At 41.6% G+C, this 288,358-nt stretch overlaps 4 protein-coding genes across 10 annotated transcripts; 3 read left to right on the top strand and 1 right to left on the bottom strand.

Moving 5' to 3' along the window:
* The first annotated feature begins 76,692 nt into the window (after positions 1–76,692).
* Positions 76,693–197,636, top strand: FNDC3A (fibronectin type III domain containing 3A). 5 transcript variants are annotated; one of them, XM_061994572.1, is made up of 26 exons: positions 76,693–76,797; positions 94,656–94,784; positions 117,379–117,454; positions 146,900–146,976; positions 151,525–151,762; positions 154,313–154,585; positions 156,628–156,686; positions 162,946–163,103; positions 164,270–164,329; positions 166,162–166,300; positions 166,792–166,845; positions 167,432–167,556; positions 171,261–171,435; positions 172,035–172,121; positions 177,691–177,829; positions 180,444–180,512; positions 181,797–181,915; positions 183,679–183,784; positions 183,876–184,051; positions 185,120–185,233; positions 186,362–186,511; positions 186,596–186,879; positions 188,853–189,062; positions 190,475–190,641; positions 191,231–191,358; positions 195,124–197,636. In XM_061994572.1, the coding sequence occupies exons 2-26, from the start codon at positions 94,683–94,685 to the stop codon at positions 195,436–195,438; spliced, it is 3,600 nt and encodes a 1,199-aa protein (XP_061850556.1). In that variant the 5' UTR covers positions 76,693–76,797; positions 94,656–94,682; the 3' UTR covers positions 195,439–197,636. The 5 variants fall into 5 exon arrangements, with proteins under 5 accessions (XP_061850556.1, XP_061850562.1, XP_061850547.1 ...); XM_061994578.1 differs by having other exon boundaries at positions 76,693–76,847; XM_061994563.1 differs by lacking the exon at positions 76,693–76,797 and adding an exon at positions 76,881–77,012.
* A 644-nt stretch (positions 197,637–198,280) lies between these two features.
* Positions 198,281–201,024, top strand: MLNR (motilin receptor; the record flags this gene model as incomplete). The annotated part of the gene is given in 5 exon segments (XM_010208518.2): positions 198,281–198,389; positions 198,392–198,521; positions 198,523–198,741; positions 200,614–200,801; positions 200,804–201,024. Coding segments are annotated over 5 exon segments (867 nt in total), but the record flags the coding sequence as incomplete, so codon positions are not given.
* A 12,158-nt stretch (positions 201,025–213,182) lies between these two features.
* On the top strand, positions 213,183–228,833 carry CDADC1 (cytidine and dCMP deaminase domain containing 1). The gene is made up of 9 exons (XM_061994610.1): positions 213,183–213,492; positions 216,530–216,624; positions 218,477–218,654; positions 219,860–220,438; positions 221,683–221,732; positions 222,728–222,897; positions 223,402–223,591; positions 224,213–224,273; positions 225,588–228,833. Exons 1-9 carry the CDS (start codon positions 213,336–213,338, stop codon positions 225,659–225,661), a joined length of 1,554 nt encoding a protein of 517 aa, XP_061850594.1. The 5' UTR covers positions 213,183–213,335; the 3' UTR covers positions 225,662–228,833.
* A 7,323-nt stretch (positions 228,834–236,156) lies between these two features.
* CAB39L (calcium binding protein 39 like) lies at positions 236,157–288,033 on the bottom strand. Of its 3 annotated transcripts, XM_061994539.1 has the most exons (10): positions 287,963–288,033; positions 284,882–285,108; positions 276,435–276,583; positions 263,363–263,527; positions 258,258–258,376; positions 251,486–251,654; positions 247,663–247,722; positions 245,968–246,033; positions 245,178–245,321; positions 236,160–238,249 (listed from the first exon to the last, which is right to left on the bottom strand). In XM_061994539.1, exons 3-10 carry the CDS (start codon positions 276,534–276,536, stop codon positions 238,070–238,072), a joined length of 1,005 nt encoding a protein of 334 aa, XP_061850523.1. In that variant the 5' UTR covers positions 276,537–276,583; positions 284,882–285,108; positions 287,963–288,033; the 3' UTR covers positions 236,160–238,069. The 3 variants fall into 3 exon arrangements, with proteins under 3 accessions (XP_061850533.1, XP_061850523.1, XP_061850512.1); XM_061994528.1 differs by lacking the exon at positions 287,963–288,033 and having other exon boundaries at positions 284,882–285,266; XM_061994549.1 differs by lacking the exons at positions 263,363–263,527; positions 287,963–288,033 and having other exon boundaries at positions 236,157–238,249; positions 284,882–285,266.
* Between the last annotated feature and the right edge of the window lie 325 nt (positions 288,034–288,358).

Raw genomic sequence — 288,358 nt, 5'->3', positions numbered from 1 at the left:
AGTTTTACTTTTTTTTCAATTTTGCTACCCATTGCACTAGGGAGGAAGAATGAGCAAGTGTCTGCTTGGTGCTTAGTTGCTGTCCGGGGTTAAACCACAATATTATATTGGTAGAAGGATCTAAGCTGGACCTGGATCTCACACCAAATATTTAAACCACAAAGAAATTTTGAACTGCAACTTCTGTACTGTTTAATCCATATCAACAGGGTCTCGAATCAACCCAGAATGCACCTACTCAGTCAAATACTTTTTATTTGCCTCTTCCCCAAACTGAAGTCCACCAAATCAGGTGGTTAAATTGGGCTATTATTTCCTAAGACAAGGACTACACAGACAGTTTGGGCATCCAACCATCCAGGATTCTTAGGCAGTCATCTGACAAATGAGTATGTAATAGCAATATAGTCACACTTTATAAAGTCACTGTAACAAATCACTGATATTACAGCTGTATAAGCAATTCCTTTAAATATTGATGAGTACAATCTACCCTGCCCTGCTTGTAGAAAGCTCCTACTGCTTTTGCCTGTACTTTATTCCAGGTAATCAAATAAATAAACCTAAAGTAACTTTTGACACACCAATCCTGTCTTCCTCTTCTGCTAACCCTACAGTATCTGTTATTCATAAGCAAAATATTGGCTATACAGTAATAATGGGTTTTATGCTCTTGAAAGCCTTGGGCTTTGTGCTAAAATTTTGGTCACAGTACTTTGCAATGGTTACCTTGCTCCACAATTACCTCCTAACAATGTGGATTAGTTCATTACTTCAGAGGGAGCAGTGGCACAGGCTGCCCGGAGGGGTTGTGGAGTCTCCTTCCTTGGAGGTCTTCAAGACCTGCCTGATCTAGGTGACCCTGCTTCTGCAGGGGGGTTGGACTAGATGATCTCTAAAGGTCCCTTCCAACCCCTACCGTTCTGTGATTCTATGATTCATGTGCACTTATTTTTGGCACAATATCTTTCCTCCAGTGACTTTACATATTGGCTGAGCTGTGATACTGACCAGCTCACATAGCAAATACATTCCTGTATCATTGGATTTGCAAGCACCCAAGAGAGTGTACTGGGACAAACCACAGTGACCATGTAAAGCTTTTTAAGAATATCTTTGACATGTGGTATGGCAAAAATGTACATGGGAAAAAAGCATCACAACCTGGCCTGCATAAGGATGGACAATCTTGTGTTTAACTGCCTATATGACCATGACTAAAGTCCTTCAGACAGAAAGGTCAGGCTGAAGTATTCACCTAGGAATCTGAAGCGATGGAAGATTAAAGTGAGTGGCTTTTCCCTCAGATAAGCAAAACAGTAACTAAAAATATGTAAAAATGTTGAGGTGTAGTTTGGATTTAGATGAGACAATTGGGAGAAAGGCCCTATCCTACTGCCTGAGTGTAGACCCATGTTACCCACCAAGAGGTGAAAGTGGAAGGATCACAGAGGCTAAATGGTCATTGCAGCTAGGATGGACAAGATGACAGCCTACAGCTGGCTCTTGTTTGTCAATGGCTGAGCTGCTGCCCACTGCCTTTTCTCACGGTACAGTGCAAAGGATGTGGTTTTTGTTTTTCATGTGGGACTTGACACAGTTGTCTTTTCTGCCACCTCTGAGTTAGAGGATGCCAAACAATCTTGCGGCTGAAGGTCACATGGAAATTTTGGGTAGTCCAGGAAGTATCTCCAAGGCTGATTAGTAATGTTTCTTAGCTGGTGCCTTCATCATTTGTTGTCTAAAAATGAGATTAACTCCCACTGTGCTCTGAGATGCAGTCCAACCAGCTTCTTTTTCTTTTTACTCTGTCCTTTTCTTGTTGGTGTCCTCTATTTCTAACATCTTCCTCCATATTTAAGAAACATCTTAGATTAAGGTATTCTCAATGGCTACAACAGAAAAAACCCAATCCAGGGCTTCTTCCTCTTCTCCTTCAATGGCTACATCCTCTCTTCTCCCCACATATTTACAAATTTTAATTCTATCCTGTTTTCTCCCCTCATTTCTCTGTTTCCTCTTTTTGTATATTCTCTAATGGCAACTGTACCTCCTCCCATGGTTTCGGATCCTGTTTCTCTTTCTGAGTCTCAAGCCCAACTCAACTTGCCAGCCTTGCATTTAATTTCTTTGACATTTTCTTTTGCATGTCTATCCACCATTCCAATGCAAGTTCTTTAAGATGAAACCCAGATCAAAGTGAAAACACTTTGGCCTTTTCTGCACATATCACCGGACAACTCTATCTTCTTCTCTCTGTCTTGTAATCTGGACTCTTTTCTCTCCTTCAGCCAGACTAAAACTTGTCTCATTAAATCTTGTCATTTCTTTTTCAATACAATCAAGATCAGTCTTCTCATTGATATTCCAGTCTTAACATCTGATTCATCTCTGTCCTTGTGACAATAAATTCCTATAATAGATAGATAGCTGGAATGCTGTTTGAATATTTGAATAGGCAACGAAATCCTGGCCATCTACATTTTGTTCAATCTGAATAATTTGTTACTCCATCATAAACTGATTTTGCTTATGGATAAAATAGACCTCAGATGTACTATATGCTGTTAATTCTCTGTCTAATACCACATTTAACCTGAGCTACATTGAACAAAATTTCATAAGTTGTCTTGATTTTCCTTTGCTACCCTATATTTAGACCATCTATTCTGTTTTCTGCTCTATGGTAACAACTTCATGGCACCTATTATATGCAAACAAATAAATTAGCTTATAAGCTCTGTCTTTTCCCATCGAAATACCTTCTCCAATGGGCTCTTTCCAGCTTGTGTTCTTCTCTGAGCTGCAACAGGACATGCCTCCACTGGATGGCATGAAGAGAAAGGTCCTTTTTGTTTTCTTGCAAAATGATTCAGTGCTCTGCTTGAATGGGAAAGATGATAGTTCCTCTAAGCTGCATCTTTTTCTGAGCTCTTTTATTTGCACAGTCTATCTCTCTTCCCCACATATTTTGTGTATTTTGAGTTTAAACCTTTACTTAGCTGAAACTGTATTGCTCATGCTCAGTGCCTGGAATGTGTTAGTCTTTAGGATCCAATCGTCACTTGGAAACCCAAAGATCCCTGAATCTTATTCATTTACACCTGTTCAATGTTATGTCCTACAGGAAGCTGGTTGAGAAGGTCTAAATCTTTCTCATGGAACAGAAAATGTCTCTTTTGTGAGTCCTGGGATGGATTTTACTCTTTTGCACAGTTTGGGAGCCTGGGAAATTGCAGGAACAGCAAGGATGGAAGGTGCACGCTGCTGGATACAAGTGTGCATACAAATTGTTTATATATATCTATATGTATGTATGTATATATGTATATACACCCACACATGCATGTTTGTCCAGACAGAGGAATCTCCACCACATCTGAAGAGCACGAGGCCCATGACAAAAGCTGAATGGATCTGATTGCTCCCAGCAGAGGTCAGTGGTATCTTATTTGCCAAAATTACTCCACGAGTTCAGCTCAGAGTACACACACAATCTTATGCAGGGAAAAGGTGCCCTGTGGAGAGAGGGTCAGCTCAGGCAAAGTTTTACATCCAACATTGGGAAATTTCATATTGATGTCTCAGTGTAGGACCATAAGCACTTTGAATATACAAAGCTGCCTTAGCTTTTTCTTGAGATGTATATTGCACTTTTCATTTTAGTAAATAACATGGCTCATAGCAGCTTCTCTTTCTTATTGGTTCTTTTCTCTCCTTTAAAAAATGTTGTAAATATAATTTTGGCCATTGTGGTCAATTTAACATAAAGTTAAGAATTCTCAGAACAGTTTTATTTGCTACCGAGAGGACATAATCTATTAAAAACTGTTTCATTTCATGTTTTCTCTTTTGCTGAAGATGAGAACTACGTAAAATACACTCCCTCTTCCATTGTTTTTTTCTATCTATATGCCTCATCCCCTCTCCAAGACTCATGTTGCCAACATAAAGTGTATCTCAGATATGAGACGCATATTTTCCAGCATGTTTTTTCTGCTTTCCAAAAAACATTTCAAGCTTTATTTCACATTAGCTTTTAATTCACCCTAACCACAAGCTCTGCAATAGAAACAACAAGGTACAGGTGAATGGGAACAAACTCCTAATTAGAGCTCAGTTTTCTCCTGCTAATTTATTTCAGATTTACCAACCTTGAACCACTTGGTATGTGACAATGACACTCTTATAATTCACCTTTACTCATCATTTAAACAGCAACAAAAGAGATGCAGAATGTTTCATTGAGATTAATGACTCCCTAGAGACCTGCTGACCTAAGACCAAGGTCCAATAAACTCAATTGATCATAAATTCCCAAACAACTGCTTTGTTCAGAGTTCATCATTGCTATTGGAAGCTGAAAGGCATGGAACGCGATGTAAGATGTCTGTTTTCTCCCCACTGCCAGGTTCTATGATGTGCAATACCCTAAATTGCCCTGGAAGTATTGGCAACTGCCAGGGAATTGACTCTCCTTGTTCCATTGACTCACCATGTACCATTTTTATATCCTGACTACTATACTTCTCTAATTAAGAGAATAAGTTGCAGGCTACTGTACAACTTTTTCATCCACAGTCTTTAGTATGCTTTTCTAGTGGTAGCATAAGGTCATTGTATTGAATGTGTTACAGTCGTAGTGTTAACACTAAACACACTGCAGTCTAATCACATAAAGGTTTTTCTGCTTTTCTTCTCATGTATATTTGTGCCAAAGCTTCAAAAGATGAGCCATCCTCCCTCAAGTAAGGACAAGATTCAAGTCAGAGCACTCCAGGGTTATTGGTTGGACTTGATGATCTTAAAGGTCTTTCCCAACCGTAACAATTCTATGATTCTGTGACAGGGCAGGGAACAATCTTTGGGGATCAGCAGAAGGGATGCTCACAGCTGTCACAAAGCACAGGAAGTGACTCTTAAATTAATGGTGGTATCAGAGCTGTGAGGGAGTCTAAACACTTTGTTTATACGCTAGAGATATTGATAACTCATTGGCTTTGGTTTACCAGGAATAAATAACAGAAGATGTCCCGAGTCGCTGTTAGAATAAACAAACAGCACAAGCTCACAATTGCATTGTGGTTTGGACAATGCTGATTATGGAGGGGATGACCCCTATCAAATTAGGTAGACCTAAACAAGATGTAAGATCCCTTCTATGCTCAGCCAAGACCCCTTCCAACAGAGGCTTCAGAGCTGATGAAGGAAGAAATTACCACTAGCAAGCTCCCTTGCCTGCTGTTTGTCACAGCCTTCCTCCCAGTGTTGCTGGAATCAATGGAGAAGCAGACACCATCCAGAGAGAAAGAAGCTTTCAGTGCTGCTTGAAGGGTCGATCTGGAGACATGCTGGAAGACTGGGGAGGCAGCTGGACAAAATCCATTGAGCCGAAAGAGGCGCTAAGGGGCAAAGGCCTGGTGAGGAGCAGGATGCATAGTGCCATTATCTTTGTTCATGCTTTTGGTGAGGCTAAGAAATGATGAGGCATGCATGGTGGCAGGGAAGAAAGTGAAGGATACTGCAAAACCAGACAATTTTATAGCAACATCATTTATTTGGCATGATTTCTGTGTTCCCAGGGTATCCCATGTTTTGTCACAAACTTGCTGCCAGTCAAGTGAAAAGAAATGTGGGTCAAATGGAAAGAAAAGACTTATCTTTAACATCTTTGCAATTCAGATCTACTGGTCTATGATGCCAAAACTACTTGAAGAAGTAAACATGCAGCCTTATTTAAATATTCCTCCTCAGATATACTGATTCCTCCTCAGATATACAGATTCAGGCTAAATTTTATGTAATCTCTTCTGTATTCTGCATTCATAGACGTTGAAGCTGGAAAATTTAACCAGATAATCAACCTACCACTTACTGCAGAGCTCTTCCCTCCAATATTTGCTAGCATGATCTTAATCTTAATGAGATACATCCCAAGGAATGATGAGCAATGTATCGTGACTCTTTTCTCTCACTTGGGCCACAGTTTCCTCTTTCTCATGGCTACAAGCTTGGGCTAGGATATAAATTCAATAATGATATTTGAAAACTCAATAATTTCAGCAACAATGAAAGATTGTTGGACAGAGAGATCTCCCAAACTCTGAGCCCTCCAAGCAGTCCAGCAGTGAACTTCCAGGGAGAAGTTCAGTTGCTTTTAGTTATAACCACCAAGCTGTAAGAGCAGTGAAAAGACTACTGGTTTATCCGTGATCAAAACTTCATGTAGATTCTTTATCTGCATGGCTTCTATGAGAAAGCAGAACTCTCTTCCTGTTATTTAATACATCTACTTGAAAAAAACATACCAGATGAAAGATTTCAGCAGAGTTTCTCTCAAAGTTATCTTTTCTGACTATTTCCCAATATTTCAGAAGGCAAACAGCAGAGCTAAACCAGCGTTTCTTTTAAACTACCCAATCAACATCTATATGTTTTCTTCATATAAGTTTCCCATCTTCAATATACAGTAGCACTGCATAAATCAGGTTGTCAAAAAAAACCCCACCCAAACCCAAAATAGGGCTCTCTATTACATATAGCTTATTGCAGTTGCAATTGTAACCCTTTTTAGTTGTTCTTCTGCAAATATTTTTATGGTGTTTTCTGCTTGTGTGGATGGATGAGTAGTTGGATGGATGGGTACACAGATGTCTGGTCAAGGAATTTTATCCAAACAAGTGAGAATTCAGCATGTGAATAAGTATATTTATGCCAGAATTGCTTTCTTGTCTGCCGTGGAGAGAGACGAGGAAATAAATATAGGTATATATATGCCTATTGGAGATAAGAATGATGAGAGTATCTTTCAGATTGATAGCATTTCTTCTTTGTCAGGAGGGAAAACATCTATTTAAATCTGGGATGAGAATACCAGGGGAACATAATTCCTTTTGTTATGGAAAAAAATCCCCAAAATAAAACATTGTTAAATGCTTTGCTTTTTTCCTAGGCTTATTTTTCAGCTGTCTGTATTGGAAGCTGTGAGGTAAACCCAAGCAGAAACATGATGACTAGCCTTCCAGAAACTGCGGAGAGGGGAGACAGTGCTTCTTCTGATGGGAAGAGCCAGTGATCCACACACACTTGTTGGCACCAGAGCTGTGCTACACTGCACATCTCCCTCAGCGCAGGCCAGACTCAATTCAGTCATTGCAACAGAGAATCCCACTGCAGACAGCTCCTACTCAGTACCACAATCACACCACCACCGTGGCCTTGCCTCTATCTAACAGCATGACAACAAGTTCTCATGTGAACAGCCTGTCTGAACAGGGAAAACGATGATCAGAGTTGTTTTCTTGTAAGAAAATCATAGCATAGCTTGAATGACCAAAATGGGGTAACCTTTTGTATGGACGGAGTGTGCATGTGGTGCTGTGCTCTGTTGGGAGGGCAGTTTGATGTTGCATAACTTGGGGTTCCCAGCATATAAAGGAGTGATTGCTAGTAGATGCTACTCTCTCTTTCTATTATTAGGCTTAACACTTAGTATTTTAAGTGCAATTTTGCAGAATTTGAGTGTTTTTCTTACCAGGATCATAACAACCTCTTTGCTGTGAGGATGATGGAGCCCTGGCACAGGCTGCCCAGGGAGGGTGTGGAGTCTCCTTCTCTGGAGGTTTTCAAAACCCACCTGAACACCTTCTCGTGTGACCTGATCTAGGTGGACCTGCTTCAGCAGGGAGTTGGACTCGATCATCTCTAGAGGTCCGTTCCAACCCCTACCATTCTATGATCATTCTATGATCTTTCTATGACGAAACCGGCTAATTTGCAGGACAGTCAGTTGCAGAAAGAAGCCATGCACTTTGATAAGTGCATCGTGCCAGGGTGAAAGGAGCAGGGAATGAAGGCAGCTTCCTTTGTCGAGAGTAGGGCTTTGCTGCATGATTGCCACCATGGGTAGTGGGGAAACTAGGACTTTAGTTAAGAAGATTACCTTGCTATTCATGTCCAGCAGTCATTCTCTCTTCATCATCCACTTGCTGCTCTTGGGAGCAAGAAATCCTCCATCCTTTGAAGGATGGGTAAAATATATATTGGCATTGCCCTCTGCTGGTTAGTGCCACCCCATTGCAAGGCCCACACTGATGAGCACCCATGGACCCACAAAGCTCCTCTTGCTCCCAGCCACCTGCCTCAGTCTGCTGCATCCTGGGCAGGCTGGGTGTGGGTGGCCACCACAGTAGTAGAGAATATTGCCCTCTGCGTTCTATTAATGTATTCATTTGTTTTTCTGTGTTTTCTCATTTATTCTAAGGGACAACCCTTTTAATTTATCCGTTGTTCAGATTTGCTTAATCTGCCTAGGATGGTTCCTCAGGGAATGGAGCCAACTGCTCCCAGCAAGTACTTGATGCCCTACAGGGAATCTGGACTGTACTGGTAAGTTTGGTCAAGGATGTCATTCCTGTTTCTCTTGTGATGAGTAAAGCTCTACTCATCAGGAAAATGGCTTGAGGATTGACAGAGTGAGGAGAATGACTATCCTATCAAGAGGAAATAGAACAAGAAGATGGAGATTTAGAAAACTAATAGTTAATTGAATGGGCCTCAGTTTAAACCACAACTTTATCCAGGCCTGTTCCCACATGGTAAATAGTTGTGTGCAGATACGTATCAGAAGCAGTAGAGAATGGTCAGATCTTTTTAATTTTTAGACTGTGTTATTTTATTTTTATGTTATTTACTTAAATTGTTTACATGTGTAGTTATATAATATACATTAATACTATTTCTATTATAATGATTCTATTTATTTTCACACAGAATCCCAGAATCCGAGAATGGTAGGGATTGGAAGGGACATCCAAAGACCATCTTGTCCAATCCCCCTGCTAAAGCAGGTCCACTAAGATCAGGTACATTTTCCTTTCATGGCTTGGAGAGCCCTCTCTTGGCTATACCCATCAAAGTCTTAAGGTGGCTGCAAGGCCAGAGCTAGTACCAGTGCATCTGCTTCCACTCAGTCACTTGAAATGTTCGTGAACACAGAATAGATAAAGACTGAAAATACATTTTGCATGAAATAAAAAATGGCAAATTAAATGCCTGCACTACCCTGCCAGCTTCCACGTAGAAACCTAGCAGGCTGACAAGCTCCCCAGTGCATAGATGTCGTGAACAGAACTCCCTCATACAGAGTAGCAAAGTCAGAATGTGAGTTAGTGTACTCAGCTGAAGTCAAAATAAGAATGCAGTAGTGGATACAATATGTTTTAAGCAAGTTATACCTGCCTGAGGGGCTCAGTGACACTGCAAATCTGGCAAGTGCAGAAAGTCATCTGCAAATATGGAAAATGGGGTGGAGCAAAAGTTCTATATGCAAGGTTTTTGTGCCCATGCTGCTGGGTAGGTCAACACAGGTCTCTTTTGTACGTGTTTACTGAGAAAACATGTATTTGTAGGGATATTCTTATGCTGAGGAACACAGTTTTGCACCAGGATAATGGCCTACACACCCTCAGATCATATCAGTACACCTGTATCCTAGGGGAGGAGATCCTTTGAGGCTCAAAGTAATACTGAGATTCAATTTTCTTAACCTACCAAGAGATTTTCCTCAAACTCAGCCATCAAGGAAAATCCTGGTAAGTTAAAAAAATATCTTTGCTGGTGCAATATCCATCCAGGCTCATATTAAATCTGTTTCTTTTGATTGCAGAGTTTAAGCACTGTGGGATTAGAGCAAGCCAAGATCTGAGAAGTGCTCAAATTATTCTTTTTTGTTCGACATCCTGTAATACTCAGTTAGGAGATGTGTTCAGGTTATGGGATGCTGTGCAAAGCATACTGCACCCAAGTGCAATGGTGCAATTACTGCTAACACCACCACAAGCTCTGGAGGAGTTTCTTTTGGATTTTGGAGCAGATGTCCAACATCGTACACATTCTGCAGTCATGGGCTGAGGAGGCTGCAAGGCTTATGCTAGTGCCTCACAGGATGCCTTTTATTGAAAAAAATCCAATAATAGCAAAAGTTAAGACTAGGAAATAGTATTCTACATGCTGACCTTAAAATTATTCCTAGAAGATACTCATATTTGCTCACTAACGTCTAGCATTTGCCTTAAAAGTGAGGACCATTCCATTTAAACATAAGAAAAAACTACTTTACTGTTGAGGGGGATGGAGCCCTGGCATAGGCTGCCCAGGGAGGGTGTGGAATCTCCTTCCTTGAATGTCTTCAAGACCCATCTGGATGCATTCCTGTGTAACCTGATCTCAGTCGATCTGCTTCAGCAGGGGGGTTGGACTAGATGATCTCTAAAGGTCCCTTCCAACCCTGACCATTCTATGATTCTGTGACTTCTGAGCTCACAGGCTCACATACTTCACTTTGAAACAGGAAAAAGGTCTCAGCACCAGGGAAAGCATGTGGTTCAGAGGCCATGCCTTTGCCTTCTTGAGTCTTTCCATAGCCCCAATATCCGGAACGTTGCTCTTTTTCTGCTGGGATGGCCCCCATTTAAAGGCCTCATGCCTAGTAGAGACCTGCTGTGTAAATCCATTCTTGGGGCTCTGCCATTTTGTCCCACCTAGGGCTAAGCCTAGGGGAGCAGGCTGGCATGTTTGTTGGAATTTCCTCTAGCACTGCTGGAAGAGTCAAAAAGGAAGATTCATAAAGTAAGCAGATGCCCAAGGGCTGTAGTTCGCAAGGTATTTTGGTGTTGTAGCATGCAGGCATTTTGCTCTGTGATGCAGCAAGAGCAGGCAGCAAGGACTCTACTTCAAGAAGATTGAGACAGCAAATACGTTTCATACAATAATTTGAGTTCACATGCTCCTTCCATACAACTTAGTTCTTTCCAAATACAGGACAATAATACCTAGCAATTTCCCTGCCAGGAAAGTTCTTTTTATCCCTGTTTTAAAAGCTGGGGCTTAATAGACGAGCATTTGAGATGCCACAATGAACCAGACCTGCCCCTAGCTGCTGACCCATTACCTGAGCTACTGCTGCCATCCCAAGAACACATCTCAGACACTCTGGGGTATTGAAAATACCACCAAGTGCCTGTGTTTAGTGCAGGTGGGCAAAGCACGGTTTTCAGCTCCAGAGCACTCTAGGAAGCAACAGGCACCTTCAGAAGCAGAGCTTCCCACTCTGTTGTTCCCAAAGGGATGAGGGCTGAGCTGGGACACCAGGTAGTCCTCAACAGAGACAACCTTCTCCCAGCCCAGGCAGCAAACCTGCCTGCCCAAGCAAGCTCATTTCATCTGCCTCCTTTGGGCATCCAAATCAATTTTGTGTAGACCACTGTGAAGCCTGGAGCTGGCTCTGGAACACAACCTCAGATGTAGCATGCAAAGGCACATGAGCCTGCAACAACCACCAGTTTTTGCCTTCCATCTGCTCTGGTTAAACATGTTTGTGACAGACTGGCTGTGCATTTCTCCAGGAAAGTATTTTAAAAAAAAAATCTTGCATTGAAAACAAGAATAACAAGGCAAACCTGTTTGAGAACTAAAAGTTCAAAACCTTGTCTTTTTGAGGATGAAGTCCTTTTCAAACTCCCATCTCCACCCTCTGCTCCTTTCTGCACAAGGGAGAAAATGATCTGGTCCAGTTCCTTTTCAGACGGACACGTGGTATGGTGCTATTTAATCTTTTGGGGCATGTATTGTGAGGAAAAGCAGGAAAACCCTAACTGGTTTGGCTGGTCTAGTGAGCCCTGACTCCCAGTAGCCCCTCTAGCCAAACACAAGCAAAGACCTCCCTGCCTCTGACAGAGCTCACCCCTTCAGCACACGGACAACATTTTAAGCAAGATGCCAGAAGAGGCTATGGAGTGGGTGATCAGCCATCCCCATAGCTGTAGTTTGCTGCTACTGCTGGTATCAGTGAGAGCTCAGCCTTGAGGGTGTATGAAGAGGAGCAACGTTATATATGGCAAGCCCCATATGCCTTAGGTAGTGATGCTGTATCACTGCTCTATATCGGATATCAGGTAGGAAATGAATAGGATTGATTGTTTCTAAATCAGGTCTCCTCTGGGAGCATTGCTCACCTGCTGTGATATACAAGCCCTGAAGTGGCACGGAGGTTTTCACCAGCCACTCTCTGTGCCAGGGGCTGGTGAATGCTGCTGGGCTTGGTGACGAGATCCGGACTTTGATCTGCTCCTCCCATCTCCAGTCCATCAGCCCATCTGCTGGTAATTGAAATCTGCTTGGAAATTACTAGTCAAAGTTTCTGCAGCAGAGGAAAGGTTTCTCTTGTGGATTTCCTCCGTGGTTTCCAGCAGCTTCTTGTTATGAATGTCAAATCTCTGTGTTTCCCACAAAAAGAGCTAACGAAGCCTTCATGTAGGCTATTTATTATTCTGCCTCTTTTTACATCCTTCTCTCCTGTCCTTTTGAATGGATTAAGAAACTCTCAGACACTGGTACCTGAGGGAAAACTTGAGGGCCCAGCTTATATGCAAATTTCGGGTGTTTGTAATTCAAACTGTGTTGATTAGGCACAGTAAATAAGTATTGATTCTGACTAGATGGTTTATGTAACTAAGCAGCGCAGCAGGAATGAAGCATTACAACTATTACAGCTGCATGTGCAAATTACAGAGCTCTCATTTATCGGAGTAGTTGAAATGAACTGCTCCTGCTGTGCTGATTAGTTAAATAAGCCATCAAATCAGGGAACATAACCATGCACCATAACAACGGCAAGCGCAGCGTGGCATTATGTGTTGGTCTGTAACCTTTGTGATTCGTACCAGCTAGTCAATCGTCTGACCAATGCAAGGTAAAGAGTGATTCTTCTGATCCCAGATGCACAGTGTGATGCTTGTTCTTCCCAAATGTTTAAATGCAGAGTTAGCCTATGGTGACTGGCTAGGGCTTCAGAGTGTTTGTGCACATGAACTACACAGGTACTAAATGTTAACAAGGAGAAGGCAGGAAAGATTCTGTGAAGAGGAGCCACATCTAAATTCCAGGCAAGGCTGGGCCTGACCTTCATCTCCACCAGATCTAGGTGCTGCTTATTGGTGCCTTGACAAAGCAACTCACATCAATCATGTGTGACTGGCCCCCTCGCTCAGCTGGTGCCCCAGGAGAGAATTGTATTAGCAGCCCCATGGTGATTTTTGTAGAGGGTTTACTTTCAGCATTTTCAGTGGGTTTAGTCACTACGCCCACACAGCATGCTGGGAAGAAAAGGACAGCAATGCAACTTGCACATGGAAATATGAAGATCTGCTATAGTTCCTACTTTTATGGTCTTAGATGTTTATTAGCTGGAGTAGGCTCACAGCTGGGAAAATCTTCTGCCCTTGGGAAGCCGCACAAGCAGCAGGCATGCTGTCCTCCCACTCTGGTTTCATGCTCTTTCGTATGTGTTGACTTCTTCCTCCATTTGGAGAGCATCTGAATTCCTGTTTAGATGTACCTTTGGTCTGACCCAATAAGGCTGTCCTCATCTTCTTAGCACTTGAACTGTCCCATCTTGAAACTATCCCCCACCTGTTGCAAAATTTCCAAATAGGAAAATGTGGAGAAGACATACAGAGAACTGTAGAGCTCTGCATGGTTTGGTGACATTGTGCTGAGTGACAACTGTGAGTCACTTGAAAGACCAGGAATGGATGTGAGCTCATATTTTAGACAAAGCTGGTGTACAGAGCAAAAAATGACCTCATGGGCTGTGCAGCAGTCCTAAGGGATGCACCAGGAAATGCACTGTCACGACACACAGATTTATACAGTGGTTTCAAAGCAAAGAGCTCCTCCTCCAAGCATATCCTCCCCGTTTATCTTTCAGCCTGGTCTGTGTACTTCTATGAAACGAGGGCTGTGGTACAGAAAGCTGCTCCAGCAAAGCTGAGTAACTCCTTCCTTCATCAAGTTACATGTGCTTCTTTCAGGCATTTAATTGGATGGCCCACTGCATTAAGCTTGGCAGCACACTCTATTAGGCTTTTTGAGTGATGTCTGGCAGCCTTTGCACAGCACATGTGAAGGAGGCATGGTGATGCAGGGCTGGGGAGCAGCACACTGAGCCACAGCAACAAAACCACGAGGCACTTTTAGCAGACTGGATCTGATTTTGCAAAATCTGCCCAGATCTTTGGCCAAAGCCTTGCAGAGATGTGATGCAGGCAGAATATCAAGTAGAAATGAGTTATATAATGTTTTACAGTGACTAGTGAGATTGATGACCTGGAAAATAGGATTTGGCACTGCTGCCAGCAGTTGATGAGCATGCTGCTGCCATGTGCAGGTAACAAGAGATGTCTCAGCCAGCCTGTGTCCACCTCAGGTCCTGGCTTGGGTTTGCTCCTTCCCTACATTGATGTACCTCCTGATTTCAGACTGACGTCCTGTTTTCCCACTTTCTGTAAGCATCCTGTTGGATACCTCTCAGTGACCTGGAGAAGAGGATGGATTGCACCCACATCAAGTTTACGGGTGGCAAGGAACTTGATGGGGGCCTGGCCAGCCTGAGTGCTTCTCTGGCTCTGTAAATCAGTAATACTGGGCTTGCTGTGCAAAGTGAGAGTTCATTTAATTGCAAGGCAAATCAGTCCCATCCTAATTGGAAGTCCAGATCACCAGGGAATGGCTGAAGCTCTACTTCTGAAATCCTCTGAGGAATTCTGAGGTTTTGCCTCCCAGTCCAAGCACACCACCAAAACAAATCAAATCAGGCTTAACTATGGGTCTACACCCCAGAACTAACAGAAAATGTTAACTTCTGATTTATATTGCTATGAGCAGGAATAGGATCGCGCTTTTGGTCTATCAGACAAGTTTCACAGACTACACCTGGACCAGATGACCTCCAGAGGTGTCTTCTATCCTCAACTATTCTATGACTCCAAGACTGTATTTATTAAGCATCTTCTCAAAGAAAGCACTCACGATATTGTACAATACTCCGTTACAAAAGCCCACTGAAAATACTGACTCCTGGATTAGAAACTAGAGGAACAAATGAAATGACAGAATAGACAGAGTAGGGCAGGATGGTTTGTAAAAGGCGCAGCACTAACAGATATTTCAATGACAGTGAATTTCTATCACTTCAGACCTAAGACCAGAGCAATATAAAAGTGCACATCAAAAATCTTATAACTGTACAGTTTTGCGTTACCCTTCAAAGCTGATTTCAACATGGCTCCATCCGTATAAGGAAATTGCTACAGGAGCACAAAAAGTTGGAAGCAGGCAGACCATCATTATTGCTAGGAACAAATAAATATTACAAGAAAAATAAAGAGCGATTTCTGTCTAAAACCATTCTCCAAATCTTTTTGGCCACAAAAGCATATTACAGTCAGGAAAACAAATATATAAAGTCAGAAAAACTAATTGGACCCTACAGGAAGCTGCATCTGCTTGGGATGCTCTGCTGAAGTACCATAGAGCTCTTTTAAGCTGAACCAAAGCCAACATTTCCCAGAAAGCATGCAAAAAAAGTCGAGTCATGTTTGCCTCTAGGAAGAAAAAAAAAAAAATAGCTTTAGGAGTGAACTCTTTGCTGCAGCAAAAGTCAAAGAGAACAACTTGCTAAGGAGGGTTTTGTGAGAGCAGGAGCTTCAAGATGGACTGAGGAGAGGAAGCTCCTGTCATCACCTGTTTTGGTGAGACTTGAATCAAACTGGGTTTGTGTCTGGATTTTCCCATGGTCTATGAGGTAGAGCTGGTTCTCTAAGCTGTTCTGGGTGCCTCTGCTTTGTCGTTGTGAGGTGCTCCCCCTCCACAGCAATGCATGGTGTCCAGAGCACAGGTGGGCATTGGGGTCCTTGGCAGCTACCCCAGCTGCCTCTAAGGCCGGTGCAGATGTGAACTGTGGCCCTGCACATCTGGATCACTCCCAGTGGGCCCCTGATCCCACCCTGTCCCAACACAATGTGTCTTGGAAACACTGTGGTAAGGTCATGACTTTGTGCTCTCTTACATAAAGCAGTGTAAAACACTCAGTAAAACACCACGAGCAATCCATGAAGTCAACAGACATGTCAGGCAGCTAAAAGTAAACCTTGCTTTTGCCTCTAGGCCTGTGCTGCTTCCCATTTCAGGGAGCGCAGAGGAAAGATGCGAGTCAGCCACTCTCATCTCACGTATTGCAAAGTCTGTATTATTCAACAAGGATGTCACCAGAGGAAAACCACTTCAGAAATACAGCCCAAGTAAACCCTGGGCAGTGGCTTAGAGGGCAGCGGCTTTAAGAATCGGAGGCGATTAGAGTCTCATGTCTGAATGCCTCCTATGTGAGCCCAGGGGCTGCCTGGACAGAAACAAGCATAAAGGATGCTGCCCACATGGGACCATTTCCCCCAGCTCCCCTCATCCCTTCCCCAGCCATTTTTTCACTGCCTTTTCACTGTCTTTTTTGCTTCTACTTCTCCCCACAGGACCTTCCAGTGGGTTTGTCTGCTGTATTGGATTTCAGCATCTGGGTACGGGCTCTGATCAAGCTGCCGTCTCTTGTAAAAGTGTGATTCCTAAGCCCTGCTGTAAAAGGATGAGACAAGATTCTGTATTTACCATTAAAAAAAAAAAAAGGAATAAAAGCCCACACGAAAAAGCTCACCATATTACAATAAGGAAAATAAATTCAGAAGTGCATGAATTCCTCAAGAGGAAGGTGATGATCATTCAAGTTTTACTAGAGTTGCAGACACTTGCTGGCTCTATTTAGAAAGTGGTAGGGGGTTGCCTCGTCTCTGTTGCTATTCATATTACCTGAGCATTTCCCACAGAGCAGACATGGTTTTGCAATTTCATTTTACTTTTCATTTTTCCTCCCCAGCCCACTGGGAAATCACTTCAGAGAGCACACAGCTGCACACACACACTCCCAGGCACAGCACGTGGCAGGCGGCCGATGCCAGCCCAGCCCGGAGACGGTTAGCTGGGGAGTACTGGAGCCAGGTGCCCTCTGCATCACTCAAGGAGTATATGTGCAGGGCAATTCACACTGGAGGCTTTACCTTCCCCCTGCAGGAAGAAAATTCAGTGGCAAATTAAATTCCACCAATGGCGGATTTAGCCAAAGATAGGTACCACTTCAAATGGCTGCAAGATCAACACTAGCTTTCCTCTGCTGGCGTAAGACATGGCATATCTCATAAGGCCTCAGGCTGTATCCAGCCCTCTTGACCTCTGTCCTGTGTTTTCCAGGGAGTTTTCTGGAGCATCTTCCCAGTAAAGGAGGAGCAGTGTCTTTTGGCTTCTCAGGTCAGACACTGTTCCCAGGAAAAGCAGCTTCTCAGGCAGAGAAAGCACCATCACCAGGTATTCTGCAATCCTCTTCCAGCCTTGTCACTCACAATGTGTTTCTCCACAGTGTTTTTGGACGTCACTGCCTCTGAAGTTTCCAGTAGTACGCACAACACCTAAGTTTCCCAGTCTAACTGGTACCATGCTCAGGACCTACATGGTGCTGTGTAAAACCAGACTCACCATGCAAGTCCTGTCTCGGGTGGAGTTTTGCATCTGAAGCTATTCAAAACAATTGCTTGAAACACCATCTGTGAGGCTGCAGAAAGGCAGTAACATGGGACTAAAGAGCCAATGTGATGTCCAGAACAGCAGGTCGACATGTCCTGCTCCTAGTACCTTGGAGCAAAGGCAGCAGGCTACTGCGTTCTGCAGTGCTTTCTCCCCTGTCTTTTTTTTCCTTTAACATGCACTCCCTGATGGTGCAGGTTTCCTGCCTTTGACTACCCCAGCAGCCCTCAAGAAGCCCCAACAGCCACAGCTGGTATCTCCTGACAACACCTAACACTCCAGATCCATATCTGCTGACCTTTATTAATTCTTCCACTGCCATTTCTGGAGCTCCAGAAGTAATAATTATTACTTACCTACCTGTGAGCAAAGGAGCAGTGTGAGGATTTGTTAAGAAAAATCATTGAAAAAAGGTAAAAAAACAAAAAAAAAGCCTGGGATGTGTCTCCAGGCAAGTAGAAAGGAGCCATATCTGTGCAGAGAAGCATGGAAACTCAGTGGGAGCTGGCAGAGGCAGCTGGGTTGCAACGGTCGTTGGGTTGTGTGTGGTCTCAGACCCAACAGCAAACCTGAGGTGATCGAGGTGAACCTGCTTCTGCACGGGGGTTGGACTAGATGATCTCTAAAGATTCCTTCCAACCCTGACCATTCTATGATTCTATGACTCCTCTGGTGACAGAGGTCTGTATGAAGCGTGGTCAGCAAATAACTGGACTGCAAATCCTGGCTGTGGAGAGACTAAATGTCCTGAGGATGGGCATGGAGGAAGAGTCACTGGGTCTCTGTTATTTGAGCTGGGTCCTGTCCCTTCCTTCCCCAGTCCAGTGGGTGCCGAGGTCAAAGGTAAATGTCTGAGGGAGAAACCTAGCTTTTGAGCACCATTCAAGTGAAAGAAACACTGCATGGGCCTAAGACTGTATAGAGGGGTGAGGGAGTAAAGTGAGTGAAGAGACACCATGAAGGGGGAAGGCAAAGGCAGGAGAAAACCTGTGGTAGAGCCATGGAAGGTCAAACTAGGGAAAGACGGGGTCCACAATGGCTGAGCTGGCCCAGACTCAAATGAAGGAAAATGATCTCTCAAAACCAGAATCAACTCAAGTTAACTGCTTTGCAGAACCACAATCCTCCACCCAATGCCATCTGTACCATTGCATTTAAGTACAACATTTAGGTCCAAGAACCTGCATCTTTGCTGCTCTGCTTTATCCTCTTTATAATTGAATGTAATTACAGGTGGATGTGTGGTTAATCACTCCCACCATGAGTGCTTTTTCCCATGGACTGCGTGACACCTACTGCTGGCAGGGAGCTGCCCCCTGCCCAGTCTTTCCTGAAAAGAAGCGAGGAGGAGATTTTGCCTCTGCTCACTTTACAGCTAAGGCAGGCGGATTTTGTTGGCTTCTGGCACTCATTCTCAAAGCAAGTCATTCTTAGGGTTGTTGAGTGGGTAAGTATTATGAAAACTTTAATTCTCCCCTTTGGTAGGAGCTTATTGCAACGCAGGGCACTCTGACTTTCAAATAATAAGGTAACTGGCATCATCACCTAATCAGTTGCCTTAGTAACAGATTTCCTGAATTTCCCTGTTGCATTTGCATGTTCGTAAGTATGAAAATCAGGCATGGGAGAAGGAAAGGAAACAAAAGAAAATCCAAGGCTTTGTAGGATGTGCACTGTGATGGGAAGGCACCTGTAAGGCTGTTTGCTGATCAGCCTGTGCTTTGTTTGCTCACCTTTGTCACGTCTGTGGCCCTCTCAGTGACGCAGCAGCAGCTGGTGTCAGCTGAATAGGAGGGGCAAGCCTGGAAAATTACTGGCATTCTACCTGCAAGATTTAGTGGCAAAGAAAGAAATAGATTAGGGACAAATCTTTGTATTAGTAACTACCAAGGGAGAGCTAAAGCAGGGCTGGGAACCCAGTAGATAACAAATTTACAGTTTTAAGAAAACTTGGGGTAAAAAGCTTGGCTGTTGGAGTGCTGCTTATTCAATGATGCTTGATTCCGAAAGGTTACCTCAGCAGAGGTTACTTCACTGGAATTTGCAGCAAGCTTTCCAGATCATCTCACTGCTCAGCCCAGACTCAGATGGCCCCACTTGTATACTCGGAAGAGGCTCTGGAGGTGATGCTGCTTGTCGTTTCAAGGGCTTTTCTATAGGCAGATCCACTGCAGTAACTAGCAGCCTCTCAAATCTAACACTCTCAACAAACAGCTTCAGCCTTTCTTGATCTAACAGCAGAGCATCTGCAGCCTGAACCTGGAAAGGCTGCTTTCACTCTCCTTCCTGGCAAGCTTCACAGTAAAAATGTGAGCTGGGACTGATCTGGAGGTAATGGTGGTGGAGAGGATGAAGCGCCTGGGGTCAGCACTGGGTGCACACAGTACTATCAACTAAGTCAGTAACAATGGCCCGAGAGCAGCCATCCTTGGGGAGAGATGGAAGCTTGTTCATGTGGGCACAAGCTCACTTCTCTCACTGGAGCCTGTGCCATACCTAGAGACAGAGTAACAGGCTTCTCCCTGTCCTGAACACCCATAGCTCCAGCCCTCTGGATCTGTGATGTCCCTGCACTCCTCTCCACTGCTTGTCCTCAGGGAACACACTGTGTGGAGGCACTGGGGGAAAATGGTTTCTTTAGTATTCTCCACAAATTTTGGCCTAATCTGCCTTTGAGGAAAGAGCTAAGGACACTGGTGAGGGTGATGGACTGGCCAGCCTCCCCAGCTCACCCAGCACTCAGCTTTGAGACCTCTCCCATCAAGAATGAGCAACTCACAGCCAACACAGAGCTATTTCTTGCTGTGTAAACATGCCTCAGTTGATAAGGCAGAGAATGAGCTCCAGTCATACATTATAAAGTCCAGCCTGAAGAAGCCATCTCACTGCACTCATTCTGTTTCCACCCAGTGCTGCTCTCATGTCTGGGATGGGAGCAAAGGCTACAGTGGGAGGTCAGCAAACAGAGCAGATACACAGCTGCCACGATGTCGCTTAGATATCAGGAGTCTCGGTTTTGAGTTCCATGTTTAGTCTCAAACTGAGTAATGTGCATGTTAAAATTAAAGCACGCCCCTTGCTAAAAGGTGAATGTTGCATACAATGAATTAAGAAAGCACAGTATATAGAGAGCATGGTAATTATATCATCAGAGAATATCATGTACACTGTGCAAAACTGATTTGTGATGTTACAAGTAAATAACAAGAGATTAAAAATGTTCTTGGGTTCTCATCTGTAATGTAAGCCAGTTTAAGGTTATGTTTATCAAAATTATCAGTGGAAAAACACTGTATTTCAGAGCTTCAGTGGAAAAACACTGCATTTCAGAGCTGAGTCACAGACAGTCACACCGAGTCAGAGACGAAGGTCTTGCTGGGAGAGCTGGGCGCTGAGGCCATGAGCAAGGTCCCAGAGACTTAGAGAGTTTGAAAACACTGGGAAAAATGTTACTGGATCTTTCGGACACAGCTGTAGGAGGCAGGATTATCCTCTTTTTACAGATTAGTTCCTTGAAAAGCAATTCCTCAATGGAAAATGGCAGCACTCTCCCTGAGCCAGGAGAGCAACAGGGCATATCCCTGCCATTGCTCAGTCTGGCAGAGCACACTGCCTTTGGTGGTTAGCGATACCCTCTGCTCAAATATGCAGTTCCCTCTCTCAAGGCACAGAAGTGAGCTTTCTTTACGTGTTGTTAAGTAAGGCTTCAACAAACACTCAGTGTCAAGTGGCAGGAATCATCCTCCCTGGGAGTTGCTCTGGTAATTCAGGCATGTACATGGGGAAGTCATCTTACACAAGAGCAGGAGGTGGGAAGTACAATCCTGAACCTACTCACCTGTTTCATCTCCCAGTGCTGGAAATTGTAAGAAATCATTTCAGCAACCCAGGCACAAACAACCCTGCAAAAAAAAAATGCAAAGTGCAAATGCAGAAAACCTTGATGGTATGGGACAGGATTTCTCTGCATATTAAGCTGAAGGAGAAGGATGTTAAACGTGTAACAATTCTGAAATAAGGCCAGAAATGGGTCTGAGTGTAAACAAAATTAATTATTATTACGTGTTTAAAGAGTGTAATATTCATTAGAATTTTCATAGCTAATTTGAGAGGTTAATAACGTCCCAGCTCTCTGCTTTCATCCACAACAGTGATATATGATACTGACAAGGGAAGGCAGAAAGCTGGCATGCAGGTGTTTCACCTGCAAGAAGTCTCATGAGAAGCACTACCAGCAGTGAGGCAAGTACTGATGAGCTCTTGGCAGCAATAGCTATGGGACAGTCAGAGATCTCTGCCTGTGCTGCAGCACCATCCCCATGGTCACTGTACGGTGGCAGAGCCCTGCTGGCTTTACCTTCCCACATGATAGGAGAGGACCTTTCTCTCCACAGTTGCCAACATTCAGATTTAGACATCTGATTAAGTACTTTCTTACTGCCAGAGATGCTCACTGCTCACTAATCCCTGTCGGGCCCCTCAGTATTAAACACCTTTAATAAATCATCTGAGCCCTTGCACAGATTCAAGGTGCTTAGTGGCAACGTCGGGCCAGTGAAATGATCTCCCTCAGTGGCAAAGCTGACTTGTGGATCCCTAGGTCCCTGCATCCTTGATCTGATTGAAAAATTCAGTAGGGTTTTGACCAGGCCCCATCATTGCTATTGCCAACATGAGTGGCAGATATAAAACCAATGAGGTGACACGATCTCTGCCTGCTTCCAGTCATGGGTGATGTGTTCATCCAAATAGGTCACAGCGTTTGTGGACACGTTAAATCCATGAGGAAAGATGCTAGCATAAGTAGGCATGATTGAGCTAATAGATGAGGCTGTGTCCTTCAGTAACTAGGTGCAGGGTCTGGGGCTGGGCAAGCATGAAGGGAGCAAAATCTCTTTCTTAGATCTGTAGGGGGAAACGTGCCACTACTGCTGGCTTCACAAACTAATGGGGACTGGGGATGCTGCTCAAGCCCATATAAGCGTGCTACTGAAGGTACACAGCTGGGAAGCATGTGGCCAGCAAGCCTGGTCATATGCTCTGAGGAAAGCCTCCCTGCCTTTCTGCTTGCTCCCAAACTGACCTACCTGTGTGAGTATGAGGGTATCACAAATCAAAGCTCAGCAACAGGCCCCAGAGATTGTCCAGAAGAAAGCCAAAGCTGTCTTCCCATGGGCAGCACTGGGATTGGTTAGCCAAGGCAAGGGTGTCCCAGGTACAAAAAGCCCTTTTGTATGGGCTTTCAACTCCATACAAAAGCCGTATTTGACTAGTCTTCACCTGAGGACAGCAAAAAGGACAAAACAGCAGTAGGTTTCCTCAGGCTTGGGTGAAAGCTGTGGCAGAGCTTTGATGACAGAAACCAGGCAAGTTAATGGTGCTACAGAGGGGACGCTAGTGCTGGCTTTTGTTTTAGCTCCAAGTCTTGATTTCAGATATTTCTCAAAGTGTTGCTACAGCGTTATCTGTTGATAAGAAAGGACTTGGGTCCAGTCAGTGCTGCCAAGAGAACAATGAAGGACATTGTTCTTTGGCTGTCTCTGGCCCAAGGTTCTGCCCATCTCTCTTTTATCTCACTACAACTCAGTGGTGACTGGGGAAAATCCTTTTCAGAATAGTGCACTGGAAACACAAAAATGTTTGTCCTTCATGCTATTAAACAATTAAGGGAAATTATCTTTTTATACACAAGGCAATTAATAGTTGCTACATTCAACTATAGAATTAAACAAGAGCTTGGTTACTAAAGTAATTTACTAAAGCTCTTATTGTTTCATATACAATACAGAGATTACCATAGAACAAATGCCAATTTGGAAGAAAATAAGAAATGGACAGTTCCATTTATTAGTCCTTTGAGGAATGGCAGGGCTGAATCGGCTGTTTGGAGGTGCCCCAAGCCTTTACTATCACCTAGATGCTTTTGGGAAGGGATACTACAAACAAGCACAGCTCTGAGACAAATCACAAATGCTGATGAATGCCGAGACAGTGCTCAGAGTGGTGCACAGAGACTTGTGTGCAGCAGAGACAGCTCTGGGGTATTTTAGAAACTGTTCCCAGAGAAACAAAAATGACCCTTGGGAAGGCAGGAGAGGGTTCAGTGTCCCTTATGCCAGCTATTATGTTCACAGTAGCTTTTATTAACTTACACTGGACAAAAAATTCACATCCATTGTCATTTTACTAAGACACATGCTCCTTGCAAGAACCCAGTATTTAGAGGTGACTTCTGGCAAGTCACCCCCTGCCTCATTCCTACCAAGCCCACCACTGAAGCCGTCAGCCCCTGGAAGGGTTGCTGCAGGAACACAAGGTACCTGGAGGCACCATAGCAGCCAGGGGAGCCTGGAAGCAAGGAGGAACCGAAGGTGAGAGAGGGTGCACCCAGTGCCCATGAGTGTGCAGAGTCTGAGTGCAGCAGCTGGAAGGGCAACAAGGTCAGAGGAACCTGTGCCTGGGAGAGACCGGAGAGGCAGTCTCGGTGACTCACACACCTGAGTGATGGCTACTGGGCAGACTGGGGTCCAGGGGAAGCTACAGAGCTTTGCTACTGCAGGGATTAACATCCAGCATACATGTATGTACAATTTCCGCTGAGGGACTATCATCCTGCTCAGCCAGAGAGGAGAATAGGATGAGGCTGCTGATGCTACTTGTGTTTACGTGAGTACTGCCTGCTTCTGTCTGTGCATGCATCAGTCCAGCCACATATCAGTATATGTGTGGTGTATGCATGTGCTTGTGTGTGCACCTATAGACAATATACACTTCACCTTGTCATTAGCTGGACCAGAGGGCTTGGAGCTTCTGCAGCCTCACCTCTATCAGGTTGCTCCCTAACAGCTTACACCTTGCCCTTCAGCCTTTCATGTAAAGGAGGAGACTTCAGTGTCTCTGTGGATGTCTCACGTGATAGCTATATGTCCTCTAGCAATGCCAGGAAGAAAATTGCTGAAGATTTCCTGAGCAGAGGGGAATCCTCAGCTCTCTGTCAGGCAGTTGCCTTCCAACGTCTGCTCCCATTTTATACAGGGAGTACCCAAGAGGGAGAGAGCAATGGGCTGTCTGGGCCCCTTGAAGCAGCTCATTTCTGATAAACAGCAAAGCCTATGTTTGGGAAAGGAAGTAAAGCTTTAGCAAGGTCAGGCTTCAGTGAAACTGTTTTTCTGCTCCACACTGCACAGATACAAACTGACACTTGTGCTGCAAAGGATCCTTCCAGTTTCCCTGACTTTTCAATGTTTTCTCCTCATTTTTATCACTTAAAGTGCTCATGGCAAGGGGGAAGTATCAGTCCTATGCCTCATAAACCAGGCTCACAATGCTGTTTGGAGCGATTCTGTTCCATGATTAAATCTAAGGTGAATATTTTATTCATAATGACCACGTCAGGTTTTTTCTGTGATGTTTGCGCTTCTCCCTCCTCAGTCCCTCCCCTTTCAGGGCATTGACGTGGGTAATGATTTCCTCTCTGCAGGAGCAGCGTTCATAGCTTCATACCAGGAATAAACATGCAATTTAGCCAAGGGTGAATTCACGACTGTAATTCATATTCTGAAACAGGGCAAATCTTCTGCTTATAGACAAGCAGATCATGTGGCTGCAATTGAAATTTAGGCATCAAAACACCAAGTGTGATGAAAAACTAGCAGGCACGAGCTGTCTGCCTTGCAGCTTCCTGCCTGGGCCCTGCCTTTGCCATTAGCATCCTTGCCAGAATGTAAACCCTGCACTGTTTTACTCATTGAACATGTGGACTTTATTTGGACAATTCAGCCTGAGACCTCCATCCCACCACCAAACTGGACTGAAACAGGCCAGCAGGTTCACAGGGGTTTGGAGAGAAGGGACAGATGGCACCAATAGACAGCCAGGCAGATGGGCAGCCTCATCACATCAGCCTTGTTTCTTTAGCAAACCAGGCTAAAAATAATAACAGTAGGAGACAGACATTTGAGAAACTGACAATAAAGCACAAATGTCATGTGAATCATAGGGCCTAAAAGGATGCCTGGCCTATCTCAGGCAACTGCATTGTGTTATTCCTTTCACGCAGAGTCCTCAAGGATGGTTTGCTCTTTCACTCCGCCTACTCAGTGGAAAACTCAAGTTACCCTTTATTCATCTGGTCACTAAACACATCCTCCTAATTTCCTGAATTTGTGTTGCTTTCTTGGACAACATCATTGGAGCAAGAACTGAGATCATGCCCAATGAATTTTAAGTTAAAAGAAAAATTTCTGAAGTCAGGAAAAGTTATGTCAGACATAGAAGGGTCGAGACTAACGTTTGGGAAACACAGACTGCAAAAGGCCTGTTGGTCTGAATGTGTGTGTATAGCCCTTCTTTGTGCTTGTGTAATGCTTCTCAGACAGTGTGCTCAGGAAGCCAAGGCTGGACTACCACCCATGTTTCTGAAGCCCATTCTCATGGACATGGGTTCAGGGGTTTGCACCCTCTCATTATCCCTGGTGCTGATGTTATTTCTAGCGTAACAGTTCACAACTTCCTTGCTCTGCATGTTCTGCATAGTGTTGAGGTTAAAAAAAGAGAAAGACCACTTCACTGATCAAAATCCTTGGTTGTTGCAAGATGCCTTAAATGAAAAGAGAGGCTAGCGGGAAATAGCAGCTATCAGAGAACCAGAAAATATTTTGTATATGTTAAGAATTACTAGCTTATGTGATGACTTTTCTCATCAGCTTTCACTTGTCTGCTTGAGAGAAGAGGCAATTTTCATGTAACAGCTTCCACCTCATCTGAAACCTGCAGCAACAACAGGGATGATGTTAGTGCTGCATAACAATGCTGACACTGCTGCCCAGAGCAGACAGCAGACTGCAGGCTGTCAGAAAACAGCTACTATTGCATGTCAGATGCATGTCGTAGAGAGAACACACAAGCTGCACCAGCTTATATTTTGGTGTGGATCAAGTAAGGCACCTTTGGGCTGCATATAGTAGCAGCTGGACCTTGCTGACTCCACAACAGTTTTGTAGCAGCCTTAGGAGGAAAGAGTCAGGTTAAAAGAGCTTCTCTAGTGGGTGCCGTAAAAGCAGAAATAAAGTCTGTGCTGTGGAAAGGTCACCAGTTAACACATTAGGGCACTACAGATGGATGAAATACAATGCAAAGAAAAAGGAAATGGTGAAGAGGTGGTTTTGCAGCAGGAGTAGAGAGATTAATGTACTCTAATTAAAGAATTTGGATGAGGAGAAATAGATACCCGCAGAGCAGTCCTCATGTCCTAAGGTATAACGTACGATACATCACACAAAACTCTCTCTAGACAGACCTGTTGATACTAGCCAGGTCTAAAAACAGCTCGGGATGCCAGATATCTGCCTGAACTAGGTGTGATGCATTGCACCTGAGAAGCCAAATGTTTTAGTTGAGGGTGCCCCGTGGTGATTTCAGCCTTGTGGGATTTTGGGTGGATTATTATTTTTTTAGAAAGCACAAACAAAGGATTTCACAATCCCATGGTAAATTCCTGGTCCAGTGTTTAGGTATGACAAGTAGGTGCTATGTTAGTCAAGGACTTTCCCAGGGTGGAGCAGAGTCACCTGAGGAGACTGAAGAGGATATGCCATGAAGAAGAAAATGGTGGGAAAAGCCCTGAAGGGGCCTGTTGAGCCCCTGTCAACAAAAGCAACACTGGTCTGGACCTGCTACAGTGCATAGAGTGGATATCTGGCACTGGATACAAACCCAGATTTGCCCAGAGTCGGAGGCTTTCTTACAAATTCTCTTCTATTAATAAAGTGCCAGTGACTGAAGCACAGGTCCCTCCCCAAGCCATGATGACTATTTGTGATTAGCAAGGGCATTGCATGCGTTTCCCAGAAACTGGCAATTCCCATCAGAAACAAAAGTATCACTTTTTTTTGTCTCAACATCCCAGCAGCAGGAGCACAGGGAGCAGCAGCAGCAGCACCAGCAGCAGGAGGCTAGGGGTGGAGAGAGCAGCTGAGATGCTGGGGAGAAACACGAGAAACCTGTGACCTTTCCCAGACTGAATTGTTTACGAGACAGGACAGAGGATACGGGGAGAGGAGGCGGTGACGTGTTGGTTTATTTTCACCAGGGTGTGAAGGGCACTCAGGGAGGCCAACAAAATACTTTGCCAGCAAGGACAAGTGAATGTCTGTGTTTGTCCATGTTTTGTGGCCTGCTGGCATTGTTGCCCCTCCTCAGTTGTTAATGCCAAGCTGGCCAGGCAATAAGCAGGGAAAAGGTCTTTTCATCCCAAATCAGGATATGTTGCATCTGCCTCCAACGTTCAATATGCCAAGCAGAACTGGACTTCCTCTCTGGACTCTTTGCTTGCAGACAGGGGTGACCATCCCCACCTCTTTCGAGAATCAAACAATGTTTCTGGGGTGGAACAGGTCCAAATGCATTTAAAGGATTACCTTAGAAGGAGCAGCCTACAATTGCATTTATACCTAACATGAAAGGAGTTGACAGGCAAAACCTGATCAGGGCAAGTGCAAGGAGACAAGTAGGTCTTATCTGCAGGCATCACCAGTGTCCTCCACCACCATCCATCTCTGCAGTGACACCCCCACAAGTTCCACAGCTCTGACATATCTTCCTCCATGAGCAGCTGGGCTGGCACAAACCTGCACAGGTGTCATTTCACCACAGACCTTTACATCTCAGGAACCCAGAAACTCCTCACCTGGTATCTTCCTCAAATTAAGACATTGTCCAGTTGAGGTATGGGAATGTGACTGACTTACACAATACACTTTAGTAAGGCAAGGGTAAGAAACAGGCTGCATATTAGTGAGATTCTGTTCTTCTGTGAACAGAAAAATTAAAATACTCCCTGAAGGCATCTCTTTGGTCAAAATGCTGTGATTCTTAAAAATAATTAGCCACTGTGAGTTGCTAAGTTTCTTCTTCTTCTTTTTTAACAAGAAATACAGCTGCTGCACTTAGATGTAAATTGGATTCACAGAGGTGCAAGAGAAAGCTTTTTTCTTAATGGTCCCTGCATATTTTGTGTCTCATTGTGAGGATGCCTTCTGCTTCAGCAGTAGCTGTCAAAGGACATAAAGCCAGAGATATAGCAGTGTGGTGCTTTGTCAGTTCTGCAACTCTAGTTAACCTTGAATGAGAGGGACACTATTGGTGAAAAAAAAAATAACAAACTACTGGGCAACATGATCTCCTGTTTCTCAAGTGATCAAACATATTATTCATCTTTCCAGACTGAACCTAAACTGACAGCAACCTTTTCATTTAAAGCAAATTAAGGATTTCAGACTAACATGAATGATGACTTTTCTGTTGTTTTCTTTCCCCCTTAATTAAATAAGAGTGTGGTTTATAATTTAAACATTGCCACACACTGTTGAATGAATGCAATTTTTTCCCATGGTTATTCATGCAGTACAGCAGCAGGCTGGAACCAGCAGTGTTAATTCCCCAGTGATTTCTCCTGATCGTATAGGGTGCATAAAGAGAGTTACAGTAGCTCCTGGAGACCCAGGATGGAGTGCCTTATTGTGCCAAATCATGCAAGGAGTAATAGGAAATGGCAGTGTATTCTCCAGAGTTTTCAATCTAAAACATGTGATGGAGAGGCCAGGAGCAACAAGGGGATGCCCTCCTTGCCCCATTGCACAACACCACAGAGGACATGCCTGGTGATGTTTGACCAAGAAAAGTCTGGGCCATCGCACAGCTCCATTCCCAGGTCCTCACTGAGGTTATGTCTATCCCTGTTTAGCAGCAGGATGAAGGTGGTAAAGATGGATAAAGAGGTGAGAGGCACCATTTTGAAAGTGCCAGCTCTGCCCACCGCTGCTGTGAGAGCACAGGGAGGGTCCCAGCACTGGGGTGGCTGGGCCATGAGGGCTGGTCACACCACAGGGCACAGCTGCCCAGAGGGTCACTCATGAGCAGAATGCAGCTTGTGTCATTGCCATCGAGTAGGTTTTGCTGAAGAGGTGAGACTGAGAGGACAGTGCAGGTCCTGGCACTACTAGTCTCCTCTGTCAGAGACCTGCATGTTGAGACATCACTGACTGCCCCAACACTTGTTGCCCTGGAGCATCCATCTAAGGCAGAAAAGCAAATACACACAGAGGCTGTGTGCACTGTGAGTGAAATAAGTCCATTGCTATGGGAAGCAAGGATCCCGAACACAGCTCCACCTCCTTTCCTGAAGAGAAGGGATGTGATCCCCTAAGAAAGTGATCCTGGTGAGATTGGCTAGACAGCATTTCCCCTTTCACCAACCAAAATCAAGGTTTCGTGTGACCACCTGGTCTGAACTGCTCAAGGTACATTGTATCTGTCACTTCTTTCATTTCCTACAAAAGATACTGTTCTCTGCCCCATGCACAAAGGCAGGCTCACGCAGCCAGAGGAAGAAGCTCTCTACAGCTGTCCTGTAAGCACAGAAATCCCCAACAAAGGGATCAGGGTTTTGCAGAAACACAAGGATGTCCAGAAAAAATGCACAGGTGTCTTCCTCAAAAGGTGGGAATGATGGTGGGAAGTGGGGAAAATACATGAAGAACAGTAGAAATGTGAGCCTGTACAAGCGACCTATCTCTTGGTGACTTCTGCCAAAGGAGGGACTGGGAGACTTCCCAAACAGGAGACGGTATCTGCAATATCATGCTTAATAATCATAGTTGTGGGTATTTTGTTCAGTCTGGCTTAATATCTGCATGGTTTCCACCTTCACAATCCCCACAACAATCAGTTCCATCCTTTTATTAGTAGTCTGTGAAAAAGTACTTCTGTTTGTGCCAAAATTGCTGAAGGCTGTAGTTTCTTACAGAGTGAGAAATAGTGAAGAACCTTTACTTCTTTCACCTTCTCTACAGCATCCCAAATTTGATGGACCTCAATGGGATATATAGGTCTCTATAGACCGCTGCTGCCTGACCCTAAGTTGTAGACTCCTAGTCTACTCCACTTCTTTTAGTCAGGAAACCATTTTATACCCATGATTGTCCTTCTCTGAATGTTTTCTAGCTCTGAGTTGGGAGGGAACAGAGTTGCATCCTACATTCACAGTTACACTACTCATTACTTAGTAACATAATGTCATTTTCTGCCCTATTCTTGATTCATTTACTAACAATTACCTAACAAATTCTTCAAACCTCTTTGCAACAGGACTGCCATACCTCTTGGCTAGCAGTTTCAAACCACATTGAACATTTCAGTCCATGGGAAACTCTGAACTGACTTTTCAGTGCTTTCTACAATTCCCATTCCAGTTGTTCTACCCAAATTTCCCCCGAGGTGCAATCAAATAAAGATATATACATTGCTATAGGGAATTAACCTAAATATTTCTAGTGAGCAAACAACCATCTGTCTCTACCTGAGATATGCACACTCAAGAGCATGCTTGACTAAGCCCCAGGGTTGCCAACATCTCCCCTGTGACCATCCTGAACACTGGATATCAATGCACTGAGGACAGAGTACTATTTTATCCCTTTGAAAGGAGCCCAATTCATTAGAAATTATTAATTAAATTACATTTAGTTAGTTATTAGGAAAAGGAATGACATCCAAGCAAATGCATCACAAATAAGAATTAGGCTTCATTGTAGTGCTAGTCTTGGTGATTGACACCTGATTTACCCTAGTACACTGCAGAGCTATACCAATCTTGCTTTGTTCACATCTGTGCCTATATTTCCTTGTGTGCTCTGCTAAGCCATCAAAAGGGATAAATCCATTTTTTTTCTGGGCTTCATCTGCCGAGCAGCTCTGGTTCTTCCTCAGCCTACTGCAGGAAAATGCTTTTGCCTTTCTGGATAGAGAAGGGGTACATGGGGAGGCACTGGAAGGCTCTCGGTGGTCTCTGGTGAAATATTTTAGTCTCTCAGCATTAGAAATCGTGGCCCTCCCTAATCTGAGGTCAATGTCCTGTCTGTGAGAAAGGCTGTCGGGGTCTTCAAAGGAAGAAGCACAAAATGGCATCAACCCTTTGTGAAAATGTCCTCTCAAACAGAAATGGCTCCTGTGCACCTACTTATTTAGAGCACAAACATACCTCGTACTGAGGTACCTCAGCTTTTCCACATCTCACAGAGGTTTTATTTACTTTGTTATCTCTGCTTATCTTTGTACTGCACAGCTGTTTAATGCATCTACACTGACCCACACCATCTCACTGCTGAGTAGTATTCTTAAGCATTGTTGGCCCTTCTGGCAAAGACCAAGCGAAAAGTGGTCTATATTAGCAAGAGTGCAGCCTGTAGGTCAAGGGAAGTGATCATTGCCCTTCACTCAGCACTTCTAGCACCACATGCCGTCTCTGATTCTGGGCTTCACCATACTTAAAGGCATGGGCATAGCAGAGCAATCCCAGTGGAGGACCAGCAAGCTGGCCAGATGGCTAGACCACATAGTGTATGAGGAGAGGCTGAGAGAGCTGGACTTGTTCAGCCTGGAAAAGTATCAATTTTTCGTTCCAGTGGTTCCATGATTTGGAGTACTGAAGACCCTATAAATTGTACAAGCTCAGCAATGAGTAATAAACCTCTGAATATGCTCTGTTTACCAGTTGGCCAAACATCTGAGAAGACTTTGGGGTGCAAATCACAACTTAGAATTTAAGACAGTTATCAAGAGCTTTTGAAGTCAGATGTAACGTGAGTTTTGCAATTGTCCCAGCTCTTCCATGTTAAAGATAATAACTTCCACGCTGAACTGAGGGGTACTCAAAATGCTTCATAACCTAGGCAAGGTGCCTGATGCCATACTTAGTGCATCAGTCTAGAGGGAGCTTGAGTGCAACCTGTCCGTTATATAACCTGTCATACTAAATCCTGAGAGGTGGAATAAGGCTACTAGAATCAGCTGATACTAAGTGAAAATGTGAGTAATGCTTGGATGTTTCAGAAAATACATTTTTTTCTCTGTAGTTAGCAATGTATGAGTCACTCAGGCTCCCTAGCTACTGCATTGCATGAATGACTCAAAACTCTGCTGAGAACAGAGGCACAAGCAGTTCTTCCTTTGTGCCAGATTTTGTCCTTTTAAATCACCATTGCTATATCTCACCCACTTCAAAAAAAAGGAGAATCTCTTTCCCTATTACTTCCTTTCACTGTCCCTATGCAAGCCCAGATAAAACATCGTGCACAAGGATGGTCAATGCTCACTGAGATTAAAAAAAAACACAGGATATGATGAAGTGAATTCAGTTCACCATTTTTAAGAAACGAAAATGTACATAAACTAGTTGCTTTGCTGAGCTCCTCTGAAGTTCCTGGAAGAGCAAGGACATTGCACTTTTAATGACGTCAGATCCTAATATCCTCTATGGAAATCTCCTGTGCAGTAAAGCTCAGAGTCTGAGGTCTCGGAAATTTTAGTCAATTAGGAGCAAGTTTTGAATTCAGTTAATTGTAGACCTGGAAATCTCAGTCTTTGGGGGCATGTGTGGTTTTACAAACTAGCCTAAAGGCAGTCTAAATGGGAGAAATAGCTGCTGAGAAGATCAATTTTAATTTGTACTAGGTGTCTCTACAAGAACAACACACACATCTTCATCTTCAGTGTTTGCTGGCCACCAGCCTGAACCCAAGTTCCCTCTACAGAGCTCTGAGCAGATCTTTGGAGTCACAGGCAAATCTGTCTTTGGCGTCACATTCCCACTGTCTCATCACTTGATGCATCACATGAGTCATTTTCCAGGGACTGGAAGATGGAGAGATCACACTGCTCCGTATATTAGTTGTCACTTGAAAAAAAACATGGTACATAATCTGGCTATTGCCTAATCCAATTACCTCACCCCTAGGCTGATCACCAGCCTCTTGTTCTTTGTATCACAGCTCTGTTGCAATGACCATGGGATATTTTGGACAGTGATTGTTTCCTCTTCTCAAAATCCTTCCACCATAAGACCAATCTGACCTTCTAGTCACTCAATGAAAAAAAAAAGTTTACAGTGTAATTTGTTAGAGCAGATCTCAGTAAGGTGAGCCACTGGTTTCAGTTCTGCAGTTTGTTTCCTATTTATAAGAAAGTTACCCAGTTCAGAAGGAGTTACTGTGATTTGTTTCCCTAAGCCATTCCTCACATTCCCCATTTTTAATTCAGCTTTTTCAGAAGTTATTTGAGTTTAATTTTCTTTGATTCTGCTGATCTTCAATGAAGCAGATACCTAGTGGTCCCTCCCACCAAAGATTGCTTTATACCTCACCAGTGTCCAACAAGCTTTTGCCGTCATTGAAAAAGAAAGATTCCAGCCCTCAGGGCTGTAGGTGGTGCAGCCTTCTGCATACAATATAGTTGTATTATACAAAGGGAAGCAACAATTGGCTAAGAGTCATGAGTTCTTAATGCTGTTAAGACAAAGTCTATTTCATGTCTGTTTCAGAGCTAATTGTCTCACTGTTGGTCACCTTAAACATCCAGAACCAAAAAAATGATCCAGGAGTGGGGAACTCTGCTAATCAGGCAGAAGCCTTCATTGTCAGACAAACTTAGCTTTGATGAGTTGCTTCAACTTTAGAGACACTTCAGTTGCCACCATGAAACACAGTATTATTCTTTTATCCTGGGGCTTCCAAAAGTCTCAAATTATGTTTAAAGACTGCTGACTTTGTCCTCTTTCTTGGCTGACCTAGATTCATACCATTGTTTTTTAGACAATTCAGGAGTCCAAGTTATGCTATAGTCAATTGAGAAAGCAGATATTCCAGAAGCATGTGGATATAGGAGGAACAGGAGAGGGAGCTAGATTTTCTCAACCTGAAGAACAGGAAGATTAGAGAATCTCACTGTTGATTACTATCTCACTAATCTCACTATGTAATGGTATGATGCAGAGAAGAGACAAATTCTTCCCAGAGATGTAAAGCAATCAGATGAGAGGCAAGAGACACAAACTGCAAAACTAGAAATTCCACTCATATTTTAGGAAATGTTTTTTCACCACGAGGATGGTAAAATATCAGAGCAGGTATTGGAAAGGTACTGGCATCTCTATTTCTGGAAATATTCAAAACTCAACTGGACAAGACCCTGAACAACACGGATGTTCTTTAAGTGGAGGATTAGACAAGAGGACCTCCAGATGCCCTTTCCAACTCAGTTTTTCTTATGACTCAATTGTTCTGTAGGTTTGGAAAACATCTCAGATATTGATCAAGAGTCAAAGCTACCCTAAGTCTCCTTTGACTGTGTAGTTTAAGAAATTTTACACTGATAATTTCCACACTACTAATGAGGAGTTCTCTCTTCTGAGAAGAAGTCGTTCATTAAAGTTTAATTTCGTTTCAGGTGGGGACCTATTTATTATCCAACAAAAGTACTTCAGCCACATTGCTACCTGAAATTTTTTGCACACTTTCAAAAACACTAATTTATTTCTCTCTTTGTAGCTCCACTTAGTCTCATTTTTTTCCTTGCTCATCATTTTACTCCCTGAATTATTTCTGCATATAGTCTCCTCCATTCATTAACTTCTTGCCTGTTGGCAGCAAAGGTATTTGGCATTGCAAATTGACAGAATATCGGTATACGCGGCCTTTTAACGTGATTAATTAGTGTTTGGAAAGAACTTTGCAATAAGTCAAGGAAAAACTGCAAGGCTGTGAAGGTTAACAGAGAGGTCTTTTCCCTTACTTTTTCCTTCATTTGTTTTATAAACAGCGACGCAAGCAAATACTTCAGGACATAAAATGGAAAGGTACTTCTTATTATGTTGGATTGAAGGAACAGAAGATCAGTGGAAGGACTTTGCTTGCTTTTTGAAAGATATGACAGCTCTGCTTCCTCTATACATTTGCAGGCAACTTAATTTTCCATCAGTCAGTTAAATGCTTATCTGAAACCCTTCCACAGCAATCTTACCAAATGATGGTTTTCTCACCACTGTTGCTTTCAAAGCAAAAATTCACACAACCTTGTTTGGTATGTCATTTTCTATCTGCTCTTAACCAATTGTGCAAAATGGCCTGAAAAACAGTGCTCAAGAACAATGTTCAAACTCAAGAAAAATGTGATAACAAACAGCAGCATGTCAGGGTTTAGGAAAGTGTGATTGCAAGCATCATGAAGATCATTGTCAGATGAGACCTGTCTTTTTATTAATTAACTGAAATACAGGGAAAATGGTACGTTAACAAGATTAACAAATGAAATTACCAAACTGTAGGTGTTAATATCGGAATCGTTCCCTGTATTATCTCAGAAGATATCAGTCTAGGAAATAATTTTCTTTTAATTTTTAATATCTATGCTTCTCACTTTCTTTTTTCTTTTTAATCTCACAAAGGTTTGAAAATGTTCTGTAAGAGCACTGGAATGGAATTGGTGGTCTTGTACATTAGCTCAGGGATCAAACTGCTTCACGGGGAAGAAAAAAAGTGCTTTTGGCTCTTCTCTTTTTCCTAACATACAAACTTGAAGATGTCCATACTGATTTCTCTAGATCCCCAGCACAGAATTCTAGGGTATGACATGAAGCTCCCACATTTCTTTTTGACATTTTCAGAATCAGATCCTTGAAAATTAATTTAGGCCCTTGTTTTTATCCCATTTTAAAGTTTCTTAGGATCTTTCCCTGGAAAGATGGAAAACAATCTAGGAGAGAGCACAGATACACATTTCTTTTGTTTGTTTGGGGTTTTTTTTTTCCAGAATCTTTATCAATGATTAGGAGGAACCTAAAATCACCATTGGCAAAAATCATGACTAAACTAAGCACTAACAAGTAAGTAATGAGGAAGACAACTGATTAATGATGAAGACAAAACTTGCCACAGAGACTAATCTGGATTGATCAGCATACCAGTATCACTAAACATAACTCAGTGAAATGAAAAGCTAAGTGTGTGTCGTTCAGTAATATACAGATAAACCTCTTTCTTTGAGAAGTTCTCCAGTCACTGTACATTTACTGGTAATGTTCATGCTTGCAGTGAAAAAAACAAAAGATGACACTTGTAGCACTGTTGAAGACGGCAATCCTGCCAACATTTACACGAGCTAGTGTGAGACAACTACAGAGAAGGAAATAATCCTGTCCCGTTGATATCTGTGCAGCCTTGGACACTTCCTTAAACACATGTTTTGGTGGGACTCTGTGTTCAAGAGTAGCAATTCTATTTCAGCCTCACTCATCCTTCTGATTTCTTTATTCCAGAAGGAAATGAGTGGAAATTCATAACACCCTAGAAAACTTTGGCAATGCTCATGCAGATGCTCGTAACTGTTTTGCACTGTTTTCTAGGACAAAGGTATGTAGCAGGCTGTTCTCAATATCAGAGGATTAAATGCCTTCCTTGCTCATGCGGCACTCCTGGTTCTCAATAGAAGAGGGACACAAATACAGATACAGCATGCAAAACATTTAACTGAAGTCACTATGGATATAAGGAGTGCATATGCCTTGTCAGTGTTTCAATATTATTCAGAGTGTCTGCAAATATTTCAGCAACAGCAATGCCAACCCAATGCCAAAAGATTACAGAAGTGTTGTCATAGCTGAAGGATTAATAAAGGCTGCCTCGTTCAGATAGATTCAGTGGCTGGCAAATGCAATACCAAGCCTTTTCCAAGCACTAAACCTCAGTACAAACAATGAAAAATATATTTTCACACTATCTTCTACTACACAAGTGGATTTGAAGTAGACATCTTGTCCAGTAAAAACACCTAGACACATTCATCTACTTCATCCCTGGGGCCCAGGTTGATGACACTACTAAGAAACTTTCTAAACTGGTACAACAAAACTTTCTAAACTGGAATGACACTCAGACTGTTACTCATGAGTGCTCCTTCATGTGAATGGCAATAAAGCTGCAATGTGTAGTGCAAGGATGATCTAAAGAGACTTCAAGGTCTTAAGAGAGTTGGCCAAGGAATCTGGAGAATAGGTTATTTTTTCCTCTATCCTTCCAGTTGTAAGCAGTGGCACTGGAAGAAAAAGACAGATCTGGTCTATGAATACATGGCTTTGTGTCTGGTATCACCACCACAATTTGGGGATTTTCAATAACGGAATGAGCTAAACAGCACAAGGGCTGGAGGCATCAGATGGGATTCACCTTTCTTGAAGGAGGAAGAGGGTCTTTGCTCACGAGCTAGCAGAGGTCATTGACAGAGCTCTAAACTGCACTTGAAGAGGGATAATATCACACTTGCCCGTGACAAGCTGTGGGATGACACACCACGGTCAGAAGGATGAGATGTTATGAGTGGCCCTCAGCTTGTTACTCTGAGACATACTGGCTACATTGAAGCATACTGGAAGTCTTACAAAGAGGAGACAGGAGCTTCTGAGGTAATAGGAATCAACAGGGAAACACTAGTGAAATACCTCAAAGGAATTAAGGGGTGTTCCTCTAGGAAGGTGACACAGCCAACAGCCCAGGTGAAGTGCTTCTAGAACAGTGCACGCAGCAAACAGGAGGAGGTGAAAGCCACTATACTGCTAGAAAGCTACAACCTAATTGCCATTATTGAAACCTGATGGGACAAATTCCCTGACTGGAGTCCAGCTATCAATGGCTACAGGCTGTTTAGAAGGTTCAGACAAGGAAGGAGAGACAGAGACATTGTCCCCTATCAAAAGTAGATAGAGTGTGAAGAGCTGTCTCTGAAGAATAACCTTGAGCAGGTTGAAAATAGGGTAAGAATTACCTAAGAATTAGAGATTGAGGCAACAAAAGGAATCTTGTGGCTAGTGTCTGTTACGGGCTGCCTGATTGAGGGGAGCCTATTGACAAAGTCTTCTTCCTCCAGCTACAGAAGGAATTGCACTTGCATGATCTCATCCTGCTGGGAGATTTCAACCACCGCAACATCTGCTAAAAAAGACTCGTAGGGCAAAACTCCTTGAATATATTGAGGGTAATTTCTTAAGTCAGGTAAGCCCCACCAGATGGGATACAGCACCTGTTGGTTACCAGTGAAAGTGAGCTAATAGGTGGCATCAAGATTGGAGGCAGCCTGGGCATGCACAGGTAGAGTTTGCAGTCCTGGGGGATATGAGTCAGAAGAGCAAAGTCAATACTCTGAATTTTAGGGAAGCAAACTTACAGTTGTTAATCAATGGGACCCTCTGGGAAGCTGCCCTTGGGGACAAGGGAGCAGAGCAGAGCTGTCAGATCTTTAAGGATGTTTTCTATAGAGCACAAGAGCTCTTGATCACTAAGTGTAAGAAATCAGGAAAGGACAGCAAGTCTGTCACAGCTGAGTAGAGGCCTGCTGGTCAAACTAAAGGGCAAGAAGGAAATGCACAGGCAGTGGAAGCAGAGACAGGTATCCTGGGAAGAGTACGGGGACGCTGCCCAGTTATGTATGGATGGGATCAAGAAGGCCGAGGTGTGGCTGGAGATGAACTTGTCAAGGGGGACAGACAATAATAATGATGTCTTCAGGTGTGTCAGAAAAAGATCAAAGAAAGTGTAATCTCCTGATAAACAAGAGTGGCAAAGTGGTAACAATAGACAAGGAGAAGGCTGAGATACTCAGCTTTTTTTGCCTCAGTCTTTACTGGTAACCTCTTTTCTCATATCTCTTGAATAGATTGACTACAAGACAAGGACTAGGGAAGTAAAGTCCCTCCCCAGTAAGACAAGATCAGGTTTGAGACCACCTGAGGAACCTGAACATACTTAAGTCTATGGGACCTTATGAAATGCATCCCCGTGTTCTGAGGGAATTGTCTGATGTAGTTGCTAAGCCACTGTACGTGATATTTGAAAAATCATGGCAGTCAGATGAAGTCCTTGATGACTGGAAATTGGGAAACATTCCATTCATTTTTAGAATGGGTAGAATGAGGCCCTAGGAACCTCCAACCTGTCAGTCTCACCTCTGTTCCTGGGAAGATCGTAGAACAGATTCTCCTAGAAGCTATGCTAAGGCACATGGAGGATAAGGCATGAAGATAAGGCATATTGAGACAGCCAGCATGGCTTCATCAAAGCTTCATTTCTGTTACTTCCACACATGGATGAAATTACTCTGCTTACCTCTCCTGACAATTTGCATATGTCACTTACTGTGCTTCCCATTCTAATTCCAACTCTGTAGCAGTGGAAGAACAGAAGCCACTTGGCACAGGAGCCTCACTTACATACTTAGTCTCAGAGCAAATGCAAGTTGCAGATGTTTCTCAAACTGCCTGGGGACACCACATGCTCCAAGGGTAACTCAGGGTGTTGCATTTCCACAAGACTCATTACATTATATGAATGTAATGATGATCTCTCCACTGTGCCCTTCACTGATGATCTTCCTTCCCTTTTGTGGCTGCACAGTACTCAGCGTGGGATTCACAGTGAAGGCAGAAGGTCAATGTTCTCAGCCACAGGCTGCAAACCATTGGCTTGGTACACAAGAACTCATGTATGGGCACATCTAACACATTTGAATGAGCCAAGCAGACAAGCCCAGCAAAGTTTCTAGACTCAAGTTCAGTGTCTCAGAGAATGACAGAGGAGGAGGAGGACATCTCCCAGAGCTCTAGCTCCAGAGCAAGTAGCTTTTAATGGGTGGATGACTTCAAGGCAACAAATAAAATCTACCATTATAGGGGTTTTTTTCTAGGTGAGTCTTTACTATTATTCAATATCTCTCCTCACAGACTCAAACAGCATCTCTGCTTTAACCTGATTCATTCTGAGGGTGTCAGCAGCATGTTTTTTCTTGGTCTAAAGCCATCATCCTCATCTTCTTTGTTACTATTGCCTTGGGACTCCATCATTGGCTTAGCTAGTGCTACAAAGGCATCAATGGTTCTGTGGAAAGTGATCAGTAGCTGCCTCCTTGGAATCATTTTTGGTTTATTCAGACTGGGAAAAAATTCTGAGACAAGCACTCTTTTGTAATTAAGTCAGCCAGCAAGTTAAGGGCTTCTGCCAGTAGCTGTCTCCTTATTTCAGAAAAGGAGGTTTTAAATTTTGAAAATGAAATTCCATGAACAAAACATTTTTTGGAAGCCTCATATAGACACAGTCTTCTCAGAGTAAAGCTTCAATTATTTTTTTCTCAATAAATAGGATCAAATTGTTCTCAGTTCCATAATTGGCAGCTGTCATTAAAATCAACGGGAATTATGCATAAATATCTGAAGAAAAATGTGACTGGCAGTTCTTAGAAATGAGAGAGGAATTAGTAAAAAATGGATTTGGGATTAAAAATATCAGAGGGATCAGCTGACTGTGCTACAGAAAGAAAAAGAGCTGACTTAGCCTTAGGAATCAGGGTTATCACAGGAATTCTGCCAAGGCATTTATCTACAGTGGTAGATACTGCTATTTTGACTTGCAAACTGTTAGAGAAATATAAACTGCTTTATTTGCTTGTCCCAGTTAGATTAGTCAAGTACTTAAGCACTTCATCTTTTAATTAATTGTATCAGCTAAGTGTGCATTTAAAAACTGAATTTCTGCACAGAAATCCCCAACATATTCATCACTTCTCGTACACCTCTCTTCTCCACTGCCTGCCAAGCACTGAGTCATAGCTCCATTTTATTCTATTCTTCCTATTGCTGCACAGCAATTACACAGTCTATGAGAAAATTACATTTGTTGTTTAATCATCAAGGGGCTCAGCCATTCATAAGAGAAGAAGACAGCAGCCAGTGCAGAAGGAGGATGATGGGAGAGGGATGCAGAACATGATCTGGTTAGAAGTCAAAGTAAACTTGGTAAATGGAAGATTTGGAAGACGTGGTGGAAGGTCATCTCTTCTGGCAGTCTATTTTAAAAGAAAAAAAATGTAAAGGAAGAATGCAGCTCCTGGTTTCATGCTCATTGTGCCAACCTGAAAACTTTATTTTCTGAAACTTTGCTAATGTGGCAAAAACCCAAAAAACTTAATTTGACTGTTATTGTGGGTTTAGATTGTAAAACAAAACACCAAGCAAGGCTTTCCTAACCACATATGATATTATTTGTTCATTGTGGATGGAGCAATACTAGTGGCTAAACACAAAGATGACTTCAGTCAAATGACTTCTCATCTGTGTCAGCGTGGGTTTGTAGCAGGTATGCTTCCACAGGCATCTTTGCTAGAAATGTAACTCTGAACTCATCCCTAGTTAGCACCACAGAGATATCACTCCATGCTGAGCAAACAGAAACAGAAAGGGACAGAGGAAAGTATGGCCACACAGTGCACATTTTAGCGAATGAAACTACAATGATCCCCTGCTCTAGCAGAAGTGCACATTACCTTGGTGAAAATATAGGATTTCAGGTTGTATTTCACAGATACAAACATCAATTAATCCTGACACACTTACTGACTAGACAAATCAAATGTCCTCAGACAATGGCCCAAAGCAACATGCCCCAGGCATTCTGCAGGGCTGTGCAGGCAAGTAGTATGTCTTGAAAGGCTATGCTCAGGGCTTAGTCTATCATGAAGCACAGTGGAAGGGCTAAACATGACAAATTCTTTATCTGGAAATTTCAGTGGACTCACATCTAGGATGTGTCTACTCTCTTCAAGCCAGTTCTTGAAGTTGGGACTGAACTTGCCAGACTTGCCTGGACCTACTCCCAGAGTGTGCATCGATCATGTCTTTCCCATGCTGGGGCTGCCTGCTGCATTCTGGTAGCGAGGGGCCAGGCTGGTGCTGAGGGCACAAAGGAGAACAGGCTTGCAGCACATGCTGGACACTTGAGTTGAGTTGAGCTTGTCTCGCTTAAATCTCTGTGCCTGAAAAGTCTGCTGCAGATGAGTTGATTCTTCAGCTGCTGGGATTATGCAGGCTTAAGGTATTAGAGGTCACACCATTATGGCTGGTTTCTGAAAGCACTGAGTTAGGACCAGGGTCAAGTCAAACCAAAAAGGAGACATCAGGTGACAGACTAGAGCTCTGGCAGCCAGGCACTTGCAGTTACTACTTTAAGCCAAGCAACTGACTCACACTGGATGTGTGAACATGAGCAATCCAGTTGGCTTCTTGCTACCTAAATCAGCTAAGCTGGAAGACTGAGTCATGGCTGGACCTCCCAGAATCCAGATACAACATCTGAAGTGACCTTTCTAGAATAAATAAGCACAAGTTTGCCTGTTGCCTTTAAACTCAGCATAGAAGTGTTGGACTGTGCTAGAGAGCTACAGTGAAAAGGATGGGAGAGAGGCTGACGTAAGCTCTTCCTTCCTCAGCACACTGGGGACCTTTTTGGAGAAATGAATGGGGCCTTTTCTCTCTTGCACTGTGGAAATGCCACTTCCCGAGGGGTTTGCACTCAGCTTGTCTAAATATACACTGGTCTATAACATAGAGCATATCAGTGCATCCAGGATATCAGAAAGAGAAAAAAAACCATAGAATCATGCAAGAAGTAGCCTCTGGAAGTTACTCAGGCTGACCTTTTCTCTCCTCACCATCCAGGGCTATTTTCCAAGTGGCTCAGGGCCTTATCTAGCCAAGTTTTGAATGTCTCCAAAGAGAGAGATTTTGTGGGCTCTTTGAGAAACCTGCTTTAGTCTTTAACTACCCTCACTGAATTTTGTTTCCTTATGTCTAATCAGACCTTCCTTTGCTGAAACTGCTGCCTAGGGAGGGTATGGAGTCTCCTTCTCTGGAGGTTTTCAAAACCAACCTGGATGTGACCCGATCTAGACGGACCTGCTTTAGCAAGGAGGTTGGACTAGATGATCTTTAGAGGTATCTTCCAACCCCGACCATTCTGTGAAACTCAGTTGTCATCTTTATCTTCTCTGTAATTCCCTTTTAGGTTAGGAAAACAGCCTTTAGCTTTCTCTTTTCTCTTTCTATTTAATGCAGTGTCATTCCAACTCTGCAACTGCTGACGTATTCAACTTGGGGTACCCTATGTCCTCTATTGAAGAGCTGCTGTCTAGACAGTCAGCCCTCAGCTTGGGGGGTCAATATGGGTGTTTGTCGCAGGTGCAAACACATCAGGAGTAAATCCATGATAATCAACATACCTATTGCATTGGTCAGAGGCAGTTCATAGTCAGAGCTCTTGGCAGTCAAGGACAAGCAGTTGTCCAGGTCAGAAAACTGCAGGGAGTAGCAAAGGGTCATGATCCTGCTGCCCACTTTTCTTTTACTAGAAAACCTTTGGAAGATTTGTTGCTGCTGAAGTTTGAGACTTCTTGGGCAAGTTCTGTCCAGGTTTTTTGGTTACATTACCAACATTCTTCACCTGTAAGAAGCTATCCAGCAACCTATGGTGAATTAAATCATTATCATCCAACAGTACAATAACAAAGTATAGATGCAGTGAGAAAATATATTCCCATTTTAAAATTAGTCCTTCTATATTGGCATTAAACTGCCATCTCAGCAATGCTGAACACTGTAAGCCCACTAACCTTGAAAAGCATTGCATATGCTCAGGTCTCTAGATAAGCTGCAATGTTCACTGAACTGTATACAAAGCAAAGCAAGTCATGATGAGCTGCATATGGAGGGCAAGGAGACTCAAAGGGGCTCCTCTCTGCTATTACTAGGCAGGGCATGGGGGCAATGGACTACAAAGCCTCTATCTGGTAAGCAGAGACATATTTGACTTGTGAACACAGGAAAGGGGACAAAAAGTCATCTGGATCAAAGATTTCCCGGTTTACTGGTCTGGCTGTCTCTCGCTCTAGGTAGGCTCCTGAGAATGGCCCTGGGAGTATCTGTGGCTGAAGTCTCTTCTGAAAAATGGGAGGAAAAGTCTCAGTATCACTGTGTATCTGTTCACTTGGAAGCTGAAATCCCTGAGTTACCCACCCTCAAATCAAACAGCAAGAATGTTAGAAGTGAAAGAAATCTCTCATTACTGCTGTGACCTGTTACAGACTCCTGTCTCCGTGCCCTGTAATGATTCAGCTGCAGTGGTGGTGCAGAGGCAGGCAGAGGTTTGATACCTAGCCTGTGGGCATCCTAAATGGATACAGATCTGAGGATACAGCCTCTGCCAAGGGATATGTGGGAAACAAGTGGGCATTCAAAGACACAAGGCTGGATTACAGCCAGCTTTCAGCATTCCAGTGACCTTTAACACAGAGAGAGGAGTTGTAGTTGTCTCATCTGCAGCAAAATGGGAATTAATTTCTTCCACAAAAGCCAGTGAGCTCGTTCTGCCAGCATCTGGGCAGAGATGACTTGAAGAGAGGACTCTGCTGTCCGTGGAGCACAAGAGAACGTGGAGAGGCTGCCCCTCTCTGCCAGGCACCATGAAGGTCTCCCTTCACCTCCTCCACTTCTTTTATGGCCCTTCCTTTTGTCTTGTGTACATCAATGTTAGGTTCCTGCCATATCCTTTAAGTGTCACAGTGGTGACACCCAAGTCAGGTGAAGAGTGTCTGGGGTAAATTCACATGGGCTCTGTTCCTAATATGAAATCAATTAAAATCAAGTAACACAAGGAACACATCTAGTCCTAGATGTTCATGATAATAAAGAAACCTTATTATGCTACTCATGTAATGTAATTACTAAAGAGCAGTTTTTGAGATCACCATGTCAGGAAGCAGCCTGTACCACAAAACATTTGCTTTAAGATGGATTTCAAGCCTTTGGGGTCTGTAGAACTCCATTTTCTGTTCAGCTTGTTATAAAACAAGATCTGATACACAGAATTCAGCTGTATACAGTCACTTCTGCACTTTGAACATCTTCCCAGCAGAAACTCTATCAGAAACCTTTACAAAGAAGGCACCTGTGGTTCTGGTTTGGAGGAATGGCAAAATTAGGAGTGCATGGAAGGTTTAAAGGCTGGGGTCCATCAGTTCAGTAACACGGGGCAACATATCAATATCTTAGTGATATGAAGCAGATAGCTCAGTCTAATTCTTGTGAATTTAACTTAATTTGCATACGCTGGTCTTTTTTTCTTGCACTGTCTATGAATCATTGCACTATCCACAATGAATAGCAACTGAATGCTTCCCTGTCTCAGAAATAACAGATCCCCTTGCTTAGTCAGGAAAATTATTAAACAAAATTGATGGCTTTGCCTTGGTTACAAAATCAGTTTTTAAAATAAAAGAGTAAGAGCTAAACAGTTGGGATATCAGCAGAGAGGTATTTCAGTCCACTGCCCTTTCATACCAAGAGTTTGCCTGATAGCAATTAGATAAATATGTTTCTCAGCAATATCACATCTCCATTTTGGTTGATAAGAGAGCTCCAAGCACCATTGTCGTAAGCACCCAAATACAGGGCTGTGGCAAGGGTGGCCTAGATCTTAAGGCCAGATGAACTTGACAGAACAATGCCATTAACTTACAAAATCCTTGCAGTCATCTGTAGAATTGAATGTGGGTGTTGCTAACTTTTTAGGCTGAGGCACAGCTCAAACCTGCCCATAGACATTACCTTGAGCAGCACATGCAGTAATTCTGGATTTCACAGGTTGGAAACTCCCATGCTGTGATTTTTGGGTTATCATGGATAATGGCAATGCAGCAATACTTCCTATTATCCTCCTCACTTTGTTTGATTTGAACTGCCAATATATCTGCAATGCACTTTTCATTCTCCCCTCTGTAGCAGGACCCTGCTAGCATTTACTTTTGTCTACACTGCTAGCAACAGTGAGGCTTGGTGGGTTGTCTCTAACTCCTGTCCTCCCTTTGGGATTAAATGATGCTAAGAAGTTGTTCTACTTCCTCAGTACATATTGATTACATATATTGAAGACTTTTTTTTCTCCATTCTCTGTGAGTTTAAACCATGAGTCAAAATCACTTTATACTACATGAAATCTGGATGAAAATATTGGGCATAACGAGTTCACACAGCTTAGAATAAGAAGCACTGCCTCCTTTGGCTCTTCCTAAGACATGGGTCTGCACAGGTATACATTTATGAGTACTTAAACCAGCAGAAAACTGGTGCAACAGAGGAAAGGAGACTCCACATACAGTCTTAGCCATTCCAGCCACTCCTGATGCTTGGGATTGCCTTTACTTGCTGAGTAGGTGTGCCTGGAATCCTCAGGAACTGGAAAATCATAAAGGAGACCTTAATTCCTTTCTTTCCATACCCAGATACAGTCACACATGCTCAGCTGCATGATCACACAGAATAAAGTGATCTACTGTCACTCCCTTCATTGAGGCCAACTGTGTCACCACCTTTCACCATGAGGTTGCAGCATTTCAACTGCATCACCCACACTCTCTTAACATAAGTCACTGAGCAATCGTGGCTTGGTAAAATGTTCAGTCAAAACAGATGTGGGCAGAGTTTGGATTAGTCATGTAGGATGAAAGGGCTTCATCAGCCACTCATCCTTAGAAATTACATTTCCATATAAAATAAATTCAATTTAAAAAGCAATTGGTTTCTTAAATATGAAGGAAAGCCTTCTTCTAGCTGAACTTTTGTTCATTGTGAGTATGAGTGAAACCTTCGGTGAAAAACCACCTGCTTCACACTCAGAGCAGCAAGCATCCATATTTGAGAAGGTTTCTGATACCCTACAGTCATCTTCTGCTACCAGTGGGTCTACATGGGAAAGAAGAGAAGGAAATGCTTGGTTCCTTGACAGTAACCTAAAAAGAGATGCCATCTGAGAGCAGCGACAGCTGAGCTAGCAAGAGGTCAGTCCCAAGGAGTGGTATGTTCCCACAATTTTACACATGTTCCCTCTAGAGGAAGCCCAGTAAAACCCATTGGGATTCCCAAGGACAGCAGGCTTTTTAGAGGAACAATAGCTCTGAAGAGAAACAGAAACAAGGCTGAACACACAAACACCCATGCTTGACAAAAAAAAAATGGACCTCTGCACTACTGTGCTCAGAAACAGAGACCATAAACACAAAACCCAACCAAGAATTTCCAGATGAAGTCTTGCCTGAAATATTCACCAGTTGTCACTGACAGCACTTGATATCACTTGATACTGGAATAATCACTTGATACTGGAATAATTGCTCCTTGCATGCCTCAGGCACAAATCCGACATGAAGGGGGCTGAAGAGCAAGAGCCACACAGCATGACTAGGCACTAACCTCCAGTAAGCATGTCCACTCGACCATAGGCTCCTGTCACTTCAACGCCCCCATTGCTCACTGCCTAACACAGACATCACAGCATAGGGGCTGCCATTTCTATATCCAAACATCTCTACATCACAGCAACTCCCACAGCAGTGAGATCCCAACTCGTGCCCCAGGGAGAAGCAAATTGATGGTTTCTACACACTCCGTGTTTGTATCCCACATTGACTGTTATGCTATGGACAATGAAGGAATCTCATCTGATAGGCAGATTTTGCTCCAGAGGTGTTTAAGGCTGGGCTTTAAGAGGAATTTAACTGTGTTTCCTGCCATTAAAAACCAAAAAAAAAAGACTGCATAAAATTTCCAGCTGATCACTGCAAGCTGAATCCTGTGAAGAATTTACCAGAGGCAGGCAGGTGGACATCTCTAAGGCAAAGTCATGGCTGGGATATCACTCTGTGACCCAAGTATTCAGCTAAAATTTTTTGAATTAAAAAAGTTAGTTGGCTTGCAGTCATCAGTCCACTGTGGATTGAGGAGAATCTCCAGTGGGAAAAAGAAGCTTATTAAACAGATGTTACAGAATAAAGCAATATGGGGCAGAAAGAAAAACAATATTATGAAATTACTTCTGTCTCAGATACCCTGTACAGTTTTTATTAAAGTCAACAGAAACGGTACACATGACTCCAGGAGCAGGCACAGCCCATCAACAGAATGCTAAAGCATAAGCTATGGGGAAAATTGAAAGGTTTGAGCTCTTAGATGGCTAAATAATCACAGGCTTTGCTGCTTTTTATAAACAGTTAAGACTTGCAGATCTTGTGTGTACAAAACTCCAAGTCTGATATCTCAGAAGAAGAGGAATTTTGCATCATTTCCTACATAGGGAAGGACAGCAGACACCTCACAAATAGTCCCAGGTGAGGGAAGGAGTTTGGCACTTCCTCCTCTAACAGAGAGGCAGAAACAACTACATAGATGTAAACAGGCAATAAATAAAGCTTGATGAGGTTTTTGCACCTTAAACAGGGAAGATTTACATTTCTTAGTGACATTAGATTCCTTAATGCACTTTTCTTTGGGTTTTTTATTCCCCAGACCAGGTGAGGTGTTTATGGAATTTTTGAATTTAAATACAGATGAACTATGCTGAGTGACTGCTCTTCATTAGGCAGCGATCATACGTTGTGACAAACTCCACAGCACTTAGCGAGATTAGCTGTACAAAGAAATCCTTTCACTTACCACTGAAATGCATCCCTCTTGTATTTCAGCTGCTTAAGAGTGCAAGCAACATCTCATCGTGACCTCAGACAAGAGATGAAATGCACTTCTGTAACTCCACCAGCAGAGCTATTGGCATCTCCAGTAAAGTGACCAGCACCTCCCCACACCACCGCACAGCAGCAGAGCTGTGAGGCTGCAGCATGCTCCTAATCAATCCCCATGGCAATTAATGTCACCTGGCTCTAGCCACAACTAGGTCACATCACAGCTGAAGATGACGAGATGATGCATATAGCTATGCACATAGATAACATCAGCTCAGCTGATATGTAGTAACTAATGAAGCCATTGAAGGAGCTCAGATTCAGGGTTCTGGTTAGATACCTGTTTGAAGTCACCTTTCTGCTGTGTAGGGAAGCAGTGGCCTGGTAAAAGGTCTCAGAATGAGGCACAGTTAGATGCCTCTCTCTCCTCCACAACAAAATCTGTAACAGTCTTAAACTTTCCACACTGCACAAAGCAACTTCATGAGCGCTCCCTTTCAATGACTCCCACCTATTTATGCAACGAAAAGCAAACAAAAGCTCTCACTAGGATTTAATGATGTTACTGCACAGCTAACTTGTTTGCTACAAATCCTTGCAGGCTTTAAATTTGCTATCTAAGCTCATACCAGGTTTGTAATTTACACTGTTGAAAGGCAACACCAACTCATACCAGCCATCTGATTGCATCCCAAATGGAGGACTCTAGCTGTGTGACAAAGAGGAAAGTCCCATTAACACAGGAAACTTCTATTGCTACAGCATTTCTTGCCCCTGGCATAAAGAACTTCTCTGGGAGGTTAGTGTGGCACTGGGACAAGAAGCCATCTACAGCCTTGAAGGTTTTCAAGACTTGGCAGTACAAACCTGTATCTGATGTGACCCAGCATTGATGATATTCTTGCTTGGAGGGAGAGGTCAGATCTGAGCCCTTTGCTGCCAACATTTCTATGATCCTGTGAGCTCTTTAGGCAATCTTGATATATTTTTGATGCAAAGAGTTTTCCATACTAAAAATGAGAGGGCGTGCAGATTTGCATGCTTGATCTTTAAATGATCTTTAAATGAAATTGCTCGAGAGGGATGTATTAATGGACTCGTGCAGCTGTGCACAATACTAAGGGCTATTTAACAGCAGACCCCATGAAGACCCTGACTGCTCCCACAAGCAGTGGTGCCAGCTCTCTTGCTAAAGAAGGGAATATCAGAGAAGAACATTTGACCTTTAAGACGCCAGCATAATTGTGTTAAATTTCCCGTCACAGTGAGAACTCAGTCAAATGTCACCATTCATTGCAGAACTGGTCAAAGCACAGGGCAAAGCTGCTGCATTTTTCACACTAGAGCTTGGAAACACGACATTTTTATTTTGCATCTCTTGTTCAGGACAGCAGTTTTAGCATGCAATCATCCTCCACAAAGCAAATTGACCTCTAGGGTCCCTTATTCTTCTTTTCCAACTTCATGTGCTTTATTTCCATAAAGCAGAAAACATCTGTATGAAGACTCTGTCCATGATGGAGTTAACGGCCAGCACCAAGTCACACGTTGGTTCACATGATAATGGGCACTGTTATCTTAATTCAGTTTCACATATCACAAATTGACTTTTTTGCGGGAGAGAAACAGTTGTTAAATGTTGTGTACTCTTTCATGCTAGAGCTGCCACTTCTACTTTCCCATTGAAAAGTATCCTCTGTTAATCCAGATTATGAATCAAGTCTCATACTAGTCTCACCACACTGCTCTGCACCAGCATGACTTGCCCTTTAAACATTCTATGACACTTCTAACAGACTTGTCTGGTATTGACCAAATTCAGTTTGGGAAAAGCAAGCCTAAATAGCCCTCACATCATAGAGCTCTTGGGTATTTATTTGATTCCTGTTTCTTTCAATTCTGGGATTATTTATATCTGGTAATTTCCAAAACTTGATGGAGAGGAGATTCATGAGGTGCTAGGAAATTGATTGACAAAGTCACTTGGGAGTCAGCCTGAAGGGCAAAGAAGTTCAGGAAGGCTGGACATTCTTCAAGAAGGAAATTTTAAAGACGCAGAATCAAGCTGTCCCCATGCGCAAAAAAAAGAGATGAGCCAGCAGGGCAGAAGGCTATGCTGGTTAAAGAGGGAACTTAAGCTGGAGCTCAGGAGAAAAGAGCTTATGACCTCTGGAAGAAGGGACAAGAAACTCTTGGAGACTGCAAGGATGTTAGGAAGTTATGCAGGGAGAGAACTAGAAGGGTCAAAGCCCAACTAGAACTTAAACTGGTCACTGATATGAAAGACAATAGAAAATGTTTCTAGAAATATATTAGCAAGAAAAGAGGGCTAAGGAGACTCTCCATCCTTGAATAGATGCAGGGGGAAGCATAGTGACCAAGGTTTGAGCTACTTACTATATTCTTTGCCTCAGCCTTCAATACTAAAACCAGTTGCTCTTCAGATGCCTTGCTCCTTGAGCTGGAAGACAGGGATTGTGCTGGGAGCAGAACAAAGCCCCCTTAGTTCATGGGGAAATGGTGGGGGAACTGCTGCTTCACCTTTATACACACAAGTCTATGGGGCCAGATGGGATCCACCTGAGGGTGCTGAGAGAGCTGTGGAAGTGCTCACTGAGTCACTTCCCATCATCTACCAGCAGCCCTGGCTAACCAGGGAAGTCGCAGTGGACTGGAGGCTGGCAAATCCATCTACAAAAAAGGCCAGAAGGAGACTTTGGGGAATTATAGACCGTGGTGGTGAATGGAGTTAAATCTAGCTGGCAGCCAGTCACCAGAGGTGTTCCCCAGGGCTCAGTGCTGAGGTCTGTTCTGTCTAACAACTTCATCAATTACCTGGATGAGAAGACTGAGTGCACCCTCAGTCAGTTCACAGATGATAGGAAGCTGTGCACAGACCTGCTTGAGGGCAGAAAGGCTCTTCAGAGAGACCTGGACAGGCTGGAGAGATGGGCTGAAGCTAATTGTATGAGGTTTCATAAGGTCAAGTGCCAGGTGCTGCACCTGGGCCACAACAATCCCACACAATGCTACAGGCTTGGGAATGTGTGGCTGGAAAGCTGTCCAGAGGAAAAGGACCTGGGGATGTTAATTGACAGCTGCCTGAAGACACACTGAGGTTCTGGAGTGTGTCCAGAGACAGGCAACCAAGCTGGTAAAGTGTCTGGAGCACAGGTCTTATGAGAAGCGGCTGAGGGAGCTGGTGGTGTTTATCCTGGAGAAGAGGAGGCTGAGGGGAGACATAAATACAACTACCTCAACAGGAAGCTGTAGCGAGGTGGGGGTCAATCTCCCAAGTAACAAGTGATTGGACACGAGGAAATGGCCTCAAGTTGCACCAGAGAAGGTTTAGATTGGACATTAGGAAAAACTTCTTCACCAAAAGTATTGGCAAGCATCAGAATAAGCTGCCAGGGAGGTGGTGAAGTCCTCATCCCCAGAGTTATTTAAAAGGTGTTAAGGGACATGGCTTACTGGTGGGCTTGTCAGTGTCAGGTTAAAGGTTAGATTCAATACTCTTAAAAGTCCTTTCCAACAGAAAACATTCTATGATTCTGTGATCAGTAGGATAATGGGAGAGAGCCAGAGGTAGCCTACCCTGGAGTCCTACAAGACATAGGGAGCAGGGCTGGTGTAGTTGGGAATCTCTCTAGGCTGTACAGACACATATAGGCAGCTCCCATGAGGCTGAAATATGTTGCTCAGTGTGGAGCATTCCCCAAAGGAAATAAAACAGGATCTCTGTTTCCCAAGGGAAACGGAGCAGAACCTAGATGCAGCTAAATCCAGGTAGACATTCTCCTTTGATTTTTTATTTCATTAGCAACTATTTTTTTTAAATAAACCTAAACTCTTGTATTAATTTCTTTCCTAAAAATCAAAGTCTCTCTTTGTTATGGCTTTGGAATGACCTTAAAATACAAAATGTGGATGCCTGATGCAGAAATAGTTGGAGTTTGCAAAGCATCTGGAACTACAGGTTTTCAGTTTTAAACAGCCAGTCAGAGACCTGTGATATTATGTTGTCAGCATTGTTAATAATGTCACAGCTCAGAGAAGAGATAAGAATATAGTATTGAATTAATAGAATCATAGAATGGTAGGGGTTGGAAGGGACCTCTAAAAATCATCCAGTCCAACTCCCCTGCTCAGACAGGTCCACCTAGATCAGATCACACAGGAACATGTCCAGGCGGGTTTGGAAACCTCCAGAGAAGGAGACTCCACATCCCGCCTGGGCAGCCTGTGCCAGGGCTCCCTCACCTGAACAGGAAAGATGTTTTCCCTTATGTTTAAATGGAACTTTTTATGTTCAAGCTTCTTTTCATTATCTCTTCTTGAATAGCTCTGGTCGTCCTCAAAATGTGAGTCATTCCATCAGAGGGACACATGGCGGTGGCAGGGCTATTTTTTTTTGCAGCTAAGCAGCCGATTGAGGTAATCTGGGGTTTCCTGGAGCACAGGGAGTGGAGGAGAGAAGCGAGGAGATCTGCCAGGAGCCAGCAACTCTCACAAGGGGATGGTCTTGCTGGGAGGTGGAGCAGCAGCAACCATGGGGGATTTAAACATTCCCCAGGGATCGCAGCTACCAGGTCATGGTGCATCAGTTGGTGCAGGTAGGGCAAGCAGGGAGGACGGACAGGCAAGGAACGATCCCACAGCCCACACAGAGAGATGCAAGTCAGAGAAGTGCCCCTGCTTCAAGCTAACAAGATGGTGAGCACTTGCCTAAGGGCTAAAGCCAAGGTTCAGGTGGAGAATACCCCAGTGAAGATTGATGCGACCACCCAGACAGAGCTGGTCAGCAAGGATGCTTCAGTCCAGGTGGGTTGCAGGAGGTGTTTAGGATGTTTAGAGACATATGCTGGTGAGGTAAGTATGTGTCATAGGTGCTGCTAAGTTAAAGAGCTGCAGTGTCAGGTGAAAGAGCTGCAGGAAACCATTAGTTAAATGCATAGTATTAGAGGAGCGGAGGTGGAGATTGATAGATGATTCCATTATCAGGTACAAGCCTCCAGGAAACTGATATGCCTTGGACTCTGGTAACAAAAAAATCAAGGCTCCCCTTCATAACCCTCCTTCTAGTGTGCCAATCACAAATAGGTATGAGGCATTAGTGATGGGGGACAAGGATGAGCAAGGTCCAAAAGGGGAAAACACAGCAAACAATTCACCATCAGCTGCTCCACCAGCAACAGGTAATGGGCACCGTAAAAAGAAGTGATGGGTGTTTGTTGTGGATGACCTGTTATTAACAGGCACTGAGAGACCCATCTGTTGATTGGATAAGGAGTCACGAGAGGTGTTCTGCCTTCTGGGAGCCAAGGTCTGTGATGAGGCTGAGAGAGTGCCACAGCTCATCAGGGACGTGGGCTACTATCCACTACTCCTCTTTCACATGGGGATCAATGATGTAATGAGACATGATATCTCCAGCATCAAGAAGGATTTTAAAACCCTGTGGAAATAAGTGATTTTCTTCCATCCTGTCCACCAGTGGTAAAGGAGAAGTCAAAAATGCAAAAACTGGACAAGTTATCTCCTGGTTAAAGGGTTGGTGCCTGTAGGAAGGTTTCTATTTTTATGACAATGGAGCCTTCTTTGGGGACTGTAACTTGATAGGGCAGGGTGGAATTAATCTCTCCTGTAAGGGCACTGGAATATTTGGGAATAGGCTGGCCAACTTAATCAAGAGGGATTTAAACTGAAGGACTTGGAGGATGAGGGGAGAAATGACAAAGAACAAGCTATCCTGTCTAGCAGGGAAACAAGTCAGGGCAGGGAATGCAATGATGAATGTCCCTGAGCTGCACACCATAATGAGATACAGAAGGCTGATCACCCCGAGGGAGTATCAAATCAGGGAGAATCCTCTTGGATTCATCCGGGGAAACCTCTGTGTTTGAGTAAGCCCCTGCGCTGCCTGTACACCAATGCACGCAGCCTGGGGAATAAGCAGGAGGAACTGGAGATGTGGGTGTGGATGCGGGGCTACGACCTCATTGCGGTCACAGAGATGTGGTGGGACAGCTGCCGTGACTGGGGCACAGCCATGAATGGCTACATGTTGTTTAGGAAGGACAGGACAACAAGGAGAGGAGGTGGAGTTACTCTCTATGTGAGAGAGCAATTAATGTGCATTGGGATCTGCCTGGGTGATGATGAGGGACAGATTAAATGTTTGTGATGAAAATTAAGGGGCAGGGTAATACTGTTGTAGGAGTTTGCTACAGGACACCTGATCAGGAAGAGGAAGTGGATGAGGCCTTCTACGAACAGCTGAGAGCTGCCTCACAATCACAGTCCCTGGTCCTCATGGGGAACTTCAACCACCCTGATATTTGCTGGGATAGCCACACAGCCAAGCGCACACAGCCCAGGAGGTTCCTACAGATTGCTGACGACAACTTCCTGTCACAGGTAATTGAGGAACCAACGAACAGGGGTGTGCTGCTGGGCCTGGTACTGACAAGTAAAGAGGGTCTGGTTGGGGATGTGAAGGTTGGAGGCAACCTCAGCTGCAGTGACCATGAGATGGTAGAGTTCAGGATCCTTTGTGGAAGAGTCAGGACACAAAGCAGGACTGAGACCCTGGATTTCGGGCGATCTGACTTTGGCTTCTTCAAAGACCTGCTTGGAGGGATCTCATGGGATGCGATCCTAAATGGTAGAAATGCCCAAGAGATCTGGTCAGTGTTCAAGCACCACTTCCTCCGAGCCCAGAATCGGTGTTTTCCCACACATAGGAAAGCAGGAAAAGGAGGCAGCAGGCCTGCATGGATGAACAAAGATCTGCTGGGACAACTCAGGCAGAAAGCAGCCATCTATGAGAGGTGGAAACGGGCTGATTTCTTGGGAAGAGTATAGGAACATTGCCAGAGCTTGCAGAGGTGCAACCAGGAAGGCTAAAGCCCTTCTAGAATTAAACCTGGCCAGGACAGTAAAGGTAAACAATGAGGGGTTTTTCAGGTACATCAGCAGCAAAAGGACAATGAGGGGGTTGCATCAGGAAGAGTGTGGCCAGCAAATCAAGGGAGGTTCTCTTCCCTCTCTACTGTGCACTGGTGAGGCCTCATCTGGAGTCCTGTGTCCAATTCTGGGCTCCCTAGCTCAAGACGGACAGAGAATTGCTGGAGAGAGTTCAGCACAGGGCTGCCAAGATGATCAGGGGGCTGGAGCATCTTCCGTATGGGGAAAGCCTGCAGGAACTGGGGCTGTTTAGTCTGGAGGAGAGGAGACTGAGGAGGGATCTCATTAATATTTACAAATATCTAAATGGTGAGTGTCAGAAGGTTGGAGCATCCCTTTTTTCTATTGTATCTCGCAACAGGACAAGGGGTAATGGGATGAAGCTGGAACACAAAAAGTTTCATTTAAACATAAGAAAAACCTATTTCACTGTTCAGGTGAGGGAGCCCTGGCACAGGCTGCCCAGGAAGGGTGTGGAGTCTCCTTCCTTGCAGGTCTTCGGGACCTGCCTGGACACGTTCCTATGTGACCTGATCTAGGTTGACCTGCTTTGGCAGGGGAGTTGGACTAGATGATCTCTAAAGGTCCGTTCCAACCCCTACCATTCTGCGATTCAATGAATATGTTCATGTGCATCCAAATGTGTGCATAGGGACAGAAAAAGAGAGAAAAAAATAAATAAACAATTTAGGCCACCACTCTACATATAGTGAGTTCAGAGGACAATCAGTTTACTTTTCTGCAAAGAAGAGGCTCAACATTTAAGAAGTTGCCTTTTAGATAGCTTTGCCATTCATAAAAAACTGGCATGAAGTGAATAGTCTCAGCAGAGGTTATGAACCAACAGCTTCCGAGTGGGTGGTAAAATTAGACAAAATCTGTCTTTCCATCCCTCAGAGCAGACACAGCAGCAGGTGTGGGTGGGGACTGAAGGTGCATCACAAGGGAACACAAACAGCCTAAAGAAAACATCTTCCAAGGAACGATGATATCATATCTTGTCAGCACTGATATTATGCTCATGCTGTCTGCAAAATCGTTATGTTCCAAGCAATCTCTCCTGAAGCCTAGAAAAGAATAGACACTGAGAAAAGAGACAAACTTGGCTTTAAAATTTCCTGCTGTGTGGAACTACTTCTAAAGTGAGCACTATTGAAACAGCCAAGCCCTATTGAAAATTTCTAAAAAGGAAAAACGTCACCTCCAATTATTTTGCCATGTACTGAAAATATCTTGGTTTTAAAATATCTTGAGAAAGACCCCAAGAACAAAGAAGTAATGCCTTTGTCCTCTACTTGTGCCAGTGAGGCTTCTTGTCACTAGCTTTATGAACTCTAAATTAAAAAAAAAATGAAAAGGAAGAAAAAAAATGATGACAAAGACCTCAGGATCCTGAGGATCATCTCTCTGCTCCTCAAGAAACGTTGCTGTGCAAATGGCCACACTGGTGTCAACTCAGAAGGTAACAATTGTACTCTGTGTTTTGGTGCTAGGAGATATCACAGTGAAGCTCATTGATTTCTGCTGCATTGATGGTGTGAGATACCATCTTAGCTTTTACATGTATTAGTGGGTGTGTTTAAAAATTGTATCTTCTCAGCATTGTTTCTGTAACACAGCTTATTATTCAGTTCCTACAAGGCCAAGAGCAAATCCTACCAACATGACCAGATTACAAAGAGCCTTAAATCTTTCCTGTGATGTAGTGGTGCATCCTTAGGTGTATATGCCAGCAGTACACCTATTGGTCTGCCTGCAGTACATCTGATCTTTTTCTTTGGTTAAAGATGATATTTTAGGCACAATGAACCATGCAAAAAAGATCTCATACCTATCTTCCCCTGTATTTGCCCTGCAATATCCCCACCATGAGCATCTTATAGTGTTCGTAAAGGCATTAACTGGACCACAGGAGACATAGGAAGAGGATATTTCTATAACTTTTTGAGTTCTAACATTTTGAGCCTTATAAATGCCTGTAAGTAACAGAGAAACTGAAGATCCTTTTTCTCATTGTTTGCTGGGTGTGTGTGTGCTTGGTGAAAGGGATATCCTCAGTCAGAGAGGGCTGTGTCTGGTCTTACATAATACATCAGCTCTTTAATCTAATAGTCCTCCTAAATCCTCCAGATACAGCCTTGTTACCTGGGTATGCATGATCCTCAAAAGGGTTAATGGCTTTTTCTTTGGCCAGCAAGAGCCCTAGCTCCTATTGTATGAGTTATGAGCTGAAGTGTAGAGAAACTTGGGTAATGGTCAAAAGTCATGGGGGAAGTCATAGGGAAGTGGAACCGAATATGACTAAATGAGCCCGGGGTCTAGGTCACAAGGCACAGCCCTAAAGAGTTCACACAGCTCATAGCAAAACAAGTGAGGATGACAAATATTTATGTAATGACTATTTGGAATGCAAATGGTATGTGTTGGGTAATGCAGTGCAAAAGTTCCCTGTGATAACAGCAGGATTTGCTTAAGCATATAGGGATACTCATTCCATAAGGTAGTACCTGCCACAATTTTCTTTCACATGCATTCCCCTGCCCTTTGAGGTACCCCCCGAGGCACATCTGACTGTTACTTTAGAGCTAGTAAGTAAAATAAAAGTTCAGCCTCTTGCTGTCACCCTGTTCAAGGAAATTGTTTGGAATTGGCCATTGTGTTTGCTTGTTTTCAAAATGATGATGTGACTGACTGTTATCGGAAAGATGAGTCAGTGGAGTGAATTTTGTTGTTCTGGAGGCGAGGGTTATTGCCTGTGTTTCTTAAAAAATGTAACGCTAAGGGGCCTCAGGGCAGCCTCTGAAACAAGTTTTAGCTCAATGCTCTAAGATTATCCTAGAAAAAGACAAATATCCTGAGCCATCTGTTGTCTGTGTCTGTGTTTAATAGATCTTCCTCTTGCCTTGAGTAAGAGGGTTTTGTTTGATCAAAAGCTGGTGAACCATACATATATGACACTAAACTGTATTATTTTATAGTAAAAGAGCAGATAAGCAGCAGCATATTTGAGCACAACGTAGTGCTAAATTTGGCTGGTGTCCTTTGCTATTTTCAAACTCCACAATATCAGTCATGAGATATGGCAAAACTTCCTTTCCCTCCAAATAGCCCCCTGGAATCTGACAAAAATGAAGCAGTTAAATATGAAATGAGAGGAATTTTCTTAAGTGGTATAATTTTTAAACTTCACACTTTCAGGCTATTAGAAGAGCATTTTTTCTTGGACTGGAGTTACAGCACTGAACACAGTTATGCTAAAATGGAAATGGCTAGTTGTTGAAAGTTTAATAACACTGTAGCTGTGGAGGCTTTTGAACATTTGCACTGGCTGTGTAGCATCTTGATTTTTACTGCTCTGACACACGTAAGCTCAAAAGCGTGTGCCTTTGCTACAAAATCTCATGTGGAATACTGTGTGTGATTCCAGGGTCCTCAGTACAAGGATACCGGTACATGGGAGCAAATCCTGCAAAGCACCACCAAGGCATCTGGTGCTGGAGTGGCAGTTGTGTTTTGAAGGCATGAAGAAGTCTCTTTTAATGGAAGCCATTTTATTATCTTATCCTTTTTTTTTTATCCTTCTTTTTCCTTCTCTGTGGCTAGTACATGTCATCTTGGTAAAACTATTGATTTCATCCCATTTTTGCAAATGAGGATGTATAGCCCAGACAGTGATTTAATTTCACTAAGTTTCTAGGTATGGTTTAAGACGGTGGCTTTGCTCTTCCAACCCCAAAAGCTGTCCTCTGTATCAGCAGAGAAGGCCCGTTAAAAGGCCCTGCAGAAGTCTGCAAAGGTTAGGGAGGCTCACTCACTGGGATTGCCAATTCATAACCAACATCTCTCTTTCCCATTGCAAATCTTCAGCCAGCACCATTGTCTTCGAGGGTTTTTTCTTAGGTTTATTCAGTCCTCTCAACGTTCCCCTGGTTCTATCTGTTCAATATATAATGAAGATATTTTACATCAAAATAGGTCAGAATCAAGCTTTCTAGTGCATAAAAAATTCTCTCCCTTGACTTTGTTCTCCTTTCTCCTTTGCTCTCTTATTAATTCTTCCCTCTGCAACTTTTTTTTTACTCTCCCATTTTTCTTTTTAATACTTTACTAAGTTACTTACTCTTTGATCTCCAAGAACGTTTCTTTAACCTTACTTTTCTTACAAGATTACTTTTATTCTAACTCTGTTTCTGATTTTAGTCACTTTCTTCACTTTCCACTCATATTCTTTCTTCTCTCTCTTTGAAAATAAGTTACCATCTCTTAAGTCTCTTGTCCTACCTTCCCCATCCTCTCATATTTTCACACCGGTATCTTCTGGATCCTTTTGTGCTCCAACTCTGTTTTTTCTTTCACTTGGCTTCCCCACCACTTCATACTCCAGGCTGTTTCTCCACTATCACTTCCAAGTCCATTTTTCCTATTATTCATTGTGTCCTTAAGTAATTGGCCAAGAACTTGAAGCCTCTTCCTCTTTCCTTCTCCATGGAAAAGAGTGCAGATAAAAACCTGTTTCTTGTTCCACCTGTTGGTATTGGCTTTGTGACATTATTCTTTTCCCCTACAATACCTCTAAATTGTGAATGAAGTTGCTAAGACACCCCAGAGGTCTTTTGTCTTCAGAGAACTCCGCTGTGTTTCCACTCCACCTTTACTTTTCGCCTGTGTCTACATTGGTCTTGTCAGATAAACTAGTAAGACGGTATCTCCATCTGTCTCCTCCTATTAGAAGCTGCTGCTCATCATATTCCTAGTGATCACTGTTAAATAATATTTGATATTCTTTAAAGCCTTCCCAAAGACTCGCTCTCTAAAATGCAGTAACGTCTTAAGGTGGGTTTTCTCCAGACAAGAGATGAAAATACCCAAGTCTCTTGTTCCCTGCAAGCCAAGCCAAACACAGCACTCTTCTGTTCAAGGTACTGCAAGGCAGGGGCTCAAGCCACCCTCTCCATACAAATCACATTTCAAATGTTTTCTGTAGCCAGTCGCTTAAGCGTATTTCCAGAAAAGCACCTGAGAACATGAAAGAAAAGAAACCAGAAAAAATAAGCATTGAAGAGCTGTGCTTTACTTCCCATCCAAGGTTAATTTTTGGATTCTCTGAAACTACAGACAGATGACAAGAAAAACAGAATACTGGGTGAGTGTAATAATCCTGTGCAACCCTCTCACACCCACAGATTCTTCCTTTTCTGGGTCTGACTCATACAACTCAATGTTGGTGAAAAAAAAATGACTTTAAAAAAGCACACCTCCCCAGTAACTATTCTCCCCTGGATTTAAGGAAGGTGCTTCTTTGATCTCACCTTGATAAGACAGACAAAACAGTACTGGCTGATACAAAGGCTGAATTAGGGAAAGAGTCTCCATTAGTAGCTGATCCTTCTTACTCAAGTGTATTTGTTTTACATGGCAGTCAGGGTTCAGTAGCTGACTTGGTGACTTGGGAGTAAAGGTTCACGACAGTGTGTAGACCACCTGCTGTGTACCTTTTTATGCCAGCTGTCTTATTCTTTCTTTACCCACTTTGACAACATCTGTGAGCAAAGTTCCCTTATGCCAACTGTGAATAAATTGCTGGATTATTCTATTAAAATTTGTTTCCATCTCTCAAGGAACAAGGCATCACTTTACACTTAATGACCCATTTTCTGTAAGCTCCTACCCAATGGTTTTACTTTCAAATACAAGGGTAATATTTCTATATAATCAAGGTTCATACACAGAGAATTCTGGTTCTGGGATCATCAAATCAACCCTGAAAATACCAGATTTGGAGCCAAAAACAGGGTAGCTGTGCCTGCAACATTGCTTCTAAAAGATGGCCAAGACACCTTTGAGGTAGCACTGCAGGTGCTCTGTTTCTGAGACCTCTGGCTTCACGTCAGTCCTTGTGCATGTATTCAGCTACATAGACCTAAGGCAGGGATTTTGTAACACCATGTACAATCCAAACACGCCCTTGAATGTGTCTAAACACCTTGACAAGCTTCCCTATGGATTGAAAATTCTGGTAAATCAATGTGTGTGATCTGTCATCTTATGACAGAAAATATCAGGATATGTCCAGTAACAGGTAACAGTAATCAGTTACCCAGACCACCTTTTAATTATGCTATGAGAGATTCAGGAGAAACTCTCTGTAAAAGCAGACTTTAGTGAATATTACAGTCTCTTCAAATACTATTTTCTCTAGCAACCAAAATGAACTTTGCAGTGTAGAAAAGGCAGACTTGTTTTTAGTTTTGCAGGAAAACACAGCTTTCAATTGAGAGAGGATCACTGTCATAGAGATTTGGACATGAAAACAACAAATTGCTTTCCATGTTCATTTCTTGGTAACGTCTTCCATCTACTTCTGTGTTTCCCTGCAATAATGGAAGAAATCAAATCCCCTCTGTGAGTTGGGTAAACTGAAATTGTGGATCTTTTCCCTATACAGCCAAAGCTTCTGACAGAGAGCATCTGATCAGGAAGGCTAGGACTGGATGGATGTATATCTTGCTCCATTTTGCCCACAGCGGTGAAACATCAGTTCCAGTGAATTCATATGTCAGCTATGATTTCCCACTCAAAGCCCAGTGTTTCCACATCAACACCATTGTCAGTCAGTACTTACTGGCCAGCACATCCCACAGGCAAATTTACAAGAATACCACCATTACTGTGTCATCATTCTTATCTTATCAAGCCTTTGTGCCTGACACAGATGCCTAAATTAGAAAAAAAATAGGTGCCTTTCTAGCACCCTTGGTAGTCAATGGAAAGGGGAAAGTCACTTCCATAGTACTCAGGAGTGTCCTCCTCCATTAATTGTATAGGAAGATGAAGCTCTTGTTCAGATGTTCACACTTTGGTTCCCTCTGCATTCCTCTCTTCCCTCTGCATCTAATTTCTTATCTGGAGAAGAACTGGGCAACCTGGCTGTTTTAAACCACTAGTGCTGAAAAATTATTTTAAAGAAGCAAGACTGATTTACAGTTAAAGCCAAAACTGTTGTCACTATTGATTCTTCCATTCACATCTTTAGTAGCTCTCCTGCAGATCAGCAAAGTACAAGGTCTGAAAAATCCCCAGACCTTTGTCTCTGTAGTAAGACAGAAGAATCATCAGGGAGCCTTGACCATGTTCTATGCAATCAACATGACACAGCTGAGCTTAGCCTGGGCTTGTGCATTCCTTGTAATTTCTCTGTGTCTCACATTTATACCCCAAATGGACTACTTTAGTTAAACTTTCAGATAGAATAAGGAAAAGACAAATTAGAAGAAAACTGAGTTTATAGTAAAAGTATGTGTGACTTAGCTATTGGACAACTGTATTTAATTAACCAGTTGCTAAATCTTAAGAACATCATCTAGGCTGTTAATTGCCATATTTCAGCCAAATAACTCTGTCAAGTATATATATCACTGGGAGAGTCTGGAATGTAAAATCAATGTGGAACACTATGAGCAAGAGCATTGCTCGAAAAAGTGTAGAAAGTGAACCAAAATCTTGAACTTTTTTCCCTACTGAGAAAAAATTTCTTTCACAAAAGCTATGAAGGAGAAAGAAAAATATTGCTGTCCTGTTCTAGAAATTCCTGGGAACCAAACCCACTATTTTACCTATGATCCTATTAGCAAAAAAAAAAAATGTTAGAAGGTCTATATAACTACGTTTGCACTAAAACAACTGGAGAGTAGTTATTTTGTCTGCAAGACAGAAAATAGTTCTCTGTTTAGAAGATGGTTTTCTATAGAGATTGTGTTATTTTCCTGATACTTTCCTAAAAGGACAACAGTGGAGAGAACAATGATTTACATATAAAGTAAGATGAATAAAATGCTGTGGATTTAATCCCAGTCGGGTGTATATCTGAGATTCAAAGCAAACAGAAAGAACTAACAAGAACGATTTTACAAACCACAAGTAATAGAAATCAAAGGAACTCAGTTAAAGTTAAAATGAGGAAACACATTTAAACCACACTGTGCTGGTCTCCCAGCAAACATGACAAAGGAAACAAAATTTCAGATGTAACTTGATTTTCCACAGCTAGTCATATCAATACATCAGTGACCATAAAAGAAGAGAACATTTTCCTTTTAATTATATGGTCATTACAAACAACTTCAGTCTTCATTAAATCTCTAGGAGAAGATATATTTGGAAAGTTTACATTAAACAGCACTGTGCAAATCAGTATCTTGTTAATTCATAACTTCTTACTCTTCATATACTGTGACTGCTCACAGTTTTATAAGAATGACTAAACTCAGAGTGTTTACATATTCAAATCTACAAAGTCCAGGAGATCACACAATAGCACTGACATGAAAAAGAAGGTGGGATGAAAAACACTGTATGTCCAACCAGTGGAATACATTTACAAATAGTCAATTTACAAATGCATTTGCAAGTGCAAGACAATCTCTACATTTGATCATACCTGTGGTGCAAAGCTTGGGATGAAAGAGGAAGATTAATTCAGTCCCATAACCATTCCTTGCAAAGAGAACGACATCTATTCCTACTGAGTAGGATGTCTGGGCATTGCACCCCAGTCACTTCTGGACATTGTACCAAGGCTGTAGGTAGGTAGCACAGGTCAGAAGTTTTTAGCTATGCCAGGAACCAGGCAGGGATTGACTTCAGGACAAGAGAATGAGAGAAACCTCTAAGCAGAGGACACTTGACTTTTCTTTTACAGCTAGAGTGTGGCCCATTGACATCTTTTACACTTGTTCTTCAACGTGGACAAAACACACCCAAGAAGTGCCCATTCTTCTCCCTTGACTATATGGAAATCTAGAGTCCCTGGCTGGTGCGTAGAATGACTGCATGGACATGCAAAATGTCTACAGAGACATGACCTTCACAGACATCAAGTGTTCCGATTCATTATTCAAAGAGACTGCTCACTGTCTGCCTGGTTAAGTTGCTACATTAGTTTTTATAGTTTTTTTGAGGGTGGAGAATCCACAAGAAATAGAAGTTTTTGAGGAGCAGTGGGAGGATAAGTATACATTTAAAATAGTAACAAATGAGGAAATGAGCCTCATATGCCATGGTAACTGTGAACTCATTCATTGAAGAATTCTAAAAAAATATCACTTTCCTTCCTGACAATGAAAAGAGTCCCAAAACCACTTTGAAATCCCAAATCCAGATATAACAAAGGAGCATGGAGTTTTATCATACAATCAGTTGAATTGGTCAGAACTTACTTAGCCCTTTCACACTGTAGGAATTAATCTAAATCTTTCAAAAACGGAACAGAGAAGATGATTAGCTTTTATATATCTTCTTACAGAATTCTATTACAAGATAAGATGAATTTTATATTCTCTATTTTTTTTAGGGATCAAGTATGAAGAAGTAGGAAAAAAACTAACAAAGCATAGAAAAATATAGAAATGCTATGTACAGCATTATTACATCATCTCAGAATGTTGTCTGGGAGGAATAGGCTGGAGCCATAAATGATACATTCCAAAATCTTCTGTGGCAAATGACTTCAATGAGGTGGTTGCAAAATGAAAAAATATTGCAGCTGAAAGACAATATAGTGGAGATGGAAATTGTCCCCATATAAAATGATGTTAAGCTGAAAGCCTAATTAAATCCTTCATCCTATGAAATGTATTTATTTTTTTAGTAACAAAAAAACCCCCCACCCTAATATACAAACCCAAAAGTTTTGTTTTGGTCTATAGCAATATTTGTGTGTGCTTACCTCCTCCAAGGGAGAGGCAGAAGACCACCAAGTGCAGGCAGGCCTCGTGGTCCTTGCATGGACCCCTCACAGGGTCCAGCTATGTACCTGTTGCCATTTCAATTGAAATTCATCTGTCTGCAGATTATTTAACTGCAGTTCTACAAATCAGTCGGTTGTTTTAAGACCCCTTTAAAGTCAGTGAGAAAACAGGCTTCTGGTGTATCTGAATATACCAACAGCCAGAAGGCAAATGCTGAATTAAAGCAGGCAGCATTCCACAACAGATGGCATGTTAACATGGAATCATTTAGGCTGGAAAAGACCTTTAAGATTGAGTCCAACTGTTAACCAGCACTGTCATGTCCACCACTAAACCACATCCCTAAACATGTGGGCAAATGACCTAAAAGTATTTATTAATGTTATCTATGCTCTTCTCAGAATATTAACTAGTCCTACGTAGGTATCAGAGGTCAGGATGAAAACTCCTGCTCCAGAGGGCTGCAGATTAGAGGCATCTCTACTAAGTTATGGCTGGAGCATTGAACACCCCCATTGGGAAATGAAAACTGAAGTTCCAGCTGACGACCTGGCTCAACACTTTCTGGAGAAATGCTACTCCACACTGAGGAAACACTGCTTGGAAATGAGTGGGAACCCAACACATACAAACTGTGTAAGCAACTTCTTCTCTGAGTGTGAAGTTAACTTTATTCAGCATTTTGAGTGATGAATACAAATGCACACACTTATACGATACCATGATACAGCCAGACACTAAAAAAAAAAAGTCAATCGAATAGGGACAAGGAGGTGGGAAAATATTAAGAATGTAAAGAAATTCACATGGTATTAACAGGAGAAACTAGCTGGAATATTTCACAAAAGGGGCTATAGACCATAGGCAGGCTACACCCAGCTCCCCAGGGAGTGGACCACAGGGCTCTGCTGTGCCTGGGCCAGAAGAAGGGTTATATGCTGTGGGAAGTCTGAGCAGGGTGATGTTGTGAAAGTCTCATGTCTCAGTACTTAAGACTAGGAGGTCTATGCAATGTCATTTGCAACCACTATAAGGCCTCTTGGCACAGTCACATAAATAAGAACCAGATCCTTTGATTTAAAAATTGGTATTTTTCAAATGCTACAAAGACCCTCTGTAGGAATGACTAAATCCCTGATAGCTGTGCTGTGGTAAACACAAGCTATTTTGAGTTATTGTCTGCATAAACCCATAGGAATATATCTGTATTTCTAAATAGATGCTATTTCTTTGAGTAGTATAATGGTTCAGGAGAGTTCATGTTAATGTTCCACATGGAAAATAAATTCATCCTGAGAGTGAGATTTAAGTATGGAGAAGACTGAGTAAGAGAGTGTAAAAATAAGTAAGACTCCTATGATTTAAATGTGAGGTGATAGCCACAACCTTGTAATTAATCTAATGGGGAAAAAAACCCCAAACAAGAAGTAAAGTCTCCTATACTTTTACTACCTGGAGATACAGCTTTAATGGTATACCAAAGTGTTTTTCTCTACCACATACCTCAACTTTCATGAATCAAGCTTTGCCATACTACTCAAAATGTGTGGTGCCATTGCTAACATAGTGATGGCAAACAAAGATTATATGGTGTAGAGGATCAAGGGAAAAAGGATGCTTCCTTGTGAACAAGACTTGTTCTTCCAAGTATTTCAAGGAGAGTGCACAACATAGCCTTCATATTTACCCTTTAAAGCAGATCAGAAATTAGCATTTCTGAAAGACTGCACCTACATAATGTTTTATCAGTTAAAGCACTGGCTGAAGCATTTTGCAGTCGATTGAGGTTATTTTGTGGAAAATGACAGCAGATTTTCTCAGAGGATTAATTGCATTTTTCTGCTTTCTGCACTGATGGCTGCTCGATGCCCCATTAGTGGGTTATCAGGAGGCGTTCACTTGCTGTGTCCATCATGTCAACGTCCCATCCACTTTCTATCTCTCTAAGTCAGGGTGGACAGGAAGGTGAGTCAGTAACGCCATTAACTGGTGGCTTGCTCAGTCACGATAAGTACCACAGTAAAAACGTAGGAGTGTTTTATTGCTCTCAAATGTTGTACAAATACATTGGTATTAAATTAGAGCCGACTGCTTCAATCTGGCTTTTGTTCCTCAGGGTGGACAGAATTTAGCCTACAGTATATTACAGGAAAAGAAACTATCAGAAAATTATCTATCTTCTCTACACACACAACGCTAATTAAACAAGTTACTAGATATGTATTCAGATCAGCAGGGAAATTATTTCCTCTTATTATGCTCATGTATGTCAAAGAAAAAAGCCAATAGTTTTAGAGCAGCATGGTCTGAGACATTTGAAAAGGAGGTTTAAATTTAGAAGAGAGTTAGCAAACAGTAGATCGTCTAGTCTAAGACTGTTGCTAAGTATTTGGACTGAGATGTAAAGCTAAAGAATCCTGTAATGGACAATCCTTAATAGTGTTCACTCCAGGGGAAGTGTCTGCCTGACCCTAAATAGGAAGTGGGTGACTTTCATCCTGGAACATGAAGTTTTATAACCTCTTGCATGTCATTTTCTATTTAAGGTAGCAGCACAAATTCTTATTCAACTCCTCCTAAAACTTTTGCTTGAGTTCTGAAAGTCGGTGTGCTTTTTGTAGAGTCACGTTTAATCAGCTTGAGGTGTATTGCCATTTTAACCCCACTGGGAATTCCCTTGAGCTCATGCTTTTGCAGAATCTAAGGAAAACTTTGCATATACCTATTGTATCATCCCTTGTTTGTTTCTTCATAGTGTCTAATAGCCTGACCTTTCTGCCTCACAGGGCAGCCTATTTTCGTTGCTTCTTCTAAACCTTTTTCTGCTGTATCGTTATTTCAGATACAATCAGAGTTCAATGCAGTGACTCTAGCTCTATTCCTTTCCAACAAGGTTTTTAAAATGCTGCTGGACATAGTCTCCCTGTCCACTAACATAAGACTCCTTGGCAGATTGTCTGCAGGCAACAAAAATGTGCCTGGAAAAGTGAAAAAGTAGTCTAAGAGGTATGTATAAGACTATATGATAGGTTCTCTGTGTAACAGCTCACAAAACTAGTCTTGTGGATGGATATTTGGGGGTTATCCTTGTCATATGTGCAAAGTTATCCCAAGAGAAAAACTGATTGGTTCTACAACAGAGTAGAATGATCCATAACATGGTCCACATTAGCTTTTACCATTCACAGCACAGCCCCGCATCTTTTTGACACACACCTTGCATCGAATGCCCCTGCAGCCTGAAATGCCAAAACACCTGATACTAGAATAAACATAAATTCTTCAGCTATTTCACATTAAAATTCTTCAGTAGGAATGTGGAAATTCTTCCTCCACTGAAAGAAAATGTCTTTAGTGAGGCTAGCAGCTTGGAGTCTGCTTCCCATAAAAACCCTTGAAGAAATAGGATGTCATCACTAAAAATATAAACATGCAGTAAATGATTGGAAGAGAACTTTAGGTAGGCAAAATGATCTTATCCTGTATGCTGAGATGGATCTGTCTAGACTGCATTACTTATCTTGCAGCCAAACTGTTCTCTCTGTAGCCGTCAGTTACACCTTTCAGTGGGCTCTCTGTCCAGATGCACAAAAATATCCAGGAGAGGAGGCCTGTAAAAGCACATGTTCTGTTGGGCAAAAGCTGTTGGAACTGTGTCAGTGGATAAGGAAAATTTCTTTCAAATACATTTCAAATAATTCCAAACACATTCTTTCAAGCACTTTGGGTTGGAGTGGGTAACGAACATGGCATTGTCCCAGCAGCAGAAAGAACTTTTAAAAAATAATCTGAAAAATGGAACAAGTGAAACTACCAGAGGAGATGAATCCCTACAGATACGCAGAAGGCAACAAAATAAAGATTTATACATTGCATTGTTCACTATCTTCCGTCAGTGAATGGCAGTGGAAAGAAAGATGGTAAGAGACTTTGATGTCTGACACTAACCAACTTTGGCAGTCTTGGTCTCTATCTATTTCATTTAAAGTCAGAAGGATGAAAAAAAGATGGTTTTGGGGGGGAAATGGCTGCACCATGTTGAAAATAAAACAGAAGAATAGTGTTTAAACTAGAGGTACAAAAAATGATACCAAAACGGAAGGATCTGTGACTAATCTAAGACTGAAGACTAAATATGCTGGAGGAAGAGAGAAGAAAAAGTTAACTACATCTTTGATGACAGGCTACAATGTTGAAATGGTGAAAAAACACATAAATCTCATGCCTTCGACCAGGAAACCCAAAATTAACTTTTCCCCAGACATCTCAAATTTTGCATTAAACAAATTACTCACTCCAGGATAATGTTTCTGTAGTAAGTACCATGTTTTAATACACTCAGCAAGATGAAAACCCAAAACACTACATGCAAACCATCTTTTTTACATTTAAGTGTGACATTGATGCTCCACGTCAGTTACTGGTATGAAGATCACAGACTAACATTTAAAACTTAAAGCTTAGACTTGAAAGATGACAAAACCCAGAGGGAAGGGGAGAAAATTACTCAAGAGGCATTAGAATTATGAAGTTCTTATATTTTTGAAGTTCTTATGTCCATATTTTGATAACTGCTCAGAACATTGAAGTACCATAGAAAGAAAACACTCATGGAGAAAATGTGTAAAAGTTAATCAGTGTTCCTTGTGGGTTTGATGCCTGTTTCTGGGAGAAAAGTTTCAAATCACAGAGAGCTCTGCTATATCCTGGGTTTCATCTTTCCAAAGGAGAACCAGATCTGCAAACATGGACAGGTATTTCTAGCACAACCTAGGGTGAGACAGTGGTGGAATTTCTCACCATGACACAGAGCTTAAGGGCTGTCTACTAGGCAAAACAGCTATGTTGAGTACATAGATTGTGTCCTTGGACTCTTCTCACTTGCCAGGGCTTTTGGAGTGCTGCACATCTCCCCTGGAACAAATGGAGAGTGATTCCCAGAAGACCAAAGACCATGCAGAAGAAATATCATTTTCTCTTTTTATGCGGTCAGCAATATTTCAAGTTGTGTGACTCTTATTTCTAAAAGTAGGTCCTTCCAAGAAATGAAAGGCTGCAATCATTTGGAAGGTGAGCATACAAGAAATCTGCTTGAGTTATGATCATTGAACATACCCATTGCTTGGATTCAAAAAACACTTGAGTTAAAAAATATCAAATAGAAGCCCAGACTATTTCTTTTTAGTCTTTTTTGTTTCTAATTTTTAACACTTTATCAGGGAGCATTTGTCGGTTGTACACTTGCTTGTGGGAACACGGAAAAATAAAAAGAAACTGATCACTTCTACAGTCAGTGGAGTCTCCTGGGTTATGCAAAAGTATCTGCAGTAGCATTTAGAATCATCCACACACAAGATTTAATGACCTACAATCTCTGCTTGAAGATTACAGATTACTTGGGAGAAAAATAAAGCAGAATGAAACAGTTTTCAGTGTTAAAACAGAACCATCTAGAACCAAAGGGATACTTCAACGGAAAAAACAAAAGAATTTCACTTCACTGAGTATTTTTTCCTGGAAAGAATCTAAGACCATAGCAGGTACTTATGTTTTCTGGTCATGCCTCACATATGCTAATGTTCATCACCAATAACAACATCAACATACAGAATTGGACAAAACCTTGGCTGAGTAGTTTTTCCTTACAGACTAACACAACATGATTTACTTTCTCTATAGCCTATTCTTTGTCACTTTTCTTTTTTGCACAGACAAAATACAAAAGCAGACGTATAAGGAAATGGGCATAGTGGATCAGACCAAACAGCAGTTCTTTGTAAAAGTGAGCATCCTGTCTCCAGCAAGTCAGCAGTAATGCAATGGGCAACTGCACAGCAACACTTCTTTCCAATATTTTCCCAGCCCTCAGCAATTTGTGACTCAGAGAGTCTTAAGACAGAGCTGGTATCTTTGGTTTTATATCCTCTCATGGCATAGGCTATTCCCCTTCTTCATTTTGCTGTGTTCCAAATTGTTCTGCAACAAATGCAGAAATTACCCAAACCTAAAGTGACCAGCTAAATATTTCAATTGGTCCAAGAGTTGTGTGTGCATTAGCCAGTACCATTCTTACCAAATAAGCAGAGACCACACAAAAGCAAAATGTGTATTCTCTAGGAGCTAAACCAAATTGACTTATAACACAATTCCAACAACAATAAGGCCAGCTTCTACTGCTTGTAGCACTGAGCTGCCTTTGCTGTTTCCTGCCACAGGAACCAATTGCCAGTTGCTTGACACTGTTAACATTTCTGAGACACCTCATCAACCATGACTTGAGCTTTTTCTTGCACAGAATTTCAGAAAACAAGGCTGCTCTTTGTGCTCATCCTGCTTTGTAGATTTTTCAGTGGCTCCATTATCCTGAAGCTAGTAAAGTGTATTTGATTTCCATGGCCATGGAGTTTTTATGTGCAAACAGCATTTCTCTTCAAAAATACTGTTGCTTTCACATCATCTGGATACTTAATTTGGAAGAAAAAGACTTGAAATAAATATAAGAGAAACCAGTTTTCTCTAAGCCACCATGATACATTAAATTCTTCCAGAAAACCACAGAGATGTTGGGAATGCGCTAAATATTCCGTCTTCTTGGGAGAAAAAAACCAAAAAAAAACCACCAGAAAAACCCCCAGGAAAATCTAAATGAAGACACTAATTAGTATTCCATGAGCACATTGAACTCAGGCTGTTATCTTGCACTGCAAGGCCTTTTTTTCTAAACCTACTTGAAATACACCCTTATCACAGAATCATAGAATCATAGAATCACAGAATGGTAGGGTTGGAAGGGACCTTTAGAGATCATTTAGTCCAACGCCCCTGCAGAAGCAGGTCAATGTAAAACAGGTCACACAGGAACATGTCCAGGCGGGTCTTGAAGACCTCCAAGGAAGGAGACTGCACAATTCCCCTGGACAGCCTGTGCCAGGGCTCCCTCATCTGAACAGTGAAATAGTTTTTCCTTATGTTTAATGGAACTTTTTGTGTTCCAGCTTCATCCCATTACCCCTTGTCCTGCTGCTAGCTACTATAGAAAAAAGGGATGTCCCAGCCTCCTGACACCCACCATTTAGATATTTGTAAATATTAATGAGATTCTCCCCTCAATCTCCTCTTCTCTAGAATAAAAAGCCCCAGTTCCCACAACCTTTCCTCATAAGGAAGATGTTCCAGTCCCCTGATCATCTTGGTGGCCCTGCACCGGACTCTCTCCAGCAGTTCCCTGTCCCTCTTGAGCTGGGGAGCCCAGAACTGGACACAGGACTTTAGATGAGGCCTCATTAGGACACAGTAGAGGAGGAGGAGAACCTCCCTCGACCTGCTGCACAAGTAAGACTGCTCTGTCAGCTGGACTCCAACTAATGTTTTTGAAGTCTCTTGGCACCAAGTTTGAAAATTTTTGACTAATTATTTCTTACAGAGTTTGGTTTGGTTTAGCACCTGAATATCTAAAGCGAACAATCTGCCATCCTTGCTCTTATTAAACCACACCAAGTTCTGTAAGTAATCCCATTGAAATCCGTGGGATTTATTCCAGAAAATGAGATAAATCAGTATGCAGGAAATGTCAGATTCCAGCTATTCTCTGAATTCAACAAACTGCAATTTCACTCAAATTCCTGATATTGTGTTATAGTTACTTCTGTAATACAGGAGCTGAATGGTTGAATTTTGTTCCCTGTGATGGGATTAGCATTTTTATCCATTTAATCCTCCCATTCATTTTGGTACCATCATTCTAAAATTTCAGCTGCTTTAATCCTGTCAGAGAATGATTTACTTCATCATTCATGTCCTGAAAAGCAGGTAAAGAAACCAGAGTTGTGGATTTGTGTCTTTTTTAAGGTGTCCATCAGCATTCTGAGAAAAGTATGGTAAAATATTTCATACAATATTTATCCTTTAACAAGTGTCAAAAAAGGTTATAGACATGATAAACATTGTACTTTAAGCCACTGGTCAATGCATTTTGAGTTCTACCGGTTTGCCAAATTATGTAAATGCACAGCTGATCACATCAATTAAATCTCTGACTTCTTTTTCCCCACAAACATGTATTTTACCACTGAAATGAACCATACCTAACATTAAACAGTTCTCATCAAACTTGATTTTGGTACATCGTTCTGTTATTAAAGTGGGAATTTTTAAACAGTTCAAATCCTTTTATACAAATCAGAAACCAGCAAATAATTTATAGTGATTGGCAATCTCATTGAGAGTGATCTGGACAAGTATGATGAGTCTTACGCAGCTCAGGTGAAGGCATAGTACACCTGAGATGACACAGAGGATTCAGTAACTCAATTTTGTGATAATTACGTTTTCTGTGATTTTTTTACCAATACATCAAAATCAAACCTCACTCAGGTCATAAAGTTGCTATCATCTGATGGCTTGTTTATTTTAAGGGAGCTATATTCACGCATTATTTACCTGTTCTGGAAAATAAACACTGTCTGCAGTTCTTTAAATGTTTTGTATTACACCAATGCCACTGGCCTGGTAGAAGACAGCAGTGGTACTCACCTCCTGGCTTTCATAGTCCACAGTCCAAACTGCTGTACTTGTGGTCTATGAGACAATGGCAAGCGTTCCAAGCAGTGTTTGCAAATTAAGTTTGGATGATAAACCTGTTCCTTGGTGATATACAAGACACTATTGAGTTTGACTGTGGGTCTGCTGGTCTGCATTTGGCAACCACTGCTCTTACAGGCTCAGGCAGCTCCAAGTGACAACAGCAGAACTGCCACTACCAAGAGTAGTCACCATTCTCCCTTCTGACACAGATATTACAGGTAACCTACAAATTTGGCTGAGGCATAAACACAGGTCGCTCACTATGGAGAAGAGAGCTACTGGGAGGGAGACTTGCTGAACTCTCCAACTTAAGTCACATAATTTTAACTTCAGAATGAAACTAAATGGAGTTTTTCTCCATTTAGTCACAGAATGGTTTGAGTTGGAAGGGACATTTAAAAGTCACGTAGTCCAATCCCTTGCCATGAGCAGGGATATCTTCAAATAAATCAGGTTGCTCAGAGCCCCATCCAGCCTGATCTCGAATGTTTCCATGGATGGGGCATCTTGCAAGGACAGAGAGAATCAGAGAGCTGGATCAAGTGGTGTAGATTCTGATCCCAGACACTACATTGCTACATATTTTTTTTAGTAAATGCAAGTTAATACAAACATGAAATAATGACTGTTATAACACCAATTACTCACAGTTATCTGGAGACATGACCTTTGTTTGACTAAAGAAATGACAGCCACAGAAGGGGGGCATAACTATACAATCAAGACTATATATTAAGAGGGTACTCTGCAAAACATTACCATGATGGATTTGTCTCCTCAACTCTCCTCTGCTGGGTTTAGCTACGATATCCATTTAATAACTGTTTAGCACTTGGAAATATATCTGGTATGATACTGTGAAGAAATTCTGTCTCCAGGGGTCCTTCTGGGTGAAAGCAAGAGCATTTGGTCAGTCATCTAGAAGTAGCTGAGATCTGTACAGGCAATTTAGATTGGTAAATAATTACAATCTTGTTTCGTTTCGATTTAGAAAAATCCATTTATTCACATGAGCCCCTAAATAGAGATAAAGAGGTCACTATATTGGTTCCCTCATGCCTTCCATCCACTTTTGATGTAGTTCAGATTAATTTCCAGGTGACTTGAATTGGTTTTCCAGCAGAAAATGGAATTTTATATACACTTATTTATATATCTATTGTCTAAAAAGGAAAGAAGCAGATGAAAGACTGTCATGCAATGCTAACTTACACACCATTAGGACCAGTGTTTGCACAGTGAGAAGAGCCCTAACCATTCCCTCTCCCAGCTGTATGTCTCAAACATACACCCAAAACATCACACAAATTTCTTAATTTCAATTGCAAGGGATGTGAGGGAGCACCATCCCTGGGAAGCCAGAGGAAGGCATGAACGGTGGTCCTTCCCAGGGCTCTCAGGCAGCTGGGCATGTACAATCGGTGCCACAAACACCGACTCAAAACTGTATGTGACACACAGACAGGATCTGTGGCTGCCTACAATAATGCCCTTAGCCCCTGCTGCCACTTCTGTTCATGGACCCACAACCACCAATGAATGGTGCCTGACAAAAGCAACTGCTATACCATCCTATGATTCCACCAAAACTACCGATTATTTCTGGAAACCTGCATCGAAACTGGAGTAGGGTAGGAAAATCAGTGCTTTCCTAACAGCTGCAATTGGCAAAAATCTCTACTTTCATGCCCCTGGATGGTACAGCCCACAAATGTTGTACAGTGGCATTTGTTCAGCCCTGACTCATAGCCAGATGAATGCCACTGCATGAATCACCAGCAGCACTTTCCGCAGTACCTAACAAGGTAGCTCATCCAAATATTGATCGGGCCCAAGTCTCTCTAGTTTTTGAGCTGTGACACACCATAGTCTAGGATGTTCTTAAACAGTGAAATTTCGGGTTTTGGAGAGGAGGTCTATATCAAGAAACCAGGATGGCAAAACATCAGTTGGTGCATCCTTTGTGGACAGGACCTTCCTTCTGCCTGCTGTTGAGCTATAAAAATGATACAAACATTGCTGAAATGCAAGAGAAATAGTATCTTTTTTAATTAGTAACAGAGAACTTTGAGGCAAATTAACAAAATTACTTTATAAAACACCTAATTCTGTTCAGCCCAGTGCTGCAGAAGGTCATTCAGCCAAACATTGTAGTCAAGTCATTTGAATCTGTAACGGTTGAAAGGACAAACATAAAGTGAAGGATAATCACAAATTAGCATTCAGGACATCAGCTGAATGTTGGAGGTGTTGAGGAATGATAATTGCTCCCTGCAAAACCTCCTGGAAAAGCAGGTTTCTTCCCCTTTCCCCTCGGACGTTGGACACTCGGTGCTTGGGCAGCAGCTAGGGGAACACTACAGTCACACACAGGCAGCGGGGCTCCGCTGGGCCGCGGGGACAGGTGTGCTGAGTCCTTTGGCTGTTGGACGTTAACGGCTGCCTCGGTGTGTAGGGGACGGGCAGCCCTTCCCACCTTTCACTCTACCCAGCAAGGGGTCAGCCGCGGCCCAGCCTCACAGCTCCGCCCCCAGACACAGCCGCGCCCCCTGCAGGCCCCGCCCCACACAGCGCCCCACCCTGCACACAGGCCCCGCCCCACGGCCCATCGGACCCGCCCACCTGGCTGACCCCGCCCCGCCCCCCGCCCGCCCCCCCGCGCGGGCCCTCTCGGCGCAGGCGCGCTGCGCGCCGGAGGCAACTGCCCCCTCGCGGCCCCTCCCAGCCCGCCACAAAGATGGCGGCCGCGCGGCGGCGATCGAGGTGGAGAGAAGCGGTGAGACGGCGGGAGGAAGGTGGCGGCCGCGCGGCGCAGTGACAGGTGCGGGGAGGGGAGGCAAAGGCGGCGGAGCGGCGGCGGCCGAGGCGCAGGTACCGCGAGTGGGCGGGTAAGGGGGTGGGGGAAGCGGCCGGCGCGGCTCCGCCCCTGCCCAAGCTGCGCCATCGGGAACTCCCCTCCGCTCCCCGCCCTGCTGCCGCTGCCCGCCGGTGGCGGAGACCGAACCGTTAGCCGGGAGAGCCGGCGGGGCCATGGCGGTGAGTAGGCGCGCCCGCCGCGTCGAGGCGGCTGGCAAACCACCCCCTTCTCCTCGGCAACGCGGGGAGAGGGGCGCGAGGGGACGGGGACGGTGCCTGTACCTGCTCCCGGTGCCGGGCGCGGGGGGGGGCAGCCCGGCTCCTCAGGGGGCGGCGGTGCCCACGCCTCTGCCCCCTCCAGCCCGAGGAGGGCCGGGGAGCCGGCGGCTGTGGCCGGAGCCCCGCTGAAGAAACTTTCCGTCTTCCTTCGCGGGCTTCTCCGCCGCTCGGGGATGCCTCTGCCGGCCGGGGCGGGGGGGATGCTCCTCCTGTCAGCGCCGGGCAACGGGGCTCCCCGGGGCAGGGTTGCTGCGCGGCTGCCGCGGAAGGAGGGAGGTCGGGGCGGAGAAGCAGATGCCAAGCGCGACCAGAACAGCTGAGCCGGCTGTGACAGGCGGAGAGGAGAAGGAAGTGGTTTTCAACACCTCTTTCCTTTTGTTGTTGTTGTCGTTCTCCTGCTAAGCCGCAAAGGTTCCCTCAGAACTCACAGCTGAAGGAATTAAACGTGCATTTCTGTATGTAGACAAAACATTTTTCCCGAAAACACTACAGTCATCTCGCCGAGTGCGAGCAGAGGCGTTCTTTAATCTAGATTCATGCCCGATTCCTCCTTTCCTGAGCATTACCCAAGATCGGCTTTAACCTAAACAAAAACTTTTTGTTGCTTCCAGGCAACTAGAAAGTGAAACCAGCTAAAAGCCAAAATGAAACTTTCCAGATTATTTTTATTGTGCGGGGTAAAGAAAATAAGCAGTAGAAAGGAGGGAAAGCATGCTGAGTAGGAGCAAATCGTGCTTTATGAGAGGCATCTCAAGACGTGTCACTAATTTGTTTAACCTTGTCAAAAGTAATTTATGAGGTACCTTGGATGTCAAGTGTTAGTCCAAACACCTCACATCATGAGGAATTTCTGTGAAATGTTTTTGGGTTATAGAATTTAAGTCTGCATTTAATCAAATACATATCTGGTTATAAATATCTTAAGAGATTGGAAGTTTTCATGGTAACAAAGTACTTGGTAATTTCTGTCTTAGAGGCTGTAGGTCCAAGTCCTGCTAAGATTTGAGCTTAAAAGAAACTATTTTGTTGTTATGGCAATGGGTAACTTTCCACTTTATTCAGCATAGAGATTTAACTGTAGCTATTATGTGAATCTGCATCCATAGGTGTGTTTATATTCTGTATCATGAAACAGTGTGAATGACAGCAACTCAGCAGTCCTTAAACTTCAGAAAGTACAATCAACACTGCTTTTTTTGTTTTGATTGAACGGTCTCAAATAAGTATGAAATTTAATCACGTGATGAATGAAGAAGTAGCAAGCTGTCAGGTAAGAAGAAGACTGTGCAGATATGTGAAAGCTGGAAATAGCAGAGTATCTCTAGTACTCAACGATGCAAACTGGGTACAGTTCTTGATAGCTAGTGTCCCTACTGAGCATGGGGCAGCAGGAAGGTTACTCATCAAGTCTGGAAACACAGCATCTAGTTCTAGATTCACACTGTGTACCCAGAGTGTGCACAAGCCATCTTGATGAGTGTGGTTTGCACCTGAGATTTGGTTTGTCCAACTACACCAGAATGGTTTTTCTGGTGACTTTGGGAATGAAGATTGATATGATGAATCAGTAACATTGGGGCATCAAACACTGGTTTTGGCAGATAAAGCCTAAAGGATGAGATGCAGATCCTTGTCCTTAGAAAAGCCAGGACTTGATGGTCAGCTGCTTAGATGACTTAGTCAGGATTAAAGCGATCTGCTTTAAGCAGTCACGGGCAGACTACTGTAGGTGATAATATTAAAACAGTCTCTTTTTTTTTTCAGGGCAGATGGAGATCTTCTGAGGCTTTTTGCTCTATGACAAGTTCTAGGTCTATGAATTACATGAAGCTCAGGTCATTACACGCAACACATATCTAATTTCAGTCCATTAGTGGCATTTCTACATTTTTCAAGTTAGGAGTTTCTCTAGTTTGAGAACTTAAAAGCTTTTTATTTTTATAGGTAATAGTGTAATGAAATTTCAAGAACTTGAAATATGATTCAGACTAATAACTCATCTGCTTTGCCTTGTGAATCCTATGGATCTTGGGATGCTTTCGTTTGTTATTCTTTGCCTTTTGACCACTTAATTTTACTTGAATTTTGGAACTACATCAGCTAATTCACTGTTATGTTGGTGATCACTTTGGCTCAAGATATCTCAAAGAGATCCTTTGTAATTGTTATTGCAACTTTAACTACTCTACTGAACATGCTTCTGCAGTATTCTGTCTTGGGAGTTACTGGGAAGGAAAACTCTTATAGTCTGAGTTCAGGAGAGATACAGTTTTTCATCTTTGTCAGTAGTGTCTCTTAAATGGTTTTAACTTCTAAATGCTTTTAGGCAACACACTAATTTACCTTGCTGGTAAGTCTCTTCTGAAATAGTGTATGGTACTGTAAACATGTTGGTCTTTAGAAATATTGAACGCTTGGAAGGATGTTAAGTATTGACATTCTTGATATCTCTGTCAAACTGACAAATCCGAACTCACTGTCCCTTTTTCAGTGGATGGAGGAATATGTCAAAGATACAATGTTGTCTGTTTCCAGGCACATAGATGCTAAATAAGATTTGTGAAGCCACAGGCCTAGATCCCATACAGCCTTGTTGTCTGCAGCCATTCATATTTGATTTTGATGGCTCCTGGAACCTGAGGAAATCTTATCTTCCTCCAGTATCCGTCATCTCTGTACCTCCTTTTGATCTCCAGCTTCTAATTGTTACAGGATTCCTAATTAAATCTCCGTTAAAATGTCTACTGGTACCACGTCATGTTTCATAGGTGTGTTTCAGCAATCAAAGATATTAATTGAATTGTCTTTGTTATATCTGTCAATAACACTTCTGTATTCACCATCCATTTCTTTAAGACTCTTGACTTGAGGAAATTCCCAGGCAATTTGCAGCAAAATTCAATTTGGCTGCAGTTTATAGTGCATGAGTTGATTTGTGAGCCATTGCATTTCCTGTAGGACCAGATCTAGTAAAAATAGATTTGACTTGGACTATCAGCTCTTTAGCTTAACTAAAAGATAATGTGTGTACCTCAGAAAAGTGATAGGAGTTCAGAATGAGCACATTTCTGCTTTTTCTGTTCAGCAAACACAAACTGTTTATTTTGCTCATGGGGCCAGTGTTTCCTGAGCTACAGAAATGACACTTTTTTTTTTCTCTTTTTCTTTGCCATGTACAGTAAATTTGGAGCTTTCTTAATGCTGATGCTTACTTGATGCCAGTGGAAAAAACGCTATTAACCTTTTTCTTAAACTTATCTATCCATAAAGTTTAGTGGTTTTGTTTGTGGCAGTAATATTTTGGGTTGTCCTCCCAGAGTCTGTATTTTGTAGGGTTGATAGGGTAGAAGAATGTTTAGAAAGTGTCTGTAGTGCTTAATAGTATTACATGTTTCTTGTAGGTTGTCATCTTTAATTGTTCCAATTAATTTACATTTAGTCTGAGATGGAACAAATGTTTTTGAAGTCGTTGTTGTTGTTCCATCTGCCCCCCCAGAGATCTGGTCCTATTCCAACTGCTCACATACTCTTGAGCCTGTAACCAGTGAAAACCTTCTGACTTTTTTGCTAAGCCGTCATAGCTGACTTTAACAAAACATAATTGGAAATAGAATTGGCTGTGGTTTTTTTTGTCAATAATTAAATAGAATTTTTAGCTGCTGTTTTCATGCTGGGCTCCCCTGTATAATGAGAAGTACTTTGATGCACACCTGCTAGGTCATGCACCCTTTTTTGGTTGTATTAGTAATTTGTTTTGGTTAAGATATGTGCTGCAGAAACTGTTGGCCTTAGTTCTAATGGCACAGCTGTGTAGAGGACTGTGTTACTACTTTTCTTGGATTTATTGGTTTAGAATGTTTTTCTGTTTACAGTTGTAGAACTGCAGGAACTGAACATCCTTGCCTTTTCCAAACCTTTAATAAAGGTTTCACACCATGTTCAGTGGAGTTGTCTTCACAGCACCTCTCAAATTAAGTTAGACTGAATATACTTTACCCTCTTTGTGTTCATGTCTCCAAATAAACTTTCACCATTTATATCCAGGCAAGCATGTTTGCCAGTCTCAGTTTCACCAGGCCTAACTGTGTATCTGCCAGCTTGCTGAACTGAATTTTTGTTTTTGTCTCCCTGTTAAGTTTTTGCTTTCTCAGGATATATGGACCCTGTCTTGGTTATACTGTACTGCAGTCTAAATATCACCTAGGCTAACACTGGTACCTTCTATTTCAGTTTAATATCTTGGGTGCCAAACAACTTCCCAACAGCAGTTTGCAGAAGTTCAGTAAGAGTGCTGAATATCCTTACAGTGTACCTTCCTCCCAACTTTACTTCCAGAATTGTTCTGAAGCATTTAGATCCGATGAAAAGACATGCTGCAAAACCTCTTCACTTATAGGCAATGGAAAATGTTGTACCTTACTGTATATTTAATCACTTTGGAGATAAAAAGTTGTCAAAAATGAAAATATCTACAAATTTTGAGTCTCATTTTAATCAGTAGGCTTCATTTTTAGAATCCATTAGTAAGAGAGAAGCACAGAACTTTCAAAGGTGTGATAAATGTCTTCTGCTTTCCAGAAGCACTAAAACAAGTCCTCCTACTTCCTGGCAACATACAGGCTTCTAAAAAATAGTGTCAAAAAACTGTTTCACAAATATGGCAATTTACAAAATTGAACCAATGCACTCCATGATTTAAAAAAAAAAAAAAAAAAACCCAAACCAAAACCCTGTTTATCCAAGTCTGGGAAATTGTCTGTAGGGAAAGTGACAGGGTCCAAAAGGATTTATACCGTGACAGGTATGGATAGTAAGTTGATTCAGTAAGTTGGAGTGAAAAGGCGCACAAATGTTAACTTTACCTTCTGCATGATGGTTCTTTTTGAATTTGCTTCAGGGTTTTTGTAGTTTAGTTGCATTTAAATCTTTGAAGCTCAGTTCTTAACATCTTTTGATCTTGAGTGACTGGAGGTGAAAATAAACTTAACAAACCTACAACTTTACTGTTACCTGCAGTATAAGGTAAAAAAACCTTATAGCTAGCAAGTATAAATACTTCCTTGAAAACGGTGTTGAGTTTCCCCAATGTACAAGTTGAAACTCTGTGGTAAACAAAGCCTGAGCTATACTTACACAAGATCCTACAAGCATGGGCTACTGCCAAGCTGCTGTTTCATTTCCCCTCACTAATGTAATATACTCCATATTGTATCTTATTGCTCTGATAACAAATTCTTCTTCTCGGACTTCAAGTTTTCAAACTGCAGGGTTTTGTTGTTCACCATTTGTTGTTCTTTTCCCTGGACAGAGCTGTATCTACTAGATGACTTGACAGAGAGAAACTGAGACATAAGCAACAGAATATGAAGTGGATTAGTTCTATTTTGAGGCAGAATAACACATTTTAGATGGTGGTAGCAAATCAAGCAGTAATCTGCAAAACGAATGCATGTAGGTGAAAAACAACTTGTAAAAAAAAATAATGGATAATAAGGTTCAACACCAAAACTTTGGTGACTTTTGATATCTTGGCAATTAGAGAGAACCATGACTGTAACTATTCATTAATATTTCAGAATATTGACAGACTTTCTACAGTAAGTGTAAATTTCATAAGCTACAAGGGTTGCCAAGCCTCTGCAAATCCTATAGAATCTAATAAAAATGTAAACAGGGAAGACTATACTTAAGGAAAACTATTTCTTTACCCATTTAGTCTAATATGAAGGTAGATTGAGGTGTTAAAGTTCCAAGAAGTGAAGACTAAAAAAGCTGATGAAGTGAGTAGTTACTGTTGACTATCATCAGTCTTTTAACTAGCTGAAATGTAATTTGTTTTAACTTCTTCAGGCTTGCCAATAACTTGAATGTCCACATATTAGTATATATACATGTTCCACTCAATGGCATTTCAATGGTGAGGATCAAGTTACATAATTCAAGTTATGTATCGTAAAAGTACTCAAGTATGTTTCATTATGTACATCGTGGCAATACAGCTCCAAACAGACTAGTTTCTCATTTTGTGGCTTTGTTTTTCTTAACAAATTGACAGCTGTTCAGTGTTGCAACTTCATGTATAAAATGGGAAGCTGAGGGCAACTTTGTCCTCTTGACTTGATTGGGCAATCAAGCTAGCTGGTCCCATGGTGTTCTGACTGACTAGAACTTTTCTCGGAGGATGGAGTGGAACTTGGGAGAAGGGGGTTCTGGTGTCATCAGAAAAACCTGCTCTTGTTTTGTTGGTCTTCCCCTTCAGTACTTGCAGAGACTTCTCCACTGGAGAACTCATAGAAGGATAGCATAAACAGTTTTCAAGAGTTACAGTCAGCTTGAGATACTGTTTGACTACCCTGCTTTATTATTTTGTTAACATGACATGCACGTAACTGCTTCAGTACCGTTGTGACTGAGTTTAATATTAACACCTGCCAGGGTGATGCCTTTTGACCTTTTTTACTATTGTGGTCTGTAGCTTCATGAATGCAACGCACTGACACTGGAAGAAGCACTTCCTTAGTGCTTATTCCTATACTTGACATTCATATGTGGATTTGCATGTGAAATGCATCAGGCAACTGTCCTATGTTAAAACTGACAGATTTTTGTAAGATTAATTGAAGACGACATCTATCCTACAGTTTCATTTACTGTGCTGTTGACCAATTGCTTGCAGTGGTGAAAGAGCTTCTAGTAGAGTTTAAGAGACTTGCTTACTGGAGTTTTAAGTCTTGATACAAGAACATCTTTCAAATGTGTTTGTTAGGTCTCAGAACACCTTTTTTTATGGTGAATTTTTACTCTTCAGAACTAATTTCCATATGCCTGTCTTGAATTGTTGTGTTGTGTGCCATTACACCATTCCTTATGGCAGCAGAGACCTACAAGTTTTCAAAAAAACCTTTCTGGTTAGACTTGTAGCCTCAATGATCGTATGTCTTCTTGAATTTGGATAGCAGTTTTTATTTTTCAGAATGAGCATGAAAAAGCTGTTTCATAAGAGTTCTTTAAAAGCTGTTTGTTTTGCTTGAATCATACAATCTTTCTAGCTCCAACACAGGCAACTGTCTCTGCAATAAATTTGTCTCACTGACCAGTTGCGTCACATTAATAAAAATATATCCATGTTTTTAGTTTGCCTTAAAGGAATCACATGAAAAAATATTTTGAAAATTTGTCCATGCTACTTATTGCTGCTGGAAAAGGGGAGTCAATAGCAAATGAGGAAATAGCTTGATTCTTGGCACTGAATTTGCTTGTTTTCTCAAAAAATAAGCATGTTATTAAACAGAAATGAAAGCAAGAGTAATGGTTAACTGGGAGAGGCCAAGCTGTTTTTTTTTTTTTTGAACCCATGTGATTTTCAGAAAGTAAACTGAAGGAAATCCAGTCCTGGCAGAAGCTTAGAAGAACCTAATTTAGCTGATACAAAAGTAAAACTAGGAGGGTTTAAGGAAGTTCTTGGGAGTAACAAAAGTGTAAAACAAAACAGCCCCATAGTTCAGATTAATGTAGCATAAGTAAGGTGGAATTGCATAGGAGGTTTTTATAAGTGGCACAAAAAATGCACTGTGCAGTTCACTTTCTTTTGGGGGATACTGTCTGAGAGTATCTAAACAGGACTTTTCCCTGTAAGACACAGGAGGCTACAGTATAACCCCCAAACAATACATGTCAGTGAATCAGGTTGATGTACCTGCTAAAGACTAGGCATATTTGCACCTGGGTGCTGACAGGTTACTCATTGATTTTTTTTTTAATGCATACTATCAAAGTACTTCTGAGCAAAATGAACATATTAATTCTGATTTGTGATGTGGTTGCACTTATCACTTCCTGAAAGTTACAGAACCAGTTTATTTCTTTGAAGGTATAAGAGGGAGGGGCAAATAGTTGGAAAGTACTGAATTCTTCTTATGCAACAACTTCAAGTTAGATGTACTTCATCCAGATAAGAACTGTGAAATTTTGGGGGTTTTTAAAAGATAATAATAATAATCAGAATGTGGTGTTTTCAAGTAGTCTCCATTGCACTGGTCTTGTATGTGCAGTCAAGAATGTAAGAATGCTGGATGAGATGAGATGAGGTGAGAAGCATCCATGAACGTATCTGTATTCTGCCTTTCCAGATGAATAGCTTCTCAGCGTCTAGTTCTCTGTGTAGTCTCTACATTCAAAAGTTTAGTTTACTACATCAGTAACTAGCAGGACCTTAGTATCTTTGGCTCAGGTTAAAAAAAAACGTGCTGGCTTATAAATACAAGTCCATTAAACTTGAACTGGAGTGTTTCCGATTACCTACTATGCATTCTCGTGTAGCTTATAAGTACTTATGACGTGAATGCAAGAACCACAGTTGAAACTACTGCTAAGGTATTGTGGCTCACAACCTGGAATATGAAGGTAACCTGAAGCAGGTATACTTTTACTCTAGTACATTTAACTCCTGCAATGCCAAGGTTTAGCATTGTGTGGGTTGGCCATTCTTGCTTTGAGAAAACCGGGAAATAACTATGGGAATAAGATCCAGTAACCATTTTGTCTGTTCAAGTCCAACTTGCATTTGCTCATCAATCCATATTCCCTTCATAAAAGTACAGCATTCCTTTTAAAACTTCTAGCACTCATCTTCTGAGGGTAAGATATGTGAACAGAGATATGTACCACATCTCTCAGACTTCGAGAATTGTGTTTAGTGAGTGTCTGTGGCACTGCTTCAGAGCTACAGTTGAAGTATTTCCATATTTATAGTGAAGGGTGTCGATTCTTTTTATTCCTGTAGGGAGTTCCAGTGCTTGTTAAAACATTTTGTGTATCTTAATTTTTAGCTATTTTCATTGACAGTTTCTAGTAAATGTTGACTTGGTAGACTTGGATTTTGTTGATTTTTGTTGATCTTCCTTTATTGCTTATCTGCAACTTCAGTATTATGAACAGGACTGAAGGCAATAGTTGTTTGAGTTTCACTTTACTTAAAAGGAGACTGGCAAATTTGTGGAATAGAAGTGTCCCACAAAACACCTTTCTTCTAACAAAAAGTAATACTTTTCTGTTCTGTTGGAAAATATATTATGAAATTTTCCAGGAAACATTTTTCTAAACTAGGAAAAAGCTTTAAGGAACAAAGCACATATTTTAAATCAATTACATATTAATTGAAATAATTATTTCAGAACTAGAGAAAGAAAAGCTGGTATACCATAATTACCACATCTGAAACTGTGTGACTAGAAACTGTGGTAAATGCATGGGGAAAAAAAATGAAAATAATTCATCTCAATTATGTTTCTTAAAAAACAAACAGAAAACTCTTCAATGTGCTTTGTATCTTTAATAGCTCAGCTACAGCCTTATGAGTCTCTGGGTAACTATATTCTAATACATTTCTATACCAGCTATATCACTGTATCTGAGCTTTTTGGTAGTGCATTGATAATGACTGACACCTGTGGCATATGCTTTGTTCTCTTCATCCTAGGGATGCATTGGTGTTGTTTTTGTTTCGAGAATTGTCTTCATTTTAGCATATTTGTATGACTTGGGCACTTGTATTTGTCCCCTTTTACCGATGACTTCTGAACTGGAGGACTGATTTCACACATTTGAAGGAATAGCTATAATGAGTTTTACAAGTCTCACATTGGCAGGAAGGAAATCTCTTCTAAGGTAGGAAATAATAAAAATAAACTTATCTTGGTAGGCACTAAAGAACGGACATGGTGACTGCTTGCAAACACCTTAATCACAGGAAAAGTTTAAATAGTAGCTTGTATCTTCTTGAAAAAAATAATTATTCAGATGTGAGTCTGTAGTCTAAATAAAATAGGAGTTTATTACTTCAGCTGTTTGAAAGAGATTTATTTTTAAGGAGCACCTGCTATCTTCGTGTTGGAGAAGGCAAAATCAGAACATTGTATGAATTAGGATTGGGCAATGGATTTATGGGCTTTTTGGTTCAGTAAGTTCGTTCCTTGGTCTTAGAACTTAGTATTTTCTCACGTTCAGAGCTTTTCCTTCTTACTGGAAGTTGTCTGGACCTGAGGATGAGCCTTGCCTCTGGTTTCTGGGGGAGCGTAGCTGCAGGAGGGCTTGTTAAAGAAGAATGCACAGCTGTGCTGCTGTACTGAGCCCACTGGAAAAACACACCTTATAACAACCTCAAACTGACAGCTGTAATGTGATACAGACTGAAGCATGTATGAAGCTGCACTACTGACAAATTTTGGAATGGCCCTGTTTTTGTCCCTTCTCATGTAATAGCAACATGTGATTTAGAAACGTTTAGTCTTGATTTCATTGACCCTGTTCCTTATGCTGCACCTTTCTTTTTTTCCCAATTAAACTTCTGTCCTTGTGTCCTATGTAATAGTAAATGTATCAGATGTAAATGTCACCAGATTTGACTAAATTAGGACATGAAATAGTATTAATTTACTTTGAGTGCTGTGACAATAAGTAGGTAGAGATAGAGAAGTAGGACTCTAAATTAGAAAAACCGAGGAAAAAGCGGTGATGCTTCTCCATCGGTAAGCACCAAAGAAACCACTATGGAGAATGGTCTTATAAGGGCTGCAATTGTAGGAAAAACTATTCATGAACAATTAGTTGTGCTTTCTGTCAAATTCAATAACCAGAAGTAGTGAATCTGTAAGCAAAGGAGCCCTCCTTATTATTGTGTTTGTTTTTTACACAGCAACATTATTAGCTGCCATTACATTTATCATAGTAGTGCCTACAATCCAACCAAACTGAAAGACATGTTTGTGCTATTTGCTTAATACAAACCTGTAACCTTTTAATTTGTAACTAACTTCTAATGTAGCTTTCCTCTTTTTCTTGGGAGAAGGGCCCAAGTATAAAGTAATTCTGTTGTGTACAGTTGCTATGGGTATGTATTCCAAAGTTTGAACCTTAAGTCTGTGAATTTGAGTTTTGGTTAGCACTGTGACTGTTACTTTGAAATCCTGGATTGAGAATCCTGAAATTAATGACAGCTTTTAAGAGCTTAGGAGGCAAGATATAGTCACCTCTCTAGCATCCAGTCTACTGACAACCATTTAAATTTGGTGTTATATGTCATTTTAATTGACAAGTACTCTGGAATTTGTAGAAGAATTCAGCTCAGACAGAGGCCTTTGGAGATTGCCTTCTTCAGCCCCTCGTCTGGACCTTCTGTGATCAGGTTTTGACTGTAGTCTCCAAACTTTTTTGATCCTGCACCCCATCATTAAATTTTTTTTAAGTGTGCACCTCCAATTTATATATACTTATTTATACTGTGTGCACGTATGTATGCAGCATGCATCCATCACTTCTTGTATTTCTGTTGAGTGCCTCCAGGAGGAGTTTGATTTAAGACTCTTGATAAACATCCTTCAGGTAATGTGATGCATCCAGTAGATGGGGCTCTGGCTACTCTCCCACTCTAAGCTTCTCCATGTCTTTCACAGGTTTAAGCACAATTACAGTCTTTGTGGCATCTCTCTTGCACTGGGGAGGAAGAGATGTTTGGGAAGAGCAAAACTGGATGTGGTGTTCCAGCTGCCACTCTATAAATGCGGAGTAGTGGGAAACAATTGCCTCCTTCAGCTCGTGGTCTGTGCTTCTCTGCTAATACAGCCCAGGGTGCCATTAGCCTTTGTTGCTACAAGAACGTGTGCTGCTGACTCATGTTGTTTTACCTTGGTGATCCAGCTGATTTAATGCTGATGTATTTTCAGAGATTATCATTAAGATCAGCTGCTAGTCTCTTGGAGATGAAAATGCTGATTCTTTGCATGTGCAGAGGAAATGCACAGCCTAATAATCTCAGCCTTGCAATATTCCTTAACCCTTGATGAACAAGTGACTGAGTAAAAAGAGGAATTGTACTTATCTTTAGAACATGGGCGTAATGCCTCAGATACATTAAAAGGACCAAATCTGAAGGTATTCAAGGATTGACTTAAATGGTTATTACAGTTCAGGTTGGCAAACTTGTTTCCTGAACTACTGAGTGGATCTCAGTCTTTAGGCCTTAATGTCATTTAGCGTTTTGGCTTGTTAGTGTAATCCATTCCTTAATGGCTTCTCAGGCGTAAACCCTGGAGTCTCAAAACAAATAATGTCTGGTGAATTTAGATGCCTTCACTTTGTTTCAGCTTTGATAACTTTCAGAAGAGTGTTTCAAAGTCTCTTCAAATTCATATCATGATAAGAAAAGTGAATAGCTGTTCAGGTGGGAATAGTGAAGCATAGGTATTTTGATACCTGAATCTTTTACAAAGTATTAACCCACCCAAGTTGGTTGAAATCTCAGGAGACCTTGTGCTTTCCTTGCCCTTGTGCTTTCCTTGCGTCCTAGTACAGTGCAGCTTCTGAAAGAACAGTGTCAGCTGAGTTAGCAATCCTGAATTAGACTTTGAATGTCTACTACTACTTCAGTATATTCAGTAGCAAGAGAAGAAATGAGATAGCTGTTGTTGCAGCAGTTGTTGCTGTACATGAGTCAGTATAGATTTCTAAATAACCATGTCATTAGTGGACCAGCAGTAGAAAACTGTTTCTGTGTTTAGCAGCTGTGTACTACCTATCCGATCATCTAATGTTATCCTTCTTGTCTAGTCGCTTTTAATACATTCACAAGAATGGTACAGTTAGTTGGCCTAAAATAAATCCTTAGATTTTGTCCCATGTGTTGTTTTATCCCTTCTGGAGGCTGCTGCATCCATTAGTTTTCAGTGGTGCAGGAAATCTGACAAGAGGATAGTCAATAGTTTGTAGTATCTCTACATGCTGAGCCTTACCTGTTGTGCAAACGCAAGTTGTTTTTCTTGTATGCTTCAAGACCTCACTAAATCTTGACCATTTTAGGAAACTAGGTGGAGTTTTAAGACAGATCATTCAAAGCAGTTTTATGTAGAGTAAGGCTGAAATAATGGTGTGCACATAATTTGTTTTCAGTATTTTTAATATGGAACAATATTTTCTAGAAGTTGTAATCATTCTTTTGAACAACTATCAACAACTTTAAGTCAGCAAATTGGAGATAACGCTTTTTACATTATTCCTGTAGAGATTGTGGTTATTTGCAGCCAGAGGCAGGGAAAATGTCCTCCTTGTTGCTACATGAGGTACACTTGTTGATATAACTAATACAGCCTTTTGGGGAGCTTATGTTGTCTGTCCATTTTTATTATTCTATCCTTTTTGGAATCAACCTTTCACAGGATTTGAGTTAATTCTTTTTGGTTTTAGAAAGAATAGCTTTACGTTTATTTATTAAACCTTTTTGTTATACCTAGCTTTTGAAGCTATTCATGCCATTTATTGGAGTAAAATTACTCTGTCTCTTATCACTGTTCATCATGTATCATATCCAGACTTCTTTCTGACTTCCTTTTTCCCCCTCCTTGTTCTTTTTTTCTTGACGACCGAGTTAAAAACATATTTTGTAAAGAGAAGCCAAGAACCGATACCTTTCCTTCCTATTGGAAGTTCACTTGCTCAACAACTCTGTAGTTACTGCTACTATTTAGGGTCTGTCTGTCCTGCTTTAATCCATGTAATAATCTGTTCTGTATTTTTGTTGAAGAGTTGCATAATGCCAAATAAGCTTTAAGATTGTTTTTCCAGTTCTCTTATTAGTCTCTTTATCAGCAATATCTGTCACCAGAAGATTCTCATCAAGTTAATTAGATAAGCTTTTTTCCATTGATCATAATTGCCTTTTAATTCTTTGCAATAACATCCAGTGTTGACTAACCACTTTTGTTTGGTCTTGGATCACTGTTTTTTTTATAGACTTAGGTCATCCCACCCACCATTCTACAATAGGGTGGACTTTCCCAAAACTCAAGTTATTTGCAAGTGTTTTTCAAAGATCTAGGCAGATTTCTTTTTCCAGAAGTCTTGAATGCATACCATCTGGATTTGGTGATTTAAAAGCTTAAATTTGTTTCCAAGGTAATTTTATTGAGCATTTCTGGTTATTTTGATGCCAATCTTTTATGTATTTTCTCTGACGTCTGCTTCTACCATAGAGGACGTCTCCTTCAAATTTATCTATCTTTTTTGTTCTCATAGCTAAAAAGAAAAGATACCTGCCATTGGTGGACATACCATGTCTGTCTGATCTGATTACACACACTGACTTGTACAGATTGCTGCCTCTTGACTACTGAGAGGGAAAAGGCTTTCGATGATGCGTGTAGCATAGATCCACATTGGTGTGAAGTTTAAACCTTTAGTCTTCAAGACTAGTTCAGTGGCATTTCAGAGAAATCTAATATTGTATTGTCAGAAAGGATTGATTTATTTTTTTTCCCAAGATTGATTACAGTCTGACAGGTAGCACTTTTATTATTGTTATAGAGCATGTCAGGAATAACACCATACCAAGTACCTCCTGTCAGGGTTTATCAATGAGCAGTGCACCTCATCTCCAGAATAAATCAAACACTTGGATCCAGCCGTGGAATTTAGCTGTGTTCTAGTTAAGGCAGTGGAGGCTACCTGCCAAAGGAGGAGTACTCACCTAAGCACTCAGGTACCTGTGGGAACCTAATTTTGTACAGAGCAAATTATTAAGCACTTGTATGACAGAATGAGGAAATGAACCTGAGCCCTAATGTTACATGTATCCAAAGCTGATTCTGTCTTGGAAGGGCTGAACAAGTTGTCATGTGATTCATATTTGAGTCAGTTTGTGTTATTATGAATTCTCACTGTTGTCCAATTTGATAGATGTGTTTTGAGTTTACACAGGACTTTGAGCAACCTGATGTAGTTGAAGATGTCCTTGCTCATTGCAGGAGTGGTGGACTAGATGAGCTTTAGAGGTCCCTTCCAACCCAAATCATTCTATGATGTTGTGATTTATGCCAAGGAAATTATCATAGCAGTGAGTGCATCCTAAGTTACGAGTTCAGTCAAAAGTTGTGTGTGATAAAGGAAAGTAGGGCTTTCTTATATAAGAAATTAATCATTAGCATGGTGATTTGTGAATAATAAGCTGGACTTAACATAAACCTGGGGAAATGCAAGCCAGCTTAGTCTGGGACTGTGTTGTACTGGAGTCATATTTCTCTCTGTGACACTTGAGATAGGAGCACAAAATACTTGGAACTGTAAGATCAAGAGATGGCACAAGAGTGAGCCTGGTTGTAGCTAACATGGGAAGAGGAATGCCTTGATTCTAACCTCTGCTTCCAGGCTGTGCATTCATTTTTTACATTAAACGGTCACTGAATAATTATCTGGGAAGCTCACAGTCAAACTTGCTAGCTTGAAAGGTGATCCATGTAACTTTCATCAGCCCTCTACTACCTGCAGAAGTGATGGGAACTGACTGTAGCCTGAAGGATATTTTAATGAATGGCAAAGCTTTTAAAGGCAGGAATATAAAACTCTGCCTTCATTGCTTGGGAGACTGATTAGCTAGCTAAGCAAGTATAAATGACTTGGTGTAAGTGGTGATGAATTCTTAAGTAATTGCAGTGAGGTTTCAAAGCCTTTTAACTTGGACTTTTTCTCCATAAACTTTTAACTTTTGCAGAGTATATCAGGAAAGTAAGTGGAACCTTGAAAGTAATTTCAGATTTTTTTTCAGAGTTCATAGTTTTACAGTAGGACAACCTTCAGTCTGGGAATAGCTAAATCGTAATGTGCATGTATAACTGTACAAGAGGGCTATAGTACTTTGGTAGTGCATTTTCCAGAAAATATGAAGTCTTTGCGTGTGAGTTGTTTTGTACAAACAGCTTTGTACTACAGATTTCAACCCACAGAACATCTACAACAACATCATCTCCCTTAGAGAGACAAACAAGCAAAAGCAGTCATTTGGGTGGGACGGAGATAGTTTTAGAGAATGCTGCTGAGTAGGAAGCTGGAACAACTCTTCGAGTTAACCAAACATCATCTCTAGAACTTAGTATGCAAGTCCCTGTCGTTAAGCTGACTTTATCACACCTTAAATTTTATTGGGTATCTCTCCATTTAAAGTAAGTCATATGCTGTAACTAGCAAGCATCTCTGTTATGCACTGACAGTATATCTGTGTTAGAAGTTTAAAAGTGTTTGTAAGAGAGTTCCATTAGCCACATGATATCAAGACAAGACTTTAAAAACCTCTAACATTACTGACTGTCAGGCTGTGTAACTTTAAAGTTGTACCTACTTCTTTTCACCAGGCTACTGTAAATAGTGTCTGAGAGGCAGTTCTGCCTTAGAAATACTGTACAAGCTTATTCTCAGTTTAATCTTTATGTCTGTGTTTGATGTTAAGCACTGTTTTCAGATGCAAAATGTGATTAACTTGTGGGAATTCTGAATATAGCATTCACCTTTACTAAATTAGTTTAATCTGTCTTTCTGTGTTGTTAAGAAATATCAATTTCTCAGTTCTTGTTGTTCTAATTCTCTTTATTATTATTTCGAAGCTAAGTCTGCTGAGTCTGGCTGGGATGGAGTTAAGACCAGTGGGCTAAACCAGTGTACCTTGGGGATTTTTTGTTTAAATAAAATGAAATACTATTTCAAAAGCATTTTATTAGGCTTAGAATACCTTTTTCCAGCACAAAGTAATGGTGACCTTCAGCATGTCTGGACTTAGTTCTTCCTTTTAATTTTCAATATCACACTAACACACAAAATATCATAAACCAAGTTACTTTTGGGTAGTTAATGTAATTGAAAGGAGCGGTCAGCCGAGTCCTCCTCTCTCTTATGTCTGTACTTGACACTCATCAGAGTTGAAGTTGGATCACTGCTTTCGTGGACTTCTTGTGTGGCTTTTTTTTTTTTGTGGTCAGATTTCATGTAACTTTACAGTGTGTGCTTTTCATAGTATAGTTATAAGGATTATAATTTTGTGTGCGGGAATTACCTTTTTTTCTTTTTCCCAAGTTTTAGCTACTAGTAAAGCTGCTGGTTATCAAAATGACACAGCTTTAATTCTGGGTCTAATACATTTTGAAAGAAAAGAAATGTCAGATTGTGCAGAAGGCTTTTTTATTCATTAGTATCTCATTGGACATTTCCTAGTAACTAGTTTTTCCTAAATTGTGTCGTTCGTTATAATAATAGAAAAAGTGAGTTAGTGATTAAAAAGAGAAAAAAGAAAGTATCCCATTTCACAGATCTTAATTTTTTACCAGTTCCATATAAACAGGAACACTGTATGTGTCTTAAGGCTACTACTTCCTCTTTTTTTTCTCTTCCCCGTGCGTAGGACTTTTGTCAGCAGCGTCAGTCAATCTTGGACAAAATATTGGTTTGTAATCTAAGTTAAAAAGATGCAGGTTTGGCTCGAAGGCTGTAATATCTTCTCCCCAGGCTCAGCCACTAGAGGGAGTGGAAGACACCCTCTGCATAAATACGGCTCATACAGCTGGTAAAGCACAGCTTCAGGCTTACAGGATTGCTGGAATGTTGAGGAAGCATACTTCCTAAAGCTGTCTAATTTCATAGACTTTTTTTTTTGTTGTTTAAAGTGAGGCTGTTATTTAATGGTAATTATTCAGAGATATTTATATAGTTTAAGCATTTAACTTTTCTTTGCAGGTGATCTTGTGAATTAGTGTACCATCAATGATGGCAGAACATCCACCCTTACTGGATACCACTTCGATTATAAGTAGTGAAATTCCTCTTCTAACTTCCCCTATTGTTAGCGGGGATGGAGCACAACAGGTAAGCAAACTTCAATATCTATTTTTTTCCTTCTTCCAACAGTGTCATTGACATAGTGACACTAAAAGTTAGTCATCCTTCATCTGGAATGTTTTTGTGCAGTTTTAGTCATGCATGTGTTTTAGAGATTTAGGTGTTGGCAGAAATACTGCAGAGATTTGTAAGGATTATGAAGCAGAAATCCTTTCTTGTGAAATAATATCTTCATAGAAGAGTGGGACCAAACAGCTGCTAAGTTGTCTAGCGATGCTTGATTCTTAACTTGGAAGCTATATATTTACATTACCATATGACTTTATTAAGGTTAATAAGCCTTCTCCTATGGTAGAGCTTACTAGCTCAGGCACAATGTGTGTTAACTCTCTATGACTTCTAGACTGACACTTGCTTACAACCAGGGATTTTGAATGGTGGGACTTGCTTTTGTATGTTAGTGTATGCCTGGACACTTCTGCAATTTTCAATATTTTTTGACAAAACCAATCAAGGTGATAGAAAAACTTATTATTATGGTTTCAGAACACTTGAGAAAAGTCAAGTCTGGTGAGGAAAAAGTGTTGGCAAGAGTGTATGCACTCTGCATATCTTTAACCTAGGAAGAATATTTTAACCCCTAGATAAGCATGGTTCTAGAGAAGCTTCCAGTAGTAGAAAAGGAGTGAATAATTAACTAATTTGAACTATCTGAATAGATTGAGAAATCGCTGAAGAACAAGATCTGATCACTGATTAAGAGAATGAACTTGATGATCTAGAGAAGTTTCTTACAGGCAGCCATTCCAATGCTTGATCTGTATGCAGAATAAGTAATTGTTTATCATAAAGAGGAATTTGTCACTTAAAAACACAGATAAGCTCTAAAATGAGACTAGAGAAGGGATCACAACAGTTCCTGAGATAAGGTTTGGGCTACCGAGGACCGTGTCCAGTTGGGTGTTGTGTATCTCCATGGATAAGGGACTTCACAGCTCTGTCAGTCTGTTCCCCAATATTCAGTCCACTCTCATGGTGAAATAATTTCTTATATTTTAGTGGAATTATATTTTAGTGGAACTTATGCCCATGACCTTTTGTCTTTTCACTTGGACACCACTGAGAAGAGTCTGGCTTGATTTTGTTAATTTCACCCACCTTCAGGTATTTGTGCAAACTGATAGTAAGATCCCCTTGATACATCTCCAGGCTGAACAGTCCCAGCACTCCCAACCTCTCCTCATGCATCAGATGTCCCTTAATACTCTAGTCCCTTAATAATATTTGTGGCATTTTGTTGGGATCTCTCCAGTATATCCACATCCATCGTGTACTAGGGAGTCCAGGACTGGGCCCAGAACTCCCAATTTCTCACCATTGCTGGGTAGGTGGAAGGATCAACTCCCCTGACCTGCTGTCAGTGCTCTTCCTGATGCAACCCAGAATGCCATTGGCCCTTTTTTGTCTTGAAAGTGCCTTGCTAACTCAAGTTCAACTTGTCTGCCATTCCTTGTCTTTTCAGCCAGTCAGTCCTCAGTGTGTATTGTTGCAAAAGATTATTCTTCCTCAGGTACAGGACTTTGCATTTCCCTGTGTTGAACTTTATGAGATACTTACTGGCCCATTTCTTCTGCTTAGCCAGGTCTATCAGGGTGACAGTGCAGCCATTTTGCACATAGTGCATATTATCTGCCCCAGTATCAGTCACTGAAGTAGATGACTAGTGAATGGCCTCCTGCTGGACTTTGCACTGCCAATCACAACCCTTTAAGACTGGCAGTTTTTATCCACTTCAATGCCTATTTTCAGGCTATACTTAATCAGTTTTCTATATGAGGATGCTATGCAAGATAGTGTCAAAAACCATGCTGAAGTCATAATAAACAGTATGTAGTGCACTGTTTCATTACAGAAAGCCGTCTAGGTTTGTCAGGCATGATTTTCCCTTTTTGAATCCATCCTGACTACTCCCAGTCACTTTTTTATCTTCAATATGTCTGGAAATGGCTTCTGTAAAGATTTCCTGTTCATCTTCCCAGAGCTAGAGGTGATATTAACAAGCCTGTAACTGCTTAGATCTTTCCCCTTGCCCTTTTTTTAAGATGGCAGTGACATTTGCTTTCTTCCAGTCTGTGGGAACCTCCCCTAATCACCATGACCTTTCAAAGGTAGTTGAGAATGAGTTACTTGTTCTGCCTTCCCCAAAAATAGGGCTATCGAGATGTGTTGTCAAGCTTACTCTATAATTATGCAAAATTTTGAGTTAGATATGAGCTTGAATGTTCTTTTGGGGACACTTTGTCCTTAAAATGTTATCTTTTTGTGCTGCCAAGCAAGATGAAAACTGGAAAACAAACAAAGGATTTCTTCAAATAAATTAATTTCTGGGGTTTCCTGTTAATCTTCTTAAGGAAAAAAAGGTTACATATGCTGTTGGTGTCCATTTAAAAAAAAAGAAGCAGCTCAGTAAGAACATTGTCTAAAGTGGAACTGGTAGTGGTGGTGTTTATTTTAGAAAATTAAAAAGAGAATCTTCAGAAAGCATTAGGAAAAATTCTCAGTCATTAATAGTTTCTTCACTTCATGATAATGAGGAGTTATACCACAGTGTTGTCTACTGTTCTGTGTTCCACAGTGTCTAGTGAAAGTTACAGCTTCTGTTCTCTGTCCTTCCTTTGCATCTTGATATGTGACTCATGACGAATCTGCAAATTAATTTATTCAAGGGTAGGAAACTTTACTGGAAAGGCTTTTTGCATCTGATGATTTAAAATTCATCACAAAGTAGAAAATACTTTGTGTAGCTGAAGAAAGGGAAATGCAGACTTGCAGATGGTGCTTTACTCTGTCAAGGTTGACCAAAGTTAACTTAGGCCACAGAAAGGTCAGTCAGGCTATAATTTATTTATAAGGATCTTAAAATTGTTTGTCATATTTGTTTCATATGGCACACTAATGAAAGGGGTACATGAAGTGTGGAATTTAACTGCATATTAGTCCATTGTATTCCTTTGTTTTTTTTCTTGTAGCTTTGAAGCTACAAGAAGTTTAAAGACTTTTGCCTTCATGATGGAGTTGCTTATTTTTCTGAAAGTCTTGTATTTTCCTAGCTCCACTGCACTCCTTCTGAGGGGGTTACTTCCCTAAAATATGAAAACTGATTCTGAAGTTTTTCATAACAGCATCATGGTGTTGGATGGCATAATTCTGTAGTGTAATCTGTAGCGTAGACAGAACTTAACTTTGTTCCCACAAGCAAAATTTAGTACTCTTTTATCCATGTTAAATAAATGTCTGTGTTCTTTTGTCTTCATAGTGGGCATGTTGGACTCTAGTTTTAGTCAGTCCTGACTGAAAAGATATTGAAAACCTAGTAGAAAAATCTGTATTTATATATTTTGTTTATACGTTCATATATCCTATCCGAGACTAGTTAACTATATCTTATTTAAACTTGCAAATTTTTCTTCACCTAAAAAACATCTGAAGATTTTTTTAACCAATTTCCCCCTCCTTTCATCTTACCAGAATTGATTGTTAGAATTATTGTGGCTTAGGTTGTATACACTGCATAACTGAGTTACCAAGTAAATATAGACCATTCAGTACTTTTCTGGAACAGTTCATATCTTCAAGATAATCTACTTCAAATACTTGAAGTTCTGCTAGCAGTTTACATGTGAAATAGCAGTACAAATATTTGAATGTGTTAAGATGAAAGGTCATATGCTTCAAATAGTGGAAGTGTCTGATCAGGTTAAAGCTGTAACTTTCCACCGTGTTTTAAAACAAAACAATCTACAAAGTTAGAGGAATGTGCAGAAAACATGGGGAGCTTAATCTGTGTGGATGTTTGTATGTTACTCAGTGCTTGTGTGGGAGACTCTCAGAAGGGACTACTGTGAGTTTCATAGGACAGAACTGTTGAAAAGCAAAAGCCAAGCCTGTTAGTTCCCCTCTATTAAGCAGAGAAGTGCTGCTTTTGCACCTTGTGATCACTGTGTTCAACATGAGTGAGTAATGTACTAATATCTTGGTGGTAAGGTTGTAGATGAAGTATGGATAGATCCATAGGAGTTGATAGAAAGCAAGTGACAATGAGAAAAAGTGGTATGAGGACACAAGTGCTTGAGGGTTTTTAATATAAGGGTAACCACTGCAGTGAGTCTTTGCTGATTATTGCTGAGTCTGGACAGGAAGGATGTGCTTGATTACATGAGTCCTGATTTGGTGGGAGGAGGTAAATTCATGATTGAGAGGAAAATGGGAAGGCAAAAGTTCAATCCACTTTTTTCCTGATATTAGACTGTTGTTAAATTGTTTTGGAAAGTTTCTATAGCACTCAGTCCTATTCCAAGATGAATCGGTAAGTTGCTGACACAAGTTTGCAGCAGCCCTGTAGTTCTGGACCCTGTCTGCACCTTCCCACTGAAGCTAACAGTTGCAAAGTGAGACATCCCTACACAACATTGATGTCCTTTATTACCAAAAAGGCAGATAACACTCTCAATAGCAGTTCAATACCTGCTAACCATTTCCTTGTCTCTGAAGAATGAGATACATAGTGTTTGACCTTCAGTTAGCTTTCTTTATGTCAGCAAAGTATAGTGATAAAGTAATACTTTTAGCTTGGGAAGCTGTCTGCTTATCCTCCAGACTTTATTCAGAGGTTTATATGCTTGGTGGGTTTTCCATAAATCCCACTTTGTGTGTATATATGTCATATGGTGTGTGCGTATATATACACACTGTGTGTGAATTAAGTGTAAATGCTTTGAAATAAAATAGATATTTAGCATAAAATCTACAAGTTAATATTTCTAAAACCAGTTTCTTCTTTAAATATTTATACCTCTGATCTTACAGTTGTTATTAACCTGTTATCATAGGAGGAGCTCTTCAGACAGCAAAATAATAGATGCCTATAAAGCAAAATGAAATAATCCTGAGAATTCACCTTTTTTGGCTTTCTAATTGTAGAATTGGAGCAGAAATGTTATGGTGAAGATATAAACTAGATTATTAAATGCTTTTCCTCAGTTTTAGTTCTGACCACTCTGTTTCTGAAAAGCATGGTACATTTTCTAGTTATGGCTTGTTTTATTTTTGCCTTGCTTTTGAAAATCAAGCCTAGAACCATCTCTGTTGAAAGTTGTTTGACAACACATACTGTTATAACTGTTCTCACTGCTTTCCATGTTAGTGCTATTTTCCTTTATGTTTTGATTTCATAGGGCACAGAGTACATGCGTGGCTGCTTCTGTCTTTTCTTCTTGTTGGATTTGGGATTTTTTTACTTCCCCTTCAGCTCTATTGAATTAACAGCTATGTCTAGCTTTTCCTTTCAGAGATTCATTAAAGTTAGTTTTAGTTGACAATTATTCTTCCATCCTTCAGTGACTTCATAGCATTGAAGCGTACCAGAACTATGTTCACTGGAACCATTGGAACTCTTCTGTGTATAATACTGCAGTGCCGGCTCACAGAAGCTGATTATCAAGCTGTGTTTTTTCCAGGATTGATTAGTACTTATGTGTAGCAACCATCACTGGAAAATACATAATCAAACTGATATGGGATATTCCGTAAACAAAAAGTCTTTTCCATAAAAGTTTTCAGCTGATCGATGGCTATGATTTTTATAAAACTCCACCAGAAAAAAGAAACATTACAAGGATGGGTGTTTTAATGCCTCAAGGTTATTAGATCCTTTCTGTATCTGAGTTAATAGTAATTTTTGGTCAGGAAGAGTGAAGTTTGGTTTTAGTTAAGTGTATTTTTTTTCCTTACAGGTCAAGAGTTTTTTCTTTTTTTAAAAAACCATGCTCTCGATTGTGGCTGCGTTGGAATCTTGCTTTAAATTTCCTAGAAGAATCATAGAATCTTAAAATATATCTAGTTGGAAGGGACTTGTAAGGATCATTGAGTCCATCTCCCCATCTTGATCTAAATCATGATCTAAAAATTACTGGTACTGAATATACAGCCAAATATGTCTGTGTGCACAAATTGAGGACTCAAATTTCTTTGATGTATAGTTATGTATTAATACTTTGCTATTTCCGATTAGCAGTAAGCAGCATTAGATGTGCTGCACCGTTTATACTAGCATCCGACTGTATTTTAATATTTTCTGTCTGAAAATAAATGTAAGAACAAGAGTGAAGACTACGTAGTTCAAGGCCTTTCCTACTTGTATTCAGAATGAAAATTCATTGAATTGAGGTATCTTCATAACATATCTCTGAGCAATCCTCCTTTTTCCCTAAAGTGTCTGTTTTCGTGTATGTGATATGAATCCTAGACTAATTTTGGTCTCAGATACAGTAGATTCCTCCCAAGATACCCAAGGCAAGATTTCCCCTGTTGAATGAATCTCTTCAGAAACTGACATTTGTGACTATTGGCTAATGTGGGGAAACTGAATTTAAAGTCAGTTAGTCACTGTAGGTTGCTAATATAGTCAATAGGGAGAAATAAGCATGTCTCAAATGTTTTAGAAAGGTGACTAAAGATCTGTACTCTTTTTTTTTTCATATGAGGTGAGAAGATGCTGGCTATAAGCATTAAGGTAGCCTATTTCTAATCTGCAATCTGTTGCAAGTGGGCTCTATTCTTGAGTCTGCATTCTTCTCTATTAGGTTTGGAAGGGTATGGTTATGTCCAAGCAGTGTCCTGGACTTGGGTGTGTTACTTGGTCTCCTCCTCTCCCTTTCCCTGTGCCATGGGATGCTTAATGATGAGTAAGCCGGAACCCAAATGCAATAGTCCACAATCTGTGATGTCACCCTTATTGCTTGTACACATTTCCTCAGAAGGCAGCTCGTGTAAATTTTGACAAAAATGTGACTGTTTTGCCAAGTCATATTTTTAACTACAGAAACTCCACTCTTAAAATGCATGAGAATTCCACACTGTGCAAACAAGTAATCTGAAGTATATCACCTGTTAGCTGAAGCCTGTTTTTTTCACAGGAAGCATTTCTTAACTTAGAAAGTGGCCAAACACTGGAACAGGCTTCCTAGAGAGGTGGTCAATGCCCCAAGCCTGCCAGTGATTAAGAGGCTAATGCCCTTTACAACATGCTTTAACTTGGTCAGGCAGTTGGGAGTAGATGATCATTGTAGGTTTCTTCCAACTAGCATAGTCTGTTCTGTTCTCTGGTGATGGAGAGATTTCTCTGTTTATAACTGGGCAAAGTCCATCTAAGCCTCTGCTTATTACAGAATTGTACACTTTACAGAGCATCCAGAATGACATTTTCCAGGAAGAGATAGATTCAGGTTCACACACCACAGCAAAAATGGCCCTTGGCTCTAATTTTTTCCCTTTCTTTTTGAAGTAGAAGGGAAAATATATGGCAAAAGATTGAAGTTGTAGAGATATCTCTCACAAATCCCTTGGTCTAGTAATGGCTGAGCCTTCCCAACCTGATCAAATGAGGATGTAGCCTTTAATTACTCTTCCAGCTCAGGTTGCTGTTGTCACGCAGGGTTTGATATACAGTGATACCCAGATTTGCACAAAGCTGAGTGTATAGGCTTTGGGGTAAAAAAAGTCTAATTTAGGAGTGCTATTGAAACTCCTAATGTTAGAATATTTTTTAATGAGATATTCTTTTGAATAACTATGGAATACAGTTCTGTCTTTGGTACTTCCTTTTGTAATCTATTTAAGATAGAAATGTTTAAGACGCATCCATCAGTCTTTAATATTATGGGCTTTTAACTTGCTATATCATCAAACAGGAGTCTCAGCTGTCAGAAGCAATGTTTGGATATATAAAACTCTCTTCTAGTCCATATACTTTGTAAACACACAACTTACCTGTTTCTTAAATCTTCTGAACTCTTCAGAAACTGAATGTCCAGAATCAGTTTCAGCTTGCTTATTTATATTTTTCTCTTGTTACAGTGGCATCATAGAAAGAGGATTATTTTTAAGGGATATTTATTGTGAAATTTGATGTGAGCTGTTCAGCAGAGTTTTTTAGAAAAAGAGAAGGTGGTATTTTTTGTTCCACCTATCACTTCATCCTGTGAAACAGCTCTATAAATTACAGAATGCTGCACAGCCAGAGTGAGCTCTGTGGCTGCATGCTTGGTGGAAGATCTCCACCAGTAAGATGGTGTTCATGGCACTCTGGTTGTAGAGAAGAGAGAGGTAGTGTGTCATGCCTGCTGGTTACTCTTTTTGTACTTCAGAAAAGTGAGGGAAGTCAGAACAAGGCCTGTAAGGGCTCTGCCTCAACCTGCAGGGGGGAATCAATTGTAGCTTTCTGACCTTTCTGAAATAATGTATTCAGCTGTTAGGCCAAAGGTTGATCATGACTGCTTTATAGTATTAGATACTGTTTCTTGGTTAATGCCTGACTGGTTGCACACACTTTCAGACTTGTCCAGATACTACTGTCAAATAAATTCTTTTAAGTAAAGTACCTTTTGATTTGTGTCATCATTAGCAAATCTGGTAACTGTCCACAACACTCTTCTTGGCTAGCTTTCATAATGTTTGTAAGATTCTTTCTTTAATTTATCCATAGATATTATATGGAGGGAAAATAAAAATAGCACAACTGTTCAGCTTGTTTCAGATGTGAGGTAACCAGCAAACCAGTTCTTCCCTGCTTCTCATTATTAGCATCTTCACAACAGATTCAGAGAGCCTGGAAGTAGAGAGTCTTCAGAAGTAGGGTTTTTTTGCATAAGAAAACATCAAATAATAGCTATTCAACATAGGGCACTTTGTGGCGACTGCTAGTACAGCCTGCCTCCAAAGTACAGGAATTGCAAAGTACACTCAGTTGAAGTATTGCTGAAAAGTATCTTCGGTTTTTATGCTTGATTTTTGTAATTGCAAGGGTTTTGGCTCCACAAGTACAGAAGGACTTTTTTTTTTTTTGCATTTTAAATACAATATCTAAAAAATGTTGCAAATAAAAAAATCTTTGAAGTGCCCAGCTTTTTTCAAACATTGCTACTTCTAGGTTTCTTCTTTTTCTTTTCTCAGAGTATGAGAGTTTAGGTGTTTTAATTGTACTTTTCACTTCAGACAGTCTTTGTTGAATTACATTGCATTATAAGTCTTATACCTTTCAGTGCCTCTAGGTACAAGTTAAAGGGAAGTTTACTCCCTGAGTCTGTTTTGGACTGCTTCAGATACACAGATTGGTTGGGGAAGGTGCCTGCTCAGGGGTCTAGCCCCTGCAAAGTGCAAAGTATTAGCTGAAAGCTTTGCTCTGGCTACCATTTTGCTGTGCAGTACAAGCTCTGTCCCTCACGCAGTTTTGCTTAGCTTTGTAGAACTCAAGCCTTGTGGACTTCAAACAACAAATCATCATGAAATGAGAATAATCTGATTGAAGCATTCCAGTTTTTTATTTATATAGGCTGATATGTCTAACCACTGACCAGAACATGATGGCTCAAGGTTTCAGAGTTCAGTGATCGTTCCTAACTCTGTTTCCTTCTAATTCCCTTTAAAAAAGTATTTGCTTAAAACTTGAAAGCACAAATGTTTGTCTGCTGCATTATCCAGATTCTTTGAAACACTCCCATTACCCTTATGTTTATACTTTTACTGGTTTAAAGACACAATAGTGGGATTTTTTTTAAGTAATAACTCTTCAATGCACTATCTGCTAACCACAGACTGTGTCAATGCTAATGAAACAGATTGGGTTTGCTGTAAATGAGACAAATAAAACTTTGCTTAGCCAAGCTGTGAGAACTAAGAATGCAAAAAAAGAATAGACAAAGCAGAAACAAGTAGATCAACATTGTAAATATTTCTCAGTAATAAAAATGAAAGATAGACTTATAGATCATACACTGATTGTGCTGTTATATGTGGGCACTAACATGTCTTGAACATTTCTCAGTGACATGAGATGCAGATTTTAACATTTATCTTCTAGTGGTTCTTCTGAGACAACTTTAGGCCTGCAAACCATAGTTTGGCTTTTTTCTCTGCACCCCCTGACCCCCAGTGATCAGCTTTATGTTGATCACCTTTCAGATGAAGAGGGAAGAAGTATAAGAGTACAGTAAAAATTTTAAACTTTTCCTAAATAAAATCAATTTTTATTTGCTAGAAGAAAAGAAAAAAAAAAAAATCACCAATTCTCAGGTCTTTCCAAATTGCTTTTCTACAAAAAGCAGAGAAAGCTTATTGAAAATCTAAAGCTTTTGAATATCAGTGCCACAGAACAGTCTAGTCATCCTTCCAGCCTCCTTGTTTCTATTTGCTTCTTGGGATATTCTGTTACCTTAGTGCATTCAGTGGTGTTGACAGTATCTTGCAGTGATGGTTAAAGATGAAATGTTTGCTGGTTTTTATTATGTGTCAGCTGCCTTTTAGAAAAATGACAGTGTCGCTTGCTCTCTCCTCTGAAAATATATAGGCCTTAGGAGCATGTCTCTGAAAATATGGCTTCTTGCTTTCTTCAGGACATTGTTACTACCCATGTAAGCTGAAGTAGTTTGGATTGTGTTAGGTTTTTCAAAATTCCAAACATGTAAATTGTTGCTGCCACATACTATGTAACAATTACTTAATTCTCTATTGACTTCTTCCCTAGTCCTGAAAACCAAGATTTGTTAATGGCATTTACTACCCAGATTATTTTCTGTTCTTAGTTAGGAAAGTGTTAATCTCCATATATGGAGTAATTAGATTCCCTCTGTATTGTCAATATTCGCAGATACTGGGGTTGAGAATTGCGTGCTTAAAAGAAACCTGTAAATGGGAATTTTGTCAAGTAAATTTAGTACTAAATGGAAGATTTTAGAATTTAATGTTAAAAACATTGAATCAATTTACTTGATCAATGTCTATGGGACACATAAATAACAGTAAGAAGCCTGTTTTCTTTTGTCATTGATTAGAAACCAGGAGATAATTTAAGGCAAAAAGGAAAACTCTATGGATACCTTTCCATACAGATACCACAGAAATGTCGTTTGTTGAGTCTACTGTGAATTGGTGTGGTATAGTTTATCTAGAAATAGATATATCTAGAATATATATAGAAACTTGACGTTTTCAAAATTCTTTCTTGGTTACTAGCCAAATGAAAGGGAAGGGAGGAAGTCTTTAAGAAGTCTAAAAGAAGATGGTTTTAAGAAAGAATTAGTTGTAAGTAATACTTTTTCCAACCATGAAATTCTTAAATTGTTTTAAATTACCAAAGGCTTGAAACACTGTTTTAATTAAACTTTTATTACTCGTGTCAGCTGTTTCTATTTAATAATCTTACGCTGTCAGTAAGATCTGTTATGTAGATCTTTTGCATTTTTCTATTTAATCCCTTTTCTAAGTATTAGTGGGTTTGATTGTGGGAAAAAGTAGTTCATAGCCTCATTAGCATAGTTATGACATGAAGAGCAGATCTTGAACAACTAATCAATAGCAAAACAACTGGTGCTGCATTTGTAACTGACATCACCTTAACCGGACTACAGATGTGATTCCATCTGGCAATGCCTGTGCTGCTAATGAATAACGACACTAAAATCTTGCAGTGTTCTTTGATCAGTAGCTTTTAGGAACACACAAATACTGTGTAGTAGTCCTACAAACAAGGAAACTTTGACATAGGTGATCGACATAGGTGAGGTGACAAACCCACAAATCTCATTAAATCTGTATTGGAGCCACAACAGTGTTAGCATATTGAGTCTGTGTCCAGTTTTCCCTATTCCTCTGTGGAGCCAACCTAGGTGTAATGACTTTCCTTGTAACAGAACACTACATAAATGGAAAAACTGTTGCTTTGCAAACTGTTTTCAACAATAAAATGATACTAGATGTGAATAACTGATACCTTGAGCCTAGAAGGCTTTCAATTGGTAAGAAATTACATGCCGATCAAACATTAGGCATATGATGTGGAATTAAAATAGCTGAAAGTTACTTTTTTTGTTATAAGTAGGCTGTAAGTCTGAGTCCTTTTACATGAAAATGTGTGTGTACACTTGCTTATTACCGTTCAAGATATCACCGAGTTTAAAATATTTTTTTTATACCTCAGGCAGCATTTAATTAGTAGTCTCGTGTTGTCACATTCCAGATACCAAGTTGTAACAAAGCAGTTTCACGTGTCTTGTCTACCTATGGGTTAGGACTTAAACCAGAGTGATGCGTATGTGATATTTGAAGTAACTTCTCACACAAAGGGAGGGATGCATGCTTTGCCTTACATAGCCGTCATCCCACAAGTAGAGGTGTACCAGTGGGCCCCTGCTGTTGTTGGGATTAAAGACTGCAGGTGTGAGATTACCAGAAACCAATACAGGATGGTTTTGGTTCAACTTTTAAGTGTAGGCTAATAGAGGGAACCCATCTTTGTCAGACATCTGATATGTCTTAAATATTAATGTCTGATAAAAGTTATTTCTGGTTACAGTGATATTTAGGGCAGACATGCATGTAAAATATAAAGCAAAATTGGCAAACACTTGTTTTCATGCTGCTTAGTAAAGGAAGAGTATGGAGTAACATAGTGTTTAAGAAAGAGTGCAACAGAATCCAGTTGATTATTTCTTTGATGTATCTTTTCTCTTATGAAGTGATTTCCCCCCACCCCCTCCATTTCTGTCTTACTTGCAAACTGAAGCCATCATAGATTCAACTATGAAGTCAGAAGTTGGTGCATTCCAAACTGGCATATCCTATCTGGGAATCTGGAGGCTATGCTGAAAACACAGTTATAAAATGGCATGTATTTGGAAGCTTTGTTCTCTTAAACCCGAACCTTCTGTTGACTGACGTTAGATGATCCAGAAGCAGATGCTGCAGCAGCTATTTGTTGATTTAGTTGCTATGGTGACATGATACATTCGTGTACAGCAGGAAGCTCACTGTACGTTGGCTAATTTGATAGGAAGGAAGGCTTGAGGTAGGTATTGCTGACTATATTGTTAATTGATCCTACCTTTCACATCCTGCCTCCACATGCTTTGTGGATGCACAGCTGTAGAGGAAGGTAGATACTGTGGCGTGGCATTTAAGTTAAGATACCCTGTTAGAAGAAGGGGGGGGAGGCAGTGCTCAGCACATCACCGAAGATTACTTCAGTATTAAGTGAATGGAACAGATTGGAGCAGCCGAAGTGGTGACTGTTGAATCTTCCTTCATCCGTTGTCACTGTGGTAGCACCAGTTGAATGAGAGAAATAAAAGGATGCGAGCAACAGTAAGTCGAAGTGCTAAGGCTTTTGAAATGAGTTATGAGATAAAGCATGTCACTAATTAACATCTTGATTGGAGCTATTAGTGGAGAAAAATGTAATTGTTCTGATACATGCCCTAACGACAGAGCAGCTCTGCCTGGAAGTTGTGTTGTATTTTATTTGCCTTTTTCCAGAAATACACCCTTTTTCTAATCTTGTTGCAGACAGACTGTTAAAGATACAGTGTACATCTTTAAAAGGGCTTGGCTGTGCCACCCTCCTTAACAGGTTTAGTTGAGTGGTTTAAAAATTTTTGAAGTCAGAATGACCAAGAGCCATTAGCTACAGTATTTTCCTAAATTTGTAAAAGGTTCAAAAATGAATTTGCCATTATCTTTTTGGCTAAAAATATTTCTTATCAGTACTGTGAGCTAATTTCAATTGCAGCATTTTTAGGCAAACCATTGCTGTCTCTTTTAGTGTTAACATACATTACTAGTGCATTTAGAAATACAATTTCAGTAAAGTCTTTCCATAATTTGTGATTTTTGCTACTGACTCAGCACTTATGGTCATATAGTGCTAAATATAGATGTTTTCAGATTAATGAGAAACAAAATTTTAAAAATCAACCCTGAAGCTCTTGTCTCTTTCCTAGTAAAACATCTCAGGAAAAACACATTTTTTCTCCTAGTACAGAAATGGATTTGATTATCTTTAAATTATGGTTTCAGAGGTCCAAGGAATTGTTTTGGAACACTTACTGTCTTGATTTCTAGGAAGTTTGTTTGGAGTAAAAAAACAAACACATATTTCCCCCACACACACCCAAACCACTTCAGAATGAGAGAAAAACAAAATTCTGCTTTTTCAGTAGTACCATTTTGCTCCAATTTTCAATCTTACTTCTTGTGCAAGGACAATGTCTTACTACATTGTTTTGTTTAGGTATGTTTTAACCATAGTTTTAATAAAACATTCCCATTTCTTCATATTATATGTGATTTTAGCAGTGGAGAAGATTAATGAAACACATCCTAACTTTTTCCTCCATACTTTCTCCTTGTATTCTTACTTCCTCCCATTTTTCAGTACTTTCATGTATAGGCCAACCTATGAATTGGCTTTGCTGCTAAAGAATTACTTTTTCTTGTTTTTTTATGATATATTTAGTGATAGTTCTATTGGCATTCTTGTTACATTCAGAGGCTTTTAACTTGGTTGGAAAAAATTGTCCCAGATTTCACTCCTTTTGGAAAAATATGTAAATTCACAAAGCATAACTAAGTTCCTTTAGAGAAAGGTATCAAGTGACACATTCAGTTGCTATGCCCTTCAGGGGGAGTGGGGGGCAGCTGAGGAGAGGGAAGGATTCCATATATCCCCTTACACTGAAATTCAATCCAATTCCTTTGGGATTCTTGCCTTTGTGGTGGTAGACGATGCTAGCCTGTGGAGAGAACAAGCACCAGTTCTCACGTGGGTTTATTCCACAGCTTCACACATGACACAAAGTATATAATGTATTTTGGTTTCTTTAGCCTCAGTTGGGATTTAAAAACTGAATCTTTTTCTTTTTGCCTTCAGAAGGCTGGTAGTCCTTGATACTGAAGGATGTGTGAGAGAGATAAGATACTTTGGAGACACAGAAGGCTTGATGTTTACAGGGGTTTTTTTCTTCAATGCAAATACATGAATATTTCTCTTGAATCCCAGTAACTCTAAAATGACAGTTTCAGTCTTTCAGCTAAGACTCTGCTAGTTAGAAATAAACCTTTTAAGTACTGGGAAAAACTAAATATTTTTAAGTTATGTTGTATATTCAGTAGCTAGTAACTTCTGCAGACAGAGAAGCTTTTAGGTATAAAAGCAACACGATTTGTTACCTACTGCAAAAGATTTTCAGATTCGGTGTCCATGAATACCAAACTTGTAAACAAAGCTTTGCTCTGTATTGAATCTCTTGACATTTGTGCTGGCTTAGAAAAAGTAGAAACAGTATTTCAGTCAATCCTGTCCTTAGAAATATAGGCATTATTTGAACTCTGTAAAATGTATAATAGTTAAGATCATCCTTATGTAATAAGGATAAGCCAGACTCTCTTCCATGAACCTTGTTGAAATCCAATCTGCAAAAATTTCCACGAATTAGGTGGGTCTTCATAACTTTCTGGAGTAGGGTGGAGGAGGAGGCTGGCTAGGAACTGTTTTAATTCTGGATTTGCTTTGTCCCACGTGAAAGGTCATCTAGTATACTTCTAGGCACAATCATTTGTTTTTTAGGTTGGTTGGGTTTTGTGGTGTTGTTTTTTACTTCAGGCTAAATTTAAACTCCTGGAACCTAAACAATAAACTTAAAACATTGTCTTTGTATATATGATATATTAGTGTTAATGTTTTTCATGTATAGTTTTTTTTCAAATAAAATTTCTTTTTCCTTACAGATCCACTACATATATGTATATTTTTGAGGCATTTTTTTTCAGCCCTCTGCATCCTATGTGTGTTTGGGGAAGGAGTCTTATTCTTTAGCCTTTCAGTTTTATTTAGAGTGCTGCTTTTAAAAATGTATAGTGGTGAGCAAAAGAAGGAAAATGTGTAAAACTTGTTATGAGACATATTTAGTTTTTAGCGCTCATTGACTTATTTCAGGTTTTACTTACTGGCTTTCTTTTCCCTCCCTTTCCCTCTTTTCCCTCCAGACAGAAAGTTTGGTCTTCCAATTGTATTTACAGTTTGTCCTACAGGAAAGATGTTGCCTTAAAACAGTGAAGTAACATGCTTATGGATTAGTCGTAAGCTTTTTTATTTTCTTCCTCTGCAAGTCTTTAACCTTTTCTAGGACCTTTCTCAGGAGGAATGCAATTTTGGTATTGATACTTCACAATAATGTCCGTGGGTTTTATTTTGGTCTTGCTTACTAACCACCTGATGGAGAATAGTCATTGATTGTGCAAGGCTATTTACAGTTTATCCCTTTATTTTGGTGACTGAGAGCAATATGACGACTTTTCCAGGCTTGTTACGATCTAAATAGGTACTTGTGATGATGCCACAAGTCTGATGCTGCCTTTCTTTCCGGGCAGCTCACTGAAATTTTCTTGAAACCTGGTAATCTGCTAATACATGATGACTTCTGTTAGTAAGGTAGCAGTCCAAGTAGAGATGCCTGTAGAAGTGTGGATCTTGCTAACAGAATGAAGGATTATTTTTAATTGTTATTTCAATTGAGTTAATGGGCTTTTTTGGACTTAATTGGAGTGCAAAAAAACACATTCGAAGCAGGATTAGCTAGCTCTGTATTTTAAATTCCGTTCTGTCCCTCACCATACTCCAATGAAGAAATTCCTTAACCTGCATATTCATCTGGCACAAGCAAAATGTTAGGCTGCTTAATAAAGTATTAATTATCCGTAAAGACAAGGATTAGCAAGATACAAATCAGCTACATTTTGTATCATTGCCATTTTGCTTTAAAAAGACATTACTGTGACCACATTGGTGGAACAAGATACCTTTAAGAATCTTATTTTGGCTTCTGCAGCCTCTGCTTCTTGCTGATAAAAGTCACTTCTAGAGCTTTCCGGAGATAAGTGTTAACATTTGGCCTTAAGTTTTCTCTTTTTTTTTTTTTTTTTTTTCTTTTTGGAGCAGCCTTCTGAGTCAAAGTGTCTGCAGCTCTGGCTTGCATAGATCTCCTTACCAGCTTTTGTTGTTTGTATTCTTAGTCTCCCTTTTCTCTTTTTTTTTCCTGACTGCAGACATTTTTATCAAATTCCTTTCTTCACTATTAGAAATAAGCTAAAGACTTGAAAAACATTCATCTCCTTTCCTAGATCAGTCTGCACAAACATCCTGTAGTTTCTCTTGCAGATAGTGAGTTTACTCAATAAAACTAAGAAACGTTGAGTATTCTTCTCTTTGAACATTTATATTACTTTTGATTGTTTAGATGTAAAATCAGAATACTTTCTCATCCTGCTCACAGTGATGGAGTAAATCCAAATCATTTAGGAGGAGACTTTCAGATAAAATTACTGTTAAATTATCATCATATAGTTATTATATCTGTTGATAGTATGTCTAAGACAATGTTACATGTCTCTGTAGGATGTGGTTGTACTACTTGAGCTACAATAAAATGATATTTCAATTTGGAACTCTTTGGGGAGACAACTGTTATAAATCAGTTTGATATAGAATTGTTCTATTCTAAGAGAGTCATATAAGACTAGCTCAAGTCATGATTTAGGGTGAATAATAGATTTTTCAAAGCTAATTAATAAGATGTCTTTTAACTAGTCCTTCAAAATGACGAGATTATGTAGTACTTCTTCAGACTACGATTGGGAATTTTGTATATACACTGGTAAATTAAGTGTGCTCAAGAATGTTCCCAGAAGCTGAGACAAAGCGTCATGGAACAAGTCAGTTCTAGTAAACCATCTTTTCTTCCAGAAAGACTATCTGCATATAAACTGTCTGCTGTGAGTGGTCTCAGGAAGTTTCTTCTGGGAGAAGCTTGCTCTTTGGCATTGACACATGTTGTGCTCAGGAGTTTGTCACTGCAGATGACTGTTCCAGCACCTGGAAATGTTCCTGAGCTTACTTTGCTGATACAGATGTGGATTTAGGTACCACTGACATGGTCAGGAGGATTGAAGCAGTTCTAGGAGAGAACAGAAACATTAGGACACCTCAGAGACTGGGGACAAGGAGGGGGAAGTTGCCAGGACTTAAAAACTATTGAGGAGGTGGATGAAATTTACTCATTATTTAGCAAATCCCATAGTGCAGAAACTAGGGAACATTTAACTAGTCAGAGATGGTTTTAAAATTGTTAGGAAGTAAACTTCAGGAACTTACTGCCATAGGAGACTGTAGAGACAGTTCCAAGTATAAGGGAAACAAAAGCACAATAACAGAGATGGACTGAAGGAAGTGGCCTGACTCCCTTGGTCTACTTAAACAGCATCTCAATTGATAGATGAAAGACAAAGTAGTGGGCAAGATGAACTGCTGACCTGGACCACAAGGACATTTCTTACGTTCCTATTTGTCTTGAGCAGCTGTCTGAGTTTAAACAGCAATTTCAGGAGAAACATAACTGAGCTTTCTAATATATGGCATGATTCAGTTTTGTTAGGAAGCTGGTCCTTGCCAATCTGGGCTATGTATCTTGCACTGACAGTGGATGGACAGCAAAGTAAATGTTTTGAAATCAGGAAAAAAGTCAAGTATCTCATGCTAAGAAATTGGTTTTAATGAGTACTATTACTTTTTGCAAAGCATTTCTATGTTTTTAGGATGAATTTTTTCTTTTAATATTGTGCTAAGAAGAAACATCTGTAATCCATATCTATTTATTTTAAACTACCACAAAGTTTTGTATGTTCTGAGTTGGTATGATCTGGATTTATCTTCTAAAATATCCTTTTATAATAAATTAAGTACCTTTTGAGAAGCTTGAAAGTTCATTGTTAAGACTGAGATAATCTTTGGCAACTGATGTGTCAGGTATTTCAAAGTTTAACTGTTGAGCTCATCATCTCATTTTATGCAAGATCTGCTTTTAGCATAAGTGTGCAGCTGCAGTCTTGTATTGTCAACTTGTTTGCTAATCTCTGGAAAGAGATTCTGTACTGTTTTTCTTCAGGAACTGAATTGAGGTCATGTGGATCATCATTAAATAACTGTTTAAAGGAAAGAATTTATAGTCCCAGTGGAAATGACACAAAAGTAGTTGTTGACTTTATAGTCTCATTTCTTAATAGCAAAGCCTTAACATTTTTTGAACGTGACGCAAAAATATGTTGTCAAAGTTGTGTTAGCATTGAGAAATTACACTTTTAAATTTTATTAGATTCTGTTATATTTGATTATTTCTAGGTCTTGTATCAGGGCCTCAGTGTCTTATGATCACGTGAGTTTGTTACGCTTGTGAAGTCCGTAATTGGTGTTTTTTTGACTTAAGAAGAGAAATGGCATTTTGAAAAATGGTTGTGTGCTTCCCACTGAAGATTGATACATCACAAATGAGTGGTTTAGATTATCATAGTTATCTTAGAGGAGCAGGCAATGGAAACCCGGATAGAAGAATACATGTTAGCCTTTGAATGGCGGAGCTTTAGGTGCTGTGACTAAAGTGACAGGATTTGTCACAAAAAGATTGAGGCATGGGAAGAGGCCGAACCAGCAGATTTTTCCAAAGCTTCCAACGTTGCTTGACCCAACATGAATGTTTAACCCAGAAGAGGAAGGAGATCAAGGTCTAGAGTATCCATTGTGAAAGACAAGAGCGTTGGTTTTCCTAAGTAGTGATGCCAGGGTTCACAAAGCAATGCATTGGACAATGTGATGTGCAAGCCTGCACAAAGCCACCTAGAATGAGAGAGCAACCCGTAGATTTTAATTGCCTAACATACGATGCTGTGAAAGATTCGTATTACCTTTTCCTTTAGATATTTTTACATATTTGATTGTGTGCAGCAGACATATCATTGGATAAGACAGAATCCCTGTAAGTGATTTTTCTGAGTGGTACCAAGCTGTCTCTTTGTGCATGAGTTTAATTTTTCTTATTTCAAATTGCATCTACTGAAGTGATGAGTGTCACAAATGTCGTTCTCAAAGCACTGATTACTCCATGGGATTCAGCAGTGATAAGCCTTGTCTAGCAACCAGCGCTGGTCACATTGACACATGTTATTCCAACATGAAGACTTTCAAAGCCAGCAGTTCTTGAAAGTTCTACAATGACTTCAGTCCTAATGCAGACTCTCTTTTGACATACTTGGCAATGAATACAGCCTATCTTGGAACAGTTGTGAAATACAAATGTGAGTGCACAATATAAAAGCAAGAGTGAAAGTGGGAGCCAGTGGAACAAAGACATCAAGCAGACCAATAGTCCATTGACAAATAGTCCGTGGACAAATATTTAATGTGCCTGGGAACTGAGGATCTAACTAAATTGCATTAAGTCACCAAGTCTCCCCACCTTTTTGAGTGGAAGTCAGATGTCCCCAGAGACTTGAAAATCTGATGACATCCTGAGTGTCTTAAGTGTTGCTGGATGCCAGGAGGAGACCTGTTGCCATATGTCATGGCTGCTACTCAGCAGTATCCCCTCTCAGTGTGTTACACTGTGGCTGATGTCCTGAGCCTTTAGATTTTCAGACTAGTCATGAAGAGAGCAATAAAGGTTCTCACACAGGAGAAACTTCCATGGAAGAAGATCAGGAGGCATAGGACCTACTTACTGCAATTGGACCGGTATGTGTATTCCTATTCTGACGTCTACTCTATTAACTGGAGCCTTCAGTTCAGATGTCCTGCAAGAGAAGAACAGAAAGTTCCCAAGGCAACGTTATTACCCAAATTATCAACCTCAGGCACTCCCACAGGAAAAAAAAATGGGAAGAATGCAGGAATCGATCATCCCCAATTGCCTGTTACTTAAAAAGTAGAAATTGGGGGAATTACACTGGCCATTGCCCTAAAATTTGAGGGCTTTGCAGCTTTTCTACTTTTCATAGTTTATACAGTAGAGACAATGGATGTTGATCTGAAAATGTCAACTGCAGCTGGAATAGCTTCTCCCAGAAGCTGGGGCATACTATATCAGACAAAAGACTTGGGCAAATGCAGTTATCCAACCCACACATAGGAAGAACGTTCTTGTGTGGTCCTGCAAAGGTTTTGGGTATTTTATTCCTGTCCACATTTCAAGCTAAAACTTCCAGTTGTAACAGAGAGAGGAAAATAAATCAGTGAAATACATCTTCAAATATTAGGCCTGCTTGGGGAGTCTGAAGAAGAATTTTAGTAACTCCACTCATATTTCTCTCTTTTGTCACATTCCAAAAATTATAGCCAATTATTGAAATGCTACCTTCAAACACTTTACAGCAAACTCTGGCAATATGGTATTTACTGAAGACCTGTAAGTCCTATTTGAAGCTCATGTGTAAAATCCTCTTGTTTCAAAGTTTGGATTATGTTCTGAATACTACCTCTTTCCAAATGTTATGTTTAGATGCACTTTAGAAGATAAAGAAAATTTATTAGCATGATAAAATGTAAGTAGTGATATAGTCCACTATTTCTCTTCTCAGAGCCTAATGCTCCTGGAGACATCTTTCTCCATTAACAGCACTGTACCACATGAAGCAATTTATGGTAGTATTTTTAAAGTGCATACTCAAAACTGAGGTAAATCAGTATTGAGTCACATAGCCCAAGTTAGAAAATGATTAAAATATGGTAGATATTCACAAAGTTACAGCTATGTTAACATAGAACTTGCCATCTCTTCATTAATTTGTAATATTGCTTTACCAGAGGGAGAGGAATTCATGTGATTTATGCCTTTTTCTTACTCTTTCTTTTCTCTCTGATGTTCCTAAAATGAGTAACAGTTTCCTGTTGTGGTTTTTTTTTTTTAATATATATAGACAAGACCTTTTTTTTTCTCTTGGTAATTAACATAGTAATTTTTTGGCCATAATGTTGAGAGTTTTGTATGTAAAGATTTGTGTCTCTACAACACACGCCAGGAGAAGGATGTATGCTCTGTTTAGAACATGTGCTATTGAGACTGTGGAAGATTAATCCAGAAAGGAAATTTGAAATGCACCTGTTTTTCTAGATTTTTCCTTTGTTCATAACTTTAAATAGGCTCTTCATGTTTACAAACTTTTCCTCTTGCATAAAGGCAGATTTCAAATGAGAACACAAAAGTCTAAAATGGTAACAGGCTGCTTCTTTCTTACATGTCAGACTTCCTCTGTTTATTTTGGCCAAAAAGTGTGCTTTGCCATCAATTCTGCATTTCTTAGGTTTACAAAACTAGGATAAACAACTTTCCCCCAATTAAAACTATGCATACTGTTTCATGCTGTGCATCTAGTGCACTTACTTTGTCATGACTGTTAATAATAGTTTTTTAATTAATGAATATACAAACATGTTTGGATCAAGTAAAGATGGAAATGATGCAAGAGAAATGACACAATATTTCCCTTATGTTGAAAACTGTTTGCCAAGTAGTTATGATGAAAATTCAAATACTGGGAATTCTAGACTTTCTTCTGAAACTTTATGTAACTTTTTGATTGATGCTGAAGTTAATGCAATTTGTTGAAATAATTTAAGCTGTACAAATAACTTGTTAATTATATTAAGCAGTCAATGAAAATTAATTGTACAGGTACTGTTTATTCACTTATCTCCTTTGCTCTTGGAAAAATGTTTAAAAATATTTGTACTTGTTCTCACTCTTCTCTTACTCTGTGAGATTAAGGTAGGAGGCAGTATGAAATGAAAATAATGTATTTACTAACACTAAAAATAAGGGTTTTTTTCCCAGTAAAGTTTTCTATTTTTACTCGTCCAGACTTCTGTAACATATTCCTGTGTAATGGTTGTAAACACTCTTTTATTTTTAAGGTTATTCTTGTGCAAGTTAATCCAGGGGAAGCATTTACAATAAGAAGAGAAGATGGACAGTTTCAGTGCATTACAGGTAAAGTCGATAAATTTATTTTAATATTTCCTGGGTCTTCATCAGGATTAATAAAAGACAATTTGTCATATTGAAAGCAAAAGACTGACAGAAATAAATTTAAATACAAGAACTGTTAAAAGATGTAAAAGATTATGTGCTAAGGATCATGGAATTAAGATTTCAGTACATTAAACTAAGTACTTTCATTAAACTAGGTGAAATTAAATTTCTTAGGGAGAGGAAGGACAGAACATTTTCAGTTTGCAAAGCAAACAGGGAAGTGATGTTGTAGCAATTTTTGATTAGCTTCATTTATTACCCAGACCTCAAATTAAATGCAACAGTTGTTAATTTGGTTTGAGTTCATTTATTTTATCATTTGGTATCATGTGGACATTGTTTGCTTGTCCCAAAGGTAGCTGTCTGTTATCCCACTGCTTGTTTTTCATTATCTCCAGGTATCAAATTGTGTCCTTTTCAAGTTCTAGCCAGTGCAGATTCAGCATAAGAATGCTTCATCCAAGCATAGCATCCCTGTACTTGGTGGTCACTTGGGATGTTGTTTTCTACCCCGAATGAAAACAGAAATCACTTAAGCCTATCTGCCACTGCAAGAAATAAGAAGTCAGCTATTGCTGCTGTTTAGAATACTGTGTTATAAAATGAGCACCCACAAATTCAACTATGGGGTCATTTTGTTGCTTGTTAAGTTCTGGGACAATGAATCTTGTCTTCCTTTTCTCCTGTATGTTGGCCCAACTTCAACAGGTATTGTTCTGGATAGTTGAGGCAAGTGTTTTCCAGCTCCTTTCCATCCACACTCCAGTCTGAGAAGACATGAAAGGCCTGGTTAAGAGTGTCATAGGCAGGCCCTTTGGCTACAAAGTTAACTGCTTAAAAGGAGGCCTTGGATTGTAATTACAAACAATTCTTAAATTTTACTCGTCCCTTAGCACCGTGTTTTTTAAAACTTGGTGCTGATTGCATAGTATTGTTGCTTCCTTTGTGCCACAAATGGATCAGTGTTGGAGCTCACAGTTCTATAGGGCTGTGTAATAACTACTTGGCTTTGACTGAGGGGTTCATGGTGATTTTTGTCTTGCAATCTAAGCTGAAGAACAGGTAAGATGTCTGTTACTTCTAATGCATAAAACAGTGTCAAACGTTGCATTTTTTTGTTTTAATTTTGATTTATCAGATGGACTTGGTAAGGTGACGGCAATGAATTGACACTTCCCTTGCTTGATCACCTTGAAAGCAAGAAGTGTGTGCTGAACCTCAAAAATATTGAGGTGATACCTTTTATAGATATGGTACTAACCTTTCATGGTACAGCTTTTATCCTTGCCTGATCTCTCTCACTTTCTGAGTAGACAGCTTCACTATTGTGATTCAATTCAGCTGCTGATTTCTTTCTGCTTTAAATCTGAAAGGGAGCATGAGCACTTTCATTAGATTGTTGTTCCTGGGTCTCACTATGTGTAAGCTCAAGTACCTCTTTACAACTTTCCTGAAATGTGGCACTGGCAGCCATATAAATCTACATCCCAGATCACCTCCACAACCTTTGCAAACCTTCTGTCATATAAACATTTTCCTTGTCCATCCCCTTTCCAAAACCGTGAAAATTAGGCTTATGGTTGGTAGTAAAACAAAGGGCATCGAGGATTTCATATCTGTGCATTCACTAATCTTAGATCCGAGTTGCACGTGTTCTCCTACTCTGTTCTTGCCACGTCTGAGATATTTCTGTGCTTTGAGTGCTGTGCCAATGAATCCTTCCACCTTTTGACTTGTTGAGTCTCTCTGGCTTAAAGAGGTTCCCTTAGTAAGTGATGCTATACCCTTTTCATTGTGTGTATTGCTACTAGTGAGGAATGTCTACTTTCTTGCTTTCTGTGTATAGATTTATATGAAGTGAACAATTTCAGATAATGTGCACTGTAGAAAGTAGTTTGGTATTGGTGGTCATTTTTGCTCTGCCACAACAGTTTGCCCTTAACTTGGCTACGAAATGGATGACCAGTCTGCAAAATGGGTTACAGCCACAAGAGACTACTACGTTGACTCCAAAGAAAGCTCACATCAGTTCATTTCTTCACTGTATGCATTGAGTTATTAGGTCAAATCAAAGTTAAAGATGTGGAAATACATAATGAGTGTGGTTTGGAGGAAACCTTATAAACATGCAGAGATGCTTATTTTTAAAAAGCATGAAGAAGGCAAAGTTGACTGAAATTCAGTGGAGATGCAATCAGTGGGAAGTTAATTTGATCATTATAGTGTTTCTTAAACTGCAATAGGACAAAATTATTTTCTTGTAAGTATTTACCCATTTTAGTACTCTTTTCTGACTGTATTGACTTGAAAGTCTCAGCAAAGAATAGATATTCAGCCTTTTCTGTGACATACTATATAAAAAGAGATAGTATTCTCTACATTAAGAGTGTGTGTCTGTATGCTGCTTTACAAAACCATAGCATGTATTGCCCACAGAAAAATTCCCATGATGTACAACAAACATGTTGCATAACTCAGCTAGTATGTTTTTGTATTGCACTCACCTGGAGTGAGAAGCATTAGTGCAGGCAAAGATTTTTCATGAAATGCAGTTTATTACAGGCATTCCCTTATCTCCGTCAAAATAAGGCTTGTAAAGCTTACATGAATAATTCACAACGCTTTCTTACAGTAGAATTGTAAATGACTACCAAACAAATATCCATTCGTTTCTGATGCTTGCTTTCTAGAAACAACTGGTTCTGAGTAAATTTTGTTTACTTCATGTTTTGTGAGATGTTCAATATTCTGCAAATAACAAGGAGTTCAGTTCAATGTTGAAGGTAGTACAATTGTTTTTAAAGAACAGCAAATTTTCAATTACTGTTATTCTAAGTCTGTATTCTAATTTCTACTTAGGAAAATGGTGGCTAACAAATACGTTGTCTCTTTGAAATAAACTCTTACTAAAAGATATCCAAGGAAAAAGAGAAATCATTTGAGTCTACAAAGAATAATAAGAATTTGGAATGTTAGACATAGACCACAGATGGAAACGATAAAAATGTAAATTTGGATTGTTCAAAGGAAATTTGCATGGACTTATGTTTAAATTGAAATTCTGCAAATATAATACTAAATAGTTGGGTGATTTGATAAGTCATTGTTCCTTGGATAATTCTAGTTCTCTCTTGTGCTTTATTGCTGATCAGTTTACCTTGAGATTGTGCTCTCTGCTGAAGTCATTGTGGATTATTTATAAATCTAACCATAATGTTAATTGTATTTTCTTGCATCATGTTCCTGTCTGTTGGAAACATTGAGATGTTCCATCAATCTTTGTGCTGTTCCTGTCATAATTATTTTATTTGTAAAGAGAACTATCCTTACTTTGGGTACTCTATATATTCGATAAAACTTCTCAACCTGAAAACAAGGAGCGTCACTGTCTCTCCAGGAGAAAGAAGAGGTGTAAATAAAGTGACTATTTTAGACCTGTCCTTGAATCAATGAAGTAATGAAAACTTAAAGCACCAATTAATGGAGAACCACTAGGTGCTTTTTCTCTGAGCTAGGCTACCGAGGAAAAGGCTGTATTTATACACAGGCTTCCGTACTGACTTACCATTTGTTTGCTGGTATAACTCGTAGCTGATCTGTAAGTCTTTCACTTAGCAAAGTTCGAAAACAGTCAGAAGTGGCTTCTTAATATGGGTTTCTTCCACGGCAGTTAAAATTGTGTGAGAAGGCTCTTGTTTCCTGGTTTAAAATTTCTTGAGTTTGACAAAGGAGCAGTGGTGGTGAAGGGACCTTTCCTTCTGGTGAATACCTTTTCTTTGAGTTTTGATGACTTAAAATAATTTGTACATTTTATTGTTGGATCTAGTTGCTTTGTTATACATATTTTGACTTAAATACAGCTTCAAATTAGCACCTTTGTGGGCCAGTGGCTGTTTTTCTGGTTTTATAAAATATTTTCTTTGCCTACTGGTTTGGCTGACTTCTGCCTCCTCTTGACATAACTTTAATTTAAACCATTTGTCAATCTCTTACTTTACAAATACACCGAGTTGTTTTGGGTTGGGTTTTTTTTGCTAGATAAATAGGAAAATATCTGTCTGTGCATCCATGTGTTAGACCAAAATGTTTATTTTCAGAAGAGCTCTTTTATATCTGTGGAACTGTTCTTCTATAGACTCAGACTTCTGTGGAAACTTTCCTTAAGCCAAAATTTTCTTCTATTAAACTGAAATAATCAACTACATCACAGTGATTCAGAAAACCAGGTTTAAAATGTATGAATGGGCTCTCTTTGTAGAACTGAATTACTGCAGATCACTCATTCATGAATTCTTCCAAATGGAGAATAAATGAATGAAGATGACTCATCTTGAGCACATTTTGTAACAGTCCCAAGTTACAGCTAAGGGCTATTAAATGTTACTTGACATAATAAGAGAGACCATGTTCTATATGTCTCTGCAAAGGAAAATTGCCATTTTCATAATAAAATAAGAAAATTATGTAAATTAGAGTGAGTCATAAATACTTCATGCTTTACATGAAATGATGTATCAGTAGTAAGGTTAGTCCCAGGGATAAAAGTTAAGCAATCTTAACCTCGTTTTCTTCCCTTTATTTTAAAGAATAAAATACTTCTGAAAGGTGTTTTTGAGGAAGTCAAGAGGAAAAGATCACATCAATTCTGAGTCTACAGTAGTGAAATACAAACTTTAGTTCATTCTAAGATTAACTTCAGCTTTGCAACACCAGCTGTAATCATCATTGAAAATATTGTCTGAATAAAACTGTTACAGAGTCTTAGATGGTATGTGTTGGAAGAGACCGTTAACAATCATCTAGTCCGACCCCCAGCCATGTACAGGGACATCTTTTATTAGGTCGGGTTGCTTAGAACCCTGTCCAACCTGACCTTGAATGTTTCCAGGGATGGGGCATCAACCACCTCCTTGGGCAACCTGTGCCAGTGCCTCACCACCCTCACTGTAAACAATTTCTTCTTTATAGTCTAAATCTACCATTTTTACTTAAAACCATTACTCCATGTCATGTTTCCACAGGCCTTGGTAAAAAAGTCTGTCCCCATCTTCCTTATAAGCCCTCTTTATCATAGAATCACAGAATGGTAGGGTTTGGAAGGGACCTTTAGAGATCATCTAGTCCAACCCCCCCTGGCAGAAGCAGGTCCACCTAGATCAGGTCACATAGGAACATGTCCAGGTGAGTCTTGAAGACCTCCAAGGAAGGAGACTCCACAACCCCTCTGGGCAGCCTATGCCAGGGCTCGCTCATCCTCAGAGTGAAATAGATTTTTCTTATATTTAAGTGGAACTTTGTGTTCCAGCTTCATCCCATTAAAAGCCATAACAAAGTCCCCCTGGAGCCTTCTCCAGGCTGAACAACCCCAACTCTTTCAGCCTTTCCTCATAGGAGAGCAATCTGTCATTCTGTAGTGATTTCAGAAGGTACTAGGATACCTGGCACTGCAGTGGCAATTGCACATATTGGCTTTAAGAGTGACGTCGTCTCTGGAACTACAGTATCTTGTTTGTAAAATTACTCAGTATCCGTCGTTGCACTGAGCAAAGTTTAATAATAAAATAATGTTTATTTAAAAACATAGATCTGTAGTAATGGAACAAACTAGCAAAACAAATAAAACACTGTTAACGAGATGCTCAAGAAGAGAAATCTTTGGTCTTCGAGGTTGCCTGAGAGCCTGGATAATGAACCCTTACAAGTAAACCCAGATGTGTACCACAAAGATTTTGGTGTTTTGGTTTTCCTGCTCCCATTAAGAACACCTAACTGCAGCCACCCCTGGGTGGTGCTCTTGGTGAACTTTTCTTTCTGCAACCCAAAAAGAAAATAGTTCTTCATCCTTGTTTCCATTTACCTGTTTCTAAAGACTGAAATGTTATCTAATGTCTAAAGGGTTGGGGTCAGGAGGTTGGGACATCCTTTTTTTCTATAGTAGCTAGCAACAGGACGTGGGGAATGGAAATAAGCTGGAACACAAAAAGTTCCACTTAAATATAAGAAAAAACTATTTCACTGTGAGGGTGAGAGAGCCATGGCACAGGCTGCCCAGGGAGGGTGTGGAGTCTCCTTCCTTGGAGGTCTTCAAGACCTACCTGGACACATTCCTATATGACCTGATGTAGGTGAACCTGCTTCTGCAAGGGGGGTGGACTAGATGATCTCTAAAGGTCCTTTCAAACCCCTATCCTTCTGTGATTCTATAATGACATGTATGTCACATTTGCTTTCCTTTTCCTCTTCAAAGATAACTTTGCAGCTTTTCTCCACTGTAGCCTTCTGAAGGTGCATATTTTATACATCAATTTATTAAAAAAAAATAACCAAAAAACCCCCAAAAAATCTCACCAAAACCACCAAAGCCAAACAAACAAAAATGCCAAAACTCACCCAAAATTGTAAATCATTTCAGTTGTGTTATCCACTCCTGTGTTGGTTATGTAGAAGACTGAACATGATACACAAGGCTGAAACTGGCTTTGGATACTTAGATCAACATCTTCTGCACATTAATTTTAGGATCTCTGTTGGAAGTATTTAGAGGGAAGCTAAGACAAGTCAGCTGAAAGCTGAGGAAACAATAAGCTGCAGTGACTGCAAGCCGCTTAACTCTTTGTTGAGGATGTCCATGTAGAGTTTCAGAGCTCAATCTAGGAGTAGCTTAACTTTAAACTGTTAAACTTTTAACTGTTTGGAAATTACCTTCAATATACACATTTAGAAATTGTTTTTAAAATGCTTGTATTTCCAGATACCCATAGTCACAGAATCTTAAAGTTGGAGGGGACCTCAAAAGATCATCTAGTCCAACTCTGCTGCCAGAGCAGGACCATCTAGAGTAGGTCACACAGGAACTCATCCACGTGGGTTCAGCAACCCATCTGGGCAGCCTGTTCCAGTGCTCTGTCACTCTCACAGTGAAGAAATTCTTCCTTGTATTTCTTTGGAACCTCTTATGTTCCAGCTTGTACCCATTGCCCTTTGCCCTGTCATTGGACATCATTGAGAACAGCCGGGCTCCATCCTCCTGACACCTGCCCTTTATGTATTTGTAAATATTAATGAGGTCACCCCTCAGTCTCCTCCAAGCTAAAGACACCCAGCTCCTAAGGACAATAAGAATAATAAGAACATTTGTATTGGTCAGCTATGTAGAAGCATGACTGCACATGAATCAAAATCATTTAAGTTGGAAAAGACCCTTAAGATTGTCTCTGACCATGGACTCAGCACTGCCCTATCCACTACTTTAAACCATGTCCTCAAGTGCCACATCTACTGTTTCTTTAAAATAGCTCCTGGGATGACTCAGCCACTTCCCTGGGCAGCCTGTTCCAATGCTTGACAACCCTTTCAGTGAAAAAATTTTTCCTAATACCTTATCTAAGGCTCTCCTGATGCAACTTGAGGCCATTTCCTCTTGTCTTGTGTTGCAACAAGATAATGAAAGTGGCCACAGGTAGGGTTATAGCAGCTTGTTTTGAAGCTCATTCCAAAATAATTGTAACTAGGAGCTGCTCTTTTTATAGCTTAGAGTGATAAACAGAGTGCTTGAATGACCTTGCACGTTTCATGGAACAGACCTTTCTGCCTTTTACGGGTAGGTTAGCATAAAAGTTGACAGGATATATAACAAATAACTTTCTGATAAGTCCATCATTGTTTCTTTACCTTGAGCTCTCAGTGTAGTGCATGTAGAATGCTCATGTATTGGCTTTGACACATGGGAGAAATCTAGACCATAATTCAAGTGCTATTGGCAGGTAACACTTGTCCTGTAAACCATGCTATTGCAGCTTTTGTAGTGCTAGTGCTGTGGTGAGTTAAAGCTAGCTCAGGTAGATCTGGTTGATTCTATAGTCCCTTTTACAGTAGGGCACAGGCAATCTTCACTCTTTTCAAGACCGTCTCTTAAATTTGTTTTAGTAACTCAACAAACATTACCAAATAGTGCAAAAGCAAACCCCTGACCAGAATCCAACCATGACAATTCAGAAGTCTGTTGTTTAGATCCAGCTCTTTGTGCTCTGAGAGTGGCCATGAGAATTAGCCTTATAACAGAGCTCCCTCAGCCTTCTCTGGGGACTGCCTGACTTTCTCCTCTGATAAGTGAGCTGGTCTTGCTAGTCCCAGTATCCTCCAGCCCTTAAAGAGGCAGTCAGGGATGATACAAGAAACTGTTACTGGAAAAGCTCCCTTTATCATGCTGCTTTTCTGCCAGAGAGCTGCCATTACCATTTGTGCCCTTTGTTAGAGTTACAAATACTAGATTTGTAAAACTTGCTATTCTCAGAAAATAGGACATTTGTCAAGTTTAGTTTAAAAAAGGAAACTAGACCTCATTTATTGCCTTCTACAGCAGAAAAAAAAGGCAAATTGAAAGGGAAATGTATTAATTCAGATGTTTCACAACGTTGATTATAGTGTGCTTTAGGGAAAACTTAATTTTTGTCATTGATTTATGTTTAAAACATGTGAAATAGATCTAATATCTTTATACAGACAAAATATGTCTAAAACAGTTTTGCCGTGGTTATTTTCTTATTCTATTCTTAATTTTATTCTGTTTTGACTTATTTCACACGTTTTAAGATGCGGATGAGTTCATAATTTACGATATTCATTGTAAGGTATTCAATCTGGTTCACCTTTTCCTATCTCATTTTCCCGTGTGTTCAGATCAGTTAATCTTCCCTTCTATCTCCTCTAATCTTCTCCTTCATTCCCTCTTTTCACTACACTGCAAGCTCCATACTGCAAACCCAGCCTGACTGCAGGAAGGTTCTGGAGACATTTGTTTGAAATATCGGCAGTTCAGCTGCATACTGAAGACATCTAATTTTAGATGTCTAAATGTGTGTTTCTATATGTGGCCTTGGATCTAAGCTCCTATTATAACTAGTGAAGATTTAGTCACTAGCTACAGTGCAGTCAGTGCGTTTCAGCTGACATCAGTTTGCACTGAATAGCTCTCCAGGCTCCACTGTCTGTACAGACTAGATCTCCACTTGCTATAATGGGAGTTTAAAGTCTTAACTTGCATGCAAACACATAATTTTAGATACCTAAATGAGATGTCTCCATTCTGGATCTGAAGCCTGGCTATTACAAGCTGAAATAAGTAAGGCTACATCCTGAAAACATCTCATGTGAGTGTGTTATTTCACAGTTGTACCCACAGGGAATGTCTTGGACCTCAAGCATTTGAACTCTTTGAACTTATCCATTTCCATGAGCATCTAACATCTCACATTTTACAAGTAAGGTACGAGTACATGGAAGTGGATGTTGGAAATGGAGTTACAGCCCTGAGGTAGAGAACGTCCCTTAAATTTGGTTTCCGTGACTTTAGTCACAGAATCATAAGATAGTCAAAGCTGAATGAGACCTCAAAAGATCATATAGTCCAACTCTCCTGCTAAAGCAGGTTCACCTCGATCAGGTTGCACAGGAAGGCGTCCAGGCAAGTTTTGAAAACCTCCATAGAAGGAGACTCCACACCCTCCCTGGGCAGCCTGTGCCAGGGCTCCCTCATCCTCACAGTAAAGAAGTTTTGCCTTATGTGGAACTTTTTGTATTCCAACTTTTGTCCATTACTCCTAGTCCTATCATTGGACACTACAGAAAAAAATGTTGGCCCATCCTCTTGACGTGCACCTTTTAAATACTTGTAAGTATTAACGAGGTTCCTCCTCAGTGTCCTCTTGTCCAGGCTGAACAGCCCCAGTTCCTGCAGCCTTTCCTCATAAGGAAGATGATCCAGTCCCCTGATCATCTTGGTGGCCCTGTGCTGGACTCTCTCCAGAAGTTCTCTGTCCCTCTTGAGCTGGGGAGCCCAGAACTGGACACAGGACTCCAGATGAGGCCTCACCAGGGCAGAGTAGAGGGGCAGCAGAACCTCTCCCAACCTGCTGGTCACACTCTTCTGGATGCATCCCAAGATGCCCTTGGCCTTCTGGGCCACAAGGGCACATTGCTGGTTCATGTTTAGTTTGTTATCAACCAGGACTCCTAGGTGTGTCTCTGCAGAGCCGCTCTTCAGCAGTTCAATCCCCAGCCTGTACTGGTGAATAGGGGTGTTCTTTCCCAGGGGCAGGACTCTGCACTTTCCCTTGTTCAATGTCATGAAGTTCCTCTCTGCCTGGCTCTCAAGCTGGTCGAGATCCCACTGAACAGCAGCATAGCCTTCTGATGAATCAGCCAGTCTTCCCAGTCTGGTGTCATCAGGGAACTTGCTGAGGGTACACTGTAAGGGTACAGTAGTTAGTTATATGTAGCCCATAAGGATGTGAATTATTAACCAAACTGCTGGAATTCAGGTGCTACTGTGATCTGAGTCTGGAATAATTTGGATGACTCTTGTATGAAGCAAGTTAAGCTTGACAGGTTTGTGTCTGACAGTATTATAATAGTCTCCTGGCATTGCAGTCAGTTTACTGCAGGTTAGTTGGTAAAGATTTCCTCTTGTTCTGTTTATACTCCAAAAAGTACTCATGGCTGCTTGATCTTGTAGACCAGGCATAGAGTAGTTGTGAAGGGTTGCAGATAGACTGGGAAGGAAACTGGAGTCTTTGTGGCAGTAGAGCAGCTCTCCTGGCTATTATTTTTCCAGAGTTCCTTGAAAGAGAGTGAGCTCCTCACTCACACCCCAGCTGCCACAGCCATGCTAGCAGTTTACAGGGCATGACATTGCTCTGGCTCTGTGCTTCAATGCCAAAAGTTGTTGTGTAGACAGAGGGCCAAGGTAGCTATTGAAAGAGACCAGGAGACTAGTCTTGCTTTCCTTCATTTTCACCTGTACAAGGCTCCTGTGTTGTCTGCATGGATCCAGGTACACATTTCTTGCCAGAATGTAGTATCTAAATGAATGTTGCAACTTTGAATCCAGGGATTTTTAAAATTATGTTCTTCATTTTGCTTTTTTTTTTCCTAATGGATGAATCAGCAGTGCATAGTTTGATAGATATGGCTGTGCATGTGTTATTAATAGTAAATGATTATAGTTGTGTCTTTTTGAGTGTCTGTTAGATGACTGAGGTTTTGTCAGCTTGTATGACTTAGATGATCATGACATTCTTCAACTTTGTTAAAGTCATGGTAATATAACTTCCCATGCCCTTCTTCCTTTTACAGACATGCAGCAATCTGTTTTACATCTAAAGCAGTTTATTATCCAAATGAGGGAAAGGAAGAAGAGGAGTAAGATAACAAGGTCATTACAAACATAGACTAGCTGTGCACAAATGTAAACAGCTACTGTGTAATGTGAGTTAAAGACCAATTATAAGCATGTACATTCAGCCACTTAAAGCCACTAGGAAACAGTGTAATTATGTGGGGTTTCAAGCAAAGTTGGAAGAGCCAAATTCACTGGTAGTAAATACAGCTATCCACAGTGCTTTTTCTTGTTCTGTTTTTGCTATAGAGAATCTCACTCTCTAGTACAAAGAGCTTTCCAGAAAATGCAGTTGTCTGGAGCAGGTGTCCTATGAGACCGTCCAGGTAGCCTCAGACTTTTTCAAGTGAGACTGTACAGCACCCAATAACTTGTTGATGGGTTTCAAGTTATTGGTATCAGAGCTGCTATAGAAGCTGACTACACCTTCTTTCCGTTTTGATTAATCTATGGTTCTGCTGGCATGTGGTTCATCTCCTGTGCCTGTTCTCGATTTGTTTTTCCAGTAGCCCATTCTCCAGCAGTTTCAATTTCCCTTTGGTGCTCTACATAAGGGCCATCTTAATAAGTACCATGTGTATTGTGTTTCCCTTGGATGCTCTTGACAGTTGTATTCACAGGTAAAATGGATGTGCCTTCCAAGGCAAACGAAGAAAGAGCTATAATAAGAACTATGAATGCCAAACCTGAAAAGGAATTAATATGGAATTGTAGTTTCAATAAGTTACTGTGAATAGGATAGAAAGCATTCCTTATCATTACCTCTTTGTAATGAAGTATTGCAACACACCTAGAAAAGTCTTCTGAAATAGGGATGGGTCATTTGAAGTAGAAGGGCTGTGCTGAACAACAACCACAACAGGACCATGGGCTGAAACAAAGTCCCAAAGTGGGAAAAGCCATAACCATAAAACAGCTTTAGCAAGTCAGATGCAAAAACTAACCAAAAAAACCAAAACCAGGCTGTTAAAGCAGATGGAAACAATCAAATTCATAGGGAGAGGGCAGGAAGAGAACTCTTTAAGTCCAGAAGCTGTGGCTTAAGGATACTGTAGTCTTTTCTTCTAAGAATCAGAATTAAAGATGAAGATAACAGAGGAAAAGAAAGATGGGTCTAGAGGGTTGGCAGCCTTTCTCTTTTTCTTTCTTTTTCCCACAAATTGTGTGTTCAGGATGATTTCTTGAAAGACAGCATTTAAGTGGAAGCGCTACTGTGTTATATCCTCAGCTGCTTTAGCCTTGAAGAGGTTGTGCTCTGAAAGGCAGCGCTCTCTTGGCAGAGTTAGCTCTTACGGTTTATACAGCCAAGAGACATCTCAGTAAAACTCTTTTAAGTAGGAGGCAGATTTAGAAAATTGTATAAAATGTACTAAAATTTGCATTTGTTGTTTTTGTTATGCTTTCCAAGTATTTTGTTTCTCTTTTTGTCATCAGGCACAGAATTGTTTTATTTGCTTTTTCTTTTCTAAAAAAGTAAGTCTAACCTTACCTTGCTTTTAAATTCAGTTAAATCTGAAGTCTCATCTGTCATTTTACTCTCTATTTTTCAAAAGAAAGTACAAACAATTAAAGTTGCTTTGCAGGCAGATCCTTGGATTGCCTAAAGCCCAAGATGAGTTTGGGAATTTGAGAAGGTAAACCATATTTTTTTTTTTCTTAAAGAGATTTTTCTTTGTTTCTGAGTTGGATAGTAAAGCGTCAAAAGCAGAGTTACTACCTCTGATTTAGTGTGACACTACTGGCAGTCCAATTTTGGGGAACATCTGATGACCTAAGCAGTGCATGCATGAGTGAAAATACATAGTAAGTTACACAGGTACTCTGAGCAACTGGAACTAATAAAAGTTCCATAAATGAGTTTTTAAAATCACCTGCTCACCTGTGAATATCAGCAAATGCTGATGAGGGATGCAGTGGACTGGCTAGTGTGAGCCTAACTTCCACTCATTTCCCTGTCTTGTGCTGCAAATGGATACAAGAAGAAAGCATGAAGTTTTGAGATTGATTGTTGATGGTTTGATCACTTTTTACCGTGGACTTCTGCCCCATATGTGTTAGAACACTACTTTACTACACAGGCTGTAAATGCCAAATGATATGCATGTAGCCTCTTCAATAAAATATTTATAAAAGGCTTTGAGCAACCTGGTCTAGTGGAAGGTTTTCCTGCTTATGGCAGGAGGGTTGAGCTAGGTGATCTTTAAGGTCCCTTCCAACCCAAGCCATTAATTCTATGAAAGGTATGGTTTTGTGCTTACTACACACTTCTAATTCTTATTAAAAAACAAAAAAAGCAACAAGCCTGCTAAAAAGAAAGAAAATAATACCTGGGAATACCCTGTCTTTTAAGTGCAGCTATATACATTCTCGAGATTCCTTGCATCCGTTTCCAGCAAAGATATGACACATACCAGACTAGGAATCTTATTCACATGCCCACACAACTTTATCTGTAGGTTGTTTCCTCAGTTCATTCTCTGACAGGACTTTAAAATGCCATCCAGATCACTGATTTGCCCATAATGGCCTTCCAACTGTCCGTTATGTTAATAGAGTTTCAGTGTGGTGTCATTCTTTTTTTTCACTTACTGAGCCTCATCCTCTCATCTGAAAAGTAGATCCATTATTTTTGATAGGAAAGAATCTAGTCTTATCTTGGTGACAGTAATTAAATAGAAGGATATTGGGTTTGGAGTTCTTTTCAGAAGTGTATGTTGCTGGATCATCTTATTGTGGGGTACTGTTGCACCACTGGGACTGGACAAGTAGTATATTTGCAGGTAAACATTTCTGTGCAGCTCCAGAGAGGAGGTCTGAGGTGCCTGGCAACATGCCACAGAGAAAAAGAGGCTGAATGTCAGGTAAGGTTATATTTCTACAGGATATAGCTTTGGGGGTGTAAAGGCCAGTGGAAAGTAAATAGGAGGACTAGAGAATGCAGGTGTAAAGAATTGTAGATGTGCAGCGGAGTCTGTCCCTATGCTGCAAAATTCAAAGCATAGTACAGAATGTTTTTTGATCTCTAAAGAGCTTCAGCCAGGTCAGTATAACCTTTCTTGTTGGTTCAGCTTTTTTAAAAATTCTAAATTGTAGTTGAAATGGGAAAGGTTTGAATGCTGAAGCATGATGCACAGCTATCCTAATCACTCAGTAACCAATGTTCACCGGTACCTTTCAGCTATCAAGATATCCTAGAAATACATGCCATTTCAGTGAAACTGAATGATCCAAACAACTCCAATGACATAAGAAATCTGTATTCCAGAAGTGGTAAAAGATCATCAAGAACATACATTAACTGTCTAAAGGAGTGTTGTTTGAATGAACACTCCTGAACTGGGTGAAATACAGTTATATACAGTGCAGGGACGTGCATAAGATCAATAAATTATAGATGGGGATCTCCTCACTTGAAATTTGATAAGGACTGGGTAGGAAGCAGGGAAGCTATTTGACTCACAAGATAACTATTATCTCCAGTATCATGTATCTGTAAATGCTACTGTGATCATAAAATGCATCAGGGCAGTTGTTTGCTAGTATAGCTTGAGATGTTTAGTAGCATTTTACAGGAATCTGAGACTTCAACTGTAATTTAAGAATTCATGTTTAGAAAAGATGGAATGAAGCTCATTCCAAGTGTAGTAGGAAAGAGCTACTAGGATATCCAGGAGAATTAAGAGCCTATTTTATAGAAGTAGAAAAGCTCAGTTGGTTTAGCTAAAAAATAATTTTATTAGGAACAGATAAGTAAACATCAGGGATTTTAAAATATTTTTTTAAAAATTAGTTAATTCCAGAGCTGATGTAGGCCCTGTTGGATGCTTTGAATAAATTTTATCTTGGGTTTGAGGACTGAATTTGAGACCTATTAGGCAAGCTAGACACCCATAAATCCATGGGTCCTGATGGGATGCACTCACAAATGGTGAGTGAGCTGGCTGATATTATTAGAGCCAAGTGCTCTCCACATATGAGGTGCCCGAGGACTGGAGGAAGGCCAATGTCACTTCAGTCTTCAAAAAGGGCAAGAAGGAAGACCCTGGAAACAGTGATGAGGCCGGTCAGCCTCACTTCTATTCCTGGAAAGGTGATGGAGCAGCACATCCTGGATATATTCTCTAAACACGTGAAGGAAAAGGTGGTTATCGGGGGAGTCAACACAGATTCACTGCGGGAAAATCCTGCTTCAACAACCTGATAGGCTTCTATGGTAGTATGACTGGCTGGTGAGATGAGAGGAGAGCAGTGGATGTTATCAGCCTTGACTTCAGCAAGACTTTTGACACTTTCGCATAGCATCCTCATTAGAAAGCTCAAGCAATGATGGGTGGATGGTGATGTGGATTGAGAGCTGGCTGAATGACAGAAACCAGAGGGTGGTAATCAACAGATCCAAGTCAAGTTGGGGGCCTGCAGACAGTGGAGTTCCACAGGGGTCAGTTCTGGAGACAGTTGATTCAACATCTTCATCAATGACCTGGATGAGGGGACAGAGTGTACCCTCAGCAAGTTGGCTGATGACACCAAACTGGGAGGACTGGCTGATTCCCCAGAAGGCTGTGCTGCCATTCAGTGGGATCTCGACCAGCTTGAGAGCTGGGCACCTGTGGCCAAGAAGACCAATGGCATCCTGGGATGCATCAAGAAGAGTGTGGCCAGCAGGTCAAGGGAGATTCTGCTCCCCCTTTACTCTACTCTGGTGAGGTCTCATCTGGAGTCTTGTGTCTGGTTTTGGGTTCCTCAGCTCAAGAGAGAGCCCAGCGCAGGGCCACTAAGATGATCAGGAAAGACTGTGGGAACTGGGGCTATTCACTCTGGAGAAGAGAAGACTGAGGGGTGATCTCACTAACACAAGTATTTAAAAGATGTAAATCAAGAGGATGGGTTAGTACTTTTTTTGTAGTGTCTGTTGACAGGACTAGGGGTAATGGACATAAGCAGGAACACAAAAAGTTCCGGTTAAATGTAGGGGAAAATTTCTTTCCTGTGAGGGTGAGGGAGCCCTGGCACAGGCTGCCCAGGGGGAGCATGTTATAGAGTCTCCTTCTGTGGAGGTTCTCAAAACCCACTTGAACATCTTCCTGTGCAATCTGTTCTAAGTGGACCTGCTTTACCAGGGGCATTGGTCTAGATCTCTAGAGCTCCCTTTCAACTCGTACTATTCTCTGATTCTATGAATTACAAGAAACCTCCTGGCTCTATAGAGTGATGCTGTAGAACAGCAGTACAGTGGGAGAAGAAAGGCTAGAAGGACAAAGGCTAGAAGAACTGACAGGTGGTCAGATTGATGTCAGTCCTTTTATATAGGAGACACTTATGATGGATCTTGATGTATGACAGTGGGAGAGAGGAATTAAGCTGCAGTTGCAGGCGAATAGGCTTGCTTCATGAGGCCTTTTTCAGTCCTTGAGCCTTGATGGTCCAGCAACAAAAAATTTAGGTCTGTGTCCAGACAGTAGTGAAGCAACAAAAAGGTTTCTGCACAAAGGGCACATTTACAGTTTTCTTGTTTCCCCTTGTTAGTAGAGGGATATATTGATCTGTTCATAGTGTATAGTAAGGAGGTTCACCATATGCATTTGGTTTTTTCCCCTTCTGTTTTGGAATGGCAACTTTTGTACATGTGAGACAAGTTAGTTGTTTCTTTCTTGGCCTCTTGTTTGGCACAGGTAAGTAGATTCATTACATAGTTCTCTCTGGCTCTGAGTTAATTTTGGCCACCAAAGCAGTGTCTGTGTTACTTTCAAAAATGTATTTGGTTACAGAGCAAATTGAATTTTGAGAGAATGCTGCAACAGCAGAATCTTATTTTTGTGTCTGATCCCTGCTTACTACTTTGCCACGCGCTTTCTTTCTGATAATATATGTTTATTAACATTGTTGAAAGCTTTTTATCAACAACAACCTTTGTCGTAGATGCTCTTACATACTTTCCCTGTGTGGTAACTTGTTTGAGATTTGGAAAAAAAACATTCGTTGTTGAAGGGATCTGTAGAGTTCACTGGAGAATCAAGGAGTCTTTGTCACATAAAATAAATTTTTTAAAAACTTCAGAATATTTAAACAAAATGTTTTAAAGTCTTTATTAGTTAGCCTGTAATGAGTTTGTTCAAGCTAATGCGGACCCTGAAAACCACTTTTGAGTCACTTTCAACAGCAAAAAGTGAGGCTTGCAGTGGGAATTGCTTGAATGTATTTAGTGATCTGTATGATAGTAGAAATGTTGTACCAAAATTAGGTTTCTTCACTTTTTGTGCAAAGAGACGATCAACACAGAGGTGAGGTACTTGTTTTATTTCACATCTGTGCAGAGATGGGTGCTAGGTGGTAATTCCACAAAGCTAGCACACCTCAGCTGATATACAGTAGGTATACTGTTATGTTATCTCCACTTTTTACGGTTACATTTAGTCGTCTTTGTTCCCAATGTTTCTGCAGTGTCTTGTCTTCATTTAAAGTTACATATCCTCCATTTTTTTACTACACACATTCCAGGGGGAAGGGGCTTTGGTTGATAGGGGGCTTTCCATACCCAAGGGTGGGATCTTTTTTGCTAAGCTAGTTAGGATAGTTTACTCATAGTTCAAGTAATCTTCTCTTTGGTTTCATCAGCAGTTTGGTGCCCTTGTGGTTATCTTGGTGTTTCTTCATTTGGCTGGTCTGAATGTTATCTTGTTCCCTCCTTCAAGGCCTCCCTTCTCCTTAACTATTTTACGGAATTTGAATAACATCATTTGGTTTATTTTTTTACATATCTCTAACAGAAGCATCTCACTACAGAAGGGGCTGCAGGTGTTGGTAGTAAGCATGGTACCTTTCTACTGCTAAGTCTGACTGAGAACATCAGCTCTTTTTTATGTGTCCTCTGATTTTGTGTTTATTAATTTAGGACCAAATTTCTGCGAAGCTTTTTGATCGTGAAAATTCTTGTGCGGTGGCCTTTCATCATTTGCAGAATGAGTCTTAATCTAAATGTTTAAATCAAGTATTCATTGTGTTAGCTGCAAAATTACTAAGAATTTTCAAGATCAATAGTTTTTCAGTCAGGTTTTTATTTCCACCATCTTTGGAGCTTCCCATATTGTAGCTGCATTCATACGCTTGTCTTGTTATTGGTGAAAAGAGAGTATGTCTGTGTGATGAAGTGTAATCACAATGGGTCACATTCAGGGTGTTTAGATTCAACCTTAGTTTTAATGTGGGAAGCTTTTAGCCATAGAAGTCTCAGATGCGGCCCAGCTCACACCCTGATCTTTGACCTAATCCTAGCAAGCACATTGAATCCATTGCTTCTCCTATTTTGACCATGGCATTCCCTACATGCCTGCAGTAGTACAAAACATGAGGCTGCAGGAGGACAACCAGAAGCCAGACATCAAAAACGTGCTGGAGTAGACACAATATAGACCATCTATAAATGTTGCCTTTTCTCCCTCCAAAAACAAAACAAAAGATAGGCTGTTTGTTTCTTCTGGTTACATTAAATTTATCCCCAAACGCCAACAGTATCAGCAGCGGGAGATTGGTTAAAGCACTCATACAGAATCAAGGGGATAGATTTTTAGCTCTGTGAAGTACCCCACAGTCTGAAGCTGTGGTTCCCGATGCCAGCAGAGTCTCCTAGCCACAATGCTCTGGGTTAGTCTGAGTTTAGGCTTTTCTTCATGTTGGCTTTTGGAGAGGGGCATCTTCACCTAGAAAAAAGATCCTAGAGGAAAACTACACAAAAAGGCAATCTTCCTTTTTCTGTTGATATAATGGGGATTCCTGTGTGATGGAGGTGAAGTCCTGTGTTCTGGTTTCCATTTTGAAGGCTAGCTCTGCATTTTTTATTTAGAAGCTCTTGGATTAAAGGAGCTAAGCATGTCTAGTATGGACAGGAGCTTAGTTTGTTACATTCCAATTTCTAGTGGCCTGTCCAGCAGAGGTGACACAGGTTATTCCATAGTCTGGTGTTCATAGCAGTCTTCAAGACAGGAGCAAGCTGCAGGGTTAATCTGCTTGAGCATAGCACAGAATTTAGCCTACTTACTAGCTGAAAGGAAGACCTCCTTTTCGTGACAGTAAGAATCTACTCTCAGAAAACTTGACGTACTCTACTGAAATTGGACAGAAGAGTGACTAGAGCAGGCCTGAACCTCAGATCTGCTTGATCTGTCTGTGCTTAATGATTTGTGTCATTTGGTGGGAGGTGGCTCCCTGATAAATGTGCAGAAGCAGAGAATTGTCTATGCAGGCAGACAGTGAATCACTCTGCTGAAGCCAAATGTTTGCTTTAGAATCTGCGAAGTGCAAGGTGTGCAACATCAGATGTTTTCAGTTTGGTCTTATGTCTCATTTTCATGGTATGGTGACTGTGTAATATGCTTGGGGCTTGTTCTCTTGTGTCATGACAGAAGGATTTCACATTACCAAATGTCACCTTTTGAATTGCCAGCTTCAGGGACCATTTTCTTCACTCATGATTTGAAAAAGAAAAAAAAAAGTGTAATAAAGTGCAACTTCAAAATGTATTTCATCATTTAGAAGCCTACATCTGAACATTTGTTTGTGGAACTGCAGCGCTGGTAGACTCTTTGTTCTCAAGTGAATACCTCAGAAAAATAATTGTATGTGGTGAGCATGAAGAAAGGAAGTCCTGTAGGACTGAACTGTCTATCCATTTCTTTATATTGTTACAGAAGACATTTTTGTCTGACCAGAATAGCACTCACTCACCTAATTCAAGATAGGGATCTAAAAGAATACAGTTTCAGTGAGGCCGAGCTGTTGAGTGTGAAGGTTGTTTTTTTAAAAATCAACAGTTATCACTAACCACTTACTTTCATGAAGAACAAGATTTAGCCCTGGTTTTGCAAACTGGAACTCTAGTTGTGAAGCCAACATCATTCTAGATTTACCTAATTTTCCCTATTTCTGCTAAATGATGTAGAATCCTGGATTATGGGATTCCAGAGGAAAGCTGAGACACTTCATGTCCTGCTAAATTAGTTTTATGTCTCCAGTTAGGAATGATCACTGTCAAATTGTTCCCCATAAAGAAAGATATATATGGTATTTATTATAGATATTAGAAGTGTTTCAGCTTCTTATAATTATCATCATTTTTGTTCTGTTTTGGTTTTATTTCAAATGCAACATATAAATCTATAATTAGAATCATAGAATCACAGAATGGTAGGGTTGGAAGGGACCTTTAGAAATCATCTAGTCCTACCCCCCTGCAGAAGCAGGTCAACCTAGATCAGGTCGCATAGGAACATGTCCAGGTGGGTCTTGAAGACTTCCAAGGGAGGAGACTCCACAACCCCTCTGGGCAGCCTGTGCCAGGGCTCCCTCACCCTCACAATAAAATAGTTTTTTCTTATATTTAAGTGGAACTTTTTGTGTTCCAGCTTATTTTCATTACCCCTTGTCCTGTTGCTAGCTACAACTAAAAAAACAAAAAGGGATGTCCCAACCTCCTGACACCCACCCTTTTAGATATTGATAAATGTTAATAAGATCTCCCCTCAGTCTCCTCTTCTCCAGACTAAACAGCCCCAGTTCCCGCAGCCTTTCCTCGTGTGAAAGATGTTCCTGTCTCCTGATCATCTTGCTGGCCCTGTGCTGGACTCTCTCCAGCACTTCCCTGTCCCTCTTGAGCTGAGGAGCCCAGAACTGGACACAGGACTCCAGATGAGGCCTCACCAGGGCAGAGTAGAGGGGGAGCAGAACCTCCCTTGACCTGCTGGCCACACTCTTCTTGATGCATCCCAGGATGCCATTGGCCTTCTTGGCCACGAGGGCACATTGCTGGCTCATGGTTAGTTTATTGTCAATCAGGACTCCCAGGTCTCTCTCTGCAGAGCTGCTCTTCAGCAGTTCAACCACCAGCCTCTACTGGTGCAGGGGGTTGTTCCTTTCCAGATGCAAGACTCTTCACTTGCCCTTATTGAACCTCCTGAAGTTCCTCTCTGCTCAACTCTCAAGCTGGTCAAGATCCCACTGAATGGCAGCACAGCCTTCAGGGGAATCAGCCAGTCCTCCCAGTTTGATGTCATCAGCCAACTTGCTGAGGGTACACTCTGTCCCCTCATCCAGGTCAGTGATGAAGATGTAGAACAAGACTGGCCCCAGAATTGATCCCTGTGGAACTCTACTGGCTACAGGCCTCCAACTCAATTCTATGCCATTGATCACCAAATTAGCTTGAAGCCTAAAGAACTCAGATATTTTCAAATGAAAGTACATATTATTAGCAGATTCCAAGAACTCGGAGTGTTACGTCTTTACAGGTGTCTGCCTTGAATAGAAACAAAAACTTGAGTTAGGCACTGAATTTTCTCTTTTAACTTTTTTTTTTTCCCCTCAAGTTTCCAACACTGTTGTAGGTTGCAATATTCAATCACAGTTTGCACAAACAGAATTGTGTTATATCCACAGAGTCTTCTGTGCATTTCCATCCACAGTTTTAAAATACCCTATCCTAGAATTTGGTAAAATTGTTTCAGCACTTATATGTATGTTATTTATTTTCCTAATACATCATATTAATTTAAATAATATTCAATAAGTCATATTCAAGTCATAATCTGCGTGTAGATATATATATACACATAATGTATGTGTATAATATTTTGAGGGGAGAATATTAAGAAATTCACACTAAGGAGGCAGGGCTTCTCTGAATGCCATCTCTGAGACAGCAGAATGTGACAGATCGTTTTAAACTAGAGTGCAAAATTCAAGTAGCCAGGTAAGTATGCACAGAAAAAAATAATTCATTAGTGTAACAGGTTGAATATAATGATGCCAAATAGGCCTTTACAAGTAATTATACTACATAATTTCATTTTTGGCACAACCATGTTGGGGAGGAAGTTGAAGCTGATGCTCATTCCTTCCAAGATCTTTTTTCTGCAAATCAACATGCTCTTTTGTAGAAGCCACTGTCTACATGCCAAGAACTGCCAACTTCTGAGACTCACTTGTGCTGTTCACCTCTTAACTACAACCATGAGTAGTACTGCTTAACTTTTTAACTTTCTGATCTGCAGTGCTATATGGCAAAAAAAAGAAAAATCTGATCAGAAAAACAGAAATTCTCGTGGTAACAGGTGTTAGATTATTAAATTATACTTTATCCTGAATGTTGTGAATCAAATGGAACACAAGGAGTATGCACAAACATTAAATACTAGTCTGAAAAAGTTGCAGGTCAATACTGATTCCTAGCATAAGTGCTATGAAAGTAGACTCTCCTTGAGGAAAAATCTAAGCAAATATGCACTAGAGTTAGATTATAACAAGTGCAGATTATTTTTCCTGCTAAGAATAAAAACATGTTTATCAAAGCTTCTCTGTATTAAGAATGGTATATCACATTTGACTCCCTTTGAAATGCAATGATTTAGGGTTCACCTGATATTTAAATTGGAAGACTGAGAGAACAATTTTTTTACCTACCCTTCCACATAATTAATAAATAATTACCCTAAGTCTCAACCTAAAACAGTAAACTAAATGGAGCAAATTATCAATCTAGTCTGTGTCGTACAACCCAGTCCCAAGTCTGTGTTGTGTTTCCACATTAACATATTTGATTAATTGGTACTTTCAGTTAACAAAGTGGGATAGAATTGATCACTGTGCAACACAATTGCTTCAGAAAGAATATATTAAACCTTTTTCTAGTTGGAGTATCTTGAACAACTAAAATCATCCTTCTACAAGCTCCTAAGTTTGTTGTGAAGTTGCATTGTTCCAAGGCATGGGCTTGCAGCCTGTTTTTTAATCACAAAATTGCACAGTGGTCACTGTTTTGGAAACAGGTGAAATGAAAGTACATTTAACATCTGAATATAGAAACCATTGTTGCCTTTTTCCTTTGAACATGTGTGAGGCCATTATAAAAGAAAACCGATAGCTGTATTAATGATAAAGTGCTATAGGAACTTGTCATCTCTGCACTTTGCCCGTGACATGAGATTTCATGTCCTTTTGGGTTTTTTTTTCTTTCTGAATATGTATGTATGGTTTCACAGGAAACATCAAGATCTCGTTAGGATATAATCTTTAGAAATACTTTTGTTAGGCTTCATAGCTTTCTGTACTTTCATCCATTGTTCCAAGGTCTCTGTGGATGAAACTCCTGGTTTTTTCCCCTGCTTTTGAAAGGAACTACGTGTTCCTTTCAGGTTTTAGCTTCAGTTTCTCCTTGTTTTTGCTAGTCTGCAGTCTGCTGATAGATTATTATTGTTGTTGTTGTAATTAATTTATTTAAATTAGTATTGCTGCTTTGTCAGCTGCCCTTCCCCAGCCTTGATGGCAAAAGTGGACAGATGGATGGGGGAAGGGATTGTTTTGTCAGGATGAATTTAGAGCATACGGAATATGTTAAATTGACAGCATTGCAAACTGAAGTCTTCTGATCCCCCGTGTCCTTGCAGCATTTGCAGTTTTCTGTTGTGCCTCTTCCCCATCTCAGGCCTAACAGTAAGTTACGAGTTTGCTTTTCTGTTTTTTGTTGTTACTTGCTTTGGTTACAGTTGCACCTAGTAAATTTGACAACTTTTTAGTGCCAGTTAACCTAAACTATTAATCTGGAAGTATTTTCCAGACACAGTTTACAAGTGTAGACCAATTGGTGGCGGTTGTTGTTACACTGTGGGTTTTTTTGTAATTAGTTGTAGCTGCTGAGAGACCAAAATAAAACTTGGAAGTCCTAGCCGTTATGTAAAAGGTGGAGTGGTGCAACTATTTGAGGCATCTGGGGCTATTGATTTACTGCTGCCAGTCAGTGTTAGAGGGGTGTGCTGCTACGTCAGCTGTGCGCTCTATTGTTTCAACTGCTGTGGCCTTTGTATTTCATCCTGTCAGTGCTTGCGTCAGTGATGCATATCATCGCTTGTGTGATGTCAAAGTGTGGGTGTTCGGTTATAGAGCCATAGTTAACCTAATGTGCCGCAGTAAATCCTGAATGCTATTTCCTCCTGGGGATAACAGTGATTCATCACTGTTCACATTAGGCTAATGCTAAGTATAGCAGCGTTCATGAGCCGCAGCATCCACATAGATTAGTATCAAAGTCATTGCAGCCTTCTGAGCCCCATGCCACAAAGTGTTTGTTTACAACCAGATCTGTTTGTGCACCTCCTTTCTTAGATGTTAACTGATTAGCAGTTTAGCTAAAGGTAAATCCTATGGAAGGATTGGGTTGAAGTAATCCTTGGTAACTTCATTATGCTCATTAACCTAAAAGCCTCCAGCTCAAGAACTTGGCTCGCACCAGCCGATGACAATCAGTGCAGTAAAATCCAGAGCAGCAGGCCCGCGGGATGGCTAAGGAAGCCCTTCTCGGCGGGGACGATGTCCCCTACAAGACTGCTCCCTGAGGCCGCGGGTGCGGGCCTGGCTGCGGACCGCAACGCGGGCCCGGGCAGGGTGGAGCGCCGCGGCGCGGCGCGGCACGGCACGGCACGGCACGGGCCGCGGGGCGGGGCGGGGCGGGGCGTGCAGCCTCGCACCTGAGGGAGCCGCCCCGCCTGCCGCCGCCGCCCCGCCTGCCGCGGCGCGCCGGGGAGCAGCCGCCCGCCCGCCCGGCCACGGCCGCGGCCCGCCCGCTGCCCAGCCCGAAATGAGCGGTAAGGTCTCCCGGCTGCCCGCCTCGGCCGCCGCACTGACACGCAAGAGCAGGGCGAGGCGCGGCGCTGCGGGTAGCCCCCGCGGCAGGCGCCTGGGGAAAGCTGTGGTGGCTGGGAAAAAAAAACCGATGTGGGGAATCCGAGGTGCTAAAGCTCTCGCCCGACTCTGTGCAGGCGGCGGGGCTGCCTGGGCCCGAGGGGCCGCGGTGGCACCGAAACCGCGAGGGGAGCGGGAAGGCTGTGCTCTGGGAGGCCATGACCGGCGCGGGTTTTATAAGAGCTGAGCTGTGGGCGGTCACTGCCCCGGAAGAGTATTTGGTCGGGCAAGCTGTCAGCAAAGAGCTGATCTGAGCTGGAGATCCATCCAGCGTGGTCACCTTTGCCAGCCGCTTCTATAAATGGAGCAATGCTTGATGGTTAAAGTAAAGAGAAATCGTGTATCTGTGAGACAAGGGGTGGCGATATCCTCCAGTTTTCAGGTGTTACTATGTTTAGATCCATTTGTCACAATCCCAGTGATTGTGCAGCACTTAATTTTGCTACACGTTTATGGTAGCAGTAATGAGCATAATGACGTTTTTACAGTCTGCTCAAATAGACGTGGTGGAGAACACCTGCTTTTACTGGAGGCGGAAGGGGGAAATTCTGCAGTTGTTGCCATTTTTTTAATATAATTCCTGTTTCAGGGCACATATTCCATGTTTTAGGGTATCCTTGGTAGGCACCTCAATATTTTTTAAAAACTTAGGACAAAATGCTTACATAGAGGCTTAGCGAGTTTTTCCTTTCATAGTAATGAAATAGCAAATTTCAGGACAATAGTATCCTAGAAGTGTGGTGAAACATCTGTTTCTTGGGTCCAGTTGTGTTAAATCTTTACTGCATTTGTGTCACTTTTCAAGAATAAAGTATTAAGAACAGATTTGTGTTTGCTTTTCTCACGATACTTCTTTTCCACTTCTTATATAAGAGAACTTGGCCTGAAAATATATAGAAGATTCGAGACCTCTTCTTACAACGGTGAAGTCATCAACATTCATAATATAGGGATTTAGATGAAGTCGATTCCATTTATGTGCAATATAGAAAGTGAGATGTTTGCTTAACACAGACTTCTGCTACTGTTGTTTGCTGGTCCTTTATAATGGGCTTCACCTTGGGGTGAAACACACTGGCATGCACCAGTCTAGCCAATATTTTTAAAGTTTGAACATTCCTTTTGCAGTATATTTCACTGAGGTAGAGCCAAGTTTTTTTTTTTAAAATCAGGTTTTTTCACATGTTAGGATTTTATCTTTAGGTACAGGAAAGCTTTTTTTAATTTTTGTAGGTAGTAATATACCTTCTGTTAATGCTCCAGTAATTTCACTCTAGAGACGCTATGTTCGTTTATATAAAAGTGTGCCAACTTTTTTCCATTCTTTCCATTTTCCAGAATGTTCCTTTGCAGTCTAACTTCATTCCACAGCTGCTTTGAAATCTAATCTGAAGTAAATTGGAGTTCACCCTTACCTCTTGGATATTAAAAATACTTTTTTGTTAATTCTGGAATTTTAAAGTACTAAAGATCGGATGCAAGTTTTCAAACTAATAATTTTAATCTTTTCAGTGCTGCATTATTTTTTCAGGTTCACATATTGCTTGTATGTCTTCACTCTTGTGAACGCTAGGTTATGGGTATACTGAAAATGGCTTTGTGGATCAACCTTTGTACCGGATTGGAGATAACTGCTTTTTTGTTTGTTTGAGACATTAAAGCACTAAATAAATAAGCTTATTAAACTGCACTCTTTAGACATTTAAAGTAAAAAAAAGCCAAGCAGAGAGATACCTGCCAGTTTGGAAAGAAATAAGCTTCTCATGTTTGCTGTAAAAAGTTCAAGCAACTGTGGTCTGAATTCTCAATTTACCTGAAACTTACATAGTTTAAAATTGAAAGTTTAATGAATCTGTTGATGTTTTGTATTCCTTACGAAAAACTGCGAATCAGCAATACAAGATTTGATACAAACTGTATCAAATTTTAATATGTAAGAATGTAAACCATTATTTGGTTGAATAGTAACTTGCAATAAATATGCTTTCAGTCAGCTTCTCTTTTTCTGCTTTTCACTTTCATTCCTTTTTAGCACTTTGGACATGGGAAAAAATGAACTGAAATATTGTGAGTTTCAGCTGAGCAAAATGAAGAAGGTTCATTTCTCAGTTTATAGTTTACTGTAGTCCTCATGTTCTTTGCTGTTACACAGTTCAGTTAATCTCTCAATTAAGACTCTTAAGTCACTTCACCCTCTCCCCTAGTTGTGATTTAACACTTGATCAATAATAATACTGTGATTCTTTTTAAGTAATACATTTCAAAACTTCTGTATTTTATTCTGAGGAAGTCCCTATAGTATGTGTAGTCAAGGTAGATTACATGCTGCTTTTTTAAAGAGCAGGCTTTGCAGCTTTTCCCCACTCTTGACATTTAGACGTAGTTATTTTTCTATCAGAATGAGGTATGGTAATCTTATATCCTGTACTTTGTGTTTACTTAATAGTTTCCATTTGCAGGTCTTAACTGAGTTTATAAAACATTCATGTGGAACTATAAAAGCCCTTCTAGAAGTATTGTTGAAACTTTAGTAGGCTTGGATTGGCGCTTTTGGTAGCTTCACTGCACTGAATTTGAAATTTGGAGAATGCTGTGTCTGATGCACAACCTTATGTGCTTGCCACAAAACCTGGTCAAGTTATATTGGTTTTCAGTTTTTCTTTAATAATTAAACTTTAGCAATTGTTACATTGTGTATTTTAAACATAAGAGTGTAAGGACGGCTGTAGACAGTCCCTGAAGCCTGTGCCAGTGTGCTTGCTCTAATAGAGGCCAGTATCAAATACTAAAGAGAACAGCATAAGGATAGGGCAGACACACAGAAATAATTCTCTTGTTTCTAGCTTCCTGAACCAGAAGTAATACTTGTATATTTTTATAGCTCCTAATAGATTATCTCTCTTAATTTGTTTGATTTCTTCTGAACCTAACCTTCAGTTTCCATAGTGTTCTTAAAGCAAGGAGTTACACAATTTAGCTGTGCTTTTCATGAGAAATTCTGTTTAAACCTTTTACCTGGTAATTTAATTTAATATCTCCAGTTCTTGCACATGAGAAGCTGTAAGTGGTCGGTCTTTTTATTTTAGGCAGTTTGTGGGTGGAGGTTTTTTTTGTATAGGTTTTTTACTGTTTCTCCGCTGCCAGTCTTTCTACATTTTAACCATCTTCAGGAAGAAGAAACCTGGTCTGTCTGTATTCTTTCCTGGTAAATCGGTTGGAAAGCCTCTATAAACTTCTGGAGTTTTATCCTTTTCTAGTTCTGTGTGTTCTTTTTGGAAAGTGAAGACAAAATATTAAGGTATAGGATGGATTTATACCATAGCATAATAATGTTTTCTGCTTGTTCTCAGTTCTGTTAGGAATGATTCTCTTTAGTAATGTTCACTTTCTGCAAATGCCACTAAACAACACTGAGCTGATATTTCCTTAGAAATGTATGTAGTAACTCCATAATCTCTTTATTTACAGCTAATTTATGGCTTATCACTGTAAATAAATATTTCTGATTTTGACCAGGTGTATTACTTTGCATTTACCAATGCTGTTTCTTCTGCTTTTTCATCATATTGTCATTAAGCACTGTGAGATCCTTTGCAGCTCTCTGGGAGCGCACTAAAAGTTTGTCACCTCACTGTTCGTTTCCTTTTCCAGCAGTTTTGTTAATACATAGAACAGGGTTCTTTTGGATGCCTATGGGACTCCTTTGGTCACTCTTTGAAAGCTGATCACTTCACATTGACTTCTCTTTGTTTCCTGTTCTCGAGTCAGTTATTGATGAAAAGCTCTTTTCCATTTTTAACTAAAGACTGCATTACTTCCTTAAGAGTCTCTGAGAGAGATTGTCAAAAGCTTTGTGCTCTTCCAAGGTATCAGATTTTCTAAGCAGTATTTTATCACCAAATGCCAACTTAACGCATTCCCATTGTGTCATATTTAGCTAAGTGTCTGCAAATTCTGTTCTTTCTAGTTTGCTGGTATGAGGATCGTCATGGTATCACAACGTTTCCCATTAGTAGGAGTAGACTGGGTTTCCCCCGAGACCTTAAGTTAGTGTCCTATTTGCCAGTAACAGAGCAGCAATTTTATAAGTAATTTTCTTTACAGCTCTCAACTGAATACTGTCTGGTTTCAGCAGTTTGTTTCGATTTTAATTTTGTTTTTATTTCTGTTTTAAAGTCTTTTCTATTGACTTTCCATCTTACCTCTTTTGACTTGTCACTGTTATGAAGTTCTGAAGTAAGTTCTTCTGTAAACTTATTAACTGAGAAAGGAGAAATACCTATTGACTACATTTTTTGGTTTCATTTCTGTTTATTTTCTAACTGTTTCTTAGGTTTCCAAGAGTGCCTTTTGCTATAATTTTATCCGTACAGTTCATTGCTTTTGTTTATCCATGTTATATCTTGTATGTTTTTCACAGAGACTTTGTATTTCAATATGTTCTTTCAGCTTCCTCAAGTTATTAAATGGTGCTGTACTGAATATTTCTTTAACCCATTTAGGTCCTGCTCAGGTTCCAATGATGTCCCCAAATGGTTCAGTGCCTACTATTTATGTGCCTCCTGGATATGCCCCACAGGTATGTCCGTTCATTTGAGTCTTATTTTATTTCTTTTGACTTGAGTTATAGAAGTAGAGCTATAAGTAATTCAGAAAAGAAACGTGTCAAGTTTCAGGTAAGAGATGTTGCATAGTATCTCTGTGATGGGAGACTTCTCATACTGTATATGTACCTGTTTAGTTACATATTAACTACTTACGTGACAATAACAAGTGCAATTCCTTGTTGAGTTCCGGATCCTAATGTACTAGATGCCCTCTAAATAAAAAATACAATCATGATTCAGATAACTCATTGTATAGGACCTGTACTGATTTCTTTGTTAGTGAATGTTTTCCTTTGGCACCACTATAATTTTATATATGTATGTAGTTCATGTCTGGGAAGTTCCTTGCAGGTGAGAAATAAAACAGGTCAGTTAGTTAAAGTGTAGCAAACAACTTGGAAAAAATGTCAGCTGTCCACTGGGTATAAATTTCCATACAATACGGGTTTCTACTGCTTATCTTAAAATAGGGCTCTCATTTTCTCACTGCTGGATGATTCCTAATTTAGGTTCCTGAAAATGAAATGTGAGCTAGATAACCTGGACATTCTTTAAAGTAGATTAAAAGGATGATTCCTCTTGACTATTTTTGAGACTTGTGTTATAATGAGATGTGTGGCCTTCTAGGTGATATCTCATTCTTTTGACTATAGAACAAGTCTAGAGGTTAGTAGGTCAGACCTGGAAGTGAGCAGACAAATACCGCTTTCTCATGATATTCTGTTGTTGTGACCAGTCTGCCTCTGACTTGGCATGCATCCCATGATGCACACTGAGAAGAGACTACAACACAAAATGCAGCCAAAAAACCCACAGTAGCTAATAAATGTTGGACTAGTTATCTGAACAGCATTAAAAAATTGTCCTCTAACAACAGATTAGGCAGACTCAGTGGTTTTGCCTTTCATCTGTTGAAAGTTATCTGTTAAGTTGATTCATGTATCCTTCATAGTTGAGTTTCCAAAAAGGTAAAAGAAAAATTAATACAAAATAATAATTAAAGTCCATTTATCCTTAGGTCATGGTAAAAAGTCTTGATTCCTATAGCAGTTTATTTTTAAAGAACTAAAAAAAAATATATTGAGACAACTGAAATTCTGAATTTTATCTTATTTCTTGAGTACTTAATTTAAGGTGATGAAGTACTTCTGTTTAAAGAGTATGTAACCTGTGCCAGTCTGAACAATATTTATAAAATGAATTTGTCCCTCCTGTGAGGACAGCTTACAGCAAATAGGCTACAGAACTGGGCCTTGCTGAGGCGTGCTGCTTAGCCCTTCATTGAAGCATGTTAGTGCAGGTGGGTGTTGTTCTAACACAACTCTCTAGCTGTGGAACTAAAGGGGCCTCACATCTATCCAGCTCAATGTACAGGTGGAATGAGCTCATGTCTGCTGTTTTCATCTGAGTAGAAGTATCATAGACTAGAAAAACCTGTGATTTATTAGGCTTCTGAAGTATTTACTGCTGACAAAACATACCAGCCGTTGTGGTTTATGATGGAAGTTCATTTTACAAGCCAGAAGATTTGATAGTAGCTTTGCAAACAGGAAAGTCAAACATTGTTGAGCTAAGAGTTATCCCGGATTTCATGCAGTCCCAGTAATGTAACTTACATGGTTTCTTCAGGCATCAGATATTTATAAATGTCAGGAACTGCAGGTATATTTTGAGAGACATTGGAAGCCAAATAAATGTCTGAAGCCATCACCCTGGAAGAACAGCTTAAGTATAACCATCTTTTGTCTGTTTTCATTTAGTTCTAATATGCCTTTCCTTGCTTCAGTTCCTGTTTGACAGTGATACAGCATACTGTCCTCTGTTAGAAGCTAGGAATAACTGCAGAATAAAGCATTTTATTTTTCATACATCGTGTAAATAAAAAGTAATTCGTAAGTTGATGCACTATTCTCATTCTCTTCTTATGGAATTGCACATCCTCTTTAAGCTCTCTGTAGTGACTCCTAGTAGTGAGTTTTCCAGTGGTGTTTGGTCGGTTAACTCAACTGAACAGGCCTACACCAGAATTACATATTTTGCTAGCACAATTAGGATAATAGTAGCTTGTTTACCTTTTTTAACTTAAAATTATATACTTGACATGCTCTTTTTGCTTTTTAGAGGGTTATTATCCGTGTAGCAGCCTGATAGAGCCATACCATTGAGTTGATGTTTGATTTAGAAGCATGGTGACCATCTTGTCAAACTCATCATTTTACACTATTAGGCTTACAGTCCCTGCTGCTGTGAATCGGTTATTTAGTTCTGAGTTACTTAGGCTATCAGCAGGATCAAGAAAGCAAATTAAAAACCAGGCTACTTAGTTTATAATTTGTGAAAGCTGCTTCTGACATAATCTAAATCTACCCATGAAGTAAGGATAAATGGCAATGTTATTTTTTCTAAGCAAAGAGGACTTAATTCAAACTACATTTTGGTGTTTAGGGAATTTCATTGTACAGCAGAAGTTCTAATCATATTAACTACTATGAATATATCCTACCATTAGGATATCACACAGCTGTGGTTGCACAGGTATGAAGAGTGTAATCTTTACTCTTTCCCTATAAGACACAATTTCTGTATACTGAAAATAGTTGTTCCATTTTTTCAAATCAGGTGATATGTATGTGTTTTAAAGCTTCATTGACTTAGGTCTTTTAGATTTGGGATCAGCTCCATTGTGTCCATACTGTTACATCTTTTAAATGTTATTGCATATGTGTAGAGATCTTCCTTCTACCATTACACCAGAAGCATACAGCTGTGTCCACATAATTGTATTTTGTCAATACAGTAGTGAAGTTTTGCAACAATTTTCTAGACCATCCTCACTCGCCTTGAATTGGTTCAGCTAGCAGGATAGTTTTGGACTGTAAGAAGCAGGTTGCTGTCAGAAAAAACAAAAGCAGAAACACCATTTCAAATGTATCAGAGAAACATCAACCCCTAATGGAGACATGGTAAAACCAGTGACTGATCCTCCAGGCAAATTCCTTTATGGACTTGGTGGAAATGTTCACAACCAGGGCATGGGACCAAATCTAAGTCAAGCATAATACCCTTGAACAGTGGAATCAAAAGCAGCTTGGCACTAAGTGCTTTGATCTATTGATCTGCTCCTTTTGCATCAGGTTACTCATTGGTGTATGTGTGGTGTATGTGTACATGTCCCCACTTTTCAAATGTCATGAAAACATCAGAGGGTTGCCTGCTTTTGAATGTAGCCATGACATTCCAGATTCCATTTTTCTTTTGCCCCTTTTCTGGATAAACGTTTCATCCCAAAATTTACATTGCAATCCCTGCTGTGACATTATTTTACAGCATTTTACTAGGAAGTAGAGAACGATTTACTCCTTGGCATCCCACACTCTGAAGTTATTGACACTATGATACATATCAGTCAAATTATTCCAAGATCATCTCTAGATAGCACCAGTCATGTGTTTTTGTGAATTTCCCAGTAGTGATCCAGACATCAAGAGAGGATAATGATGGCAGTCTACCCTGTCTGATGTGCTTGAGAGACAGACCCCTGTTTCCTGTCTATTTGATGACCAACTCCTGTTTCGCTAAGAGCATTTTTTCCTTGAGTACTTTCTCCACTGTGTGACTTTATGCCTGCTCTCCATCAGACCCCTACATGCTACATGTACTGTGGGTACAGCACACCTCAGCTCCACACATCTTATGCGACCATGTTTATTCTCATCATGGGGTTTCATATGCTGCTTTTGTTTATTTGAACTTCTAGCAGCATTGCTAAGGGCTTCCCTCAGATCCCTCATCCAAAGGCTTGTCACATCTCCCATTTGCCATTTTTGCACAAACCTCTCTACACACCAGAATCTGGCAGAGACTGCCACAAAGGCCACTGAGTAGCATGTGGCTTCCTTCCAGGTGCAAGACTTTTTAATAGAGAAAAGGAAAAAAAAAATCTTTTTAACAACTACCTTGAGTTGTGAAGGAGTCTTGAGAGGGCTGACTACCATCCTGCTAGTTCTTTTGCTTTAGCAGCTTCACGCAGACAATGTGTGCTGCACACTGACAGGTGCAGTATGGCAGGTGTCTTCTGGCTTAGCGTTGGTGGACTGAATTTGGCACAGAGCAAAGAACAGATACTATTGTGTCTTTTTTCTCACCATTTATGCAGAGTGAGGTCTGACTTTTTTCTAGAGGGCAATCTAGTTATACTGTAGAAAAAATCCTATGAGCAGTTTAGCATACAGGCAATGTGAATGAGGGCAGAACTCTGGGGAGAAACTAGACTCATGCCATAAATATACCTGGTTGTCTATAAGACGTTGTTACAGTCACATTTTTCCCCATCACATCAAGATTGGCATTGTTGCAGTTAATACGCTTAACATGGATAACCCTTTAGTTGTCCCATGTTTTTTTCTTATGTTGCCCTATGTTAAGTTTCTCAAGTTCAAAACTTTTGCTAGTTTATCTACAGAAACATACCTTTCAGACTGATGTTTCTCTTTCGTTGCATGGTGTCTCTCAATGTACAGGTTATTGAGGATAACGGCGTTCGAAGGGTTGTGGTGGTTCCCCAGGCTCCAGAATTTCATCCTGGTGGTCACACAGTGATACACAGGCCTCCTCACCCTCCACTGCCTGGCTTCCTTCCTCTTCCAGCCATGATACCCCCTCCACCACGTCATATATATTCACCCGTGACCAGAGCTGGTGACATGGCAACACAGTACATTCCACAGTATCACACCTCACAAGTATATGGAGATCTGGGTAAGTAGCATGTTGAATGTTGCAAGTTCTAGCAAAGGAAATAATGCTGTCCTAATTTCCAGCATCTGTTATGCTGATGTATGGGCTTTATCAAGCAAGACTTAGAGCTTGAATGTGAGCTATACGTGAAAGTTTGATGAGGGATACTATATTTGTTTTTACTGAAGCTTATTATTCCAGAAGAAGTTACTTTAATTAATTTGATTTGTCTATTTGGTGATCCATTAAACATACAGATTATTTCTTAGATGTATTGGTTATGAACTTGCCCAGGAAAGCAACACAGGATGTGCTTGTAGTGATTTAGCAAATGCCTTTCCCTGAGATTTAGCATTTAAATCCATACCTGAGCATTGGTGTGAGATCTCATGTCTTACAAGTTTCCTGTTTGAAGCATGAAATATAAGTTCATAGTGTTGATTACGAAAAAAGTCTGGTATTTGTCATAAAACACTATGCATTTAGTCTGATAGACATCAGAAGTCCAACTTGAATATTCAGGTGCCACCAACCTCAACTTAGTACTGTGGTTGAAGCTGTATTTGGTAGTGCAATTGACATCTGCCTTTAATAAGCTTTAGTGGCAAAGTGTATGTGTGAGTATACTAGCTCAGGGGTTGGGTTGTTAGATTAATATTTACATTTCTGGTAGAATTGCTTTTCTTTAGATAAATTTCTGCTATGCAGCAGGTGCTGACCTTGAAAGGCTTTCAGGGAGCAATGCCAGGTGGTTAGTTTTAAACTATGGAGGGGGAGACTAAACACAGCTTTGTTAGGTTGCTGTAGAAGCGTAGATTCTCAGCATTCTGTGATACTACTGAAATCTTCTAAAAATGTCCTTCATATAGTCACTGTGCTTCAATAGCCTTGATATACAAGGCTGTCAGATAAGAATATACCGATGTCTTGAGCTTCCTGGAATTAATTGTTTCTCTGTATTCTTGAGTTGTATTTTATTTCTTCAGTGCAGTACTTTGATAACAATACATTATTAGATGCTCTTTAAGTGTTTATTTATAGTTTTATTAGTTTCTTAGTTTCCTATAGATGGCCAGTTGTTTACTTTTTGTTTGCTAAATTAAGAGATTGAAGTATGATAATTAAATGGATAAAAGTTAAAGGATACTTCTTAATGGAATAATATTTTTTAGATTTCTACTGCTAGGTTATATCCATACAAAGATGAATTCAGCAATGATTTGCTAAACTGATAACATAAAAATAATTTTATAGAGCGAGATTGTTTGGGTTTGCTTTGTTTTAAATATAGAAGATGCCCTTGGGTTTAGGGAACTGGAGGACTATTGATGCTTTTATTTGTAACATTTGCTACAGATTTCATATTTAATTCTGGACCACTGACTTTGGCCATGGCTTTAACAAGTCAAAGTCCACAGTTAGACTCCTATATGAGAAACCTGAATTTAAGGGGACAAGAAACCCCAGGTGCACTTAGGGGTAGCCCTCTAACAAGAGCACCTAAATTTCTCATTGTAGTGAAAATCAAATTTCTAAATAGACACAGCTTATCTAGTAGTCCTCGGTCAGTTTTCTGGGAATTAAGATGACCTAAAAAAACCCAGAAGCTGAACAGTTCTCTAGTTTGTGATTTCTATCCTTCTTCCAAGAAAGTTACTATTTGATCTTGTTGTCTGCAGTTAACTAGCACATAAAGAACAACAAATAATGAACTTCATTCTTTAGACTGAGTGACCCAACTTACTTGGGTCAAATTATATGCTGATTTTGAAGTACGCTTTGTTTCAGGGTTTTTTTGGTTAAGTTTTTTTTTTTTTTTTTCAGAGCTTTTATCATATATAGGGTTACACTAAGGAAAAAGTTGGTGACTTAAAGTCTTGAGCTAGTAAGCTGTTTCTAAGTGCAAAGATGAAATGGATAAAACTGATAGAACTGAACAGAAAAGTTTACCAATCTGCAATTTAATTTGTTTCATTAGTCTTGGTACTCACTTTTTTTCCAAAGCCACGTTCTGACTTAGAGATGAGACTTTAGTGATACTGCAGCAATGTCTTGGGTTACTCTGTACAGTTGCAGTGTACTCAGAAGACCTAGCCATACTATCTTGCAGTTGCCCCATACTTTTGTGGGGTTTTTCCCTGTTGATTTCTGCTGAAGCACCATTAAATTAATAGACCTCTAGTTGCATTCCAAAACTTAGCACTTCTGTACTTTTTATTCAGCATTACATCAAACCTCTTCCCATGTAATAAAGTACCACTCTTTTTTTTTTTCTGTATTGACTTTATCCTGTACCTTAAAGCTCAAGATTATAGAAACATTTTATGAATAATCTTTAAGCAGAAAATAGATACAGGAAGGAAAGATTCCACCTTCTTCCCCAGCATGTTGTTAATGTCCAGTTAGTCTATGTCAGTTTACCTGCTACCACTTCAGTTTTCCAGCAGGATCAGAGGTGTAATTTTACACACAATTGCACACTTAAGGCACGTAGCATTTTAAATTAAATTTTTAATTACATTCTGTTCTTAGTGATTGTTTTTCATTTTTGTCTTCTTCGCTTTCATTTAGATACTCTGCCTGCTCATGGAAGATCCAACTTTAGAGATGAGAGGTCTAGTAAAACATATGAAAGATTACAAAAAAAATTAAAAGATCGTCATGGAACTCAAAAGGATAAGTTAAACAGTCCTCCATCATCTCCTCAGAAATGTCCTTCTCCTACAAGTGAACATAATGGACTTACAAAAGGACAGGATGCAGCTGGTATAAGCACAGGTTCTACCAAAAGCAAGTCTTTGGGTAAAGGAAAAAGCAATTCACAGACAGACACAGAACTAGAAGGTAAGTGTTAACAAAAATAACAATAATAATAGTCCTCTGTCTGGCTGAGACATAATATTAAGTTCCTATGTATTTTTAGATAGAACACCACACCTTGACAATCCTGAAGGTAAGTAGTAGCCCATAACTGCCTCATCATGGAGATAAGGGCAATCAAACCGCTTGTTACATTGGAATGGTGGGCCTAAGAGAACAAAACTCCTGATATGCACGTCTCCACGTAGATCTGAGTAACTCTTCTTAGTCCTACTTCATAACACTGTTTCAGGAAAAATATATGCTTTGTCCAGAGTTGTTAGTGCTTGCATTTTAAGGAATCACAAAATATTGATAGCTTGCTTGATATTGCAGAAAACATGGAAAGAACCAGATGTCTGGTACAGGAAACCTGCACTCATCTTGTTAAAGAAGAATATTTTGTAAAAGAGATACTATTGTTATAATGCCTGCACCTACCAATACATTATTGAAAGGCCTTTGTAGAAAAATGCTAGTCCTCACACTAGTCCATGAGAGTTCATGTTTTCTAAGACACTACCATAGGGACTGTGTTTATTATTAATACCTTTATTTCACTGCAAGGCTTTTGATCTCATAAATGGACTGAATTTATTAAGTCTTGGTCATACTGTCATCAGATCTGTTGAGGTGTCACTATGCAACTTTTAGGTCACTGGCATAGCACTTCAGATTCAAAACACAACGTCAAAGACTTGTCATAAGCCAGCTTTCTCAGAATAGGAAGCTATAACTAGTGATGCTGAGGGAAATAAACCATGATTTTTCTCAACTCAGTGAGTTTGCTCTGAGATGATGGTTTTGTGCCAATGTATATTAGATTGCTGTAAACCAAAAAGATTGTGGAAAAAGGTGTATCTGACCAAGACCAGGAAATCTCAACTTACAAGAGCTGTTTAAAACATGTGATGATACCCTGTGAAAGCAAGGGACACCTTTCAGATATAACCTGAATTCAAAAGTTGGGAACTGTCACCCCAAACACGAATGAACACTTATCACCATAGTTCCAGAGTGGCATTTGTCTTGACTTCAGTTTACTCTCTGTTAGTATTTATCTGTGAGATAACTTTACCAATGCACAGGTGATAACATGTACTGTTGCTTACATACGTCACGAAAATTTTGTTAACAGTTCCATAGAAGGATTTTATATGGAAAATGGGAAAATCCACTTTTCAAAACTATTTCATTCAGGAGACACTTGGAAAAATAATGTTCTTTGACTTAGGCATGTGATAACAAAGAGAAGTTGGAAATACATTTAATGAGTTTCAACAACATCAGTCTTTTTAGAAATGTAAAGTTGTAAATGGATTTTACCTCTGTTTTTTTTTTTTTGAAATCAGGCTTTGTTTTTCTTTTATTTTTCCTTTTTAGTTTAAGGCAGGTGAAGTGAATTAAAAATGCCTGACCACACCTTCAAAATCAAGTAGCTTGTCTGCTTACAGTGTTGAGAGAATAAAATTGTAATATTGTGTGTGAGAAAGCACATATAACACTTGGTATAAACTGTGAGTCGTCTTAAAGATCAGCTATACCTTCAGCTGAAACAAAACACCTTGGATTCTTTGCCTGGGATGTAACTGAAGGCTAACTTAAGGTTTGCCTTTGTGATTGAGGGCAGCCAACGGTGTTACTAGTAGTCTTCCAACTAATATGCAATAACGTTTAAACTGATGTAACTTGACTGCATCAATATCCAGAGAGAAATCTACAGGAAATAGCCAAGAGCTTAAGTTCTCCAGAGCAGTAGTTTGTTTAAAGTCGTTGTTAATAAGTGATGACCAGGCTTTCTGTATTTCATTAATCATAGAACAGATCTAGAAATAGTTTTATATGAACAACTTCTTTGGGAGCTTTTGTGGTTTTATGTTGCCCCAGGTGAATCAAGTTGCAACATGTTCTGTCTTATAAATACATTAGTCTATGTGCAGTGGTCAAATTTGAAGAGCTGTTTCACTGTAAAGTTACTGAACAATATTCACGAGTGCTTTTTGTCTGCTTTGATTTTGTTTTTTAAGAAAAGGATGAAGAAACAAAAGCACTTGAAGCACTTCTTTCTAATATAGCCAAGCCAGTGGTAAGTAAATAACACTTTCCAGAAAATCAGAATGTATCTGTTGCTGTTTTACACATTTACACCTCCTTTCTCCTCCAAGTTTTAAGATCTTTAAATTCCTGTGCTAAAGAAAACTTGGCTAACTTCCTGTCACTGAAATGTAAATGACCAAAGTAATTTTTAGTATATTAACATTTATGAAGCTAAAATTGTCTTCATACTTCTGTGGAATTGTTCTTCTTGGCCACTCTGTGAAATCTTCGTATTAACAGAATTACAAAAAACATACACAGAAAGAGCTTGTAACGTTGCCAGTAATGTAATGATGATACTTAACATCACGTCTTACTATAAAATCTGTTATGAGTTTCCTGTAATATTTCATTTTAACTGTTCAGGAAACAATTTTGCACATCAGATATCTCTAGGCATGAAAGATACCTGGCAAGGTTTTGGAAACCTCACCAAAAATAACGGTTTTAAAAAGTTTATTTGAAAAGTAAATAAAAATTACGGCAGATTTCTCTTAAAGTGTCTCTGGCACCTACAGGTGAGACAAAATTCACCAAGGAAGGTGACTGTCAGCTGTGGGCTTCTTACTGACCTGCTTGAAAATCTACCAATTTCTTTTCAGTTTGTAAAACTGTAATTCATAATTCTGAGTAAATACTCTGTAAAGCACTGTTGCCAAATTCAGTAGTTCCTTGCATTTTAGAGCAGGCTTGTGTTCTTTTCTTTCACCATCTGGACCTTCCCTAGTCCTTACTTTTCTGTGATGGTTTACACAGCTTTTCCAAAAATCCACACCTCAGTTTTCAGTTCACCAGCTTGCATGATGGAAACAATCTGTGCTCCCTATTGTAAACTACAAAAAGTCCATGAAACTGAAACTTCAGGAGGAACTTGCCATGGGTTTGTCAAGTCAATCACCTCCTTCTTCAGACACCTTGGTTTTTATTGTCAGTCCTCAGCTTGCCACACCACACATGCACACACAGAAATCATGGAATGGTCAGGATAGGAAAGGACCTCTAGAGATCATCCAGTCCCACCCCCTGCTCAAGCAGATTCACCTCCATCAGGTGACACAGGAACGCATCCAGGCAGGTTCACATAAAGAAAAGAAAACTTATATGGAAGGAAGGACATACAGAGAAAAGAGATTGAAGAGGGATCAGATGGAATGATGATCAGACTTCCAGCATTGCCATTCATCAGCTATATACCTTTTCCCCTTCGCCTCTCAGACAACCTGGTCCTGGTTTTAGTGACTCAGTCATGATTCTTCTTTCATATGTTGCTTTACAGCCTGGTGAGGAGAGGCTGGGAGAGCTTGGGACTATTTAGCCTGGCGAAGGCTCAGGGGAGATCTTACCAATGTGTCTAGGTATCTGCAGGGTGAATGCAGAGAGGATGGAGCCAGGCTCTTTTCAGTATGCGCAGCATCAGGACCAGAGGCAGTGGAGATACACTGAAACACAGGAGGTTCTCTCTGAACATTAGGAAATACTTTTTTCCTGTGTACTTAAGGAGGTTTTGAGCTTTTTATACCCAGATGTAAGCTGGAGTCGTTCTGCAGATGCACCATGCTGAGTCCTCAGCACTTGAGCAGTCTCCACCAGCTATCATGCCCATGAACCAAAAAACAAAGCAAGCAAGAAGACGAGGACTTGAAAAGGCACAAGTAAAAGAGAGGCAATAGGAGCTCAGAATTTGTAGGCTGGTTATAGAGCATGTAAATCCCTGAGGAAGGCATCATATTTTGTGGTTCATGCATGTTCTGTATATGCTTGTGGGCCTTTGGAATGTGATGTACATGCAACCCAGTTTGCATATGGTAAAACTGCTTTTTTGTTTGACCCATATGACATGTGCAGTATAGTTAATGAGATTTGCTTTTGCAAGCTGGACTGCTAATGAAGACGTGCCCACCTCTTGGTTTTCTCAGTGCTAGAGCCTGACTTGTGTACTCTGCTTTGCAGAAGCACACGGTGCTCAAAGCTGCAAGCAAAATCAATTGCAGCTGCTTGGATACGTATACAGAATATAACTAATACAAATAAGTAATGCCAAGCCTTCTGAAAAAGCCACTCTTGAGTGTCTCTAGGCACCTCAGAATAGTGGATTCTTCTGATCTTAATCTTTGTTCTTCAAAAGGACTTTTCCTCGTTATGCTGCAAAGGTTTTTTGAAAATGCTAGTTTTTTGTGCTTGAGAACAGATGGGAATTTCTGAAATTTTAGTAATTCTTTTCCATATTGGAACTTTGGCTAGTGCTCAAAAAGTCAAATCCTGGGATTATTGAACATTAAGGATAAAGGATGATATTGAATATTTTTTTCTTAGAGAAGAAATAATTACTGTCATTAATTACTATCATTTGCTTTCATCATACGAAGCTGGAGTTTTGTGTTAAAACAGTATATGTTGATGTAATCTAAAACTGCCATATTGCATGTAAACAATAGGGAAAAGTTTTTTACAGGAATTCTGTATTTTAGCAATTCTTAATCTTTTAAAACTTTGCATTTGTTCCTTATTAATAGTCCTGTGAGGAAGCATGTTGCTGAACCTTCCCTTGTCTTTAAGAGTCATCCCCTTGGCTGGAAGTTGAATCTGAAAAACAGTACTGAATGTTTTATAAACAAGTTGAAAAGAATTTGGGTTGCATTCTCTGATTCTCTCTTGTTGGTGCTTGCAACAGCAATTTAAAAAAAAAAACCCTTTAGAAACTGAGAGTGGTTGAAAATACTCACACTGAAAAGCTTCAGAACCTATGAAGTAGGTAACATCATACTGAGTGTCATTCCAGAAGAATAACCTTGATGTTACTCCAGTCCTGCTTCTACTACCTGTCCTCTTTTTGCCTGATTACTGACCTGTCATGCACGAGCTGTATCTGTGGACCCCACACTCCCCGAGTCATTCTCTGGGGTTGCAGAAAAGAAGGTAGCAACTTCAGTGGGATTCAGGTATATGAGGCACAGGGTTGGAATTATTTCCAACTTTTATCCCAGCCAAAGAGTAAAACCTTGTAGTTGTTCTGCCCATGAGCCTCATCTCCTCAACCTTAGGTATCTGCCTCTTGTACCACAGGTAGTTCACTTCCTACTGCTCCTTAGCAGCGTTTACTAGTTTAGGGTTGGCTTCTTGCAACTTCTTGCTTTAATGTGAATACACATCACTGATGGGGAGCCAGTGGTTTAACCTGACCACCTGCTTTATTGCATACATCTCAGTTTCAGTGGGTACCATCTACTGAGCCAAGTGACTTCGGTGCGGGTTGTGAATTTTGTAGTCCAGCAACAGGGATTACATAAAGTAGATACAGATTTCTGCCTCGTTGCAAATGCAGAATGGAAATAACATTTTACAACTTTTAACTTCTCCATCCAGCAATAACAGAGCAGTGCCTGACTTGGAGCTTTCCTGATAGACTTTCTCCTTTTTTTTAATATATATCTTTTGTCTTTAATCCTCTTAACTGGTTTTGTTTCATTGAATCGTGTAACTTGTAAATTCAGTTCATGTCATAGCTTATAGACTAACAGATTTCTACCTTTTCCCCCATGTGAGCATGTGTATGTATAGAGAATTTATATAGTTTTTATATATTTTGTATATTGCAGCTTTTTATGCACCATTAGCATGTCCATAATTTCAAATCTCTGTGAATACTTTTCATTTTGCATTTCTGATCATGTTCAATTCCACTGACTTGCTTTTAAGTCTTGGCAAATTTGCCACATCAAAGCTTCAGCTCCTCATAGTATTCTTTAGTTACATGCCCTGTTTGCCCAAAGTAAAACAACCAGAACAACCTACATAGTCACTGATTTTTAGCTTGGTACATAACACTACTTCATTGTGTTACAGTTACTTCATTGTGTTAGCAGTTGTCTGTTATTTTAGAAGGCTTATGGAAGATTTGCTTGACCAACAAACATTGCCCTGGGGGAGCAACATGGGATAACAATTTTTTCATCCTGAGACTTAAAGAACATTTTCCCCTGTTCTCTGTTAACGCTTGTTGATACGTAATGATTTACACTAATGCTCTGGGTTTAATTTTGCTAGTCAAAGTCCTCTGAGTTATCTGTTACTCTGTAGTCTGTAATGTTATCTTTGCTCTCCCTCCTACTCTTTCTGCTTTCTCTGTACTGAATAGTTGAAACCTCTAATCTTTTAATGTTCTAGTGAGATGTGTGGTGGATTGACCCTGACTGGATGCCAGATGCCCACCAAGCTGCTCTATCGCTCCTCTCCTCAGCAGGACATATATAATGAAAGGCTCATGGGTGGAGATAAGGACAGAGATTACTCAGCAATTACTGTTACAGGCTAAACAGACTCGACTTGGGGAAAAAATAATTTAATTTAGTATCAATCAAATCAGAATAGGATAATGATAAATAAACCTAAATCTTAAAAACACCTTCCTCCTCCCTTCTTCCTGGGATTAAATACTCATGGTTTTCTCAATCTTTTCCCCCAGAGCAGTGCAAGGGGGCAGGGAACATGGGTTGTTCTGGGTTCTCCAGCAGGTCTATGTGTTTCTTGTGTTGGAAGCCCCAAAACTGGATGCAGTACTGCAGGTGGAGTCTCACTAGAATGGACTTAGAGGGACAGAATTGCCTCCCTCATCCTTCTGGTCTTGCTTCTATTGTTGCAACCCGGGATACAGTGGCTTTCTGAGCTGCAAGCACACTTGACTAGGTCATATTGAGCTCATCAGCCAAGACCCCCAAGTCCTCCACAGCACTGCTCTCAAGGCACTCATTGCCTGGCTGTACATGTGCTTGGAATTGCCTTGACCTGCGTGCAGAGCCTTGCACTTGGCCTTGTTGAACTTCATATGGTTTGCAGAGCTTCACCTCCTACACCTGTCCCTGTCCCTCTGGATGCCATCCCTTCCGTCCATCGTGTTGACCACACCACACAGCTTGATGGCATGGACAAATTCACTGAGGGTGCACTCGGTCCCACTGTCCGTCTCACCGACAAAGCTTTTAAACAGCACCAGCCCTAATACCGACCTCTGAGCATCCCAGCCCCTTGCAGCGTGTGTGGGTTTCAGGCAACACTCACTCTTCTCGGAGTGTGGGTGCTTTAACTTTGCATGTAACGATATGTTATACCCTAAAATCCATTGTTCTGTACAATCTGCTAATCCCCAGGCCATTGAGAAAGTCCTTCACCAGGTCACACATGCCCGTCCTGGCTGTGAGTCTGTGCCTACTGCGCCCTGAACTGCACCAGCTGGACTGCGGCTGCTCACAGCATGTGTCAGGCCTTGAGGGAGGCAGCAGTCATGGCAGGGCCATTTCTCACACCCTCAGACCAGCTTTTGATCATTGCTCTGTTGCACTCCAGCATTTTTAACCCGTTAGAAATTTTAATGCTGCTTTTATACTTCTAAAACCGATTACTTTTTTGTTTCAGGAGTGTCTGCGAGGTGTTGCATTCACACACACTGTTTATACTCCTGTTTCTGTCATACCAAATATTGTTATCTAGGCCTTTCCACAAAGGTTGGGCTCTGCAGGCAAGCACCACACCAGGAAGTCTGTGGGATGTTGCCTGTATACATGTGTGTATATATATGTAGAACTTGTGAGCACCTGAGCACAAAGTACATTATGAGATACATTCTGATATTCTGTTCCTTTAGAGAGTACTAGGTTAGAGCCTTAGCTATTTATATCCCTATTAGTATCCTAATGAGAAAAAAAGATATGCTTGGGTAGTTAACCAAATAGGTTCTAATCTAATGGGTAAGTCTACCTGTCACAGCTAAAATTGAATGCCCAAAGCCAAGTTTCTTTATGTACCCATTACAGTAATGCCATCCATTCAGGAGAAATTCTTGAGCTTCTGTATATTTCATGAGAAAACCAAGTCAACAAGAAAATATTAAAAAAATCATAGTGCCAGTGCTTGAAACATCATCATTTAATGAAATGACTGATTTCACAATATATACTTGCCATCTCTTCTGCTTTACAAATGATAGATTTCATTTTTATGTAACCCACTAGGTGGCATTCAGTACTTGGAAGTTCCTTTGCACTCAGCCCTATGCCCTAGAGTTGCAATTTTCTCATGACATTTCTTACCCTTCTAGATTGATTTCATCTGTAAATAATAGTAGCTTTATATCCATATAAATACTCTAACAGTTATACGATTTTCCACTCTCATTTTTAGACCTTTGTGGCAAAGCAGCATTTATACACAATCACATTTAAATGGCAGAGATCTCAAAAGTTGTATTTCTACAGGTATCAGACATTCAGGCAAGAACAGCATTGCTTATGTGGTCCCCTCCATCCAGTGACACCAGAGAAGAGTCTGACAAGAATGACATACCAGAGGTTTATACTTACGAAGTGATGATTTCAAATAATGGGAAAGATGGAAAGTACAAAACTGTATACGTGTAAGTGTTCCTTTTTTTTAGTTAATTGCTGTTACATTTAATGTTGTGACTTAAAGCTTCATTAAAAATCTGCCTGTTTTCCACAGCTTTAAATAAGTAGCAGTTTTGTGCAACTTCTGATTTGAAATGAACTTTTTTTTCAGTAGAATTGGTTCTTGTTTATTACTAAAGTCTCTGATATCAATTGGAACATAAAGACTTTGTTCTTAGATTTGAGGCATGTTTTAAAATCACTTATCTGCATTAAATCCTATTGCACTAGGTTCTCAAGTATTGAGAAATACAAATTGTGTTTGTAGTTTACTTCACCATGTGCTTTTGCACACAGTAAGGTTATTCCTCCCTTCCTTGAAATGCTCTTGCTAAGAGATAGTCTCATGAAAAAAAAGTAGATTCACACAGAGCACAGCTCCAGAGGCAGCAAAACAAAACTCTTCAGTTCTTTCATTCCAAACACAATGGTTTTCAATCAGTTTTTTTGAACTTGGAGAAATATAACAGTAAAATTTACCATTTAGTAAAATAAGTAAGATTAAAAATACACCATTAAGGGTGTACAGCTTTCTAAGAGTTACAAGCCTCTGTATCTAGCTAATTTATCTTAGTCATCTTCCATGGTTTTCTGTCTTACATGGATAGTCAACCCTGTTTTAGAAACTAGAGGAGAAGAAATGAGCTTTGCTAATATAAGCTGATGTCAGCAAAAGCAAACTAATATTACTTAGGTCCCTTTTCTGTTCTCTAGGCTCTAACAAGTAGATATATGTAGCTTTGTACAGTTTTAGATACTCATTTGTGCAAGGCTGAACTGAACTTCTGTGGGGCACAGTACTTTGATGTTGTTTGTGCAATAGCTTATATCCATACACATGTAGCTGGCCTTGCTGAGTAAAGAGGGAAATAAATATTCTTTGTAAAAAACCCAAACAAAACAATAACAAAAAGCCCCAAAACCATCAAGGCAAAAGAACAGGAATCAAACACAAGAAGTCTCTAAAATTCAAATATAAATGTGTTTACATTTTACTGTATGTGACAACAGAGACAAATTTAGCAAATCCATTTCCTAGGAGGGGTGTTAGGTGAATGGGTTAGATGATATGTGTCTTTTATAAATGTATGAGATTCTGAAGCAGTCTCTTAAACAAAACCATATCTCTTTCCAGTGGAGAAGAAAATAAAGTTACTGTAAATGATCTCAGGCCAGCAACTGATTACCATGCAAAGTGAGTATTCATTAATGTGTTAAAAGTTTCATTGTAGCTGTGTATTTGCGTAAGTCTTTACAGATTGTCTTTATCACTTCTCACCCTCCTTTGAGTCACAAATCAACATTTTTGGCTTAGCTGACCACTCAGTCCGGCCTCCATGCAACACTCATCCTCTTTCATGCCAGCACAGGGACCTTTTTCTGCCTATTGAGACAGGCACAAATACTGCTTGTTTTTTCTCAGTTTTCCACAAGCAACAAAGTACCTGCTACAGGAAGATGCTCACTACTGCCCACCTGAAGGTCACCTTATGCTGCTTTTGCTTTACACCAGTAGACCAGTGAATCTGACTGCATATGCTTTACAGAATATTCCATCAGCTCAGTGTAATTCTACCCTTCTAGCAGATTTTGCTGCTTGAGTATGTCATTCTGAAGAAATAGCATAGGATTGAAAAAATGGAAAACTATGTTCCTGGTTGTCAACGTGAAATAGTCCTCACCTCCTAGTGTTGTTTTCCAGGATATTGGCCTGGTTGCCAAACTGGAAGCAAAAGAGAGTTCTTACCACAGCCCTCATACGATGTAGACTCCTACAGGGCCTGCAGCACAGGTTCAGGAAAAGGATGAATGTAAATTGACCCAAAGCTCTTTTATATGCAAGTGTTTTATTGTGACTTTGTTCCTATTTTTAGAAGTGTTTATCCACTTCACCCAACAATGTTTAAGTTAAAAATGCCTGGAGCATAATGGTCAGAGTTTAGGACTTTTTTTTCCTGTGTAAGTCCTTTTTTATCAGGCTACATTCAGATTCTTTCTTGCTTAGTTCTTCTGGTTGTAGACAATACATGGGAATAGGTGGCTTACCCATCTAAGCTCTTCCTAAATGGAATTCGACCAGTGTGAACACTGCCCAAAATCAATGAAGACCAGAAAGACTAAATTATGAGGATAACTGACAGATATTTGCAACTGTATGAAAGCAAAAACAACTTTGTGTGCAACTTTAGACACTGTTCAAATGTCTCCCTTTCCCTGTTAATGAAATATACAAAGCCAAATTTCTTGTGGCTCTCTATTCGTACCGCAAGATGATATAAGGACTTTTGTATCTTCCTAAGCAGGCAGCCCAGGTCTTATACCCAGGGATCAGAGGAAAAAAAGTTTTTTGGGGTTTTACTTTTTAATTTCAAAGGAACAGATGAATCAGAAGAAAATAATGTGCCTATTCACCCAAGGAAAAGACAAGACATAGCTACACAGCTGGGAGTCCAGGAGAGGTCAGAAGATAATCCTGTATTTTCCTTTCAAGGCAAACTATTAGAAAAACAGACCATTTCTCTTTGAGACAGAAGCAAGAATTCAGTCTTCTGAAGTACATGAGAGTTAATTCATAGCCTTCCTAAAGGAAAGGACAGAGCATAGACTCGGCAAGGTCTTGAAGGAGTGCAGAGAATACTCTAAAAGATATCAACAGCCTCATTGTGTTGATCTGATGAAAGTGCTTGCTCAAGAATAATTATCCATATCAATATGTCTACAACAGATAGTGAGCCTGCAAGATGTTACCATTATTTCCCAACCTAAGTACAGCAAATAACAGACATATTTCAAAGGTAATTGTGAGACTGAAGCTGACTGATGGTAATGATGTACATTCAAAATAAAAGACTTTTCTTTCACGTTGCTTCTATTGACTAAGATGCTTCCCCTAGTTACTTATTTGTAACAGTGATATTTCAGTAATGACGTAACAAGGCAGTAACTTAGTTCTGAATACTCAGTTTTCTTTCGAAACTGCATATACAGATCTTGAAGCAAAACGTTATTGACTCTATTCCACTTTAGAGTCCAAGTAGAATGCAATTGTGTGAAGGGGAGCCCTTCAGAAGCAGAGAGTTTTACCACAACAAGTTGTGAACCTGATACTCCAAATATACCCAGGATAACTAATCGGACCAAAAATTCTCTAACTCTGCAGTGGAAGGTAAGAATTGCCCAACAGCCTTTAAAACAAATACTTTGAAGTCTTCAGAATTGTTTCAGACTTGTCAATAAAATGCCAGTTCATTGAAGTAAACCTGGGAAGAAGAAGGAGTGGGGGGAGATGTTTTTAAGATTCAGTTTTATGTCTCATCTCCCTGCTCTTATTGTTCCTTTATTAAATCAAACCTTTTTCTTCCTAAGTTGAGTCTGTTTTGCCCATGATGCTAATTGCTGAGTGATCTCTCAATCCTTATCTCAACTCACAAGCCATTTACTGTATTTCTCTCTCTCTCCTGTCCAGTTTAGGAGGGGGAGTGATTTTGTGACTTGGTGGACACCTGGCTAAACCACCACAGCAAGTGAAATAATCATAAAAGGGGAGCATCATTTGCCCTCCACTGGTCTTATCATGATTTGTCTCATACATGCATTTTTTCCCTAAGTGGTGTGATACCCAGTTAAAGCTCTGGTTTTCTTCTTTTTCTGTTGCAGGCATCTTGCGATAATGGTTCTAAAATCCACAGTTACCTTCTGGAATGGGATGAAGTAAGAAAGCTATTCTGTTTTATTTTTAATGTTGTAATTTTTTTTTAAAGCAATTGTATAGGACTGTGCATCAAGTGTAAAAATTGTGGCTCGTGTCTAGAGACACATGACAAATATGTAACTCCTGAAGTAAAAATATGGTTATTATTCAATTTATTTCTCGGGGAATATAAAATAATGAGATCTTAACAACGTGATTCTGCCACTCTTAATAGTTGCTTTTTCACTTGTGGTCCAAATCTTCTTTCAGGAGCTGACACTGAAGGATTACTTTTCTTTAAGAGTCTTTCTTTTGTATGAAGTAGGTGGATCCACTATGCCCCAAGAAGCATCTTTCAGTCCCTACCTGGACAATTGTCCTGAGCTGTCTTTTTCCCTCCAACCCCATGGAGCTGGGAAATTAAAAGGAAGGAAGAAAGCTTCTAATTCAATATATATACAAAATTTCATATACTGCTACATCACTATATGGAGGATTCTTGAGTTATGTTTCATCTAAAAAAATCAGTTTACATTTGTGTGTTACTTTAATTAATATATGCATATATAATAGGGTAAATAATGTGATTAACTTATTCCTTTTCAGGGAAAAGGAAATGGAGAGTTTTGCCAGTGTTATTATGGCCAACAGAAGCAGTATAGGATTACTAAACTATCACCAGCAATGGGGTACACCTTTAGGCTAGCAGCCAAAAATGACGTGGGAATGAGGTAAATACTACGGTTATGTACAGAAATGTGGAATGCATATGCATGCCTGTGTGCTTGTTTAGGAAAAATATATGATGGCATTGAAAAACAAGTCTTTTGTCCAAATAGGGTGAAATAGAATATACAATAGTTCAATTGGAAGGGACCTACAATGATCACCTAGTCCAACTGCATAGTTAATTCACAGTGTATTATTAGATTTGCAAATAACGTGTGTACTATGATCCACCTGACTGTGCTCAAACAGGGGAACTTGGATGAAATTACCTCCAGAGATCCCTTCCAACCTCAACTATTCTGTGATTGCCAGCATAAAGCATTTACCCCAGGCATGGTATGGCTACAACCACAACCACTAAGTTACATGCATACTTACCATATAAGAGCTCAGCCTCTCTTAGAAGCAGATAGTACAGCTGCTTCTGCTAGACTTAGCTTCGTTTCCCAAACACGCATGTATACATGCTCAGACGTGTAAACAATGCACCTAGGAGTGGGGAGCACAAGCATGACACAGACAGCCTGGCTGCTCTCTCATGAAATCAGCTCAGGCTGTGCTGGTTTTTAGCTTCAGTCTTTGTAGACCTACACTGACAACTGAAGTTACTACCTTCTACATGTTTCCTATTGCTTGCATAATAGAATTTTTTGGCTAAGCACTACATTGTAGAGACTCACACAGTGCAATTGTGGCTTTTCTGTCTGAAATAATAAACATTTCTACTCAAATTCTAAGGATCATGTTAAAAGATAAGCCAGTCAGCCGAAGGGCCAGAATTGAATACTTTTTATGGGCTGCAGTACTTGTGCTGCCTCTGTGCCAACCAGACAGTATCTCCCTACTATGCTCCTTGCTGCTCTATGTTCCAGGGAGGTTTGACATGATGCTAGACCTAAGATAGTTCCTGAAGTGGTATAGCAATTTTCCAGGGCTTATCAGCCCTCCTTAAATTTAGAGTTTTAGTGATGACAGTGTAGAGAGATGTCAGTAACTCTGCTGGAACAGGAAGGAAGTCTGGCAGAACCCACACTGCCACCTATAGGTGTTTCTGTATTGTGCTCTTTGCAATATCCTATTACTTGGATATGTCCAGGGAGGCTGTGGCGTCTCCTTCTCCAGAGGTTTTCAAAACCTGCCTGGACACATTCCTGTGTGACCTGATCTAGGCAGACCTGCTTGAGCAGAGAGATTGGACTAGATGATGCTCTAAAGGTCCCTTCCAACCCCTACCATTCAGTGATTCTGTGATATAAAGTGTCCGTTAGTCTCCTGTTACCCTGAGAAATGGACAGAATATGACATTACCATTTCATGGACTTCTTTTGAAGTTACAGATCTGCTTCCAAATGCTTAGGATATGTGATCCTTACTTTTAATTGTTACTTTGCCTAAGTTAGAGAACACCAAGCTTTGTTTTGAATTTTTTAATGAGCTAGGGCTGGGCTTCTGCAGGGCAGAAGAAATTTTCTGCATACTATTGAATCTGTGAAAACTAAGCTGCCACAGGAGATCTGAGGGGTGTGTTGGGAGGCTTTGGAGAGTACTCAGGGAGTGCATCGCATATAGTGCCTGTTCCTATGTCTTTCCTTAGGCACCTGCTTCAGGCTACTGTCAGAGGACACTATAGGGGGCTATGACTTTCATTGTGCTCCAACACAGTCTTTGTTATGTTACTGACTTCTGGATGATGTTTTTGAAATGAATTATTCTCTGGACTTTGTCTTGAGGAGATTTATTTGGAACTGTTCAAAAAAATAAAGAGATTGAGGTGGCAGTTCAGCAGGGTCCAGTGCTCAGGCTCTCTTCCTGTGCCTCTTTTATGTCTTAATGTAAATGTACCCTCTAGGAATTACCTGCATATATTAGATTCCTGCAGCTCAAGCCAGTAGAAGATACTGGTCATTTAAGTACCTTTCTGAAACTAATTGCACAGAATAGATTTTTACATCAATATTTCATAGCCTTGCAAAGATGAACTTTATTGTCACTATGATATTACTTCATTAAGAAGTCTCTTGAAATAATATTTGTTAGGCTAGAGAGCTTGATTGTTCCTTATGAAGAATGCTGAGAACCTCAGGCATCTGGAGACAGAATTTTGTCTGAAGGATTATAGCCACAAGAATGGTATTTTATCTATGAGTTACTCATATTTTTTAATTTAACTTAAACAGTGGCTAAAGAAAACTGGAAAAGTAAAATATTTAAAAGATAGGTAACATTATTGTACTGCAAACAGTATTGTAATTCAAATGTGCATATCACTGCAACTCTTTTAGTTGATTTTGGTTTATTTTGATGCCATCCAATCAAGTAAAGAAATTAAAGCTTTTTGAGATGTAGAGTTTTTTTACTTTATATTTGCTTGTAAGGTGACTCTTTTGATAGTATGTTGTGAATAGCTAAAGGCTTAGTATTTGTCTAGCCTCTCTTCATGCTTTCTCTCACCTACCTGTATAATCCTTGCTTTTTTTTAATATGATTTGAGTGTGAAAATTACTATTCCACTCAACTTTAGAAAGTTTTCATTTGTTTTACACTTTATATCTATTTCATAGTCTGCATGTCCTCACAGATTGTATGTCTGCTTTGGGTGTTACTGATACTCTTGATAATGTGTTGTCTGTAAGATTTTTTTTAATTATTATTAATATTTTTAATGCCAAAAATATTTTAGAACATAATGAAACTTACAAGTAATGTAGGTTGGGAAAGAGAGAAAGTGAAGTTGAAGTATTGAAATTTTTGAGGAAATTCAGATCCTGCCACAGAGGTATTTAACTGTTGCTCTTGGTTAAGCCATATGGCTGATTTTATTTTCTGGGGTTCTTGATGCTCACTTAGCTAATGCCTAATTTTAGCTTAAAATTACATCTTGACATTGACTTCATACAGTTAAAAAAAATGGACTAGCTCTTAAGCCTGTAAATATTTCTTCAGATCTGATGTAGAAGCAGCAAATGCCAGCCGAGAACAGGTGGCATTTTTTAGTCTGGCTGGATACATATCAGACCATCTGTGTAAGCACAGTACACATTTACTGACTTTTGCATCCCTCAGTTTCACAATAGGTCCTTCTGTGTAACTAATTTGTATTTTCATTTCAAGCCATATCTAAACATCACCTGATAGAGATAACAGTTGTATTAGAGATTCACTGGTGTATACTCCATTTGTTCTACAGTAAGGCTTCCATACTGGCAACTCTTAAAATAGCTTAACATTCAATATGAGGCTATTATTCTATTATGATATACAAAATATCACTAGAGAAAGTAGTACTTCACAGTATACCTGAGGAACATCATTGTCACCTGAGAAACAACATTTTTCTTGAGACCTTGCCATAAATGCTTTCATGTCTTTGTATTTTCTTTGTGAATAGGAAGGACACTGTAGTCTCAGTACATTATTGCATATAGGACTCTACCATTTTAGAATAATGACTTAATATTGAAAAAAATCAAAATATTGAAATTATATCATACAAAGGAATTTTTCAATTATGAACATGTTGACGTTGTTCAGATGTTTTGTTACTGACAGACTCGTGGGCAAGTTAAGTTTTCTGTGTGTACCAGCTTGTGATTTCCAGTTGTGCACATCTCCAAGAAACTGTCATAGCTGTGTTTAGTAACAATTATGTTTTTCTAGATATTAATTATTGCATCTAGTTAGTTTACATACTGTCTGTTTTAAACAGTGGTTTTAGTGAAGAAGTCCTGTATCATACCTCAGGCACTGCCCCAACCACACCAGCAAGTCCTTCGCTGGTTAATGCTGGAGTTACTTGGTTATCTCTACAGTGGACAAAACCCTCAGGAACACCATCAGATGAAGGAATCTCATATATATTAGAGATGGAGGATGAGAACTCAGTAAGTTTAGAGTACTTATTCTCAATAAGAAAAGAGACTATAATGTATGTATTTAATATGTTACTGTATTAAGTGTAACAGTGATTGCTTTTCCTACAATATTCTACAAAGAACTGTTATTTTCAGAAATTAAGCTAAATGCTTGTCATTGTTGTGACCAAGCCACATAGCTTTCTCCTTTTCATTGTGACAGTCCCAGTCCTGTAAAGACTTTTAAATTACTTTGAAGTTTTTGAATTTACATGTGAAGGTTAAGCCTTGTAAGGGACAAAGTAATTGCATCATGAAATGTTGTCCATGTTCTTTCAGCCTAACCCACCTCTTTTCTAAAATGAGTCCTGTTCTTCCCTTTGAAAGTGTTAGGTATAATGTCTGTTGACACTGTATTTGTTTTTCTTTACTGATATTTTCCTGATTAGAATATGGTTAATTAATTTTGCTCATCTAAAAAAATATCTTTTGTTTACACAAGGAAGGTGAACTTATTACCTTGTCAGAGGAGCATAACAATTATGTTCTGAAACAGTATTTATATCAAGTATGTTACATGATCTAGTCTGCAAATGTAATGTTGCAAATAATCCTGTTTAATTCTGCAGGGATATGGTTTCAAGCCAAAATATGATGGTGATGATCTTACCTACACAGTGAAGAATTTAAGGCGTAGTACAAAATATAAATTTAGGGTAAGATGTTTTCATACATTTTGTAAGGGGGGTTTGCACCAGAGGAGCTTGAGATTGACTCAGAAGTGGGGAGGGCCTTTTTTAAGGAAAACCCCACATTTTATGCCAGTTTCTTATGATCTTAATTTCTCAAAACTATCATCTGAACACCTACTTCATTAATCATCTCTGTGGAAGGAATAAGAACCTCTGCAAGGGCATAACTTATCTTGAAATTCCAGATCATTAATCAGTGTTCTGAACGGTTGGGGGTTTTTATTTGGCTTCCGTGTTGCATATACACGGGTAACATTACTTAGTGTAACTATGGGATTCTTTGATAGACTCTAAACACATCTGAAAGTGTTGGGGTAAGGAGCACCTTTGATTAAAAAAATGCTTGTCAGTGCTAACATAACACTGAGACCAAGTTAGTAAATGATTCATATTATCATGATGCAGAGCCCATTCTGATAAGTTTTAAGGGATGAACTTGTTAGCTCAGAGTGAAGTCTAGCTAAACAGTTGCTTAACAATGCACTTTTGGGTGTGATTAAGAGCAAAAAAGAAGCATGCTGGCTAAGGGAAGGCGGCCAGATAGCCATCAAGTACTACAACAACCTTGCTGGGACGTGCAGAGAAGCAGTCAGGAAGGCTGAGGATTAGCTGCAACTGAAATTGGTCAAAGATGTTAAGAACTACAAGAAAAAAATCCTCCGATACCTGATCTAGGTGAACATGCTTCTGCAGGGGGGTTGGACTAGATAATCTCTGAATGTCCCTTCCAACCCTACCATTCTATGATTCTATGATTAGCATTAAGCAGAAGCACAGGAAAGACACATACAGACCCACTGTTAAACAGAGCAGAGAAGCAAGTTGTTAATAATGCCAATAAGGCAGAAGTTCTCAATGTCTTCTGTGTCTCTGTCTTGACTGGCATAGCTGAACCCCAGATCACAGGATCAAATAACTGTGACAAGGCATGTGTTAGCCCACCAGTTCTAGGGAAGGGCTGCACTGTGGCCTCTTACAGGGTCTGTATCCACATCAATGTATGGGCCAGGACAGAATCCACTCCAGGATGTCAAGAGAAGTGGTTGACATTGTTGCAAGGCCACCATCTGTAATGTCTGAGAAGTAGTGGAGATCAGGGCATATCCCTGATGACTGGAAGAGGGCAAACATTATACTTAACTACAATAAGGGCTTAAAAGAGGACCCAAGAAACTAGGCCCATTAGTCTTACTATAGTCCGTGGGAAAGTAATGGAAGAGCCTTCCTAGAAGGCATTACAAGCTACATAAAGCTGGGGATTGGGAAAAGGCTCCACTAAAGGCAAATCATGCCTGACTAGCCCAATCACCTGCATCAATGTATCACTTTCAATTGGACTGAGGAGAGCAGTGGATGTTGTTTACCTTTGGACTTCAGCAAAGCATGTAACACTGTTTCCCACAGCCTTCTTCTGGACAAATTGGCAAGATACAGACTGGATGGGTGGTCTGCAAGACAAGTAGAAAACTGCCCAGCGGGTCACACTGGGAAGGTGGTGGTCAATGTTTTTTTCTAAGGCTGGCAGCCTGTCAGAAGTAGGATTCTCTAGGGATCGATAAAGGGCCCCACACTGCTCATCTTCACAAATGATCTGGACAATGGGACTGAAAGCACCCTCACCAAGTTTGCTGGTGACACCAAACTGAGTGATGTAATGAACACATCAGAAGGGAGAGCCATCTTACAGAGACCTGGACAGGCTAGAAGAGTGGGCTAACAGCAGCAGTATGAAGTTTAACAGAGACAAATGCAAAGTCCTACAGCTGGGTCAAAATAACCAAGGAGCCCAGGATAGGCTAGCAGTCTTGCTGAAAGGGCCCTGGAGGTCCTGGTGGACAAACTAACTCTGAGCAATGCCACAGTGCGGGAACAAAGGCAAATGGAATCCTGGGCTGCATCCACAGGGGCATTACTGGCAGAGGTAAGAGGTGGCATTGTCCTACTGCATTCAGCTCTTGTCTGGCCACGTGTGGAGTACTTTGTCCAATTCTGATTCCCATATTCAAAACAGAAAGACCGGAGAGGGTCCAAAGGAGGGCCATGAAGATAGAGAACCTGCCCTATAAGGCAAGCCTAAAGGAATAAATCTTTTCTCCTTGGAGAAGAGATGGCTTGAGGAGACCTCATCACAGTTTTCCAGTACTTAAAAGATGGCTACAAAGAGGAGGAAGGTTCTCTCTTCACAAGGAGCCACATGAGGAGGACAAGGGGCAGTAGGTGCAAGTTGCACTGAGAAAAATTTCATCTTAGTTTAAGAAACTTTTTGACAGTGGGAACAATCAGTCACTGGAGCAAGCTCTCCAGGGACACAATAGAGTCTCCATCACTGGATGCTTTCAAAAAACAACTGGATAGGGTGCTAGATAATGATATTCTATGATAATGTCATTTAAGCTCACTTTTCTGTGAAAGGTTGACCCAGATGATCTCTCAGGTCCATTTCAACCTTGGCTGTTCTGTGTTCTAAGTCACTCTTGAACAGTTGCATGATTTTTGGAACAAAGCTAAAGGCATATCCCACAGCATAAAATAGAATAAATATAATCTCATCTCTGTTTACAAGGGAAAATTGTCAACAGCTGTTGTCTTGCATACACTTAAAATACTAATTCATAAGGAAGAATTGGGAACTGCTGAAGAACAGCATCTCTTGCAGTATGAACTTGTAGCAGTTCAGGGGTTGGTTAGTTTGGTTCGAGTTAACACTCGAACATGTAAGTACTCCTTTTCAAATGATGGCAGATATTTGCACATCTGAATATGATTACTTTCTTAAGCAGAAAAGGTTATGATGGGGAGTAATCTTACAGTACTTGGGTTTTTTACAAAACTTAAATAATTTAAAATACTCTGTGTATTCTGGGACTGTACCAAGCTGGGAATGTTCTAGCCACAAATTAACTTCTAGAACAGCTAATTACCTTGAAACTAGCTTTTGCAGGGCTTCAGCATAGTCTTCCTTTGAAAGCAATCCTACATGTTAATTGTTATAGTTGACTTAAACATACTAAGTTTCTCATTAAAATAAAAGAACCAATGTTTATACCCTGTTTTTCTTAACAAAACTGTAAACAGAAGTCTCTGTTCACTCATTCAGGGGGCATAAAAGAGAAATAAATGTTGTGTTAATCAGATCTTTAATTTTTATTATACAAGAGAAAGACCTAATTAGTAGTAATATTCCTTAAGGCTTTTGAAAAGAAGCTTTATAACCATTGGAAACCTTATTATAATACGTAAATTCTAACTGTGCCTGTTTAACTTCATTTGTGAGGGCACAAAGACAACCAGATGATTGTTAATCTTGTAAACGAGCTCACATTTCCTTTTCTCAGTCTATACTAACATTACTGCTGTCCAGTTCTGCTCATTTTTTAAACATATGTAAATGCCAAAATACACATTTTTTTAGGTTGTTTAGGTTTTTGCTAGGAACAGGAATATGTAGTAAACTAATGGTAGAGCTAGAAAGCAAATAGCAGCAATTTGTTTTCCTAGAATCACAGAAACGTCTAAGTTGGAAGGGAGTTTCAGAGATCGTCTGAGTCAAACTTGTGTAGAAAGTAGAGCCTTAGGTTAGTATGTTCAACCCTGTCTTAGCCCTGATGAGGCTAAGACTAAACACACTTTGCACCCACTGTCTCTTGTCATCACAGATCCTTGTGAAGGGAGCTTCTTCATCTCTTCTAAAACTACTTTTGTAGGTATTGGCAGGCTGCGATCGGATCGGCCCCAGAGAAACTTAATTTTGTTAGTCAGAATAAACTCAAGTTCTTTAACCTTTTTTTCCTATATCAGGTTTTCCAACCCTCTAATCATCACTCTCTTCTGGACTCTCTCCAGTTTCCCAGTGTCTCCCAAAAGGAGGACCAGAACTAGACATGGTATTCCAGGCATGGCCTAAAAAGAGCTGACTAAAGTGGTGTAATCATATCCCTTATTTTGCGCTCTGTATTCTTGCCTTTGCTACTGCCAGTGTGCTTTGCTGATTCATTTGGCTTGCTCTCCACTAGGATCTCAAGGTCCTTTTTAGCAGAGCTGAAAAGAGAAAAGCTGACCAGCCAGTCAGACCCCAGATGATACTGCTGCTGGGATTATTCCATCTCAGGAGCCAAACTTTGTATTTAACTTTGTGAAAATACACATAGTTCTTGTTGATGCAGTCCTTCAGCCTGTCAGAGTCTGTATGGCAGCTCTTCCTTCCAGCATACCTCTCTCTGCTCCTGGTTAGGTGACACATGCAAGTCTGTGGAGGGTACGTTCACTCCTGTCATCCAGACCAGTTATAAAGATCTTCAGCAGTATCTGACATCGTAATGATTACTGAGGAAATCCACCCGTGAGCAGCTGCCATTTTGCCTTTGAAACATTAACCACTAGCCTTTGAGCCTGGCATTATATGAGGTTTTCTACACCCATCTTGTGGCCCATCTGTCCTGTCTGTATCTTACCAGCTTGTCTACAATGGATATTGTGGGAGACCATGTCAATTTAAAATCAGGATAGATGATGTCCACAGCTCTCCCCTCATCTACTGAGCAAGTTGCTTCATCGTAGAAGGTACTCAGGTTGGTTCAAACATGATTTACCTCTGATAAATCTAATCACATTCTTGTCCTTTGTGTGCCTGTAAATAACTTCCATGACAACTTTTGCTATCGATCTTGGGACTGAAGGGTTATAGCCCTTTTACTGTTGATAATATAATTTCTTTAGTCTCTGTGTTTCCTTAAAAGAAGGTACTGTGGTAACTTGAGAGTGCTACTTACTTAATCCCAATTATTCAGGGCTTTTTAGGAGTTAATAAAGCATCCATTTTTTGCTCTTTACGTGAAAATACTTTTGGCTTTGGTGGAAAAGGAATTGCAGTTAAAATTTTGATACTTCCAAGTTCCTTCAGTGAAAGTTTAGAAGTAGGCTCTTTGCTGTATGTCTTTTTCATCATCCTTTGTTTCTGTGCTTTTATAAAGGTTTTTTCTTATGTTTTGTTACCAATAACTTGCACATCTCTGATTAGAAAGAGTAGTCCTTAGACCGTGCTCATACCTGAGTAAATTAGATGGTTTTTAAAACACGAGTTTTCAGCTTCTTGCCTTGAAATAAAGTGGCTCGTGCTGTATTGAGCAACCACAGATTCTATTAATGTCACTGGCATTTATACGTCCCACTTACATTTTACAGTCAGGCAGCTTTCACTGGGCTAAGTAGAAGCCAAACTTTATATGTCACCTTTGAAATTTGGGGGATAAGGAAGGTTATTTGATTTGTGGGGGTTTTTTTCCAGCTTCATAATTACCAGGGGTATTTTTTTACAGATTTTTATTTTCTGGCAGTTTGTGTGAGTTTTTTATTTAGTATCATGACTAACTATAGGACTAAGGAAAATGAAAGCATGTGATGACTTCAGCTCTTGGAGAATTTATTATGTAGCTATTTATCAAAGCATACATATAAAACTCGACTTTGCTATTATCAGTGAATATCACCAGCTAGTGCATTTGTTCTCATTACAGTATTTTTTGTATATTTGCAGGTCATTGCCTACAATTCAGAAGGGAAAAGCAGTCCAAGTGAGACCGTAGAATACGTTACTTGTCCAGACAAGCCTGGAGTACCTTCAAAACCCACAGTGAAAGGAAAAATTCATGCACAGAGTTTTAAAATAACCTGGGGTAAGATTGTTGTTCAGCCCTGTTTAGAGTATATCCTCAGTATTTCTTATATATATGTAAAAATGTATTATTTGTATGTATGTAGAAAGCCAGACTTTACTTCAGTAACAGTGCAGTCAACTAAGCCCTTATGGTCCATTTTCATGGAACTAAGAGGAGAAATAGTGATTTAAAATACTTAGTATAGGACTGTAATTTAACACCAAATTAACATCAGACACCAAACTGGGAGGACTGGCTGATTCCCCAGCAGGCTGTGCTGCCATTCAGTGGGATCTCAACCGGCTTGACAGTTGAGCAGAGAGGAACCTCATGAGGTTTAACAAGGACAAGTGCAGAGTCCTGCATCTGGGAAGGAACAACCCCATGCACCAGTACAGGCTGGGGGTCAAACTGCTGAAGAGCAGCTCTGCAGAGAGAGACCTGGGAGTCCTGATTGATAATAAACTAACCATGAGCCAGCAATGTACCCTCGTGGCCAAGGCCAATGGCATCCTGGGATGCATCAAGAAGAGTGTGGCCAGCAGGTTGGGAGAGGTTCTGCTCCCTCTCTACTCTGCCCTGGTGAGGCCTCATCTGGAGTCCTGTGTCCAGTTCTGGGCTCCTCAGCTCAAGAGGGATAGAGAACTTGTGGAGAGAGTCCAGCGCAGGGCCAGCAAGATGATCAGGGGACTGGAACATCTTTCATATGAGGAAAGGCTGCAGGAACTGGGGCTGTTTAGTCTGGAGGAGACTGAGGGGAGATCTTATTAACATTTACAAATATCTAAAGGGTGGGTGTCAGGAGGTTGGGATATGCCTTTTTTTTTAGTTGTAGCTAGCAATAGGACAAGGGGTAATGGGATGAAGCTGGAACACAAAAAGTTCCACTTAAACATAAGAAAAAACTATTTCACTGTGAGGGTGAGGGAGCCCTGGCACAGGCTGCCCAGAGGGGTTGTGAAGTCTCCTTCCTTGGAGGTCTTCAAGACCCACCTGGACATGTTCCTATGCGACCTGATCTAGGTGAACCTGCTTCTGCAGGGGGGTTGGACTGGATGATCTCTAAAGGTTCCTCCCAACCCTACCATTCTATGATTCTATGAATTATGTGGGAAGAATAATATACAAATTGTAATAGGGACTGCAATTGCAGGGTACTACAATATTTTTTTTTTAAACAGTAGTGTTAATTTGGGCATTAAGTGCTTTTGTTTTCTGGCACAAAACGTAGGTCCCACAAAATTCTGTGATTTTTTTTTATCAAAAGAGAACATCCACATTCAACCTTTCTCTTCAAAATGGTTGGCTTTGGGAGTTAAATGTTTTTGTTTGATAAGGATCTTGAGAAACTTTTCCTTAGGTGGAGTTATGTTTTACCCTTATGCTATGAAATAGGAGAAGGTGAAACAGTACCATGTGACGCAGCACTTTAGCAGAAAACAAAACAGTTAAAGGATTTCTTCATCGTCACAGGTCGTTAAACTTCCTACCTGTTTCTGTTTAATAGTGTGTTTAAGTATTTTGCATTAATAAGAAAGCTACTTGTAGTACTCCACAAGTCCAGTCTTGCATCTTTGCAGAGTGCTTTGCTGCCTCAGGGCCTGATACTTGATCTTGTATGGATGTTGTATTATGCATGAAGTGATTAGAAGTACCTAATAACTTAATTTGCGAATCAAGAACTCTTTAGAAATAACTGTTCATATATAAAACCTTTAAGAGTCACTATTTTGAACTGCACTCTATTTTTTTTAATGAGTGATAATTAATGTGATAATTTTTACTTTAATCTGGAGTAACTTGTTACCTTCCAACTTCCAAGTGCTATATGCCATATAATAAGTCTCATTTATTTAGCAGATACAATGCGATACATAACACTTGTGTAAGAGCCAACATTATTTCATCCAGCACATACATAATGTAATGTTGTGGCAGCAGTAGTCTTTTGTATTGAAGTATTGTGCTGTCTTTGTCAAAAAAGTTGGGTTTCTGCATTATTTTGATTTTGCTACTCTCTCGAGTCAGCTGGGAGAGAATAGTAGAATTATATGTAAAAAACAGGTATGTAGGTTCATATCTTGTACATTAATATTGTACCAGGGAGCATAGTGTACTCAATTTCCAATGATGTATTAAAATTTTAAGAGATTTCAGTGTAGAACTCCTGACTTCTATTCTCTCCCAAAATATTTTGGGATTTGAAATGCTGTTCTCAAGCCATTTTTAAATACTCTTATTTGCAAATCAGTATGATAATCTTTTCCCATCTGCAGTCCAAATTATAGGACCATTAGGATCTATGTCTCTGAAACCCTAATCAGGCAGCCTTCCACAGCATTTCAGACTATCTGAAATGTTTACTGTGCCATCTCCCAGGTGCCTGATTGACTTGTCACTCTTCATCGCAGGCTATATTGTAGAGCTGTGAGCTGGCAGCTTTCCACAGTGGGGAATTTGAGTGTTTTGCGTCTGTCCTGAAGTAGGATGCTATGGCTGGCCAGGCTGCTGTCTGTCTAAACATGCACCCATCTCCAGTCAGCTGTTGGCTTTGCCTTTTGTAAATTCTCCCCAAAAGCTACAAACCCATTTAATTTACCTCACTTAGCTGAAATATTGCTGGTTTTTATAGATCCGCCAAAAGACAACGGGGGAGCAGCAATAAATACATATGTTGTGGAGATGTCTGAAGGCTTAAACGGTAAGCATTAGCACCATATGTTGGCATTCAGCTGTGTTCTTCTGCATGTGTGCACCTGTGGGAAGAGTAAAATGTGTGTTATGATATGGAAAGTTATTACAAGGGACTGCCATTAAAAAATGGAGATGTTGATGCTTGTATACAAGAAGTTGTTCTTCTCTGGCTTAGAAAGATACCACAAAACTCTTGTGTCGAAGGATGTGCTCTGTATTTACCTTACTAATTAGATGTATTCTGTTTTGGAAATGAAATTACATATTTCAGAGCAAGAAAACAGGGCCGTGCAGATTTGCTGGCTGTGTGAAAGATGAAAGAAAAACTAGTGCTGCATTCATCACTATTGAAGGAAAGCACATACACAGTTTCTGCCATGTGCTTTTCTGTCCTTTCATACAGAAGGGGAAATAACACTATTTCTAAACTGGATAGGAAACTATTCAGCTAAATTATTTTTAAAATTAGACCTCTTAAGTAACCTTATTAAGTTCAGCAGGATGATCATGTCCAGAATGAAAGTTTATACTTCTCCAGTGCTGTGTCAGATTAAGAAAACACACTGTCCTTATATCATAATGGCAGCCCTATCAGGAGTCTCAGCTATGGTGCTTTTGATGCTTAGTATGGTACTTTCCTCACTCCATCACGTGTCCACATTAAGTCATTTTTTTCATAATTTGCCTGAGCCTTTCATGCAGATGTAGTGAGCTGTGCATTTCATTTCAATCCCAGTCCTCTGAATTCCATGATGTATTGAGTTGTTGGAGATCTAATGAGAAGTCCCCAGGTTCCCTGCTTAATCTCTTCAAAAAAAGAGAGTGCTAAAGAGATTCTAATTTAACATTCTGGCTGAATAGCAAAGAAGTATTTCAGATGGTGCTGGATCTGTATTTGGAAATACAGGAACAAGTTTTATTGATTGCATAAACTTCAGTTACAGTCTGCAAAATGGATGTTGAAATGAAAAGTTTCTTTTCGGTGAAAAACTTTGCTTTTGTAGCTTTCCTTTTTATTTGGTTTATTTGATTATGATGTTTGAATGGGCTTGCTGGCCCACTAATTACTTGATTAAGTAATTCTCTTCTAGTTAATGTGAATACCAAATAAGGAAGATATGTCACTTCATCAGAGCTGCACAAATTTACATATCTTTAAGAAATTACTTATCTTTTTCCAGGAAACTTATAGCAAACCTGACATTTTTTTGGATAAACATCAGTCACTTATTTAGTGAAGCTAGAATACATACTGTGTTGGTTGATTGCACTCTTATTCCTAACTTTTCAGGAAACAAGTGGGACACAGTATACAGCGGAGCTACCAGGGAACATGTGTGTGACCGACTAAATCCTGGCTTCTCCTATCGCTTGCGTGTATACTGCGTTGGGGAAGGAGGACAAAGCATGGTAATACGAGCTAACATTTGTGTTCTGGTCCAATAGTTAATAACAAATATTGCACAGAAGTGCCTAACAAAATAGTCACAATTAGTATCTCAAAAAGGTGCCCAGTTTTTCAAGTTTCTGCCAGTTTCTTAAAGAAATAATTGTGAATGTTCTGTTCTGATACTGTATTTTGTTTAAAGTGATTTTTCCTATTTATAGAAACAGGTACTATGTGTTTCCTGTGTGATACGGTGATAGAATACCATTTCTTAAGGCCTAACCCAAAACAGCAGTATAAATGTAATGTTTTCCATGTGGTCAGTGAGTACCCTATCCGAGCAGCCAAGTCAGTCCAGCAGGCAGGGGATGATACAGTATTTCCTCAGACTTAACAGGATTGTTCTCCATAATCTCCTGCCATACTGTCTCAGCTGTTATCAAAATGTGGCTTTTCAGTCTTCCCAAACAACTTGGTATGCCATACTCTGCTCCCTCATACATGCACACCACATACATTTACATTTGCAGTGTCACTTCTCTGGTGTCATTCAACCTCCCATGAGAAAACGTCATGCTCTATTCTTTTCCATGCTTCTCAGCAGCAAGTGTAACCAAGCCAGCTCTGACTCTCTGCAGACTTCTGGCAGGGCTTCGCTATCAACCAGATCTCCTGAAAATCTTAGACCGTTGCATTCTTGATGCTGTTGTTTCCCCTAGTCCCCCTTTACTACCATGAAATGTATGTGTTCTTCCTTCACATAGAAGTCTCCTGCAAAGATAACCTTGCCCATAGCCACCTTGTCTAAGAATCAATCTGGGCTCCTTCCATGCTGGTTCAGCAGCAGTGCTTACCGTCTCACCATGGCTCAGCCTGCTGTTGTACACAGGACAGGGAAGACAGTATACTTCCCAGTCACCTAACCACAAGTGTATGTATGTCTTTGGAGGCTTATACTCTGCAAATGTCTTTCCCCACAGCCCAAACCCATTACTTTAAAATAAATATTATTTGAGTAACAAAGTGCAAATAACTTTCAGAATGTCCTGATACTTTCTGAAGGTGTCAGAACTCCACAGAAGAATAGTAAAGAAAGATGTAATTCAGCTTCTCTGTAGCTTGTCATAGATACATGCCTCCTGAGAAACATTCTACTTTTTAAGTAGCATCAGTTGCTCATTGCAGCAATGCATTTCAAAGCAGCTGAAAAGCAGCAGACCTTCCAATCCACTCTTTCTGAAATGTGTGTAGAAAGCAATTGTGAAATGAGACTCTTAAAACTCATCTCATTTTTAAACTAAAAAGCTTACCAACTTTGTGTTTGTTCTGTGTCCCATCGAAGCTAATAACCCCACATTCTCTCTGATGTGTTTCCATCTGCATCCAGAACAGTCAATGCCATCTGCTGCACGTTGTTATGCTATGCATCTTTGCACTCACTTTTTTTGTCTCTTCTGATTGACCTTTCTTTTGCTTTCTGAGAGATTCTTACGCAGAAAGTATACAAACCTTAAAGTAAGGTTTTAGAAATCATTGAGTTGCTGTTTGATGGAAAAAGGAATGAGTTTACATCAAACAGGTCATATTTCAAGTATTTTGGTATTGATAAATTAGCCACTGTAATTTTGCATATTGTGTGATTATTGTAGCATATTTTAGATAGGCATTATGAGAAATGCATACCAGGTCACTTAAGCATCTTCATAGATGCAGTTCAAAAAAGGGAAGATCCTGGTTCTGACTCAAGTATTTGCCCTGTGGCATAATAGTGCTTGTTCCTTTGCAGGCATCTGATTCTTTACTGGTGCAGACACCAGCGGTGGTTCCTGGTCCGTGCCAGCCTCCCAGGCTACAGGGAAGACCAAGAGCAAGAGAAATTCAGCTGCGCTGGGGTAATTCTGTTATAACTGTTAGTGACTGTAAAGAATCCCAATGCATTACGTTTTAAGATTAAATAGGCTTTTCTTTCTTTCTTATTTTTAGGGCCACCTCAGGTAGACGGCGGTTCACCCATTACCTGTTATGGTCTGGAAATGTTTCAGACAGAAACTGATGAGCACAGAGAGGTTTACCAAGGCTCTGATGTTGAATGCACAGTAGGCAGCCTTCTTCCAGGGAGGACATATAACTTCAGACTGCGAGCAGCTAACAAGGCTGGGGTAAGGAGACTGTCTGATATGAAATTAGTTCCAGAGACTGCAATCACTATTAAGGACTTTCTCCTTTAAAAGAAGCATTTAACAGTAATTTTTAAATGAGAATTTGCTAATGTGGAGTCATTTAATTCATTAGCTTATTGTTGTGTGGGGACAGGTAAACATCAGTTTATAATGAATAGAGTTTTAGATGAAGAGAAGATAAAATAGCTAATTATGTCTTCTATCTGAATAATGGCATTGGGAAATGGTTAGGAAATGCCACATACTTTATGAAAGGGTTGTTCCAACTTTAATGTTCTCATGAGAAGTAAAGTAGTAAATTGTTTTCTATATACAGCTTTGTAAATTGATTGGCCTCTATTTTTACAGGTGTTGGTTTTCTAAAACGTGATTAGCATTTCTGAGACTTTTTTTATATTTAGTTTAACTTCTGAGTAGGTGTTCTGTCACACACAAGAGTATTTTTGTATTTGGAGTATTAAACATGTTTAAATCAATTGGTGCTGTAGAACAAGCTTTATTTAATTATGTATGCAAAGTCCTGATTTAAAGACAGAGAGGCAGGGCTGCTTGCATTTGTTCAGTACCATTCTCTTCATAAAAATTATCAGGATCAGTTGACACTGTGAAGAGGTCTTTAAGACTTTAAAGTACTGACCTAACTCTTTATCCATTCCCCACAAAAAATGGTTTATAGTTCAAGTATTTTTAACTCTTGTATTTCTTTTAGATGGATATAAATGCACAGTTACAAATTGTGTTACGTTACATTACAGCCACCATGTAACTTCAAAACAAAGATTTGGATAGCACCGTTCTGTTTTGCCTGATAGTTTCAAGTGTCAAATTGATTTTAGTTTCATTTGCTGTAGAGGAATCTTGCAGCTATTCTGCAGAGTAGTCAGATACTGAAATAAATCCTGAATTCAAAATTCACAATGATTTACTTTGTAGGCAAGTAATGAAAAGTTTCAGGCTGCTATTAACTATCCTTACTATGGTAAACGTCTTTTTAAAAGTAGTAGATTTGTGTTTACAGTTTAGTTGTATCAACTCCCTTTTTAATAGTTTGGACCTTACTCGGAAAAATGTGAAATAACAACAGCACCTGGACCACCAGATCAGTGCAAGCCCCCTCAAGTGGTGTGCAGATCTGCTGCATGTGCTCAGGTCTCATGGGAGGTAAGGAAGCCACATTGCAACTATCTTAATCTGATTCTCTTCCACATTGTTAACTTTAAAAGCTTAAGACTGTATTTCAGTCATATTTTAAACATACTTATCTGATTAACCAATACTTGATGGGTAAAACCTTAAAGTCATTCTCATACCAAGACACAAGAGCTGTAAATTGGCAGCCTGTACTTGAGATCTTACTTTATCCTTTTGTTTAAGAGTTTTGCCACTACTGCTGCACTGCATTTCTCAGTGATGCGGGCTCTTTGTAAAACTGTTCATGAATGTAGTTATCTTTCCTCAGAGAGAATATATCCACATAATGCAATAGATTGCTGTACATTGCTGGTTTTATAAGCTGATTTATTGTTTTATGTTATTACATCAGCCATAATGTAGCAAAAGCCTTACAGACTTCCTATAAACCCATAGTATTTTGATATCTGATTAAAATAATGCCATTAATTAAAATTGAGCTTGTAAGAAGGAAAATTCTGTCTGGAATACTGTTTAAATACAGCATTTCAGTGGCTTGAGAGGGAGTGAAGTATCTGAGTTACAGAACTGTATAGAAAACAAAAGATTATTTTACCTGAAAGGTAGAGTTCATTCTTGGGAAAAGGTAGAGTGCACAACTTTCTGCTTCCCACTATGCTTACAGCCTAGTTTCCATGTCCAAGAACCATGGTGTGCTCTAGAAGAGTAGTCCTTTATCTGTAAGACCAAGACAGTGGCAGCAGTGTGCATTTGCATATTGTCACTCCTGCACTACATAGGATGACATCTCTAGACCAATCAGTGAAAACTAAGACCCTAAATTGCCCTCTCAGGAAGACCATCTCTTGCCATTGACCATTCAGGCTCCTAAGCCAAATGCTATATGCTAAATGATTGCTCTATTGAAGCAACAGAAATCATAATTACTTGATACTCCCTGCAACAGTTACCAGTGATTCTGTGATAGATGATACAAGGCCATTAATGCATTCTGATTTATTTGTATTGTACTAAATTAGAAGTCAGCAGAAAAATGGGGTGTAACATTCCTGTGAAAGATACAGTATGGATGTGGTGAGTTTGGTTGATTTGGGTTTTTTTCATTAATAAAATTAACCATTTGTATCTGTTGCAAAGGTTCCAGTGAGTAATGGAGCTGACGTGACGGAGTACCGACTGGAGTGGGGTGGCGTGGAAGGATGCATGCAGACCTCCTACTGTGGGCCTGGGCTCAACTGTGAAATGAAAGGGCTTTTGCCTGCCACTATATACTATTGCAGGGTTCAGGTAAAGACGTAAAGCTATTGTTAGTGAAATCTGGAAATGGGAGCTGACCCTGCTGTAAAAACATGGTCTACTTTGCATTTACAGGCAGTGAATGTTGCAGGCGCAGGCCCTTTCAGTGAAGCAGTGGCATGTATGACTCCAGCCTCTGTCCCTGCAGTTGTGAGTTGTCTTCGGGGACTAAGCGAAGATGAAGTTGAAAGTCCACAGTATTCTCCTTCCACATGCCTTGCTATAAGCTGGGAAAAACCTTGTGACCATGGATCTGAAATCCTTGGCTACAGCATAGACTATGGAGATAAGCAACCGATTACTGCTGGGAAGGTTCTCACCTATCTTATAGATGGCTTACAGCCAGATACTACCTACAGGTATGCCACGCACCACTGCTTCACAGCCTACTGTTTCTGCCACAAGAGCAGAGTCTTTGTTGGTTTCCTTTGTATTTTTTTTATTCTCTGCATTACTTTCAGAGAAGCATTAGTACATAGCCATGGAGCAAAAAGCTTTGTAAGGATGATCATCGTAAACAGATGACCTGTGCTGGTTTTATTTGGAGAATAATTGCTGTTAGATTGTTTATTCTGATATTGGTGTATCTTACTCGTTAATGTAGCAGTTTAACTGAATTCAGATGGCAGATTCAGATTCATAACTGATGTACAGACTGATTACTTCATAGATAGATGGCCTCTAATCTGTTTGGCAAAATAAAATCCATCCAAGGAAGAACCAAGTCTAATCTCCAATGACTAAGTTGCCTGACCTAACAACAGCTCACCACAACTTGCAGTGCTTTTTCTGCAGATATAGCAAGTATTTGGATGGCAGTCAGCATGATGAATTTCTGTTTAAAATCTATCCAGTCCCATTTTAAATCTCTTTTCAAGAATTTTAGTTGCTAAAATCATCCCTTACACTTGGCCTAAGGATTACTGAAAAATATAAATGTAAAAATCAGTAATTCTGCCCAGAGGCACTCTACATTTCTGTTACAAAAACAGGTCCTCAGTGTTAAAACTTAAAGAAGAACGTCAGTCCCACTGAAGTCAGAATTTAAGCCTACACTGATCTCAGTTATCATTAGTTAGGATATCATCTGGCTATGGACTTTTCTGGATCCTTAAAGAATTTACTTTCACTTATTTAATGCTGTATGTAAGACTACAATGTTTCTGTGCACCTTACAAGTATTTACAGTATGTCTGGCAATTCGAAGAGCCGCTGCTCTCTGTTGTCAAACAAATTTGGAAAACAGAGGCTTTTTTTGCAGAGATACTTCTGTACTTCAACCCACAAAAGTGCTTTAATAGAATACATTGTCAACTCTTGTGCAAATAAAAAAATGCATAGATTAACCTAAGTTCTGTGCTATAATTGGCATAAAGTTAAATATTACTATAGTGAAGGAGAAATATTTATTCATAAGGCTGCACACACATTTGTATTTCAATGTTTTGAAATGGTATGGTTGATTGTTTCAGAATTTAATTATTGTAATTAGTTTTTCCAGTTACCTTGGTTCTATTTTAGATGAGCAATTGTTGGTCTACTAAATGAGATTAGATACACTTTGTTCTCTGTGGCTACCTGTGAGCTATATAAAGAACTTCTCTCTCTTTTGCTTTTAAATACATTTCTTGGCAACTTCTTTTAAGTTTGATTTGTAAACCTAATGCCAGTATTGTTTGGCATGAGTATCAAAAAAAAATACCACTGAATTTTTAGTTTCCTCAGCCTTCTGTCCTTTGACAACTTACAGTTTCCCCTTTCCCTTTCCAAAAAGACATAAGATGGCTTGTGATTGCAGGCATCCAAGGTGTGTTACCAGTGAAAACAGCAAGAGAGGTGGCTGGACAACAGGACTTTATTTTCATGTATATTGAATCTGTTCCAAAAAGCCTGTAAAACCTTCCTGTAGTCATCCTTGAACTGACCTGATGTAATAGCCAAAGATATGGATTCACCTCCTTCGGGGGTGAGGTTCTTTAACCTTCCCTCTCCAATATGGCTACAAGGCCTGTGGAGTCAGGAAGATGGACCACTCCTGAAGTAGCTGGTACAGCTGTTGCATCTTTTCACTAATGTGAATGATGCAAATATGCTAACATTTTTTGTTATTTTATTTTTAATTAATTCAGCTCCTTACAATGTGGCAAAGAAAGGGACACTCCTGCATATTCATTCCAATCTATCAAAATCTAATACTGATAAGTCTTCACTGTCAAAAATGCTGTTCATTTGGTACCGTTATTCTCTCTTGAATGTGAGTAGTGGAAATGACCTGTTATGTTTTAGAATCTAACTTCAAGTTAATTTATTCTCTCCTGTTTTTAAACGCTAGAGTACGCATTCAAGCCCTGAACAGTCTGGGAGCGGGTCCTTTCAGCCACACCATAAAACTGAAAACAAAGCCTCTCCCCCCAGATCCACCTCGCCTGGAATGTGCTGCATACAGTTCTCAGACTCTCAAGCTGAAATGGGGAGAGGGAACTGCAAAAGCATTAACTGACTCCGTTCAGTACCACCTTCAAATGGAGGATAGAAACGGAAGGTTGGTTTTGGCATCGCTTTAATCTACTCTGTGTCGCTGTGGTCTGATGCTTGGGAGATGGCAGCAAAGGGCAAAATTCCGTATGCTGTGCTGAATTTACAAGACATAGGAAGTCGTCTCGTCTGGCAAGGCAAGAAGGGCTCTAGTGTTATGTGATGGAAGTACATGATTAAAAACTTAGAGTTTTTCATTTACAGTTCAATATAAAGAGTTTAAGGGAATGTTTCATACCAGCACACTCTTCTCTCTCCCTCATGTTTGGTTATTTTGTCAAAGTAGCAAGAGGCTAATGAGTCCTGTGGATTTGCTATACTTAATGTTGGAAGAGGTGAATTGTTTACTCTCTTTTGTCTTTGTATGCAATTATTTTTACTGGAAAAAAACCACATATAGTAGATATAATTACTTGGAGGGATCCCGTCTCTCGTGTTAAATTGGATTGTAAGCTGAGGTGGTACAGCAAGTGTTCTTGCCTAAATGGTAAAATGAACAGGACCACAACACTATGTACCATGTCTGAATCTGAATAGCTTTAGTTTGACAGTGAGACAAAATAGATTAACTCAGTGAAATTGCTCTGCTGTAAGGAGAAAAAGAAAGAAGACTCTTAACTGGAAAGAAATTCATTGTCATCTCCAAAGACTAGGTCGTGTGCAAGTACCATCTGCTTTACATTTCAAAGAAAATAAAAAGTCAAAGTAGATGATAAACCCTGCAAAAGAGTGCTTGTACTGTGCTTGTACTGTGTCCTGGGGTTACCAAAACTGAAAGTAAATGAGAGCTGCAAAGATCAGTCTATGCAAGAATTACAGCGTGAAGGAGAGTGGCCAGTGTACAAAGCTCTGAGAATGGGACTTGTTGTGCACTACAAGCATGACGGTGAGATCTGATGCAGATCTGAGTGAGCTTCATCAGTCACCCGTCTCCAACAATGAGGTACAGGAGCAGTCGCATCTATGACCCTTTCTTAGCTGGACTAAGAGAGAGTTGCAAAGGAGCAAAAAGCTAAAACCTAAGAACTTCTAAAAGGTAAAGATGTCAGGGAAGTAGATGGCCAAGAAAAAAAAAGCAGTGTACACAGCTCATTGAGAGAGAGAACTGCTGGCTTTTCTCATTGTTCCAAGTGTAGAAGGGTTTCTGAAAATAATGAGGACCATTTTTGCCAAGACACAAACTGTAGTACTCTTTGTGTAAAAAAGATTTTTATTTCAAAGACGAGAAATACAAACTTGGCCCTGGAAAAGGAGTTTATTGTTTTATAGGAATGCCAGAATGCCATTTAGCTCCAAAATAAATATTTCTGAGCTTCTCATAAGATTCTGAGAAATTATGGGAACAGATTTCAAGACAATGCTGTGGCTACTTCACAAGTCCTTTTCTGTGTTTAAAATAAGCTACTCTTTCCATTTCAGGTTTGTGTCCTTATACAGAGGACCATGTCATACATACAAAGTACAAAGGCTCAGTGAGTCGACGTCATACAAATTTTGTATTCAGGCGTGTAATGAAGCTGGTGAAGGTCCTCTTTCTCAAGAATATATTTTCACTACTCCCAAATGTGTTCCAGCTGCCTTGAAAGGTAAAAGTGCTTCTTTTTTTTTTCATTTAAGGATGGCAAACTGGTTTTGTATTGTATTGTATTTTGGGTATTTATAATGCTAAGCCCTTTTCCAAGTGCAGGTAGGGAGAGTAAGGGAATGCTCCTTTCATGTAATTACCTGAGGTCCAAAACATTTGCTCCAAAAATGAGAAACATGGGGTTCATGCATTCTTTGACATAAGAAGCTTTGTACTTGGAATCTTTGCTTACCAGGGGAGAGTGACCAGGCTGTTACAGTAATTTTAGGTGAAATTTTTTCCTAACATGTTTAGAATAATCATGGCAGGTTTGGGTTTTGGTTTGAGGTCTTTTTGTTAGTATGATACACATCTGCAGCCACCAAAATGTACTTGTTTTCTCTCTGGATGATACCTAAACCAGCAATAGAGACCTGTGCAAACTGTTACTTCCAGAAAACATTATAGAAAGGATGCATTTCAATCTGAATCTTTTGTTTCTCTGAGACAAAACAGCAGATAGAATACAGAATTGTACATGTCATTAGAATACAACTTTAAGTAATGAGGAAAGCAGAGGAAGCTGTAACCTTTGGGTTTTCTTCCTTCAGCACCAAGGATAGAGAGAATAAATGATCACACTTGTGAAATCACGTGGGAGGTTCTGCAGCCCATGAAGGGTGATCCAGTTATCTACTGTCTCCAGGTGATGGTGGGCAAAGACTCGGAATTCAAACAGGTATGATGTGTTTAAGTTGTTACACTTTTCTTCAGTTAGTATTGGTGATAATTGGTTTAGACTAAAGATTATTGTATTCCGATATGGTTTTAGTCACCATGCTAACTTTTTGTTACTAAGTAATAGAAGATAGTATGTCCTAAAATTATTGTCATAGAGAAAAAGAGACATAAGTAATAATTATACTGCAGTAATTTGCAGCCTCTGGGTTACATCCTCTCAGTGGTGCACAATGGAGACTTAGGAGGAAAAGACCGGGGTCTTTGCATCAAGAGCTGTTTGAAGGCAGTAAACAATATTTATAAAGCTTTGATGTTGACAAAGTCATACTTCTGTACAGAGAAGTGTGGATAGGAAAGACCTCCTACTTTCTTAAGGTAGGCATGCAGTTTAGGGAAACTTTTAATATAACCCGGTGATTAGCTTTTTATCATAGGACCATTTCTGTAGCAGGGCATGCTGTAATGACAAGGGTCCAGCAGTTGAGAGTGTGCTTTAATTTCAGGTTTGATTATCCGAAGATGCAGTTTGAAACGCCAGCTACATACTAGGTTGCATTTAAAAGAGGATATACAGTGCTAATTTTGCTTTTGTATAAACTGCCTGATAATTGACATGAAATTAGGCTTGGAAACACTGTTTCACACTATTAAGCAAGGAGTTTTCCTTCCAGAAAGGAAACACAATTAATTCTGATATAATCTTGTTATGTAATTAATATTGAGTAAGTTTTGCCTGTGCTTTGGTAGATTATAGGCCTTCATATTTTCATAATTGATAACTTTTAGTGCAGTGCTATGTCTGTGTTCATTTGTTACATTTTTCGGTAAAAGATGAACCATAATCCAAGGTGCTCATTGTCTTGCCATTTGAATATTCTTTATTGTAAATTTAAAATCTTAAAATGCAACATTAAGTATGTAAGGAAGGTGGATCAGTATTGGTTCTAAACACAGGGTCAAATCATACTTTGATTAGCAATGTGCATTGCCAAATGAACTGCACAAGAAAATAAAAGTTCCACTTTAAGCCTGAAAATAACAAAGTAGACTTAAGAGTGTGGTTCCTTTTGCCTCTCCAGAACAGTTTAGTTCAATAAATTAAAATGAGGAGAATAGTTTTAAAAAATTGAAAGTCGAGAAGTAAACACTGTGGAAACAGCCCTTATGGTGCTTGGACATGATGGTGACAATTTTCTTTGACGTGGACAAAAATTAAACTGCCTGAAAGTCCACTCCTAGCTGTTTACTGCTGTCTCCGTGCCAGAACTTCACTCTCCTCTCCTCTCTCCCTGATCCGTCAGCTGAGTTGTTCATGTCGTTGCTCCTTACATGCTTCAGATAATCTGCTGTTTGAACTGTGTACATCAGTGAGGCTCTTAAAGGGGTTAGGAAGCAACCCTATCAATACAACAGCCAAACACGTTTGAGGGGAAGGCAACTTCTGGCAAGGCCCTGGGGACCAGCAGCTCAGGACAGTAACCCAGCTGGCATAGCTGCAGCTAGAGTAGGATGTGTGTGTGACCTGTTTGCTTGCTACCAAATTCACAACACAAATCAGCAGAATTTTGAGGAAGCTGCAGTTCTAATGACCTGCCCTGTCTCAGCTGCGTGACTGTCAGAGGATTTTCTAAGTCTGTGACTAGCCATAGGCAGAGAAATTGCTCGCCAAACAACAAAATCAGAAGGGATTTCCTACTTCTTTCATTGAATGGTTGGTAGTTTGCATTTGGGAAACACTGTCTTAACAGTATGATAACTGCAGGGAAAAACTTCTGCATGATGTGGTACTTCTTTATCCTGCTTCTGATTGATAATAAACTAACCATGAGCCAGCAACGTGCCTTCGTGGCCAAGAAGGCCAATGGCATCCTGGGATGCATCAAGAAGAGTGTGGCCAGCAGGTCAAGGAAGGTTCTTCTCCCCCTCTACTCTGAACTGGTGAGGCCTCATCTGGAGTCCTGTGTCCAGTCCTGGGCTCCTCAGCTCAAGAGGGACAGGGAAGTGCTGGAGAGAGTCCAGCACAGGGCCACCAAGATGATCAGGGGACTGGAACATCTCTCATACGAGGAAAGGCTGCGGGAACTGGGGCTGTTTAGTCTGGAGAAGAGGAGACTGAGGGGAGATCTGATTAACATTGATAAATATCTAAAGGGTGGGTATCAGGAGGTTGGGACATCCCTTTTTTCTATAGTAGCTAGTAATAGGATAAGGGGTAGTGGGATGAAGCTGGAACACAAAAAGTTCCACTTAAACATAAGAAAAAACTATTTCCCTGTTCAGGTGAGGGAGCCCTGGCACAGGCTGCCCAGAGGGGTTGTGGAGTCTCCTTCCTTGGAGGTCTTCAGGACCCGCCTGGACATATTCCTATGCGACCTGATCTAGGTGAACCTGATTCTGCAGGAGGGTTTGACTGGACGATCTCTAAAGGTCCCATTCCAACTCCTACCATTCTATGATTCTATGATTGAATAAAGTAAATCCAGATAAGGGCAGGGGAGGGGGGAAAAGGTGAAGGGGTTTAAAGAGAGAAATAAAATTGTACTGTGCCACCCACCCAATTACTCAGTATCCCATAAAGAGAAAATTGCACCTATATGGGGTTTTGTTGGCTTTTGCAGCACCTTTACATAGCTGCAAATTAATTAATATGAGAAACCAACATTTAGATTTCACTGAATTAGGCACTGCATGCTGAAGAGTTGGGAGCTCAGGTTAACCAGCCAACTGAGAGGCCCTTGGAGAACACCCTAACAATTCATCTGTGTCTTGAGATTTAATGAAATTACAGATCACAGAGAGGACACTTTATGACTTTCTCGATATAATGTTTATTGGGATAAATTATCATACTCTAAACTCACAATAGCTTAAACTACAACAAAATATGTTGTACTGGATTAGACTTAATGAAGTAGCTTGACAGGGAGTTAATTACAAATATTGTATATTATATCCCATGGGCTAGTATTTACACTGTAAGTGCTCACTAAAACACCTCAACACTGAGGCCTCTGACTGAGTTTATTTGGCATGTGCTCGTTGTGCTGTAAAAGCCCTTTGTTGTGAGATAACTGGTGGGTTGAGGTAAAGGCGATTTAATAGGTAAAGCAAAAGCCCCACACACCAGCAAAGCAAGGCATTCATTCCCCACTTCCCATGGGCAGGCAGGTGTTCAGCCATCCCCAGCACAGCCAAACGGCTCCTAATGAGGACTTGGGAAGACAAACATGATCAATCTGAATGTCCCTCCTTCCTTCTTCTTCCCCCAGCTTTCTATGCTGACATCCTATGGTATGGGATATCCTTTGGGTCAGTTTGGGTCAGCTGTCCCAGCTGTGTCCCCTCCTAGCACTTGTGCCTCCCCAGCTCACTCACTAGGGGATGGTATGAGAAGCAGAAAAGGCCTTGACCCTATGCAAGCACTGCTCAGCAGTAACTAAGACATCCCTGTGTTATCAACACTGTTTCCAATTCAAACCCAAAACACACTCCCATACCAGCTGCTGTGAAGAAAATTAACTCTGTCCCAGCCAAAACCAGCACACAGTTGTAGTTCTTTTCATGTTTTTCACTGAAAGAGACTCTCTGGCATTCAAACTGCGTTTATGGGCTTTTTGTCCGTTTTTCTTTGCATGGGTGAAAACACTGGTGAGGAATCATCCTTTTTTTGTCACCTTCCTCATAAACAAAACCATACAGTGAGAGATAAGTGTGTGTAGCATGTTTTTTGTTGCTGCATCATGTTTTTTTTCTTGATTGCCAGATCTATAAGGGTCCGGACTGGTCATTCCGATACACAGGCCTCCAGCTGAACTGTGAATACCGTTTCCGTGTGTGTGCCATTCGACAGTGCCAAGAGACAGTAGGACACCAGGACCTGATAGGCCCCTACAGTGCACCAGTGCTATTCATCTCTCAGAGGACTGAACCCCTGGCCAGCACCAACAAGGACACTGTGCAAACCACAAGGACACAATGGTCGCAGAGCGACCAAGTGTGTGCTGCTGTCATCCTTGCACTTTTTGCTATCTTTTCCATTCTGATTGCGGTTATCATTCAGTACTTCGTCATAAAGTGAAGAAAAGAGATTTATTTTAGAACGCTGCCCATTACTTTTTACTTTCTCATAATCTAAAAGTAATTCTGTTCTCTTGCTTTTACAAAAACAGGCATTTAGCACCGGCATTGGGACTGATGCAAACCTTTTCAGCCACTTTAAAAACGCTTACTGGTAGGTATAGGCTGACACGTGTTGCTAGAACGCAAGCCACAGAAATACAATCTCGTTTAACATGCCTTCTTGCAGTACAAACTCTCTATGGGGCAGGCAAGCAGTGTTGAATGGAAAGGGTTTGACCAGTAAACACGAATATGCAATGGTTTCCTGGCCCACCCTTGTAAGGGTTGCAACGGTAACAGGGAAGAATGTGTAGATCGCATTGAAAACTTAACACTAACAAACTTGTGCTGTATACAATATTAATCTGATGCTGTGAAAGCAATTTAGCGCTGTATTTCTACCTCCTCATTTGTCTTAACTATTTGGGAAGCAGGATTTATGCTGAAAAACAGAAGGGGCTTTTCTCAGGCAGCAAATAATAAAGTAGATGGAAGAGTATGCGTGAAGGAAGCTTCTTACCTGATAAATGTGGAGTTCTTCACTGCAAGTAGATGTTTTGGAAAGACTACGAGGATATGGCACAAGTGGTTTATATTACCCCCAGGATTTGATGTTTACTTATAAAAATGCCTCTTTTACTTCTTACAAATACAGAAGGGAGAGTGTGAGAGAACTCCTTAGACTTACTATTTAAACTGAAAACCCCATTTTCCGAAGTTGACCTTTGATTGAATGCAGTTCACACAGATGTCTGTGCCCTGTGATTTTGGCTAGTTAGTAGATTTTTTGAGATAAAATTCATGATTGAATTTTTGCTGTTTCCCCGACATTCACTTGCCATATCCACCAGAATCAAGCACTGCCTTTTTTTTTTTTTTCCGTTTTCTTTCTGTCTTTCTTTCTTTCCTTGGGGCACCAAATCAGAAGACGAAGTGTAGTAATTTGCACCAGAAAACTTAAAGCTGCTTTTTTCTTGAGATCCTAATGTTTAATGTAATGTCTCTTTGGATACTGTACCAAATTGTTGATTGCATGTAGTTAATGTTGCATTAGAGCACTTTGCAATTGCATAACTCATCAATGTTTTGTGAGCTTGCATTTGTGAGTTCTTGAATGACCAGACTGAATTTTATCAAGTATCCCATTGAACATCTTGCCTAGATGTCAATGACTGCCAGTGACACAAAGCTTGTAGTGAAACTATCCTTAAGAGAAACCCACAAAAACAACTTTGTCTCATCACACTTACGTTACTTGTTATACACTTTGTAATTATTAGCTCTTTTTAATTTATTTGAGTTACCAGATAGTGGATCATTAATGACTTCTAGTTGTGTTCAGTTTAGCATTTTTAATGGTATTAAACACTTCTGTCGGTCTTAATAATAATTAAAAAAAAAAGGAACCTCTGTCTTGTGCTTTGAAGATCTCTGAAGAATTTCTCTTATATTAGAACGGGCATGTATTGTAATTGTTTATACGTCCAATGATCTGTGCTGTAGAATAATGTTGCTGAGTTTCGTTTATTTTTTAAAAACAAACAAAAAAATGGAGAAGACCTTGGCCTCCACGTGGCGAGAACGATCTGACTTCAAAATGTACTGTATGTTTACATTTTATTTCCAATCTGTCATTTGTACGTATAGGCTGATACCTTCCCGCAGGATACCACGGTAACTGATGTTTTCTAGAACCTTCTTAAAAGTGCCATGTTTGGCAGTGCAAATGCGGTTGCGCGCAACAGCCCAGAGATTTCTTACGGTTGAATGTCTAAAACGGTAAGATTTGTTACTACAGTTAATCTGCAGTGACTTATGTTTTTCATAGTAAAATTCAAATGAGCTCCTATTTTTGATAGTCATTTAATAGTGTATTTGCCATTTGAGCCTCAGTGCGTATTACTGCATTGAAGACAGTTTTTAATGTAATCTTAATTTTACCTCATATACTGTACATTCCAAAAATAAATAAAAAAAATTAAAAAATAAAAACTCTAAACTTTTTAAAACGTTATAGATACACTACCAAACATATCACTTTACAATTGTACAACGTCGGACTCCATGAAGACGAACCTGTATAGTCTGATAGAAAATACATAAACTATGTAGCAAAGTACCTTTAAAAATCTGTGGAAAATAAAAGTATCATTCTTTTTTGCTGTTGTGGGTCAGTCCTGTTGGCGTGTAACGCTGCCCGTGAAGCGCCTTTTTTCTTTTCCTGGTGGCGGTGCCGCCGTTGCTGTTCGACAGCTGGGAGCGCGCTCCTCCCGGGGCGCTTTGAAGCGGGAGCTCCGCTGCCCTCGGAGCAGCTGGCGGTCGGGCGGCAGTCCCCGTGCCCCCCGGCAGGCCCCGGAGGCGGGCGGGAGCCCCGTGCCCCGCGGCAGGCCCCGGAGGCGGGCGGGAGCCCCGATGCCCCCCGGCAGGCCCCGGAGGCGGGCGGGAGCCCCGTGCCCCCCGGCAGGCCCCGGAGGCGGGCGGGAGCCCCGTGCCCCCCGGCAGGCCGGAGGCGGGCGGGAGCCCCGCTGCCCCCCGCGCGGCCGGAGGCGGGTCCCTTCAGGCGGCGGGATGGCGCTGCGGCGGCGGTGCGCGCGCCCCCTGAGGAGCGGCGGAGGAGGCTGAGGCGGCCGCGGCGCCTGGGCCGGAGCTGAGAGCCGGCAGCCGTGCTTGGTGCTGCCCAGGCAGGCGCTTGTCGCCGTCACAGTTGCTCACCATGGCCCCTCATGGTCGGCATGGGTGGGCAAGCTCTTGATGGTGCTGGTTGTTGCAACTGCAACATGAAAACCGTGGCCAAGCTCTGACTGGGCAGCGTAGCCATCTCGGACCTGCTCAAACTCCTGGGGCTGCGCTTCAGCCTCTGCTGCCTCTGCTGCTCTTGGCTCTAGGTTTTTGGGCAGCTGCTGTGCTGCCTCACCTCAATGACTGCTGCACCTATTCCACCATCCTCCACATCACTGCCCTCACCATGGAGCCATCTTGCATCCCCCTCAAGGCCAAGGTGGTTGTCACCAAGGACCAGGTAAAGACCATCATCAGCATCCTTCCTCCCTGCCAGCTCCTTCTTCTTCCTGGTTGGCATAGAGCAGCCCAACAACCATGCCAACTTCAGCCACACGTGCAAGCCCACCCGGTAGGCCATGGAGTGCAGCCTGCCAGCCACCATGTTTTGGGCCACCACCTCCTACTTCATTCTGCCCCTCACTTGCCTCAACATCCTCTATGGCTTCATCAGCCAGGAGCTGTGGTGGAGCAATGGCCTCCTGTGAGGCCCCAACGTGATTCTCTGAGATTGTCACCAACAGACAATGATTTTGAGTGAGTCCCTTCTCCATCCCAGCTATGGCTGGGGCCAGGACTGGGTTTGGTGGCCATGTCTGGGGCTGGGACAGGGGCTGAAGTACCCACCATTCCTGTACAGGGTATGGATACCACAGGGGAATATCCCAGCCTTGCCAACAAGCCCTCTAAGTGCTCCCAGGGGCTGCTGTGGCAGGGATTTGCTTGCTCCCAGCTGGCACTTCTCCTGCTGTGTTATTGCACTTACATCAACACGACTGCCTTCTGTAGGAATATATTTTTTCTAAATTTTACCATGGCAGAACTGCCTACAAAGTAGTCTGCAACTTCAGAAAAACTGCATTAGCATCAGTAGTCTCTTCCAGTGAGCAGCAACAACTCTGGGTAGCAAATTTCTGCTTCTGAAAAGTGAGTTTTATTTTCTTAGCAGTCTTTTATAGCTCTCGTAGGAGTAAACCCACTGGTCGATCAAGCAGACTGAAAAACAGCAGCTTAACCCTTATGAGATGTCTGCAAACAAATCACATAATACCAAAGCACATCTTACACGTGCTGATGCAGGATGCTGTTCATTTTTAGTTCATTTTCTGAGTCAAACATCCATTAACCTAGCATCGGGCCCTGGAAAGTTATAGCTCGCAGTCAATCCTTGGGGCTTTAAGGTTTGTAAATAGTAACTGATCTGAAAGAGAAAAAAATATGAAAGAAAAGGGAAAGCCAACTGATGGTTAATAAGCATAAAATAAAACATTCTGGTTAAATATTTTTTCTACCTTTAGCAAAGGTTTTACATGCTACTTCTACCAAGGATGTAATCAGATGGATGAAAATAGCATAGCACAAAGGAAATAAACTAATAATGCTGAGAGAGTACATTTTGCTAACTTATTTGAGGAAGGCATTTGATTTCGAGCAGGCACTGGGTTTTCCAACAGAAACACCCATGTCCACGATCTTAGAACCCACTGAAGCAGACCAATCCTCCCCCTTATCTGAAAGAGCCAGCAGCACTGTATGTGTGATTTATTTCAAGCATTAACTTGCTTTGGCTATATGCCTTTTTTTAAGCTCTGAGGAACATGAAGAGCACTCCATAAATGATTATTTGCTTTACTTATGGGCACTTAAAAATATGGATGCAGTAATACCCTTATTTGTTTGTTCCTCATCTGCTCCCACTACATTGCCATGCAAAAGTGTATTTGTATTGTGCCAAAATGAGACAGACGACCATGAGAACAGTGACTCAAGATAGAGATCCATATAGTTAAATACCTGTCTCCAGCAGTAATTGTCTGGGGATATGTGTAGGAGCTTCCAAGGAAAAGAAATCAATAGACCAGCTGCACTGTAAGTCTTTACATTAACAACCACCCCAGTACAACAGTGTGAGCTCAGTGGGATCTTGTATGCCTGAGGGTCAGCCCTTAGGCTACGGTCATTTTCAGTGATGTGGAAATGTTAAAGAACAGCTCTGTAGCAAACAGAGCTGCTGTGCACTTCCACAAAAACACCTCACGCCAACTTGCATTTCCATATCACACACAGCATTACAGACGTTGCCCAGGGGAATCTTTGCTGTCCTGATGTTGTTATACAGATGTCCCACCACTGTTGGTTGTTCAAATATTTCTCAGCAAACCCATCTCAGACTTTACCTGAAAGATTTTAGCAGTTTTAATCCAAAGATAAACAATTGGACTCGATGATGTTCCTGTTTTCATGGGTTTCCAGCAATTTAAATGCCTTTATTTCTACATATCATTCAAAAATCAGTCACTTAAAATTTAGTTTGCAGGATGGCTGAAAGGTTAACTCACTCTTTAACTATCACAAGTGTTATTTTGTCTGTGCCCGTGGTGGTTCTGGCCTTTGCAATTTGATGGTTGCTTTTCCACATTGGCGGGATCATATGTATAAAAACCCAGGACATCAGGGTGATGCTGTCCTCCCAGTACTTAAATATGTTAGCTCTGAAGCTCTTCTACCTGAGCACATCCATCAGCCCTATCCTCCACAACCTCATCAGGAGCTGCTGTTGCCACAGTGAGCTGCAGAAAGGACTCTCACAGTGACAAAGGACGTTGGTGGCCCCACAGAGACCAGCGCTAGCACAAAACATGAGTACGGCAGTAGCTTCCGAGACTGCAGCCCCCGCTTTTCCAAGAGCTGCCTTCCAAGGAAGGGAACTTTCTTTTTCACAGAAACGATGGCCCATCAGGCCATGTGGTATTTTGTAACCATCTAGTATTTTGAAATGCCTGAGGTTTTGCTGACACAGCGAGGAGGGACCACAACGTAGTGAGAACAATGTGGAACTTGTGCAAGAGAATAGGAAAAACTGGAGTAAGTTGCCAGTGAAACTGTGGTTTTCAGTTTATTACTTGTTGTTCATTACATGTGCCCTGTGCAATTTCTAGCATTTTCTAAAAACCATAACATCAGGGACTGCAAAAGAAGAGGGAGTTTGAGGTAGCAGCTTTTCTTGGGTGCAGCAATGTGTACAACTCCCAGATAGCCTTTGCCATTTCAAAATGGTTTTTATAAACAGGATTTTACAAACAGTTTTGCAAGGGGACAGATGCAAAAGAAATCCCTCACCACTTTGAACATCCTTAGGAGAAGGGGGCATACATTTTTAGTACTTGGTCTTGAAGTCTTGAAGAGGGTTTCCCTGGGCACTTTCACTGATGCTCTTCCCTTGGGAAAGCATCTCCTCTGCACAGCTGCCTCTCAGCTTAATCCTTTTGGTCTGACCCATGTCATCAAATAAGGTCTCTTATTTATACACTAGCAGCCAATTCCCTGTATCTGTAAGAGTCTGGATATTCCTGATCACTTCCTCATGACAGACCCATAGCGTTTGATAAACATTAGCAGTATACCTGCACTGTACCTCGTTCTGTACCGCACATGCAAATAATCTGCCAAGTTAACTCATCTTGCCAGAAGCAAGACCCATCCATCACCAAACGTGCTGGACTGCACCCAGGACTCACTGCTAGCTAACGCTGCAAGTCAAAAAATAAACCACTAATTTTGCTCCAAAGATTTTTAATACAAACTTAAACTATACCAGGTAGGAAGGAGGCTGGTTGTGAAGAAGAGCTAGAAGGAGTTGCAGTACCAGTTTCTCCAGGGGGCCATTGCACCTATGCCTTGTGCCTGTCACCTTCCTGGCTACTGCGATCTACATCTGGACCAGAACTGATGGAGTGGGACTGTGCCCACAGGAGCATCACTGGTGATATGTCCATGCTTGCCTTTGGTTATTTTTTAAACCTTGTTAATTAACGTCTGGTGCAAAAAAATATCAGTATCACTGATATTTTATATAAAAATGTTATTATAAAAAATATCACTGTATGCTGGAGCTTACTGCCCTGGGGTTTGCTGGCAGAATTTAACACCCAGCTCAGAGATCTCAAGGCAGTGGAGCTGAACCTGAGCCTTCTCTGGGTTTTAAATATCCTCCATTTAACAATCCATAGGTCTGAGACACTGAATAAAATAAACGTAATCACAGAAAAGAAACAAACCAACCCTAGCACACTGCACACACATGAAGCTTTCTTCTTCTATAGGCTTTATACTGGGAGAGAATAGTTGTCCACGGGGCTTGCCCTGAGGTGGTGTGTTGGGTTTGTATGGCAAAGATTTTTGGTAGCAGGGAACGGTCTGAAGTGGTGGCCCCTGTGAGAAACTGCTAAAAGCTCCACCCTCTCCAAGTCAGATCCACCTGTGGCCAAGACCAAGACAATTGGGTGCCTCTGTGAGCACTATTTAAGAAAGCAAAAAGATGGGGTGAAGGGAGGAGGTGGGTGGTGTTGTGTGAATGTTGAGGTCAGGTAGGAAGGAGTGGAGGCAGTGTGCCAGAGTAGACAACCCTCTGCATTCCATGGTGAGGTGGCAGATTGTTCCCCTGTTACCCATGGAGGGCAGTGGTAGAGCTGAGATCTGCCAGCTGCTTGTGGAGGAGCCTGTAGAGGGCCCTGGCTCTGTGGGAAAGCAGTGCTAGAGCTGTCAGTTTTTGGACTGCTGGTTATGGGAGGGACCCACACTGAGGCAGTTTGTGAGGACTGTATGGGAAAGACTTGCATGGAGGATGTTTGTGAAGAACTATATCCTGTGGGGGGGGACTTCATGCTGGAGCAGAGTGAAGAGTCCTCATCCCTAGAGGGACGGAAGGAGCTTTAGAGGTCATTTGTGAGGGGCTGACCACAGCCCCCATTCCCTGTGTGGGGAGAGGAGGGAGCATATAGCTGAGTCCAGGAAGAAGGAAGGGGTGGGGAAAGGTGTTGCTTGCTTTGGTTTTTGTGGTTTTTGTGTTTGAGGGTTTTTTAATCTAGTTGTATTTCTCATCATCTGTTTTGTTTCTGGCTTTGATTTTGTTTTTCCCTGAGTCTGTTTTGCTTGTGACCATAATTGGTGAGTGATCCCTCCTTGTCATGACCCATGAAGCCCATCCCACTATTGAGTGGGATGAGTGAGTGAGTGTGTGGTGCATTGCTGCTGGATGGGCTTAAACCGCTACAGTTGGGCTGCTCTTGCTGGGGGTTGGGGAGAGGTGTCATTAAAAGGTTATATTATCATGAAAGAACAGCTGGTATTTTGTATTTATTTGGGCAAGTTATTTTTAACAGTCATCTTTGTAGTTGTATGTAGACTGATGGGGAAAAAAAGGCTGTTGTACTGATAGGTGTCCATGGTGCTCTCTTCTGTGTGCTTGTAACCTACTGGTAAAAGCTTTTCCTCTATTGCTGGCTACTACATTGTCCTGGCAGGTAAACACTTCCCCAGCAGCAATCATGTAGGTACCAGGAGCATGAGGTGTGAGGGGAGGAGGCAGGGAAATGTGCCGGTGGGATGCTGCACTGATTCCCCTGCTCCCTCATGCAGAGAGCCCTGACACCCCTCTGCTCTCTAAGCATGCTGGGTGCCCAGGTCAGGGCCCTGCACAGGTTCCTCATGCCTGGGACCCTCTCTTGCTGCTCACAAGCTGCTCAAGGGGTGACAGTGTTTCTGGGGAGAGCTTCAGGCATGGGCTGCTCCTGCTCAGTCTCAGATCCTGTGGCAGAAGGCTTCTCCTCCCACTGGCAGGCTTGAGGAAACTTTCTGGTGTTTTGGGAAGGGCATGTGTATCACTGTTACAAATATCCCTTTTGTATGTGGAGAAGATTAACACACCAATCAGATTTTTGGCTGGAGCAGAGTTAGTTCTCTTTGCCGTAGCTGGTATGGGGCTGTGTTTTGGATTTGTGCTGGAAACAGTAGTGATAACGGAGATGTTTTTGCTGTTGCTGAAAGTGCTTGCACAGAATCAAGGCTTTTTCTGCTTCTCACCCCACCAGTGAGTGGGCTGGAGGTACACAAGAATTTGGGACAGCTGATCCCAACTGATATACAGGATATCCCATACCACAGGACATCATGCTCAGCATGTAAAGCTGGGGGAAGAAGGAAGAGGGGGACATTCAGAGTGATTGTTTGTCTTCCAAGTCCCTGTTACATGTGATGGAGCCCAGCTGTGCTGAGGATAGCTGAACACCTGCCTGCCCATGGGAAGGGGGAATGAATTCCTTGCTTTGCTTGTGTGCATGGCTTTTGCTTTACTATGAAACTGTCTTTCTCTCAACCCATGAGTTTTCTCACTTTTCCCCTGCTAATTTTCACCCCCATCCCACTGCATGTGGGAACTGACTGAGCATCTGTGTGGTGCTTAGTTATTGTCTGGGGTCAAACCACAACAGTTCTTCTTGGTGCCCAACGTGGGGCTTATGGAGTTCCAGATAACAACAGATTTGATTGGTATTTATCAGATGGAATTTATAGCTGTTATTGCTGTTCAGCCATTAACCAGCAGGCTCCTGTGCTTGCCTTACTTATTAGAGTCTTGTGCTTGTTAGTGGCTGCTTTTGCTTTCGGTGCTCGCTGTGCTGCTGTAGTGCTTATCATCCCACTCTGCTGTGCCTGGGCACGTGTTGATAACAGCAGTGGCAATGTGCCTGGGCTGGCAGACGGCCAGGGCATTGCTCATGGTTCTGTGCTGCTGCACTGGACAGGCTGGACCTCCTGTGTGAACTTGAGTCCATGCAGGAGCAAGACAGCTTAAAGCATCTGTGACTGTGGATCAGTCCACACCAGAGCAGGTACATCTTGAAGTATCTATGGCCATGGTTACCTCTGAAGGGACTGTGGCCCAAGGATAAGTCCACAGTGGAGAAAGTAAACCTTGAAGCATGTGAGGCTGTGGATAAGAACATGCTGCAGCAGGTATACCTTGAAGCATCAGTGGCTGTGCATGAGGTTGTGCTGGAGCACCTCAAAGTGTGGCCATAGGTAAGCCCATGACAGAACAGGTACACTCCTGGAGGGAGTGCAGCCATGGGTAAGGCCATGTTGAAGCAGGTTTACTTCTGAAGGGACTATGGCTGTGGGTAAGGCCACGCTGGAGCGGGTATCTTTGAAGGCATTGTGGCCCGTGCTGGAGTAGGTGCACTTCAAATGAATTATGTGTGCAGATACAGACTATGTGTGCAGTCTATGCCACAGTGGGTATACCCTTGAAGAGGCTGCGGCTTGTAGATAAGGCTCCCCTTGGAACAGGTACACCCCTAAGGGACTGCAGTCCGTGGGGAAGTTCAGGCCAGACCAGGGGCAAAGGGAGTTTGTTGCAATGTTAAACCTGACAATCTGGTCCAAAATGGCCAGGGGTGGGGACAGATTTACCTTTAAATTGTTGGAACCTGGGACTTGAGTTGCATGTTGTGGGAATTGCTGTGGCAGGAGCCACCTGAACCCAGCGGAGGCAAAGCCTTACAAGAAGAGGGTGAGTGCAGCAGTGACCCCCATCTGAGCTGGCTTTGGTGCTCAGTAATTACACAGAGTAATGAGTAACCACCATAAGAGATAGAGCCCAAAGTCATGGACTAAATGGAAATCTTGTGGGCATTTTACAGCCATTTTGCAGGGGTGGACCATAGACTAAGGGATTGATACCTGTGAATTGTATCAAAGGATGGAAAGGGGGGCAGTGGTTAATGAAGTATTGGATAGTGTGGTACCTGAGCATGAAGCACATGGTATGGAATAAGGGGTGGAGAATGTACTGGTTTTGGCTGGGATAGACTTAATTTTCTTCACAGTAGCTAGTATGGGGCTGTGTTCTGGACTTGTGCTGGAAACAGTGTTGATAACACAGGGATGTTTTCAGCATTGCTGAGCAGTGCTTGCACATAGGGGAAGATACTGTAAAGATGCAGAAGGGACTGACTCCAAAAACATTTGCTCCTTTCCATGCTGCTTGTTGTGAAGGGAGATCCCTCCTGCAGAGCCTGGGAATGGGAAGGAAGCAAGGGAGGATGAAGCTGTCTAAAAACAGCCCTGGCTGAGGCAAGCCTGGGAAAGGCACAGGAAAGTGCACAAGAGCAGCAGGAAGTGGTCCCACAGAGCAGAACCCCCTACCACACAGATGAAGCCCAGACAGTCACATTTTTTTCCTTGTATTCTCTATTCCCTCCTTATGTATCTTCTCATCACTAATTGACTTGGCTTCCAGAGTCCATTTTGCAGCTGTTGATGAGAAACGACCTCTCTTGTTAGAGACTTGTAGTAGCCAGAGTATTTGTTTTTATTTGTCTCCTTTTCAGACACTTAGTGCTTTGTAAAGCACACGTGTTTGCAAGAACCAACCTGCCTCCAGAACACTTTTCTACATGGAAATGTCAAATGCATTGCATTTTAGTCTGGGCTCTAGGAATACAAAATTGAATCCTTGCCTCCTTGTCACTGAAACATGGGACAGAACTGTCAAAAGAAACACATAACAGTAAGAAGAAATTGACAGGTAGTCTCAACTTTGGAATGGGAGAAAAATCCAAGTCAGATTATTCAGTGGCACGGGTCACTGCACTACAATCAATGTCAGCTTCAGAAGAAATTCCCTGTTGGCTTGCAGACAAGGGCTGGTTTTGTGCTGCGCAGCCTTTGGGATATTTGCACAATGGAATTAGATTTATCACACAAATGACAGGGAACAAAATCCCATGCCTGAGCTCAGGGAAGCTGGGACTATGAATTTGGCTCACATATCCTGACCAGTGTGTTGTGGAGTGCCAAAGACCTTATGTTTATGCTGAAGCCTGTGAAGCAAACTCTAGAGTGGTTGCTGAGCATCCAAAGGACCCTACTAGCACTCAGCACCTTTCAAGAGGATCTCTAATGCAGCCAAGGGATGCTCATCACCTCAGAGGATGTGTCTGCTGTGCCATAGTGGTGGTTGGTTATTACAAGGTATAACCAAGTGAGTGTTGAATGCCAATTATCTGTAAGTAACTGCAAAAAGCAATTGCTTCCAGGCTGCTGGTATGAACCTGGCCCTGTTGGGAGGTAGGAGGCAGCATTACCAGCTGCTTTTGAGGACCAGTGTGGGAAAAGCAATTCATAACCCAGTTACCTCCAGCACTGTGTGCCAGTGGGATGCTGAACTTGTCTCTCCCAAGGGAGGGACTAAGACCTGCAACTTCTACAGTCCTGACCTATTTTGTGAAGTTGACAGATGCTGTCTTCATTGCCATCAAGCTGACTTCTGGTTCCTAATCTTTCACTTTTCCAAAGCAGTGAATGGAGATGAGTGCCAGAGACATGTGTCTCGCACAGAGACTTAAAATCCAGAGCTTTTGGATGAGATTCCTGGTTCATCCTTTTTAACCCTCCCCGCAGCTTTCCCAGCAGTACAACCTGAAAGATAAGTGCCTCACCTTCTACTGAAGCAAGCACTTCAGAAGCTGAAATGCTGTAAGCTAAAAAGTACCTGCAGGAACTGAGCCCTCAGGCCTGGATCTCCCACCTCAGTGCTACCATCCTCAATCTTCACTTGCAGCAAGGTGAAAACATGGAAACCAGGCTGGGTGATATGTGGTAGGAGAGTGGACAGAAAGATGCTGCAACTCTGTGCCATGTGATGGACAGCCAGGCTCAGCACCAGACTCTATATAAAGAGCCTGCAGCTACCTGCAAAGACCACATGGCAGCTACATGGAAGGAAACTGAGAAACCAGTAAAGTACTCTTCTTACAGCCACCTTATACTATATCCCTACTACCTAGGGATAGTCAATGTGCCCTGGCTTGTGCCCTGTGAGATCAGCTGAAACCTCAACACCTATCCACAGTGAAGTCCCCAGGGCTTAGGCCTCAGAGGGGCTCCTGCTCAGGACAGGTTTCCTTGCACAGCATCTCAGCTGTCACAAGTCATGCTCCTGCCACCACATGCTCTAGCTATTTCCCTTTCCACTACACATATTTCAGTGTGCCACTTTTTATAAAGCAAGCACTCTGCTGACTGTTCCATGTGCATTTATGGAGGTTATGTTTGTGTGTTGTCTGTGTTATTACCTGTACCAGTTATACAAAGTTGCTTTAAAGAATTCAAACACAAGGAAAATGTTTGCCACTTATCCCAGCCCCTTCCAAAAGGTGTATTTTTATCTTTTTCCAAGCCATAGTTTGTAACATTAAATCCTGTCTTGACATTTTGATGTCTAGGACACTGAGTGTTTGTTAGCAATTAAAAAGTTAATTTCTGTTAATTAACATCAGAGATTGAAGGCACAGTAGCAAGGTCTCAAAAAATCACTTGCAATATCTGCACACGCAGGTATCTGAAGGAACCTCAGACAGCACTGGAGGAAAAGCATAATATGGGTGTAAAATGCAGTTGGCTCAGTGGAACGATGGTTCATTACTCAGCGGAATATACAAATCTTGCATCTAAATTGGCAGACGACTAGTGGAAGGACATAGACAAACGATCAGTCTCTCATAGCACAGTCTTTCATAACCTTGGCGTGACCCAAACCTTTCTGATACCAAGGCAACACCATGTCTTTATCACCTTAAAGACATCCTCACTATATAACATCTACCCTCTACTGCATCCAACAGAGTTGCAAACTAGCCACAGACACATGAGGTTGTCACAGGGGGGAATTTGATCACTTAACCAACAAAGATATCAGCAGAAAGGGTTTTATTGAAGATGTTGTAAAAGGGACACTGAAAGTTCTGTGACGAGGTTCACTCACTTACTGTAAGATACAATGATTCAAAGTTACTGATACAAAATATAGTAGGTTATAATAAAATGTTGTGTGTGATCCTGGCCACTTACCAAAGATGCGCAGTTGGTGAAGGGTCTCAGTCTTCAGGAGTCACCCAAGAGGAGTCCCAGCTCAAGAGGAGCGAGAACACCACCGTGCAGCTACTTAGCAGGGAGAGCTCACAGGCACCTTGCTCAGGCTGTGTGTAGTATTTGTGCAATAAAGTGGTTGGCTCATAGTCAGGTTACCTGAGATGGAAAATGAAAGCATGAGACTCCTTGTACCCACAACTTCCTTTGTTCCTTGATAACCGAGCCTTGGAAGAACCAGCTGCTATTCACATATTAATCACGTGGCAGTGTTCCAGTTTGCAGGCCCATATGCACCAATGCTCACCACGTCACCCTCTTCTGAGGAGGGTTCAGAGAACAGGTTGGAATGAGCAAAGTTTTTGGCCTGGTAGCAGCTGAGGCCTTTGCTTCCTTTAGAGTCTGAAAGAAACTACCACAACTTTGGTCAAGGAGCACAGAAAAGGCTCATCCAGAAATCCTTGCCAAACTGTAAAGTGATATATTAAAAATGGCAGCTCAGAGGCTAATACGCCAATTATCTGGAAAGGCTGAATTGCCTTGAATTGTACCTCAAAAGGACAGCAAGTTTAAGAACCTCTTTTCCTCACTGGACTTTTCTTCTTCACTGTCATCCTGCCAAAAGAAGCACACTCAGTCCCTGGGCAGGGATGCTTTTCGTATTAGGGTTTGTGCCGTTCTCCATTCAACAGATTTGAGGAATGACATGGTCTCATCTCTCTTGTTCCTGGAATGAATAAACACCCTTCTCACACTCCAGAGATGCTGTCATCAGCTGGCCTCTAGCTTTTAGCTGCAGCTTTTGGTGGGAGGCAAAAAGGAACAGCAAATCCTTTAGTCCCAGCTTACTGAGAGTTTCAAGTTCAAGATCAGAATTAGATTAAAAAACCAGCACAGGGTGGGATATATCTATCAACCATGCTGCCTCTCCTCACTGCTGGGGCACAATGAGGTAACTGCGACTTACAGATGCTGTGAACTTGATTTCCAGTCACTTTGGGCTTGCTCACCTCTGGAAACCCCACTTCTATGCCCAGCTGTGAACAGAAACACTAGGGCAAGTAAGTAAAAAACTGATCTGAATCAACAAGCTACTGGTGAGAGAAGCCATTTCTCCAACACAGTGGAAAAAACATCACAGAATTTAACAGAGCAGTAAGACTTCTTGTAAGCATTGGTTTGGTGTTGGGATACCAGGAGATGATTATACTGAAGGGTGTTGCAGATTTTGCTTGCTGTAGGTCTATTTTAATACAAAGTGTCACTCCTCTGCTTTCAGTGATGGTCCAAACACATCTGGGAGACTGGCAAGCGAAAATGCACACATCACTTTATGGTCTTTCATAAAGACAGCCTCCAGAAAGAAGTTTTTTTGAATGGGAAAAAAGTTTGCCTTGGATAGTCATGCAATAAGCAGTAACTTGCACAGCAAAGGAAACCATTTTAGGCTGTAGGGGAAACAAAGAGATCCACAAAGAGAAACACTTCATAACCTAATCTGTGCTCTCATCCGCTTTTTGGGCTTCTGTTGACTTCACTTGAGACTTGCAAAAGACTCTGTATTGCTTTAGGTCATGTCCTCAGGAATCCTTTCAGTCATTTCTAGTCTAGTCTGGGACTCACTTCTGAAATGCTTCAAGATGGGATTTTATAGTCACCAGCTCTGAATAATTGTTTTGGTTTTTTATACATGACAGCAGTTTATGGATTTACATACTAAAATACAGCCACATAAGTCATAGGTAGATGCCTTGGTTTATACAGACCATGCTGCCCAGAAGAGCTTATTAACAAAGGCTGATCCCTCTAGATGTCTGTGGTGGAAGCTGAATAAACTGCCAGAGCATGACCCCTGAATCCCTCCTAGCACCAGGAAGTAAAGCACAGCAGCAGGGGCTCTGGTTCTTGCTCCAGCTGCACCGCTTGCAGCTGAGCCACCTGTTGCAGCAAGTAACTTTCTGGAACTACTTTCCAGTCTGGCTGACCCATCCAGGCAGGCAGCTACAATCTCCTGCAAAGGTAAACCATCACTGAATGGTGAAACTATACTCTTGGACACTACATGAGCCCCCAAAATTGTTTCCCAGCTAACTGGGAACTCAGAGAATCAACACAACCCAACCATCAGTTTTACAACAGTTCCTAGGAGCAGAGAAACAAGGCAGCAGACAAACAGCTAATTCTGCATAGGCATAGGCAAAAAGTGTCTGCTGCCTCACATTTCCATAGCAGTACACTGATACTGATTTCTCTTCAGAAGGTAAAATGCTACACACATTGAAACCACATCTGAGTTCAATATGTTTTATTTTCTTTGTATTTAAGAAAGCACTGGCACAAACATCCATAACTGTAGTTTCCAGGGGCAGATAACTTTCACAAGCATATTTCTGCCACACAGTTTCCTTGCAAATAGTCCCAGCTTTGGAGCCAGTACTCCTAAGACAGGGTGCTACTGCCTCTCCATTGAGGCCCAGCACCATCAAATGTATCACAATTTAATGGTCCTGGAAACACCAGAAAGGCAACCTCAGCTGCATTTTCAGATCTTGCTCTGAACAGTCATTATTTTTAAGAGAGTTCCCAGTGAGGAAAAAAGCCTTCTGCCCTTGAATCCCACACACGTGGCTTCAGCAAAACAGCGTCTTGCCAGAGAAAGGGAAACCCAAGTAGCAAACTAATTATAGGATGTTAACATCACCTCAGCTGTGCAGCAGTTACTGTGCAGGCCAGTACCTTGCCGGTTCTTCATCTTACCACAGCACTGTCAAGAGATTCCACCCATAAAGACAAAGCAAAAAGCCTGAGTGGCCTTCAGTGTGTTCCTTCTGAAAGCCTGCTCTTTGCAAATTATTTCCTGGAAAAGAACTGAGTCGTTTATTTTTCAATGACTGCAACATACAAGTGATTCTCCTCCCCTTTTTCTTTACTCCAGACTCTGTCCACAGCCCTTCTGGGACTAAAATACTCAGTGTACTTTTAACTGATACCTCAGCCACTTTCAGGGATGCATCACGTTTCTTCCACAAGCCATTTAATAGTTTCCTTATAAATCTACACAGTTTTGGGTTGAATTAACTCCCTTGTATTAAGTTTCAAAGTCTAAAAGCTGTTGCCTCCTACAGCTCTTTTTGAATTATTTAGAATACATTTGAATTTGAATATTAATTGAATAATTAAGAACTATTCAGTTAATTACAAGTCATTTTCCTTATAGAAGAAAGAGGGGATTTTAAAAAAAATCTTTAAAAAACCCCAAAAACTTAAAAGACCCCATTACCATGAATTCTGGGTATATTCTAACTTAACTTCCATTCTGTTAGCCCATGATCAGAGGCAAATCCCATCAAACGGCCTCGCCTTTCAGGAGCACAATGCCTGCTAACCAAGAGGCAAAACCACTCTCCGTTATTGACTCAAATCAAGACAAATATTAAAAAAACACCCAGAACCAACAATAACAAAAGCCCACAACAAAACAGCAATACCTCCTCCTTTTTTTCCTGCTCTTTTGCAACCTTTCCCTCACCATGGCCTTGGATAGCCCAGTGGTAATCTCAGAGCCAGGCTTCCTGAGTCTGAACATCCACTCGTACACGAACAAGAGTTTCGGTGCAGGCACAGCAGCCACAACACATGCGTTGAAAGATGACAGCAGATGCACTTTCATAGCTCTCTCTACACTGATGAGGCCTTGCTCACTTTCCTACCCAGCTGTAATCACCACATAGTAAATCTGCACAGGAAAGACACAGTTTCTGCCTACAGAACGACGCCTGGAACGGCTCTGCTCGTTGCCCAGAGGCAGCAAGCGGCGTGGGTGAAAGGAAGGGGTTTAGCGGTGGAAAGCCTCTCTTCAAGAACCTGTCGCGCTGCAGCAGTTACAGAAAAGAGAGCGATTTTTCACACCCTCGACTGAAGCAGTTAAAACAGCAAAACGTCTGGCGGGGCACAAGATGTGACCTCAACAAACAGAGAGCCCCCTGCTGCGCCTGGCGAGCCGGCCGCAGGAGCCGCTCCCGCGCTGGGCAGCGGGCGCGGGGCCCGGACACCGTGCCTCTCGGATTCCCTTTATGCCCGCGGGCTCGGGTTTTGCCCAGAAGGGCCACTAAGGCCAGGCCGGGGGTAACGGGCCGAGGCCGGGCCGCGGCGCAGGTGGCTGCCGCCGTCCTGCCAGGGCCCGCCGGGACGAGCGGGGCGCGGGACGCCATCCCGGCGCTAGGACCCCGCTTCCCGGGGCCGGGCCGCCCCGCCGGGCGAGCCCCGCCCCTGCGGCCTCCCCCGCTCTCTACTGGCCGAGGCGCGGTTCCGTCAGTCGCCGTCGCCATGCGGATGCCCCCGCCGACACCCTGAGGGAGGAGCGGGGCCGCCATGGGGGCGGGCCGGGACGTGGGGGGGCACCCGGCCGCACCGGGATCCGCACCGGGACCCGCACCGGGGCCAGCACCGATGCACGGCGCGGAGGAGACGGCGGCGGCGAAGGGGCCGCGGGTGAGCGCGGCGAGCACGCAGACCGACAGCATGGCCGGTGAGCGCCGGGGGGGGCCTGGCTGCGGGGCCGCGGGGCCGGGGCCTGTGGCGGCCGGGAGGGAGCCGGCAGCCGCCGCCGAGGGGAGCGGGCGGTCGTGGCGGGGGGCGGGCGGGCGCTGGCGGGCCTTTTAGCGGGCGCTTCTCGCCCACTGAGGTGTTTCACGACGTGGCTTGGAACCGCCGGGTTTGTCCTCTTCCCGGGGCGCCTGTGAGGCGCTTCCCGCCGCGGGGCTGCCCGGAGAGCTCCGGTTTGGCCTCTCCGCAAAGGCTGCTTCACGGGCTGCTCCTGCCCGTCACGGACAATGCCGCCCCGCCTACCTGCCTGCCCTGGTATTCATGAGGCCTTCTACACATTCATTCCTCCCCCATCAAAATAATTTCTTTTCCCAGTTCTTTACCGTGCGTGTTTAACATATATACACTATAACCTAATGGGCATAAACCCCTTGCCTTCTGAGAGGGGTTCTTACTGACTGCTATGACACGGCCCGTGTACTAGAGAACAACTTTTTGACAAGGCTGGAGATGCCTAGATTAGGTAGATTTTGATACGCTTCGTATATCCCATCACTGCAGTCCCAGGGGAGTGGTGTGTACATACAGATTGCTCATGGGCTGTATATCTAGCTCTCAGACTGAGGACCAACACAGGGCTGCAAATCACCTTGATGGGTTAAATAAGTTTTGTTTCTTCCTAGTTTTCTGAAAATCCTGCTTCCAAGCAAGCAAAGATGGACTCTGAAAATGCTTTCTACTTTCCTTTTCCCAGACAGGAGAGTGACGTCACTGATTTTCTCCTCCTTGATTGTGTCAAAACGCAGTTTTAGTTTCATACTCGTAAGATAACTTCTTCCAAGCCTTTCAGACTTTGAACTAGGGACTCCTACATTGCAGCCGTGGCATAATCCTGTGTCTGAGCCATGTCCAGGTGGGCAATGCCCTGCTCCTTTTCACTTGCAAGCACAAGAGCAGCAGGGCTTTTGACACTGGCCTTCACAGCATACTTTCCCTGGAGCATGCCTTGCCTCACTGGAGCAAGATCTTTAACCCGGGGGAATAAAATCATACCTTTATGTGAAGAAGGGAAGCTGGGAGGACTTTATGCACCTGAAAAGAGCTCTCTGTTCATATATGGTTTTGCACTCAGTAGCAAAAACCCTGAATCTTTTCTTCCCCAATCTTCTGCAGTAGCTTGAAATTCTGCAAGATGTCTTCTACCATATTTTTTCCAGGCCACTTTAGCCAGTATTCTCTTCACTCTGTTGAACTTAAGGGAACAGTTAACTACCTAAGTGAATAAAGAGCAGATACACAGATATGATAACTGTGACCACAGGTCTTTCCTCTTTCATCATAATATTCTCCTGCTTGTCATCATAAATTCATGTCACTTCACCACAGCATTGTGAACTGGTACGTTCTTCAGTTTGTTCCCCAGGTATTTGACAGATTGCATTCAGATTAGGTTCCCTCCCCCCCAAAAAAAAGCAGTAATTCAGACTTGTTTCTGGTGCATTCTTTTAAAAATCTATTCTGTATGTCAAATTTGAATCCATTTTAGAGAACATGTCTATGTATGTGTTGTTGGTATAAATTGAACCATCTGGTTTAGCTTGTACTACAGGAGCGAACAAGGGCTGTAATGAGAACAAACTCAAATGCCCATTTAAGAAAACAAATTCTACTTGTTTAGATGTGTGTTGTAGACTTACTTTTACAGTTTGTTTTTTAGTACAAAGGCACAAAGCTTCATGTGTGCTGCTTGCTCTGTGCATTTCTAGCACACTGATAGTGCTAACCAGGTAGTGCTAACCAGGTGCTCCTTGCATAGCACAGGTGGACACAGCCTGAGGAGCAGTGGACAGTCTGGCATCAAGATAATGCTCCTGAAAGGTCTCTAGTTACTTTCCAAAACCACACTTCTGTGTGGAAAAAAAAAAGCTGCTAAAATACTATGTGAAAATGATATTCCAGTCATGGATTGTATATGTGTATCTGCTGTCCTAATTGTTTGGGTTCACAGACATATCATTAAACTAACCCTCTCCCTCACCAAAGCAATCTTCATATCTGATTACACCTCTTCCAAACTACTGGAACCACTTGAAGAAATGGGGTTTTTTTCTGTTCTTGCCTCTGCCTTCTTCTCCTTTGCAAAAACCTCAGCGTTTGTGGGAAGGGATAAAAGCAGAAATAATACTTCTGTCAGCGCACGCGAGACCTGCAGAAAAATATGTGCTCATTCCAGCTCCCTGTAAGCACCCCTGGGGTGGTACAAGCGTGGGTGACCAGTGCAGTACTTCCTCCTTTTCCCTCCACGGCATACTCTGTAACACTGAGCGCCAGCCCCTGTGGGACAATGCCCAGGTTTCGAGCAGAAGCACAACACGGCACAGGGTGCCGGTCTGAGAAGGGATTCTTCGCTACCTCTTTCATTAGTTAGTCAGAAGTGACAGCCAGAGCAATACTTTTTTTTTTTTTTTCTTTTTTTGGGGGAGTAAAAATGTAACCAAAATTGAAGCAGAGAGTGAAAACCCAGGAGCAGGTTTCTCCAGAACTGATGTAACTGGGAGATTTCACCTGCTCTGGCTGCAGGTGTCAACGTAACACCACAGTGCGTGCCTAGATATTTTTGTTGTCGTCTGTGGTGAGCCTGAAGATGGATCACAAGCTGTGTCTCAAATTTCTGTAAGCATCTGTGAATCATTTGAGTACTTTAAGTCATGTGGGATCTGATCTGTGATGTCTGCTCTTCGGCTTTGAGTACAAAGAACTTGGTGAATTTCAGCGGAAGTTTCGCCACTTTCTCTTGTTGCACATGTCTGATCTCTGCATCCCAGAGTGAGCATTCTGAGTTGGCAACTGCTGCCCTGAACAGGACAGCCTGGATTTAGCTGTTGTAATAGCAGAAGTGATTGTTAGGTTGCTTCTCTATCAGCTGTGGTGTAGCAGACTTGGAAAACATTGTTCAACAACGTGGAGGTTCTCTATAATTATTCTGTAATAAATATTTCTTCTTTTCCTTCTAATGACAGGTCAAATGCCAAGACTTTCTAAGGTAAATCTTTTTACTTTGTTCAGTCTCTGGATGGAGCTCTTTCCCTCGACTGAGCAACAGAAAAAAACACAGGTAAAATGTCTACGTCTACCGTTACTTGGTCTTTCTGAGCAGATGTTAGTAGCTCCTGCAGTGAATTTAACCTAACTACTCTTTACCTGACAGACAGATAGTGCAGAGAGGGGGGAAAAAAAATCTGATAAATAATTTTTATAGTATTTCTTAGAAGTATAAAATAATCCACTGGTGGGGAAAAAAGAGCAAAATGGTGAAATAACATGCTGTTTCTGAAACACTGCTGAGGTATGCCCTCAGCAAGTGAAGCAAACAGCAAAAAATGCTGGTGGGTATTTTGGAGAACATAACAAAGGAGGCATGCTGTATACCATGCACTTCTTAGGATATGCAAAATGTAACTTTAAAAGCAGTGTATACTTCAAAGTAGAAGAGCATTTTCAGAGTGTCCTGGGACAGGGTGTTTCTTATTGTTTCTGAAGTTCTTCTTGTTCTCTTTAAAACAATTACTACTTTTTTACACAGCATGCCCGTCTGCTGAGATTCATAGCACGTGTATCAGCCAGGATAAGAAAAGATAGGAAAATTATTTGGATAGCAATAAGGCCTAATTTTCAGAGCTTGGTATGTCCCAGACTAGATCTGAAAGCGATAGAGTGGACAATACCAAAAGAAGCTTCAAATGTAGTAATTCAATTAGGAATGGCCCTTGTGGGGCTTCAGTACAGAATCACAGAATCTCAAGGGTTGGAAGGGACCTTGAAAGATCATCCAGTCCAACTTTCCTGTCAGAGCAGGGCCACCTAGAGTAGGTCACATAGAAACTCATCCAGGTGGGTTTTGAATGTCTCCAGAGAAGGAGACTCCACAACCCATCTGGGCAGCCTGTTCCAGTGCTCCATCATCCTCACAGTGAAGAAATTCTTCCTTGTGTTTGTTTGGAACCTCACTGAGTAAATTACAGATCTAAGGCTGGTAGCAGCTGGATTGCGTAATAAGATGTGTTTCACCAGCTTCATCAACCCAGCCCATATCCAGTTTCCTCAAAATATATGGGAATCCAGATGTAAGAGCTCTTATCAGTGCTATGCAGACTTTTTCCATGGAAGATTCTTTATGAATTTTAGATTCATTTTTTTAAATGGAGAGACAGTAATAAAGCTAGAGAAGCAATTGGCTCCCAGGATGGTCAGCCTTCAGACTGACTAGAGAAGTTTAGTTAAGAAATTAAACTAATGAATGTTTCCAGATGCTGGATGATTCAGAGGGATTTTCAGCTCTATTTGACAGGATTTTCAGTTCTTCCTCTGGGTTTTATCATGGGCAAAGCAATGACCAGAAAAATCAGGAATTTGAAGTTTGCTGGGGCACAGCACTCTGATCTTGACAGGCTCGTATAGAAACCTCCAAAAAAAAAGACTGTTACCCAAGGAAGAGCTTGAACATCATAGAATCACGGAATCATAGAATGGTAGGGGTTGGAAGGGACCTTTAGAGATCATCTAGTCCAACCCCCCCTGGCAGAAGCAGGTCCACCTAGATCAGGTCGCATAGGAACATGTCCAGGTGGGTCTTGAAGACCTCCAAGGAAGGAGACTCCACAACCCCTCTGGGCAGCCTGTGCCAGGGCTCCCTCACCTGAACAGGGAAATAGTTTTTTCTTATGTTTAAATGGAACTTTTTGTGTTCCAGCTTCATCCCATTACCCCTTGTCCTGTTGCTAGCTACTATAGAGAAAAGGGATGTCCCAACCTCCTGACGCCCACTCTTTAGATATTTATCAATGTTAATGAGATCTCCCCTCAGTCTCCTCTTCTCCAGACTAAACAGCCCCAGTTCCCACAGCCCTTCCTCGGACTCCATGGACTTGATGCTGGAAAAAAGTAATGAGTGATTCATTTTTCTGTAGGTAAAGAAGAGTGGTCTAGTTGTGGTGAAAAACATGAAGATTGTTGGTCTCCATTGTTCCAGCGCAGACCTGCACGCTGGCCAGATTGCACTTATTAAACACGGGTCAAGGCTGAAAAACTGCGATCTTTATTTTTCCAGAAAGCCGTGTTCGACGTGTTTAAAGATGATTGTGAATGGTAAGCAAAGGCTGTAGCAGAGTGGGACTGCTGGGAGCAGAACGCCTGTTTTCTCTTGTTCTTGTCCTGAATGCCAATCCCCAACTCGTGTTGCCTGCACTGATACTTTCCCCAGTGCTGAAAATGATACTGAACGTGCATTTCCTGGAACTGATGATCGGGAAACTAGCTGTTATTTCTCTGAGAGCCTATTTCTCGGTGCTGCTGTTGTTATTGCTGGTGCTTGTCTCTTGGTTGGACTGCACTGATGAAGTTCTGACGTAACCTGCTACACTTTGCCAGGGCAACCCTGAGCCTGATGACTACGCCTAGATTGCTACATTTTTCCTTGCCCTCCCATTTCTTGTCACTGGCACCAGAGGAAGCGTGGTTTTTATGCAGAAATCACAGGGAGAACTTTAGGGCTTCCTTTTCCCAAATGAGACGAAGACAAGTCAGATTATTCACTTCCTGAAATGGGATGTGCTGGTCTAGCCCTTCTTCAAGGACTGAGTTTTAATCTCAGCAGCAAATTCTGTTGATGTTAACTTTTTTTGTACGGTGTTAAAGTATCTGTTGAAGGTAAGACACAAAATCAGGCTATCATAAAGATCTTAGAACCTAGATCACAGAGACCTTAGAACCTCCAATTTTATGTCTATAGGCTGATGGTCAAGACAGATAACCTCTGGATACTCATATCTGCCAGCAGTTTTGTTGTACAGGTGCACTTTAAGCAGCACTCAGGGCCTTACAGTCATAGAATGTTAGGGGTTGGAAGGGACCTTTAGAGATCATCTAGTCCAACCCCCCTGCAGAAGCAGGTTCACCTAGATCAGGTCACATAGGAACATGTCCAGGCGGGTCTTGAAGACCTCCAAGGAAGGAGACTCCACAACCCCTCTGGGCAGCCTGTGCCAGGGCTCCCTCACCTGAACAGTGAAATAGTTTTTTCTTATGTTTAAGTGGAACTTTTTGTGTTCCAGCTTCAGCCCGTTACCCCTTGTCCTGTTGCTAGACCCAACAGAAAAAAGGCATATCCCAACCTCCTGACACCCACCCTTTAGATATCTGTAAATGTTAATAAGATCTCCCCTCAGTCTCCTCCAGACCAAACAGCCCCAGTTAAAGGAGTAAAAGTAGGATTAAGCAAAGTGTGATGAACATGGGGCTTATGTTCCACTGTACTTGCATGGTTCCTTTTGCTGCATTTCCTTCTCTTCCAGCTGGGGTGAACAGGATTTCTTACTGGCCTGCAGATCCCGAAATCAGCTTGCAGAATGAGGCCTCCAATCCCATGGCGACCGGTGATGCAAAGTTAGATGCCAAAGCAGTGGAAAGACTGAAGTCAAATAGCCGTGCTCGTGTGTGTGTGTTGCTTCAGCCTTTGGTGTGCTACATGGTGCAATTTGTGGAAGAAACTTCCACCAAGTTTGATTTTATCCAAAAAATTGCAAAATCTCAGCCTGACTTTAATACTGACTTTTACACTGCAAGTAGACAAGAGAGAATAAAAGAGTATGAAAGTGTATTCCTGATTTCAAATGAGGAAACGCACAAGCAAATCCTGATGACAATGGGACTGGAGAACCTCTGTGAGAATCCCTACTTCGGCAACCTGAGGCAAAACATGAAAGACCTCGTCTTGGTCTTGGCGACGGTGGCTGCCAGCGTCCCTGTCTTTGAATGTTTTGGGTTTTACAACAGTGAATCACAACGAGCAAACGAAACAGACCATCAGGGTTTGCCCCAAGAGATTGCAAGGCACTGCATGGTACAAGCCAGGCTGCTTGCATACCGGACAGGTGAGATCTTAGTAGAGGGAGATTGGGTCTTATGAATAGACCAAGTTCCCAATTTCAGTGTTAGTCTTCCAAACACTTCCCTGAGCAAGCTGCTGAATTCCTTCCTATGTCTGTAAAACAGAAGCAGCAGTAACAGTAGAAACTCCATAGGGGTATATGTAGTATTGTGTGTGAAAGCTTTCCAAGAAAAAATCAGGGCAGGTATTTCACAGACAGCTCTAGCAAAGGCTGCCCTGCCAACACCTATGTGAAAACAGAGTACAATGACATTTAAATTGTTCAGGCTGCTCTGAAGCTTTTTTTTTCCCCTGAGGTCTCACAAGATGTTTCTGTGGGCCAATATTCCAAACTGATCATGTACACTTCTTCAGAGAAAAAAAAGCAGTGGAATAACAACCTTTCAGTAGGGCATGAAGTACAATTATACAAGTTTCCTGATTCTAATCTCATTAGTGAAAGGGCTTATATATCTGATGGGGATTTTCTTTGCAAACCTCATAGAATCACAGAATTATTCAGATTGGAAGGGACCTGAAAGCTGGCAGGAACAGCTTCCACTACACCAAGTTGCTCAAGGCCCATCCAGCCTGGCCTTGAACACTTCCAGGGATGGGGCAGACATAGCCTCTCTTTTTAAAGCCATAAATAGTACACATTTATATCCCACAACACACACACTGCTGTAGCTACTGGGGAAGAGTTTCAAGTTCCATAAAAATCTTCCAAGTCACATAATGAAAGTTCTGTTACAGTTTTCCTATAGTCGTGGTAGGAAGCATCCCTCAAAATGCAGTTGCTAATATTTTGTCTCTGAATTAAACATGAAATACAACTCATCTTGATAGGAATTCAGGCCATGGAACCATAAACATAAGGAAGGGCAAAAATTAAACTAAGTTATGGGCAAAGAAGGAGAAGGTTTTTATCTGTTTGCCATCTCACAGCAGTGAACCTGTCCATATATATTTGTGGCACACATTTCCTTACGTGATCTATTTATTGGTTGCTTCTGAGCCTTTGCGAACAAATGTATGTAGCAAAGCCTTAGCATGGCTGGCCTTGCAGCTAAAGCACACCCAGCTTTTGCATATAACTTCAGAGTTCTGAATCTTTATGCATTTCAGTTTCCTGTCCACGAAGCAGCAACCAATGTTATTGCTTACCCTAGGGTGTCATATGTTAATGTATAGGTAACTTAGAAGTGCTTCCTTTGTTATTTACTGCTAAAATATTATGTATTTTAGAGGATCATAAAACAGGAGTTGGAGCTATTATTTGGGCAGAAGAAAAAACAGTAAGTATCGAAAAAGTTACTGTTTGTTGCGCTCACAGATCATGCGCTTGTATCTGCTTTGGGCTCGTGGCTGTGCTTGACATCTGTACACGTGCATTTTTCATACGCACACACAGCACTACAGAGAGCTTGCACTTCTCATTCTTTAGTAATTCAGTTAATGACTGGTTAAGTTAATGACTTGTTATGCTGTTGAGATGAAGGGGAAGTACACAAGAGTTTCTTAACTGCCAGAGTGTCTGTGCCTGGCTTTTCAGTGTGCCTCTTCTCTAGTCACTGTCGGTTATTCCAGGTGTCCCGGCTACGGAGCTTTGCCACAGCTGCACATCAGGCAGCGTGTGCCCACTCTGCCTGTGGTCCCTCTTTGCAGCTTCCTCTTGGAGAAGTCTCAGGGCAATCATAGCCTGACCATCTCATGTGGGTTTTTGTTGCTGCTGAAATGCTGTGCTGGCTTTCTCCCATCCAGACGTAAAGTTTTTATTTCTTTATGCATGTTGTCAATCCCAGGAAGCCTTGTTCATGCAGCTGCAACATACTCTTTAGCACTTCATACTAAACACCTGCTTATTGCTGTTTCTTGTTCTGATTTCAGTCACTTACTCAGCCCACTGGTCACTGGGTCTGTTAAGAGAGAGGTGAAACAGTCTTGGGCACTTGAGGAGCTAGCTCTATCTGTCTTTAATTTTGTACATTGTAGAAAGGCTTAAGGATTAAATCCTTCAGACTTTTTGTTCCTGCTATTAGTACTACTTGCTAAAAGGAAAATGTCTGAAGCCTGGTGCAGTGTGTCATCTGCAGTGTTCCAGTGTCCTGTGCAGCTCCCGTGGAGCTTCATGGAAAGCTGCATACAGACACAGAACAGTTCACAAGAACTGAGTTCTCTTTTAACCGCTGTGACGTGGCGTGAGCTGACGTGGAAGTATACATTGCACAACGCTTTGACCTAGCACTCAGTTGAAAAACCTCCAGATTTGATGCTTTGCTTACCGTTGCAGAGAAGCTGTGATGGAACAGGAGCGATGTATTTCGTAGGCTGTGGTTACAATGCCTTTCCTGTGGGATCTGAATATGCTGATTTTCCACACATGGACGATAAACAAAAGGATCGGGAGATCAGGAAGTTCAGATACATTATACATGCAGAGCAGAACGCCTTGACATTCAGGTAACGCGTTTCTTTCTACCACAGAGTGAGACTTCAGAAACAACTGTATGACAAATGCATGATGGCACTGTCATGAAGTGTGGATGGCAGTCAGGGTCTTGTTTACGCCTGTGATGCGGAGTTTGGATGTGCATGGACACAGTCAGCTCCTGAGGTTTCTTCAGGCTTCTAAAGTGACCTTGTTTTTTTAAAGATTCTCTACCCTAATGCATGGCAGTTATCCTTCAGATAGAAGCCACTGCTGCTCCTACCTGCTAGAAGCGTGCAGTAACACTGTGACAGTTGTTGAAGCTTCTGACAATGATATGTGCAGAGACGTGTTTTGTTTGCAAATAGTAAAGCCAGGCCAGATGTCGCTGTGTACATGTGCTTTTGAGTAGGAATTAGACGCTTCTGAGAGTGAATAATGCCACACTTTGCTTGCTCTTGTGAGGTATCAAGTTTTCCACCATTCCAAACTATCAAGATACAAACTGTGAAATTCTGTTTTCTGACTGCTCGTAGGTGTCGAGAAATAAAGCCAGATGAGAGAAGCATGATCTTTGTGACAAAATGCCCGTGTGATGAATGTGTCCCTTTAATCAAAGGGGCTGGTATCAAGCAGATCTATGCAGGAGATATTGATTCTGGAAAAAACAAAGCAGACATATCCTATATGAAGTTTGGTGAACTTGAGGGTGTAAGCAAATTTACAGTAAGTGTCTGAATATCCAATGTTCTAAAAACTCTGGGCAGCAGAGGAGGGAGTGTGGAGTGAGCTGTCATCTGCAGCCAGCATCTAAGAGTGTTTTGTTGTGTCAGCTGAGTGGAATTGAGTTTGCTCTGGTGTGACACTGGGGGGGAAGTGCTGTGCCATGTGCCAGATTTGAGCCCAAGCCTGTCTGTTTTCCCTCATTTCCTTGCAGGTTTCTCTCTAAATTGTTGCTGTTGTTTGAGGTGCTCTCTTCACACTCCAAAGTTCTCTCCCAGCCTCCCTGTCCTAGCACAGCAGCCGATAGGGGAAGTCACTCTGTGTCTTTCTGGGTTCTTGCAACAGCTCCTGAAAAAGCTGCAGTGGGTTTTGAAGGTGACCAAGGGCACTTGCACTCAGGGTGCTCCCCATGACAAATAGCAGCACTGTGGGTTTGAGCAGGCTTGAGGAAGTGGCCACGTGGCCCTTAACAGCCTTTTATCCTCAAAGCAAGTGTGTATTAGAGGAGGAGCCTTTTGTTTCCCACCTCATACCTAGTCATGGGACTACAGGGTACTTTTTTCCTTCTCCCTTTGCTCTTTCTTCTGGAATAAGTAACCTTTTTCTTCTTTTATTTTTTGCCAGTGGCAACTAAATCCACTGCACACTAAGGCCCTTGAATTCCATGACTCCACAGCCAGGGAAAGTAAGTATCTCTTCACTGATTCATTTTATGTCAGTAAGTGAGATCACTTTTTAAACAAACCAGAATCCCTCTGGGATTGGTTAGTCTTAATTAATCTTGATTTTGATTAGTTAAATTTTGCTACAAAAACTTCTATGAGCTTTCTGAAGACGTGGAACTAATGGTAAATCAAAAGCATCACCTTCTTTGAGCAGATGCTTGGCATTGGCACACATGTTAGGAGATGCACTAATGCTGTACCAAGGTTGATAAGATGCTGATTTGCACATAGGTCACTTGAGGCTACTTCATCATGTTGGAAATTTTGTTCTTACAAGGACTTTTTATATTGTCTTCTCTAAAGAGTGCCAGTCTTTTTCAAAAGAAACTGAACTCTCGATGATTCTATGACTCAAGTCATTTAAATACATTCTGCAGAAGATCTCAGGGCTTGTTTTGTGAAACAGAATCTATGCCAATGCTTTTGAGTTTATGTTTATTTTTGTGTGTATATGTACACATATATAGCACAAAGGCCACAAAATCCTTGTTGACTTGCATCTCTGTAACAGGGGAGCTGTCATCTTCTGAAAACAGAGTTTAGATGAGCCTTATGTTGAAGCCTTTTTGTGCTACAAAAGGGGCTCACCATTGGCATCTACTGTCAGCTACTGGTCCTTAAAATATTTCTCATCCAGAGGGGAAAATAATGTGGAAAAGGAAGCTAAATAATTTGTGTGCCTCTAGCATGAAGATGTGGAGCATAAAGATAGGCAATTGGCAGTTACTGAAAGCACTGAGCACCATGCTGGGAGCATAAAATAGATGTAAGGTGATTTTTGTAGCACAGGAATAGCCACTTACTACAAGCTGATTGCTGACATGCAGTGAGCTGGATTAGTGGAGAAGTCTCTTTGTTGGCTTATGAGTCGGGGAGAAAGAAGGGAAGGAAGAAGGGCTCTGAGTAGTGCATTATGGCATTAGCAATCACTGCAAAATATTAGGGCTTATTTGTCCCTCTCTCTGCTAATGGTGTTTTGACCCAGCTGGAGAAAGATTCATCCCGAGGTACTCTGCTCCACAGCCTTTCTCAGGGCTCATTTTTGTTCACGTATTTCCTTGAGATGGTCCCCTTGCATTTTCAACACTGAACTGGTTTAAGTTGCTATTTTTCCTTAATATGTTTCTTTTACTGTGATAACTGCATGTTCCTCTGTAAGCTCCTCTACCTCAACCTCCCACCCCACATCATTCCAGTGTGCCTGGATGTGTGGAGTATTGAGACTGTGCTTACTCCTGCATTAATGTTTCACACTTTTTTTTTTTTCTCTTTAGATGGGGTCCAGAAAACAAAGTCACTAGATGACCAGCAGCACCAAAACAAGAAACTGTGTCTTGGCCACTACTGAATAATCAAGCACTTCTGCAGTCTTGCTCTGTACTTTTTATAATGCAGCCTGTTTGCACTTTCAGATAAGGAAGAGTTTTATTTATTGTTTGGAAAGTGATTTTTAGAATAAGTTTATTTATGTTGTCTTAAATGTTTTACAGAATTACCTGAGGGTCTTTTTAACTGAGAAGTTCCTGGGGGAAAAACGCTGCTTGTATTTTCCATGAAAGTAACTGGGTTAATTGTTAACACATTAAAAAAAAATACTGAAAGCTTGTTGCTGGTAGATCAGAGGAATAATAAAATGGTATCTTTTTTGCTTGGTGTAGGATTGAGGGAATAGCTTTCTGAATTCTGGGCTAGCAGAATGCAGAAGTAAGCCCTCGTTCTTCAAGTACGATTGGCATGGGCATCTTCTAGGAAATAGCAGATGAATAATCACTAGCAGTTATTCCTGTTCCTGACAGTGGCTTTTGCTTCTCAGTCTGCTTGTACAAAGGAGAGGAGGGTGTTGGGGTGGCTGTGGTTGCTGGGGGGTGATGTGGGGTTCAGGTTTGTCTCTCCCCAGAGCTCAAGCCCTGTGCCAAGGGCCACAGCACAGGTGAGCTGCTGCTGCTCCCCCAGCACAGCCCGGAGGCAGCCCACAGAGATCAGCTTTGCTTCTCCTCGGCTTCTGGGTGCAGGCCTCAAAGAATTTGGTTGTGTGCATCTCACTGGCCCCTGCATACTGTGTGAAGATTGCCAGTGTTTAGGGTTTGTTCATCTTCACTAACAGGCTTCAGAAGCTATGAAGTGCCAGATGCCCCGTTGTTTCCTAGATAGGATGTACCAGTGGAATAGCCTGAATCTTTTCAGGTGCCAGTCTCTTGGAGGACTGCACCTGGAGCCAGGGTGACATTCCAACAGCCAGTGAAACTGCAGTCTAATGTTGTGAGTTTTGAGGGGAGGCTGGGTAGGTAAAGGGTAACCAGAGGTTGCTTCCTTACCCCTGTTTGCTGCTCTGTACATGACCTCTAGCTGTTTGGTCTAGCAGACGTTGCAAGACTTTCTGTTCACTCCTCTGCTGAGCTTTCAAGTGCAAACACCTGAAACCATTTTGTGCTGCTGGTAGGATAGATAAATGACATTTTTCAGTTCTTTCTTCTTGTCTTTGTTGTCCTGCTTAAAGTCCTGGAAGGGGAATTATTTCTTAAGGTTTTTGTGGAGCCTCTGGTGGCTTTCAAGACAAGTCCCTGTGTGACCTGATTGAGGGGAACCCGCTTTGGCAGGGAGTTCTCTAGGTCCCCACCATTCTGTGATTCTGTGAAGACGCTGGTGTAGGATCTGTTTGTTTCTTTTAGGCTTTGAAAAAGGTTGGAACTGGACAGCAAAGCTGGAATTGGATAGTGTGCAAAGCATCCTTACTGTGGCATTAGCTATACAGAGTTTGTTCTCACTCACTTTGACTAGTGGTCCTGTAACTTAAGGTACAGTTGATGATGACTGGAGCAGCAGAAAGGAGCTGCAGTTCCCCATGGCTCACGGTGTAACTTCGTTCATGAGCACCTGGCCTTTAGAACTGGGAAAGGCTTATATCCTCTCCCCACCACAGGAATGGAGCTGGAGAAGCTGCTATTTCTCTGAGCCCAGTTGGCGTGAAGGCTACTCTGGGGCTGCAGGCTGAGTGCTGTGTGCACAGCATAAGCCTCACCAGGCAACTGGCTGACCTCCCCCCACACTGCTGTGGCTCAGCAGGGTGTGAACAGCCTTTGTTTCCCTGGACCAGGTGGTGAACGAAGGAGAAAAATCTGACTGTGTTTGTCAGCTAAGGGAAGGATGGTGAGGTCCAGTTTTGCACCACACCACAAAAGAGTGCTTGTTTACAGTAGCTTGCCAGGACACTGCTGAACTGCCACTTCACTGAGTTTTGTAATCTTGTGTGGAGGAACCCAGGTCCCAAACTTAGGGCCAGCAGATCCAGCTGCAAGAGCTCTGTGCCTCACCTGTCAGATCGAGTTCAGGGCCTTGGGGATCAAGTTATTAATCTGGATGCTGTACAAAGCTTAGAAAGATGGGGGTTTCCACCTCTCATGAGGGATTATATAATGTCATTGCTTGTAAATTCCATGTGAAGTTGAAGTCAAATGTTGGTGTTTCATAAGCAAGATTATAATCTGGGTTTAAATCATCAATATTTTACTTTGGCATGTTTCCCCTCCACCCACTTATAAGCATCTTGTGTTAGAGTAATTACCCTGGCTTTTTCTACAGATCAGAACAACTGTCCAGATTAGAAGTCTACCCCATTCCACCCACTGAAACCTTGTTTCCATAATCCATTGACAGTGCTCTTCTATTTGAGGTAGGAGCAGGGAAAATACAGGGACAGAATTAAGGCCTCTTCAGGTTTTATACTGATGAGTCAGCTGCTATCCGTAAAGAAGTCTGTGTCTTCATAGGAACAGCTCAAGTCAAACAGTGCCGGAAACATCAGAGGTGGCTACGTGGAGAAGTAAATGTAGTCAAATATCACATATGTTCAATGGCTGCAGGGCAGTGAATGCTGCTGTAACCTGCACTTCATGGGGAGTTCAGATTCTACCTTCACTTTTTATTGTTTCTTCTTAAAGAGGATTTTGGTACAAAACTTTCTGCGAAGCTTGGAGTGGCTTGTAAGGCTGAGGGCTCGCAGCTCTGCCTTTGGTTCTGTCCCACCAGGTTTCTGCAGAAGCTCACAAATTTCTTTAGGCTCTCATTATCAGCATAACCCTACTCTGATTGTTACTGGGATTACAATGTAGAGTGTTCATCCTGGCCAACAGTGTGAATAGGGTTTGTCTCTCAACCTGTGGACTCTGTGGGCGCTGCTGTACACATCTTGTGCTTGCCAGGGAGAGCCACGGAAGACCAGACATCTCCTGCAGTGCTTATTTTGCAAATGAACTCTAGGATGTTTGTTTCTTACATAAAAACTGTAATGTATTTAAAATGAAGAAGGGTAAGAGTTATATATTTTATATACTGTATGAAATTTCCATATGCTTTTTGGGTCTCTTCCAATTCGCCTCAGAGCAGTCATTTGAATTGCAGGTATTAACTGTGCCTAATCACTCGGCCTCTTGACTGAGAATTACAGAAATTCCCTGTTAATTGTCTGCCTTAAAGCAAAACATGCTTTCTGCTAATAAATTAATCTGACAGTAAGTACCGAAGTTTATTTTTAAGTGCCCTGGGTTATTATTAGGAACATGAACGAGCGCTTTGAAACGCTCACACCCTTTACACCCCCCGCGCTCCCAGCTGTTTGCTGAGCTGCCTCCCCTCCCTCTGCTCTGCCTGAAGAATTTGTCTCAACAGGAGGCTGATACTCCTGTCATCCCAGGGAAGGCCTGGGGTCTCTCCCTTGGCCCTATGAGCATTAAAGAGCATTCATTCCCTCTTCCTCAGGACAGTAAGAACTGCCTTAGGGAGTATTGCATGCGCTGCCACCTCCATAGCCTGTTTCTTGGTTGGAAAGGATAGAAGTGAGCAAAACTTTGACTACCCCGCAGTAAAATTTGTCCCCAGTGCCCTGGATCGGGGGTACAGGCACACTCAGGGTCGCAGTGAGTGCAGAGGGGGCCACTGGCGTGGTTGTGGCCAGCAGTGTGGCTGCCGTAGCGGGGGGCAGGAGATGCTGAAGGCCCAGTCCATCACAGGGTTTACATCCCTCCGGCCCGAGCCCGGGCATGCAGCCCCAAGGCCTGTTGGCCAGCGGGAATGTGATGGGGCTGTTCCTACAGTTTGTTTTCCTGTTTAACTTCATCTGAAAGGAACCAGCTCCATGTGCTCCCAGACGGGCTCGTGTCACAGAGCCACCCACCGGGAGTGGGGACAGACGGGAGATGCGCCTCAGAAGTGCTCTTGAGCTGAAATGTCCTTGTCAGCACCCAGCGAGCAGCCAGCCTGGCTGGCAATGGGACACCCAGAGCCACCTTCACTGCGGGGCTACTCTCAAAAGCTTTGCAGTCCTCTAAATAGATTTCTTTTCCTTCAGCCATTCTGCCTGTGAACCAGCTTGGCTTTAACATGTTAGATCCAGTAACGGGCAGCGCTTGGAGACAAGCAGAGGCAGCAGATGCTTCTGATGGAGCTGGATGACCGGAGTGGTAAGGAAAAGGGTCACAGCACCACATACACAGAGCTGAACTCTGTTCTGCACAGAAAGGTAAGTGCAGAGAACAGTTGTCAAACACTTGCTGATCCTCCTTGGAGTCCTTCTGCTTCCCTGGGCCTGCAGAGCTCTCTGCTAATAACGCAGGTCTGTGTGCTGCTACACACACTCAGGCAACCTCTGGGCTTAGGCCAGTCAAGTTTCGGGCAGGACACGCTGCTCGGCGCTGTGCAGCCCGGTTCCCTCTTGGAAGGGGAAAGCAGCTGCTAGTGCATGAACCCTGCCACCGGGGCACACCTCCTCCTGATGATGTGATGGATACAAGTAGGGCCCAAGAGAGGGGTCATTAGCTTTGTGAGGTGTCAGAAGGAGTCTCCTGTAGCTAAGGGTGGTGGCCTGCAGTCCAGGGGCAAGAAGGTGAAGGAGGCACAGAGCTGCTGAGTAGATTCCGGGGCTGCCTGGACAAGCCCAGGGCAGAGATGGCTCCTCAGTTTGGTTCCTTAACTCTCAGCCGGGGCTATTTGGCCTGAGCTGTGGCGAAAGCTGCCGAGCTCCTGGCTCGTCCTGCGGCGGTGGTGAGCAGGCGGCGGGGCAGGGCTGCGGCGGGGCCGGGAGGGGCCGCTGCCGGCGGGGCGATCGGCCCCGGGATGGTGTTGAGCGAAGCGAGGCCAGTGCACCCGCATCTGCCACAGCAGAACTGCGGCGGCCGGAGAGCTGAGCGTGTGTGCTGCTGCGCCTTGTACGTGCCGAAACTCCTGCAGGTAAACGGCAAAGCAAAGTACTCAGCAAGGCCTTTTCCCAGGGTATCTTGCAGGGTGACATTTACCTTCTGCTCTCCAGGTATCATCTATTTGTACCTGAATTTTTCCATGTGGCTTTCTGGAGGAGCCTCGGCACCAGGCCTCTTCCCGGGCCACTGTGTACTCCCACCACCGTGGAAGAGATGGGCTCTGTTCAGCTTTCATGCAGATGGGACTGGGGAGGTACTGTAAAAACTGCGAAGCCTTTGCTGTCTGCCTGTGGATTTCTTTTCTCCTTCATCATCCTTGCTCGGGTATCTTTACTGTGGTTTCGGTGAGGTCGCCTGACTTTCACCCAGGACAGCTGAATTTCTAACTTGGAGGAGAAAATAAGGGGTTGAGAAACCTGGGAAAACCTTGAAGCATTTGAACAAGAGGAAGAGACAAGCCTTTAGGGACATGTTATACAATGCCAGCACAGACACATTCCCCTCTCCCCAGTGTCCTTTGAGAAAAGCTGTAGGTAAGACAGTGTGAGTGCTGGCACACTCACTCACCTGCAGTCAGTCTTTTATCCCCATCGTGGAGCCAGACAGATTTTGGTAAACAAAGCCCAGTAGAAGCAGAGGAGCTTAGCTGCATGGCTAGAAGTGGTGTTTGTTAGCAGGAGAGCTGTGTCTTCAGCTGAAATGAGCACTTCTCCCTGCTGTCCCCTGGGACCTCATCCTTTCTTGCCTGTCAGGAGGCCTGTCCCCAGTGTCACTTTCCTTCGAGCTTTGGCTGGAAGCAGGAGTCATTGCTGCCAGCCCGCAGCGGGGACCTGGGTGATCCCACAAGCCAATTGTAGCTCTGCTCTTGGCACTCCTTGGGCCTGCCACCAATATCATTTTCCCCTCCACGTCCAGCTTTATAACAGAGAGGACGTGCCTTTCCTCGCTTCCCCCCTGCTCCCCGCAGGCTCCTGCTCGTGCTGAGCACAGGGAGCCGCTGTGGCGCTGCGGGGCAGACGCACTTGGGGGTGGATGTGCTGCCCGGGGGTGCCCCCTGCCCGCTCCAAGGCAAACCGCAGCTGCCCAGATTACACAGAGCTCAGAACAGATGCAGCAGGCTCTGCTTTGACAAGGGTATTTTTAAAGCCCCTCCCAAGCCTTGCCGAGCCAGCTGTTCTACAAGGCAGCTGAAGGGCAGTGCCAAGGCTGTGCCTTAGTACAGGTAACCTACCCAGCAATTTGGAAACAAAGGAGCTCTGATCCCAAGAGCTGAGCAAGGCACTTCATGGCCACAAAGATGTGGTCCTGTCTCTTCTGTGCCCTCAGAATAACTCCATTCATTAGCAGACTGGTAGTTTTCCCAGGAGAGCTACACTGGAGAGCTGGGTGGGTTTTGTTTGTTTAATTAGGAGGAGCTGAGCTATGGTGATTGGGCTGGTGCCTGCTGTGGAGCTGAAAGACTTCTTTGATCATACTTCTCACCTTGGTGCTTGTGTCCAGCTACTTAAGCTCACCGTGCTGGAGGTGCCTGCCCGCGTGGCACATAGATTGGGTGTGGGACAATGAGGCTTCCTTCCCAAATCTGCACTTGGGGAAGAGAATCTGAAGAAAAACACGTGCTGTCCCACAGCCTTATCAGCATCACTGCCAGGGAGCAAAACAGGCACACCAAGGGAGGGGGCAGCTTGAGGCAGCACAGGGGGACACCAGGCCATGTCCCACTTGCTGCACTGCAGTATCACAGATGTCCAGGGCAGTGTGAGGCTTTCCTGGGGCTGTGGCTCTGTAGCAGAGCCTCCAGAGATGAAAAAAACAGCCCTGGGGCTCTTGCAGGATGGCAAATTGCAGCATTCAGCCGCAAGATGTGAGGCAGACTGCTGTCTCACGGGATGTGCTGGGACACCTCCTGTCTCCTACACCAGTCAGTGCTGAGCCAGAGACGTGTGGGTGTCAGAGGAACTGCCTCCCCACTGTGGCACAGCTGGGCATGGCCCCAGCCCAGGCTGGGGTGGGAAAGGTGATTTTTACTGTGGCTTTGCAAAGCCACTCACAACCAATGCCATAGGCAAGGGATTGTTTGGTTGTGTTTCCTCCTTTCCCATTCCTGGAAAGAGGGCCCCGCTGGAGGCAGGTGCTGTGGGCAGGACGGTGAGTCAGGAGGGCTGGGTTCAGCACCTGCCTCTCCCTGGGGCTCTCGGGAGCCAGGTGTCGTGGTTTAGGCCCATCAGGGAACAAAGGCCACGATTAGCCTCGAGTACCGAAGAGGCTGAGGACTGCTCGAGGGCAGGGAGGGCTTAATTGCCGCTTAAGGTTCAGGACAAAACAGACCAGGCTACTCGGTTTTGGGGAAGAAAACAGAAAATAATTTAATGCAAAATCAACCAAAACATAACCAAAATGAAACAACCCAGAGTAATACATCAATGGAGAGTCCAACCAGCCTTTTTAAGAACACCTTCTTGCCACCCCTCCCCTCTTCCCGGGTTCAGAGCCCTGATCCCGGTGTTTTTACCTTGCCCCCCCCCGAACGGTTCGGGGGGGCAGGCAGTGGGGGGTTCAGTCAGTCGGTTTCCGAGAGCTTCTGCCGTTTGTCCCTCCTCAGGACGGGTGAACTCCACACCAGTCCTCCCTGCAAGTCCGTGGGGTAACTCACAAGCATGGCAGACTTGCACGGGCTGCTCCGATGCCCACTTATTCCAAAGGCTGCAGCTCCTCTCTGCCTCTCGTGTGGGGCTGCTCTGCGGCGCGCAGGCTCTCCAGCACGGCCTGGGCCATGGCCATCTCCCCACACAGTCCCTCGCCCGTCCGGGCTCACCCACACGGAGCTGTTGGTGGCTCTCAGTCTTGCCACGAATCTCCATAGGTTTCAGGGGCACAGCTTGTATTCTCGCCACGGCTTGCAGAGGGGTCTCCGGTCTACTGCTTCTCGTTCCTTCCTCCTTCTCTGGCTGAAGGGTCCGCGTGGTGGCCTCCATCTTGTATCACTCTCCACCTCCCGACTCGCATTTCAAATTCCCGTCCCCTAAATAGTGATCGCAGAGGCGCCAGATTGGCCCAGCCGGGCCGGAGGTGGGTCTGAACCTAGGAGCCGGGGGAGGGTCTTCACTGCAACCCGCTCCCCCTGTTACCAAGCCAAAAGCTGCTCCTGGCTAAACCAGGACATCAGGCCAAGTCACGGCGCTGCAAGATGCTTTGGCTGACAGCTGAACCACAAGGCCAAAGCTGCAGCCCTTGTCCTGGGTTTTCAGTTGGTCCCATGCCAAGTTGCCTGCCCAGCACCAGCTGTGCTCAGAGCGGCCCTGTGGCCTCACACTCTGAGGAGTTGGACTCTTTGCTCCCTGTCAGCATGGGCTGGGGCTGGCAGGGGCTTGAGAGCACCTTCTCTTCCCTGTGCCACAGCAGCCTCTCCTGCTATGGGGTTGGACCTCCCACCAGAGGCTCTGAGACACCTCCTTTGGTGCACATGCATAGAATACACATGCAGTAGGCCTGAGTGGCTAACTCTATCTCACTGAGTTTGTCACCCAGTGGGAGAGGAGCTCTGGATTTGCCTTGACCAAGCAGAAAGACTGGCTGAGCTCTCTGTTAAGGTGTTGGCTGGAAGGGGGAACATATCAGTTCCCAAGGCTGGGTCTGCGTTTACACCCAAAACTGATATAAACCAGGTCCAGGACTTGTGCTCCAGCAGCATTGGCCCTTAGGAGCCTGTATTCCTCACCAGACACTGGGGAATGCTGACTGTCTCCTGCTCCGAGCCCTGGCCCACTGCAGCCCAGGAGGAAAGGAAAGCAATTGGCCACCTCAGGTCCATCAGCACAAAAGCCATGAAATGGGCTTTCATTGCTTTGCAGTAACTGCAACAAATCCTTAAGATCTATGTCACCCCTCAGCTGCTTGATGCTGTTCAGCTGCAGGCTGTGCCTACACAGGGAGCTCCACACAGGGAAAGGGGCAAGTGCCGAGAGATGAGTCCAATACCAGTGGAAGGCCATGGAAACTGCTCTTTTATGCAAAAGAGCTTAGTTAAGACAGAGGAGAGCCAGGTAAAATTCCTCTTCATGTCACAGACACCAAAACCCCAGCTCCCTCTGCCTCTGAGTGGCCTTCACCACCAGGCAAAAGCTGCTCTGCAGGAAGGTGCTTCTGGCCAAAATGGTGAAGTTCTTCTACTTCAGACAGGAAAATGAAACGTGTTGTCCCAAAGAAAAGCCTCTCTACTGACCCAACATCCCTGCACCCTTTGGGAAGAGGCTTGGGTTCTCTTAGCCCTGCTCCAAGGTCACAGGCAAGAAGCAAAGACACACTAGAGAACAAAAGTGATCCTGACCTCTCCTTCATGCGAGTGCTTTCAGATTACAAGGTCCAAGTCATTCATTCTTTCTCCTCTGACCTTGGCCCGGGAGTGTGCAGATTAAGAGGCTCAAGCACCCACATTTCTCAAAGGCCAGAGTCCTGCACCCTGCCCCCAGGCTCACACCTGCTGTGTTCCTGCCATTACAGACAGGGGAGCCTGTGGCCCCTGCTCATCAGATGTTTCTTAGTAGCACAAGCTGCCCAAATCCCAGGGCAGAAGCTTATGGTTCAAAGATTCCTGGCACTCTGCTGCATCAAACAAGGTTTTATGTGCAGGATGGTATATCACATGTTGGCAGAGGCTCATTTGTAAGATCCAAATCCCCTGAATGCAGGGTGGGGATTGGAACGGAGATGCTGCAGCCCAAGAGTCCTCCAGCTTCTGTCTCTCTCCAGGTTAGAGCTTTCTTCCCTGCCCTCACGCTGATGAACTGAGTCCTGCAATCACACAGCTCGCCCAGGTATTAATAAACTGGTGGGAGCAGTTGCTTGGGAAGAAGAATCACTTTGACTGAATGCTCCAAAGGAAAGTGGGAGCTCTGCTGTTATTTCAAAGTTCATTAGCAAAGAACTCATTTTCATTTATTTAGGGGTGTGTCCCAGCTGCTGTGAAATACTGTTACAGTGCTTAACTTCATCTTCACCAATTCTTTCGCTTTTTCCAAAGAGTTAGGCACCTTGGGCTTGGGGAAGGCTCAATCGCTCTGGGGCATGTTGGCACTATTTACTGAAGGACCAGCTTCTTGTCTCAAGGGCACAGGCCATTTTATAAGACCACTCCTGTTTTCTCCCCTCTTCCTTGCTGACACCTTTCTCCCAGGCCCTCCTTGCCCCTGGCTGGTGGCTCTGGGCTGGGGCTGAGGCTGCCTTTGCAGTGCTGGGGCTCATGACTCCGCTCTTCACACAAACACCGAAGGGTGCCTGCAACCTCATTACAGGCAGGTTTGGATGTCTCCAAGTGCTCTTCTGTGTCCAGCCCATGCAGAGGAGAGTGGCTGATGGTGCTGAGCACCCTTGGGGCTCCGCTGGGCATGTCTGCACAGATCCCACTCACACTGCCAAGGACGGGCCTTCCCCAGAAATACCCCGTTATGCCCCTTTGCCCAGCGCAGGCTGGATGCCCCAGTTCCCTGTGACTCCAGAGGCTGAGGCAACAGACACGTGTCTGGGTGTGAATCCATCTGCAGCCACCGGCGCCACCCCAGGAGCTCAGAGCATGGCCAAGCACCCAAGCTTGCAGGCTCGGAGGGTCAGACTCAGACAACTCGCTCTGATGACTGCAGTTCTGGAGTCAGCCCTTTATCAACCTACGAGCTACCACTGACAGCAATCACTGCCCAAGGGGCTGGGGGAGAGATGGCAGCCAGGTTAAGCTGGCCTGCAGCCTGGGTTGCCAGGCCTACTGCCAGCCAGGGCTGCAGCCATGATGCTTGCAGAGATCCTTAGCTCTGAAGACAGAGCTCCTCTCCCTCTGTCTGCTGAAACTGGCTGGCAAAGGAATGTAGCACTGTATGGAGTCCAGCTGTGCAGAGAGGGAAGAAGAAAAAAACAGAGAGGGAAGTAGGGGGTGATCAGCAATCATGCCTTTAATAGCTTGTAAATAGGGGGGGGGGATTGAATTCCAGGCAAGATGTACATTTGTTGTGTGTATCTGACATCTGGAAAAAAAAAAAGTGAGCCCGGCAATCTGTTCCGCTTCATCCCTTTTCTAAAGCACATAAAGTACCAGTCACCTGATATACAGCAGTCTCATGAAGGAAAAGCTCTTTATCTGAAGCATTACCTACAGTCTCAGCTACACAACTGTCTTACAACAAACAGGAAAACTCAGAACTTGGGCTGTCCAGCAAAATTCAAGACATTTCCTCCCCGCACTCTCAAACTCCACTTCCTAATAAAGCATCAGAGCAACATGTTCATTTCCTGCTAGAAAACAAAAGACCCCCAAAACCTCTTCAAACACACCTGGGAAACACTGTTTGGACCACAGAGCTTATTAAAATTAAAACATCAACAGTGCAACAATTTCCCTTTCTACAACTTCAATGCAGAACCTGGATTCCCGTCGGGATGCACAAGGACAGGAGATGTTAGACTACAAGCAGCCCTCAGTGCCGGAGGCTGTCCAACGGTCTCCCACCCTCAGCTTGGGGACCAGCTTCGAGAGCACCTGCAGACTCGGGGACACCAGGCCCCTCTGTGGCTCAGGCCGAGGCCATTTCAGCATCCCCTTGCTGAACTCTGCCCAAGCCTACCTGGCACAGTCAGAGTTTGAATCCGACAGGGGATGCTGAGGAACCTCCTCCTGCACCAGGGCTGGGGCTCAGCACTCGGCACGATTCAGCCACATAGAGCTTCCCACCACCTGATTTATTCCCACTGAAGCTGGGGATGGGCTTCTGCCTCATTTTAGTAGGTGTAGGATGACTTGAGGGAGAGGGGCTGCTCTTGCCTTCTTCCCACTGGGGGTTACATGGGCACTGCGTACCTGGGGCTGCTGCTCCTCAGTCTGCTCAGGAGCTGGTGGGAATGGCCCATGCTCTAGCACAAGGCAGACCCCATACAGGAAAAGAGGAGGTGGGCAGAAACAGCGCATCTGGCCGATGTCTTCATCCATTCCCTAGCACTGAATAGAAAACCTCTGAACTAAGGGAAAAGAGAACTTAAAGATGAGAAAACACAAAGCGAAAACGTGACCTTTACTGCTTTATCATCTCCTACCGCTTTGACTACAGAACCCGACCTACAAGTGCAGCCAACTCCAGAGACAAATGTACTCTTTCACAGTCTTGTGTGGGTGCAGCACTGGAACAAACCACAACTACAGGTGCAGAGGAACAAGGTTACAGTCCTCAGAAGACCTACTTGGTGCGCTCACCAACAGCTTGAGTTTGCTGATGAAGTTAAGCAGAGGTTTATTCTTCTTGAGCACAAATGAAAATCCATCAAATCAGCTTCTGTTACAGAGAGATTCTAAACTGACATAAATAATTATAGTCTGGATTAAAAATAATATATTATTCTAGATTTCTCTCTTTTTTTTTTTGTTTAGCTTTCATGTAAAACCCCTGTAACTCTTGACGTCTAGGAACAAAGACAAAATAAAAACCAGGTACTCGCCGTGCCTTCCCAAGCACTACTGTGGTGTTAAGGGACACAGAGGGACTTAACAAATGAGATTAATGCCTACAGTGGAACACAAGAGGAGTTCTTCACGCCGTTGGCTTTTTCAAGTCTCGGATTTGCTTGATCAGGTAGTTCTTCTCATCAGTGAACTGTTCGTCATCCGTCCTCTCTTTCTGGAAGTTGCTCAGAAACTCAATTAGCTTGGGTTGGTTTTTCAACAGGATCTCCACAATAGGCTGTGTTTTGTTTGGACTGGCCACAAAAACCTGACATGCAAACAAAGCCAGGCACAGCGAGACACACACACAGAGAGAGAGAGAGAGAGAGAGAGAGAGAGAGATGAATGTCAGTCACAGTATCGCTCCGAGTTATTTTCTAACAAGTCAGATGAGGGCTGGCAGGCAGATACTCTGCCTGCTGTTACACACCTTGTCCCAAGGCACAGAGAGAGGAATTACAAACGTGTTGGTTCAACAGCAAACTGAAGCAAAGAGGTTCCTGCGGGTCATACTGCTTCCCTTTCATTTTGCTCTCTGTTGTCTGACTGCAAACCCAGCTGTTGAGAGCAGGCTATCAGTTCTCAGCCATAGCAAGACTTAAATACACAGAGAGTAATTATCGGGAAGGGAAAAGCTTTGTGTCAGTATTGATCTCATTTCCATATTAAAACAGGCCTAAAAGTAGACTTGCCAGCTTTGTTTTGGTTTGGAAAAATACGTCAGGGGCTCGTCTTCCCTCTGCCTAGTGCACTGATGGGAGTGTGGAAATTTCCTGTGGCAGGAGCAGGAGCAGGAGCGCTGTGCTGTGCCTGTCCCGGGCAGCGCGGGGGAACGCAGAGAGGCGACAGGCACACCGGGACTCACCTGGTGCAGCCAGGCCCCGGCTCTGGGCTCACCAGTCTGCTCAAACAGGAATTCTGTAGCATAAACCCAGCTGTGCTCTGATTTTTCCTGCTGTGAAGCCCGAAGCCACAGGCTTTGCAGCTCTCAGCAGACCCCCTAACTCCACCACGCTGTTTCTTTAACCCTTTCTCTGCTGTAACTGCCAGCTGAGGACAGGAAGCCTAAGCCAGATGCCGAGGGCAGGTCAGCGGTGATGGGCTCCTTCCAGGGAGCTCGGGATGCCCAGGGAGGTGGCAGGTGCTGCGGGGATCAGCCAGGGCAGCCAGGGCTGGGGCCGGGCTGGCTGTGCGAGCGCAGGCACAGCACAGCCCTGGCCATTCTGGGAGGAATGAGCTGCCACATCTGCTCACACAGAGGTTGCCATGGCAGGTCAACAAAACACCGCCCCAGCGCTTGTGCAACGACAGAAATAACTCGAGTTATTCTCTACCCGATGAGAAGAAATGAAGGATAGACAGGGCTGGGGAACATCCAGTTTCACTCTGAGCCTGTTCAATGACAGCAAACGAGTGCTGGCAGCACACAAAGGTGCATTGTCCAGCCCAGTGCCGGTGGCACCACCACTTGCCCGGCTCCAGAGCCTCGGCCCAACAACGTGGGGCTCTTTTAGCTCCACTGAGGTTGTGCCCACATGAAAACCTGGACTACATCCAGCTGAACGATGAGGATATTGTGTCTTGGAAAGCCACGCTACGGCCTCTTGGTCCTAGAAACAACACCTGGTAAAGCCTGGGACAGGACTCAGACCAGACCTACCATCAGGCTTTGTACAGCCCAGTTAGGGGGTGTTACACAAGTGATGTGCAGCCTCTGCCATCCTGGGTGAAGGCTCCCAGGCCCCAAGTCTTTTACAAAGTTTTCCCTGATGCAGCAGGCAGGCCGTGGGCCCTGTGACAGCACACCATCTAGAGTTATTCACACTCTCTTTCCACAGGGCTCCACATCACCTTTCTCTGATTACCCTGAGCTCCCTTTGTGCCTGCTTGCCACCAGAAACATCTCGAGAGTAGCACCGACAGCCCCAACTCTCAAGAATTCCTACAGAGCAGTCACTCTAAAACAACAGCTTTCCTGCACAATGCTCCCAGCACTGGAAGTGCAACACCTTACCAGAGGTGCATCTATCAGTGGGTTGGACAGGCAGTTCACAGCTCTCGCTACACGTGGTCCACTGTCCACAGCTAATGGTTCCATCACTGCCTGCAGCATCTGAAAGCAACATCCCCTCCTGCACAAATTACTTGGATATGCTGCTGTTGATGAATTGGTTCCCCTTAGATTAGGAAATAAAGGGTTTGGGGATGCAAATCATTACTGAACACGTTTTACAGCTTTCCAGTCCATGCCTTTTCTAGGGGTACGAATGTTTGGCTCAGGCTGAGACTGTGTCAGTTCACGCTCTCAGCTTGAGCAGCCCCACGGTGTAGCTGCCCACGTGCTGACCTACAGCAAGTCACCCCTCTGATGGAGGCTGGGAGCTTCCAGATGTGGCCTCTAGTCATCTGGACAAGCTTCCTTTGACAAAAGCAGTAGATAAGCTTAGGGGAAGGGATGAGGAAAGAAACTGGTACAGATCTTCATTACAGGTTTTTCATTTTGGAGTTTGGTTCCCCCTCTGTGTCCAAGAGAAGAAAATCATCAAGTACACTGGCAAGACCCAGTTCTTGAGAAATGAGCTGATTGTGGTTCAAATAGGATCCAGTAAAGAAGGTCTGACCTTGAGGTGCTGAACACCTTCCTTCAATGAATGTTAGGCCTTGTTACAAAGACAGGTGAAGGCTGACTCTCAAAATGAGGAAATCTAACCCACTCATCTTTAAAAGCTATTTGGACTGCAAACAGAACTGGAAGGTTTTAGTGGTAAACCAGCTTTTCATATTGGTCTTACAACTGGTATTACCACAGCAAACAAGCAAAGAACTTGGTTTAATAGAAGACCACATCCTGTTTACCTTCCTGCTCCATTATTTATCAATGATAATCTTCCCCTTGCGAAACTGCCAAAGCGAACGCTGGAACAAAGATCACCTTGCCTGTCAGTCACACTCAGTGTCAAGAGGGACTCGTCCAGACAGAGTGTTAAAGGACCAGAAAATGCCTGAAATGTTATTCAACGCTTTGGCCAAGCAAACAAAATATTTTCTGCCAATGTCAACTAACCAGCTTCACAAAGCCCAGGATTAGGGCCACCATGAAACTTCACTTGTAAAAGAGCCCCCCACATGCAGAACTCTGCATTGTCATGGAGGAGGAGGAGGTAAATCCCTGAGAACAGGAATCAGTATTAATGCTGTCTGGAACATTTCTACTAAAATGAAGTTTAACTGAAGCTAAAATACTTCACAGAGAACTTTGTTTCACCTATGCTTTAATTATGAACAGTTGCATGTTTTAGAGCACTTGATTCAGATGGATGAGGGAGATGAGACTCAAAATAACCGGAGTACTTCTATTAAAATTCCAGCCCTAAAAATAGCTCTTTCAGCACAGCTCTGTTTCGTGAATATCTGCAAAAGGCCTGGAATGAAAATCAACTCTGAAGCTTCAGAAGTTGTCCAAAGTGAGAACTGATGCTCACTCCTCCATTAGAAGACATACGTTAGATTTCTTCAAATACCAAGATCATTCGATTAGAGAACCTGACCTTGCTTCCTTACAATGAATAACCAAGCATCACACCCTCTGTGGCTACAGCAGAGCAAAAGCGATTCCAGAGGCTGGATTCCCAGGACAGGCTATTTTGAGACTTACTGTGGAGTCACACACAACCTTACTGTGTCAGGTAAGTACACAGAGAAGTGCCTTATGGTTCAGGCTGCTTACAGTGCAATGCTCCACATAACACTTCTTGCCCTTTAAACTCTCCAGCTAAGACACAGAGAGGACACATTCCCACCAATGTGGCTGCAGCTTTGCACCAAGAGGAAACTCTCAGTACAGTCAAATTATGTGAGACCATTTACAGAGCAAGCTGCAGGAGGTAGCTCTGTAACATGCACGAAAGAGAATGGAAAATTGAAGCTAAGGTCACCACGCACAGTGTACCCAGTCTATTTTTAGACTTCCAGAGTAAAATACATCTTACCAAGTGTCTGTTCAAGAACAAGAGAGTTGCATAATCCCAACTCGCTGCTATGGGGTGTTTTCCTCAAAATAATCTAATTGCTTACAGGAAAGCCCAGAGTTTGTTATTAGCCTTTACTTGTAAATGCATAAGGCCAAAGTTCATGTACACCTGCAAGATTTGGTCTCCCCTACAGGCAAACCCAAAACAGGCCTCCCTAACAACCACCACAAGCCCAGCACAGGACCTGAAGTGACCTTCCCAATATTTGGTCCTCTAAGTGTACACACTCAAGACTGAGGCCTCTCCACTGAAATCAATGCAGAGAAGATCCAGAGACCCCCAAAGCCTACAACTCTAGGCAACCTAACTGGGTGATCTATGGAGGAGGAGGAAAGGAGTGAGACGTGTTATCTTTTCCTGATGATTAAACACTGGCTAGTCCTCATGCACACATTGTCTGGGATATCCAGCTCTACAAAGCAACTGCAGGCCTTTAGGATGGTGTCACAAGGCAGAAGCTCCATTTTGCTCAGGTAAAAGGAAGAGAAGAAGCTAGAGCCAGGAGGAAGATAAGCAATCTCCTCAATGGAGAAAGGAAGGAGGCACTGCAAGTAGGTGCTCCACTTCCACCTAGAGCATCCTGGATGAGTGGAATGTTCTCAGAGTTTGAAGGGGTACTGGCATTCCCAGCTGTGAAATGTTCCTGCAAAACATTTTTTGCACTAGAGGTGCTCATCATTTTTATCTCTGTCTTACAGTTTTGAAACTTCAGTCATTAGAAATTGCCTCAGGGAGGTAAGAGTCATATGCATTTTTCTGGGGGTCAGCTGCTGGGGCATGGGAGTGTTGAGATCTGGATGCCTACAGAACAGGTACTTTTTCATTTCAACTGTGTCTAACTGGTGAAACATCTAAATTAGGTAATTTAAACCCAACCCTTTTGGCAGCTCAGACAGAGGAGCAAGTATCCACTGCTCAGCAGATCTTTGATTTCAAATCACTGTGGTTACTCTACTGTAATTTCAACCAGGACTGCACAGGTATTTTGCAAGCATCACTTAAAAATGCAGGCAGTTTTAAATTTATGAGATTAAAAGCTGAGGACAAGATTCCTCTTCCAGTTCCATTAGCATGGAATTATTTCAGCTGACAAGAGAATTGGACTGAGGGACGCTAACCCAGAAACATGAGGCAAGGACACTGCAGAAGAGTGAACAACCAGCTAGCAGTGTTTTCCCCCATTCTCTTAAATATTTAAGAGTTTCCTCTAGTAGTTCTCAAGAAGTCAGAATTCAATTTAAGAAATCAGAGGGAAATGATCTTCTCTGACCCACTCTACAAAGCTAACTCAGGATGTCGTTTTCCACAACATACCCTGTAACTACCCTGCCTACTGGGGAGGAGCTGAGTGCTTCTACATCCAGCTAACCCCAATCCTCAGTCTGAATCCAAGAAGGGAGCTCTGCTGCACCTCAGGAGTTAATCTAGTGTGCTGCTAGTGGTTACAAACCAGCAACTTCCAGCTGATCAGGTTCTGCTCCCCACCTGGAATTTCCTCACGAGGAGCACACAGGCACGTGAGAGAGCGTGAGGAATGCCACGGCACCGCTTACATGCTCCTGATGGGACCTGCTGGAAAGAACCCAGCAATATCCCAGGGAGGTGACTGTGTGGGGACAGGGTCTGGCCTCTGGAATTGGAGAGACACAACTTTCCCACTGCGCACCGTTTGCTTTGCTGTGCACCCCAAGGCATCAGCGTTACATCCACAGTAGCAATCGCAAGCGGCCAAGCAAGGCTGAGTCTATGGTATCTCCACTCTAACCGGCAATGGGATGCAACATGGTGGAAAAGGAAAGGAAGGGAGGAATGGGAAGACAGAACCAGAGCAACAGCACCGTGTGACACAGTTGCATGCTGGAATCCTTTCAAGTTATTCCAAATGCCTCTTAAAATAAGCAAAATCAGCTCTTCCCAAGGTCTGGGCCAGGCCTATCGTTGATTCTGGAGCAGCAACTCATGTGGTTCATACATAAAAATCTGGCATTTATTCAGAGTGGCTAAGAGAACCTAATCCTCTGATCTCTTACCCCACAGGCATCTCAAAGGCTGCAAGTGTTTGGAGGCTGGCTATTCGCTTATCTTGGAGCCACACACCTCCTGATAAGGAGGAGAAGTTACTCACAGTGGTTCATCTTACTATGGAGAAAGCCAGCAAGGGAACAGCTTCCCAAGCTGCTTATTCAGGAAGGGAACAGGGCTTTTTAATCCTCCTTGAAGCTTTATTTTTTTGAGAAGCTGCACATCCTCTAAGCCTCTACATCAAAGATCCGAAAGCTTTCTTTCCAAATAAAAATTGTTGAAGTACAAAACTCAACGAACCACCTTGAATTTGAGGACGGTGATGTAACCTTTTTCCAACATCATCACACTTTTGGTGCAATGTGGTATCTATCTTAACCATCCTGGGGAAGTATATCCCTTTACAGGCTCAATATTCCTCTTCTCAAAATCATTAACTACTGTATTTACAGAATTTGAAATTAATGTGTTCCTTCCAAATTAAAGATAGTTTTACACAGTATCAATCCAACTCACCCTCTGTCCCAGAGGGGAGAACGTTTTTGACAGGAAAATGGGAAACTCTTTGTTTATTAACGTTAAGCATCATGGAAAAAAGGGGACACTGGTCTGGTAATTGTTTAAGGCTGCATTAATGATGACTGCAAAGGGGCAGAAGGATTAAACTCATTTCAAGCTCAGATTTGCCAAATCTTTTTAATACCTTTGAAAGCAATCGTGTTTGCACTGATGCACAGCACCAGCACCATCTACTTTCAGTCTTAATGTAGAATGTTAAGACTTCTCATTTTATCTTCACCCAGAATCACATGATAGAATTACCTAAGAGCTGGGGGAAAGTACCCTGGATACTACCTAGAAGCAGTGTATTGTTATCTGTAGCATCTGCCTTGTCACTGCTTGACTGACTAACCTCATCCCAAACCACAGTGATGCTGCTTTAGATATCATCTGAAGGATGGCAAACAGAAATCAGAGGCTGAGTGACAGCAAGGTTTTCAATGAAAACATTCTCGGATGCTGGAAATGACAGTAAATCCAAACATTTCCCTTCATTTTCTGGGCTTTCTCTTGCCCACCTTGAAAGACTGTTTTATGAGGAGAAGAGAAAGTCTGGTGCCTCTACAGCTCATACTGGCTCACCTTGAACACGTGGAATGCTTCAAACTGAATGTTGGGGCTTTTATCTCGCAGCAAGTTCATCATCAACTTCAGATTTTCTGGTTTGCTGATATATTTTGTCATGATGGCAAAGTTGTGTCGGTCCAGAATCAATTCACCCAGCAGCTGTAGACACAATTACAAAATTTTCAGTTCATCACATCATTTTTGAATGCAAAGCAAGCAGGAATATACTTTAATGCTTGTCTAGGACATTTCAATGTCACTAGCTTTTAAAAATAGGTAACTAGACTTGTTACCATGTCGTGAGTTACTTAACAACTAGTCAGGGTCATCTTCTAAACGCCATAGAGAGGAACCTCACACCTGGGCTGGGTGTAATAGGAGCTGGTGTGAGCCTGATACAACAGAAGCAAATGTAGTGCAGCTGTCACACAGAGACACCTTCCTTTCATGTGGATGTTGCACTGACACACCTATCTGGTCCCATCTGCAGGTTGTCTCAGACTCAGTCCTGTAGCCACACACAGTCCCAGACAGGCATTGCGTTCCTCTCAAGTTCATTTTAACCTGTGTACTGAACCAAAGTACTCACCTGAGGCCAGAGGAAAAATGACAGTGCTTGTTCCATAGAAACAGAACAACGCTGCATCAGAGACCCAGGAAAGAAAAACACAGCAGGCTCTTGTGTGTTTTAAGAAGAGCATCCCAAGCACTTCTTTCTTTTTTGTTAGAAAGCACGCGCCTGCATCTTGATACCCTGTATAACATGGAGTTCACACTGAGAACAAAAGGTGCTGAGGGACTTTACCTTCAAAGACTGTCTCTTTGTTACGTAATTCTCAGAATGAAGGAGTTTTTCATAGTCCTCAAAGATCTAGAGCAAAAAGAAAACACAAATACATCGGATCCATGTCCTTCCTTCCTCCTCCCAGTCTCTCCCACCCAGAGCAGCAGCAGAGGCCCCAGCAGTGTCACCCTCTAACACTTCACTGCAATCCCAGGCCCAGCTCTCATGGCCTTTTTTTGTCTTGGCTGGTTATCATGCAGTGAATTAACGCCCAGGAACTCTCATCTTCCAAATTCTGCAGAAAGGGATACCACATATGGACTGGATGCAATAGGAGCTGGTGTGAGCCAACTAGGACAGAAGTAAACTAGCGCCTGTACAGCCTTCTCTTACAGGAGGGTGAATCTGCTGGACACGTGGGACCAGCCCATAACACCCACTCACTCACATCATGGTCACAAATTGCAGTGTGACTTAATATAGTACCCCAAACTGGTGACAGTGTATCCCAACCTGGGGATGCCAAAAGCTCCTTTTGTTAGGTGTCACCTCACCTGCCTTCAGAAGCACCCTCACTTGTTAAAGACCTTTGCTCAACAAGGGTCACTGGGAGCCAAGCACGTGCTGGCCTTCACAGGGTTGGGCCATGGGAATCCTGTGGTCAAGATGACTGAGAGAGAAGGCTACTACATGTTCAAACCATCTACCAAACAAGCAAGAAACGCAACACCGCTGTTAAAGAATAATCTAAAACCCCCCTTCACTTCCACAATTCCTCCTTAAAATGTTCAGATATTAAACAAAGGTAGAATGGGGACTGTTTCAGTGCAGTACTTGAGTGTTAAGAAAAAAAGATTAACAGAGACAGTAATTTTGCTCCAGTTAAGCTGCATCTGTGACTCAGCAATAAGAAGCCTGATCTTTATTTAACCTTCTTGGGAACTCTAGTATGAAAGAAAGAGTCTTCAGGCTTTTCAGTTTGGCAATGAAACAAAGAATACCTCAGGTAACACAATAACATAACTTGCAGCCAAATTCTGTGATCCCTGTCTGTCCAATTTTAGTTGATTCTGATGGAACTTTTCTGAGCCACATTTGGTTCAAAATCGAGACAAAAAAAAATCAAAGTGAAAAATGGCAGCTCACCAAGGGACTAATTGCCTTAGGATGGTAAGAGGAACACTCACATCTCAGTTCCCCAAGCAGGTAGATGTAACTTCCAATAATGCTAAAACTTCTTTCAGCAGCTCTTCTCCTCTGTCCCGAAGTATTGTAAGCAACACCAGTATGTTGACTGTCACAAAACTGTTTAAAAATGTGCATGCTTTTTCACCCAGGATCTATTCACATGCATAGTCAGAGATCATTTAACAGAAGGGTCGGACTAAATGATGTCTAAAGGTCCCTTACAACCCCTACCATTCTATGATTCTGTGATAGTTTGGAGTTCCATTCACACATGAGGTGAGAGGATTAAAACTTGCTTTTAAACCATGAGTTGTCCTGAAACTGTGGCACGTGTCTCCAGGTGTGTGCAGAGGGGATAGCTGTTTTTCAAATGTCATGTGAGGATTCTCCTTTAGTAAAAGCAATGTTTAGTTCTGCAGACCTAGCTGGCTATTTTACGTGGAGCATGAACCCCCCTGCTATTGGAAGTGCACTTCTTCCAGCTAAGCACAGATTTCTTTCTAAAATTCCCCTAGTGCTTATCCTTACCGCATCATAATTTTGTTCCAGGAATTCTGCTACCAGCAACTTGTGTCGTGTTAACAGGTCCTGGGGAAGAACAAAGAAGAGTTACCTGAGAGAGCACGCTCATTTGATTGGCCCTTGATTCTCACATGTATTTTAGCGTTTTTAACCAGGTCATCTTGGATGCATCAAGAAGAGTGTGGCCAGCAGGTCAAGGGAGCTTCTTTTCCCCCTCTACTCTGCCCTGGTGAGGCCTCATCTGGAGTTCTGTGTCCAGTTCTGGGCTCCTCAGCTCAAGAGGGACAGGGAAGTGCTGGAGAGAGTCCAGTGCAGGGCCACCAAGATGATCAGGAGATTGGAATATCTTTCATATGAGGAAAGGCTGCGGGAACTGGGGCTGTTTAGTCTGGAGAAGAGGAGGCTGAGGGGAGATCTTATTAACATTTATAAGTATCTAAAGGGTGGGTGTCAGGAGGTTGGGACATCCCTGTTTTCTATTGTAGCTAGCAACAGGACAAGGGGTAATGGGATGAAGCTGGAACACAAAAAGTTCCACTCAAACATAAGAAAAGACTATTTCACTGTTCAGGTGAGGGAGCCCTGGCACAGGCTGCCCAGAGGGGTTGTGGAGTCTCCTTCCTTGGAGGTCTTCAAGACCCACCTGGACATGTTCCTATGAGACCTGATCTAGGTGAACCTGCTTCTGCAGGGGGGGTAGGACTAGATGATCTCTAAATTTCCCTTCCAACCCCTACCATTCTATGATTCTATAATTCTATGATCTTTTTGTAGGTGTTTGCAACTTGATTTCTATAGGCAGCAAGCATTTTAAAACAACACTGCCACTCCTTCCCCAGAAAGGGGTCTCACGTAGGTGGGATGAATACCTTCTGCAGCAGTTTTCTGCCCAAGGTGGGCTTAGTGACACAAGCAGTTATCAGACCTTTCAGACAGCTGGATGGGATGCAATAAGGACAACAAATTCAATTTGAAATTAAAACAACCTCTCCCATAGAACAGGAACGCTGGCGCTTGGTGCCAGAAATGCCAATGTTCGGCTCCAGAAGACATCAAGTCTCTTTACTGGATAAATAGCTATGAAATAAAGTGGCCAGTTTGAGGCATTGAAGTTTAATTTTTATCTTATTGCCTCTCTTAAAACACAACACTGATCACAGTGAATGCCTGATGGAGTCCATTCAAGTTGATATTCTTTCAGTCAATCCACTTCTGCTATCTTTTTCATCATCTTTTCCTCGGTTTCCTTACCCACAGTCAAAGACTGAAGCTGATGAGTGGCTGAAGCAGATGCACAGACACATCCTCTACAGCAACACGAATAAAAGAAATCCTTTACATACTAATCCTTTCATTTATTCTTGCCATCAATTTTGAGAGAAAAACAGAGTGCTACAAAATCCCAGTGTGTGTTTTCAGTACATTGTTTATCAGGACTGCAATGACAGCAGTTTAAAAGGCTGAGTGCAACAAACCATTCATGAGCTAAATTTTAGGCAGGGCACTTCAGAGGCAAGTATATCGTTCTTCAATAGGGGGCACAAATGGAATATAATCCAAAATGAGTTCTTCACAGAAAATCACAGGGAGCGTGGAGCAGCAGTAGTCAATCAGCACTCCTTCCAGCTGCTGCTGGTCCCTTCCACAGCCGACTGTATCTCTGAATACAAGCTGCTTTCTTCTGCATTTTCAGCAGCTCTGTTTCCTCTCTGCAGTGCACCTGGCTGAATTTAATTAAGAAGTACATCTCCAGATCATCAAAAATTCCAATACTTGCCTGCTATAAATAACCTCAGACTTTAATGCACATTTAATTAGCCGTCCCCTGGTGCGTAACTATCCCAGACTTTCAGCTCTGAACCAGACACCCCAGTGGCAACACTACAAACTCAACATGGGAGAAACAGAACTGAAAATGGGAGTTCAGTAGTCCAGCCAGTGAGCAATCAGAGCATTTATTTATGTGGGATGAGAAGCGAGGTAGCTCTACATTTCACGATTCAGTCATTTCTGCATCACTTGTTGCTGTTCCAGCTCTTCAGAGTAACAGACAAGTGGGAGAAAAGAGCAACAGGGTAGTTTATTTCCAGAACTGACCATGTATCAGGTCAGGCAATTTAAAATAAGAGGCAATTGTTAAAAATTGTACTTTACAGATTTTTCCCAAGTATTTTCAAAGATGGTTTCTGCCCTGTGTATGGGGATCAACTGCCCTTATAGTCCACTCTTTCCACTGCACGTGAGGATGTAGAATCCTATTTTTAAACTCTACTAAAAATACACTCAGATCACAGGGGACAAGAAGTAGGTTCCACAGCTGTAGATCCATGAATGGCATCGATCCCATTTTCCTGGAGAGGGTCACGGTACTCTGCAACAGCTTAACTGACTCCTGTCCCTGTCCTGCCTCCTGGCTAGGCTGAAGACTGTTCACCACCAACCATGCACTCTGCTGTCCTGCTCAAAGCAGGATCTAGGGAAAAGGTGCAAATCACCTCTTCTGTCTAGCTGGGAACAGAGTCCAGGAGCACTTTTGCTGATCAGAGACATACTCTTCTGAGCATCAGGTAAAATGCCAGAGACAGAGGATTTAAATATCTCAGCTATGTTGCATTTTTTATGGTCCTACACTGTACTTGTCTCTGTTTCTGTGCTGCTTCCACTTTCGTAACATTTACCTAACGAAAACCACAACAGCCCAACTTAAAGTAATGGAAAGATGCTGCTATTGATTAGCAGGTGGTTTTAATTGGCAGCGCTGCTCAACTCATTGCTGAAGAATGCAATATTATCTCCATTATGCAAACCTTTATCCCATTCATCAAGTTAGTAAAAACTGAGGCCGCATTTCAGTACGTGTTGAACTGCTGGGCTGGACTCTAACATTCCTTACAGCTACCCCTAAGGTCTATCTAATCATGTTTCTAATTAGCTTTGAGAGGAAAGAATGAACAACTTGTTTCTATGACAGCAAGGAACTCAACAATAGATGAAAAAAGGCATTAGGTCTATATTTAGAAGAGTCTTTACTTGACAATAATTTCCTCCAGGTTTGCTTAGATAATTATAAAAATAATTAATAGTCTTAATTACTATTATGTTAATAATAATTATTATTCCCTGTACATTAAGCTCCTATGCACCAAAACTTCTTCGGAGACTATACTAGCACCTTACAGGAGAAATGGCCACATCCAAACTCCAAGAAATTTGGCAAGCTTCACCCAACTTAATTTTTAACACAACACAGAGACTCTACACAGTGTCTACACAGTGCTTCCACCTGCTTAGCTCTTACCAACATGGTCCTTAGAATGGCCCACAGGCCACAAAAGCACGCATACAAATGTGTTGTAAAACAATCAGTGGGCACAGCATTAATCTCAGCTCCACTGCCATACTGAGAAGGGACAGCAAAAATTACAAGGATTTCAAAAGTGAGTTTTGAATGATTCCTTCTGTTTGCTGTTTGTGGGTAGCAGTTTTGTCTCCAGAGGAAAGAAGGGAGGGGAGAAGGTTACACATTTTACATGAACTGTGTATAGGATATGATTAACTTGAGTTTTCCATGCTTGCATAAAAGACCTTGGGTTACCAAGATGACAGACATTAGCGAAATGTAAACCTGTATGAATTAAACATTCTTTGCAGACTTGATCACTGTTGTGAAACTCCCGTTACAAACAGATCAAGGATTACTTGTGTGCTTTACGGAACAATTAGGAAAGCCATCCAGTTTAGAGGTGACACAACACTCAGTGAAGTCTACTGATGGAGTGCTACTTTTGACACAATGCTACAGGATAGAATAATATGCAGAATAATTTACCTTGAATGTAGCAAAGGCATCAGAAGCTATATCAAATGTCGACATTTCCACGTATTTAAAAAAGTCTCTGAACTGTTCTGAAAAGAGTATGATTTTGGCCAAGGGTTCATGCCGGATGCACTCTCTCAGCATAATTCCACAGCGTAAGGCAATATTTGGGGATTCATATCTGAAGAATGAAAAGAAACAGTAAAGATCAAAATTACTAAGAAAAAAGATAATCGGACACTCTTACAGCAAGGGGAAACTTTGTAGCACAGGGTCTTCAAGACCCCCCTGGATATGTTCCTATGTGACCTGATCTAGGTGACCCTGCTTCTGCAGGGGGGTTGGACTAGATGATCTCTAAAGGCCCCCTCCAACCCCACCATTCTGTGATTCTGTGAAAGCATGTGCCAGAGAGGACACAACAGAGGGGTGGCAGCTCCCAGCCACAGCACTGCACCCAGCTCCAGGATCTCAGTCCAAAGCTACGGAGCAGATAAGGCTGTCGGCATTTCCCATCGCAAACCTCTGCTCTCACAAGACAAAATACATTTTAGTGTAAATGTGCATCACACCTCCACTCTGCAGAAAGATCATGGGGAGTGTGTAATGTTTCAACAGAGCTCCCTCACCCTTTTAGAATTATGAGAAAGTAAAGCTCATATAATATAACAATCTCCCTCTCCAGATTTAATTCTGAGCTCTTCAGTTCATCCAAGAAAAACAGAACATCTCATGGCCATCCATCACCTCCCACTCCTCTTCTAGAGAATGTCGCTCTAGAATATTAATGTCTAACAAGAAAGGTAGGAAGAGTCTATCCAGGAAGTCTACACAGGATTAAGCTTTCTGTAGCTCTGAAGATCTTTTTTTTTTTTTTACAGGTTGGGAGGGATTCTGCTCAACCCCTGCTCTTCAGAGGCTACCACTTTGTTCAGGAGAGTCCTTCCTCGAGTTACAATCCTGTTATGGCACATGCATTGCAATAGTCAGGAGTCAGCACACTTCTCCATCTTGGAGAGGGAGGGAGGAGGCACTTTAGATCATCTTCTATAAAGTCTTGATTTCTTTAAAGCTGAAACTAATCTGAAACAAAACTGTTAGACACACAGTCTTTAACACACACACACACACACACACACACACACACAAAAAAGGCTGAAATCCAATAGGAGTTAAACTGAACTTCTTCCAGCAATCTTCAGTCATGTGAAAGCAGTGCAGTCCAAGGGGACAGAAAGCATGCCCTGTTTCAATAAGCTGGTTATACTATATCAGAGCTGTGTATTATCACCCAGAGCTTATCAGCATCGTTTTTCCTTTGCACAATTAATTCCTATCACTGGGCCAAAAGTGGAACAAAAAAAAAATTAAAAATCCAACCCACAGAAGAAAAGCACAAAATGCCATCTGTGCTGTATGTGAGTGGGCCCTCAGATTTACCACCAGCTCACAATGTAAAAGAATGGTAGTGTTTTGCGAGCATACCAGAGCTGCATACTTCAACTTGATGTCAACAATAGTTGGCTTAATGAAAAATGAATTACTATTCCAAACAGGCAAATGAAACTTCCCACCCTCAAGGAAATGCAGGCACTCAAGCCCCTATTTGTTTCCTTTTGCAAAGCATTTGCACACATGAATTAATAACTCTTTAGACAGTGGAAATTTGCTGATGTCTCCTGTTGAGGCAATACCTCTCGTCCATTAACAGGAATCCTAATTTTCAAGGAAAAAGAGGCGGAGCTGCTCCTAGGAGTGCAGCCAGGAAAATATTTAATAGCTGCCTAAGGAATATTTTGGTTGGAATAAAAGCAAATTACATTGTTTCCAGCACAATAACTTTTTAAAACATTAAGTATCAACAGAATCGTTCTTAGTCAAATGCTCCATTACCTGGAAGTGGGTTATGGACCTTTGGCTGTTCACATAAGTGAGGGAAGTTGGGTTTGGTTCCTGGAATATGCCTAGAAGAGGTTTACAGGCTGCCCAGGCATAACTGGCATGCTCTCTGCACCTACACTTACATGAAAAAGCCACCAGGCAGGAATGGTAGAAATGTGTTTCAAAATCACTTCTAATGAGCAATTAGTGCTCTATGCTGATGTATTCCCACAACAGAAAAAAAGATTGAGTTGTTCTCTGTTTGGATGAACTTACAACCTAAAGAAATCCACAATGACTACAGGGGGCAACCAGAAAAGGAAATAATGGACTTCAAATATTTTCAAACACTTATTGTGGAGGCTCAAGGAGTCAACACCGAGAGCAGAGATGCATCCCAGTGCAAAAGGGACCAGACTTGCATGGCTAATGCAGAAAATGGTACAAGATAAGGAGCACAGGTGGGACATTAGGAAGGCATCAAGCCTGGGAGATGACAAACAGATATTCAGATTAGATTTTACACCAATATATAGCCTGAGTTTATCACTGGATAAATTCAAGGGGAATTCTGCAACTTACAGCCAATACACCACCACAGATTTAGCTGCACAATGTACATTCACAAAGAAGCTTACAAGTTTGTTCACTGTGAGAAACAATGCTAAGTCCCTGTCCTGGTTTAGGCCCATCAGGGGACAAAAGACCACAATTAGCCTCAAGTACCAAAGACCTGGGGATTGCCAAAGAGCAGGGAGAGCTTAATTGCCTCTTAAGGTCCAGGACTAAACAGACCAGGCTACTCGGTTTGGGGAAGAAAACAGAAAGTAATGCAACGCCGACTAAAGCATAACCATAACCCCCTAAAACATAACAAACACAAAACACAGAGCAATATGATGATGAAGAGTCCAACTGGCCCTTTAAGACCACCTTGTCCCCACCCCTCCCCTTTTCCCAGGTTCAGAGTCCTGATCCCCCCATGGACAGCCCAGGGGGGCAGGCAGTGGGGGTTTCAGTCAGTCTGTTCCTGATAGCTTCTGCCGCTTGTCCCTCCTCAGGGCAGGTGGGCTCCACACCAGTCCTCCCTGCGAGTCCATGGGGTACCTCACACACACGGCAGCCCTGCACGGGCTGCTCCGACGCGCACTTATCCCAAAAGCTGCAGCTCCTCTCTGCCTCTCGTGTGGGGCTGCTCTGCGGCCTGCAGGCTCTCCAGCACGGCCTGGGCCATGGCCGTGCCCCACACAGTCCCTCGCCCGTCCGGGCTCACTCACATGGAGCTGATGGTGGCTCTCAGTCCTGCCATTGCCCTGCATGGGTTGCAGGGGTACAACTGCATTCTCGCCACGGCTTGCAGATGGGTCTCTGGCCTGGTGCTCTTCCTTCCTTCCTCCTTCTCTGACTGTGGGATCCCTGTGGTCACCTCCATCTTGTATCACTCTTACACCTCCTGCCAAGCACTTCAAATTCCCCTCCCTAAATAGTGATGGCAGAGGCACCAGATTGACCCAGCTGGGCTGGTGGGTCTGAACCCAGGAGCTGGGGGAGAGTCTAAGAACTTTTTACCAGGTCTTCACTGCAACCCGCTCCCCCTATTACCAAGCAAAAGCGGCTCCTTGCTAAACCATTGAAAGTCCCACAAACTTCAAGTCCTCTACAGTCACAGTTACTAGAGAGAAAATATTTTACACTACAAAGGACCAAAGTTATTTCTGGGCTAATGCATTACGCTGACACCAGAGAAAAAAATTGGCCCTAATAAATGCGGTACTCTGCACACCCCAAACATTGTGTTCAACTGAAATCCTACTCGTACACAGAGCCAGCACACACAGAAAATAAGATACTATTAAAGCAAGTCCTCATGCAGCAGGAAGGTCAATTAACCTACAAATATAAAGGCAAAAACAAAAGTAGTGAAAACTACATGCTGCATGTTTTTCTGAAGCTGAGAAGCTGGAAGGAAATAGCCACCAAGTAAAACGAAGCCTAAAAGGTAAGAGCAGTTATCTCAAGCTGGCAGCGCCGCTGGAGTATTAGACAGGAAACACTGGGCGGGAGCTCTGATTCAGGATCCTTCCCACTCAGCAGAGCTCACATTAATCAACAAAAAAGCAACCTTTTGTTGATGCTGTTGGGAACCAACTGTCAAGGGGCAGAGGAAATTTTGCATCCAATACAAATAAAACAACGACAAGCCTTCACAACAGTCCCGGGCTGTTTCTTTTATAGGCATGGTAGAATTCTTCCTCTTTTTTTTTCCTCTGGAGATAATGTCGTAGAACAAACACTGAATGGCATGAGCCAGACAAATCCACTTGCCTTCAAGTAGATTTATATTTCATGTGTTTAATTCAGCATTTAAAAAACAGGAAAGCATGTCCTCGGGTCACGGGACTGTGTCTACCAGGAAGTGCGTGTTCCCCAGTCTCACAGCTGATTGCACACAGGCACCACATGCACTGCCTGCATGCAGGGCCCTGCATGTCCAGGGCCCCACCCTTGCTGTAGGCACATATTTTAAGTGTCCTTTTTCACCCATCCCAGCAGCAGGACATAAGCAGGTTAAGGCAGCATCGTGTCTGACGTCATTACACTGTTCTGCAGCGGTTGTTCAGATACCACCAGGGATGGATGGGAGTGTCTTCTGGATTACTGCTGATGAATTCAACAGCACTTCTAACAAGAAACTCCAGAAATGGCAATCCTGATACAGTGTAGTGCTGTGGAGAGACGGTGAAGAATTCAAGAACAAGGAGCCCGAGGACCAAACTGACATGGACACGCTGCTGCATGCAGCAGGAATCTGCAAAAAAACACCTAAATGGTGCCACTTAAATATATCCACCACCTCAGGTCACCTACAGTAAAATGTCTGTCAGCAGCATATATGCACAACGTTAAATCTTTACTACCATCTTAATATTTTTCATTGTTACAGATGCCAAAGTATATCTGGGACATGATCCAAAAAGGTTTAAATAAAGCCCAGACATATGGTAGCAACACATGCACAATGTGCAGAAACAAAAGGAGTGCAAAAAAAGGAAAAAGCAAAGACAAAGAAAAGGGAAGAAAATTATTGTATCCATATCTGAAACTGAAAATAGATGCACAGCTTAAGGACAATTGAGACAATTATCATCACTGGCCTGAAACAACTAGTTTGAGGTTCATATAAATGGTGAATTTTAATGAGCAAATGAACCCAAAATCCATTTAACTGGCTTGCTGGTTTCCTTTCTAGGGAAGGTGATGTTTAGTAATGCAAAACAAGAGTTTAAAAACTAAAGCTAAACCCCAACAAGTCACTATACTTGTAAGAGCAAGACCCAGCTCAGCCCAGCCACCTGCCCAGGCTCCTCATCGCCCTGCCTGTGGGGATGCCGGTGAGTCCACACCTCCTCCCATGACATCAGCCACTAGGAGTTTTGCCACCACATGCATTCACAAGCTTAGAGTTCTTGAACCCCTGGCACTCGCTGCTTCTTTCAGTTACTTTTTTCCCCGACTCAGCTGTGCTGGAATGTGTCCAATTTTGAAGGAAATGGCTGTTTTAGAGGACTCTGGTGTTTATCTTTCTCCTGGCTCAGGTCTGCCCCTGGGAGAGAGGGGAAGCTGACTGAAGGGAATTTTACCCGTGGGGCTGCCGCCTTCTCATGCACAAAGCTTAGATGCGGGCTTAAGTATTTTGGTAACTCTGGCTGTGGAGTAAATGGTAAAAATGCAAGTCTTCAACCTCAAAAGCAAGACAGACACTTGGAAAAAATAAAAATTAAAACCCATGAGTTTAAAGGGCTTCTATCATGTTTTCGAATGGCTCTTACTAGTGTGACCACACAACTACTAAGAGATGTCACATTGTTTCATACCAATCAGCTAATAAACGCACTTGTGGCTACATCAGTTATTTAATCCCAATCACCTTCTCCCTTCCTTAGGGAATAAATGAACAAATTCCTAAAGCCAAAAAAAAATAGAGCAGAGAACGGTACACTTTAAGGGTGGGAAAAACAAAGCTTCTCGCTGAACAGAAGGTGCTTTTAGTCAAAAGTTAGAGGGACAGAAACCTCAACAGTTTTAGGCCAACACTTGTGCACTCCTGAACGCAACTACAACGGATGTCCTCTCCATACAGTGCTTTACTTCCCCACCTTGGCCAACATACCCTGGGAACTGCCAGGTTACAGCTGAGCACTGACTCCTTTCCTAAGGTTAAAAGACATAAAAACATGATCTAATGCTGAAAGTCGTGGAGTTCATAGAATCACAGAATGGTAGGGGTCGGAAAGGACCTTTAGAGATCATCTAGTCCAACCCCCCATGCAGAAGCAGGTCAGCCTAGATGAGGTCGCATAGGAACATGTTCAGGCGGGTCTTGAAGACCTCCAGAACATCGAAGAATTCATTACAGAATTAATTCACAGCTGAAGTTCAAGCATGGCTACATGTTGGAGAAGTCCGTCCCACAGACACAACCATTCTTTTTATGCAATTTTGTTTCTCTCTGTTCTACCATGTGGTGGTCCAGTTTGACTCCAGTTATTTACAGACACCACTATAAGTCACTCCTGCAATGCAAAAAAAAAGTCTAAATGAAACAGCAGTAATCCACAATGCTACACAAGAGTTTAGGGCAAGAACTGAAGTACTGAGAAAACAAAAACAATCAGCACATAATTATTCCAACATGAAGTTTGGTGAAGAAATAATGGCCAAATAAAATAATCCGGTCATTAAAAAGCAAGCAGTTAAGCAGAAAGAAAGGCAATATGAAACAAACAAACAAAGAAATCTGGAACAAAATCTGAAAATCCTTAAAAGTGAGAAAGTAGGTCAACTGCAATGCCAGCATGTTCCAGGCAATTCTCTTTAATGAAAATCAAATCAAAGCACCCACCCTTTTAGAAGCATGAATAGGATATGTGGATGGGCACTAATGTATTCCACAGTAGGGCTGCGTGTGCCAATCTGTCTTCTCAAGATGTTGTTAAATATCTGGGAAACGTCCTTTTTACCCTGTTAAAGAAGCAAAATACATTTTCAATTGGAAAAAACATGAACAAATTACCATTTCATTTTATCTCCATTTAAAATAGAAATTGTATTGAAAACAAAACAAATAAATCTCTTTTTTTGTCTCTCCACAGTCCCACCACCTCATACTTGCTGTTTCTTCCACACAAGAAGGCTTCTTCCATCAGGTGGCTCTAAAGACTACAGATCTCCCACTCCCATTTACACCTTTCTTTTCCAAAATGAAGATGTGCATCCCCTTTATTCTGACAAGAATGTCCCTGCCTATATTAAATAGCATCACTAAAGTCCCAAAGAAGCAAGTCAATACCCTGAGCCAAACACACTTTTGCAGTGTGTACTATTGCTCCCAACACCTCCCAACACTCCACAGCCTAGACTTACAAAGCTAAAGTTTTTCATTATTCCAATGCAATCAATGCCAAGTGTGATTGCATTTTGTAAAACTGGGGTTAAATTTAAACCCATGACTATTATTTCCCTAAGAAGAATGAAACAATTACTAGTGATAAAAGTGGTCATGTCACATCCATGTCTCTTCTTTAGTCCCAACTAAGATTCGTTATCCTAATTTCTCCTGCATACATGTATCATATCTGCACAATCACGTTTTGCCTTCCAGTACTTCCCCATGTAAACAGCTTTTTCACATGGTCTTTCCAAATTATGTTCTATTCAGCCACAGGGTTTGCCAATACATCTTGCACTAGAAGCCCTTTTCTTCCCTCACTGCTTTGTACCCTGGCCACAGAAGACAAAATGATGTGTGAAGTTAACGGAGAGGGGAGATCGCTGCACTAACGACCAGACACCAAGGTACTGAGTCAACAGTGGGTCACTATATGCACAGGGCAAGCTACAGAAAAAAGGTTGCTTATAATCTGCACATGCTCATTGATCTGTCTCGAGAGGACAAACATTCCTTCGTGGTGAACTTATTGAACGCTTGAAGCCAAGGAGCAGATAGTTTCACACAGAGGGAAATTCCATCATTCACCTCTACAAATAAATCAATGCTGAGAAACACAAAGTATTCTGCTTTCCTACTTGTTCCAACCCAGCTGGCTCGGGGACTTGGGGAATTAAATAGGAGAATCAAATCAGAGCAGGCTAGTCCATCTGTCTTTGTCTGCAACACTTCTGACCCCTAGACATTCTCTTAATTAGGCTAATTCTTTATACAGTCACCTCACTCTCCCTTCTCTTTACAACACCCTTAACGTATGTCTGGAATCCTCTGATTCCCAGTGGCTTCAGCAGTTACTCCAAGATGAAAATAATCCAGAGAAGAGCTGTTGAAAGACTGAGTTGAAAATGGCCAAAAATTAAATAAACCTCTCAGCTATGCCAAATATTATATTAGTTATTTAATATTAGATGCACTGCAGTATTACATCCAATAGCAGAGAGGAGATATTTATCTCTCTATATATATAATCTCAGACAGGAGAGCTATATCTCTCTCTCCAATCATATCCAATTTTCTAGAGACCAACAATGGTGAAAGCCAGAGTTTATCTCTCTGGATTCTCATGGAGGGAGGTGAGGCAGCAAGAAGGGAACCAACGCAAACTTTCCTCACCATCAGACATCTATAAAAATTGTAGGAATACTTTTGCAACATTTCTTACTTGGCTTTGCCATTGGATTTTGCCTTAGAATGAAATACATACGGCCACTGCAGCACAAGATAAAACAGCATGGAGAGAAAGTAGCTAGATAAGATCAGTAAAAACGCAAAGGATGCCAGTATATAAATAAAAAATTGCATTATACCTACACCATAATTTAGCTCCTGTTCCAAGACAAAGTAAGCAAAAGATACTAATATCATCAGCCCTAGGCTTGTGTCTCTTTAGAATCATAGAATCACAGAATAGTAGGGATTGGAAGGGACTTCTAAAGATCACGTACTCCAATCCCCCTGCTCAAGCAGGTCACACAGGAACGCATCCAGGCAGGTTTTGAAAATCTCCAGAGAAGGAGACTCCACACCCTCCCTCAGCAGCTTGTTCCAGGGCTCCCTCACCCTCACAGTAAGGAAGTTTTTCCTTAAGTGGAACTTTTTATGCTCCAGCTTTTGTCCATTATCCCATGTCCTATCACTAGACACTACAGAAAAAAAGTGTTGCCCCATCCTCTTGACATCCAGCTTTCAAACACTTTTAAATATTAATGAGGTCCCCCCTCCTCTCCTCCAGGCCAAACAGCCCTGGGTCCCACAGCTTTTCTTCATATGAAAGACGCTCCAGTCCCCTGATCATCTTGGTGGCCCTGTGCTGGTCTCTCTCCAGAAGCTCCCTGTCCTTCTTGATCTGGGGAGCCCAGATCTGGTCACAGTACTCCACAGCACTTTACTGCCTCTTTTAGTGGTGTTACAGCTTGTGAACCTTTAGGCTTCAATCTGATCTTGATTCTTGGCTCCTACCCAACAAAAATTACAGTTTCTTTCTTGAGTGGCAGAAGCAATAAATCTGAGTTTTCTATGTGTGATGGATGTGTGCAAATCTCCCCTACATGCACGTCTCCCCCAGCCACACATGCTGTAAGTGTACTAGCGGAAGAAATACAATGAAACAGGATTTGAGTCTGTGCTTCTGCCTTTTTCTTAGTGGTAGCATTAACTCTGGTGTCATTCCTCTAAACAGCCATCAAGTTTCACGAAGACTTTGAAAACACATCTTCAAAGGGAAGTACAGCTGTGCAAAATTGGGATCAAAGTGGTCAGCAGGGTTGGCAAGGCGGAGATACACAGTCAGGACCAAACAAAGTAAGCTAAACATTGTTCCCTTCAGGAATCAGACTTTCAAGTAATTTATGCTTTCACTTTCTGACAGTATAAATGGATCAGAAAAAGTCATTTTTATGTTATAAAGCGATGAAATTTCTTGCTTGACAAAGAAACCTAAATGCCAATCTGGCCACCAATTTAACAAAATGGAAGCTGAAAAAGTAAATGAGAATACGAAGACAAATCAGCACGTGCTCCTACTATCCTCTTGGTCAATGATATTTTGTTCCTGTTTTGCCAAAAGAGTATGTATAACAGCTTTGTAACACCTTTGATAAATAAATGAAAAGGTTTTATCATGGAATAATATGTCTTGCAATAAGAGTTGTTTAGAATCAGTTGTAATGACAGTAATTCAGCAACAGATTAGTATTTCATTCAGTGCTTGCATTTGAAGACTGTGGGTTCAAAATGTCATAGAATCATAGAATGGTAGGGGTTGGAAGGGACCTTTAGAGATCATCTAGTCCAACCTCCCTGCAGGAGCAGGTCCACCTAGATCACATAGGAACATGTCCAGGTGGGTCTTGAAGACCTCCATACAGAATTTTTCTGACTGACAAAATACAGACTGTCATGTAACAACAACAAAAAGGTAATAGTTTCCCCTCTGTGGTATATTTGCTAACAGCATCTTCTCCTCCTCCTCTCCTTTCTTTTCTTAAAAGTAAATAAATAAACTACTTGATTTTTAGGGGTTTGGGTTGTTGGTGCTGAGGTGGGGTTTTCCTGTAACTAAGTTACCTAACAGTAACCAGAATGGCAGGGAGAAGACAAATGTAAGGATCTCAATAAATTGTAGCACTAAAGAAAAAAAAAAGTATCTCCTGAGCTTGAGACCCAAGGAAGAGTGAAAGAACTCCACTAATAATATTTTTAAAAATTAGTACAAAATAAACAAATAAGTCCCTTGAATCCTGGCTTTACTGGGGGTGGGGGGAAAAGAATAAATAAACTTCCTATCTTTCTGCCCTTCTATTCATTTGCAAAATGTTAAGTAACAACAAATTCAGCGAGGGGAGAAACCTTCTACAAGAAAGTAACTCCCACAAAAGGTGGCTCTGAGAGCATCAGATGATCTCTCCAGGGAACTGTTTTTTAAACTCAGCAGCCATCCTGCCACACACACTGGGTACCGTTCCTGCTTCAGACCTTTGTGGAGGAGGTTTGGTTCCTGGGAGCTGGGAACTTCTCACAGCTCAGAGATGCTCCAACACTTGTTATGATTCACCAGTGCCCAGGAGCCATAGAAACTGCAGGACTCAGAACAGTAGTGCCCAGAAATGATAATTGCAGCTCACTGACTGGAGACTACAGGCATACTACACTCACCTCCCAGTGACAAAGTTTCTTTCCAGTCCCTACCAGTCAAAGGTCAATGAAAAGGGTTTATATTTATCCTGATTTACTGCAATCTTTTCCACCATAACTCTTTTCTGGATTTATAAGAAAGTTACCAGACAACTATTTAAGACAACAAAGTGTTTGGCTTTAACAACAAAACTGGGAAGCAATTCCATTAAATATGTATTTTTATACATAAGTATATCAAATTAATGAATATATATTCACAAATATATGTTTACATTATTTTTTCTGCTGGGAAAAAAAACCCAAAGTTATATCCCTTTCTTCTTTTAAGCCAAAGAATTAAGTGGAGGCAACCAAATTTACCTTGCCACCTGCTATCAATTTTTAACACCTTTTTCCACTCCTTTCATCTCAACTAAACCATCCTATTATTTTTCAGTCTTTGCTAAATGAGATTTTCCCATGCCTCCAATTATTTTTATTTCATGTCCCTGGACCCAATCTAAATTGGACACACTCATCAGAGATGGCTGTTGGCTCTAATTGCACTGTCCCAAAGTAAGAGGTTCATCACTGCAGATTACAAGGCTGGTCATAGATGCTGCATCATCTCCTGTTTTGTTTGGATACACATGGAAAGATTTTTTTATTGGTTTTAATTAAAAAAATATAAATCAGATGCATTCCATTTTCTTCCGTTACACAAGCACACCTACCAGGACACCAACCAATCTACAGCACTGCTTTCTTCATGTGATAACCAGTTTCTAACACAATAAAATTCCTTAGACTTCAGAAAAATATAGCTCTAACCACTGACAACACTGAGATCAAGGAAATGAAACTGTTTGTGCATGCTGACCTACCTCAAAATCTATCAGCTGCAGGTTGGCAATAAGTGTCACCAGAAGGCCACTGTTGTATAGCTCTTGTGCCAGCTGAGCCACAATTTCTGTAGGTGGCTCCTTGTCTGTGGTTCCACAGAGAATTTCTTTCATTGCTTGCAGAGATTTTGACACTTCCTCTGATGCCTGTTTGTCAGCAGATAGGGGTTTTGATAAAAAAAGGGGGAAAAAAAGTGTTTTAAGACAAGCAGTTCAAAACAAAAGCTTCTAACTGTACTTACAATGTTCATTATCTATTGTAAAATGGTTTCATACTTTTATGTAATCACTGGAGTGGGAGCATCCACACCAGCTCCTGCAGGTCCTACACAAGCACAACGATACACTCAATTTAAACTCAGTATGCCATTCCTAACAGATTATAAAATAGGGGTAGAAGTGCAACTACCAACCAGGATCAGCAAGATCCTTTATGGATTTGGAGACAGGCACTGCTCTGCAGAACCAGCAGCACTTTCACCATCACTCCCCTCTTCCTCTCCAGTGGGTTCCATCAACACATTGGGGGGTAAGGTACCAAACCATTCCGCTTCTCCCACCAGCAAGGTGGCCAATGTCCTGCTTCCCCATCAACTGCTTCCTGATGGACTATCCTGGCTTGTACCTCTACTGGGAACCTAAGTAAACCCTTGTACTCCTGTCTGCTTTGCACTGCCATCACTTGTTTCTCCTCATCACGTGGTGTTTGAGCCAGCGTCTTCTGCAAGGCATCTGCTCACTGAGAGCACAGGCATTTCAGTCTCAGGTTGGGAAATTTAGTTAAATGAAATGCTGTTTTTTAGAGTAAAGCTTGATAGCAGCCACCAAGAGAGCTGAAATAAGGTTTTGATCTTTCACTCCCACTTAGCGTATACTAATTCTGTGCACTGTTTCAAGTAGGATGATCTTAAAAGACTCAATCTTAAAGGTCTTTTCCAATCAAAACAATCTAAGTACCTAACATAGAGGGCCATAAAGCTTAAAACAGGAGATGAAAGGGAATAGTCCTGTAAGAACAGGTCACACAGCATTGATGGCAGTCGGCAGGTTTAAATCAGATGTGAATGGTAACATCCCACTTCACAGGAAATGACCAGAGTTTGTTTCACTTCCTATAAATAGACTCTGTAGAGCAGAAGTGTTACTTTTTTCACATATGTGAGTGCATGCTTTAAATCCCACCTGCTCTAGCTATGGGGCAATGACTTTTTCTGGGTCAGGGTATATTTAATACCTACGTGACCTGCAGCAAAGCCAGTTAGATCTTTTGGCAGGGAGTGGGAAAGAAGGGAGAGGTTTGAAAGCAAAGCTGAGAATGAGAGCAAAGTGCCAGACTAAATAGTTAAAGATACTGAAGACAGGACAGCATTTCACATCTATATTGCAAAATATTTATTTGAAATTAGCATTTTGTTAGCTTAGTAGGGAGGAAGAAAACCCCACACAGTAAGACACATAGAAAAACCCTAGTCATTTGTAAAAGCTAACTGGACATTAATGGATGTTTAAAGCCAGATCAATAACTTCAATACACCTCTCACATAAACTGAAAGGAAAAATGTCATGCTTTCAAATACCACTCCATCAATCTGCATAAAATAACCTTACAGTGCTCCAGAGAGGCATCACTCAACTGCTGCTGATCTCTCAACACTTTAATACTGATTTAAAGCACAGATTTTATCCATATTACTGAATAAACATCCCAGAAAAAGCCTAGGAAAAACACACAACAAAATACCACTTTCACATTGCATCTACCTGGAAGATTCAAGCACAGCATAAAGAAATGTTCTTTCCCAATCTTTTTGTACCTACGCTCAGTATTCTGCTAGTTGAAATAGGTCAGTATGAACAGTGTGTAAATGACTATGACTCTGTGATAACTTTAACCACATCAGAAGTCTTGTTGTTTCTTATAGTCAAGTAAAAGAGTCTATTTTTACCTCAAATGTTAGTGGTATGTCACTAGAAATATCCCACAGAGTACAGATGGGATTAACAACAGGGGTGCTATCTTGAAAACCAAAGCTTTAAATCTTCCTAAGAACTGTGCAAATATTTTCATATCAAAGGAAAACCCCATACAATTTTGGCTTTTCACCCATTCTGCCGGGCATTCTGTGGTTAGAAAAATATAAATAATATCCTTCTTTTCAAGTATAAGTAATCTTTTCTGTAGAGAAATGTTTGCAAGACTCAGCTTTAGGATTAATTATCAAAAAGGAGGTCAGAAAGTAAAGTGCTGCAGGAGAAAACAAAACTAGAGAAAGCTACAGCATTGATGGGCGCAACTGGGCATCACAGCTGTATTTTGCTAATCATCTGCCATCCCATCCACTCGTTTTCTCAGTTCTTCTACGTGCAATTTACATTTTGTGTTTAACTTCCTCCCTCTTCATATCCTCTGAAAAGTCTGTGGTTTTGACATTCAACCCGCCACCGAAAGCTGTTCCTGGTCAAATCTAAGGACTGCTCTTTGGTGCCTATCCCTAATAATCTATCTGGAGCTTTTCCTGGTCAAATCTAAGGACTGCTCTTTGGTGTCTATCCCTAATAATCTATCTGGAGGAAAAACATAATCCCAACACACAGATTCTTAAATGAACAGCCACTTCAAGCCTCCACTTTGACATTTGCACTTAATCTTACAGCATCTTTAGAATAACACCCTAGGAACACAAGCACTGTTTCTGAGATGGAAATGTGCTCAAAACTCAGGGAGAGGGGAGGGGAGGGGAGGGGAGGGGAGGGGAGGGGAGGGGAGGGGAGGAGAGGAGAGGAGAGGAGAGGAGAGGAGAGGAGAGGAGAGGAGAGGAGAGGAGAGGAGAGGAGAGGAGAGGAGAGGAGAGGAGAGGAGAGGAGAAATTAGAAGATCCAAAGACCTTAGATTTGTCCGAAACAAACAAAGCAAACACATTCACTCTAATACGTGGAACATACAAGATGACACAAATGTAGCTGCAGAACAGTTTGTCATAAGAAGGCAGACTGGTCCAGATCTTCTTCAGGAAAATTTGTAAAAGCCATCAAAAACCTCAGCAAGACACTTCTCCTTCCCAATGATTCCACAAATAGCATTTCAGTGACCAAACAAGAGAGACATTTGCTAGAAACTCTGAAGAATACTGTGATTTCCATAGTACTTCTTCTTTTCCATCACTGGCAATAACAGCAAAGTGCTGCAAGCATCACTTCAGCAGAAGTTAGAGAACAAAACAAAATGTTCCAGGAAATATCCAAGCACTTTAAGCTATTTGCCTCGTTCTTGCAATTAAGCACAATGTTACTTCCAGCAGATCTTCCTCTTGCCCTCTAGGTACGAGTCCTTTACATTAGGACTAAATTGATGCCATTATATTTACAGAAGGTGATGTGAACAGAGAGGAAAAAAGGGCAAGAGAAGAAAACACAGAGTCCTAATCAAAACAGATTATATATCTATTACACACAAACGTCAAAAGTGAACTGAACTTTGGACAGTTAAAGTTGCAGACAGAGACAACAAAGCATAATGCAAATGGACTGGCAGCACACACATCAGTTTAGCATTTGTGTCGCTGTCACTGCACAGACGTCAGGACCTTCATCCCCTCAAGCAACTTAGGGGTTTCTAGTCTACAGGCATCTCAGTTCACAATGTCCAAGCTTGTAAGGATTCAATTCCACCACAGAACATTAACACTCAGGGTGGGTACAAGCTAAGTTTCCTAAGTTACAATGTTCATTTGCAATAGCTGTGAAAGGGAAGGAGAGCACAACCCCTCCCGACCTGCACAATGAAGGCAGTTTTTTCAGTGATGGCTACTACTTCTCTAATTTCATCCAACACAGGACTATCAAGTTCTTTCCTAAATGAAATAACTCTTTGTCCACAGAGCATATATCATAGTGACCATCAACCCACAAGAGGTTTCTGGGTTCATTTTGAAATATGACATTTTGTGCAAACATTCAAATCTAACAATCCTCAGATTACTCTGCTAATGCTACTGGACTAGATACTGTACAGTAGCCTTGGAGATGGAAAACTTAAATGATAAAGCAGTTCAACCACTCCTGCTTATAAAGTTGACTTTTTTTTTTTTGGTCAGAATTAATGTGTCCTTCCAAATCTACTACCAGCTTCAACCATGAGAGCTGGAAACTGAGATGAAGATACTTGTTTAAAGTTTGCCTTCCTCATAGATCAAAGTCTTGTCATTGTTTACTTAACAGGATCACAACACAAAGAAAGAAGCTTACAAAGACATTTTTCACTGAAATTCTAGATGAAAAAAATCTTAAGAATCATAGAATGGCAGGGGTTGGAAGGGACATTTAGAGATCATCCAGACCAATCCCCCTGCTCAAGCAGATTCACCTAGATTGGGTCTCATAGGAACATGTCCAGGTGGGTCTTGAAGACCTCCAAGGAAGGAGACTCCACAACTCCTCTGGGAGCCTGTGCCAGGGCTCCATCACCTGAACAGTGAAATAGTTTTTTCTGATGTTTAAGTGGAACTTTTTGTGTTCCAGCTTCATCCTATTACACCTTGTCCTGTTGCTAGCTACTATAGAAAAAAGGGATGTCCCAACCTCCTGATAACCACCCTTTAGGTATTTGTAAATGTTAATAAGATCACCTCTCAGTCTCTTCTTCTCCAGACTAAACAGCCCCAGATCCTGCAGCCTTTCCTATATGAAAGATGTTCCAGTCCCCTGATCATCTTGCTGGCCCTACACTGGACTCCAGAAGTTCTCTGTCCCTCTTGAGCTGAGGAGCCCAGAACTGGACACAGGACTCCAGATGAGACGGCTCCAGGGCAGAGTAGAGGGACAGAAGAACCTCCCTCAGCCTGCTGGCCACACTCTTCTTGATGCATCCCAGGATGCCACTGGCCTTCTTGGCCACGAGGGCACATTGCTGGCTCACAGTCAGTTTATTATCAATCAGGACTCCCAGGTCTCTCTGCAGAGCTGCTCTCCAGCAGTTCGACCCCCGGCCTGTACTGGTGCAGGGGGTTGTTCCTCCCCAGATGCAGGACTCTGCACTTGCCTTTGTTGAACCTCATGAGGTTCCTCTCTGCCCAACTCTCAAGCCAGTCGAGATCCCGCTGAATGGCAGCACAGCCTTCTGGGGAATCAGCCAGTCCTCCCAGTTTGGTGTCATCAGTCAACTTGCTGAGGGTACATTCTGTCCCCTCATGCAGGTCGTTGATGAAGATGTTGAACAAGGCTGGCCCCATAATCGGTCCCTGTGGAACTCCACTGGCCACAGGCCTCCAATTCGATTCTGTGCCATTGATCATCACCCTCTGGGCTCTGTCATTCAGCCAGCTCTCGATCCACCTCACTGTCCACTCATCCAAGCCACACTGTCTGAGTTTTCTGATGAGGATGTTGTGGGAGACAGTGTCAAAAGCCTTGCTGAGTCAAGGTAGATGACATCTGCTGCTCTCCCCTCATCTAGCCAGCCGGTTATGCACTCAGAGAAGGCTATCAGGTTGGTCAAACAGGATTTCCCCTTGGTGAAGCTGTGTTGACTCCCCTTGATAACCATCTTATCCTTCATATGTTCAGTGATAACATTCAGGATGAGTTGTTCCATCACCTTTCCAGGGATGGAGGTGAGGCTGACCAGCCTGGAGTTCCCTGGGTCGTTCTTCTTGCCCTTTTTGAAGACTGGAGTGACATTGGCGTTTGTCCAGTCCTCAGGCACCTCACCTGTCCTCCATGATTGTTCAAAAATTATGGAGAGAGGCTTAGCAATCACATCAGCCAGCTCTCTCAGCACTCTAGGATCCTCCCATCAGGACCCATTGACTTATGAGCCTTAAGCTTGCCCAACAAGTCTTTAACCTCTTCCACTCAGGGCAAGTCCTCTGCTGTCCTGGCCATCCTGTTATCCTTGTCAGACTGGGCTTCCTGAGGGTCAGCCTTGGCCATAAAGACTGAAGCAAAGAAGGCATTCAGTACTTCGGCCTTCTCTGCATCCTCAGACACCAGGGCACCCTCAGTGTTTAGCAGCTTCTTCCCCAGAAGAACTCAGGTCTCTCCTCTATACAGCCTAACACACATGTGAAGACCAGTTGATTCTATTACAAAAGTTCAGTCTTTATTACAGGATGGTTAACACTATTATGCCTACATTGAAATATTTCCATATTCCAGTGCTGATCTTTCTTTCCTGTGGTGCTAATATTGGGTTCTTCATTTTAACTTGCTTTGTAAAGTCTAAATGACACCTACAAGTTTTATCTTTTTTTTTTGACTGATACCTCTACAGGAGGGCCAAAAGTGTGTGACAATATTCTTAGGGCAGTGATTTAGTATTATTAAGGAATAATGCAAAACAGATTATTTTTTTTTCTCTATATTCCACAATTACAGAAGACAGTTCAATAAGGAGGTTCTTGGGCTTTTTCATTAAGGGATTACAAATAAATCTTCCAAGTATTTTTTTTTTCTGTTGTAAAATCTTCCCAAGAGTTTTTAAAGAGCAGCATGGAAGGGTGAACCAAAGGCCTTATCTGTTGTTCACGCAGAAAGCTGAATTTTTAGTTCCCTAACTACATGAGCTGGGACTTTCCGTACTCAAAGGCTAAGTTGTTTTATCTGCAACACCACTTGTGTGTGATATAGCAAAAAAAACCAAAGCAGATCTTTTGCTTCAGATATCAAAATTCCATACAGGTAGCTTTTTAAAAACCCCACAACACATACAGAGATACTTTACCAAGAGTGTCCGCCTTCAGTAACTTAAATTTCTAGCTATTCCAGTTGACTTAATAAAAATTACCTCTACTTACTAACCTTGCCCTTTCCCTCTCCTTAGCTACTGAGGGCAATTTCACATTTATCTTCAAAGTTCCACATTAAGTGCATGTGATCCAGACCTATTGTGCTTGTCCAAGAGAGAGAGGGGAATCTGCTGTTATGCAATGTAGATCCATTGCATCTTTTTACTTCTCTCCAAGGAAGATTACAAAAAACGTAATAGGCAAAGTATCAGGCCTTGAATGATTAACAGTCTGAGCTCCTAGACCTGAACTGCAACATTTCAAAGCTTTCAGTGGCTTATCTCTATTTTACCTCTATTTCACCAACAGGACAGAGGCTGTTACAGGTCAGAAGGGCTTAGTCTTCCTTTATTAATCTAAGGACTTAATATTTAACATATATGACCAGCTGCAACAGTGAAGAAAAACCAGACTGCATGAATATTTTCCATCTTTCCAAACTCGGAATCAAATACACATGAGAAAAACACAGGATGCCTGACATCTGGCACCTGCACAGCAATCAGGAAATCCTAAACTGTTAATAAAAATATGGCAAAGAGGATCATACAGCTTCTGTTTGTGTACCTAGCGTATTTTCAGGGTAAAAAGAAAAAATCTCTGAACTGTTGCTCTGTTGCACAGTGGCAGATAGCCTGCACAGCATGATGTTAAATACTCCAATGTGTAACTCAGTGAACTGCCAGTACTCCACACTGTAACAATCAAAAGCATAAAACTCCTTAGTTTGGCTTTATCTTGTTTTAAAATATTCTGTATTATTCAAATCAATTTTTCTCCTAAAAGAACAGTGCCAATGCAACTCCCTCTACATGCAACTGTAAGGACTTCCAAGAAAAGCCATTGGTGCAATCTGAAATCAACATCTGTGTTGTTTCAGGGTCATCCCAACTGACTTACTCTTGGTGCAATTTCACGCTAAATGGATATATAGGATCAAATTGTAAATGTTGTGATCAGGAGGCATGAACTCTGTCCTTCAGCAAAATATTATGGCCTAGGAGTCAAGGAAGCTGGCAAAGACAATTTGACCAAGCAGGCTAAACAGTGAAATGCCAATCACAAGGACATACAATGAAATGGAAGTGACAGGTTTGCCCCACCCAGACACAAATTCCTTCCCCACTGTTAATCTTGTACTTAAGACACAGCTAAAGGTTGTAAGGTCCTTAAACATAAAATTAAAAAAGCAATGAGAAGAGACAGGTCTTAACCTTTTGGCACCAGCACCCGATAGCATCTGGAGTTTCTCCTGTCTCTAGAGCAGTAACAGGCCTTAGCAGAATAGGGAAGCTGAAACGTGAAACGCTCCACAATACCCCAGGCCACACAGGTGCCAAGCCCTTCTTATCACATTCTCTCAGTTTCACTGTGCAGCAATGAAGTCCAAGGCAATTTTGCAACTGACTCTGGCAGCTGCAGAATTGCGTCCATGGGTACTCATGTTCCAGTAGTCACATAATTGTTGTTCCATGCAAAACATCTCATATACCGGCCCCCACCCACTTTATCAATGCAGCAGCAAAGTGAAGAGGAGCTGACAACAGCTTCACTGTTGCGATGTAAGAAAAAAATGGATTTATTAGTACAAATATTTGTTTGCTACATTAAGAAAAAGCAGGATTTATTGATATAAATATTTGTTCCAGAAACACTTAAGTCTTTTAACTGTAGTCTTAATAAAATGCTGCTCTCCTAACCCTTCTGAACAGTACCAAATTTGTTACAGTATATGGAGATGAGACAGGATAGATTACAGTGATCTACCTGAACAAGTAGTCTCGTTAAATATATCTAAGTCCAAAGGGCAGAAGCTAGACTCTTCAGGTTATTTCACACCTAGCTTCACAGTGTTTCTGAACATCAAGGGCATTGTAGCCTATGGTTCTGCCTGCCAGATAAAAACACCCTTTGAACCAGCTCTAACTCACTGGGGTTCATCTTCCATGACACACCCAAGTCTTGGGCCAGCTATGCCAGAAACTTGAGCCCATCTAGACCAAATGCAAAGATTAGGCCACATTTCAACCAACCCTAGATCCGTTGGCTGTAGTAGATTAAAAACCTTGTGTGACGCTGTGAAGACTTTTGCTGCGGGGCAAGTTCAGAAAATGTTACCAAACCTGTAGGCACTGCAGATGGCACTGAGTCACAGGTGCCGCACCCAGAGGTGTTTGGTTAGCAGCGAGAGGGTGATGTGCTGAAGGACATGCTTCCTTCAGTCACACACTGTCTGCCTCCTCCACTGCTTTGTGCTGACCAGACTCAGAAGTAGAATACAAGATTTTGAGAAGATGAAATGTCACCCCCTTTTTTGTGACACCCTTTCTACTAATGTCCTGTTACAACACCCATCAACCAAAGACATGATGGCATATCAGTAATAAATGAAGCAGTATGACCAGCATGTTGCATTCTGTCTATTCTTCCTCAGGTTCAACAGATCTATCTGCTCGATAGAAGGGTTTCTCTCCTCTTGCTCCCTTTTCACGCGTATCCTCCAAACGCTACAGAAGTTTGTGCTGGAAAGAAGGAAGTCTAACCTCTGAATCTCATTTCCTTGGTATTTAAATACTTCCTTGCTTTTCTAGTTAATTCCAGAATGGGTATTTCTCATTAAATCCAAGTACAGTTTGGTTCTACATGACTGAGATGAATTTTTTTATGGGGGTTATAGAATTTTGTATTAAAACATATTTAACTGCTCTTGACAGCATCAAAGCCTGAATAGGATGTCAGCAGTTGTACACATTTTTTTCAACTGTTGGAAGAGAGGAGGATGGCTGATAGGGAAGGCTTTAGTCCACTTTTCCATCTCTGTCTTAACCTACTTCATCTCCCAATTGTTAAGTTAGATTTGCCAGTGCTGCAATACCTTCTTCTAAATAGATGTTATTTAAAAACAAAACACAAACTCAGAAAAAAGTAAAGTATTAGAAAGAGCACTTCAGAGGAAGAGGAGCCATATTTGGTAGGACTTCTCAATTTGTGGTCTATCAGCCACCAAATAGAGTTGAGAAAATGGCAAAGCTTTAAGCACACATACATCCAGGCAAGCAAACAGACAAAAACAACTCTTCCATAAAATAAAAGCATATATTCAAATTTAGACTATTTTTCTTTTGAGAGTATTTTAAAAAGCATTATGGCAACACCACATACAGTAGTTTAAAAAAGAAGACGTGGAGAAACTGAGTCTAATTCAATCTTTAACTAAGACAACAGATGCTAGTGGAGTCAACAGAGTTCAAAGTCTGAATGAGTTCTATTCTATGTCTAACAAAGCCACCATTAAGCGTGTAAACTTCTGTGTATTATGTGTACACATGTAAATGTGTCTCAGAAAAGATGTATACTTGCTTTTATACTTTATACATGCTTTTCTGAATCATGTCTATCGTGTCATCTCTCCTCTACCCATCACTCAGAAAGCCTTCACTACAAAGCTCCTTCTACCTGTGTACTGCACAGCCTGTTAGAAATTATCATTTCTACACTACTTAAAAACAGTCCCTCCAAGGCACAGATGGTTCCTGCACATAGGTGTGTTAGAAGTGTCTCCCTGTCCAATCTCATGCCCCTGCAGCTGCTCAAGGCATCTTCACCTTGTACTTAGACTTTCTCAACTGGGAAAGGAAATGAGAAGGTTCTCTGCTAGCCCTGCAGCTAATTTAGGCTTTGCCACACTTCTCTGCCAATTCTGCTGTCTCAGCCCACATACCACATTGGCTGTACTACAATAACAGCTCAATTGTCACAGGATAAATCGTCTTGTTCAAGTATTTGAGGCAAGTCCTGATTGGAAGCTACTCTGCACACAAACAAAATCAGAGATGCTGTGGAGTCATACCATAGAAATCCTGGGAACCCCAGTTTTATGGTGAGGCACAACAGTATACCTTCATTTCTCACGGTAGACAAGGAGTCAGGAGTCTGAAAAATTGGAAAGCCCTGATTCACAGACTTCTGTGTTCACAGGCCCACAAGGTCCAAAGCCAGTGGTGGGATATCCAGGGTCTGTGGCTCTTGGAGGAGCCAGATCTTTGGGCCCTTTCAGGAGTTCGACACACTTCATCTTCTTTTGGAAATCAAATTGGAGGTAAATTTTAAAACCTTGTCAGGTCTTGAAGAGCACAGAGTACAGCACTGTGCTTTGGTTTGCTTTGCTTTGTTTTTCAGTTAAATTTATTTAATCATACTCATGAAAACACAAGATGTTATTTATTAGTATTACTAATTAAGTTTTGAAAACCTGTGTGCCATTGCAAGTCTCCCCGTCATCTTTTCTTCTCCAACTCAAAGTGCAAAAAACACTTTAAAATGGTTTTATTAAGGCCTCAAATGTGTATGGATAGCAAGAGATGCAAAGGGGTCATTGTTTTTGCAAAAAGTTGCTTTTCCTGACATTTTTTTAAGTTTATTGTTGTCACAGTACTGAAGATAGTTCTAATGATTTATTCTGTAAACTCAAGAGAATGAATCCAGCTATTTTCTTGAATAGGTGTTTATTCTAGGACAGCTCAGTGCAACACTTTAGAGTTACTGATGAGTCCCACATCTTCCCTTCTGCAGGGAGAAAGGCCCTATATGTGCATCCTCTACATTGCAGCACAAAGTCCTGAGTCAACAAGCAGTGTAAAGCATATGGGTAAACACCACCCTCCCAAAAAAAGGCTGCTTTCTTCACTTTCTGTCTTGCTGCCGAAAGAACTGCCTTATTGCCTTTCCCTCCTTTCCCCCAGACAGCCACATTTACCCTAGGAACAGTCTCCACCCCACAGTGATAAAGCAAATGGGAAAGCACTGAAAATCAACCTCCTGCAAAATAAGCCTCGTCATGAAATTCACAAGCTCTTTCCATCCTAACACACCAGGGGAACGCTTCCCTATCTTTTGCTTTGTGAGAAAACCACACACCAGCTGCTCTGACTTTTATGAAAAATTTGCATTGAGTTCTCCACTTTCCAAGTTTGAATTTCTCCTCCTTTGACACTGAAATAAATAAACCATCTCAAAGCCAAAAATTCTCAAAACCACAACCCAAAAGAGTCATGCTGCAAAGCAAATCAAAAAGAAATCTGAGTCTAGAGCTTCTGCTTTGAATGTCGTCTTTAATCAAGCCCTGAAGGATGAATTCAGCAGGGGAAGGCAGACTCTGTTGGTTTATTTAGTTACTCATTTTAAAGTTTTAGTTCTGAATCAAATTCCCTTAGTGCTTTTCAGTTAACCGACAGTATTTCAGCATGAACCATCAAATACCAGAGGCCTCCCTGAAATTTGTGTGATTGATCTTACATAATTAACACTCTGAGCCACTGGCTTTGAACTGGAAAGCTCCAGAAAGATTTCACTAAGGGCATGAAGGGCTCTGTGCTTACCTTTTGGGTTGGGCTCATTCTAATACAGGCTCCTGGATAAGGCAGTGGAAGCAAAATACACACACACAAACATCATCTACACAAAAACTGTGCTCATGTCACTTATCAGCTATTTCTGTTTCCATCGACATTCAGTTTTAACCTCAAATTAAGTAAAATCATGTATTTCTACTGCAGTAATAATATAGGGGGTCAGTCTCAGACACATACACACAAAAATAATTAAACTGGTTTGATGTAAGCACAAATTTCTAATTGGGAGCATTTTGTATGCTGGGATGCATCTTCTCAACTGGCCACTGGAAAAGTGGCAAAAGTAACTTGGGTCTGTGTGACAGATACAGAGGAGAACAATATAATTAGCAAAAAACCAGCACTGCAACTAGAATACATATAGCACAGCTCACTTAGGAAGCACAGGCACCCAGAAGACTGGAAATGATTGGTAGACTGAGGTCTCTTTTACATACATCAGAATACATACACATTCGCTGTTTTACACTGTCAATGCTCATCAAAAGTTTTGATCAGTGAGTACATACACGTTAATTGTCAGTCTCATTTGTTATCCTGCTTAAACAACTAATGGCACAATTGTTTTCAAAGAGCCTTCCATGTCATTTTATTAGATGCATTACTATTTGAAGCAGTGGATCATCCTTTGTTTCTGGCTGAGGCTCTTGGATCTCAATGTTTTCTTTTTGATATCCAGATCGGTTGTACTTTACTTATGCAAAAGCCCCTTGACTTCAGTAGGACCATTACACCACAAGTCTACTTACACGTGCAATTGCTTGCAGAACTAGAGCAGTGAGTAAACATAAGTTTTGTTCTCTGTATTCTACTTTTTCCCTGGCATAAAAACCCGTTGGCTTCTACAGCATTACCTCATACCTTGTCTGTCTTTTTTTCTTGTTTTTCCAATATGGCCATGTTTTCTTTCAGAATTTTCACAATCTCAGCAGGATTTTTGTGTGATTTACTAAACAAAGGCATGGTTTTTCTTCACCTGGATTTCTTCCTTCAGGATAGAAGAGGACTGCCTTAAATCAAACAAGAAACAAAAATAGCTTTTAAAGTTTATACGAAAATGCAATAAATACACACAAAGACATTATGAACAAGAACAGGTTATACCTCAGGCACTACATTTTGCTTCAGATACTCAGTAGAGCAGTAAAAGTTCTCAAGTACAGTTACTGCAAGTTCATCTAGGATTCACAAGCTACTATTAGCACATAGAAAGCAACTATTCAGCACCTGCGCAGAAGCTGGATGCTTCCTAAAGCCCCTGACCTACAGTGAGTCTGTGCCTATGTCCAACACTGTTTGGATGCTGCATTTCTGGCAGGCTCCACTAGATTTCTGATAGGAGTTTCTGCCAAACTTTATCAGCTTCATCACAATGCAGATAACTAACTGCAGACACCAGCACATCAAAAGCATCCTTTATTTAGAGCATTGCAAGATAAGGTCCCAACTTCTCTGCCATCACACCTTCTTCTTCATCTGCTTTTCTTTCTCAGCCTAAAGCATCTCAAGAGTTTAAGCTATCCCCTAAGCCTGTCAGACTTCAAGAATCTGTGGGTCAGAGCTCACTTGTGTAAAATGCTGTCTGAATTAAACAAGGAACAGAGAATCAGGCCCAAATACGGACATAAATGTTTTCCTGACATTTAAATGAAAGACTGAGCATTTTAATGAAAAAGAGTTTGTTTGTTTAATTTAAAACATTCTTCCTCTGTATGGTTAGAAAGGCAAATACCACATCTCTCTATTTATACATAAAAGAAACCAAGCAGCTTAGCTTCTGATCCTACATAGCATTAAGTTGTGAATTCCCATGAGTTTTGCTGAAGGTCCAATACAAAGATCTATTGGAGTCAATGAACAGACTACAGATGGAAATATGTTTTGGTTAAGGCAGTGCCACTTTCCAGAGACATCCAGCACCAATCTTGACTGCATTCCAGTTTGTACAATAATGAAGACAATGTTAAGAAAAAAATAAGGGGGAGGGGTGCAAAAATAGTCTCAAACTTCCATCTCTTCCCACAACAAAAGACAACCATCACCATTCCTCCCCATGCACATTTGCAAAATCAGTCATGAAAACATAAATACGTACAAAACCCACTTTGATCTCCTTGTTCAACTTTTACAATCAAAAAAAAGCTCTATCCAAGAAGTTTTAAAGGACAGAATTAAATCAGCACAATACACACAGCATAAAGGAGAAAATAGAATGGTGTAATGCTTTCTTTCCCCAATGGGCCCAACGGACACGCTCCTCATCCTTCGTTCTTACTGCTGACACATCACCATTTGTGCCACACATCCATGTGTTACTAATCCCCAAATATCCTATGGAATTTATACCCATATTAGATAGAAATTGTATTATCACTATAAATAGCAATCATATGAAATAGTCAAGTATAAAATTCAAACCATAGATGAATACTTAAAAAAAAAAATCTATACACACTCCTTCTCAACATCTTATGAAAAACATTGAAAAATATTTCTGCAGATCATCTTTACAAAAAGAATTTCTATGACACACGGGAAATATTTTCTAATGTCTTATTTATAATACATTATATTATAGACAAGATATTATAGAAGTTCCTTTACAGTGTCTTGAGTAGGTGAATTTTTACATAGCTTCTCATTTGTTGCTAGGTCAGTTTAATAGGAAGATGCTCATGTTCAACATCTGAAAGTCCACCCCTTTTGGATTTCCATTTTCAAGCTCCTCGTGGTTCAGTTCAAGCTCATTTTTATTTCTGCAGTTTTGGCTATGTAACCTTCACTCCTTGGCTGGGCTCCCATGGAGCTCACAACTGTAAGCTTTGGCAGCACCATCCAACCAGCAGAGCAGTCACACCTCAACTTGACAATGTGCAAGACTGAAAACTGGCTATACTAACACCTAACTCATCTGGGCATGTTCAGATACATGCAAGCACTGGAAAAGACAGGGAGGCCAATATTATACAATAAAATTGTCTAAATGCTGCTACCAAGCACCCCATAATCCTGCACATGCTGCAATTAGAAGATCAGTAATTCACGACAGACTTTGAGAAGGACCTGATTCTGCATGTTTTACTATCTGTGAAGACAAAGCATGAGGATGTGAGTAGCAACAGAGTCTGAGAGCAGGAGGTTAACAGGCACACTGCATTCATACAAGGTGGGGTAGGTTTATTCAGATTGCTGAAGCCATCCCTTGAACTTCCCTTTTTAGACATCTCCACCCAAGGCAAAGCAATGGGGGAGATAATTTTTAAATAGAAGTACTCATGAGGTAGACATTTTGAGACTCAAAAAAACCCCAAAGTACACATGTTGATCATAAATTATGAACATATTTGCCTGCACAAAAGTAACTTTCATAGCTGTCCAGTGTATGGTGTCTGTATTTAAATAATGTAAACAATACATTTTGCCATAAAACTCCAACAGTCAGACTAGCACTATTCCACTGTATAGTTCCAGTCTCAAGACCATTTCTCTTTCCCTCATACACTACCAGTGTCCTAATTGTATGGGTAAAATCACCGGTAATAGAGCAGGAAGGGACTCGAGAGATTGTTTAGTTCTTCCCTCCGCTGAACAGAGCCAAGTCTCTGCCTTACTTCATTTGTCAGTCTTACATACAAAGCAAAGCATTTGCTGTATGCAAGGCGAGGAAGACAGAGAAAAAAGGGGAAGAGTCCCAGATGTGCATCAAAGAACATTTTTTGATTTACTCCTTTTCAGGACACAGTTCTTAACCTGTCAACCTCCAGCGACAGATGACACATCACTTCAGAAAATACATACTGGCAGCTGCAGGTTACAGAAGCTTTACTTGGAATTCCTTCTCTTCAATAGAGGCACTAATTTGGTTTGAATTCCCTATTCCTTTCATCACCTATTTTCAGTCTATTTTTTGGAACTCAGTATTTTCCAAGGATCTAGCCCTCTGTCAAGTTTGATTGAAATCAACAAGTAAGTTAATTGGGAAGAGAAGATGGACGATGTGACCACATAAGCTTCATTTTCTGAAGAAATCAGTCTGAAAATAACTGAAACGGAAAGACAAATGACAACTGAAGAGAAGGTCACCTTACCAAAGGTAGTTCATACCACAATTCCTTAGGAATACATTTTTAGACACAGAAAACATGGTAGAATCCATGCATCTAACATGGAATTGATCTAAACTAAATATAAGAGAAAATAAAGTAGTTGAAAGAAAACGATCATGTAAAAGGAGACATTGTCTCAGAAGGTAACAGCAATTTGGGGATGGGGTTGCATTTAGAGAGGCATAGAAATTAAGAAGCAACCCAAAAATTGCAGTGACTTGAAGTAGGAAGACATTATTAACACAGAAGAGGACTAGAATCTCATTATCTGAGAAACTGGACTGCCTCAAGGACTGATATAATAAAAATGGGATAAAAATTGTTAGTACGATGTATCAGATATTGCTGAACAGCAGAAGAGACAGAGAGTTTGGAGATGCCCCATCTTTGTCAAGATGAGGTTGGACAGGGCTATGAGCAACCTGATCTAGTTGAAGACATCCCTGTCCACAGTAGGGTGCTGGACTAGATGACCTGTAAAGGTTCTTTCCAGTTCCAACCATCTATGATTCTATGAATATCTGCTTCAAGCTGAAGATGTACCAGTAGAAATGACAGACATCTGGTGACTACATTCATGTTTTAAAGACAGGAGAAAGAGACAAGTATCTGATGAATTAAGAAAGCAACTGCCAGTAGAAATACAAAAATAATCACATCTTTGTATATGATGGAACTTCATATAGAACATTGTACACAATCCTGAACACCCACACTCAAGTAAAATCAACAGAGATTAGAGCAGGTGCAGAGAAGAAGGCTAGGCTGGCCAGAAAAACGGGAAGGTCAGCATGTCTAGAAGGCTAAAAGTGCTCACCTTGGTAAGCTTATAATAAAAACATAGGGAAGTCAAAGACATTATTTCAGCTCAAACACTTTATTTCTGCAGAAGCATATGGCTATAAACTGTCAATGAAGAAATTTAAGCTGAAAAATAAAGGTTTCCAACCACTGGAGCTTTGAGACTTTGAAATGACCTACTCTACCAGGCACACTACAGAGCATCTGTTCATAAATTTCTGACACTGCTGTCTGGCAGCAAGGGATAGGGCTCAATGAGTCTCTTTCTCTTCTACTTTCTAGGAAAACTTTTTTCCACCTAATGGTTACTCCACATATGTTTTTGTAACTTCAGAAATGCATTGAAGACACTCCTTAATTCATAACAAGTGTCCAGACAGCTTCTGAAACATTTAGTTGTGATGATGTTATTTCACTGGTGCTCTTGTGAGGAGTTTGTGAGACTAAGAAAAGAACTCGCTGTATCTCACTGGACCAACTCCCGCAGTCCTTCTCCCGGACCCAGAGGAAACACCCTGGGCAGCACCATGGGTGAAACAACACTTTCCAAAGCCTGCTGTGGACATCAGCATGAACAGGACGTTTCAGCTGCCAGAGCTTCAGAGTCCAGCACGTTTTATGATCTCTACTTTCACAAAAATACCTTCAGGAAATGTAATTCCATGTTTGTTTGGGATAGAAAAATGATTTTAGGTGACAGAAACACTAAAAGGCAATTTTACAGCACCATTTTCTAAATGTTTGGCTCTTTCTGTTTCAAGTCAGGAAAAAAAGAAAAAGAAAAGTCCCACAGACTAAAGCAGTGAGTTGAATCCAGAGGCAGATGAGGTTTACAAGACATGAGTATTAGGATATTCAGTAGCTTGTCAAAGGTAACATAACATTCCTTCATAGTCAGGGCATGTCTTCCCTCAGAGGCCTCCTACTCTGCAAACATTTAACCGACATGGAAAAAACACTTCAAAAAAGCCTTATATACCTGCTGTTACTCTGCCTCCTCTGCAAAGGGAGAAGCTGAAGCACAGAAAGATTAGAAGACTTATCCAAGGCCACATAAAAAAAAATATCAGTGACTGTGTCAGGAATGAAATCTAGATCATTTGACACCAAAATCTATGCTTATCAGCCTTCAAAACATCTGACAGTTTATCTGCTCAAAAAGGGAATGTACTAAAAAAATGTAGTGCAGCATGAGCTTTTTAATAAAACTATACAGTACGGTAAGAGATCTAGTTCGATTTATAGGCACTCTACCCAATCTCTTTGCTCTTAACCATATACTTTCTCAAAGATTACAGAGTAACTGAGCTTGTAAGCATGATGAAGGAAAAATGCAGACAGCAACATGACTCTACTCACCAACCCATCCCACTATGAAGTGACTCAGTTAAGTAGCTTGGTAATAAACACTTCCTCCTGACCACAAAGGCAAGAATGGGAGAAACCACGTGAACCCACCCATGCACTCTTCACAGACATTCCTCCAGACAAGCTATTTTGTCTTCAGAAATGAATGAGGGAAAAAAATTCCTTCAACTATCAGACATCCATCTTGTCTTAGGTTCCTGACCTTCGTTGACTTATTGATAAGAATCAAAAGACTTCAACAACTCATATTGAGTGAGAGCTTCTTGAACGGAAAAAAGACCTTCACTTTCCATTCATTCCAACGTGCCTAAGACCCATCTATTTGGGGCCCGAAACAGAACACTTTCTCCATAATTTTGCCTAATTCAGCCCCTACACAAGGGAAGAGATGCTTTTTTTCCCTCCTCATTTCTCTCTCCTGTCATATTTGGGAAAGTTGTTGCATTTTCAGAATCACATACTCAAACCAGGAGATGAAAGCCCCCAGGTGTGATGAACACCTGGAGAAGTCCAATCTGTCCTTCCCCACACAATGCCCTCACACTCGTTTAATTTGATATGCAGAAGGAGTCAGGGCTACATAACACTTCCCTGCAAATCCTCAATGAGCTGCATATTTTGGAAGGTACATTGCAAATGAGACAAAAGATTAATAGAAGAGAATTTTATGATTAGGGTGAACGAATGCCATCTCCTCTTGGCAACAAAATTATTACAAAAACTTAAGAATTTAGTGATCATAAGCCTTGCTGACTTGTTGCATTAGCTGGAATGAAGGTGAATATTGACTCCAACTTCACACAAAACATTGCAATCATGTCCACTATTGCGACAAATGTCTTTTTTTTAGCATATGGCAAGCATCCTGAAGACCAGACATGGAAAATAAGTAGGCAGCTCTGCCCTTAATCTGATCACTCCTACAGAATGAGAATAATAATATCAAATAGTTGTTCAGTACTCTTATGAAACTGAAGGCATTCATGGCGATGCTCCACTCAAGTGCTACAGTCTACAGCTCTGGAAGCACTCAAAAAACTGTATACTTCTAATTTTAATTGAGTGGTTGAATGCCCATTCAGTAAAACACAGAAAGTCTATAAAGTCTCTCAGCAAACTCAGGGTCATAAAATTAAACACTGAATAACTATCTAGCCATCGATACCACAGTTTGATAAACACCTGTGACAGTGACACCCAGTCCCACATGTATTCATATCCCTAGTGCCTCTGTTGGAGTGGTACAGCTGCCTGCAGGGCCACATGGTGAGCCAGGGCAGGGAACTGACCAGGTTAACAAAAAAATAACCTGGTGAGGAAAAAAATCCAGTCACATGGGTTTCCAGTCCAGTTCTTCCCACAGTCTTAAAAAGAGCTGCACCAGCAGAAGAGAGGAAGAAAAGGATGGAAGGAGGGTAGAGAGACGGGGCTGCTGGAGCAGATGCTAGAGCTCAGGTGCTCACCAGCCAAATCCACAAGAGAAAGGGGGTGCAAATGTGTGATGATACAAACTGACTGAAAGTATGCCAGGTATGGTACAGAGAACAGACTACGCTGCCACAGATAAAGGCCAGAATTAAAGTTAGGAACTCGAGTGTTTGACTTTGCTGCCTAGTGTCTTTTTATTACAGCACGTCCTGTGCTACCATACCCATTATTATTATTATAACATATTTATTAGAAAAGAATACTGCAAAGCCAGCTATCATCCAGATTCTAAACCCACGCAGAAGTGGTATCCTGTGGCACCACACTCACCCTGGCATCAGTCATCTCTGTATCACAGGATTACACAGCCTCCTCTACTTATGCTAATGAACTAGCTAGAAGTAGTAGCCTATCACTTTATGTTGAATCAAACCAGAAAGGTAAGAAACCACCAGTTTTACAGACACCAAATTTGTAAGATTGACAAGTTAGGAATATTTGGGATCTCTATTTCCATTTGTCACCACGGAGGTCTTTCAAACCTAAAGAATTAAGAATTCTGCAGTCCACAGCAAAACTCTCACAAGCTCAGTCACACAGAAATAGGTCTCTTAACTAATGTCTCTAAAGTACACACAATTCTAACTGAACAACCCTTAACAGCTTTTCATTTACTTAAGTAAAAGGGAAATCAAGTTAAATTTCCATTTCTAGTAGTAATAATAACTGCAGAAATAATGGAAACTGGTAATATAATTCAAATAACATAGGCAGCAGGCAAGAGGGAATAACACTTCCTCTAAACCCATTAGAGAGGCACATGAATACTATTTCAGAAGCCTTTTGTTCAATATTACTGAAAGTTACCTCCCTACACAGCATTCACTGACCATGTTCTTAGTAAGTCTGCTGTGATGCTTTCAATAGCTTCATAACACATAAAGATCATTTTCTATAGCAGCAATTTCACTTTACTACTATTAGTCCAAGAGCCTTTGCTCAAAAAAACCCTTCTCTTCAGCTCAATGAAAATTTTGCCCTGTATGACTTAACGAACAGCCCATTGCACAGAATTAGCATTTCAGGTTGACAAGATCCATTGACTCTAAGTAACAAGGCGTCAATTTACATACGTTGTTTCTTGTGACAGCTCACGCTCATCTTCCCTTCAGCTCTAACCGTTTCCCCACTGTCTTATGCAAGTGGCCACGCTCTCATTCCCGTGTGTCTCAAAAGCCAGTCCACAGCTGCAGGCAGGCAGTGGAGAGGAGCAACAGAGATGATATATTGCAGATATCTTATTTTTGGAAACCACACTGTAAATAAAGCCATTTCCAGAGATATTCCATGGACACGGAGAGCTTGGTCTCGGAGCCAGCGCCTTATGTAACAGGAGGAGCATTGTTTAGGGTTGCCTGCTCTAAAAAGCCACTCCTGGTAACACAGTTTACAAAGCTATAAAAAGCTAACAGCGTACGTATTGAGAACAAGCAGGCAAGCGGTTTGTTATGAAAAGGCTGGTGCTAACTGGAAAAAGAAAACTTTTATTAAATCACTTAACTTTCTGTCACCGGGAAGAAAGACATCACCTCGGCTGACACTTACTGTGTGTGGAAAGGTGGGGGCTCCTAGGCAGCGCCGTGCAGCCTCATGGCCAGGTGCTGAAGACAGCTCTGCCTCCTCCCCGCAGCCCACGCCGCCGCCAGCCGCCTTCAGTTATCTTCCATTTAATTCCTCTTTGTTCCCTCCCCGCCGATTATCGACACGTGGCAGAGACAAGGGATCCTGCGACTCGGCCTCCTGCTCTTCTTCTGCCGAGCGACTGACAGCCTCTGGAAAAGCGTTAGCAGAAAAGATCGCTTGAACGCGCACAGGCGCTCACAAGCAGCTGTAAATTTCCACTCCCCGCTGCCTGAGGCCGGACTCCCGGCCTCGCTCTGCCTCCTCGCCGTTCCTGCTCCAACTAGCTCCGTGGCTGGCTGTGCATTTTTTTCCCACTGCCCTCCCCGCGTCCCACTCCCTCGCTCGTCTTGTTCGCAGGCTCACACCCCCCCCCCCCCCCCCGCAAACTCCACGTCAGAGGGACGCGTGGAAAAGCAAAGGAAGAAGCGATCGCTCCGCCGAGAGATTCCTCCAGGGTTAAGGGAGGAGATGCGAAGATTTCGCATCACTTCTGTAAGTTTCCATTGCCCTCCAAAGTCTGTCGGTGGAGGGGAGGCATCGCTGACGGGTTCTCGCACCATCACGTGGCAGAGGCTGCTGGAATTAAATTATTCACCTTGCCGTCCTGCGGAGAATGCAAATAAGGCAGCCCCACGGCAGGTTGCTGTTACAAGATTAATAAGAACATCAACATGCTCACGCATCACGTCTTTCAGCAGAGTCCTGCCCAGAGAAGAAGTTAAGCTGCTTCCTGCCTATGCAGTGTAACATAAAGATCTGAATACTTTTTCCCAATAATGCTGCGAGGGGGGGGGTGGGGGGAGAACCCAAAAACCAAACAAAAACCTGCAGTATAAGCAAAATTTTAAACCCCACTGAAGAAAAACATTAGCCTAAAGTATTTTTTCAAAGGCTAATGAGATGGGGGGGAAAAAATCATATAATTTTTCTGAAACAAGTACTACCAGCTACCATCAAGCAGAAAAGTACAGTAAAATGCAATTAAAGGAAAATTTTAATTGCTTTTCTCTCAGCAGCTATTGCTCAGCAAGTGCCATATATTCCTGAAGGGAATAGTGAGTGCCTTTCACCCCCTCGCCAGCTGTCTGACAGACATTGAGAGCAGGGAAAAGAGGATGCTTTAGCAGCCACCACAGGCTCTGCAGAATGGCATTTAAATCCCATCCTCACCCAGATCTCGGCTGAGCCTCAGCAAAGATGACAGCCCAGCATGTATTTATGCTGAGCTCACCAGCCTGGGGGGAGATTTCACCTCCCATAACCTCGTCATTAGGGGAAAGCCCAGCCAAAGACCCACATTATTATCAATAATTCTGTATGCTGTGTTTACTTGGGGAACTAATCTTAGCCCCTGCTGCATACCAGCACTACAGTTGCATCAGATCTCAACTTAGGGCTCACCTGCAGCAGCTATTCACAGTCCTACATTAAAGCAGCCAAAGAAGCATGAGAAACCTCATTCCTGAGGAATACTGATGGAACAGCCACCTTTTAAAGGGCTCACATCCTTTGCTAGCAATCCCAGCTCCTAACCAAGGCAAACAGGAGCATCCAAATCCTCACTTTGAAGAAGAGCCAGTAATCAGCAGCTTGGCTGTTTTCAGTCACTCCTGTCCCTCCGGGGCTCAGAGAAGCAGAAGCAGTCCCTGCTCCCTTAACCTCCCTGCATTTGCTCCTGCATTTCCACAGGAGGTGCCAAGCCAACCACAGATCAGCAGATTTGTGCTCTCAACATATCTGTAAAGCGTGCCACCATTTATGCTTACACTTTACCTAACAGGTCATCAAGATACCTCAGCTCCATGCTCTTGGATGGCCCTCAACATTGCTGGGAACAAGCACTAGTGCTGCTCCTGCTGCACCCAAAAGCACTGAAACAAGTGACACCAAGTGGCAATTTCTGTTCCAGACCTGTAATAAAATACTCCTCCAGAAAAGAATTAAAGGCTTCATGTTAGACATCCTCAGCCAAGTTTCCTCTCTAGGCCATCTCCAGCAAGGGATGCTTTGGACACCAAGCTCAGAGCAGCATGAGCTGCTCTGCGAAGCCACATCTTTCTCCATGAAGCTCAATAGGCATATGGACAACCAGAACAGGCTGACATCTCATGACATGAAGGATTTGGGGAGGAAAACTGTAACCAGGCACCTTGCTCTGCCCAGCTTGGTGGAGACAGGGAAGGGGTGCTGTGTCCTGCAACACCTTATACCCACTGTGGGGTTGGCCCTTTCTTTCCTTATCGGATACCACGGCCTTTGGGTAAACATCATAGTGAAAGTCGTATGATAAAAACTCTGCCCTTGGGCTACTACTGAAGGTACCGGCTTTTCCTAAGGCAACACAAAAATCCAAGTATGCCATGTCATTAACTTCCGCTGTGAGTTTTTAAGACAGCAACTTTTTTTGCCTCTAACTATGTCCTTTCCATAGTGCATCCACCATCACTTCTACAGCAAAAAAGTCACACCTCTATTGCCTCATGGAGTTCAACGTTGGTGGGTGCTACCCTACAGTTGAATTATCACCAAAAAAATGGTTTAGTTGCACATTAAGGGACCTCACTGGAAAATTTGTGTATCATGGAGTTCCCTGGAGTATTCATAGAGCATTCTGAATACACAGCCCTTTGGAAGCACAAGAAACTTATCTAGAAAATTACTGTCCTCTCTTTTGGACTAAATATGTCTGTTTTCCTGGCTCTGGAGAATAAACTGAATATGCACTCAATTTAAAGTTCAACTATGCTGGTCTTCTATGTCATGAAATAATTTTGGGATTTAATAGACCTCTACACATCAAGAGAGCAAGACAGACACCTGCCCCCATCCCTGCATTGCAGCAGAAGAAACAGTGCAAAGAAGAGTAGCTAAACAGGCAGAGAAAAAATATTCCCTCATATTCTAATACTCTGTTTCATCTTCAGTGCAGTTAATTCTCTGATGCCAGGAAAAGGCCCTGAACCATCCAACAGGAATTAAGCCATAATTGCTTCGTACTCTTACCTGTTCCGTTCTTTGTTGCTGAGAGGTTATTAAATATTTCAAAAGAAATGTTTCCTTCAATTCTTCATTTGTAGTCATCTCAAATCTGGAATGATGTCATTATGAATACCCAACAATTCTCCATCATTTCAAAGAACACTGAAAAAAAAGTCTCTGTGCTCTGCTAAAGGACTCCAGCCTCCACATATTTAAATTCCATTATATTTGTTTCCTTTACAGTAAGCAGAGACCTCAGGCTAAAGCACGGCTAGAGTCCTCTTGAGAAATGTTTGACCTTGCTTTCATAACTTAAAATCGTTCCATCTAATAAAGACCAAAGGAAGAAAACCCCAGTCCATTATTCCTGCTTTTCCCATTTATTTTCTGAAGTGGAAAAAAGAAATTAGGGAGCTTGAA

Source organism: Colius striatus, chromosome 1, assembly GCF_028858725.1.
Source record: "Colius striatus isolate bColStr4 chromosome 1, bColStr4.1.hap1, whole genome shotgun sequence".
NCBI classification, from domain to species: Eukaryota; Metazoa; Chordata; class Aves; order Coliiformes; family Coliidae; genus Colius; species Colius striatus.
Note: the sequence above shows the minus strand (reverse complement) of the source record. Positions and strands in the feature narration are given on the sequence as shown.

What these genes read in the sequence shown, in the direction of transcription:
- CDADC1 (XM_061994610.1), top strand. Translation starts at nt 213,336, where the DNA reads ATGGGGGCGGGCCGGGACGTGGGGGGGCACCCGGCCGCACCGGGATCC. An exon ending in GCAGACCGACAGCATGGCCG is followed by an intron (nt 213,493 to 216,529) that starts GTGAGCGCCGGG and finishes TTCTAATGACAG; the next exon opens with GTCAAATGCCAAGACTTTCT. An exon ending in TGACTCCACAGCCAGGGAAA is followed by an intron (nt 224,274 to 225,587) that starts GTAAGTATCTCT and finishes TTTTCTCTTTAG; the next exon opens with ATGGGGTCCAGAAAACAAAG.
- CAB39L (XM_061994539.1), bottom strand. Translation starts at nt 276,536, where the DNA reads ATGCCTTTGTTTAGTAAATCACACAAAAATCCTGCTGAGATTGTGAAA. An exon ending in CTATTCATGCTTCTAAAAGG is followed by an intron (nt 251,655 to 258,257) that starts GTGGGTGCTTTG and finishes TTCATTCTTCAG; the next exon opens with ATATGAATCCCCAAATATTG. An exon ending in TGGAACAAAATTATGATGCG is followed by an intron (nt 246,034 to 247,662) that starts GTAAGGATAAGC and finishes TTTTTGCTCTAG; the next exon opens with ATCTTTGAGGACTATGAAAA.
- FNDC3A (XM_061994572.1), top strand. Translation starts at nt 94,683, where the DNA reads ATGATGGCAGAACATCCACCCTTACTGGATACCACTTCGATTATAAGT. An exon ending in GTACAAAATATAAATTTAGG is followed by an intron (nt 172,122 to 177,690) that starts GTAAGATGTTTT and finishes GTATATTTGCAG; the next exon opens with GTCATTGCCTACAATTCAGA. An exon ending in GGGAAGGAGGACAAAGCATG is followed by an intron (nt 181,916 to 183,678) that starts GTAATACGAGCT and finishes GTTCCTTTGCAG; the next exon opens with GCATCTGATTCTTTACTGGT.